This window comes from Maniola jurtina, chromosome 15 (genome assembly GCF_905333055.1).
Source record: "Maniola jurtina chromosome 15, ilManJurt1.1, whole genome shotgun sequence".
Lineage (NCBI taxonomy): Eukaryota > Metazoa > Arthropoda > Insecta > Lepidoptera > Nymphalidae > Maniola > Maniola jurtina.
The window spans coordinates 12,474,474-12,710,874 of record NC_060043.1 but is presented as its reverse complement, the minus strand read 5'-3'; the positions used below and the strand labels follow the sequence as shown (position 1 = coordinate 12,710,874).

Sequence of the window (236,401 nt, the reverse complement as noted above, 5' to 3'; positions counted from 1 at the left end):
GATAATAAAATGAAGATGGTAAAATATGTCAATATCTGAAACTCATTCTCGAAGAATCTAAGACTAAATTGATAGATCAAAATGGATAGGGAGCAATGTTTTTACATTGCTTTTTATCGTTTGCTTCCGAAGCGCAGCGTTGGAAGTCATCGAGGGGGACTTCAACGATATCAATCGAGTCACAGGGAGCCACTGGATTCAGGCATAGGTATATTTCTTGGGTCACATGACGAAATAATTGCTTGTAACGTGTGAATGACAGTTGAGATATATTCAAAAAGTTATAACGCATCCTTTTCAATTTATGACATCATAGAAAGGATCTCGTAAGAAACTGCGTTAGACTTCTCGACACAAATTGCATTTCGCACTTGGTTTCAATTTCAATATCATAAAGACTCCGTCTAATACCGGCTTCCCAGGTGCATGTTAAGTCAGACGGACGCACCATGGGAAGAGTATCGTATGAGTAGCGCATCGTCGTAGTCCGAGCCTTGTGCGTGGTGCGGGGCTGTCTGTGGTCAACTGTGCGTGTTAATCCGCAGAATCGTGCCTTGTGAGGGGCCAGTATTACGTACAAGTGTGGAAGTACCCATTGTGTACACCTTCGAAAGTAATTCACAAGGCGTACGAAATAAAGTTTGCGTTACAATAACACTGCTACAAGTAATACAAGCTAACATCTGTAACCGTTCCGTGCCAGAATTAAGACGTTTACTCACGTAGTTCATAACTCTTCTCAAATAAGAGCTATATTTCAATAACAAGGCCTACGTTTTACCCATTTCGTGTAGCATAAAAATGTTTATGGAAATGACTTCTATTATGAATGGGATAAAGCTCATAGTCCTACAGATTTATTGGATCGGTTTTGCTGGGAACAAATCTAGGTCTAGGGCTGAGGGCATAAGGATTAATTTGCTATTTACCGCGATTTGACCCTGTTCGCCTTTTCTTGGGCTTCTGTGAAATTACTGTAACACGTGGTTATGAGCGAGAGATTGGAAAATGAGTTACAATTATTTTTTGTTACTTACTTGTTACTTTAACACCTGGTAATTATTGTTAGCGTTCCGCACTGAAATGTTAAAATGAAACATTTAAGTAGGTACGTAATCACCTCGGCTAACGAGGTATGTCTGTTTGTCACAGTCGTTTCGTTAATTTTAGGGGTTTTTAAAATTCAAGACTTCTTTCATTTATTTTATGAGTGAACATGAACAAGCATAATACTTTTCTAGTGATAAATTTTCTTGGAGAGTCAAGCATAAAACTACAACTGGAAACTTAATTAAGATCTTGATTAAGAAATCATTTTTTTCTTGTTCCAGGAAACCCAAACTAGGATAACCCCTAACAGTGTAGCACTAGTTCCCTCGGTCGCCATGCCTCGGTCGGCGTAGAGGCCACAGGACCGGCACGCTGGCGGGGTACACGCGGCACGTGTACGCGGGCGGCGCCGGCGCGTACCATGCGCGCGCGTCCGCCGTACCGCTCAACGCAAGTAAGTACCTACCTTATCTTGATAACCACCGATCTTCATGCGTACAGTGCCCGGCAAACAACTTGAGTATTGATACGATTGGCTCGCGAATGGCGGGTGCACGCCATTGGTTGGTTAGTAGGCGGGAGTGGACGCGATTGGTTGATACGTCGACTTTCGCTTTCCGGATTTTCTGGCACTACGCTGATTCAGGTCCAAGTTGCTTGCTGGGCATTATACTAGCGGTGCAAGTATGTTTTGTTATCTACATTGTTAAGTTACATTTTTATTCCGATTGCCGTGAATAACCTGGGGCCATGGAGTCTTAGTGCTAAAAAAATTACGAGATATTTCACCGTGGTTAATATAGCCTCATTTGTTGAAAGAAGGACTGGCTTAATACATATTTGCGTTAAGGATTGCGCGAAAATTCAGCCAGTATTTTTGGCACTATTCCTGTTCGCTATTTTTTGAGAAAAAGGAACCTAGCTATATCACTCTCTAGGTCTTTCATTATATCTATGCAAAACAGCGATATAAAGTCTGTGATGAAAAAAAAAACACATCGACTCTTTCGCGGCACACACTTTCACAAAAAAACGCACTTTCACATATTTATAAGTAATACAAGTAAGGTTATTGATTTTTCTACCTCGAATTTACTGTACTTCAGTAGGTAAGTATATCACACTATCACACTTAATATTATAAAGGAGAAAGTTTGTATGTGTGTGTGTGTGTTTGTGTGTATGTTTGTTACTCCTTCACGCAAAAACTACTGGACAGATTGGGCTGAAATTTGCAATGGAGATAGATTATACTCTGAATTAGCACATAGGCTATTTATCCCGGAAAATCAAAGAGTTCCCACGGGAATTTTAAAAACCTACATCCACGCGAACGAAGTCGCGGGCATCAGCTAGTAATTATTATAATTAACACAGATTCCTGGGTCAACAGCATGTAGCGACAGTTACTTTAATGGTAATGTCGAGTTTACAATCCAGGGCCCCAAGTCTACTATTGCAATTGTGTTTCAGTTGTCTATCAATGACATCTTAATTGTTACTTTTAGCAATTTTGGTAGTCTACTAATTCAATGGCGTCACAATTGTTTTCCGATGGCGTGCCACTGACACTTCAATGACACAATTGTAAATAATTGGTAGTCCCGTACTTAATGACAAGTCAATGATCGAATTTAAGCGTAGTCTGCTAATAGTTTGACAGTTGCAATGACCATTGGATCGCCATTGAACTATCATTGATGCGCCATTGTGCTGTCATTGCTTTTATGCCAGTGTTTGTTTGGTTTTACAAGGGTTTTACATCATATTTAGCAATAGTTTGGGTACTTAGTTGTAAAGTTATCTTTCTACGTTGTAAGGTGAACACCTAGGCATAATGTCTAGAATAAGATGGAATATTTTGGAATTGGCCAACGCGGTTGATACTCAACAACGCTATCGTTCGGACCAAAGCACGTGCCTCCACTCATGCCTGTGGAAGCTCTTCTTCTGCAACGGGCATGTGATTTAATTTTTGTTTATTAATTCTTAAAAAAAAAAAACTAATTCCCACAAATATGTTTATTCATTTAACATAAAAAAGAGTAAAATATCCTTAATATATAAGAGTAATAATATTATGAATTAAACAACATTATTGTATATTTTAGGATGAACACAATTCAAGGGCCGAGTTGGAAAGTGCTATTGAAGTACAGCATTCACAAAGCCATCGAGTTAACCAAGGTCTGCTTGAAGGTAGGGTGCTGCAGCAGGCTCTCATCAACAGGCTGTGGAGAAATGCATGAAGTTAATAATAAATAATTGAAATAAATGATTTTGAATTTTGACTAGACTTTGATTAGATTTTTAAAGAAAAAATAATATTTCTTTCCTATAATCCGCATAACTGTTTAGTGATTATAGTGAAACATAAGAATATTATTTTTTCTTTAAATACCATGGAATTCCACAATGTAATGTCTGTTTCTATTCAATATTTGATTAGATTAATATTGGAAACTCCAAGCATAGTAATTGATAATAATAATAATTTGCTGATCTGACACCATTACCAGAGTATTTTCCATTTAATTTCTTTGAACAGACACTAAATTGTACATTGAATGTAGTCATCAGATTCTGATCCTGATAGCTGTTTTGTGCGACATTTCTGAAAACAAACTACTGTTTATTCAATATAATATAATGACCTAAATTGTTTTTAAATATTAAATGAATAAAAAGGCAACCTTTTTCGAGGGAAATGCAACTCCTGCTCCCCCTGCTGTCCTGCTAAATGCAGCAGCAAACTTCTCAATTGCTGCAGCCAGCCTAGCAGCAGATTGGTTTTGGTTTGTTGCAGTCCCCAGTCTGACAATTGCTGCATCCAAGTTTTCTGTCGCCTGGGCTTGAGCCAAAATTGCGTCTGCATTTTAGCCTCGATCTGGTCAAGCCTGGCCTGCGAACACCGCTTAGCCAGGCTTTGCCCCGTCACGGGTGCGGTTGCAGGTTGCAGTCACCGGGATGGCTCTCCAAGTAGTGTAGCAGTGACGAAATCTGCTCCACTACTACCATTTTCGCAGTTCCTTATAATATTCACACTTCAAAGATTTAAATATTCTGTCTACCTAGGTAGGTATTCGCAAGTCGCCTCAAAAATCAAACAAAATTCAAATTGCTTGTTGTTTATTTTAGTGGCTTGCTTATTGCAAGAACTATCAAATGACATTGACATTTAATGTCAATTCGACAGTTACAGATGAAATATAATTATTTTTGACATTTTATTTTTTAGATCGCACTTAAAATTTATCTTTTTGGTTTTTTATGATCATATTACTTAAGGCTTAATCTTTAAAACACAAATAGATAACATTTATAATCGAATCTAGCTTAAATAAACGTTTTTAATATGTATTATTTTTTTTGGACTCATTTCGGCAAAAGCTTTTTGAGCAAATGGCAATACCAACTACAATGCAACTACAATCCAATTATAAGACCATCGGTCGCCCATTGTGAATTTAGTAGACTACGAAATTATGAACCAATGGTAATTGAATTAAAATTGCATTGTAGTTCAATGACAAATCATGTAAAATAGCAGACTTGGGGCCCAGGTTTACACTAATCCCATCACAATTGCTTGTCTACTTGTACTTGAATCGCAATATAACACTATAGAGCGTAATAACAATTACCAGTAGATTTGCTAGACGGCTGTGTCAAGCAGCAGGCTATAGTTTGATAGAGGGGGTTTAAAGGCAATTTTAGTAGTATTTTCTTATTTTTAACCCCCGACCCAAAAGGAGGGATGTTATAAGTTTGACGTGGTTATCTGTCTGTGGCATCGTAGCTCCTAAACTGATGAACTGATTTTAATTTTTTTTTTGAAAGGTGGCTTGATCGAGAGTGTTCTTAGCTATAATCCAAGAAAATTGGTTCAGCCGTTTGAAAGTTATCAGCTCTTTTCTAGTTACTGTAACCTTCACTTGTCGGGGGTGTTATACATTTTTAATTTACACTTGTAACTTTACAAAACGGTCAGAACGTTTCTGTTTTTCATCATCATTAATCTAGTGTCAGCCCACTACTGGACACGGATCTCTTTTAATGAGAAAGGTTAAGGCCGTAGTCCACCATGCTAGACAAAAGTCGATTGGCAGTAATCACCTTAGAGAACAATATGGAACAGGCACGCAGGTTTTTTCACGATGTTTTCCTTTACCGTTAGCATGTTATATTTAATTGCTAACGATCATAACTCCTAAAGGAACTCAAGAAGCCGATGGCCATTATAGGTTATCACATTTTTAATTCCCGAATTCCACTTTTTTTTGTTTTTGCTACGAACAGACCAGAGGTAATTTAGATATTATGTTCCTCCCAGTTGTTCCTCCCAGGAATAATTATTATTATCAATCCTGAGACCTTCCACTTATAAGATCAAAGCGCGGCTCACAAAGATCTGCCGACTGCACCAGAGAGGTCATCAAAAATTCTAGAGTAAAAATAATCAAAGAGGGAGTAACAAAATTGCGGGACTCAGAGTTCGTTGAAGAAAACACATCAGAGTCCGTTGACGATTTGAGTCGAATATTTCGTAGCATTTCTCAAAGCGCTTCCAACTTCTGAAGGCGATTGTAAACTTTTACAATAAAACGCATCGCGCCGTGATTCGTATACGATTCGAAAAGTTATAGTTTGTCCTGGACCCTTAGAACGAGTTCAAACATTTCGGTAACGTATTTCGAGTTTGATAACTGTAAAGTCAGAGTGAAAAGGATCGAAAAGGTTTTTTGGGTTCCATACCCGAAGGCTGTCAACGGAACCCTATTTGTACTAAGCCTCCGTTGTCCGTCCGTTCGTTTGTCCGCCCGTGTGTCTGTCTGTCAACGGGCTGTATCTAATGAATCGCAATAGGTAGAGACTATAGCCTAAACCTTTCTCTATGTGAAAAACGCTTTACTTGTACACCTACATTCTAAAAAAGATTTTGATTTATTTTTATGCAAAATAGCTTTTGATTTACTTATCGTGCAAAAGGTCGGAAAAATCGAGTACGGAATTTTTTTTATTCAAATTCAAAATATTTTTATTCAATTAGACTTTTATGTTGTTTTATGTTTTTAAGTTCTTTTGAATCGTCAAAAGAATGCCTTTCCTACCGAGAAGAACCAGCAAGATATTCGTCCATTATGTCAGTCAACCATTAGCACCTTGTCATATTAACCTGTCGAAACATTAACCCATAACTTTGAATGACTTTGTCAATGGTTCTATGTAAACATGATTATTGACTTTGGGTGAAGGTACACAAATAATATTAGTTCGCGGAAGTGGTTTATGAACTTGATCGCTTATTCACTAGTTTGAACCATGAATAATTAGTATTTGGCAAAATGGTTTTAGAGCCGTGTTAGACGTTATGACGTCCGTCTCCTAGCCGAAAGTTAGGGTGTTCGATCCCGGGCACGCACCTCTAACTGATAAAAAACTGCATAAAAAACTGATCACCTTTCAGATAAGTTCGCATCTTGATGAAAATGTACAAAAAATGCGCAAACCTAGCATAATAGCAGCTATACTCTAGTACCTACCTATGTTAACTGCTGCCCATCATCAAGAAAGAATTTTGACACCCCTAAGGGAGTTAAATCATGGATGAAGATTTGTATGAAAATCCGTCATCTTTCAAGTTACATCCATGAAAATTGATATTTGTGGTTAAAGAATTGATTCTCAAAAGAAATTATACAAACACTTAATGAGAAATTACAGTAACAAACTTAAGAGAGTTCTCTCCGTCACTCGTTTCATACAATCGTAGTTCCAATTTCATTTGAATATTAAGCAACCAAAGTCCATGAAATTTTGCAGACATATTCTAGAAACTAATATCTATGTCTGTGGTTTTCCAGATTTCTCTTAAAATATTCGGTTTCAAAGTTACGCGGTCTTAAAAATTTGCATACAAATCTTTGAGCCCCTGTAATTTTAAAACTACATATTTTTAGAAAAATCTAAAACACCACAAACACAGATATTAGTTTCTAGACTATGTCTGCAAAATTTCATGGACTTTGGTTGCTTAATATTCAAATGAAATTGGAACTACGATTGTATGAAACGAGTGACGGAGAGAGACCTGTTAAGCAAATTTTATCTTTCGGCACAGCGGTATTTAGGCTGACAGTTAAAAGTGATGAAATACATGTTTCTGGAGTTTTGAAAATTCTAGCCCTTACTGATTTTCATAAATTCCACTCGAGCGCAAGTCTAGTATAGTAAGTAATAACTGCTGTTCTATAATATCATGTAATCTACTGAAGTATCTGTACGAGAATGTGCATAAAACAATAGGTTGCGAAGTCGGAATGCAATATTGCGTGGTGTTCAATATCGCCGCGCCGCGATGCCAGTTTGCGGCCGAGAGCGTCTCAGCTCCGCTACTAACAGGGAAATGGATACATACATTACTGTTCCGGGAATCGAAGAAGTTGCTATAAAATACTGCACATTTTAGGCAACACATATGCATTAACTGCCTCGTTGGTCTAGTTAGTAGTGGTTATCATGTTCGACTGCAAATGACGAGATCTTGACAGATACTTTTTTAACCCCCGACCCAAAAAGAGGGTTTGACGTGTGTATCTGTCTGTGGTATCGTAGCTCCTAAACTAATGAATCGATTTTAACTTAGTTTTTTTTTGTTTGAAAGGTGGCTTGGCTTGATCGAGTGTTCTTAGCTATAATCCAAGAAAATCGGTTCAGCCCATTGGTTTAGCCGTTTGAAAGTTATCAGCTCTTTTCTAGTTATTGTAACCTTCACTTGTCGCGAGTGATATAAATTTTAATTTATTTAATTTGTTGATGTTACATTTGAAAATCAGATTTTCCAGAAAATCAACCTCAGAAAATTTGGGCCGGCTCAAGTATAGTCAATAACTGTACCTATTTAGTTTTTATAAAACTCAATTGCACTAACAATGAGGTAGTTAGGTAGCAGTCTAGACGGAATATAGCCCATTGGCTTACATAACGGCGCACAGATCAGGGAGGGCACAGTAATGAGTTGCCGACTTTAATGGCCGTGCCTCGACAACCTCCTTCCTACTCACGGAATTGGGGAGCGACTCTACTATTTATTGAGTTTAGGGAGAGTAGTTTTATTGCTTTACAGAATTGTCGTATCGTGGACGTCCACTGCTGGACATACGAGTAGATCTTTTCGCTTGTATGGACTTCCACATGGCGAGGTCTTCCGCCGTCTAAGTGCAACGCATGGACGTAGAAATATTTTCTAACTCCATAATCCAGCGGTTCTCTGTAACTTGTTCGATTTCGATTGAAGTTTTTTATAGGATTTATACCCTTGTATTGGTTTACTCGACAGACAGACGGATAGATGGACAGACGGACAAATGGACAGACAGACAACAAAGTGATCCTATTGAGGGTTCCTTTTTTCCTTCCTTTTGAGATACGGTCCCTAAAATATTATTAAAAAAAATTGGTTGTCTGTAAAGTCGGTTTACTGACGATAGTTGCACGTGACAACAAAGGCCGATTGTGCTTCTTTGTCGCTCGTTCCGCACTCTCGCTTGCGCTTCAAACCTACATGGAACGCCTCAGAGCGAGGTAACGCCGCATGAGTCACGTTTTTTCGTGCGTGCAGCCGGCTCTATCGAATTATTAGACGTTGTCACGTCAAAAAAATAGATAGTTTTGTTTCAGTACCTATAATACTCGTTCAGTACCTGTAATATTCGTAAAATAAAGACGTTGTTGGCGATACGAAATATATTTCGCAAGTGAGTATGGTCGGAATGCGCTGATATGAGTCGCTCGTATATCACGGAAGAATGAAATGCAGACACCTCTCGTGTTCACGTAGTTGATTCCAGAGCTTGTTTGTACTGGAGCTAATTTATCAAACAACATATTGTACAAGCGTTGTTTTGTTTAAAATGATGTTTCAATTTAATCCAACGATATGTATCCTAACAATATTATAAACGCGAAAGTTTGTATGTATGTACGGATGTGTGGATGTTACTCTTTCACGGATAAACTACTGGGCCCCAAGTCTGCTATTTTACATGATTTGTCATTGAACTACAATGCAATTTTAATTCAATTACCATTGGTTCATAATTTCGTAGTCTACTAAATTCACAATGGCCGACCGATGGTCTTGTAATTGGATTGCAGTTGCATTGTAGTTGGTATTGCCATTTGCTCAAAAAGCGTTTGCCAAAATGAGTCCAAAAAAAATAATACATATTAAAAACGTTTATTTAAGCTAGATTCGATTATAAATGTTATCTATTTGTGTTTTAAAGATTAAGCCTTAAGTAAAATGATCATAATAAGCCAAAAAGATAAATTTTAAGTGCGATCTAAAAAATAAAATGTCAAAAATAATTATATTTCATCTGTAACTGTCGAATTGACATTAAATGTCAATGTCATTTGATAGTTCTGCAATTTGAATTTTGATTTTTGATTTTTGAGGCGACTTGCGAATACCTACCTAGGTAGACAGAATATTTAAATCTGTGAAGTGTGAATATTATAAGGAACTGCGAAAATGGTAGTAGTGGAGCAGATTTCGTCGCTGCTAGACTATTTGGAGAGCCATTCCTGTCACTGCAACCGCACCAGTGACGGGGCAAAGCCTGGCTAAGGCGTTCGCAGGCCAGGCTTGAGCAGATATCGAGGCCAAAATGCAGACGCATTTTGGCTCAAGCCCAGGTGACGGAGAACTTGGCTGCAGCAATTGTCAGACTGGGGACTGCAACAAACCAAGCTGCTGCTAGGCTGGCTGCAGCAATTGAAAAGTTTGCTGCTGTATTTAGCAGGACAGCAGGAGGAGCAGGAGATGCAACGAGTGTTGCATTCCCCTCGAAAAAGGTTGCCTTTTTATTCATTTAATATTTAAAAACAATTTAGTCATTATATTAAATTGAATAAACAGTAGTTTATTGTTTTCAGAGATGTCGCACAAAACAGCTATCAGGATCAGAATCTGATGACTACATTCAAGGTACAATTTAGTGTCTGTTCAAAGAAATTAAATGGAAAATACTCTGGTAATGGTGTCAGATCAGCAAATTATTATCAATTACTATGCTTGGAGTTTCCAATATTAATCTAATCAAATATTGAATAGAAACAGACATTACATTGTGGAATTCCATGTTATTTAAAGAAAAATTAATATTCCTATGTGGCGCTATAATCGCTAAACAGTTATGCGGATTATAGGAAAGAAATATTATTTTTTCTTTAAAAATCTAATCAAAGTCTAGTCAAAATTCAAAATCATTTATTTCAATTATTTATTATTAACTTCATGTATTTCTCCACAGCCTGTTGATGAGAGCCTGCTGCAGCACCCTACCTTCAAGCAGACCTTGGTTGACTCCATGGCTTTGTGAATGCTGTGCTTCAATAGCACTTTCCAACTCGGCCCTTGAATTGTTTTCATCCTAAAATATACAATAATGTTGTTTATTTCATAATAATATTACTCTTATATTAAGGATGTTTTACTCTTTTTTATGTTAAATGAATAAACATATTTGTGGAAATTTGTATTTTTTTTTAAGAATAAACAAAAATTAAATCACATGCCTGTTGCAGACGAAGAGCTTCCACAGGCATGAGTGGAGGCACGTGTGTTGGTCTTGTTTGCAATACTGTGCAAAATATAACATGCATTTACAATCTTGCCTGTGGTGATTGGACTGTAATGCAAAGCATGTGCTCTGAGCAAACATCTGAAAAAAAAAATTTACAACTAAATACCCAAACTATTGCTTAAACATGATGAAAAACCCTTGTAAAACCAAACAAACACTGGCTTAAAAGCAATGACAGCACAATGGCGCATCAATGATAGTTCAATGGCGATCCAATGGTCATTGCAACTGTCAAACTATTAGCAGACTACGCTTAAATTCGATCATTGACTTGTCATTAAGTACGGGACTACCAATTATTTACAATTGTGTCATTGAAGTGTCAGTGGCACGCCATCGGAAAACAATTGTGACGCCATTGAATTAGTAGACTACCAAAATTGCTAAAAGTAACAATTAAGATGTCATTGATAGACAACTGAAACACAATTGCAATAGTAGACTTGGGGCCCTGGACAGCAATGGCTGAAAGGAATGGAGATAGATTATACTCTGAACTAACACATATTTTTATCCCCAAAAATCAACGAATTCCTATGGGATTAAAAACCTATATATCCACGGGAACGAAGTCGCGGGCATCAAGCTAGTGTACTTTATATGTTACTAATGCAGAAGTGCGTCTTATGGAAGCAATAAGCAATAATGTTCAATCAATATAAACACAATATTAGGATAAAAGCCGATTCACACCAATTGCGTACACGTGACACGTGCGTAGTGACGCGCGTAAACCCCTTACCCACCGGGTTACGCATACGTCCACACTTTACGCAAGCGGTGTGACATGTTTCATATATTACAACTCAATTGTACGCGCTACGTCTATGCTTACGCAGCCTGTGTGAACTAGCTATTATATCAATGCATGAGTCCTGGTCACAACGGGACTGCAGTGCTGTGAGAGATGAAGTTCGAGCTGTCACGGGCAATTTCGAACTACCCGCTTTTTACAGAAAAAATAGTGAACAAAAAACCAAGGTTTGTTCGTGATTAAGAGATAAACTGTCGGCTTCCATCGTTTTTCGATAACGATAATAACTTTAAAGTTTTATGATCTGGCACTGTGACAAAATTTAAAATGTATAATTTTTGTCGTTCATTGAGTGTTACTAAAATTGACAGACTAACTCAAATTTAATAGTTTAGGTGTAAGGAAAAGTAGGTTTTGTGTTTTTAAGGCTCGAAGGGTGCCAAGCGACGGACCTGTCCGTCCGTCTATCTGTCTATCTGCAGCGGGTTGTACTGTAATAGATAGAGAGCTTGGACGATAGAGAGTTGAAATTTTCACAGACTGTGTATTTCTATTGCCGCTATAACAGCAAATATTAAAGAATTCATAATAAGTAATTTTCTTAGATTTTTGGTCGGTGTACGTCCGCCAATTTTCCTTCTTACACATATTTAGATAAGATGAATATACTCGTAGTATTTCATTCTAAAAGCTTTTTAATTGGAATAGTTGGCAAAAAGTTCACATCAAGGCGCAGACGTTTGTTCTTGGACAGGTGTACTTTTTCTTAAACTATGTACCTCCTTACGAGTAAGTGCTTAGTGCATCAGTTATTGAGTTTTTATTGATTTTTCACCATTTCGCGAAGGATGCAAGAGACAAAGCATCGTAGGTAATACGTGTATATACAAGTGTAAATTAAAAATTTACCCCCGACAAGTGAAGGTTACAGCAATAACTAGAAAAGAGACGATTTTCTTGGATTATAGCTAAGAACACTCTCGATCAAGCCACCTTTCAAACAAAAAAAAAAACTAAATTAAAATCGGTTCATTAGTTTAGAAGCTACGATGCCACAGACAGATACACAGATACACACGTCAAACTTATAACAACCTCTCTTTTTGTGTCGGGGGTTAAAAAGGAAAAGCTGAAGGAAAAGCACGGATAAAGTTGCGGGAATAAGTCCAAATACGCATTAAATGTGGACTAATGTGGGCATAAAGTCCACATTAGTCTGTGGTCTAGGTACACAAGTCGCAGACAAAAAATAATTAAATAATAATACCTAATAAGTTTCCATTTTTCAGGAAGTTTTTATTTCCAAGTTTTAAGTTACGTTCGTTCGTAAGAGTAATGGTTTTTTCCGCTTATATGGAGTTTGAAGGAAAGAGCGTTTTGTTTATGCCCATCTCCGTTGAAGCTCGGAGTTTTCATTAAAGAAAATTAGTTAGCGGGCGTTAGCATAAATTTGCATGAACTCCGAAGTGCCCCACCTGGCCAAATATTAAGTTATTAAATAATACCCACCGACCTCACCTTGAATAATGCTTGCTTCCCACGGTACGCAATATTGCGAACTGACAGAATGACAACGAAGCTCAACCAGTCGATTACGGGAAAGCTGCATCAATTACTGCAACAATCTCAATTGTTGTGACTTGTGATTGGCTCAATTTATGGTATTTTTGCGGCAACAATGTATTTTAGCCAATAACGAGAAAGTCGACCAATGAGCGGTGGTTTTTAGCACATCGCACGTACAGAAAATAATTCGAAAGAACATATCTCTAGCATCCAACGCAACGTAAATTAAATACTAATGTTATGGAAATAAGTCTATTATTGCCGTGTTGAAGGCGGACTATGACTCAAACTCTTCTAATTCTGAGAGGAAACCAGTGCTCAGTAGTGAGCTGACAGTCGGTTGATCATGATGAAGTCTAATGGATCACCGCCCATCGGCGTGGTGACAATCAAAACTTATTCTCTTATTCTGATTTCTATACTTGCTACGGTACCTCACTTCCCCGGTGAAAATGTAGCCTACCCTAAGCGCTGACAGGAAAGTATAACAAAGTCATGAATTAGTTATGGATTTGTCATGGAACTCGGTTAGAAAGAATAAACAGTATAAATAAATGAATGCGAACGTGCCCCAATGCTCCTTCATTCTTATTGCATAAATAACTCATTGAACAAAATATTTAATTTGAGGATTTGAGGAATGGGAATAAGTTTCCTTTGACAATTCTAAATTCTAATAAGGTTAAGATTTTTTCCTCCCTTTCTATCTGTGATAAGTCCTTGGACTATTATCAGATTTGGGGTTCTTAAATGTTTATTATTTAGGCTTTGCACATCCAACAATGTGACATCCCTCGAAGTTGAAGATAATAAAATTGTGAGATAGGCGGAGTTTGTTGCGGACTTTTACTCACATCAAGGTTGTCTAAAGAAATGATTTGGAGAATATCTTCTTCAAACTTGAGTCAACAATTTTAATAAGGGTACCTTCAAGTCAAGAGTGAATAGGCATTTTCTAGGCGAGCGCGCTCCACCTTAGGCTGCATCATCACTTGTCAGCAAGTCAGCGCTAGTCTATAAATTAAAAAATATCATGTGGACAGTAATAAAATTGCAAAGATCACAACAAAATCACAGGTTCTACTTATGTTATTAGGGCGACAGGGGCTGATGTTATACAGACAGCAGCGACACTCCCGCGGTGTAATTTATGGTCCAAGCATGTCGCACTTACAATACCTAAAGGCGGATCAAAAAAAGGTTCCTTTTCAATCCGCGCAGGCCAAGCTTTTCTTGGCCCATGATTGATGGCTACACCATTTTTATTCAGGCCAATAATGTTATCATTTTATCAAGGTTTTAAGTCCTTTCTATCTGTCCGCGGGTCACAGGTCTCAAGCTCGTAGACGAAATGAAAAAAATAAAATGTGTTTCATGAACAAATAATTAGTATTTTTAATTTTCAAAGTAAGACAACTATACCAAGTCGGGTATCATATGAAACGGCTTTACCTGTACATTCTAAAACAGATTTTTATTTATTTTTATTGCTAATAGTTTTTGATTTATCATGCAAAATGTTGGAAAAAATACCCAAGTACGGAACTCTCGGTGGGCGAGTATGACTCGCAGTTGGCCGGTTTTTTATATTCCGCCATACTAATGTGCTCCAGCGTAAGGATAGCAAATTTAGGGTAGGGGTTGGTAGATACCCCACGACGTGGACAAGACAGTGGCGTGAGGAAGTCCCTACAAGAGACCATGTATGTAATAAATGATGAAAGATTCTTTCACAATAGATACAGGGCGAATTTAAATAAGCTATTTTTGACCAAAGAAAAGCAAAAACTACTTTAAAAACAGTCACCAACTAATTTTATTAGCCACGGAATCGTTATAGGGAATTCACACGAACGCGGTAGTCTGTCCAAAAGGTCGTTAGTCGCATGCACCGAGGCGGAATAATTGAATTACAGCACGGTTATGGCACGGATGTGACAGTTATGCAACGTGCACGCTAATATGGCCCTTGTGGACTCGAGGGGTTATCTTACTCGGTGTACTCAGTTGGGTTAATAAATACCCAACTACTTTGCATAAGGCTCTGGCGGGAATATTTTTGAAGAACTCTTCTAAGCTTATTATAATTCTTATTCAGTCTGAAATGCATTCAAAATAACATCAAGGATTTGACTAAACAGGTGTGGAAAAGATCCTTCTGTCAAAATAAGACTAGCTCGTTTGATCTCATCAACTCTCCCGAGGGTTACTGGTAGAGATAAGCGGTTCCCTGTCCACTTTTTCTTTCTTTTCCTTTTTATTGTTACAACTATCTGGTACAAAAAAAAAACAAATGATAAGTATGTAGCACTAGCGACTCCGGCTTCACAAGTAAGTATAGCTTATTTCTTACAATTTTCGTAGGGATCTCAAATTTTTGAAAATAAAATTTAGCCTGTGTCACTCAGGAATAATGTAGCTTTTTACTGGTGAATGAATTTTCAAAATAAGTTTATTAGTTTTAGAGTTTACCCCCTGCAACTACCTTTACCACTATAATACCTATATTAGTATAGATTTTAATTGTTTAAAAGGCACATAATTCTCCAAAAGGTTACGTGGCCAGAATCGGACCTGGACCCCCTCTCCGATTCAATAAGGTCAGAGTCTGAATCACTAGACTACAGATCACTTAGATCATCATCATCATCATCAACCGATAGATGTCCACTGCTGGACATAGGTCCACACGCCACGGTCTGAATCCAGCGACTCCTTGCGACTTGTTAAATTAATTTGTTTGATGTTGTCTGTCGACTGATTTTTGAGCAATTTTTTTGCCCTGTTTTGCTACTATTGCCAATTGGTAGATGCATTGGGCGGTTCAAAAGTACCTGTAAAAGTTCAATTGAAATTGAATAAAAAATATTGTCATTTATTTATTCAGCTACGTAACCCGTGAGTTACGTCGGTTACTCTGGTTCTCCTAAGGATCTTCTCATTGTTGATTTGATCATGTAGAGAAACTCTTAGCATAGCTCTCTCCACTTACCCAGATAATCAGTTTACTTGGATAGGTAGGAATTACCTGGTATTTAATTTATCTCCAACAATTTTAGAGACAAAAAAGAACGGAGTAGGTATAACAATAAAGTGTACAAATTGTAAGATGTTAGCCTCCGGGCCGGCAATCGCTCGGCCCTTATGAATGTTTTCCAGGCACGTCTCCCAGGAACGAAGGTGTTTTAGCCTGTACAGTGTGCTAGTGCCTAGTATCAATACAATAAATACCTAGCTATTTTTTTTATAAAGTGTACACCTAGGTACGTACTACGTGTTGATTTTACAGGATGCCGAGTACAACAGTTTGTAAATATAATGGTAAATATAACATTTTTGTTATTGATGTTTAGTGTTTGTGTGTTGCTGAGTTCTACACAAAATATTTTTTGGAGATAGAAAAAACTCTATTTAATTTTATTATTAATTTTATTTTTTAGATATTTTTTTTAATTTTACAACAAAGTCCTGACTTAAGTTGTGACGTTTTTAAGTTTATTAAAAATCATATTGGATTTTCTCTAATTCCATTCGTAGTGGGGTCTATGTTACGTAAGCAGAATACCTACATTTAGGTACCTAAATGTAACGTTGATAGAATATGTCGCTGAGTCAGTTTATCCTTTTATAAAAACAATTATGTAAAGAGTAGGTTTTGACCGTGATTTCCGACATCCGCGTTATATAATTTATAGCACTCGAGGATCATTATCCTCGAGTTCTATAAATTATATAACGCGGATAACTACATTTAGTTAGGGGATCAAGGCGATCAGTTAAAGAATTTTCCGAATAGGATTATTACTTCAGTCCAGAGATTGCCCCTTACATACAAACTCACAAACTAATTAAGTACTATGATCTCAGTACAGTATTCGTATAGATTATCTTAATTTATGTTATCAAAAGCTGTGATTGCCTAGTGGTTAGAATGTCCGCCTCCTAATCGGAGGTCGGGGGTTCGATCCCGGGCACGCACCACTAACTTTTCAGTTATGTTCGTTTTAAGCAATTAAATATCACTTGCTTTAACGGTGAAGGAAAACATCGGAAGGAAACCTGCATGCCTGAGAGTTCTCCATGTTCTCAGAGGTGTGTGAAGTCTGCCAATCCGCATTGGGCCAGCGTGGAAGACTATGGCCTAAACCCTTCTCATTCTGAGAGGAGACCCGTATTCAGTAGTGGGGCGGAAATGGGTTGATCGTGAAGTTATCAATAAAATATTATTATAGGCATCTAAAACATCCCTTCCTCTCTTACCAGTTAAGTATTTACCACATACGGAAAAAGCAATTTATAAACATACAGAAGAGATTGCGAGTCAAATACACGACTCCACGCTTGTCGCTAGGGGTGGAGGTAAAAATAGCCCCCCTCCCCCCTAACCCCCGCGATGATCCGTGAAATTATGTACATATTCACCTATTTCCCACTATTCATCACGGTGAATGGCGGGCCTCGGGAAATGGCCCTGTCACGAATTCTTTGCCAGTAAACATTAAAAGACAAACATGAAAGCTGGTCAAGTGCGTGTCGGAAACTCGGAATAAGGTGCCGTAGCCATGGTAGGATTGCTAAAAATTTACACACACAGACAGACACAATTTCACACAGACAGACGGACAGATAGTTTTAAGAACGAAAGTCGAAACTACTCCTACTCCTTCGTTACTTAATTACCTGGTAGGTACTACTCCTAATTGAAATGAAATTACTTAAGCTAATTTTTTTTAGGTAATTAGGATTATCTACATCGATGGGTGTTACTACTTTATCCTAAACTAATTATTATTTTTATGAAAGTGATTGCTAAAATAGAGACAATAGGTAATTAGTGGTCGGTACAAGACCTGCCTATTTCTAAAAACACTAGGATACCTCCGTACTTATTTTTTAACCCCCGACCCAAAAAGAGGGGAGTTTGACGTGTGTACCTGTGTATCTGTCTGTGGCATCGTAGCTCCTAAACTAATGAACCGATTTTAATTTAGTTTTTTTTGTTTGAAAGGTGGCTTGATCGAGAGTGTTCTTAGTATAACCCAAGAAAATCGGTTCAGCCATTTGAAAGTTATAAGCTCTTTTCTAGTTATTGTAGCCTTCACTTGTCGAGGGTGTTATAAATTTTTAATTTACACCCAAGAATTTACACTTGTTAGAATAGCAACTAACAGCTAGTTTAGTTCCTATAAGTTATCAAGTGTTCCATAAATTCCCTACAGTATTTTCATGAGATAAGAGCAAGCTATGGATAAAAGCAATACTAAATTATATTATTCTCCTTCTGGTTCAGTCGGATAAAAAATACACGAGCGTCCTCTATAATTATACTAGTCGAAGAATCAGATATTATTATTCAATTCCACGATTATAATCCTATTATAATTCGTAACAGTGCCATCTATTTATCGCGGTATCAAACTATTATTAAAACTTCTTTACCGACGCAGCTGGTTCTGCGCATGCGTAGTGTTCGAGGCCACGGTCACAAATTGAACACATCTGCGATAAAATTACACACACTAACATAGTCGGCCATAGCTGTCAAACGTGCGCCGCTTGTCATAATGTATTTTGAAGATTTTATTTGCTAATTACGGTGTTAGCACTAAGATTTATGTGAAAAAGTGTGATAAATGTGAGTACTGTTATATTTACCTTGTGTTTATGTGAATGTTTTCATTCTTTGTTGTCATACATAATTTTGAATAACCTTCGAAACTGCTCGTTTATGTGAAGGTTTTAAGTGTGGGTGTTTTTATTGTTATCATTGCTCCGTAATATTTTATTGAGTGTTTAATTAAAGAGTGATTAAGATAACAATGGTTGAGAGATATTTTTATCTCTTGATACTTGTTTTGTTCTCGCGTCAAGACGAATATGAATGAAATTTTTGCAACCATTAACAACATCCGATATGGTCTAGTGGCTAGGATACCTGGCTCTCACCCAGGAGGCTCGGGTTCGATTCCCGGTATCGGAATTCAATTTTTTTTTGTTTTTTAAAATTTTTATACTTATTTTCTTTTTTCTTGCAGATTCCAAAAAAAAACAAACAAAATGAATGTCAAAGCAGCGTTAGCCATTGGAATGGTTTTTGTGGGATGTTGTTCCAACGTAGTATTTTTAGAATACGTTGTCAAGGAAGATCCTGGCGCAGGAAACTTAGCGACGTTCTTACAATTCCTATTCATAGCCACAGTAGGATTTTGCACAGTTGGCAAATTCGGGACAGCAAGACGGAATATACCATTCAAACAATACCTTTTGCTAGTTGGATTCTTTTGGACGAGCAGCGTTGCAAATAACTATGCATTTGACTTCAATATATCCATGCCTTTACATATGATATTTCGGGCCGGTTCATTGATGGCTAATATGGCGATGGGTGTATGGATTTTGAAGAAACGGTATCCTGCTATAAAATACTTATCAATTTTCATGATATCTGCTGGTATCGCGATTTGTACTATACAGTCTAGTGGCGATGTTAAAGCTCCCAGAGATACGCATGAAGATGCAACAGAAGAAGAAAGATTGAAGTTTATTGACTGGTTATGGTGGTGTTTAGGTATCGCTATACTGACTTTTGCATTATTCGTGTCAGCTCGTATGGGGATATTCCAAGAATCTTTATACTCTAAATACGGGAAACATCCGTGGGAAGCTTTGTTTTACACACATTTGTTACCTTTAGTTTTCTGGTTACCAACAACTCCGAATATATTGAACCATGTTAAAATTGCGTTTGACACCCCTATAGTAGATTTCCTAGGATTTGCGCTACCAAGACAGGTTGTTTGGTTGATTTTATATGTTTGCACACAAGGCTTGTGTATCAGCGCTGTGTATGTTTTAACTACCGAATGCGCATCTTTGGTGGTGACCCTGACTGTTACCCTTAGGAAATTTGTATCCCTACTTTTTTCTATACTTTACTTCAGAAATCCTTTCACTGTAGGTCATTGGCTAGGAACCCTCTTAGTATTTCTCGGAACGATGATATTTACGGAGTTATTACAGAAAACTGTTAACTTATTAATACCCAAAGATAAGAAGAAAGTACAATAAGTTATGTTTTATTGTGACCTAGTTAAATGTGATAGTTTAATGAGTGTGTATTTTGAAAAGGTTTTTGATAAATGATTGTGACCTTCTCAATTTGTCCCATATCCTATAATTTGTATATTATAGTAGCTGTAAATGACAGTGACTTTATTTAAGTCAACAAACAAAGACGTTTTTTATCGTAATAATTTTTATTAATTTGAAAAAATGAAATTTTTTTTTTTTTAAATATTTTATAATATTGACGGTTTTTATGTCATAATTATGTTAAAATGTATAGTAATATAGTTATTTTAAATCGGTACCTACTTACTTACCATTTTAATTTAATAGATATTCGCACCTTATATTTTTTTATTTACATGATTCGCTACTTTTTATCTTGATAAACTGTACGTAAATAATTATATGCTACCAAGAGATTATAAAGTGTTGTGGCACATGACTTGCATAATAGTATTACGAAGTCCTATTGAGCGTAGCATTACAATTCAAAGTAGGTACTTACAACTTAGATACTTACCTACTTTTTTTTGTCTAAAGTTAATTTTTTAGTTAAGATTTCCTTATCTAAACAAGTTTCATTAAAACTATTGAATTATCGATACTATGCAAAAAAAATTGTTTACGAATTTTAATTTATTGATTGCCAATTTCTTAATCGTTAAAAAACTTTAATAGCGAAATAAATATAATTAGGTATACTTATATTATAATTGAAGTTTATATCTGGCAATTGAAAAATCAACCCATAGCACAACATGAATATATCTGCCAATGAAAAGACGATAAGTAATTATTTTAATAAAGTGGAGAAAAAAATACAATATTATAATCTATAACAATAAACAACGTAGGTATGGTGTGGTTTTGACATGGTTAGGTTATAAGAACATTTATTTATGTCACTAATAATGTAAATATTAAGTATATTGTCGTATATTGTATGGTCATAAATAATATACTGATCTACATAATAATAATCTTAATAATAAAATTCTTCTAAAAAACACAAAAAGTCAAATTACTCGAAAATGGTTGACATTTGCCTAGGGGTCATTAGGGGTCATTTGGTTGCAAATTACTTCGCCTACACCCCCTTAACAGATTGCCGACATATTACCAGTAACCCTGTATATTATGTAAGTTAAGGCCTAGAAAGAATATTTAAGTTTAGTTTAACATAAAGCTTCTTAACTTTAGTTAAATAAACTTAAAATTGTCATTTACATAAGTATATTATTATTTGGAATTGTTACCGAAATATTTTCACAATTTTAATCGGCATTATTTTAATTCTCTCAAAAATTGTAATTTATTTTAATGAATATGACGCAATTGTATCTGTAATATGTCGATAAGTTACTTAGCAACGTTGTAATTTGTCAAAAATAGTAACTATATATTACTATTTAATAGATTATATTCTATAGATTAATAAAAATAGTTAATGGGGTTTTGGACAAGATATTAAACCATTGTTTTTTGGTAACTCATTGACAGATTACAGATAGAATTAATTATTATAATTTCTGCCGTAAATTAAATTTAAATAGTCTATGATAGTAATTTTATTTATGAAAAAGACATCAAAATAGCGGATGAACCGAGATTTAGAATAAATTATACTAATAAAATAGGCGCCTAAAACTAATTTATTACAAATGCAATGTTAAAATCATCCGTCCTTTTTTGCAAAAAGCGATGTACCTACGCATTTTCATTAGTTTTGTCAAGGTGGATTAGACCAATCGAGCGGATTCTTACTGTTTTCCATTTTGACATATTCTCTTTAGATAAAATAGAGTTTAGTCTGACTTCGTCTGCGATGGCGTTTGCTGGCGCGCGTGCTGTGCTTGTTTGGAGTGTTTTTTTTTTGTTAAGAGTGGCTGGTTTTTGTGTTAATTGGTGTTTTTTGGTGGTGGAACTGACTGGGAAGCGCTCTAAAGGGGCGCCGCGCGTATGTCGGCGGGCGCCGGCGCAGACGGAGTCCATACTTGTATACATTCAATAACTTGAAAATATCACAAACTTGACATTGGCTAATCAGAGTAAAGCCAGATTTAAAGAAAGAGTTTAGTCTCTTTTTTTGTTTATCATTATCAAAGGGAATAAGAGAGAGACAGAGTTGGGGTACATAAGCATTCGCTCGTTTGAGTCGTTCGGTCTAAATCCATCTTTAATTAAAAGTTAGCTCATTTATCGTAAGGATTTGAAATAATGTTATTTTAATTAGAATTATTGCAATTGTTTTTGTTATTGATGCATTTTTTTTATCTTACCAATGTACCTATGCTAAGAAAAATTAATTACGAGGCAAGGAACGTGTATTATTATTTATCTGACAATATTTAATATTATTATTAATCATTATTTTAATGGTGTACTTTTATAATTTAGTGAAATGTTATTTTATATTTATAACTACGTAATTCTGACGCTGTGAATACAAACAAATAAATTAATATTCTTCGGAAATATGTGTTGTTATTTTATAATTTTATTTATTTACTAAGTATTCAGTACCTATCAATTTAATTCCACTGAATGAAATTATGGCTTTCAATCATAATAACAATCACCATCGCCGGCCTAGTGGTGTGCACAGGATTTAGAGTTAGGGTAGGCAGTCAATATAATATAAGTACAAGCTTACTGTCTGGCAACTAATATTGAAAATCAGCAATGAACTATCACAACTAGGGTAAGCAGTGCTTTTATGCCTCTATGATCTGCACGCCACTGCCTGCTAAGGGTCTCCTCTCGGATGAAAAGGGCTTAGGGAGTCCACTACGCTGGTCACAGTGCTCTTTCCAGTGCGAGGTCGCTATTGTGCCTTGGGACCCCAAAGTCTATCGGTTCTTCGAACTATGCGCCCTGCCCATTGCCACTTTAGCTTTGCATCCGTTCTATAAATCAACACCTAGGTCCTAAATATTACAAGTGTAAATAAAAAATTTATAACACCCCCGACAAGTGAAGGTTATAGTAACTAGAAAAGAGCTGATAACTTCCATACGGTTGAACCGATTTTCTTGGGTTATGGCTAAGAACACTCTCAATCAAGCCACCTTTCAAACAAAAAAAAAACTAAATTAAAATCGGTTCATTACTTTAGGAGCTACGATGCCACAGACCGATACACAGATACACACGTCAAACTTATAACATCCCTCCTTTTGGGTCAGGGGTTAAAAAGCTTTAATATACTGTCGAAGTCGCGGGCTAACTAATAACATAATTCCATATTTCGCCTCCATCTTTGCCAGTTATAAACAAAACAAGCTCCCAAAAGATCCTGGGAACCCAATTACTTGTATTTACATTATCGTAACTCGAGAGAAAATTGCCTATTTAATATGGAGGTAGGCTATATCTTCGCCATATCGGTTATAATATCAAGGACGTTAGTTTTTATGAGAAAATCGTAATGGGGCCGAAAAAAGTGGTCCTTTTATTTGATGACAAGTTGTATTGCAACTGAATATTGGTCTAAACTAACTAACTAACTATAGTATATCGCTTGATCGTAATCTAAATACATATATATAGAAAAAAAAGTGACTGAGTAACTGATTTATCAACGCACAGCTCAAACCACTGGACGGATCGGGCTGGGCAATTATGACGTAGACATCCGCTAAGGAAGGATTTTTTAAATTCTATCCCTAAGGGGGATAGCCGGACTTCGTCTGCGATGGCGTTTGCTGGCGCGCGTGCTGTGCTTGTTTGGAGTGTTTTTTTTGTTAAGAGTAGCTGGTTTTTGTGTTAGTTGGTGTTTTTTGGTGGTGGAACTGACTGGGAAGCGCTCTAAAGGGGCGCCGCGCGTATGTCGGCGGGCGCCGGCGCAGACGGAGTCCATACCTGTATAAATTCAATAACTTGAAAATATCACAAACTTGACATTGGCTAATCAGAGTAAAGCCAGATTTAAAGAAAAAAAAAAAAAAGGGGGATAGCCCTAAAATAGGGATTGTGTGCTACCAAATAAAGGAGCCAGGACAGCTCACCACATAAGAGTTGAAGCTCTGACCAATGAACGGGGTCTTGTGACCTCGCATTGTTCTTCCGAGTTCAGGATGGCCGATAGGAGTTACTGGAGTACATTCGAATTTTGACGTGACAACGTCTTATAATTCAATAGAGCCGGCTGCACGCACGAAAAAACATGACTCATGCGGCGTTACCTCGCTCTGAGGCGTTCCATGTAAGGCTTGAAGTGCAAGCGAGAGCGCGGAACGAGCGACAAAGAAGCACAATCGGCCTTTGTTGTCACGTTCAACTATCGTCAGTAAACCGACTTTACAGACACCCAATTTTTAATTACTCAGGTACTTCAAAGTGTCCATCGGAACAGCGCTAACTAATAAGAAGTTGTTGTTGGTAGCGTCTCTATCTTAAAATTCCATCATCGATATTCCAAATCGTTTGGTAGAGTCATCAGTTATTGATTTGATTGCCTGGAAGGAGTTGTGCTGACACTTCACTTAACTGGGGTCAAACTGAAAGTAAAAATAATGCCAACCAAATAAAGGTACTAGGACAGCATCACCACACAAGAGTTGAAGCTGTGTACATGACTAATGACCACCGCTGCGGCGCTAACGAACGGGGCGCTGTGACCTCACATTGTTCTCCCCAGAGAGCCGATTTGAAGAGGGAATCTTCTTTGTTTTACGTTACTGAGGTTGTCTTGGTTTTTTTGTTTTAATGGACACGCTGAGCGAGCTCGATTCTCTAGCAACTGAATGCACTCGGCAGAACTAGATCTCATATAACCCGCTTTTTCAAATCGATGACAGATTTTTTGCTGGATTGCGATGGATCATAAAAGATGACGCGGAAAATTTTGTAACAACAAAAATAAGATTGCTACTTATAGCCACTGAAGCCTCGATAGTTCAACGGTTAAGGAGCGGACTGAATTCCGAAAGGTCGGCGGTTCAAACCCCACCCGTTGCACTATTGTCGTACCCACTCTTGGCACAACCTTTACGTTTAATTGGAGGGGAAAGTGAAGTCTTAGTCATGATTAGCATGGCTAATTGTCTTTAAAAAAACATATTTCTATACAAAACACCACAAACCACTAGGAATATTATTAGGTGATGTATCAAGTGAAGTCTTAGAAGCTCGTCGATTGGATCACTTAACTTTCCTCTTTGAAAACTTTTCCATTAGAGGAAGGATGAGTTTACTACGAAAATAAAGCGATCTTAATTAGTGGATTTCACACACACCCTTTTGCTGTTTTATTGTGCACTAGCGGACTGCCACGACTTTGCTTGGGTTGAATAATCATAATAATAATATTATATATAGTCTTTGTCCATAATAAAGTCTTTGTCCATAGCTAGAATAATGTTCCTTTGAAATGGTTAAAGAAGTTTTCAAATACGTGCAGTGGTTCCCGAGGTTGCCCTCCTACAGACAATCTCCCACTAAATTCGCACTCTTTCTTTATAATAATACTAGATGATGCCCACGATTTCATCTGCATTGATTTAGGTTCTTTAATATCCCGTGGGAATTCTTCGGCGGGGAAGGGCAACGCACGCACAACAGACGGAAACGTTTAAGTGCGGAAACCAGCCCAGAGAGAAGAAGAAGAAGATCCCGTGGGAACTCTTTGATTTCCGAGAAAAAAAGTTGCCTGTGTCAATATGTCAATTTCCGGGATGCAAGCTACCGTATAAATCGGTTACACGGATGATTTTTCCGGGATAAAAAGTAGCCTATGTATGTCCTTCCTCAGGATGTAACGCTCTACCAAATTAAGTTAAAATCGGTTAAACTGTGGGGCCGTGAAAGCGAGCAGACAGACAGTCAGACAGACAAACTTTCGCAACTATAATATTAGTATATATGGATTATTTTAGTAAAGATTAGTATTAGATACCTGACCTATTGGAAGGTCTTTTTAGTATCAAATAGCGACAGCCTGTAGCTTCGCCCCCATGGGAATTTCAAACAATGTGCCCTTATTTCTTGTCTAGGTGCATAATACAGCGAACTTTTGTGCAAAATGACAGCTTTCTAGGTCCAACGGCGTTGATGAGTCAGGAATTTTCTTTTTATCATGTGATATTGAATGTAGGAGTACCATTTAACACTAACTTAAATATTAAACACAGGATTTGTCAAGGCTCCGTGAAAACAATAAAGCGAGTAGGAACGAGGTGAAAACTACACGGTTTTTGGCAACATTCGTCAAGAATGTCTGCACTGCTCGGCGTAGTGGCTTAAATAAGCCAAATAAAAACACAACACGCGTACCCGAAAACACGCCTTACGCTTATTGACATAGAGGACACGTCGGCTGCAAAATTACCAGTGCAATCCGAAGCAATGGTCCAACTTGTTGAAATTCCGTCGCCGTCCGGTATACGGAGTTGCCAATTTAGTTTTCGTTTATCTAAACCGATGTTGGCTCTTATGTCGTAGTGATTAAGACGAGACTCGTTTATATTCGGGTTGAGGGACGGTAAATTGAATTTGGTAAGGCTGGTAGGAGGGAAGAAATTTCGCAAGTTAAGCTTTTGCTTGAGCGCCCACTAATTTTGTCCAATCGTGGTTAGCGGATAACATGTAAGACACATTTTTTCTTTTTGCTCGAGCCTCTGGCTGTGGGGCTCGTGCGATGGCTTCGTGTTTTTTGCGGTGGAATATACTGGGAATATTTACAATGCGGTTTTGCTCTCTCGCTGTTCCTGCATAATTTATGGACTGTTGACCATGTAGTCCCCGCAAGTATATAAAATGGAATTGAAAGTGTTTCTTGCGAAAATCTCTAGCAGGATATTAGAACTCGGGCTGCGGAAATAGTGTCGACGAGGTACCTTGTTCTGTTTTTCTGCAACTGGTTTTTGTATAATAAATTGCAAAGAGCCGTGAGTCGGATTTTATTGAAATCCTTTTAATTCCTTTTTACTTTTAAAGTTCTTATTCTAAAGCTCGTTCGAGTGGATATAGGTTTTTAAAAATCCCGTGAAAACTCTGTGCTTTTCGGGGATAAAAAGTTGCCTAAGTCAATTATCGGGCAGTAAGCAACCTTTGCAGACCGTACCAAATTTCATATAGGTAAATCGGTTTAACGTATAGACCACTAAGAATCCCTTAGGAATTCTTTGATTTTCCGGGATAAAAAGTAGCATATGTCCGGTCCCCAGGATGTAAGCTAACTCTGTAGTCTGTACCAAATTTCACTAAAATTGGTTCAGTTCAGCCGTGAAAACGTAGCATATAGACAGACACACTTTCACATTTATAATATTATAAATATATAAGTATAGAAGTATGGATATGGATTTAGAAGAATAATAATTAATCTAGTTTTTTTGTTTATTTCTAGATGGCGAGCCCATCAAGTTACCAGAAAACCTGGAGAGCCTCCCGCGGGCGGAGCACTTCGCCGCCCAGCGACACCGGTGGAACACTAACGAGGTATGCCCCAAATCAGTTTCAATAGAGAGGCAATACTGCGAAGATGGATTTAGACGACTAAAACATCAGGCACATTCTTTTTTAGCGTAGTAGCACTGCTGATACAACTATAGTTTCGATTTTTTCTACTCGATTAAATGAAGCGGCAGTGGGCAGGTCATGTCAGACATATTGTTTTGAGGTCTAACCTGTAAAAGAACCATGTCATACAATGTACATACACGTACATAAAAATTGGGTATTCCTTAGTCAAAGATTGTTTGGCATTATTTTGGTCCCCCGATGGGATAAGCACTTACTTAGTTCTAAATACTGTATATAACCGATACTTACGTATTATTTTAATTTTAGATGTAAAAAAACACCTAAAATGGGGCTGAGTGAGGGGAGGGAGTGAGGGAAAGTGAGGGGCTGTTTTTAATTAAAAAAAAAAACCACGTCAAAGAACATGGTATTGCAACAAGAAAGACTTTTTCGGCAAGTCGGCAACGTAGACTTGCTAACTATAATTCTAATACGATAATTCTATAAAGCATAGGCCCCAGTGGTAAATTATTTTGATGATTCAAAAGCACTTGTAAAAGTTTAATTAAATAAAAATATTTTGAATTTGAATTAAAATAAGTAGGTAGGTAAAATAATGATCTGGAGCAGTATAGTTCGGTGAGCGCAGTTAGACGGGGTTGTACATAGCGAGCCCCAGATATGGGACGACACCTCGGAGGGTCTGCATAATGCATGAATTAGCCGCGATGTATACCGCGCTGTGACGTCAGCGAAATTAATGGTAATGAAACGTGTGTCCGTATTTACATACAGCGACACGTCATATCCATTGCCGGGAGGAACGCCGCGCGCCGCCAACGCTGGGTGGCGCGAGTTATATCAAATGAATAATAACTTAGGAAATAGGAAAATTTGGTCAAATTATGGCACCAATGTTATTTTTAGGGTTCCGTACCTCAAAAGGAAAAACGGAACCCTTATAGGATTACTTTGTTGTCTGTCTGTCAAGAAACCTATAGGGTACTTCCTGTTGAACTAGAATCATGAAATTTGGCAGATACGTAGCACAAGTAGTAGAGCACAAGTACAGGAATAAATCTGAAAACCGCGAATTTGTGGTTACATCATCACACTAATATTATAAAGGCGAAAGTTTGTATGTGTGTGTGTGTATGTTTGTTACTCTTTCACGCAATAACTACTGAATGGATTTGGCTGAAATTTGGAATGGAGATAGATAATATCCTGGATTAGCACATAGGCTACTTATTATCCCGGAAAATCAAAGAGTTCCTACGGGATTTTAAAAAACCGAAATCCACGCGTGCGAAGCCGCGGGCATCTTCTAGTTTAAAATAAAATTAAAATATGTTTCAACCTGGAGACCACCATAGCTGCATCATTCGTCAAATTCTTGAAAAGCAAGCAACTCATTTGCGGTTCCTATGGTTCCGCAGATGTTCATGTGCGGCGGTTATCACTTAACATCAGGTGACACGCGTGCTCCTTTTCTCGCTATTTTTTTATAAAAAAGAAACCAACTTTGTGGACTATTAAACTGCAGTAATTCTAAGCTTTATAATGCCCCAATCTCTTTTTATAAGTGAGAGATTTGTAATTCCGCTTTAATACAGCTGCAGTACATTAGAATTTAGATGCATAGTTCCTCGTGATCTTGCAAGCTATTTGTAAGGATTTGGGGGCTTAGTACGAAACGGCCAAGTGCTTCAGCTTATTAACTAGCAGTTGTAAAACCCTAAGGACCTAGATGCTGGATTTCTAGCTTCCTGTTACTTATTAGGCACTTGGATAGTGCAAAGGCAATCGAATACGCATAGGTCCGTTTTGTAGGTGTACCAAATAGTAATGTTTTTGCTCTATACCTTATCCACGGAGAAAAGTTAGTAGAGGACTCTCGCTTACTCGCATTACTTTTATACAAGTCATAATATTATTGTATATCAAATCTTTGAAAAGATCAACCGCCGTGTTTCTTGCTGGTTCTTCTCGGTAGGAAAGGTATTCCGAACCAGTGGTAGATGCTCTTGACGATTCAAAAGTACATTTAAAAGTCTAATTGAATAAAAACATTTTGAACTAGATGATGCCCGCGACTCCGTCCGCGTGGATTTAGGTTTTTTTTAAACATCCCGTCGGAACTCTTTGCTTTTCCGGGATAAAAAGTTGCCGAAGTCAATTTCTGGGGCATAAGCTACCAAATGTACCAAATTTCATTTAAATCGGTTAAACGGATAGATCCTTAAGAATCCCGTAGGAACTCTTTGATTTTCCGGTATAAAAAGTAGCCTATGTCCGTCCCCGGGATATAAGCTAACTCTGTACCAAACATTAAAATCGGTTCAGCGGTTGAGCCGTGAAAACGTAGCAGACAGACAGACAGACAGACACACTTTCGCATTTATAATATTACTAGGGGATGCCCGCGGATTCGCCCGCGTGGATTTCGATTTTTTTAATCCCGTAAGAACTCTTTGATTTTCCGGGATAAAAAGTAGCCTATGTCCGTCCCCGGGATGTAAGCTAACTCTGAACCAAACATTAAAATCGGTTCAGCGGTTGAGCCGTGAAAACGTAGCAGATAGACAGACATAGACAGACACACTTTCGCATTTATAATATTAGTATGGATTTGAATTTGGAAACCTAGCTTTGTCGTTGACTCGAAGGAAAACCTTTGTATTTGAAAAGTTTGTTTGGCAAGTTCTCAACGCTCGCTACTAATAAATGTAATCCTTCCGTGAAACAAATGTGATTTACAACTCTGCTTTGCCATTTCACTCTTTGGGGCTAAAATTGGAACTGACACAGATTTTATTATTTACCTACTTCCATTGATAGCACCTTTTGATAACTAAGTACATATTAGATAAATATAAAACATGCCAAGTGCGAGTCAGTCTCGTCTACTGATTCTGTATATTGGAAAGGGAAATAAATAATTATTTGGTTAAATTAATCCACACGGACAGACAGACACACTTTCAAATTCATAATAATTAGAATGGATGGATCAATTGGCTAGAATAGTCTATGATGAATATTCCTATGATAGCTCTGATAAAAACAAGTGTAAATTAAAAATTTATAACACCCCCGACAAGTGAAGGTTACAGTAACTAGGAAAGACCTGATAACTTTCAAACGGCTGAACCGATTTTCTTGGACTATTCCGCGCCTACGATCCAAAGTATCTGAGTTTTCCAAAACATCATTTTCAAATAAATAATTATGTATCTAGCCAACGTCCCTCTTGACAGCTTGACATTTGTCAATTGACATAATATTATGAACCTAAGGGTTATCTAACCTTCTTTTCTGCAAGAAAACTAGAAAAGAGCTGATAACTCTTAAACGGCTGAACCAATTTTTTTGAATTATAGCTAAGAACACTCTCGATCCTTTCAAACAAAAAAAAAAAAACTAAATTAAAATCGGTTCATTAGTTTAGGAGCTACGATGCCACAGACAGATACACAGATACACAGATACACACGTCAAACTTATAACACCCCTCTTTTTGGGTCGGGGGTTAATAAAATGATTTACAAAGTAAAAGCTCGCAGTTTCTTGACCGACTTACGGAAAGATTGACTGGACCTACTACTTGCAGCTGAAAAGTTTGTTTGGCAAACTCTCAACTCTTCGCGGCTAATAAATGTGATCTTTACTCAAAACAAATGAGATTTATTAATTCTATGTTTGCAAAGAATAGCAAACTTCCCTACTATGCAACCATCCGTCAAGAAAGAAGCGAATGCTCCTCCAGTCAATTATGCTTCACCATTGTAATGTACCTGCCTAATGCTCAAAATCGAATTCTACTTTTTTTATTTATGTTTTTTTTTTTTAAATTACAATTTAAACTACTTTATTTATAACACCCCCGACAAGTGAAGGTTACAGTAACTAGAAAAGAGCTGACAAATTTCAAACGGCTGAACGGATTTTCTTAGATTATAGCTAAGAACACTCTCGATCAAGCCATCTTTTAAAGAAAAAAAAACTAAATTAAAATCAATTCATTAGTTTAGGAGCTACGATGCCACAGACAGATACACAGATACACACGTCAAACTTATAATACCCCTTTTTTTGGGTCGGGGTTAAAAATACAGGAAAGTTTTACAAACAAAGAGCGACCTTATTACTATAGTGATCTCTTCCAGGCAATCCATGTTACAATCAAACTTAAAACTTTATCTAGTAACTAGTGTCTAGTAAGAAAGAATACAGGCTGAATTTCCTCGCTGGACAGCCAGGCTGATCCTTTGCGTAAAAAATGAGCCAGCCTTTCTGACACCATTACATGTAAATGCTCCTGCGGGGTGATTCGCTTTTTCAGTGATAATCACTAAATAAAAGCCACGAAACTCATTAGACTACATTAGTGCTTCACTGAGCCTATATTAACGTAATATTTCGTAGCAAACCTTCAATGGATTAAAAATAAAAGTCAAATATGCTTGGTGGTTTGTTAGCGAATCACCACGTACGTCAGAGTGAACTAGAGTGTTGGAACTCTCGGTTTGAATCGACGACATGTTAAGAATTAGGCTATGGGTCACGTGGAATCAAAGAAAAATAGGCGATTAATAGGCTACCCAGCGTCAAATGTAGAAACATTTGACGCCTGCCAGTGACGTCGTAGCCTCTACGTTTTGTTACGAGAACTGTGTCAGTACGAAACTTTACAAAGCCAGGCATCGGACCTGTGGCGTTAAATAACCCACCCCCATTTTCGAATTATTTCGCTTTTGAAAACGGCCAGTAAATCAGACGGGGCTGTTCAGCAAATATTTGTAAAGCTCATTTACTTAACCCCTAGCAACAGATAATACGAATAAATCATAAGTAAAATGCCGTCCGGGGAAAACCAAAATAACCTTTGGGGCAGTCCTCCAGCGATGCCGTGCGATATAAACAACGTAAATGTTCGTATGAATTTATTTGACTAAGTTCTTAGAGTGTAGGCCTCCTCCATCTTGCTCCATTGCTCTTTTTTGACTTTTTTTTTTTTTTTTTTTTTTGACTTTATTTATTGTTTTGATATACTATGTGTTTTTAATATTTTGTTGGATAATAATGAAATTATTTAAGAATCATGTAATATATAAATAGTAACATATACATAATATAATATAATTATAACATATTATAGATAACATAATTATAAAACTAGTCTGTAAAATAATGTAAAAAAAAAAGCACCTATACTTAGAAAATAATTGTAATGATTTGGGAAATAAATGGCTTATTATTATTATTATTATTATTATTAAGTTCTTAGAGTGGAATTTGTCTAAACACAAGTGTAAATTAAAAATTTATAACACCCCCGACGATCCAAAGTATTTGAGTTTTCCAAAACATCATTTTTAAATAAATAATTATGTATTTAGGCAACGTCCATTTTGACAGCTTGACATTTGTCAATTGACATAATATTAAGAACCTAACGGTTATCTAACCTTCTTTTATACAAGAAAACTAGAAAAGAGCTGATAACTCTTAAACGGCTGAACCATTTTTTTTGGATTATAGCTAAGAACACTCTCGATCAAGCCACCTTTCAAACAAAAAAAACTAAATTAAAATCGGTTCATTCGTTTAGGCGCTACGATGCCACAGACAGATACACAGATACAAAGACACACACGTCAAACTCATAACACCCCTCTTTTTGGGTCGGGGGTTAAAAAACCGTCTCGAATGAGTAAAGAGAAGTGACGCGTGGTGTCGGGTGTTTGTGTCAGTGTGTTTTGAGTTTAACAATGGAATTTAACAGGTGAAATAAGTCGAGTAACATGCGTTTTATGTTTTGCGTTGTATGTTTTTTGTGTATGGGCAAGGCATACAGCATTTATGCTGAGTTGGGACCTTTTTTTCGGGTTGTGCCACACATGAAACAGTTCATTCCGGGTCTCTTGACTTTAATGCTCAAGTACCGAGTAAGAGGCACCGGGATAACCTAACCCGTAGGTAATACCTACGGGTTAGGTTATCGGTTATTGCCTTGTGTGGCACAGCTTTCAAAAATAAAAGATTTTTCTTTCTTTTTTCTTCTTTCTTTTAAGTAACACAATACTCAAAGCACTATCGTGAATGTTGACGGAGGTTTCTTACTAAAGATTATATTGTTTAGCACAGGAAAGTCGATGGAACACATTCCCTATTTAACATACAAAAATAAATGCGGGACAAACTTTTAGACCCCGCTGCAGCATGCCAAAATCTCAAATGAGAATATTAAATATTTGCATACATATTTCCTATTAAAATGAAGTACAAACTCGGGTTATTTATTTGTTTGCGAATAATATTATATCGCATAGCACAGTATAGTTTAATGGATTAAACATTAAAAATTCCACGGTCGTGCAGCTTTAAATGTAAATAAGTTGCACTGAATCTTACGTTCATTCATATGTATTTTGTTTACTATCGTTTCCGTTGAAAAATTGCGGATTACAGGAAAGATGGTACAGCGAAAACGAGTACAGCCATCGCTAAATTACATTGTTTTAAAAGTATAAATGAGATATAGTCCTAAGACCTAAGAGTAAGACCTAATAAGAAGTTGTCAATAATTTTTAACTCCCGACCCAAAAAGAGGGGTGTTATAAGTTTGACGTGTGTATCTGTCTGTGGTATCGTAGCCCCTAAACTAATGAACTGATTTTAATTTAGTTTTTTTGATTGAAAGGCGGCTTGATCGAGAGTGTTCTTAGCTATATCCAAGAAATTCGATTCAGCCGTTTGAAATTTATCAGCTCTTTTCGTAGTTACTGTACCCTTCACTTGTCGGGGGTGTTATAAATTTTTAATTTACACTTGTTATTAAATGTAAAATCATAAATCGACACACGTCATACCTAGCTAGACCGCTACACTTTACAACTTTCTACCAGCGGGGTAAAATATACCCAGCCCTGCCCAAATCGCTTTCAGTCTGGCGCCATTAACATAATAACACGCAGGGTTAATCTGTCCGTATTTCATTAGCCAGTATGTTACAAGGGCCGTGACTTTTAGAATGGCGGATGAAAAATTAGGGTCGATTAGGGCCACTTTAAGGGTTACTCAAAGAGGAGATATAAGAAGAACGGCAAGAAAATTGCTAAACCTGATGGTTGAATTAAGTATACATCATAGACTAACTAATTTCTGAATAAGAACTAACTTCCGAACAAGTAAATTTTTATAAAATACCTACTACTCGTAGCTTTAAATGCCTGCGACTTTTTTCTATGGACTCTACCCCTATTTTACCCCTGAATTAAAATTGGTTGGATTTTAAAAATTCTTTCTTAGCGGATGTCTACGCCATAATAGCTATTTGCATGAGTTTCAACCCGATCCATCCAGTAATTTGAGCTGTGCCTTGGTAGATCAGTCTGTCAGTCAGTCACCTTTTCCTTTTATGTATTTAGACTATAATATGATGGCTGTGACTTTGTTCGCGTGTTTTTGGATATAAAATCATCAATTATTATCATCATCATCTCCACAAATCGCTGGCTCACTACTGAGCGCGGGTCTCTTCTCAGAAATAAAAAGTACGCTTTGCTGGGCAAGATGAGGATTAGCAGACTTCACACACCTTTGAGAATATTATGGAGAACACTACATGCATGTTTTCTCACGATGTTTTCTGTCACGCTTAGCCTCTAAATAACAGGGTTTAGGGTCACTTACTCCATACAATCGTAGATCCAATTTCATTTGAATGTTAAGCAACCAAAGTCCATGAAATTTTGCAGACATATTCTAGAAACTTAAACTTAGAAACTTCTAGAAACACCTCTTAATATCTCATATCTAATATTTGATTGACCATGTAGATAAACTCTCACCATCGTCGTTTGAATGACTAGGATACTTATACACAATACGTATAATATTTTAAGTTCAAAACTGTATCAGTCCCGTTTCACAGCGTACAAGAAAATTATTTGTTTTCAATAGACACCGAGAGGAAAATTCCTCAAGACAAATCGTCGAAAACTGCTTACGTACCGCGACTATTCTCATTCGATACGATTACTTTATTCAATGCACTTTCGTTGGGACTGTCAGGCATAAATTTACGAGCGTATTTGCCAGCAACATTCCTTATTCAGTAGGATTCGAGTTGACGGCGGGTTGATGTTGAAAAATAAACATTCTTCTCTATTATACCGCCTTTCAATACTATAGGTATCCACATCGATATATCTAGAGAATCTACAGTATCACTAACAATACAAGTGTAAATTAAAAATTTATAACACCCCCGACAAGTAAAGGTTACAGTAACTAGAAAAGGGCTGATAACTTTCAAACGGCTGAACCAATTTTCTTGGATTATAGCTAAGAACACTCTCGATCGAGTCACCTTTCAACCAAAAAAACTAAATTAAAATCGGTTCATTAGTTTAGGAGCTACGATGCCACAGACAGATACACAGATACACACGTCAAACTTATAACACCCCCTCTTTTAATAAAAATACTGTCATAAAAGATATAAATAGAGATGTTTTGAATTCGCCTAGCATGTGGACCACCAATGAGGATTAGGAAAATATACGACGCTTAGTAGCTTAGCTTTTAATAAAAAAATGTGAGATACGAGTAGTTAATGGTACATTTTCCCGAGGCTAGCTGTAAATACTCCGACACGGCAAACACATTAGCGTATTGTAGCGCCCTCGAAGATGATGCCCATTACACTAATGTATGCCAGTGCAGAGTTGCCACTGGCCACATACGCCAGCTGTGATAGCCTAGTAGTTAGGACGTCCGTCTCCTAATCGGAGGTCCGGGGCTCGATCCCGGGCACGCACCTCTAACTTTTTTGTTAGAGGTGCGTGCCCGGGACAAGTTTGACGTGTGTATCTGTGTATTCGTCTGCGGCTTCGTAGCTCCTAAACTAATGAACCGATTTTAATTTAGTTTTTTTGTTGTTTAAAAGGTGGTTTGATCGAGAGTGTTCTTAGCTATAATTCAAGAAAATCGATTCAGCCATTTGAAAGTTATCAGCTCTTTTCTAGTTACTGTAACCTTCACTTGTCGGGGTGTTATAAATTTTTAATTTACACTTGTAAAATAAGTAATTATATGTCACTTGCTTTAACGGTGAAGGAAAACATTGTAAGGAAACCTGCATTCCTAAGAGTTCTCCATAAAGTTCTCAAAGCTCTGTGAAGTCTGCCAACCCGTACTTGGCCAGCGTGGTACTTAGACTATGGCCAAAGCCTTCTCATATTGAGAGGAGACCCGTGTTCTGTAGTGAGCCAGTGATGGTTTGATTATAGTGATGATACAGATATGCCACCCGGCGGGGTAATTCACTCTCAATGATCATCACTAGAATGTCATCAAACTCATTTGACATTGGTTTGTTCTACATTGCTGTTTCACTGAGCGGTATTAAAGTAATATTTCGTAGCAAATCTTCAATGGATTAAAAATGAATGACAAATGAGCTTTGTGACTTTCATTCAGTGTTAGTGACTAATCCATCTGTAATTTTGTACTTACCTACTACATTCTATGTATATTGATGAGGTTTAGTGAAGCATAAATCTGTTAGGAAAGTGAAAAATATATTCAAAGTGAAACCGTTATGAAGTTAAGTCATTTCTTCTAGAAAAGCAATAAAATATTTTAAATTCTTTATTTACTCCAGCTTTTACTTAGAAAATACACCTCGTTATTTACCCACTGAGATTTTAACCCCAACCCTCCTTCCTCCCTTTTGAAGTAAGGGTGACTATACCTAACATAAAAATATAATTCCTGACTCACTGACTGACTCATCAACGTACAGTCCCTTCAAAGCCACAAAATGCCGCGCGGAGGCAGCGCGGCTGCAGCGTTGCGGTTGCTTTGCTTAATAGATGCCCTTACCCTTGGACTTAGAAGGCAAAAATTTTGCAAGATGCGCTTTTATAATGTAGACAGAGAATAAGCGTGAATTTTTCGAAATTATCATGAGAGTAAAGATGCTTGCCGTCGCTAGTCTCTGAGACTGTTTTAGACTTCATGGTTAAATCTTAGTAGATGAGAAGAGTAGAGCAAAGATTTAAAGAAGTAAGCTTAGGTAGGCATCCATAATATAATAAATTAATGTGAAAAAAAAAATGCATTTAACTGCATTTAACCATAAGAGCTCTGTAGAAAAAGAAATTATTTGGGGAAAAAGTGTAATTAATTAAATGAACAAAAAATATGCAGAGATCCTATATCCATACGGTTCACGAGATACAGCCCGCTGACAAACAGACGGAGGGACAGCGAAGGCTTAGTAATAGGGTCCCGTTGGCACCCTTCGGGTATGGACCCTAGAAAATGACGTCCCAAAACTTTGAGTAGCCTGGCTACCCTACTTGTCCCCCTTTCCCCCCTTGTTTACACCTTCCGGGCCGTTTCGGTTCCGTATGCAAATGTAACGGCCGAGGCGAAACACGATGAAAAACTGCGATATTTGATCCCGTATGGAGATTTCTGTCAGCTTATCACGACGTATGCCTATTTATTAATAAACTAGCTTTTGACCGCTACACTTGCTTGAAATTCATCATAAAGTCATCTTATGCTATTGGATGGCCCATATTCGGCAGTGGGCCCGTGGGGATTTGCGCTATTGGATTCAGTTTGACTCCATCCAGCTCCAATAATAGGCTACCTTTTCCTACCGCGAAGAGCCCGCAAGAAACTCGGCGGTTGCTCTTTGTGAAAGTATATAAAAACGCTAAAGCCGGAATAGATCTATTGTTTAGTGAAACGTGTGTTTTTCAATGGGGCTTTCAAGATATCCGAGCCGAGTCGTCATCGTGTGGTATTGGATTGGCCGTACCCGGGCCGTGGGGATTTGCGCTATTGGATTCGATTTGACTCCATCCGGCTCCAATAATAGGAAAACCGGTCAACAACAGATTGAAACAAATGGATTCAGTACTTTAGAGTTTGCGCTCAAAAGTGGAATGGTACCGATTTGTTTGTACTATAGATATTGTTGGACGGCCGCCAGTTCTTGTGAAAAATCAACCGATGGATCACTTTAATGGCGCTTTCGAAATTTGCAACTTAAGAACGTGTGAGTTATTAAACTTAAGTTGCTTGAAGCGTTAGTATTATACGATTTAATAAATTCGTTCTCGCTCATGAGTAAGACAGAAGATACAAAACGTACGAGAGTAGAAGACAGCTATCTTCATTTTAGACGTGTGTGATATATTTCTTTTTTAAACATGTATATAAAATCAATATATAATATAATATAATAATATTATGATGGTCTTGTTTTCCTCCACGTGGCAAGGTTTTTAAAAATCCTGTGAGATATCTTTGATTTTCCGGAATTAAAAGTAGCCTGCACTCTATACTAATAATCGTGTCAATCCGTTGCTGGTTGTGATGTGATTGAAGGACAAAACAACAAATAAATACACTTTCACATTTATTTATGGTATGGATAGTGATGCCCAATCACGCTAGCCAAGTGCGGATTGACAGATTTCAAACATCTTTGAGAAAATTACATAGAAGTCCAGGCATGCAGATTTAATCACTCTATTTTCCGTCACTGTTCCCCGCCAAGGGGTTATTACAATAATCAAAGGCATTCCCAAACTATGAGTATATTATACTAGTATTTGTATCCACAGTTTTCACGTGTTTCATTACGTACATGAAAGGCGAACACGCGGCCTTGGCATGCAGAGACGTCGATCACGCAGCCTTTTACTGTCTTTGTGAGGAAGAAAGTTCAATATTGCGATCCAAATTTAGGTTTCTTGATGTGTTTCCCACGACTTTCTCAAGTTTTTATGAAATTTTTCATGCCTCTGTAACTTTAAAAACATTTTTAGCTACATACTATATACGGCATTCCGAAGCAGTGATAAGATTATTTTGACGATTCAAAAGTACTTGTAAAAGTTTACTTGAATAAAAATAATATATTGTATTGTATTCTATTCTACAGAAATCTGTAAAACCACAGACACAATCATTTGTTTCTAGATCGTGTCTACAAAATTTCATTGAGTTTGATGGTTTATTGCTTAATTTCATTGAATTTTCATGGAATTCTAAAAATTACTACCCATATTATAAATGTGTGTTTTGTTATTAGGTTTATTGGTTTGTCCTTCAATCAGGTCGCAACGGAAGACATGGAGAGTGATATATTCTACTTTTTTTCTCAGAAAATCAAAGAGTTCCTATGGGATTTTAAAAACCTAAATCCACGCGGGCACGAATTTCATCTAACATGTGACAAGGACAAAACCACACGAAACCAGAACCTAAACTCTGTTTGTGACATCGCATATCTATTCGGCTGTAACCATGAGCAACATGTTTAAGAGAAGACAAAGCTTTTAATCCAAATAAGCAGATACCTGCTTTTGGTTCAAATAGGTAAATAGGCTACCTACCTACTGGTTTTATAAGATTCGAAATTAGAATTCAACACACATTACTTTACTACCCATACCTACTATAAATGTAAAATTGTGTTTATGTTTTGGTTTGTCTTTCAATAACTTCGCAATGGAGCAACGGATCGGCGTGATTTTTTATTTGCATATAGTCAAAAACTTGGAGAATGGATAAACTACTTTTTATTCCGCGAAGTTGAAGGGTTATCACATGATTGTTAAAAACATAAACCCACGAGGATGAAGTTACGTGCGTTTTAAGTAATTAAATATTAACTTAATACTAACCTGCTTTAACGGTGTAGGAAATCTGAATGCCTCAGAGTTCTCCATAAGGTTCTCAAAGGTGTGCGAGTTCTGCCAATCTGCACTGGCCAACGTGGCAGACTATGGCCTACACCCTTCTGATTCTGAGATCTTTGAAAATCAAATCAAATCAAATCAAATCATTAATCAAATTTATCAAATCTTTGAAAAGAGCAACCGCCGAGTTTCTTGCTGGTTCTTCTCGGTAGGAAAGGCATTCCGAACCAGTGGTAGATGCTTTTGACGATTCAAAAGAACTTGTAAAAGTCTAATTGAATAAAATATTTTGAATTTGAATTTGAGGGGACCCGCGCTCAACAGTGACCGGGCGATGGGTTGATCATGATGATTGGCAAAAAGGGAATGTTTCGCATATCGCCTCCCTCGCAGAGGTAACGCCGCGCAGCTTTTTGTCTCGCATCTATCCGGTCGTAACCGGTTAGCGTGACAGCCGCCATTAATAAACGTAAACATGGCGGATTTGTTTTGGCGCGCACTGAAATAGGATTAATTGATTCCCCTCACGCAATGTATCAAGTGCCTCCTAATTTAGTATCTAAGCATCAAAACGACAACCCGGAAAGGGGAAAAGATGTGTTCTGTTGAATCGTGACCAGAGATTAATGTTTGAAATATCGCTAGTGAAGCAATGAAATATCGAATCGGAATTTATATGTAGACATAAAGGCAAAATTCGTTGATGTTTTTTGGGTTCCGTACCTCAAAAGAAACAACGGAACCCTTATAGGATCACTTTGTTGTCTGTCTGTCTGTCAGTCCGTCCGTCCGTCCGTCGTGTCTGTCAAGAAACCTATGGGGTACTTCCCGTTGACCTAGAATCATGAAATTTGGCAGGTAGGTAGGTTTTATAGCACAAATATAGGAATAAATCTGAAAAACGCGAATTTGTGGTTACATCATTTAAAAAAAACGTGTTTCAATTTTCAAATTAAGATAACTATACCAAGTGGGGTATCATATGAAAGGGCTCTACCTGTACATTCTAAAACAGATTTTTATTTATTTTAAAGCATAAAAATTTTAGACTTATCGTGCAAAATGTTGAAAAAATACCCGATTACGGAACCCTCAGTGCACAAGTCTGACTCGCACTTGGCCGGTTTTTTAATGTACGATTAGCAATTATGCAAGTGAAAGCCATACTTTTGTATAGAACGTGCTGGAGATTGAGCTAGGGTAACTTTAAGTTGAAAATTTACACAGAGGTAGGTATGTGTTATTTTTTAAAATTTTGTACAGTGTTTTAGTATTATATTTAAAAAAAAAAATAACTGGGAACTTTTTGAACTACCCGTCTCCTAAAATAATATTTAAAGCGCTGTTATATTGAGGGTAAAATGAACAATCTATTTTATGCACTGTAGTTTTGCGATCTAAGCGTTAAATTTAACTAAATTAGCGACCAATCGCGTCGGCCTTTGTACTAAAACTCGCTCGTAATAACAAGGCCCTGTAACTTAGGTACCTACTGTGCTAGTACTAACAAGAACTGGGAGGGTAGGTATGTTGCACAGTTAGTTAAATCTAAACCATGGCTGCGGGTTATAAGTTAAATAGACTTTGCTATACTTACAGTAATTTATGTTATTTATTTATAACTAGCAACCCGCCCCGGCTTCGCACGGTTAGCTTATTACTTTCGTAGAGATCCCTAATATTTTTGAAAATAAATCCTATGTTACGCAGGAATAATGTAGCTTTCTACAAGTTACAGAATTTCCAAAATCGGTTCCAGAGATTATTCCCTACAAATAATCTTTACTTCTTTATATAATAGTACCATAGATATCTCTAACCCTTTACTTTAACCGAGCAATTCTTGTATTTTAAGCACTTTCCGTCACAAAAAACGTAATATTTCGCAACACCTTTTAGTTTAGATTGATTCCCCTCACGCAATGTATCAAGTGCCTCCTAATTTAGTATCTAAGCATCAAAACGACAACCCGGAAAGGGGGAAAAGATGTGTTCTGTTGAATCGTGACCAGAGATTAATGTTTGAAATATCGCTAGTGAAGCAATGAAATATCGAATCGGAACTATAGTTTAGTTTAGAAATGTTTCAATTTGTTGTTTTTCTTCTCAAATAGTTTAACTTGTACAAGTTTTACTTGTACAAGTGGACTTGTAGAAGTTTATTTGAATAAAAATACATTATATTCTATTCCATTCTAAGCCAATTCAAGCATAATAAGTAGAGAAACTCATGGCACTTATGACAAATGAATTGAGTTTAATCACTGCACTATCATACTCAAGGCCTCTTTAATCCAAGTGAAACTACAAGCGTAAGTCAGGTAATTAGGCAGCCATTTCGTGTATTATGAATACCGCCGTAGCCCCGTAGCTCCGTAGCAATGTAGATGTTCGTAGCGCCGTAGCCCCGTAGGGAGTGTGTGACGTCAGCATATTGCAATGATGACGTCATATGGCTTTAGGTTACTCTCACATAATTTATAGTCTTGGTAATTCAGCATAATAAAAGTTTCCTTTTCGGAGTTTTAAGGTGTTATTTTAAAGTAGAGATAATTTAAGCAGCTTTTTCCCGAGTAGAACGACTTGGGTAGTTTTATTTATTTTAATATGGTGACGAATGTCTCAGCGGGAATTATGGAATAGAATGGAATATATTTTTATTCAAGTAAACTTTTACAAGTGCTTTTGAATCGTCAAAATATTGTGCCGCTTGTTCTAAACGCCGTTCCTACCGAGAAAAACCAGCAAGAAACTCGGCAGTTGTTTTTTGCGAGTATTCAATTAAAATCATTTGAAAAGTATTTGACGCAAGAAATTATACAAATAACTCTTAATTAAAGAAAGAGCAAACTTTTGGAAGTTCTTATTTCCGGATTTTAGTACAAATTCACATTATCAGACAGTCAGATACACTCACACTAATATTATAAAGGCGAAAATTTGTGTGTATGTGTGTGTGTGTGTGTCTGTGTATGTTTGTTACTCCTTCACACAAAAAATACTGGACGGATGTAACTGAAATTTTGATATGAAAAATTGGATTTGAATATGAAAATGGAGATAGATAATATCCTGGATTAGCACACAGGCAGTAGCATATGTGCTAATCCAGGATTTATCCCGGAAAATCAAAGAGGATCGGAAAGAGAGGGATTTCGAAAAACCTAAATCCACGCGGGCGAAGTCGCGGGCATCGGCTTGTTATAAATAAATCAAACCACGAACATTAATCTATCGAAATAATACTCATTTATTCATTTCATCACTAAAATCTCAAAAGAAGAAGCGAAAAAGACCGGAAATTCGTTCACACAGTCATAGGATGAAAAACCAATTGAATTAAAATTTCACTCGCCCTTCAGATTCCGCCGCCCCTCAATTTTGCCGCCCTTGCACCAGCTTAGCGAACCTAAAGCGGCGTCTACGCGAGCGAAACTTTCGACGCGATTATGAAAAAAAAAATTGTCACGTTCTCAGTAGTTCGCCGGCTATGGGTTGAGATGACGATGACGGTTATGAATTTTGCCAATCACAACAATTACTTGATTGATAAATACTAAAATTATCATGCAAAAGAAAATGAAAACTAACACAAAACGGCGGCCTTGTTACTAGAAGTAGCTGTGAAAGAAGTAATAGTTTTTTTATGTATGAAAAGAATATTAGTCATTTTAATCATGACTAAAATTCCCCTTTCCCCTCCAACTAAGCGTTAAGCTTGTGCTAGGAGTCAATAGATGTGTGTAGTATGGCCAGATGACATGTTTTGACTAATATTCCCCTTTCTCCTTCAAGGAAGCGTAAAGCTTGTGCTAGAATTAGGTGCAACAATAGTGCAACGAGTGGAGTTTGAACCGGCGACCTTTCGGATTTCAGTCAGCTCTTCTACCATTGAGCTATTGAGGCTTATTTTGTGGAGACATCCACATTATGATCTTATGTTGCACCTTTTGTGCATGTTTATTTAAACATCTTTATAGTTAACAAAATTACAACGAGTAGGAATATAGGATACACTTGAAATAATAACTCAAAATTTAAAAACCCCTGACACAAAAACCTCTATAATAAAACTAGAAAAGAGCTGATAACTTTTAAACGGCTGAACTAATTTTCTTCAATTATAGCCAAGAACACTCTCGATCAAGCCATCTTTCAAACAAAAAAAACTAAATTAAAATTGGTTCATTCGTTTAGGAGCTACGATGCCACAGAGAGATACACAGATACACACGTCAAACATATAACACCCCTCTTTTTGGGTCGGGGCTCAAAAACAAAGGGCGAAGAGGGAGAAAAGAAGGGAAGGAAGGAAGAGTTGTTGTTGTGGATCTGGTTCTATATTAATGAATGTAATTAATAAACAGCTATTTCAATCATATACACACATGTTGTTAGGTTGTGTTTTAGAGCAATTTCAATTTGCGTTAACAATTCAAGGTGTTTGTGACTAAACGGAACCGGCGGCGGCTTGACGAACTCCCTGAAGCTTTGTAGCGCACTAAGTGGCCAAACTCGGACATCCAAGTTAAGTCACACATCTGGCTATCAATTTGTCAACCATGCTAGTAGTGCAATATAGTCATTGATGCCCAGAGCTTCATCTGGGAGTCTTGAAATCTTCTTACAGAGCTCATTGATCCTTTTTAAGGTTCCCTAGGTATAGGTATTAAAAAGAAAAAAGAACACTTATAGGATCGCTTTGTTGTCCGTCTGTCCGTCTGTCGGGTCTGAAAAGAAAACCTACTATAAGGTACTTCTCATTGACCTAGAATCATGAAATGCAAATAGGTAGGTCTCACAAGTGTAGTGTGTAAAGTGGTAGATGCTTTTGACGATTCAAAAGAATTTGTAAAAATCTAATTGAATAAAAATATTTTGAATTTTGAAATTTTGAAAAAGGAAAAAATCAGAAAACCGTGAATTTGTAGTTACATCACAAAAAAATTATCTTCATTCATTCATTAAAAAAAATCATGGTCAGTTTTTTTTAAATTGTTTTGAGGCTTGCGATTGACGACAATTTAAGTAGGTATGCCTGAGAAACAGAGCAATGATGAAGTCTTGGTTGAAGCGCGTTTGCCTAGATATCTATAATATTGTGATGTATTTTATGATGCTGGGGTTCGATCCTAACTTTACCTGTACTTTTCGGACCTCTAACTTACTTTTCTCTATCTCTAACTATGTGCATTTTAAGTAAATATGACTGTCTAACAAGCGACCGATGGTCGGTAGTGAGCCGACGCGACGATGGGTTGAGATAATGAACTCAGTGCTAAGCTTACTGTTTTAATTTTTTTTAATAAGAGCAACTGCTGAGTTTCTTGTCAGACATTCCCTGTAGAATCTCGTTTTCGAACCGGTGGCAGAGTCAGGGCATATGCTGTCTTACATGAAACAAATAAATTCATTAAATTTCATTAATAAACTTCCTCGTGTGAATAGCGCCTTAGTTTAAAATTCCGTCGCTTGTTGCATCTCGCATTCAAACAGTATTTTCCTTTTTCAAGCAATAACAGAACATAATAACCGGGAAGCGGAAAAAGCTGAAACATAAAGTATAACATAAGCAAATAGCCAAAAGTAAGTAAAATAAACCTGCATTTATATAAAAGTCGTGGATAGACACTAATTTGTGTAAACAAAAAATACAGATTTCTCATAGAATAAACAAAGTGTTTATACAATTTAGTTTCCAAGTCGACATTCAATTTACAACCATACGACTTCCCCGAACAAAATGTCCAACAAAGAAATACTAACAACAAAAATGTGCCCCAATTCTCCGGGGCTCGTGGAACGTGAGCTAATTGAATTACAGCCTTATTGCCTCTCGTTAAAGTTCAATTTAGAGTGGTCGGGTGTGTCCTTTGACAAAAAAGTTTCGGAGCGCACGTCTAATGAGCCGTATACAATAAAAGCAGTATGCTTTTTTTCCCGTCGAAGCGCTTTCAGGAAGGTCGTGTTTTGTGGATTAGGGCGCTTGCAAATTTTTCCTCTCTTAATCGACCTTTTAGTTTATCGATGTTCTGTTCCGGTCAAAAGACGGTAGACTTTTTTAGTTTTGTGTGTAGATTTATGGGAGTTATATGGTGTTTACTAACTCTTATAATTTCTAAGTAAAATACTGCAAGCTCGTATCGCTGAGCGATTTAACGTTCCGTTACGAAGCCGCGCAGAGACCAAATAGGTTACATAAAATTGCCATACCCTTCCAAGTTAGCCCACCGTCTGAGACTGTATCATCACTTACCACCAGGTGAGATCGCAGTCAAGTGCTAACTTGTATCGGAATAAAAAAACTGCTTAAGTAGGTATTCTGTTATTGATTTACTGCTTTCTTATTAGTTTGAATTATATTGAAGAGCGATGATCTAGTTATTGTTAAGTTGTTAGAATTGTTAGAGAGAGAGAGAGATCCATCCATGGGCCAATTGGACAAACGGAGAAATGTAGCGGAGTCGAATTAAGTATTACTATCACCGGAACATCAGCTTGATCGCACACGATTTGCCTATGTGGGTAGCAATAGAGCTGAGATCTGAGCGAAGGATAACGCTGTAGGTAAGAGCCATCAGTGCTTGGGTGACAAGCCCAATGGACTAAGAGCCAGCATCAATCTCTACAACGTGATAACCTAGTCACATTTTTCCTGGTTTCTACCGGCAAAGCCGTGCCGCCAAGTGATTTAGCGTTCCGGTACGGTGCCGAGTAGAAACCAAAAGAGTATGGGTGTAATGAAAACAGCCATACCCCTTACAGGTTAGACCGCTTCCATCTTAGACTGTATAATCTCGGTACCATCACTTACCACCAGGTGAGATTGCAGTCAAGTGCTAACTTGTATCTGAATAAAATAAAAAAAAACTAACACGGCAGTGCCAGTAGCAGAATCATTAAGTTTGAAGCGACGATAATTTGGCAGGGAAGAGGGGAAAATGTTGTTTTTTACAAAGTAATAGTTAGTATTTAGTTAGTATTCTGTGTCTCTATGACAAATTATTCTAAATACGCTAAAAGCTCTACATTACCCGTAATAAAAAATAGAAATTTCGTACATTATTCTCACCCTACTAAAGTCTGCTAAGCCGTAACGACCATTATTCCCTCAAATTGCATAATAAAGTGAGTTTTAAAATGTGATTTTTAGGACTTTCATGTTTCTAAAGCCCTAACTTTCGCGACTTCATTAGTTTTTTTTGCCATAAGCTCCTTTTATAAAGTACGACACACTTATTGCCGATACCTATACGATGTGTCGTATCCTAAAAGCACTATAGCACAGCCCCGTTCTATAACTTCTTAAAAATACTACATATTGTGATAGATAAAAACAATTTACATAAGTACTTACTTATACTTAAATAACAATAAATTAAAATATTATTTGTGCCATAAAAAAGCTCTTAACATCCAAACCAAATAAATACATTTTATTCTGCATTTAAAAACCAAGTTGGTTTTTGCTTCTGTCAATCTAGTTTAGATAAAGGTTTTTGAACCTTTGAATAGCTGTGAAGGGTTCAGCAATTTTAAAACCACCAAATGTTTTTAATTGGGAAAATAATTGCTGACTGTCAGTGTAAAATTCATAATTTTTAGCAACTACTGTACTTATTAAAATCATAGACATAAGTCATCATTATTTTGTCAGAAACAACCATTCTGTCTATTGAATAAAAATAATAACTTAATTGATTTCTAAGGGATATGCATATTTAATGCAATTGCTTGTATTATGGTCGTATCGTAGTCTTGTCGTATAAAACCGCTCAAACTTAGCACGGATCACGCGAACGTTCCCATAATGACTCCGTTTAAAAGATAAAGATAATAACTAAAAAGATACGTAACAATAAGAAATGGGAAAGTGCAAAGTTGAGCCCGGTTTGTTAGCGAAACTGTGATAGGCCTTAAAATTATGACCCTAAGTACAACTGAGGTTCGCGTGTCAGATTTTAAGTTTACAAAACTGGTTTACTAAAGTTGACGATTTTTTTGAGCCTATCTCTAGGTAGACCGTACTGTTGCAATTTGTTTATTTGTTTATGCGCTTATCAAGTAAAAAGTAAAAAGCTGTTGCACCGGTTGTATTGAAAGTTTTGCATCAAAATAAAGAATAAATACAACACGACTACACTGCCACAAAACGAATTAAAAAGACTGTTTAACACTTGACCCAAAAAGAGGGGTGTTATAAGTTTGACGTGTGTATCTGTGTATCTGTCTGTTGCATCGTAGCTCCTAAACTAATGAACCGATTTCAATTTAGTATTTTTTGTTTGAAAGGTGGCTTGATCGAGAGTGTTCTTAGCTATAATCCAAGAAAATCGGTTCAGACGTTTGAAAGTCATCACCTCTTTTCAAATTACTGTTACCTTCACTTGTCGGGGGTGTTATAAATTTTTAATTTACACTTCACTATGGCACTATACAGCCGCCATATTGATTTTTTTTCTCCAGTCAACCAGTGTGGCTATTCTAAGAATCTTATTCCTCTTGAAATACTTGTCAACGTTTCCAGATAAAAATACCTAATTGTATAATAGATAAAGTCATAAAACCCGATCTGATTCCCGTCCCTCACATAAAATCGCCGGCAACGTTTGGGTAGGGCTATTGAGGAACAATTTAATCTATTCAGGGTCTAATACGTTTACATCGACGCGAGGTCCCCACGACCTTAAGCTGAGACCACATTAGGCCAAGCTTTAGATTTTATCTTTTCAAATCTGCTACCTTTCGAAGTGTATATTGCTTGGCTTTGTTGAAACTGTATGCTAAACGTTTTTTTGGGCATCATAAGGGGAAGATATTGCAAATCGCATACATCTGAGTTCTAGTGAACGCATAAATATAATCAAATTTGGTTTGTAAAACTAGCCTGTAGCATTCTTCAAGTCTTTAACTTTGCCTATGCAAAAAAACAGGTTGATCCGTTGCATTGTTACGACGTGGTTGAAGGATAAACCAACAAATGACAAGGGGAATTTGAAGGAACTTTTACATGCTTACATAATCATTTATCAAAATCAGTTGAGCCATTGAGTAGTTATGAGTGGTCATAGGAACGGACATACACGCATACAGGTCAAACAAAGAACCTTCCTTATTGGCTTCGGAAGTAGGGTCCGCAGTAGGGTGAAAAAAACTTGTAACAAAAAGTCCCCTAGTGTGTTCATAGTAATATTTCGTCATCGTAAGGTGTGCACTAAACTTTAAAGGTCACGCACCCTTTTCCATTGAGGACAGCTGTACGGAATAGCAGCTACATAAATAAATAATCTACAACCGTTTCGTTTGGTGGTGGAAAAATTATACCTACACTTAACAGAGCTCTCTCCGTCACTTACTCCATACAATCGTAGTTCCCATTTCATTTGAATATTAAGCAACCAAAGTCCATGAAATTTTGCAGACATAGTCTAGAAACTAATATCTGTGTCTGTGGTGTTTTAGATTTTTCTAAAAATATGTAGTTTTAAAATTACAGGGGTTCAAAGATTTGTATTTTTCTTTAAAAAAAGGCCCAACTTTGTGCTCGTTTTTCTAGACAACGAAGCAATTTAATGAAATTTGGAAAAACCACAGACCTAGAAAATTTAATGAATATCATGCAGTAAAAAAATTATCGTTATATATTTTATATTGTTATAATTATGTTGGAACTACGAAAACCAGAAATTACACCCAGAAATCTTGAAAATTTCGTGCTGTCTCGATTTCTGCAAGAGGGGTGGTGAGGTGCGGGGGACGACCAACCCCCGACGGTGACGGGGGGCGGAACTGACAGTCTAAACTGGTCTAAACACACGGGCCACATTTAAACTACACCCGACTCTAAACTTGTCGATAGGTCTAACTAAATACACTGGTACATTTCAACTTGCGTTAGACGTATGCGTTACCTACTCAGACGTTGCCTGTAGATAAAAATATGTCTCATGTTTGCTGGCAATAGCGCATGCATCAAACCCTGCAAGTTGCACCTATTTCTCACGCAATACGCAATTCCTCACGCAATACGCACAGCTTTAATATTATAATTTTTGACAATGTATACTATATGTAATGCCATATCACAGGTCACTCTCTGATTTATTGCTAACAATTTACTTCCAAATCAATTCCAAATGCAAAGAAATCTAAGTGTGTTCAATTCACACTGCCCAATACCAGGACCTTAAATGACATAAATTCATTGATTAATAATCATATGTTGAAAATAAAGGAGAACCCCGTGTTTCTCGGTATAACGTTAGATGCAAAGCTTCTATGGAACACCCACATATCAACACTTGATGGTAAACTCAACTCTGCTGCTTACACTGTTAGAAAAATTCGACAGGTACTGACGTGGAAACTGCAAAAATTGTATATTTTGCCTATATTCACTGTATTATGTCTTACGGACTCTTGCTATGAGATAAAGCGATAGATATTGAGAAAAAAATGTATTACAGAAAAGGACAGGACGTGCAATTTATAATTTAAAACCGCGCGCTGCCATACAATAAAAATATAAGGAAATAAGTACCTTATTTATTATCTTATAGTAGCTTTTAAATATATTTACAACTAGCTAATGCCCACAGCTTTGCTCGCGTGGATTTAGGTTTTTGAAAATCCCGATCCTTTCATTTCCCAGAACAAAAGTTGCCTCTCCGTAATAGCCCGTCCCCGGGATGCAACTTGTTTCTGTATCACGTAAGAACATTTAAACGGATGATCCTTTTCAAATCCCGAGGGATCACCAGGATTTAGGAATGCAATTTCTTACAGCATCAGGGTTGAGGTCAACGACAAAGTATTTACTTGGTATAGATACCTTCAATATCAATTAATAATCAACACTTTTTAAATCCCATTAGCTTTAGTAGTCAGGTCCCCTGCAACATCAGGATTGAGGAGTTGGAATCCAAATTTTTTATTGAACAATGTCGCAAACTTTCTTTATCGATTAAAAAAACTAGCCAAAATTACGCAGTTAGGTTACCTGCCAAATTTCATGGTTTTGAGTCAACGGGAAGTACCCTAGAGGTTTTCTTGACACACTCGACAGACAGAGAGATAGACAACAAAGTGATCCTATAAGAGTTCTGTTTTTCGTTTTGAGGTACGAAACCCTAGAAACGTAGGAACGGCATTCCGAACCAGTGGTAAATTTTTCTGACCATTCAAAAACACTTTGAAGTTTACCTAAAAGTTTACAGGAATAAAAATTAATCATTGTATTCCATTCCATTTCATTCTATTCCATTCTGTTCAAAGATAAATAGATTATAAAAATATTTGTCACCGAAACAATACCTAATTTACGATACATCAACCAATATCAATTTTACTGATGACAATCTGACTGTTACCAAAGTGAACGACTACTATAATATCTATTATATACGACTAACATAATATGTATTATAAATTGTGTGCCGTTTGCATTCTCACTAAGTTCTCATTAAGTTTGTTTTATTTGGTTAAACTTTCTGGCATTTATATTGTTATGACGTTTAATTGGCAAACAGTCTGTTTATTGGCTGAAACTCAAAAATTCAGCCAATCACAACAAATAAAATATTTTAATAATGATTGATGCAGCTTTCTGTAATCGAAAACAAAATATTTGACATTAACTTGAATGTGACAGTGATTTCCGAGTAGGGTTGGTATTTCAGGATACAGAAACCCGTAATTATGAAAATAAAATATGAGGCAAATAAAACTAAATATTTTTAGGGTTCCGTACCTCAAAAGCAAAAAGGAAATAGGATCAATTCGCTGTCTGTCTGTCTGTCCGTCTGTCTGTCTTTCCGTCTGTCCGTCTGTCTGTCTGTCCATCTGTCCGTCTGTCCGTCTCTTCGTCTGTCATGTGTTCATGAACAAATATTAGTATTTTCAATTTTCAAAGTAACTAAATATTAAATCAAGTGGGTTATTATATGAAAGGACTTTACCAGTACATTCTAAGACAGATTTTTATTTATTTTTATGCATATTTTTTTTAATGCATAACAGTTTTGATTTCTTGTGTAAAATGTCGAAAAAAAATACCCGAATACGGAACCCTCGGTGCGTGAGTCTGACTCGCACTTGGCCGGTTTTTTACAAATTCAGCCGGGCTGGCTTGCGAAACCAAACGCTGACGTTATGTCCAGTAGAAAGAATACATATTTTCCTTGTGCGACAATGCGTAGAATAATACCTGCGTAGCCGAAACCCACTCGATTTTGATCATGGCCGTAGCCAAAGAGGCGGAGGTTGGTTTTAGGATCTAAGCCTTTTTTTATACAAGTTAGCCCTTGACTTTAATCTCTCCTAGTGGTAATAGTGCAGTCTAATTTCTTGGCCGGTAGGGCCATACTAACCATATAACTAGCCATGACCCAAGCCTTCCACCAGACCAGAAATTTAGAAATGGCCACTGCGTCTGGGAGACCGTCAAAAACCTAAACCTAAAATAATACTTACACTATTTCTTGCATTTGCTTACCAATTTTTTTTGGAAATATATCAAACATTTCGCGCTCGCTTCACTCGCGTTTTGAATTTGTATTACTTGGTGTATGCCCCGCAATTTCGTCTGCATGAATTTAGGTTTTTAAAAATTCCGTGGGGGATTTTCCGGGATAAAAAGCTTATGTTCGTTTCTGGGGTGCAAGTTACCTCTGAATAGTAAGTATCAAAATTTTGGTAAAGAAGTATCTTGCTATGGCTAAACTCGTTTCCCTTTCACTTATTTTTTTCTGTATTGAACCAAAAACACTTACGCTCACTGCGCTGCGCTTTTTCATTGTTGTATTTTATTCCACTATCAAATTGAAAGGCGAAATTCAACTAACCAGGTAATTAGCCCATAAAGTTGAGCGAACGTATTTTTCCTCATGACAGGATTCAGTTCCGGCCCTGATAAAACCTCTCCCGAAATCAATTCCTGGCTACGGCCATGGTATTGATACTTTGAAGGTGGAATTACAAGTTAAATGTAATTTTAAGTTAACATGCATTTTGTTTTACAAAATGAAGAGTTTTAAAAAGCTATTGAAATAAATAAATAATCTTTTATTTAAAACCACATTGCAAACACAGTTCACCGATCAAGACCCGGCAACATACAGAGAAAAAATACAAAACATACAAATAAACTGAAATATCTAAATAAGCTTTCAGAGAGAACCACCGCCTATTTCTTCAAATACAATAATAAACAATACAATAATACAACAATATATAAGAAACAATGTCTCCCGTAAACAAATCTAAACCCCGTATTTTTGATGGTGGTAGCCTGTAAATCTAAAAGAGGCAGGTGGCAACCCTACACCTACCCTACACCTAGACAGAATGAAAAATTTGTTTTCATTACTCGGCAGGCCTACTGCCAAAGTTTGACAGAAAGTGTGGCGGTAGTTGTGACCTCTGATTGGCCGACTCTCTTTCACTATTTGCTAAAATTGATGATTGCAACAACAATTTTTGCTTTTTTGTAATCGAAAACAGAACACGGACGTCAAACAGGTTGACTAATTGCAATCATTTCTGACCGGCTAACATTGTTCCGCTAGTGGCTCAAACTCACTGTCGCAGCAATAACATGGTAAATTCAGCCAATCACAGCAATTTGAATTGGATATCACAAATGTACCGATCTAGGAACCGAGAATGCACGAACCAGGGCAAATAGAGATAAGAACAATAATATCATACGTAGGAAATCGACGGGGGCTTGTTGACAAGTATCCTCTTAAGAGCGTTTATATATCTTTTGTGCAGGGTTTCTTTTAGTTTAGTTTGGTTTTTTAAAGAGTATTAGCCTTGTTAATTATGACTAATATCCCCTTTCCCCTCCACCTAAGCGTACAGCTTGTGCTAAGAGTAGGTACGACAATAGTGCAACGGGCGGGTTTGAACCGGCGACCTTTCAGATTTCAGTCCTTTCCTATAACCGTAGAGCTGTTGAGGTTATAATATACATAGTTGGCGTGGAAAAACGGAATTCTCCCTTGATTATAGAAGAGAGCCAACCGTATTCTCAATGAAAACTTTTTTTTTTTTTTTTTTTTTTTTTTTTTTATGGAGACACACAGTATTAACAAATAAACAAAAGGTAACACAAATACAAAGCACACACACCACAACAGTCTCCAACGAAAAGTTATCACAGAATTAAAACACACAATAGCCGATCAAGTGATTTACTATCGATCAAGTGACATAGTCTAAGATGGACTGCGGGATAGCCTGGAAGGGGTAGGTATGATTTTAGATATCGATTCTAACAAGGGGAAACCTTTGGTTTCTAAACGGCATAGTACCGGAACACTAAATCACTTGGCAGCACGCCTTTGCCAACTAACCACGGCCGAAGCCTCCCGTCCCACCAGTCCAGACAGTAATTTAGAAATTATAAAATTCCAAATCCAGCCGGGAATCGAACCCGGGACCTCCCACTAATAAAGTCAAAGCATTTACCACTGCATCGTCGTCATGAGAATGAAAAAACCTCAGGCCATGGTTCGCCCCGCTGGCCAAGTACGATTGTCATAGTTCACACACCTTTGACAATATTATGAGAATTCTCAGGCACGCAGGTTGCCTACGATGTTTTCCTTCACCGCTAACTCAAGTGATCCATATTAATATTATAAATGCGAAAGTGTGTCTGTCTGTCTGTCTGTCTGCTACCTTTTCACGGCCCAACAGTGTAACCGATTCTGACGAAATTTGGTACAGGACTAGCTTATATCCCGGGGACGGACATAGGCTACTTTTTGTGCACAGGGTGAAGTATGGATTCCTCGAATTGTTTTTTACATGAAACTCCATGATATCTGTGTATATTCACTCAAATAGTAGGCTTACGTCTTAACCATTATCTTATCAGTGCCGTAGAAGATTACGTGTGAATATTACACACACGAGTATACATAATTACTGCAAAGTAACGTGCCTAGAATAAACAGTTTCTTGTATACTTTGCCATTTCGAGCCATGACCTTTCCACATATTAGTTAGGCAACCCTGACAAACATAACAATCCTATTTAGTTCAAATTTATACCACCCTAAACACAAGTTTTGTTGCTCATATCCTTGCAAGTTGGTCGTGAATGTTTTACTACATGTAATCACAATAAAACAAACACACAAATGGCCACCGAAAATACCGTTTAAATAAGAGTATTAGCATCTACTGACACGCCAACTTCTGATACAAGTCGGAGCCCAACTCATAAATAGAAACTTTAATTCAGAAAGTAATAATACTGATTTTCACAAATATTAAAAATACTTAAATATAAAAATTATAAAACAAAAATATCATCCAAATCACTGTAACGAGGCAGGGTGCCAGAACGCTGGCTGCGTTACCTCGTTGAATGGCCAGACTAATATGCTGACCAAGGTAACTGCCAGATTTCCGGTCACCCGTGGACTCCACAAGACGGGATGACAGATCCTTAAAAAAGGATCTGGCATCCTCGCCCCACGAACCCATGGTCTCCACTCCAAAAGGCACAACTATACAATTTATACTCAGAAATTGTATGTAAGAGCCAACAACAATCAAGTTCAACCAAAGATAATTAGCTAACCACATACCTCAATGTAATCGAATGGCCTGTGCCAAAGCCCGTAAAATAATACTTACAACAAAATATGTATTACTTAATACTATTTCACACGAATTTTTACATGCAAATATTTCCGAAATGACACGACAACGTGCCTGGTCAGTCTAGTTTTTCAAAGAAATAATTTTATATTTTTTTTTTAAATAATATGTAGTAAACACTATCATAACAAAATATTGTTGGTTCCAACTAGGTTGGAAGGAACATATCAGCAAAATTGGCATATCTGTAGAAACTTTAACAGAACAATTATCGTGCACTGCTAAAGCGGTCTAAGTTGTTTAACGCAAAAACCGCGTTCATATTTCGGGCAACAAACCGCTCATTATATGCAAATATAATGATATTAATAACGGCCGGGGCGTACCCAACAAACGAAATGCAATTCAATGGTGCAATCAAATGTACATATGGAGATTGGATTTAGAATTTTAAAAAGATTGCGTTGGTTATAAAATAATGTAAAAGTTAGCTTTATTTCAGTTTTTTATTCTAATTCTAAAAGTCTTCTAAAAATTATAAGAAGACTTTTAAAATAGGTTGACAAGATTTCAATAACATTCATCCATACTACAGAATATAAAATAATATAAATACGAAAATGTGTCCGTCTATCTGCTAGCTTTTCACGAGCCATCTTTTTAACCTATTTAAATTCAAATTCAAATTATTTTTATTCAAGTAAACTTTTACAAGTGCTTTCGAATCGTCAAAATTATCTACCACTGGTTCGGAATGCCGTTCCTACCGAGAAGAACCAGCAAGAAACTCGGAAACTCTACTTAAACGTACAGATAGCTTGCATCTCAGCGATGGACATAGGCTACTATTTATCTCAGAAAATTAAAGAATTCCTACGGGATATTAAAAACGTAATTTCAGTAGACGAAGCCGCGGGCATCATCTAGTATTTTATATAAAACAATAATTTACTACCGATAACAATAAAATACCGATTTAGTTTCTTACTGGCATTTCTCTCTGCTTTTAAAACCTGGCTTAATATTCCATCCAGATGTAATATAAGAAACACTAAGTATTTAGTAAACCTACATTAAAAAAAATTAAATAATATAATAAGTTGGATAAAATCTATAAAAAATACGCTTGTTACAGGAACTGTTTTCAAAACTTCTTAGAAATATGGCTTGAACTGTTATGAAATTCTAATTGATGTATGCCCCGATGCTAGGTTGAATAATGTTCGAATTATTTGAAAATTCGCGTTATTTGGGTTGGGTCATTTTGCCTCGAACATGCAATTGTCGTAAATTTTTAACGGGTATGCTAATTGTATTTTAAGAGATGTCCCGCTTGTTGCGTGTGGTTAAAAGTATTGTAGTGGTATTGAGTAGTATTAATCACGGCAAAACTCAATCCTTAGGCCGTTATCTCGCTAGGAGACCATGGTGGCGGCACCACCGTGGTGTCTTGAGCTACCAAACGAGAAACACCAGAGCAGACACCAGGATCGTCAGTTTCAAAATGGCCACCGAAGAGTTTACACTGCTTTTGCTATATGTACCTACCACGTTAATAGTAGGTACATTACTGTCCAGGTCGGAAATAAAGAACCTCACGGCCGAGCAATATTGGAAGGACGATGAGCATCGATATGGAATTAGTACTTACTAAAGCTGAATAACTGGTTAGTGAATTTAAAACTAAGAGACTGTTCTTTCTTTTCTTTCTTCTCTCTGGGCTGGTTTCCGCACTTAAACGTTTCCGTCTGTTGTGCGTGCGTTGCCCCTCCCCGCCGAAGTCTTCACTCCAGCCATCCAAGCTCGCTCCAGAAGCCGAGTAGATCGCCCAGGTTGCCGAGGGCTTCATGAAGTGAGGTTGAGGATCCCATATGGCGTTCTCGATGTTCTGCTACGCTTGCACACTCCAGGAGCACGTGCGTCGGTGTTTCATCGACCTCCATGCAGGCCCTGCACAGAGGACTGTCGGTAACACCTATAACGCAAAGGTGTTTGTTTGCCTATGCCCTGTTATGAGTCCCACCACCTTCCTAAGTTTACCTTTGTCCAGGTGGAGTAGTTTGTTAGTTTGTCGTTGATTTATGTTAGGGAAAGCCTCTTTGGCTTGCCTGCAAGTAAACAAATGATTATTGTAAAAATTGTTGCTTTACCTGAACTTGTAGAGTAGCGAAAAATGAAGAAAAATAAAAATAAACAGGCGGTAATTTAATTATTTCACAAAGGAAATGAAGAGAGAAAGCATTCTTTAATTTTGCAATCGTTCAAATCCCAAGAGTGCAATTGCAAGCGCAAGTTAGCGTTAATTAAAAACTACCAAATGGCCCATTCAAATTTGCTTGCGGAATAAATTCTTATATTATTCGCGTTTACTGTTTTTTTTTTCTATATGTTTATTTTGATCGTAAGATTCGTTGAGAATGAAACAAAAACTTTAAAACATATGAGTTTGATTCAGGATAATAACTCAAACAAAAATCATATGGGGGATACTGAGATCCTTATGAATACAACGACTCTTAAGTGGTGATAGTAAATAGAATAGTCGGCTTAGTTTGTTGTGGGCTCTTCTCAAACCAGGGTACGTTCGGAACCCACGTAGCTTTAGTTTTAAGTTTACGTAATTAATTACCACCATTACATCGTCTTACAAATCCAACAATTGACAGTCAAAAAGTGTACAAAAGTAGGTATCTACTTTGAATAAATTATTTGACTTTGACTTAAACCCCAGATGTTATTGTCAGACATTAGTGGAGCGTGGAGCTAGGAACGATGGCTTAACGTGCTCTCCGAGGCACGGAGAAGTCAAACAGAGCGAATTCGAACCTCCAAAGTCGATCACCCATCCAGTCACCGACTTGGGTCAACGTTGCTTAACAATCGCAATGGATTTATATGCATGGGCCACACGTCCCACATCAAAAAAAATGGTAGGTATTAAAATATGTAAAAAAATACATCTTTTGTGATGTTGGTTAAAATGCCATACAAAGATGCAACTAACCATAATAGGTTAAACAATAGAACAATGAAGTAGTCATACAAACCGGGCATCATTCCGTCATCATTATACTCTTTGTGATCTCGTTGAGTAAAGGGTCCTTCACACGGCCTCCAACGCGTTGGCTCAAAGCATTGCCGACAGATTACCCCTTATCAAGCGTTTTAGGCACACAAAGATGCCTTTTCATTGACACTCTGCTACGAATATACTGTGTATAAGTTTTTTCTTGCCTCGCGTTATAGCCCGTTCACACATAAAGTTTTTTTATTTTTTATTTGGATGCAAGTTAGCCCTTGACTGCAATCTCACCTGGTGGTAAGTGATGATGCAGTCTGAGATGGAAGCGGGCTAAGCTAACCTGGAATCAATCGTTTTTATACCAGTTCGTGATTTAAATACAAATAATTACCCGACTAAAGCAACGCCGTTCAACTATTAGAATCGCGATATCTCAGAAATGGTGATGCTAAGACAAAAAAGTATAAACAAGTTTTTGTAGATAATTTAATGATCTACAAGTTTTGTACGACCTTTTATTTTGGAAAAACTTACCGGGCTTCTGCGACTACTTTTTATCTCAATAAACATGGGATTTTCAAAAACCTAATTCCAAAGCAACGAAGTGGAAGTTCATTTGGCATCATCGAAATTAATGTTAGAGCGGTTACGCACTCATCCGATCCGAATCCGTCAAAATACGGGTATAAAAAACTCGAACCGAATTCGGATATTGCTTACGCACTAATCCAATATCATTAATCCAAATCCAAGCTATTCAGTGGACATCTTTGACCTATTTGCGTCATATGTTCGATATGAATCCGAGGCAGATCCGAGATATTCTCACGGATGACGGAAAACTCGGATGACGGAAGTCGGATCTAGTGCGAAAGCTACCATACAAATAGTTCTATAACTAATTCGAAACGTATTTTCACGGACTCGGGAAACCGCCCTTATTCTTAGCTTGTACCATAAACTTTATCCCTGATCTTTACAATTTTGTATTATGCTTTCTCATAATAATTTTCCTTGTATTTAAAAATAAAATCATAAGCTTCATTTTATAAGAACGCCTGTTGTATTAAAAGCTCCCCGGTTCTTAATAGAATAGCGATTCAAAGAAGTATCGAATAACCTACAAAGGGGTGAGATCAAACGCGATTGAAAGATAATACTCTAGCGATAATGATTATAGAGAAACGGCGATCTACAGAAAAAACCGGTCAAGTGCGAGTTGGACTCGCACACCAAGGGTTCCGTACCATACAACTAACAAGCAGAGGCGGCTCGTGAAAATTTTTCATGGGTGTTCACAAAAAAAAATAGAAAATGTCTTACCTTCTAAATACTCACTTTGCTAGGTCACTTCTTTACTTTAATTGATTGATGCGCTAAAATAATAGTTTAAATACTAAATCAGTTGATGACTTAGAGTTCCTGTTTCAAGCGCCAGGGGTGGAAGATCCAAACACAAGTTACACAAGACACGGGGCACGGGAAACTAAATAATTTTACACACCACCATGGTGTATTAAATTTTAATTGTTCAGATTTAAAAACACGCGTGTAGCTCATAGTTGTCACGTTACATTTTTGTAGGCCGTGGTGGCCACAAGCTCATGTGCCTTTAGTTCGAAACGTCTCTCTAAAGTCTATTCACTTTTTTTCATTAAAAAAAACACATAATATTGTTCCATTTTAACAATAAATAACTCAACAAATAACGCACATTTTTTCAAAATTATTAAATGCCTTAAATGCTACCTAATTATAATCCGCCTTCGCGCGCAAAGTGACTATGAGGTCAGAGATGATACGACGCCGGCGACGATTCAGTTTCACGAATGTTTGTTTACATAAAGTCGGCAACGTCGCATTTTTGACCACTCTGCTTGACATGATCCCTGAGGATTGTTTTTAATTTCTAAGCTACGAACTCTACGAGCTGGCAACGTAGCGCGGAGCGGCGCACCATATTTAGCTAATTTCTCATACAAAATCTTTTGTTTCACGCGTCGGAGCTTGCCGAGATTTCCCTTTCGCACTCCTTAAGTTCGGTACTGTTGGTTGTATGGAGATTTGTTTCATAGAAGCGATATTGCTAGCGCTCCCATTCAGCTGTAGTCAGTGCAAACACAAATTTGCCTAGTTAAATGCGAACTAATTATTTATAGGTAGGACACGTGAAATAATGTGTCACGATAACCAACTAAGTACAAATATTAATATTGATTAAAAACACATTTTTCTATAACTTTTGTGGGGGTGCACTGCACCAGCGCTCCTAAGGAGGAGCCGCCTGTGCTAACAAGTAACTTACAAATAATCTCAAACCTGTAGGTAGTAAAAATTTATAGCTCCATAATAGCTGCTACAATACTGTAAGTTAACGAAAGACAGCGCCATCTTGATGTGATTTAGTAAACTAAGTAATTATTTGGTCGTGAACACCATTTTTTGTTATGTAACCACAAAATCGGAGTTTTCCTTTACTTCTGCTATAAGACATAGCAACCTGCCCGATTCTAAGTCAACGGAAAGTTACACCCTATAGGTTCCTTATTACCCACGATAGACAGACAGACAGACAACGAAGTGATCCTACAAGGGTCCCTTTTTCCTTTTGAGGTGCGGAACTCTAAAAAAAGTTCAAACCAAAGACAAAAAGGTTTGACCAAAGACATCTCATTATCACACACACGCGTCTCCACAGATAATCAAGAAGAGATCTTTTCGATGGAACGTGCTTAAGAAGCCCTTGGCAACCCGTGGGAGGAGGGTGGAGGGAGGGGTGTTCTTAGAACAAACAGCGTGCTATAATTATCTAGGGCGGGTCCACTGTTTTAGTTAAATACAACCTGGGTAACGGGGCGCCATTTTTGGAAGCACGCTCGAAGGTGTCAAAAGGTGTGAAGGAGTCTGTGTCGCTACGCGTATTCACGCACAAGTTCGCTTTACTTTTTAACCGGCTACGGCGCAGACAAAAGGAAGGGTTATGATTTTAATAGTCTATGTTACGTATGTATGTATGTTTAGGTCAGATTCTCTGTGTTTCACCGTAGCGCCTAAATTAGTGGGCTGAATTTGATAAATGAGTTGTCAATCTATTCGTTATTAGGGTCACATTTTCTAAGAAAAAATCGACCTGACGGATGCTACAAACGTTGGGGGTTCGTTCTCGGGCACTCACCTCTTACTTTTCGGTGCTATGTGCGTTTTAAGCAATTAAATATCAACGGTGAAGAAGAAAACATCGTGAGGAAATCAGCATACCTGAGAGTTCTCCATATTATTCTCAAAGGTGTGTGAAGTCTGCCAATCCGCACTAAGCCCTTGTCATCTGAGAGGAGACTTGTCCTCAGTAGTGGGCCAGCTATGGGTTAGTCATGAAGTAAATATTTCAGCCACAATCGTGAACAACTACTTCATCGTGATATTATAAAGTTTGAATCGCGAAGTTCCAGTGCTCTAGTGTTGAAGTCCTGAATCTTCTCAAGTTGCATCCTCTAACAATACACGATAACTGCAACTTAGCTAGATAGTACGGTCTAACTCCCGGAGAATAGGTCTTGTATGGAATACTGAACACCTACCTATCTTTCTACCTTTGTAATCTCGACTAATATTATCAAAAACATGTAAGGTTATTATAAAACATGCAAGGTGTTTTTTTTTTAATTTATTTGAATTGTCAAAAATAATATAAAATCATATATTAAGATATTTTAGATGTTGTGATATCAATCACGCTCTAATTCAATTATTTATTTTGCCATTAGTTTTTAGATTAAAACTTTCGGATAATCTCTATGCGTTTTATCTGTATTCTATGCGTAGGTTTTGGGTTTTTAAATAAAAATTTTCGCAGGTCCTATTTATTAGCATAGAAAATCAATAAACTTTACAGAATATTTTACCTTACCAAATCAAGGGTTAACTAATATGTTTTTTCAAATTTAACTACGATTATACTCTAAAGTTACTAATAACTTAAAAGTCGACGTTTTCCAAGACTATCGATAACAGCACATCGCTATGTTAATCCCCTAATACCGCTGTCACGCGCACTTTGCAATCGCTCGACGACACCCCGGGCTCTGTGCTTTTATTTCTTCACGAAGCAGAGCGGTTAAACATTTTCTAAATTTAAAAAAAAAACCGTTTTATAACCACGTCGTTATAAAAAACTTGGTAGTTACTTACACATTGACATATTCTTGTAATTTTACTACGATTATATTGTAAAAGTCACTTTTTCAAGATTATCGATAACTACACATCACTATCCTAATCCCCTAATACCGCTGTCACGCGCATTTTACAATCACTCGGCGAGTCCTCGGGCTGCGCGCTGTTATTTCCCACTAGCTGATACCTGTGACATTGTCTGTGTGGATAAAGGTTTTTTAAAATCCCAACTCTTTGATTTTCCGGGATAAAAAATTGACTATGTCACTCTCTAGGTATTAAACTATATCCTTGCAAAAAATCATGTCAATCCAATGCTCCGTTGCGACAAAGACACTTCCTCATTTATAATATGGGTAGTGATGGGTAGTGATGCCCCAGTAATCAGAGCGGTTAAATATTTTCTAGAAAAAAATCTAATATTATGTCTCGTTTTATATCCAGGTTGTTATTGGGTAAGTAACTAACATACTATTCAAATTTTAGTACATTTCGAAGAAACGATAGACGTTGGGATACCAATTGTTGCTAGAATGGCACCAGGAAGCGAAACGTTAGAAGACCCCTCTAGGTTGACAGATGTTACTGTTTAACTGATACGTAGCTTTGAATACTAGGGATAATTTATGTGTTTACATATTATTTATATGCAAATAAGTTGCTAAAAATCTGCATCCAATCTGTCCCGTTACTATCACGGCCACATTAACGACCAACAACGCGATGTTCAACGGCGTTTCCCGTTAACCGTACATGTAGCCACGATCAACATAGAACGGCATTCGTAATAGCGTTTGGCGTTAGATGATTTTAACCGCAGCTCAATTGACATTAGACGTTAACCGTTCAATACCACTCAGTTTAACGCGTTGATTATCTCGATAACTATGGCGTTGTTGGGCATTGACGTTAACCTTAATGTAGCTGCAACTCATCAAAGGTAGATACGAACCTTATTTCTTCGTTAAAATTCTTGTAAACTAGGTATCGATAAACGGCACATCACTATTGATTCTCCTAATGCCGTTGTAAAGCGCACTTCGCGAACCCTTGACGAGTCTTTAGACTGCTTTGTTCGTATTTTTATTTCCTCATACTTGGACGATCAACGGCGTGAATTAAAGGAGAGTAAAAAGTGACAATCTCTTTTAATTAAACCGTTTGAAGTAGCTTTTGTCACTTTTTTGGCGTCCAATCGTTTAAATTAGATTTCAACGTCTCGCATATTAACATTTTTCAGTGTCACAAAAATGGTTCCCAATTTTGTTAAAAATTATGTTATTATTTTTTTATTTTATTTTATTCATTTATTTCTAATCAACGGGGTTACAGGTAATATAATTTTACATTTTAGACTTCATATAAAAATAAGTTACATTACAGGATTACAGTTCACTTATAAGTAATTATAAATTATAACAGTAGCTTTTTAGTAAAGTAGTAGCAGTAGGTGATTCACAAGATGAGTGTGTGTGGTTGTGTGTGTGTGTGTGTATTATATAACATGTTATGTAAAAATTATCTTATTATCTTTATAACGTTATCTATACAAATTTTATTCATATTTTGTTTCTATTCTAAATTAGTGAATTAACACCGTTTTGGTGATAAATCCGCTATCCGTCCGTCCGTCTGTCTGTTTTTTTGTATTCGTGAGTGAATGCGACTCGCACTTGACTGGTTTTTTATTTGATGACGACAAGAGAATAGGCGCTTCAATGCGATCTTACTTGACGATACAACTAACATTATTGGATTGCTTTACAACTATCGATACTTATATCGACACTATCACAAGCGCATCACTACTCGTAGTTCGTACCCACCTAATGTCCCTGTCACGGGCACTTTACAACCGCTCGAGTAGTCCCAGGTTGGAATTTTTTGTTGGCTTCGTCTGTTTACAATGGTTCACAAAAAGGGTTGGCTTTTTACAATGAGAGCTTGTGTTGGCTTTGTAATTGATAGGAGTTGTATACAATTTGTATTAAATTACACAAAGGTTTTATGTGGGAGCTAGATGATGCCCGAATTCGTCCGCATGGATTTAGGTTTATCAAAAATCTCATGGGAACTCTTAGCTTTTCCGAGAAAAAAAAATGCCTCTGTCAATTTTTGGGACGCAAGCTGCCTCTGTACCAAATTTCATATACATCGGTTAAACGGACGGATGGGCCTTTAAGAATCCCGTGGGAACTGGGAACTCTTTGATCTTCCGGGATAAAAAGTAACCTATGTCACTTTTCAGATCTTGGCAGATGCAAGATGCATACTTTGACGATACAAAAGTACTTGTAAAAGTTTAATTGAATAAAAAAAATGGTTTTTGATTTTGACTGCAAATTCCTGCAAAAAAATGACGTTGTTTCATCGCTCCGTAGAGGCTTGTTCAGAATAGAATAAAATTGTTTTTTTTTTTTTAATTCAAAAAAACTTTTACAAGTGCTTTTGAATCGTCAAACGAATCTACCTTTACCGAGAAAACCCAGCAAGAAACTCGGCAGTTGCTCTTTCTAAATGTTTAATTTTTTAAAGACAAACCAACAAACGACCACACTTTCACATTCATTTAAAATGTATTATCGTACTCGTAAGTTAAAGAGTGGGTAAATAGTAGCTGTATCTAGATCTAGTATTTGTTTATGGTAGGTGTTATAGATTATGTATGGCCAACACTATGTAAAGTTAACCAAATCAGCCACAATTTAAAAGTAATGTAAGAACGTTTGTGTTATGGAGAGCACAATAATGATCAGTTAGAAGATCACCTAAGTACCTACTTAATATTCGTTGCGAATTACTGTGCAACTACAACTGAAGTTTTATATGTAGAGACTTTGTATGGCTAAGCAACCACTCTAATTATAACAAGAGAACAGGCAGAAACCTTGCAAGATCAAACTTTTGAATAAAAAGTTCACCTATACAATATAACATTAATTACTAAGTGATTCCCGCGACTTCACCCGCGTGGCTTAAGGTTTTTATTTTCCGGGATAAAAAGTAGCCTATGCCCTTTCCCGAGATGCTAGCTATCTCTATATCTGTCAAAATCGGTTAAACGGGTGAGCTGTGAAAAGCTGGCAGACAGACAGACATAAACACTTTCGAATTTATAATATTAAAAGTATGGATTTATACTGTTGTTTAAATGATAAGGTTCTAAAATAATATTCTCATGGATATAGGTTTTCATAATTCCGGGGGAACTCTTGGATTTTCAACGTCTATCGGGTTTTCGAACTATGTACCCCACCCATTGCCACTTGAGCTTCGCAATCCGTTGAGCTTTGATGGTTACTCTGGTTCTTCTATGGATCTCTAAATTTCATTGCGTTTAGTTTGGTCGCGTCCACCACGGCCGGCGTGTCCTTTAAATCGCAAAAATCGCTACCAGCAGACGTCCCATTTCTATTAATATTTATTCTCATTTATATGTTACGAAGTTATTGACTCCATGGTCGTAAAGGAAAAGAAAAACTAAAAAAGTTGCAGGCGAAACTTGGTAGCAAACTTGGTAACCAATAACTGAATCCAATTAACGCCTCGCAGCCAATGGATATGTCTTGTTAGAGGCAACTTTTACGAGCGAACTTTCACACATCAGCTCAAGAAAAAGGAAATGTATGACAAGATGAATGTACTAGAAATGCGACTTGTTGGAAAATGTATCGTGACGATCTTGAAACTTGAATTGTATTACTTACGTTTGGAATTGTATCAATCGGCTATGCAATATATATTTTTATTTAGCTATTCTATGTCTCGAGATTTCGTTTCTTTGTTTTTAATTTACAGACCAAATGGGCGGCACACAGAATGACCATTTAATAATTAAACTATCGGATTACATTTCGAATCTATGATTTGTTTCCTTTTTATCGCGTGATTTATCGCTCGCGATCTACATATTAAAGTGATAAGGAAGCATTTTGTCCAATATTTTATTATCTAGGCAAGTGCATATCCACCTTAGGCTGTATCATCACTTACTTTGGTGTGATAGCAGTCAAGCGTCAGTCTATTTAGTTTTAAGAGTGGTCTCTCCGTCACTCGCTCCATACAAACGTAGTTACAATTTCATTTGAATATTAAGCAACCAAAGTCCATGAAATTTTGCAAACATTTTCTATAAACTAATATCTATGCCTATGGTTTTCCAGATTTCTGTTAAAATATTCGGTTTCAAAGTTACGCCGGTTTTAAAAATTCACATACAAATCTTTAAGCTCCTGTAATTTTGAAACTACACATTTTTAGAAAAATCTAAAACACCACAGGCACAGATATTAGTTTCTAGAATATGTCTGCAAAATTTCATGGACTTTGGTTGCTTAATATTCAAATGAAATTGGAAATACGATTGTATGGAGTAAGTGACGGACAGAGCCTGTTAAAAAAGATAATATCATGTAGCGACTATCCAAGAATTCGGATTTAGAATTCATGAAATGATTTCTTTTTTTTATCGCAGTTCGCGTGACTTAGTAAAAACGTTTGTCTAACCTCGGGTGTGGGGTGAAATAATGTCGAAGTTTTGTCTTTAAAGTGTTTGTTTAGTAAATTAGTATTGCTTAAAACGCCATTAAGTTGTTATTATAAGCGTTTTAATCGCTAATGAAAATTGGTTAAAAAAACCATTAGTCCTTTATATTTTAAAGGGGTTTATATTACCACCCTTGTTGCCAAGTTTCGTTTTAGGTTATTCTAATTTTTCTTGTTTTAGAGGTTTTAGAGGTGTATTTTCTTCAGAACATCCCTGCAGAGCTGAGTGATTAACGGGGGATATTATATAAAACCCAAGGGTTGCTTCATTTAAATATTATCACAGCTTGTTATATCCTATTCCATTATAAAGAAAATGAAAAAATCTATACAACGTTTTTAATAAATCAAAATATTATAACATGATAAACCGGCCAAGTGCGAATCAGACTCACGTACCAAGGGTTCCGTACTCAGGTATTTTGTTCTATATATTTTGCACGTGAAATAAAAAACTATTGTGCATAAAAAACTGTTTTAGAATGTACAGGTAAAGCTCTTTCATATGATAGCCCACTTGGTATGGTTATCTTACTTTGAAAATTGAAAGTAGTTGTTTGTTCATGAACACCTTTTTATAACTACAAATTCACGGTTATCGGATTTTTTCGTTTACTTGTGCTATAAGACCTCCCTATGATTCTATGTCAACAGAAAGTATCCTATAGGTTTTCTTGACAGACAGGACAAACGGACAGACAGACAGACAGCGAAGTGATCCTAGAAGGGTTCTTTTGTTCCTTTTGACGTAGGGAACCCTAAAAATGAGAAATCCTCGCGCTGTGAGGATTGGTTATTTTTTCGAGAAGAAGAAGATATAATAAAGAAAGAAAGGATATACTTACATAAAATTTCTAGGGCGATAAATAGCGGTATACAATAGAAATGTGTATATATGTAGTATATTATATTGTAGCAAACACTCTGGAATTAGAAGTCGGTGTATGTAAAGCAGGCAACAAGGCGAAATTTCAGTCTCTTTGAAATATAGCGTACGTACTAATGTTGGTATCGAATGTTTTGGAAATTGCGAACGCCCCTAAAATGATGCTTTTTCAAAATTTTATATTTTCAGTTACACTTCTAACGCGCTTCTTCACAAAAACATAATAATCACAACACCGATTTTCACTTGATGATGAACAAGATGTATCGATTTATCGCGTAAAAGCGGATTGAAATAGCATAGCTCTCTTAAATTACTTGGTGCTACCGAAGATTACGGCCATTAGTTTTTATTAATTCCTCTAACAATAAATAAATAATAAATCAAAATATTTACAAGTGTTTTTTTTGTTTTAAACTGGAATTGTGGCACTTATGCTTATTTTTTTGTTTTCCTGTGTGATGATTACTTTGATATTTTGCAGAATTCGTGCCCAAATATGTCATTATAATCATTTCACCAGTTAAGCTGTAAAAATGTAGGAGACACACGTTTGCTGATGCCTACTATTTCATCCACGTATCTCAAGTTTTGTGAAAATCTTTGATTGTCCAGGGTAAAAAGTATCGTATGTCCATCTCCAGGATACGAGCTTCTTTGTGTTAAATTTTGGAAATAGTTGCTGAGCCATAAAGAAAGGCAACAAACAGATAGACAAACTTTCGCATTCATAATAATATGAGTATGGCTTAAGTATGGATTTGTATGAATATGGATTCTCTGAAGCTATTTTTCCTCGATTTAGTTAAACTAAATTTATATACTTATGAAAATATTATGAGCAAAAAGAAAGGTTGTGCTAATTTTCTTCGACGAAGTTTTCTTAATAATAACCGCCTCACCTAGATTTTTCAAGAAAAAATAAACCGGTGAATTAAACAAGAGCTTCAATTTAACGCCAACGTTTAAAAGTATACTCCGTCCATTTCACAACTTTACATTTGACAGTGCCCAATTGCAAAGAATTGTCTTCGCAATTGGGCATTGTAAGGTCTACATCTCCTGAGAATGCTCCGGTGTCGGGGCGAAAAGTGCGTGGAGTGGTTTTGGGATTTCTGTGGTGTTCTGTGGTAGTGGTGGTGCGTATTGCTTGCTTGGTGGCTGGCTTTTCCTGCATGTTTAGCAGAAAGAGGGGGGGCGGAGCATATCGCATGCTGCCTGTTGCACCATATAGATTTATCTGGTTCAGTGAATTATAGCAAATTAGGCTTTTGGTTTCTTCTAAATCTGCATTACTGACAGTTCTCAATAATGCTTTCAAAAGTGTGTAAAGTCTATCAGTTTACACTTGGTCAGCGCGGTGGGTGGTAGCCAAAACCTTCTCACATACTAAGGAGGCCTGTGTTTAGTAGTGGGCCGGCAATGGTTGTGATGATGATGATAACATGACGATGACAAATAATTCGTTTGGTTCCTTTAACTGAACGCGTAGGCTAGGCTATTTGTTTCACACTATGCTCTCAAGAAATAAGGAATCTGCGTGGAAATGTCAAATAAAAAATAGTATTATGATCGGACTATAACTGAGAGCCGTGGTTGCCAAGTGCACGTATACACTACACCCAGATTGCTCCTTTATTTTACTCTTTTCACTTAAACAATTCAAGCGTTTACTCGGTTATTGTTCGCGAAAACCTCATTGTGACGTAAATATGGTGAAACAGAAATATTATAGAAGTTTATTTTTTCATAGTCGCCATAAAGAATGAATGTGGTTATGTTTGAATATTATTTCTTTAAGCCGCACTAAATGGGGTCTAAGTTTTTATGTCACTTTTGCGACTATTTATTAATTTGAAATTTCAGACACCATTTCAAATGGAAATTCAATGAAATAATGAAATGAAAATGTCATTACCTAATTTTTTCGTACAAACGGCGTACTTGTTACATTATGAGCTATTAAAGTCTTATTCCCCCTTCTTCAGTGATATCTACGTGCCTAAAGATAATGCGGGTTGCTAGTGATTATAATATCAGTTTCGAATCATGGTCGCTAACTATGGACCCCATAAGAAAGGTTCGAGTCCACTCAACGGGTGATAGAGAGAGTTATGCTGGGAGTATCTCTACGTAATCAAAAATGAGGAAATCGTAGAAGTACCAGAATTATCGACAAGTATATAAGTTTGAAGAAGTAGGTAGTTATTGGCAGTTTGAGGTGCTTGAATAACGACTGCCCACCGGAAAGTATTGCGTTGGGATTCCCCACATTAAGTAGACAGATGAACTGTTAGATACAAGGGCACATGATTGGTTCGGTGGCAATTCTTGTTAACTATTTCCAGCAGTGGGCATCTATCAGTTGTGATACTAAAATTATTGATATAATAGAGATACAATCAAATTCAAATATGTAGACGCAACATTGAGTATAGCCAACATTATGAAGCTTGCTCGAAGTGGAAACCCAGCTAAAAAGATTATTCAACTTCACCTCTCAATCCATCTGTCAAACTCATAATATCATGCAAAGTTAGGCACGAAAATCACTGACGCTTCAAGAAAAAATGCCTACATTAAGTACAAAACAAGAAGTACTAACCATAATCAGTAACGGATCGGCTTGAATTTTTGTATGGATATAGTTAAAGACCTGGAAAGTGACAAAGGCTACATTTTGTAGCTAGGCTTGTGAAATATGTGGGAGCTCAGCTAAAAAGTTTATTTAACTTCGTTCCTCAAGCCATCTGTCAAGCTCATATGCAAAGTTAAACACGAAAATCCCTGACGCGCCAAGAATCAAAATACATTATAACACATATCAAAATAATGTTGCCCATAATCTCGGGCAGAGTTCGCCGCTTAGCGCCATTTTAGCGCTCCAAACTTCCCAACTGTAGGCCTCTGGGATGATTAATGTTATTTTAATGGCATATTGTTTATATTCTAGGGCGTCTTTTATTAATGCGCCGAGATAGGAAACTTCTATATGCGTAACACTTAGAAGATTGGGGGGGCGTGATTTGAACGATACGATAGGCTCTTCTGTAATTAAACCCGATGGTTAAAGTCTTTAGCTACACTTTTTTCCTAAGGCGATGGCGATGGGTCAGACTTTTGCAAAGAGAGGAAGGAAACGCTGTTCAAAATAGCATTCTAATGGCAGTCCGTTGGGAGACATGGTCGATCAACCAACTTCTGGAGGAGGCCCACTAGGGCACACCAAAAAAAATATTGGATTCTCGGTGAATTATGTCAACGCTATAGCCAACAGACAGACAGACAGACAATAAAGTGATCCTATAAGGGTTCCGTTTTTCCTTTTGAGGTACGGAACCCTAAAAACGGACATGGAAAACAAGATTTCAAAGTTACCTACTCAAGCTGAGATCCATAGAACGTGCTTTGAATTTGCTCAGAATTAAGATACAGTTAAAACAAAAATTATTTTAGAGACATGCTTCTGTGGTTTTAAATCTAATTTCTAGATAAGTCTGAGCAATGCCAACGTATGTATACTGTATAGATTTCAGGCTTACTTGGCCGGGTAGTAGGTACTTGGCCGGGTTTTTTGGGTTCGTTTAATTAATTATTTATTATTGCACAAAGATTTTCATTTCATTATGATAATTATTTCTCTAATTAATTATGAGCCGACTCAACCATTTACAGAATACTCTTATTACAGTCAGTTCTTTCCTCTCCGTAATTAAATAAACAAAAAAATCATTAGAAATATTGTCAAGGGAGGGTGGCCGGATATTAAACAGGCGACTTCCGTTCCCACAGCTTACCTTTCTATTTTCTTATTAATTTCTCTGTTGGTATTCCGGAAAAAGTTAATTCAATATAATTGGGGTTCCGCACCTCAAAAGGAAAAACGGAACCCTTATAGGATCACTTTGTTGTCTGTCTGTCTGTCTGTCATTAACATTACCACAGTTCACTCTGACATTACTTTTTAAATTATTATTGGTGTTATTCAAAGGTAAAAGATGATTATTCAGATCTCTTGAATTCGTAATTAGGTTTGCTTTCAAAGCCCATTAGCTTTCATTAGCGAAGTATTTGATGTCGAAATACGAGTACAGGCCTTTTGCGGCCCGCGAATTTTTCTACAAGAAAAGTGTACGTTGGAAATTTAATTGGTTCCCACTACGAATAAATTAATTTTGGATCGTCTTTGACCCAGCTTTTCTGGTCCATCCAGGATCCTCGTCTCATCTCATCTCAACTGATAGACGTTCACCGCTGGACATAGGTATTTTACTACGACACCCAAATTAAATCTTGACGTTATGTGTCCTGTAGTACTAGTTTCCTTCCACGTTATACCTTCAAAACAAGTCTTAATAGGCATCTTCTAGGCAAGTGCGCTCCAACTTAGACCTCATCACAGGCATGATTGTCGTCGAGCGCAAGCCTATCTTACAATAAAAGAACAAGAAAATGTCTACTCTTGTTCCTGCGAAAAGAACAAAAAAACGTGAGGTTAGACAGATTCTGCAGTTCCGTTGGGACCACGATCCATTTCACACAGTTAACTGCGTCGCAATATTATCGACAATTAAACAACCGTCTCGTACTTATCATAGTATTTGTAGATAGCTTGCATTCCTGACACAGATATAGGCTACTTTTATTCTGGAAAATAAAAGGATTCCCACGGAATTTTTAAAAAACCGGCCAACGGAGCACATTAGTATGGCGGAATATAAAAAACCGGCCAACTGCGAGTCATACTCGCGCATCGAGGGTTCCGTACTTGGGTATTTTTTCCGACATTTTGTACGATAAATCAAAAACTATCACACTAATATTATAAAGGCGAAAGTTTGTATGTGTGTGTGTGTGTGTGTGTGTGTGTGTGTATGTTTGTTACTCCTTCATGCAAAAACTACTGGACGGATTTGGCTGAAATTCGGAATGGAGATAGATAATACCCTGGATTAGCACATAGGCTACTTTTTATCCCGGAAAACCATAGAGTTCCCACGGGATTTCGAAAAACCTAAATCCACGCGGACGAAGTCGCGGGCGTCAGCTAGTTATGCATAAAAATAATGTTTCAGAATACACAGATAAAGCCCTTCCATATGATACCCCACTTGGTAAATAAACTTAATTTGAAAGTTGAAAATACTAATGATATTTTCATGACCACATTTGATGTAACTAAAAATTAACGGTTTCAGAATTTTTCCCCTTATGTCTGCAATAAGACCTACCTACCTGCCAAACTTCATGATTCTAGGTTAACGGGAAGTAAGTACCCTATAGGTTTCTTGAGAGACACACCAGACAGACAGACATACAGACAGACAACGAAGTTCCCTTTTTCCTTTTAAGGTACGGAACCCTAAAAATGAACTACGGAACGAAGTCGCGAGATAAGCCAGTATAATTTACTAGCTGACGCCCGCGACTTCGTCCGCGTGGATTTAGGTTTTTCGAAAACCCGTGAGAACTCTTTGATTTCGGGGATAAAAAGTGGCCTATGTGCTAATCTAGGATATTATCTATCTCCATTCTGAATTTCAGCCAAATCTGTCCAGTGGTTTTTGCGTGAAGGAGTAACAAACATATACACACACACACACACATACACACATACAAACAAACTCTCGCCTTTATAATATTAGTGTGATAAAATGAACATAATACAGAGAAATGAAGTAAAAAAACATACCACGATATTATTCTCAAGGCTTGTATATTAACGACTTTTCCCGGCGAAATCACTATTCAAATAGTACTATCTTGCCTTTTTATTGTTTTAGCTTTCTTATAATGGGCTGGGTTCACGCATAATGGGTCGCCCCAAAGTTAGTTGAATGGTTTCGCCCTAGGGCGGATTCAAATACAGCAATTGTATGCATAGTCGAAGAGATAGTTGTACGACTTTGTATGCAACACAAACAAATAAAAACCGGCCAAGTGCGAGTCAGACTCGCGCACCGAGGGTTCCGTACTCGGGATCTTTTTCGAAATTTTGCACGATAAATCAAAAACTATTACCCAAAAAAATAAATAAAAATCTGTTTTAGAATGTACAGGTAAAGCCCTTTCATATGATACCCCACTTGTATAGTTCAACTATTGACAATTCAACTATTGACATTCAAAAAGTGTGCTGATTATGATTAAATAAATAAATAAATAAATAAAAGTTTATTTAGCTCAATCACAAAAAATACAAGAATAAGAATTAAGATACATTTAAACTTAAATATTAATTAAACTTAAAACTAGAGAATACTAAAACTATTATCGTGTCTGTGAGCTAAAAGGGCTTTGCCTCAGCAAGATGCTGCAGTATTTGACTACTGCAGCGCTGATTTTCAGGCAATTACAGAATTAGAACAAGTGTAAATTAAAAATTTATAACACCCCCGACAAGTGAAGGTTACAGTAACTAGAAAAGACCGAAAAGACCTGATAACTTTCAAACGGCTGAACTGATTTTCTTGGACTATTTCGCGCCTACGATCTAAAGTATCTGAGTTTTCCAAAACATCATTTTCAAATAAATAATTACGTATTTAGGCAACGTCCATCTTGACAGCTTCACATTTGTTAATTGACATAATATTATGAACCTAACGGTTATCTAACCTTCTTTTCTACAAGAAAACTAGAAAAGAGCTGATAACTCTTAAACGGCTGAACCAATTTTTTTGGATTATAGCTAAGAACACTCTCGATCAAGCCACCTTTCAAACAAAAAAAAGTAAATTAAAATCGGTTCATTCGTTTAGGCGCTACGATGCCACAGACAGATACACAGATACACAGACACACAGATACACAGATACACACGTCAAACTTATAACACCCCTCTTTTTGGGTCGGGGGTTAAAAATTAAACAGATTACGAAAATTCATATCTAACGCGGAAATTATTATCTTTGCCAACGAGAAATTACTGTGGTCTCTCAGACTATAATGGCCTTAAGGGAAATCTCCAAGCATTGTTGCGGTAACGTTTTACTGTTGAGACGTTGGCATTAAATTATTTGCGTATTTGTAGTGGGGATCATTGTGGGGTTTTTAATTGCTGTTCCGAACGGGTTCCGCGTTTATTGCTGTACAGTGGACTTAGTTCACGAACTTGGATTACTTTGATTAATATTTCAGCGTTGTACCTACTATGAAAAAGCGTAGATAGCACAGTGGTTAAAACCTTGGCCTCTTATCCAAGAAATTCGGGGTTCGACCCCAGGTCTTACAGGTCAGTTGGGAATCGGGATTATAGGTGCGTGTAGACCAGTATTTTTTGGGGTATTGTTGGTTTTAAGCAATGGTAAGCTCTCTATCTATTACTGTTCATAAGATACAGGCCGCTGGCAGACAGACAGACAGATAGACGGACAGCGGAGTTTCAGTAGTAATAGGGTCTCTCCGTGTACGAGATACTAAAACAATATACTACATAATCTTAAGTAGCTTTTCGTAGCTTTTGTTTGAAGAGGGGTCTCTCCCTCACTCGCTCCATGCAAACGTAGTTCCAATTTCATTTGAATATTAAGCAACCAAAGACCTAATATCTATGCCTGTGGTTTTCCAAATTTCTGTTAAAATATTCGGTTTCAAAGTTACGCAGTCTTGAAAATTCACATACAAATCTTTGAGCCCCTGTAATTTTAAAACTACATATTTTTAGAAAAATGTAAAACACCACAGGCACAGATATTAGTTTCTAGAATAATGTCTGCAAAACATAGACTTTGGTTGCTTAGTATTCAAATGAAATTGGAATTACGATTGTATGGAGTAAGTGACGGAGAGAGCCCTGTTAAGTTTACGTCCCTACCTTACCTAATCATTTATTTTATCACCATTAAATCATCGTAAAAGTACAATAATAATTGACAGTTAAAATGTGTACAACAGTACTTTGAATAAATGATTTGACTTTGACTTTGACTAAGGAATTATTATTGCCACTGCAGCTGTGACTAGAGAAGAAAAATAAGTATCTCCCTAAATCACCTTTTGGTTTCTCTATGATATCAATCTTAGCATTCAAATGCATATAAGCCTTGAAGACGTTCATGCGATTGGAGAGTGAGATTGCAATATTGAAACTTGCTTTAAGATAGACTCGTAGGTATACCAAATGGATGATCATATATGTAGATATAATATATTTCCAGAGCTATTTTCAGGGTTCCGTACCGCAAAAGGAAAAAGGAACCCTTATATAATCACTTCATTGTATGTATGTTTGTCTGTCGTGTCTGTCTGTCTGTCGTGTCTGTCTGTCTGTCTGTCGTGTCTATCTGTCTGTCTGTCATGTCTGTCTGTCTGTCTGTCTCTCTGTCTGTCTGTCTGTCCGTGTGTCACAAGTCTCTAGCTCGTAGACGAAATGAGTTACAAACCTGAAATTTCGGTTTTTGGTGTAGAGCGTTGACCCAAACCAAATATTGAATTAGAAATTCAATTAAATTATTTTTCAGGGGTGCTCCCATGCATGAAAAAGAGCCATTTTTATCTTTCTCAACCTAGCATGTGTGATGTGGGATATCATTGTTTAGAGCTGATTGAGTAGAGAACGAATATGTAACTTATTATTTATTTATATCTTCAAAAATAAAGAACCGTCTGTTGCAGACCATTTATGTGATCCAGGCTATCTCAAAAACTAAATTAGTTAGGAATATGAAATTTTGGTATATTATGTACCATATACTGTATTTATGCAACAAATACTGAAAATTACCATTTATAAAATAGTTTGTAAGCTGTGATCTAAATAAACTAACATTTTTTGGGATTTTCTTTCATCCAAAATATGATGTTCAAAATTATGTCCATCCATCCATCAGCCTGTATGCGTCCACTGCTGGACATAGGCCTTTCCAAGAGCGCGCCACCAAACACGGTCCTCCGCCTTCCTCATTCACCCGCTCCCCGCCACCTTCTTCAGGTCATCGGTCCAGCGGGCAGGAGGTCGTCCCACACAATTATGTACGGAACCCTAATAGAGCGAGATCTGACTGACACTTGACTGGTTTTTTAATATTATTTTTGACAATTCAAATCAGTTTTCAAAAATAACCTTACAATAGATAGGTAGATATACCTCAAAAAATACCGTCATAATATCTCAATGTATTTCCGCACAATGGCTGAATAGCAAACACGTCCCATCATTCGTCGGTAATCGACTATAGACGGCGCGATTCGCACTACCCCCTATATCACTGTCGACTTGATTTACAATTCTCACCCCTCAGACTCGATAACAAGCGCCAAAATCGCATACTCATTCGCCTGAACGAGAGAGATTTTAAAGGCATATGCATTTGACTGCAAAAGATTGATGTTGGTAAAATTTTGCAACGAAAGTTATCGGATTAGTTTGGTACGTAGTACGTAGATATAGTACGCGACAGGACGAGATGGCAATCAGAGAATTTGGCGGGGGGACGCCCTGCACACCCGTACGTCACCGTGCTATTCCGTTTCGGGTTTATACAGTCGCTTACTATACGTTTGTTTGCGTATACCTACAGATTTTTCTTGGGAAATCCAATTAGAAATCAGTCTAAAAAAGGTCAAGCGCGAGTCAGACTTGCACACGAAGGGTTCTGTACCATCGTACAAGAAATAAAACTTTTTTTTTTAATTTTTCATGGCGGCCATTTTGAAATTTTCATAATATATTGTTTTTATAGCGGCAATAGAAATACACATTCTGTGAAAATTTCTACTTCAGTACCTTTTGGTAGATATTTGTACTTTTCACAGAGAGGTACTTTTCACAAAACACTCGGATACAAAATATAAGTCCTTTCTAAGTCGGCTTGCTACTCGGCCAAATAATGAATATCGAGTGCTCGTTAAAAGTTTTTGGCGGTAAATAATGAGCATTAACTTTGAATTTCGAGTATCAAAATACAATGTATTATACGAAATTCTTTTAAAATTTTTGTAGAAAACTTTAGCCCAATTTTTATGAGTGGTGAACGATACAACTTTTTATCACTTACCACCAGCTGAAATCGCAGTAAAAAACGAACTTGTTTTGAAAATACACAAACCTTCGGGTCCGTTTTATGTAATAGAAAGTTGTGACAAATCAATGTTTATTTTGGTAAAAAGCTTCCACGATAAGCCAGCAGACAAGCGCCGGGTTTCCGTAGCAAAAAGCTTAGGCTTCACTGATAAGGCAGTGAAATCTTCATTCCTATTGCCGACTGCCAAGGTAACTTGTGGCGCGAGTGTCTCGTAAATGCTTGAAGCTAAGCCTGCGAAAGAAAAGTTTTATTCGCAATCTTAGTCTTAGATACTTTCTATTACGGAATGGAATGTTAAGTGGTTGCTTTTAAAGCGATGATATAACATGTGAAAAAGAAGTAGATAAATGTTACATTAAGTTAGAGTGAAGATTTAAAACTACCGTATTTAGGTCACACAGGTTACACATCCATACTTCCATACTTAATATTATAAATACGAAAGTGTGTCTGTCTGTCTGTCTGCTACCGTTTCACGGCCCAATAGTACCGATACTGACGTTTGGCACAGTGTTAGCTTATACCCGGGGACGGACATAGGCTACTTTTTATCCCGGAAAATCAAAGAATTCCCACGGCATTCCAAAAACGCATCCGCGTAACTGAATTGTATAAAATTTGGTACCGAGGTAACTTGCGTCCTTGTAATTGACATACGCAACTTTTTATCCCGGAAAATCAAACAGTTCCCACGGGATCTTTAAAAACTTAAATCCACGCGGACGAAGTCGTGGGCATCCTCTAGTTAATAATTTTATTTATTCCGCACCGTAGCGCGGGGGCTATGCGGGTGTGCGGGGCGCCCCACCCCGATCGCCATCTCGACCTGTCGCGTACTATACGTGATCTTATTATTGAACCTCCCTCTAGTACCTAAACATGACTAAACTCATAAGAAGTATTGTCATTAAACAGTAGTAAAGCAAAGCAAGCTTTTACATTAGGAAATAATAGCTAAACTAGAATGCTTCTATTCTCCTATTCTCTAGAGATTGGTACTCTAGCTTTATGCTCGAACTTGTGTCTTAAATTTCCTGTTCTATTTTCCTTAGCGACAGGAATTTTTTATTTATACCCAAACTAGTGCACCCACACCGGCTTCGCTGAAGGCTTTTTGAAGCTAAAATTAATTCATATATATTATTTTTAGAGTTCCGTTTCCCAAAAGGATCCTGTAAGGTACCTCCGTACCTTATAGGATCTCTTTGTTGTTTGTCTGTCTGCCGTGTCTGTCAAGAATAAAAGTCTGTCAAAAGAAAGAATAGGGTACTTCCCGTTGACCTACAATCATGAAATTTCGCAAGTAGGTAGTTCCTATAGCACAACCAAAGGAAAAAATCCAAAAACCGTGAATTTGTATCACACAAAAAAACTTAAAATGTGTTAAAAAATTAAAATTTTCAAAGTTAGATAACCCTAACAAGTGAGGTATCATATGAAAGGGCTTTACTTGTACATTCTAAAACAATTTTCTTTTGCCTTATAGTTTTTAATTTATCGTGGAAAATTTCAGAAAAAATACCCGAGTACGGGACCCTCGGTGTGTGAGTCTGACTCGCACTTGACCCGTTTTTACCTAACTCCAACTATACATACCTACCTATTACTTTTAACGCTTGCTTTAGTGTCCGAGTTTTCACGATAGTCTTTAAAATACCTCGAATAAACTGACTCGAAATAAAACACAACGCACAGTGAAAATATAAACATTTAGTATCAATAAAAGTTGATATGGGAAGATAGCATACCAGGTGTTGCTTCTATTCCTACCGTTACTAACTACCCGTACTAACTACCCCTACTACCCCTAAGTTGTTCGTAAACAATTTACTGCCCAACCTAACAAGTGAGGGGTCTCTCCGTCACTCGCTCTATACAAACGTTGTTCCAATTTCCTTTGAATATTAAGCAACCAAAGTCCATGGGCAGGCATATTCTAGAAACTAATATCTAAAAGCCTGTAGTTTTCCAGATTTCTGTAAAATATTCGGTTTCAAAGTTACGCGGTCTTAAAAATTCACATACAAATCTTTGAGCTTCTGTAATTTTAAAACTACATATTTTTAGAAAAATGTAAAACACCACAGGCACAGATATTAGTTTCTAGAATATGTCTGCAAAATTTCATGGACTTTGGTTGCTAATATTCAAATGAAATTGGAACTACGATTGTATGGAGTAAGTGACGGAGAGAGCCCCTGTTAAACACAAATTAAATGCACTCTATTTACCTTTCTGTTTTAATTGTATATTTTTGGGGCCGTTTATGAATGTAAGTCTTTTATTTTTATTATTATTCGATGACAAGGGATAGTGTTGGCATGTTGCTGGTATTTTGAGATGAGTTTCAGGAATTTATTTGAAATTGTTCAAAGGCTCGCCGACCCATACCTACGCAGCTGCTTTTTTTTTGAAAAGTAAAACTCGAGAAATAAAAGAATACAAGTGTAAATTAAAAATTTATAACACCCCCGACAAGTGAAGGTTACAGTAACTAGAAAAGAGCTGATAACTTTCAAACGGCTGAACCGATTTTCTTGAATTATAGCTAAGAATACTCTCGATCAAGCCACCTTTCAAACAAAAAAAAACTAAATTAAAATCGGTTCATTAGTTTAGGAGCTACGATGCCACAGACAGATACACAGATACACAGACACACAGATACACACGTCAATCTTATAACACCCCTCTTTTTGGGTCGGGGATTAAAAACGAAACAGAGGGCGGAACTTTCTGTTAAAACAATGTTTCATCGTTACTTTCATATTTACAATCGTAAATATTTCTTTAGAATTTTCATAATAACAACACGTGAATTCATAATGATAGTACCTACATAAATTTATAATGAGATAGATAATATAAAAAGGCATTTATTAAATACCACATTTAGCAGAATGTTAACAAAATAAGGGAAGAATCATTAAAATTTTCGCCTCGAGGGACGGACATGCCCTGAACAATAAATTGATTAGGTAAAGGCTCTACTATGCGATGTAGCGGTTAGATTATGCTGTTTTAGTTTTACAAAAAAAAAAAAAATGACGCCCTCTCTGGCGCAGTGGTAAGCGCTATGGTCTTATTAGTGGGAGGTCTCGGGTTCCATTCCCGGCAGGGGTTTGGAATTTTATAATTTCGCTCGTCTGTTTGTTGGGACGCTTCGGCCGTGGTTAGTTACCATCCTACCGGCAAAGCCGTTCCACCAAGCGATCTAGCGTTGCAGTATGATGCCGTGTAGAAACCAAAGAGGTAGAGGTTTAGTAAAAACTGCCATACCACTTTTAAGTTAGCACGCTTTCATCTTAGACTGCATCATCACTTATACCCAGATGGCTAAAACTAGCTTATGCCCGCAAACAGTTTCCGCTTACTAACCCGCTTCTCCTATCACTGTGTCAGCTACTCACCACAGAGCCAATGGGCCGGTCCATTCTCAGTTTTATGGCGCGCTCTCGACGCCCTCGCGTCACTCATAACGCTAACGACCCCATAACTGACGTCACGCGCCCCCTAACGGCTAATTTTGTCAATAATTACCCACCGCTTCAGTGACTTTGAACATTTTAAGCATAGAGAGTTGTTAATAATTTAACTGATTAAATAAAATTTTAATAAACATACATTGTTGTATTATAAATGCGAAAGTGGATCTGTCTGTCTGTTTGTCGGTCTTTCTGTTTGTTTGATGATGAACCATTCACCATCCAATCAAAAAATTGGACGTTTGGTACAGAGATAGATGATAGACAGAGTCCCGGAAATCAAGGAGACTTCGGTCATGGGTAGTTACCACCCTATTGGCAAAGTCGCCAAGTGATTCAGCGTACATTTACGATGCCGTGTAGAAACCAAAGGGGTATGAATTTAATAAAAACTGCCGTACCCCTTCCAAGTTAACTTGCTTCTATCTTAGACTGCATCATCACTTATCGCCAGGTGAGATTGCAATCAAGGGCTAACTTGTATCTGTTAAACTTAGTTCGTGTTAATCCCGTCGAAAGTAATTTTCCGGGATAAATAGTGGGATAAAATATCTATCGCTGATGCTGCTAATTCAGATGTTAACGTTAATCATCAGGTAAACTCACAGTCAAGCACTAAATTCTCATAAAGAACTAAACAGATATACAATTACCTCAAATAAAGAATATTGGACAAAAAATCCAACAATTTACCGCAAATAATGCGGGAAAAGTAAAATATTTTTATTGCAAATTACAGAAAAAGGTACCGGCTACAAATTGAGTTGGGGCATATGCGATGTACATTATTTATCGTGTTCGTAATATGTAAACGTGACACAAACGCCCGTCCCGTTGAGTGATTGAGGCATACATTTATGTGGGTACCCTGTCCTTACGCCTCCTTCACACGGGGCGGCTTACTTAACAGGGCTCTCTCCATCACTCGTTTCATACAATCGTAGTTCCAATTTCATTTGAATACTAAGCAACTAAAGTCCATGAAATTTTGCAGACATATTCTAGAAACTAATATCTGTGTCTGTGGTGTTTTAGATTTTTCTAAAAATATGTAGTTTTAAAATTATAGGGGCTCAAAGATTTGTATGAAAATTTTTAAGACCGCGTAACTTTGAAACCGAATATTTTAACAGAAATCTGGAAAACCACAGACACACATATTAGTTTCTAGAATATGTCTGCAAAATTTCATGGACTTGGGTTGCTTAATATTCAAATGAAATTGGAACTACGATTGTATGAAACGAGTGACGGAGAGAGCCCTCTTAAACGTTCTTGGTTGATTTGGAGAGTGAATAGGCACATTCTAGGCAGCGCGCTTTACTTTAGGCTACATCATCAACTACTTTTGCTGTGATTGCACAAGCCTATAGGTAAAAAACCGGCCAAGTGCGAGTCCGACTCGCGCACAGAGGGTTCCGTACTCGGGCATTTTTTCCAACATTTTGCACAATAAATCAAAAACTATATTACATAAAAATAAATAAATATTTGCCTTACACTAACGTTGGTAGAAAAAATACCAAAAACTCATAACTGCCATTCTTAAGGGTCGCAACGTGTAAAAATGCCGTTATGCTAAAGATACAGGCCACCCCATTTCTCTACATAATGTTGGAAACATTTTCTTGTGTTATTATTAGCTTGTGACTTATACTTGTGAAAAATGAAAATCTATCTTTCGGTGCAAATTAAAAAATAATTATTTAATTTATTACCGAATAGAATTATATGTATACTAGCTGATGCCCGCTGCTTCGCCCGCGTGGATTGGTCAGATCCCCTGCAGCATCAGGATTGAGGAGTTGGACTCCAAATTTTTTATGAAACAATGTCGCAAGGTTCCTCTATCGATTAAAAAAGAAATGACGCAAATCGGTTCAGAAATCTCGGAGATTTCGGTGTACATAGGTAGAAAAACACAACTCCCTTTTTGAAAGTCGGTTAAAAAAGTAGCCTATGTTACTCCCTGGTCAATTCTCTACTTGTCTGTGAAAATCCCGTCAAAATCGGTTCAGCCGTTCCCAAGATTAGCCTTTTCAAACAGACAGACAGACAGACAGACAAAAATTTTAAAAACGTGTGATTCAGTTATAGTATCTTTCAAATAACCATATGACCTTAATATGCGGTTGTTATTTCGAAATTACAGACAGACACTCCAATTTTGTTTATTAGTATAGATAAGAGTTAATGTAGTTCTATAATATTTTTTTTTGGAGCCAGTGCCTTGTTAAATGTATAAACACATTGGGACTCCGAGGTCTCTGCCCTTTGTTTGACACCCGGTGTAATCTGGGAGCGCGCACGCTAACAACTTCGCTTACTAACAGAAATAGTACTGGAGTTTTAAGAAGTTTAGACTTTTTACCATTTTCCGGGGAAATTTTTCAAAAATGTTTGTTTTGTTAACTTGCTCTTTTATTTGTTACAGGAAATCGCAGCCATCCTAATAAGTTTCGACAAACACAGCGAATGGCAGTCCAAGGAAGTCAAAATAAGGTAAGTTTAATTCATTCATAGATTACCCAACTTTGAGAACATAATGAAGAACCTCCGATATGTAGGTTTTCTCACGATGTTTTCCTTCACCGTAAAGCAAGGGATATATTTTAACGCTCTTAACTCCAAAAGTTAGATGTCTGTGTCTGCGATAGAAGGCGGACACCTACTAGACTATTACTGCTAGTACCTAGAGTTATAGATACTACAAGCTTATTTAGAATTCATCCGAGTGGACCACACGAGACCTCTATTTTATCCCCTTAGGCGATAAATTTTCAAAAATCCTTTCTTAGTAACCATCATGATAGTTATCTGCATGCCAAATTTCAACTTGATCCATCTAGTAGTTTGAGCTGTGATTTGATAGATCATCAGTCAGCTTTTCATTTTATATATTTAGATTTACTAATCTTTTTGAGCAGTTTTCACGTTAAAATATACCTTTGACATTGTGACTACGAGAATACATGCTTGCAATACTGAAATTGTCACCAATTTACTTAAACCAGCCCAGACATTAACATAATCTGTACAGTCACGGACAAAGCTGCAATTTGAAAAAGACTCGAAAATCACCCGAGTTTCTTTGAAACAGACTCTTAAATTTCGACTGGAGAACCGTAAGAGACAACTGATCATGAATTTTAATGGCCTTTCGGTACAAATGTCCTACCTTATCCCGGTGAAAAGAAAAAAGAAAGGGTTAAGAGTGAGTTGGCTTCATGCATACAGGTTTTTTTTTTGTTACGAAAAAAAAACTTCGGTTAAGACTAAATAAATAGAGCCTTTATTCCAATATAAACAATTATTATCATTTCATACACTTTATCATAAAAAGTACAATTATTTATTAAATTGTTATTAAGACAATTAGAGGTATAAGTATATAAAGATTAACAATTACAAAAAAAATAATGATAAAATCTAATTAGTCCCAAAAACACGTAGCGGTAATTTGCAGTATGTACTTTTAAGGCTTTATACTTTTTATTAACATACATTTTTTATGTAAACTGATCACCAAGGTGTTGTTATTATGTAAGAGGTAAGTATCGCAAAAAAATCTACACTGGATGATCAGTAAACTTTGAGAGAAAAACACGTGTAAAAATTATCGATTCGACGCAAGGGCGATTTACAATGATCGCGTTTATTCCCCCATGAAGCAGGGAACCCTGAAAAAAGCTTAAAGCGGTACATGTGAAATCACAGCATAAAAAAATTCCACTGGGGCATGAATTAAAACTATCAGTAGACTTACGACTTGGTACTTTTACACAGTTACACTGTGACTGTACCTAATTTGGCGCCCAACTAGGGACCCGTTCCAAGTTGTAACAACTTTAAGCAAATTAAAACTTCAGCCGTGTCTACTGCTCTCTTAGTCCGCGGCGCTGAAATATTAACTCTTTATGAGGACGTAGTGTACTTTTGGAATTTCGATGTGCCCGCAGATTCTGGTCGTTAGTTTAAAATTTAATACGGATCTCCTTTCGGAGTTAAAGATAGTTTCGGTCGCATCATTGATATACGAAACCCGGGAAAGATAGGTAGCCGGACAATCCTCTTCTTCTCTTTAAGAATCCATACCCGAAGGGTACCAACGGGACCTTAAGCCTATACTGTCCGTCTGTCCATCTGTCTGTCAGCGGGCTGTATCGCATGGCATGGACGTAACAGAGAGTTCAAATTTACGCAGAGTATGTATTTCTATTGTACAAAAAATCCAAGATGGCGAATTTCAAAAGAGCCGAAAATCATACAAATTAAAAAATAAATAAAAGTAATTTAAAAAATATGTTTTCTTAAATCAATTCGTTAGGGTCAAATCATAAGTTTTATGTTAAAAATAATTGGACTGGCGGTTAGAAAGATTGTTTAAATTTTTTGAAAAGTTGATTTTTTATGGTCATAAAACTTAGTGTAGCTTGCATTGGCGTTGTCAAGAACTTATCAAGAAAACTGTGTCAATATCTTGGTTCCTTATATCAATGGCTCCCCGTCGCCTCAATGAATTAGATCTGGAATTGTGGAATGAAAGTTCCCAGTAAATCCCACTGTTCGGAAGGTCATCGGTATAAATATTATGTTCAGAACTTGTTTGTAACAAACAAACTATTTGGATGGCGAACTTGGCGAATATATCGAATTCAAAACAAATTGCCCGAGTCATTTTTACTTCGCCAACTTTGATTTGACATAGAATATTGTGACTATTAATATTGTTCATTATTTTATTAACCCCCGACCCAAAAAGAGGGGTGTTATAAATTTGACATGTGTATCTGTGTATCTATGTATCTGTGTATCTGTCTGTGGCATCGCAGCTCCTAAACTAATGAACCGATTTTAATTTTGTTTTTTTTTTTTTGTTTGAAAGGTGGCTTGATCGAGCGTGTTCTTAGGTATAATCCAAGAAAATCGGTTCAGCCGTTTGAAAGTTATCAGCTCTTTTCTAGTTACTGTAACCTTCACTTGTCGGGGGTGTTATAAATTTTTAATTTACACTTGTAATCATCAACATCAACCAATAGACGTCCAGTGCTGGATATAGATCTCTTGTGCAAAAAAAATGTTTGGGGACTCCCACTTTTTTTGATTTAACATTCGTCTGGTCAATTTTTTCGTACAAAATGTAGCCTAACGAACGAATCGATTGAACATTCATTCATCAAAATCGGCTTAGTAGTTGAGACGCTACAGTGGAACATAAAACCATCCTTTTGGCTTTGCCGTAGTCGGGTAAAAAAACTACTTCAGGCGTATAACACTCCGAGTATTCACTAATAATAATATGTGACTCGGAACTTCGTCTATCTAATATATCAAATAACCTAATGATTGCTGATTATAACACATGATTGGCGTATATTGACTCAAACACTAAATTCTATTATTACAGTGGCAGCACTGACCTCTACTAATTCAAGTACGCTGGACCTGCGATTGCAACTTGTCATTGAAGCAACTTAATTTTCGCCATTTTGGCGCTGATAGTAGCAGTGAGGATCATGTGAGCGTACTCAGAACTAAATTAGAGTGAATTAGAGCTAGGAAACTCAGTTCGATCCTTAAATCGACACCTGTCAAATATTAGGCTGGAGGTAACGTGAAATCAAAGACACGTGGTAGATACTTAGATTCAAATCTGTAGAGCGCACTTTGATTTTTCTTAGGTTTAAGTTTCAGTTAAAACGAGACAGATTTGTGCCAGCGGTATACCGCTGTCTCGTTTTAACAGTATCTTAGGTCTGAGCAGAGTCAAAGTGCCTTCTATAGATCTCTAAGTAAGCGTCAAATGTAGGTAACATTTCACGCCTGCCAGTGTAGGTCAAATCTCAACGATATGTTACAAGTTTTCTAACTGTCGTAAACTGTGATTCAATGTTATTGAGAGACATCTGCTAACATAGTAACACAAAGACCATTTGGTATAGTTTTAATTCCCGGTACGCTCGGTGGGGCACTTTGAATCGGCACAAAAAGTTACTGTCATTTTGTGTGGCACACCTCTTCCAGCGTACTCGTATGTAGGTCCATATCAGTGCGTGGCCGTCAAACAGTGTTCACGGTCCATCGCTAATGATGTCGAACTAATCCACCGGGTTATTGGCGTGATTTGATTGTAATTTAATGTGGCATACTTTACATTATAGCTGATTTATGTGCCGTGGTAAAGCCGTGAAGGCTTAGTAGTTAAGACTTCGTCCTTTTATTTGGGAGATCCGGAGTTTGATTCCAGGCACCTCTTTTTTAATTAGATACAAGTTAGCCCATGACTGCAATCTCACCTGGTGGTAAGTGATGATCAATATAAGATGGAAGCGGGCTAACCTGGAAGGCGTGTGGTAGTTTTTATTAAACCTTTTGGCTTCTACACGGCATCATACTGGAATGCTAAATCGCTTGGCGGCAGGGTTTTGCCCGTAAGGTGGTAACTAGCTACGGCCGATGCCTCCCACCAAACCAGATCAGTGATTCAGAAATTATAAAATTCCAAACCCTGCGGGGATTCGATGAAAATTGACTGCATCATCACTTACCACCGGGTGAGGTTGCTGGGCTAATCTGTATATGAATAAAACATACTCAAGTAGACAAGAAGTATCATGAAAAATATTTTTGGCATTTGCATAGATTATTACGGAAATAAGCGCCCAGACAACCAAATTAAGAGATCAGACTTTCAACTTTGTCTCGCATGTTTGTGACCTTTTCACAGCCCATCTGTCTGGTCGATTTTGACGAGATTTGGTACAGGAATAGCTTGCACCCTGAAAATGGACAGCATCAAAATCAAAATCATTTATTCAAAATAGGTACTATTGTACACCTTTTGTTTGTCCAATTTTTTAGATTTGAAAGATGATATAGTGGTTATAATTAATTACGTAAACTTAAAACTAAAGCTGCGAGGGTTCCAAATGCGTCCAAGTCTGAGAAGAGCCCACAACAAACTCAGCCGGGTATTATAACAACGGTTACTTTTTGTCCCGGCGAAATCAAATCAAAGGGTTTTCACGGAATATTGAAAACCAAAACTCACGGGCATCATCTAATGTATTGATATTAATGATTTATTATATTCAACACAGGAAAGCAATAAATTAGAATCGGATAAAACGGTTGCATCAAACGCCGATAGGATTTGTGAAGCATCATTAATGATGATTAGAGGCAAATAGAGACTGACACCCGATGTAATGTGATGTAATTATATGGAATTGAAATATGGACACTGGATTTGTATGTGATTTTCGCTAATGATGCATTATTGGTTATTGGTATGAGGTCAAGAAGGGAAGGTCAAAATAGTCTAATCATACAATTACATAATTATATGTGTAATAATATCCTACTTTTACAAATGAAACTTGTAAGAGTGTTTATATTAGTAAATTTAGTTAGTAGTATTAGTAAGCTATTTCTATGAATAAAAGTTACAGGTGTAATTGCGGCCTTACTATAGAAGTTATATAAATTGCAGATAAAGCCTACGCGCAACAAAACACCGGCCAAGTGCGAATCAGACTCGCGCACTGAGGGTTCCGTACTCGAGTATTTTTTCCAACATTTTGCTCGATAAATAAAAAACTATTATGCATAAATATAAATAAAAATCTGTTTTAGAATGTACAGGTAAAGCCCTTTCATATGATACCCAACTTGGTATAGTTATCTTACTTTGAATGATGTAACCACAAATTCGCGGTTTTCAGATTTATTCCGGTACTTGTGCTATACGACCTACCTACTTACCAAATGTCATGATTCTAGGGAAGTACCCTATAGGTTTCTTGACAGTCACGACAGACAGACAGACAAAAAAGTGATCCTATAAGGGTTCCGTTTTTCCCTTTGAGGTACGGAACCCTAAAAATAAGTCGATAAAGTTCTAAAAGTTGAGTTAACAAATGAAATGGCACATAACAACATTAAACTGATAATATAGTATTGCTGTAGTGAAGTTAATATGCTTGTTGTTTCTTGTACAACCTGAAAATTCAATAAAAGGTATTCGTGACAAATCGTTAAACTTTCTGTTAACTCCCAAACTTGTAGCAACCTTGCAAGTACGCAAGCAAAACGATTTAATATTCAACTCACAAAAAAAAACATTCAATCGAGCGTTAACAAAACAAAAAGTAATTTATAAACTGAAATTTAATATGAAGTTATGTTCGCCAACCACGAACCCTCGGGTCAAAAGTATTGCCATAAATCGAAATATAGTCAACTGTGGGCTTAGCATGAAATTTTACATCTCACACAAACGATGATAGAATTCGAGCGTCGTAACACTTCAATGGCGTCGATTCTGATGTTTTTCTCTAAACTAAATTTAGAGTATCTTCATCTTTTTCTTTTTGATATTGTTAAAAAGGACGAAAAATGAATTTTTAATGTAAAGACTCTAAATTCTCGCGACTGGCACTTAAAGTCATGACTTTAGAGGGTTGACAGTTCTAAATTAAATTAGGTTTGTCTGTCATACTACGGTGCTACTGAATTTTCGACTTTAAGTCAAGCAAGGTTAGATCCATTTTACTCTGTTCGAAATCGAATTCTACCAACGTTGGTTGATATGTAAAATCTCATACTAAGAACACAGAAGTATTGCCATAAATCGAAATATAGTCAACTGAAGGCCGTAACTTCGCGAAATAGAAACTGGCAATAACAGCTAACGTCACGGCAGTTAAGAGTTTTTATTTGGAAATTAATACTTTACATGTCGTAATGTTACCATATTTCATATAAATTGTTGCTTTTCCCCATTTTTATCATTTTATAGTTCGCGAACAGATAATATTAATATTCATAGTTGAATATTGAATGAAAATTTAATGTGGATTCCGTTTTATTTTTATAGGGTTTACCATGTCATGCCTGATTTATTCAATTCAAAGAATTATAGTACGACTAGCTGATACCCGCGACTTCGTTCGCGTGGATGTAGGTTTTTTAAAATTCCCGTGGGAACTCTTTGATTTTCCGGGATAAAAAGTAGCCTATGTGCTAATCCAGGGTATAATCTATCTCCATTCTAAATTTCAGCCCAATCCGTCCAGTAGTTTTTGCGTGAAGGAGTAACAAACATACACACACACACACACACACACACACATACAAATTTTCTCCTTTATAATATTAGTGTGAAGTGTGATACTGGCGTTGATACCGATGTTTTTCTTTAAACTTAATTTTACGTATCGCATGTAACGTATCTTTTTCTTTTTTATATTGCTAAAAAAGGACCGAATAGAAATATTAAAAACCTAAAATTTTAATCATGATCAACCCATTGCCGGCCCACTACTGAGCATGGGTCTCTTCTCAGAGGAGAAGGGTAGGTATAGGCCATAGTCTGCCACGCAGGCCCAATGCGGATTGGCAGACTTCATACACCTTTGAGAACATGGAGAACTTTCAGGTATGCAGGATTCCTCACGAGCGATGTTCTTCTTCATTACAAAATTTTAATGCTACTCTATTCTCAGGACATGTCCCCTATAGACACGTCTAAATTAGAATACAAATATTTGCACACATTAGAATAGTTAAACTATGGGCCTCATAAGAAAGGTCAGTCACTCAGCGAGCGATGGACAGAGCTATGCTTGAAATTACTCTACGTGATGAAATCAGAAATGAGGAGATCCGTAGAAGAACCAGAGTGACTGACAGTTCAGCGGGTGGCGAAGCTGAACTGGCAATGGTCAGGGCACATACTTCGCAAAACCGATAGACGTTGGGGTCCCAAGGTTTTTTTTTAGCGTTGGGAAATGCCTTTACGCATCCCTCCCGAGAGACGGGAGGGTATGTGGGACTCGCGAGCCGAGAGGCGGCCGGAATACCCACTAAAACCCAACGGCGCTACAGCGCGCGACGCTTGGCGACTGGGTCACGGGAACACTGAAGCAATCTACCGCGACCCAACCAGCGACGTCTGCCTAGGCGGACCCTCGGGGACCTATTTCTAGGTCACCACACGTCCGAGGCGAATGCACCTCCCGACCCCTGGTCTAGACGAGCGGCATCAGTTACGTCGCACGAAGCTCTCACTAAGGTGGCAGGCGGCGATTGTGCGCATGTCGCCTGCGCCCCGTCCTTACTCCCAAGGTGCTGGAATTGCGACCTCGCACGAAAAACGCAGCGTAAGACCACCCACGGCTGAAATCCATAGAGCGCACTTTGGCTTTGCTCAGACTTAAGTTTGAGTTAAAACGAGACAGATTTATGCAAGCGATATAACACTGTCTCGTTTTAGCAGTGTCTTAAGTCCGCGCAAAGTCAAAGTGCGCTCTATACATTTCAATCTAGGTGCACGGATGACATCAGGCGAGCCGCAAGAAGCCGCTGGATTCAGGCGGCGCAAAACCGTGGCCCGTGGAAGTCCTTGCACTGTGTCCCTGCAAGAGACATCATAATGTCCAGCCGTGGACGTCTGTTGGATGTTGATGATCATGATGAGAATAGTTAGGTATCTTTATACAACATTTATAAACAAATTGCCTTACTTAACTTTTAAGTTTCCCCCTATTCACTTAACATTTTTCCAGAGCATTTAGTGTTTGTGCAGTTAACTAAGTAGGGCTAGTTAGGGCTTATACACATTATAATCTAATGTAATTCATTCATCTTATCACACTTAATATTATAAAGGCGAAAGTTTGTGTGTATTTTTGTTACTCTTCACGCAAAAACCACTTCACCGATTTGGATGAAATTTAAATGAATATAGATTATACCCTGGATTAACACATAGGGCACTTTAATCCCGGAAAATCAAAGACGTCCTGCGGGATTAAAAAAAACTTATATCCACGCGAACGAAGTCGCGGGTATCAGCTAGTCTATCCTGAGACGCCTCTAACCTGACGTGGACGGCACCGCTGGGTTTTTTAGTGGGTATGCTATATGAATGCAGCACAAATGCATTGCCAGTGAGCCCCACATACCCGCTTTTGAGCGGCATGCGTAATTGCATTTTTACTAGCGGAAAAAAAAAAAAAGGGTATCAGCTAGTCTAATAAGTAAGTATAAATATAATGCACATGGGCTTCTACTCGGCATCGTACTGGAACGCTAAATCGCTTGACGGCACAGCATTCTTGAATGTGGTAACTGGTCACGGCCGTAGCGTTCCACCAGACCAGACCAGAGACAATTTAGAAATTATAGATTCCGAGTTTTAATTCCGTCGCTGCCAGGAATCGAACCTTGATCCCCCACTTATAGGACCACAACGCTCACCACTGCGCCAGAGAGTTCGCCAAAAGCTAGGTTCAAAATTATTTTAGTAAAAGAAAAGTAATGCTAATTTCTGTAAAGTGTAAATGAGAGTGAAGGAAAAATGAAAGTGAATGCATCGGTATGCAATATGCATGCACCCTTAGCGCCACTAACAAGTTAATCAGAGGCGAATACATTACGCTAATTAACATGCACGTTACGATAGCTTTGTTTGCTCAGCATTATGCCGGGAATTAATAGCTTTCAGTTACAGCGTTTACTTTGCAGCTTAGATTATAGCTTAGCTGTGTGCAGGTCTTTATGCCTCTTTCTATACGTCGCGTTAATGTATTCTCCCATTAATAAATACCTATTAAAAGTAGCCTATGTCCTTCCCCGGGATGTATCCCAAGTTTGTACCAAATTTCATTAAAATCGGTTCAGCGGTTGGGCCGTGAAAACGTAGCAGACAGACAGACAGACAGACATACAGACAGACAGACACACTTTCGCATTTATAACATTAGTAAGTGAAGTATGGATAATAAATAATTTTCCTTTACTGTGTTATAAGACCTACCTAATACCTACCTGCCAAATTTCATGATTCTAGCTCGACAGGAAGTACCCTATAGGACATATACCCTATCTTGACGGACACGACAGACGGACAGACATACAGATAGACAAAGTGATCCTATAGAATAGAATATAAAAGATTTTTATTCAAATAAACTTTTACAAGTGCTTTTGGTCAAAATAATTCACCACTTGTTTGGAAGGGTTCCTATAAGGGTTCCTTTTTCTTTTTGAGGTACGGAACCCTAAAAATTTATCATTAATCACCCAATATTATAAAGCGATATAAAGCGGCTGACGATATAAAGCGGCTGGCGGGAAGTGGCTGGATGAGGAAGGCTGAGGACCGGGTGTTGTGGTGCTCTTTAGGGAAGGCCTATGTCCAGCAGTGGACGTCCACAGTCTGATGATGATGATGAATCACCCCATAAAAATTTGCACGTTAATGAGGCTATCTTGATGTGATTTATTTAGTACCTACACTCTTTGGTCGGGAACACTTTTTTTTTGTGATGTTACCTACTATACACGGTTTTCCATATACATGGTCTAAGTGCAGTAACAAGCTAATCAGTGGGAACGCATTATGCTAATTAGCATGCATGTTGCGATTGCCTTGTTTGTGCAGTAATGCGAGGGATCAACAGCTTTCACTGATGCACACTACACATGACCTTTGAGGCACTTACTATCCGCTTTTTATCTATATGCAGGTCGATGTTTTCCTATAAAAGGTAGCCTATGACACCCAGACCATAATAACGAAACGATTAACAAATCATTCATCAAAATCGGCTCACTAGTTTAGGTGCTACGGTGGAACACACATAAGAAAATACAAACCTACATACACACATACATACATACACACATTCATACCAACAACATAGATAGCTATAATAAAATCATAACTCTTCCTTTTGGCTTTGCCGTACTGGGGTAAAAATAACTACCACAAATTCCTGAAAAGCCGGCAACACTTCGTTCTTCAGGTGCTACAACTGGCCGTGGGTGCCGGTAATCACTTAACATCAGGTGACCCACCTGCCAGTTGGCTCGCTATTTTCATTTAAAAAAAGGTTTTTTTATGTTTTTTATATGGTGGCCATTTCTAAATTTATCATTTTGCTTTGTTATTATTTATTGTCATAGTAGCATTAAAATACACACTATGTGAAAATTTCAACTCTCTATCAGCTATTTGGTACCTACGGTTCACGAGATACAATCCGCTGATAAACAAACGGATGGACAGCGGAGTCTTTAGGGTCCCGTAGGCACCCTTCGTGTACGGAACCCTGTGAAAGTATTTGTCTTGTACTCATACGAACTGTACTAACCGATTCCATCAATGGGTAATTCGGCTTAAATCACAACAGTTCAGGGATCGGTTCCCGGGCGGAGTATTTATCGCTCCGATTAGCTTGATGGAGATGGAACTGATGCATTCTCTGTCGAATAGGTATTTAGTTTGAGTTGCTAAAGACTATTGAATTGATGTGACAAAAAGACTACTTGTTATCTAGAGCTAGCCCGAATTCGCACGAGCGTTAAAAAAGCGTTGCGTTAAAAAACCCGGCGTTGCGCTGATAATACAAAGTGCGCGTTAAAAAAGCGTCGACGTCTGAACAGATAGGTACTTGGGAATGCATATTTTGTTCTATTTGAACGCTTTTTTAGCGGACGTTAAAAAAGCTCTCGTGCGAATGAGGCCTTAGGGCGATTAACATCCAATCCGAATCCGTGAAAATACATTCCGAAGTAGTCGTAGAACTATTTCTATGGCAGCTTACGCACAGCGACATATCAATCATCCGAGTTCTCTCTATAATCCGCGAAAATATTTTAGATATGCCTCGGATTCAAATCGGACGTAATATGACGTAGATGTCAAAGATGTATATACTTTATAGCACCACAAAACACAAAATATGACAGTTACGAAAAAAAAGAAAACCTAAAATGTAGGTACAAAAAGGCGGTCTTATCGCCAAATAGCGATCTCTTCCAGACAATTTTAAGTCTAGGGAGAAAAAGAACAAAGATGAAGATGTCCACTGCATAGCTTGGATTTGGATCAACAAACATATTTTGTAGACTTATTTTATTACTGTACTGATCTGACTTTCATAAGTCTAAATCGAAGAATAAATAAATGCAATACAACAATACAATACAATATAAAGTCCTGGAAAGTGACATAGGCTACTTTTTATCCCGGAAAATCAAGAGTTTCCAAGGAATTTTAAAAATCTTAATCCACGCGTACAAAGTCGCGGGCAAAACAGCTAGTATTTACATAAACATACACCGCAATAGATACATGCCACATACACGCATACATAAAGTATGTTATCCTCCATTTACATGCAATTCTAAATAAACACAACCGCGATCCATTCAAAAACATTCAACTCATTCATTTAAACATCCAACTCACCAAAGTCATACAAATATGTATGTATATTGCTCAGCGTACTTAGCTAATTGCACTATTCACTAGCAAACAAAAATATTTGAGTCTTAATTTCTACAACCCTACCAACTGGAAAAGGTGGCGAGTAAACGAACCAACAATGTTAAACACGACGAGTTTCCGCTCGTCTAGCCTGTCTTGCTCTATGATGGTAATCATCATTAACACCTACTCATCCCTCGCTCACTGGTGAGCATAGCTCCCCCCGCCTCATACCCCAATCGCCATCTCAACCTGTCGCGAACTAACTTAATCTCCAAATCTAGGATCTAGAAAATACCTTTTTGAGCATGATAAAAAAAACACTGATCCAATGTGATAAGTTCGCTCTTTGTTTTTAAGTGTATCCTGCATTCTTACTCTTTATAACATTTTTTTATTTGTAAAAAGAATGTTAGCTGTCCGCTCCTTAATTATTAAGGAGGCATTAAGTTGGCAATAAAGGTGCTTAAATAAATAAATAATCTGAAATCATTCTAATTCACGAGCAAAAAATAACATCTAGTAATAACTACTAGTAACAAAATATCTTCAGACCTTAGCCAATTTAGAATTAACCACAAGAACCTCTCGTTTGTAAAGCAAGAGCACTATTCAAAAAATTTGACAACCCTAAATGGTGTCCCGCCAACCCTACACTAAAAGTGGTAAGCAAACAAATCAAAGATTAAACTCCAATTAAACAGCTCCCCATCGACCTTTGCCAACACTATTGGTAATAGAAAGCAATCCACCGGCCCGCGACAAACCGAACCTTTATAAATCAAGCTACACAAATAAGCCCCGCGACGGTCGTGAGTCGTCGGCAAATAATGCCCTAGTGATGTGCAAGTGTACCTAGGGAAATTATATCGATGAGTTATTCATGTCAATACCACAGTCGACATCTAGAAAGCAACACCAGGTAAGCAAAAAAAAATCAAAGATTAAACTCCAATTAAACAGCTCCCCAACGACCTTTGTTAACACTATTGGTGATAGAAAACAATCCAGAGGTCAGTAACAAACCGAACCTTTATATTATTGCTACTTATAAATGAGTTGAACTGTTAAAATACCTAATGTACGTGGTACAATAATAGATACCGACTTTACCTAAATTTCAAAGTCAGGGCATTAGTGTGTAGGCTCTATTTTTACTTGACTTAAGATTTTTTGAAATCCATTGAATTGAAAAGTTCTACATCCGTCCTCGGGATGCATCTATCTCTGTATTCAAAATTTCTCCAAACGTCAAAATTGGCCGTAAAAAGCAAATAGATAGTCAAACACACTTTTACATATATAATAATACTAGATGATGCCCGCGACTTCATCCGCGTGGATTTATGTTTTTTAAAAATCTCGTAGCTGAACTCTTTCATTTCTCGGGTTATAATGTAACCTATGTCCTTCCTCGTGATGTAAGCTAACTCTGTACCAAATTTCATTATAATCGGTTAAACTGTTGGGCCGTGAAAAGCAGACAGACACACTTTCGCATTTATAATATTAAATATGGATTATAAATGTAAAAATAATAATATTAGTTTGGTATTATCGATGTCGATTTTATCTTGAATCGCACCCATCACTAGCAGTTCTGAACCCCGCAAATTATAGGCGCCGGTGAAGCGGGGAACGTGTCTCCCGGAGCCGTGATCCCGGCTCGTGATCACTGCGCGCATTATTCAGCGGATATTGCGCTTTACCGGCGATAGCGCCTGATAGGCCTTCCACTTACATCTACATTTTACTTTAGTGTGAAGGCTCTTTATTTTTACTTGACTTGAGGTTTTAAAAATTCATTGAGATTTTTTTTTTAATTTTTAACTGACTCCAAAAATGGAAAAGGTTCATAATTTAATGCGTATTTTTTTGTTGATACTAAATATATTGACAGTTGAGGTGGATAGTATCAAACGAATTGCAAAGAATAACTGGATCCAGGCAGTGCAAGACCGTGGGGTCTGGAAGTTCCTATAACAGACCTATATATTATTTTAACAGTGGACGTCTATTGGTTGATGGTGATGACGACAATGGATAGCATGAATAAAGCTCCAGTGAAGCGGGAGCGTGTCTCCCGGAGCCACGATCCCAGCTCGTGATCACTGCGCGCATTATTCAGCGGATATTGCGCTTTACCGGCGATAGCGCCTGATAGGCCTTCCACTTACATCTACATTTTACTTTAGTGTGAAGGCTCTTTATTTTTACTTGACTTGAGGTTTTAAAAATTCATTGAGATTTTTTTTAATTTTTAACTGACTCCAAAAATGGAAAAGGTTCATTCATAATTTAATGCGTATTTTTTTGTTGATACTAAATATATTGACAGTTGAAGTGGATAGATAATATCAAACGAATTGCAAAGAGCTACTGGATCCAGGCAGTGCAAGACCGTGGGGTCTGGAAGTTCCTATAACAGACCTATATATTATTTTAACAGTGGACGTCTATTGGTTGATGGTGATGACGACAATGGATTAGCATGAATAAAGCGCCAGTGAAGCGGGAGCGTGTCTCCCGGCTCGTGATCACTGCGCGCATTATTCAGCGGATATTGCGCCTTACCGGCGATAGCGCCTGATAGGCCTTCCACTTATATCTATATTTTACTTTACTGTGAAGGTTTTAATTTTTACTTGACTTTCTAATTCTATTTTCAGTTTTATGTTTTCGTTCCAATTTGAAAAAAATTAATTCCTTTTTGTCTGCTTAGCCAGTGACTTTTGAATATAATTTGTGAAGGTGCCTTCAGATTACTTATTTCAAAATTTTTATTGTCGGTGTTCCCACTAAATTACAACATAGGGTTAACAAAGGGGCGTGGCGGACCAACAAATTCCTGAAAGGCCGGCAGCCGTTGCATTGCGTATCGGAGGTTCCTCTGGTGCTGCAAGTGTTCATGTGCGGCGGTTATCACTTAACATTAGGTGACCCGCTATTTTTTGTTTGCTCGCTATTTTTATTTAAAAAAAACCTACCTAATAATAACTTGTTGTTTCTGTTATTTTATTTTTGTAAACATTTTTTAAAAATAGGGAAATAATGAGATATTAAATAAATGAGAGTTTAACTTGAATTAATCCATAATATTTGACAACCCTAAGCTTGCTTGCACCGATTCTCGAACAAGATACGGGCAGCGCCTTGCAAGCAAAATCGTAAAGTCGGTCAATAAAAAAGAAAGAAAACAACATCGATCCCGACACTTCACCTCCCTGCCTTGATGGGCGATCGTAAATTTAAAGTTTGCATTTGATGGAGAGAACATTTTGTTTACCTTGTTCAAAATGTCGATACGGGTAAATATCCACCCCCCTGAATTGTAAAATTTTGCTTTATACCATAATATTAATATCTAAATCCATACTAATATTATAAATGCGAAAGTGTGCCTGTCTGTCTATATGTCTGTCTATCTGTGACAGAATTGTGGCAACCCCCAGAAAGTTCAGTTTTGGCAGGGGGTTGCCAGTTTGCCACGATACTTAAATGTCTGGCAATGCATGACGTGATTTCTATCACTATTCCGAAAAGAATATAAAAAAATTAGACTTTATACTTTGACGTAAATTTTTTTACACCTCTTCACCTGTTATCAATCCAATCCAATCTTTACAGTCGCTGATCGTTCTTCGATGTATTGGGGACAATAGGCATAGAAACTTTCAGGTTTTATAAAATAACGAAGGTCTGGCCCTCGCGGTCTCTTACTCCATTAGGTACATCGATCTGGTAACATGAATGTATTGACTTTTGATTCATTCTGCCGGAATATCGATTGCTCTCGACAGACAGACGTTTTGGGCCAACGGTTATTAAAGGGGATTGAATTAATTGGATTACAGAATTCTGCACATTCCGGATATCCCGGATTCCCAGTTGGCTCTGGATTGTTTGTCTTGTAAACACGACTTAGAAAGTTTCGAGTTTGCGATTTGCGAACTTTCGTATGGATGATCTATAGAAAAATGCGATATGGAAAACTTCAACTAAAGAATAATCTAATCTTCTATCTGAACGTATAAAAAGAATAGTACTATGACTCAAAAACCCGGTCAAGTGCGAGTCGGCCCTCGCTCTTTTAGGGCTCCGTACATAATTATGAACATCATATTTTGGGTGTATGAAATAGTAATTCTTTTCCGAGCTAGAACCGTGCAATAAATAAAAACCCAAAATATGTTCGTTTGTTTTTGTCAGACAGAGGGACGGACAGACAGACAGACAGCAGAGAGACATTAATAGGGCTCCGTTTTTACTCTTGGGTATGGAACCCCAAAAAGCTGTGATAGTCTAGTGGTTAAGACGTCAGCCTTCTAGACTAGGGGTCCGATTTCGATCCCGGACCTCTAATTTTTCGGGGTTATGTGCGTTTAAGCAATTAAATATCGCTTGCTTTAACGGTCAAGGAAAACATCATGCCTGAGAATTCTTCATAATGTTCTCAAAGGTGTGTGGAAATCTGCCAATCCGCACTGGGCCAGCGTGGCAGACGATGGCCTAAACTCTCCTTATTCTAAAAAGAGATGTTCATTGGGCTAGCCATGGATTAATCATAACGATGATGGTCTACAAAATACCATAAAATACAAAAAAAAAAAAACCTATTATATAATATAAGGTAATATTTTTACCTATACATTTTTAACATGTATGCCTTTCAATAACAAAATTAAACATACCATGTAACATCAGCATATAAATTTGTTTTTTTAGGTTTGAACCAGTGAAAATCGAATCTGTTTGGACAAGGGTCGGCTAACAAGGGTTGTTTTTAGAGATCGAGAGTCTTTGTTACGAGCGTTTTATGATTTCACAGATATTTTTTTTTGATCCCCACTTATATTTTGATACATTATAATCTTTACCCCAGATGAGGAAATAGGTATAGCCTTTATTTCCTTCTACCGCATGGACGAAAAAATCTCGTGGGAACTCTTAGATTTTCCGGGATAAAAGTAGGCTTTATCACTCTCCAGGTCTTTAACCTTTACCTATCCATTAAAAAAATCGTGCCGATCCGTTGCTCGGCTGTCTCGTGATTGAAGGACAAACCAATAAACCAACAAAAATACTATTTTTGCATTTATAATATGGGTAGTGATCCAAAAGTGTATTCAGTCTGCTAGCTTTTCAAGCCATGAGACCTACCTAGCTGCTAAATTTCATGATTCTAAGTCAACGGGAATACCTTACAGGTTTCTCGACAGACACGACAGACAGACAGACAACGAAGTGATCTTACAAGGTTTTCTTTTTCCTTTCGAGATACGGAACCTTAAAAATAGCCCATTCCCACCCACAGGGTGCAAGCTACGAGTAGATAAATTACGTTGAAATCGACAGCAGCGAAACTTACAGACAGTTGCGTTTATAATATTAGTATACAGATAAGTATGGATTATTGGCGTTATGTGTGGTGATAAAATAAATTTAAATAATATCAAATCAAATTTAATATTTTCCACATTAAAATTTTAGTTAAATTAAGGCGGAGTACCAATTTTTAACCCCCGATCCAAAAAGAGGGTTGTTATAAGTTTGTCGTGTGTATCTGTGTATCTGTCTGTGGCATTGTAGCTGCTCCGAAACGAATTAACCGATTTTAATTTAGTTTTTATGTTTAAAAAGTGGCTTGACCGAGAGTGTTCGTAGCTATAAGATAATCGGTTCAGCCGTTTGAAAGTTATCAACTCTTTTCTAGTTCTCTTATAGAGGTTTTGTGTCGGGGTTTTTTTTTTAAATTTTGAGTTATATGAAAGAAAAGCTATCATTATGTATTCACGTTCTCTAATGAAGAACAGTCGGTCACCGATCCATTGACTTGTAAACACGGCCGAAACAAATGAAACCATTCGTTATAACCGATAACCGCGAGCGTCATCGAAAAATTCGGTTATTCTTTAAAAAACGTATAGAGTATATTTTTGTCCAAAATTCCGAGCGCTACCCCTAACGATGCATCGCATTAAAATGCATAGCGCGTGAACAGTTTGAAAGTGCAATCAAATCGTTGCACTAATTGATTGCTGGGAGAGATTAAAACTTCCTACCTACTCGCTGTAACTGGAGGGTGAGCTTTAAAAATGATTTTAGTTTCGCTTTATTGAGAGTTGAGACGACAGAATGTTTTATTCATTTGGGTCAATGGTACTGATCTGATGGCAACTTAATTTTACAGCATTCGCGTCTTGTTTTTGCTAATGTAATTAGAAAGGGACAGACTGTTAATTTAAACCTGTCAAACCTCGTTACTTTAGGTGCCAGTCTTGAGTATTGGCACTATTTTAAGTAAAGGAAAAATAATATTCTTTATTGTACACCAACTTTACAAAGAAATGTATACCTAACAAAAAAGATTTTTGTACTAAAGGGGGTCTTATCGCTAAAATAACGATCTCTTCCAGGCAACTTTAGGGTAGAGGATGGAATAAAAATTAAAGAAAGTGGAAGGAGTGTACTAATTAAAGGTGTAGGGGTGTATTATGTTGTTAATTTAATAATCATTTTCCGTCCTTTTATAGCAATATGTGTTAAATATCCACCAAACTCCAATACCAAACGACTGAAAATCAATTTTAGTATATTCCACAGTTTATTAAGAGGAGTAAGTTATGAACTTTACCTTGGTTTTAAATCCCAACCTAAAAAGAGGGATATTATAAGTTTCAAGTTTTTATCTATGTATCTGTCTGTAGCATCGTAGCTCCTAAACCAATGAACCGATTTTAATATAGTTTTTTTTTTGTTTGAAAGGTGGCTTGATCGAAAGTGTTCTTAGCTATAATCCAAAAAAATTGGTTCAGCCGTTTAAGAGTTATGAGCTCTTTTCTAGTTTTCTTGTAGAAAAGAAGGTTAGATAACCGTTAGGTTCATAATATTATGTCAATTGACAAATGTCAAACTGTCAAGATGGACGTTGCCTACATACATAATTATTTATTTGAAAATGATGTTTTGGAAAACTCAGATACTTTAGATAGTAGGCGCGAAATAGTCCAAGAAAATCAGTTCAGCCGTTTGAAAGTTATCAGGTCTTTTCGGTCTTTTCTAGTTACTGTAACCTTCACTTATCGGGGGTGTTATAAATTTTTAATTTACACATCTTGTTCCTTATAGCAATATGTGTTAAATATCCTACTAAACGGCTGAAAATCAATTTAAGTATATTTCACCGTTTATTAAGAGGAGTTAGTTATGAAGTTTACCTTGTTTTCAATTACATAGATTACCGGAAACTATAGATGTATTTTAAACTTAATAGTATTTTGCAATCATGAAGTGAGTTATAAAATGATCAAAATTAACTGATCATCCGTCTCTACCGTGTAAATGAGTCTTTAATATTAACTTCAACGTTAAAGTACGTTTCTCACGTTTAATTATAAATGAGCTTCCTACTTAATTGCCGACTCACACAATAGTTCTTATTCCGTTCAGCATAAAGGCTATTTTGCTACAAAAATTCAAAAGCAAGGTGCCTACAGCTTGAATGGAACGCGATTGCTTTGACAAATGACTTTTCTTTGAGTAATGACGGTTTTTAAAGCTTTTTTTGCATCATTTCTGAAGTTGGAACTTTTTATTTGATGTAGTTTTTCTTGTAAGACATCGATCCTCGGAAATTGCGTGAAAAAGTTTTCGAATAAATGTCGGCCATTTTTTTTTTTTTGCCGAGAAAAGTCGAGTCTAATAAGGCCATTTTGCTCCTTACGTTACTAAGTATACATGGCAACAATTTAAATAACGATAAATCAGTGCGGCGGCTACTTCAGATAAATATCTACAATCTCTAAACTAAACTAAATTGACAGAACTAGGATCTGGTGCTATCCTTTTCAGCAGCGAGCATTATGAAAGGGACAACAAAACATTTAGGTACTCTTGACATTTTAGTTTAGTTTAAAGATTGCGTGTAACATAAATAGCCAGGGTATTTAAAAACAAATAAATGTTTGCCACTAGCTGCTTAAGGCTTGTAAATCCCGTGGGAGCTCTTGGATTTTCCGTGAGAAAAAGTATCCTATATCACTCGCAAGGTCTTTAACTATATCCATGCCAAAATCACGTCGATTCGTTGCTCCTTTGCGACCTGATTGAAGGACAAACCAACAAACTGACAAAATCCCGCGGCTTCGCTCGCGTGGATTTCGGTTTTTTAAATCCCGAAGGAACTCTTTGATTTTTCGGGATAAAAAGTTCGGGTAGCCTATGTCCTTCCCCGGGATATATCCGAAGTCTGTACCAAATTTTATTAAAATCGGTTCAGCGGTTGGGCTGGTGAAAACGTAGCAGACAGACAGACAGCCGGGCACACTTTCGCATTTAGATATGGATAATGGGCATGGACTTATAAATACTCATTATGCGTAGCGATTTAGAAAGATCGATTTCTTTAAAAATTAGGTCATACACGGCTTCACGACTTTTGTAACTTAATTTTAAGAAAACCTAGCTACTCTCGCAAGGTTCTTGCTTATTATAAAAGTAAATAGTAAAGTTACGAGTCATGATAAGTAAGAGCATGCTAATACCTCATTACTTACCCCTGAGGCCTGTCGGAGGCACCTTGTTGCTGTAATTGGTACGTTAAGGCGTAAACGACCGTCATATTTAAAATTCTTAATTCATATGACTATACAGATTTAAATTCATTTATTTTGCCATAATCATCATCATCATCATGATCAACCCATGTCCGCCCCACTACTGAGTACGGGTCTCTTCTCAGAATGAGAAGGGTATAGGCCATAGTCTGCCACGCTGGCCCAATGCGGATTGGCAGACTTCACACACCTTTGAGAACATGGAGAACTCTCAGGCATGCAGGTTTTCTCACGATGTTTTCCTTCACCGTTAAAGAAAGTGATATTTAATTGCTTAAAAACGCACATGACTGAAAAGTTAGTAGTGATTCCGGGATCGAACCCCCGACCTTCGATTAGGAGGCGGACGTTCTAACCAGTAGGCTATCACAGCTTTGCCATACTACCTGTCTTTAATACATTGTTTGATAGTCGGAATTTTGGAAACAAGTAAGTAGGTAAGTACCTAAAACATAAAAAAATTAAAAACACCCTACCAAAAATTAAACTAAAACGTAAGTATTTTCACATTTGAGAATGGCGCTTTGCAACCGCCATTTAATAAAAAGTTATAGCCAATTTCACTCTGGATGATGTCAGGACTCTAACGATAATCCATACATCCAAATCTGTTTAGGTATTTAGAAGTAATTTGGTGGAATAAAGAAACTCACATAGGTACATACTTATATGAACCTTGAAAACATAACATACTCTCCAAAATATTATAATCCTACTAGTTGATGCCCGTGACTTTGTCCGGTTGGATTTAGTTCTAAAAATCTCAGTATAAATAATAACCTATGTCACTCTCCAGGTCCTTAACTATACCCATGCAAAAAATCACGTCGATCTATCGCTCTGTTGCAGCGTGATTGAAGGACAAACTATCAAAAAAAAATACTCTTGAATTTCTAATATCGCCATCGCAAGCATAAAACACCTAAAACCGGTGTTGACAGACAACATCATAAAAAAACTGAATAACTACAAATCGTTTCCTTTGCTCTACTTCTCAAAATTAGGTTTTGAATGAAGTTAGCGTTCTCAATTTAATTTCATTCAATTGCAAATATGGGTAAACAGTGGAAATCGTACAAAAACAAAACGGGCACAACCAAATTTTGCCTATGTTATGAAATATATATGTTATGATATAGCAACTTGTATAATCCATGGTTGGGTCTCAAAGGGACGCGGACGTCTTGTTATAATATTACATTCAAATTAATTCTAACTTCATCTCTAAAGCCAGAGATCCAACGTGCTGTTAACACCTAGGGCGATCACTTAATCTTTCGTAATGTGTTGAGGATTGTCCTAATGGATTGCAAAGGTTATACGGCCATTGTGATGTGTGAAATGGCCTGCAGTTAACTCCAGACTAATATGTGGAGCCTAATTCAGAAGATTAGTGGCTCCCTCAACAGTTTTTATCCTGTAACTATCCGACCCGGCCCATTGTAGTTTTTTTAACTTTTCGTGAGTTTAAGTTTATAAAAATCAAATTTTCCGGAATAAAGAGTAGTTTATATTATGTCACTCTCCTCAACTATGCCTACCTATGTATAAAAGTAATGTCAATTCGTTGCTCCGTTGTACGTGATTGAAGGAAAAACCAACACCCAAACACACTTTCGTATTATTTATACATAATTTGGATATTGAATCTTCAAGTATTTCTACGGAATCCGGTCTAATGCCACTTTAGTAATAAGGAGGTTTATTCCAACGTTGCGTTTTCCGGTGCGGGAAATATTTTGGTGAAGTACTTATGCACCACGAATGTGGAGGTGTGCCCGAATGCCATATAAAATAGAAGTATTACAGAATAGAGCCATAAACGTACCCCGGCAAAATATAAGGCCGGTTTAATATGTACAATCGTGTGCTGAAATCAAGTCCATTAACTAAAAAGCAAAATGCAAATCGGCCACGAACTAATGAGGGAATCGGAACATTAACAAAAACTTTGCCAAGTGGCATGCAAAGCATGCGGAATCGCATGATCCGAGCCCAATAAATCGTTGATGCCTAACAATTTCGCATTTCGGGTCACTATTTATCGGTTAAAAACGTTGAAATTACTGCTCGGGCGCTCGATAAACTGCCTACGGAACTTGTAAAATAGCAAATAAATATCTCAATCGAAGCGAAGTAAAATATGCGCGCCGCACACGAAACGGATTTTGTAGGGTGTTGCGGTGAAACGGCGATGGTGTAGACGTAAAATAGACATTCAAATAAAACGAGTGAGTGATCCCCGTAATTCTATAGCAAGAAATTCTGGCATAAGCATAGTTTACCGTACAGTCAGAGACTTGCGATTATTTTTAACCCCCGACCCAAAAAGAGGCGTGTTATAAGTTTGACGTGTGTATCTGTGTATCTGTGTCTGTGGCATCGTAGCTCCTAAAATAATGAACCGATTTTAATTTAGTTTTTTTTTTTTTTCATTTGAAAGGTGGCTTGATCGAGAGTGTTCTTAGCTATAAAAAAATTGGTTCAGCCGTTTGAAAGTTATCAGCTCTTTTCTAGTTTTCTTATTTAGGTACTTTTTAGACGTTTTTGAGTCGGGGGTTTTTTAAATTTTTAACCCCCGACCCAAAAAGAGGGGTGTTATAAGTTTGACGTATGTATCTGTGTACCTGTCTGTGGCATCGTAGCTCCTAAACTAATGAACCGATTTTAATTTAGTTTTTTGTTTGAAAGGTGGCTTGATCGAGAGTGTTCTTAGCTATAATCCAAGAAAATCGGTTCAGCCGTTTGAAAGTTGTCAGCTCTTTTCTAGTTTTCTTATTTACTTTTTAGACGTTTTTGTGTCGGGGGTTTCTTAAATTTTACAATATTATTTCACGTCTTTTAACTACGAGAATATCTTGTCTGTTATCGCACGGGTTTCCGAGGCAGCCTCTGATGATGATCGGTCTTTATCGGTTTGGATATCATCTCAACCCATCATAAGAATAGGTCTTCTCTCAGAATAAGAAGGGCTTAGGCCATAATCCACAACACTGTCCAAGTGCAGATTGACAGACTTTACACGCCTTTGAGAACATTTTTTCTGCTTTCCGAACGGATGGTAGATGGAAGGTGGTAGAGTCTTGATATACCTTGAGTAGCACAAGTTTTCCTTCATGAAAGAAATAATTTCATTTCATTTCACTATAGAAAACTCTCAGGCATGCAGGTTTTCTCACAATTTCTTCTTTCACCGTTAAAACAACTAATTTAATTTAATTTAAATGCTCAAATTTAAAATGTAGGTACTTTTCTCGATACAATTAGAGGTCAAACAAGATCAAACCTTCGACCTTCCGAATAAGAGGCCAAAGTCATAACCACTAGGCTATCACTTCTATACATTACCTAGATATTACCAAGTTAATATCTTACACGTGCTCTAAAACTTAGTTTCATGACTCAATATACAAACCACTGATTGTTTTGAGACAATTAGAATAGAAGTACTTAGATACCTAGTTCAAAACTATGCTCGCCTACCAAACTAATAACACCCATTTACCCCAATATCAAATCAAGTCCTGTCCAAAAAGCCGTTTAGTTCGGAAAACCTTGACACTTACCAAATCTATTTAATCAGCGAAAGCTTGAAACTCGGCGTTTTTCGCCATTTATTATTTCGTATTTCGCTCTACCCAGCGATATAAATGTATCACTAGATACGGCGCTTCATAGAAACAACATGTTCCAATGTTCAACGAATATCGGTGTCCACACTACTGTCAATCGAACATACGTACATAAGTTAGAACGGACTATACACATAATTATGACACAGTTTATTCTTCTGCTTGAGGCATGTTGGCTTTAATGCTCAAGTGGAGGAAGCGTTGGAATAACCAAAGATGTGATGTGTGGCACAATTTAAGAAATAAACGTTTTATTCTTTTTTTTTTTCTTTCTTTAAGCTACCTATACCTGCTCAAATATGATAAAATGAACGAATTATCGCGCAAGTTTGTCGCTAATCTACCTTGCAACCGTCCAGAAGATATCAAGCGATTGGCAGGGAGCCGCTGGATTCAGGCGACACATGACCGTGGCGTGTGGAAGTTCCTGCAAGAGACCTATGTCCTGTAGTGGACATCTATCGGTAGATGATAATGATGTTAATTTTTAAATACGGACGGCGTCTAAAGTGGATTACGATTGCTGAGTGTGAACACCTATGTTCATTGGAACATGTTGTTACATTGAAGCGCCGTATCTAGTATAACATTTATATCGCTGGCTCTACCAGTTTTTAGCACGATATTAAAGTAGTCAAAAGCATAGCTGACACAGAGATACGAAAACTAATTGCGCTAATCATGCAATGTGGTTTTTTCGAGTCGTGGTGCACAAAAAAAAAAACAAATGATAATTATCCGAAAAATTGCTGTTATGAAAACTTAGATGGAGTTTGTATTTTTGGTCTTATTTCTTAGCTTATTTTCCTTGGAACGGGTTGAACGTTGGAATTTTTCCGGCTGTCAGCGCTCTTTACGCTAATTGGGTGTTTCTGTTCTATTGTTCGGAAGATTTGGGCTATAATGGAAATAAATATAACAAGGTTTGCGTTGGGGAAGATTATTTCGTCTCTAATGATACATTATGTCTCATATTTACTGAAATAACTCAATTAGATGGAACAAGGACATGATTCCTTTTGAAAATAGATTTTAATAATTGAGTGTAGATTATCCTATTGCAACGTAAAGGATTAATTGTAATTAGTTGTTAAAAAGTGATTTTGCTAAATAGTGATAATAAAAAGAATTGCTTGCAGCTGAGTTCGTTGTGGGCTCTTCTCGGCTTAAGTTTTGAGTTTAATTAATTAATTAATTATTATCATTACTCATTATCTTCATCTATCTCTAACACTCAAGAAATGGTAGGGTACATACTTTTAATAAAAAAATAATACATACTTTATAATAATATTTTAAATTTAAAATAATAAGTTGTTGATATATTGAAACAAGCTGGTGTTCAGAGTGTTTTTGTGTGTTTAAGCTGGTTAAATTAGGTAAAGGGGTCCAGTCTTGCCATGGCCATATTCAAAATTCAAAATTCAGCCACCCAGTTACCATTCTTGTTCAATATTAGACCATCACCGTCGCTTGGAATTTGAATACTTACACTCTTTGATGGATTTCAAAACCCAGAACAGAAAACTTGCGTCCATTACCATTTTAGAGTTCCGTACCCGAACTGTGCCAACGGGTTCCGATTACTAAGCCTCAGCTGCCCGTCCGTCCATCCGTCCGTCTGTCTTTCAGCGTAATAGGTAGAGAGTTGAACCTTTCACAAAATGTGTATATCCATTGCCGCTATAACAAAAAGTAATGCCATGAAAATTTAAAAAAAGAAAGTGTTATTTCTTGTACGGAACCCTTCGCGTGCGAGTCCAACTCGCATTTGACGGTTTTTTTATTTTATTTCCACGGACGATAAAACAGCAATGCAATATTTCGGCCGCGATCGCGTTGTCAGAACAAAAACGGGCGTCAAATTCATGAGTTTTCGGCGACTAATAAATCGCGTATTGGACACATAAATCAAGGTGATGTTAGTTGCGATTTTTTGTCCGACAACGATTGTGACGACAATGTGAATTTCTCTCAAACGTTGCGCTTGACACAAATGAAAGGCTTTGCAATTTATAACTGTGAAGCGACTACAAACATTATCATCAAATAATAGACGTCCACTGCTGGACATCAATTTCTTGTAAGGACTTCACGACACGACGGACGGAGGGACGGACGGACAGACAGACAGACAACAAGATGATCCTATAAGGGTTCCGTTTTTCATTTTGAGATACGGAACCTTAAATAAAATAAAAATAGACCTTTTTTCAATTTTTTAGGGTTCCGTACCTCAAAAGGAAAAACGGAACCCTTATAGGATAACTTTGTTGTCTGTCAGTCTGTCTGTCTGTCCGTCGTGTCTGTCAAGAAACCTATAGGGTACCTACTTCCCGTTGACCTAGAATCATGAAAGGCAGGTAGGTAGGTCTTATATAGTAGGGCGAATTTGTGGTTACATCATTTAAAAAAAATTTAGATGTGTTTCAGTTTTCAAAGTAAGATCGCTATACCAAGTGGGGTATCATAATATTATGAAAGGGCTTTACCTGTACATCCTAAAACAGATTTTTATTTATCGTGCAAAATTATTGGAAAAAATACCCGAGTATGGAATCCTCAGTGCGCGAGTCTGACTCGCACTTGGCCGGTTTTTTTTTAAATTCAGATACAAGTTAGCTAGCATATTTGAAAGCTCATATTCGTTCGTACTTTGGTTAGGTGGGAGCGGAGTCGCGTAAGTTGGGACAGACAGCGGAAAGTGACTTTTTTGTATTCTATATAGAGATAGGTAATGTGATGACATAATAATATAAATGAGCTTTAAATTAGATACTAGGACAGGGTACAGAATTCTTTTGGCAAGTAACCCGACCTATACTAATTCGGTTGGCCGGCCGCGCGTGTTGCGGTGGTGGTTAGCAATATAAATGCGGGGTAATATTATTAGTAGCTAATTGAAGCTGACTTTGCTCGGGAAATCGAATTTTCAACTTAGCACATTACCCGTGCTCTTAGAAGAATGAAGTTTGCGGCTTTGTGGAATCCTTTGACACGTACATTTTTAGGATTCGTACCCAAAGGGTAAAATCGGAGCCCTATTAATGTCGCTCTACTGTCTGTTCGTTTGTCTGTCGGCAGTCCGTCTGTCTGTCTGTCCGTGTGTCACAGGTCTCTTGCTCGTAGACTGAATAAGTTACAAACCTGAAATTTTGGCATTTGGTGTAGAATATTGACCCGAAACCGAATATTAAATTAGAAATTCAATTAAATTAGTTTTCAGAGGGGCTACAATCTAAATCAAGGAGCGGGGAAAAAAAAATTTTTCTTGCCCTAGTATGTGCCTTGACTGATCTATCAACGCAGAGTTCAAACTACAGGACGGATTCGGGCTGAAATTTGGCACGCATATAGCTCTATTATGAAATAGACATCCGCTAAGAAAAAATTTTGAAAGTTCAAACCAGAAGGGGTTAGAAAGTGTAGTCCACGCGGACGAACTCGCGGGCATCATCTAGTCTAGTTTATAATACAAAGTTTATATTACCCAACTTGTAACTAATGTAATATAGGCCGATATGTAAAATGTATCGGAGGCTGTATCACGCAGGAAATTGGGTAGTTTATAACGAGCGTAACTTTGATGCGCCGTCATCATTATTGATCTTTACCTACCTATATTTAGGAAGTTAACTCTCTGTTGGTCTAGTAGTTAGCATGCTCGACTGCAGATGACGAGGTCCCAGGGTTCGATTCCCGGGTCGGGTCAAAAAAAATTTTCAAACAGCCGTGAAAAGATAGGAGATAGACAGATGAACATGCTTTTAGAGTTATTATACTTAAGATAAGTAATATGGAAGTATGGATTTATATCTAGCTGACCCACAGTGACAGACCTATCTCATACTTTTTTTTTTAATATTAATTATAATTATTAAGTCTAAAAAGTAAATAAATACTAAATCACCAACAGAACGTATAATAAGGCAATTTGCAAATTACTTTTTAGTTGGAACATCTGGTATCTTTTTGCTTTATCTTTTTTTCTTTCGGCAACAAGCGGGCGCTGAAAATAAAATCATGCATTCCGCAATTAAATTTATTAAAACTTTTACTGGCACAACACTAGTTTATAAAGTGGGTCGGTTTTAGGGCTGCCACCTTTTTTGTTGACGGGCAAAAATCTTCTCAAGACACCCGATCTCTTTGAGGAGAAATCGGGTTATGTGGGATTTTTACCCACTAAAGCCCCTCGATGGCCATTCTCAGCGCATATTAAGAGGCTCCTGGAACTCTTACTAACGTGCAATGTACGTGCAACGATAAGCGGGCAAGGCATTAGCATTTTATTCATTACTGCAAACGTTCATGAGCCACAGTATTCAGTGATCACTTAACATCAGGTGACCCACCTGCTTATTTTTATTTATTAATTTTTTTTTCTACAAGGTTCCAGTTGCCACACTTTTTGATTAGATTTATTTGGAAATTAATTTTTTTAGTATTATTTTCGGTGAACATAGATTCTCTTACCTGATGACACTGAAGTTATGGCTCACGCGAAATTCAAATCAAAACAATTGACAGACATTTACAGTTTTGCAATAGTCTCCCACTCTACACTTGGCCAGCTAGTAGACTATGGCCAAATCCTACTCTGAGAGGAGACCCATGCTCAGTATCGGCAATGGGATGATGATGAATGTAGAGAAGATAAAAAGAAGGTGACAACCCTAATGATGCCTCGCAACATTTACTGACAAGTCTTATGTATTTTATGTGAGAGCGTTACAAAGCAATCAAAAGCCTCTGTCAGTTCTTTACCGAAACGGAGTACCGAAAATCAGGCTAATATGCCTTCCACGGCTGTATTTATACGCTGTGCTTCAAAAGCCTATTTAGTTTGCTCTTTTCGGATTATTTTTTATTCAGAGTGGCAACATTTTTCAACTATTAAATTGGTCAAGTGTGACTAATATAATAACTGACCGAATTTCAGTAATGGGAGCCAATTATAACAGCTATACAATGATCTACCAGTGGTAGATTGTTTTGACGATTCAAAAGCACTTGTAAAAGTTTAATTGAATAAAAATAATTTGAATTTGAATTTGAATACAAGATGATGCCTGGTCCGCGGAACTCTTCGATTTTATGTAAACAATTTAGTATTTTTTTTTTGCTCTCACTGCTCTATTCGATAAAATATCGTGTACGATATACGGGAAAAATATTTGCATCTGTACGTAGGTAGTCTATGTAGGCAATATTAATATTACTCACATAGTAGAGATGATTGCGAGTTCCGAAAGATAATCTAGCGAGGGTCATCCATAACAATTTCCCCAAAGTGATTTATCGATCGGCCATTATTGCGCCGTGATAACATATACAAATCATCCACGAATATAATATTATGAGAGATTCATAGTCGAAGGTTCAATAGGTTTTTTAAATCCCGTAAGAATTCTTTGATTTTCCGGGATAAAAAGGAGCCTACGCCCGTCCCCGGATTGCAAACTCTCAGTAACAAACATTAAAATATTTTTGATGGGTATATAGACTGTAAAAGGATAGCGCGGACTGTTATGGGTCGCGTGGTCATTTCAATCTCAATTAATATTCTTATTTTTTATTGGTTATTTATTGTAATTAATAGTTAAACTATATATTTTGCACGCCATACACAAATGGCAAAATGTGAAGGACCAAGGACCTGTCAATATACCTACCACCATTGTTACTCACATTTCGCAAAATAAAGAATCATTTCATTTCATTTCATTTCATAGCACACAGACAGACAAATAGACGCGCTTTCACATCTATAATATTAGTCTGACTTAGGTATGCATTGAAATTTAAATACATCAGCATTTTTATGCGGCCAAAGACACGAGATTTCTCTGAAAACTATATAAACATACCTATGTATTTTAGCTTGTATTAGTAGTGAAGAAAAAAATGATAACGAATAAAAAACAAAGCATAAATCTGTTCTTTAGGTCAACAATATCTCTGAAAAACCCACGAAATCCGATGATTGAATATTTTAATACTGGCAGTGTTACGGATGATTTGATTAAAGCGCCCGGGTTTGGAGTTCACCGTTTTTCTGTTGCCAAATCCATTTCATCGTAATCCATCCATCCATCTGCTTGTTCTGATCCGAAGATGAGCGATGCACTCGATCAATCAAGTGGTGGATTGTTATAAATTGGGCGGAAAACTTTAGAATTTTTTTTTTGGAGAAAGCCGGCAAAGCCATGCGATTTAGATTTCTGATATAGGATGTCGCGTTGAGCTTGAAACTGATTAGAGCTATGGAATAAAATTTATTGAACTCATAACTTTGCCCAAATAATATGTATAGCACTTCTAACTTTTCGGGGTTATATGCATTTTAAATAATTAACTACCATCTGTTTTCTTTACGATGTTTTTTCTCTGTTTTGCTTAAAGAAAAATATCGTGAAAAAACCTGCAAGCCTGAGTGTCCTCCATAATGTTTTAAAAGGTGTGTGTAGTCTGCCAATCCACACTGGACGAGTGTGGAAGACTATGGTCTAAGCTCTTCTCATTCTGAGAGGATACCCGAGTGGGTTAATCATGATGACCTATACATTTGATTCAATGGATTGTTTTTCTGATTGTTTCAGACCGAAAAGTGGGTCGATGCTTCTGTACAGCCGCAAGAAAGTTCGCTACCGACGCGACGGGTACTGTTGGAAGAAGAGGAAAGACGGGAAGACCACTCGAGAAGACCACATGAAGCTCAAGGTGCAGGGGACTGAGGTAGGTGTTAGAGCTATGACGTGAATGGAACTAACGATATTGAACAGTGGCCACACGGTACTAGTAATGGCCAGTACAAACGAAAACGATTTATCGTAGCGATTTGAGTGAGAATCTGTTTGTGCAGTTTTATCGAACATGTAGGTAATGAAAAGGTGGCTCGCTGTCTCAACTGCGACGCGCAGCGAGCTGAGTCCCTATGAAAAAGGTCCCCGAATTGGTTCGAAACTAGTCAGGCGTACATTGACTAAATACGTTCTTATACTAAATATCTTATAAACGAAATATAACGATTATACGAAAATTGGTGCAGATTTTTCGGTTTGTGCATACGATCGGAGGCAGTTACAAAATCTATTCGATAAATCGTTGTTGATCGCGTTTGCACAGTTTTATCGTAGATTGTAGGCATCCATAAGCTATTGGAAGAGCTTATCCAGTGTCATAGAAATGAAGATTGCTTGTGGCATACGAAAATTAAAGCGTAACACTATCGCAATAAAATGCTGCCTACGATAGATTAATTTAAGAATACAGCGAGATAGTTTTGAGGAAAATAAATAACATGCAGACTTCCTACAAGAAGGAACTCGACAAGATCAAAAAGTCTATGAAGTTCTTCGCTTTTTCTTCCATCGCGGATGACAAGTTTCTCGTCTGATTTTTAATCTCCCGACCTAAAAGAGGGGTGTTATAAGTTTGACGTGTGTATCTATGTATCTATCTGTGGCATCGTAGCTCCTAAACTAATGAACCGATTTTAATTTAGTTTTTTTGTTTGAAAGGTAGCTTGATCGAGAGTGTTCTGAGCTATAATTGAAGAAAATCAGTTCAGCCGTTTGAAAGTTATCAGCTCTTTTCTAATTTTCTTACAGAGGTTTTCGTGTCGGGGGTTTTTTAAATTTTGAGCTATTTCCGGAGAACTGACAATCTACACAGAAGTCGTAGACGTGTGAACACGCTATGGACGTACGATAAGCTGCACAAACTTTTTTGGCAAACTTACATAACTTTAGAAAGCAACAAACTATTCAAATCCGCGGTACTTTGTGACACAACCTCGAGATAAGACAAAGCTAGAAACAATACACATCCCAAGCTGGAACAAACGTAGACAAGCAACGATAACACTGATATACCTGAACAAGGTCGCGGCACAACTACCACCTTTCCTTAATTGGCACACTTCCAAACTTGGAACACGAGCAAAACAATGTTCTGCTTGCTCTCTGATACCGAAAAACCCCAAAGCCATGAATTAGGAAATTTAAAATGCCACGCCGTAAGTGTTACGAATTTTAGCTACAACGGTTTATATTGGATTTAAAATGTCCAACTTGTTGTTGGTGTAAATTTTAGCCTGTTTTTTCTTTAAATTACATCACACTAATATTATAAAGGAGAAAGTTTGTATGTGTATGTGTGTGTGTGTATGTTTGTTACTCCTTCACGCAAAAACTACTGGACGGATTGGGCTGAAATTTAGAATGGAGATAGATTATACCCTGGATTAGCACATAGGCTACTTTTTATCCCGGAAAAACAAAAAGTTCCCACGGGAATTTTAAAAAACCCACATCCACGCGAACGAAGTCGCGGGCACCAGCTAGTTGATTATAGTCACAAGATAATATTATGTTTTTTTAGGGTCCCGTACCTCAAAAGGAATAACGGAACCCTTTTAGGATCACTTTGTTGTCTGTCTGTCTGATTATAAATAGCGAGCAATATGCCGGTGGGTCACTTGATATTAAGTGACTAGTTTATGTCCGCAACTTCGTCCGCGGGTACTACACATATTTCAAACCCCTATTTTACCCCTTAGAGGTTGACATTTCAAAAATCCTTTCTTAGTGGATGTCTACGTCATAATAGCTATCTGCATGCCAATTTCAGCCCGATCTGTCCAGTAGTTTGAGCTGTGCGTTGATAGATCAGTCAGTCAGTCAGTTAGTTTTTTCTTTTATATATTTAGATTACAACCACCCATGAACGTTTGCAGTAACAGAGGAATCGCCAATGCATTGCCGGCTTTTCAGGAATATTTTTATCAGAGACCATAGATACAACTATTAGATATCATAAATAAATGCAGGTATTATGAAATAATGTACACAATTTGTAGGGATTCACTGAAATAAATATTCGCTTTACAATGTTAATTTATCTATATTTTGTGAGTACAGGAATGAACTCAACAGATAGACGTTGATTAAATGTAAATAAGCGTGAACGTAGGTACGGGTACGACCGTTGCCTACCTTCACACCTTACATTGTGAGTATAGTAGTGACTCGATAAATCGATGGACGGCCCATTTCTATACCATAACCTTAAAAAGTGAAACAGTGATCAATATAGCTACAAGAAATTCATTGTTGTTCTTTCTGGTGATGCAATTTCCCCCGTCATATTAAGATTATCGCCTTGAGTTTATTACAACGAACACATAATATTAATGATTTTAGACTTATTTCGGGGTTAACATATATACAAAATTGATCACTACTATTTATTACAAATGCTAAAAGTATGCTTGTTACTTTTCCTTGAATCACGCCGCAAAAGAATAACGGATCGGCGTAATTTTTTATATGAAAGACCTTGAGTTAACGACCTATATATTGTAGAAAGACGTGTCTATACTTTTATCCCGAAAACATATTCATGATTTCTGTGTTTTCACGGCATTTTTAAAGGTAAATCCACAGGAATGAAGTTGAGGGCTTCATCTTGTAATCAACAAAACCACCTAATTCTTCTATGAAAATAATTCCGACAGCTAAAGATTCAAATTAGAGCCTCAATAGCTCAACCGGTAAAAGAGTGGACTGAAAACCGAAAGGTCGACGGTTCAAACCCCGCCCGTTGCCCTATTGTCGTACCTACTCCTAACACAAGCCTGACGCTTAGTTGGAGAGGAAAGGGGAATATTAGTCATTTAACATGGCTAATATTCTTTATTTAAGAGGAAAACCTATGCGAATGACATTGACGATTTCCCCTTCAAACTAGCAATTTTGACATGTCATGACCCTCTATTGACAATTAATCAAGCAGACATTTTAATCTGCGAAATTTACGCGGACTTTTAGTATTTTGACGTAGGAGGGTAAAAGATCCAGTAAATGAACGAATAAGGACTACCCTGACTTTGACCTAAAATTAAGATTTATGAGAATCGTTCTATATATAATTTTTATATTTTTTTTTATCTGTGTCTATACACAGTAGGTATACACTCTTAAATTATTTAAATATCAAAAACGCAAAAAAATGCGTGGTATTAATTATTATAAATTATTTTATTTAACAAAAGGATAAATTGCCAGTAAATGAACTGGGAATTTCAGTGAATGAACGAACTCTATCTAGTGCATAAACTCTCGATTCCTATTAATAAATTCTTAAGTATATTTTCGGCTTGGAATTTTAAAAAAAATGTCAGATTTTCAGTTTTTGACTTATTGTATATTTTTTTCTACATTTTGCGCGATAAATCAAAAACTATTTTACATAATAATAATAAATAAAACCTGTTTTAGAATGTATAATACAGCCCTTTCATATGATATTATCCCCTTTGGTATAGTTATCTTAGTTTGAAAGTCACCTAAATTTTCTGGAAAACAGTCCAAATGACTACAGAGAAAATGAAACTTAACGCCCTTGTTGCATCCAAGTCGCTGGAAGTGCAACATCAGCTACTGAATATGTTAAGAGTAGAATGGTAGATTAGAGGTACTGGGTTGGGGCTGAGGTACAGATTTATCACCAGAAGTCAGAATCGTTCAAATTGCAGACTGCAAGTTACAATAGAGCCGCTTGGAACAATTTTTTTTGCTGTTTCTTCTGGTAATATTCACAACGCAGAAATAATAATCATCATGGTGTTTAGATGGTTTGCGCCAAATTATAATTTTTTTTTAGTAGTTAACTATTCTTATTTGCTCATAAACGCAACGAGGAAATACAGCTTCCACATATAAAAATTGGAGTCCAGGCCTTGCTGTTAGCTGCTAATGGGTTCTCAAAGTAGCCCGAGTATGCTTGTTTTACTGGGCACAAAAGGAAAGAATGAAAGGAGCTTACCCAGTACATCTTAAAAGATCCGTTATAGATACATGCATCCTGCCATGCCTTACCTATGCCAGCCAAACATGGGTCCAGACAAAGAATATAAAAAGAAATAGTGACTTGCTAAAGGGCGATGGCAAGGTGCATAAATTAAGCAAAAAATATTCAAAGTGAGAATTGAAGACATAAGAAAAAAGACAAAGCCTACAGACACCTTGAGACATGCCCTAAAACTGAAATGCAAATGGTCATATTGTATCGATTTTTACAGATGAAAGAAGGACAGGTAGGTAGACCGAAGACGCGTTGGTCTAATGCTATTGTGCAAATCGCGAGAGAAAATTAGCTTGATAGTACCAAAGACAGAGAGAAATGGGGATACCCAAGAGGGATCCATATACAAGAAAGAAGAATACCAGAATAAATATAAAAAAAATTCAAAAGAAAAATAAAACCGACTTCAAAATCACAAACACTAAAAAGTAAAAAATAATTTAAGTTATTGTGGTTTTTGAAGTCGGTTTTATTTTTATTTTGAAAATTTTTTATTTCAAAATTTTTAGTGGCCCCACTGTACTATAATAATATGCCATGCCCAGCTAAAACCCTACTGTTTACTAAGCAATTACACTGATCGCGAGCAATTTGCTCTTATCCATTGAGGAGTTCTGTTCTCCATCTCAGAAGATATTCATCAGAACTTCATCAAATTTATATGGGACCACCTGCAAAGTATACCTAGCTTTTCAAAAAAAAAAATATTCCAAATCGGTCCAGGCGTCTTTGAGCAATCGGTGAACATACATTAAAAAAAAATTGAATTTGCTCTTATCCATTGAGGAGTTCTGTTCTCCATCTTCAAAGATATTCATCAGATCTTTACCAAATTTATATGGGACCACTTATACCCTATCAAACAAAAAAAAAATCCAAATCGGTCCAGGCGTCTTTGAGTAATCGGGGAACATACATAAAAAAAAAGATACCAACGAATTCAGAACCTCTTCCTTTTTTTAAAGTCGGTTAAAAATATACTAAGATTTACTAACATGGTGTTATACCATAGAGTAGCAAACAGAGGCAAAGCTTCTAAGAAGCGAGCAAAATTTATAACTATTTTGGTAGGGCTGGCACTGGAGGATACAATTTAATTAACAATAGTTATTTGTTCAACAAGATGGTAAAGTTTGTTTTTGTTGTGATTGCCTAGTTTAAATATCGATCTTTAAATATCGATCGATAGATCTAAATATCGATTTTGAACGAAATCAGTCAATTTAGAAAGAATTATAAATGGTGCCAACTTTTTTAAATTTTGGTTACAGGTTCCTATTTTGTGATCCCAGGGAGCTCTAAATATCGATTTTGAACAAAATCGGTCAATTAACAAAGAATTTCAAAATGGCGTCAACTTTTTTAAATTTTGGTAACAGTTTCTTATTTTGTGATCCCAGGGAGCTCTAAATATCGATTATGAACGAAATCGGTCAATTAACAAAGAATTTCAAAATGGCGTTGACTTTTTTAAATTTTGGTTACAGGTTCCTATTTTGTGATCCCAGGGAGCTCTAAATATCGATTTTGAACAAAATCGGTCAATTAACAAAGAATTTCAAAATGGCGTCAACTTTTTTAAATTTTGGTAACAGTTTCTTATTTTGTGATCCCAGGGAGCTCTAAATATCGATTTTGAACGAAATCGGTCAATTAACAAAGAATTTCAAAATGGCGTCGACTTTTTTAAATTTTGGTAACAGTTTCTTATTTTGTGATCGCAGGGAGCTCTAAATATCAATTTTGAACGAAATCGGTCAATTAACAAAGAATTTCAAAATGGCGTCGACTTTTTAAAATTTTGGTAACAGTTTCTTATTTTGTGATCGCAGGGAGCTCTAAATATCGATTTTGAACGAAATCGGTCAATTAACAAAGAATTTCAAAATGGCGTCGACTTTTTAAAATTTTGGTAACAGTTTCTTATTTTGTGATCGCAGGGAGCTCTAAATATCGATTTTGAACGAAATCGGTCAATTAACAAAGAATTTCAAAATGGCGTCGACTTTTTTAAATTTTGGTAACAGTTTCTTATTTTGTGATCGCAGGGAGCTCTAAATATCGATTTTGAACGAAATCGGTCAATTAACAAAGAATTTCAAAATGGCGTCGACTTTTTAAAATTTTGGTAACAGTTTCTTATTTTGTGATCCCAGGGAGCTCTAAATATCGATTTTGAACGAAATCGGTCCATTAACAAAGAATTTCAAAATGGCGTTGACTTTTTTAAATTTTGGTAACAGTTTCTTATTTCGTGATCCCAGGGAGCTCTAAATATCGATTTTGAACGAAATCGGTCAATTTACAAAGAATTTCAAAATGGCGTCGACTTTTTTAAATTTTGGTTACAGGTTCCTATTTTGTGATCCCAGGGAGCTCTAAATATCGATTTTGAACAAAATCGGTCAATTAACAAAGAATTTCAAAATGGCGTCAACTTTTTTAAATTTTGGTAACAGTTTCTTATTTTGTGATCCCAGGGAGCTCTAAATATCGATTTTGAACGAAATCGGTCAATTAACAAAGAATTTCAAAATGGCGTCAACTTTTTTAAATTTTGGTAACAGTTTCTTATTTTGTGATCGCAGGGAGCTCTAAATATCAATTTTGAACGAAATCGGTCAATTAACAAAGAATTTCAAAATGGCGTCGACTTTTTAAAATTTTGGTAACAGTTTCTTATTTTGTGATCGCAGGGAGCTCTAAATATCGATTTTGAACGAAATCGGTCAATTAACAAAGAATTTCAAAATGGCGTCGACTTTTTAAAATTTTGGTAACAGTTTCTTATTTTGTGATCGCAGGGAGCTCTAAATATCGATTTTGAACGAAATCGGTCAATTAACAAAGAATTTCAAAATGGCGTCGACTTTTTTAAATTTTGGTAACAGTTTCTTATTTTGTGATCGCAGGGAGCTCTAAATATCGATTTTGAACGAAATCGGTCAATTAACAAAGAATTTCAAAATGGCGTCGACTTTTTTAAATTTTGGTAACAGTTTCTTATTTTGTGATCCCAGGGAGCTCTAAATATCGATTTTGAACGAAATCGGTCCATTAACAAAGAATTTCAAAATGGCGTTGACTTTTTTAAATTTTGGTAACAGTTTCTTATTTCGTGATCCCAGGGAGCTCTAAATATCGATTTTGAACGAAATCGGTCAATTTACAAAGAATTTCAAAATGGCGTCGACTTTTTTAAATTTTGGTAACAGTTTCTTATTTCGTGATCCCAGGGAGCTCTAAATATCGATTTTGAACGAAATCGGTCAATTAACAAAGAATTTCAAAATGGCGTCGATTTTTTTAAATTTGGTAACAATATCCTGTTTTGTGATCCTAGGGATCCTCAAATATTGATTTTGAACAAAATCTATGACAGTTCAAGAAAATAGATTTTAAACACTATTTAAATTATTATCATTAACATTAAATTAAATGAAAACACGACGCGCGACGTGTACTGCAGCCCCTGAGCTTGAGCACAGGCCGAGCCGGTATAAACCGATTTCTCTCCGTACGCGACGTAGCGCCTGTGCTCACGCACACACGCGCCTCAAGCTTGTAGTAGTGTACCTATCGTAGCGCGCTTGTATGAAGCTTTGACTCTGTTCGCTACTCATGTGGTTATACAACGCAATACCACACTAACAAACACTCGTACAAACATACAGACAAGTATATACTCACACACACTCACACACACACATGGACGCACGCACACACACTTTTGAACGGTTTGAACGGAACACGGTTTTGAAATTGAAATTGAAAAAAGTGTAAGAATTTGTAAGAAAATATTTAAAAAAGGTATATCAGCCGGTTTTTTATTCCAGCTCTTAATACATGTAAAAACGTCCAATCTGTTCATTTACTTGAGCCTTTACCCTAGTACCTAATTATATCGACCGCCCCATATCAAAACAAAGTAAATGTCATTTTTCCGAAAATCGTTTTATGTCATAAGCCTAACTTTCATAGTATGTCCCGTTGTATTGTAAGGACACCCACATTAAAGTAAAATTAAAAGCTAGTAAGTCGCTTTGACCATTTTAAAACATAGTAAGTCTATGAACTGGCTAGGTTTTTTATAGATTAATGCGCCTTACTAAGTTTTTCAAAGGAATTAGATTAAATAAAATAAATATCACCCATTATCTAAATACCATGTCAAAACAGTAAATACTTAATGATGCATTAAAACTTAAAAGTAAGATAGGAAAAGTCAATGACCTCTACATGTCAACTGTTAAATATGGCTTGCAAGGGAAATACTTTGCATACTTACATAATGTTTTTAGGGTTCCATATCTCAAAAGGAAACACGGGACCCTTATAGGATCACTTTGTTGTCTGTCTTTCTGTCCGTCTGTCCGTCTGTCGTGTCTGTCAAGAAAACCGATAGGGTATTTCCCGTTAACCTAGAATTATGGGCAGGTAGATAGGTCTCAACTCTCATAGCCCAAGTAAAGGAATAAATCCGAGAACAAATTTCGTGATTCTAGATCAACGGGAAGTACTGTATAGGTTTTCTTGACGGATGGACGGACAAATGGACAGACAACAAAGTGATCCTTTAAGAGCTCCGTTTTTCATTTTGAGGTACGGAACCCTAAAAAAGAAAGTGATGCACATCTAATGAATAAATGTGTAGGCCAGTCTTCACACTAAAATATTTAAACCCCTTTAATTTAAAAACTGTCATAGCCTAGTGGTTAGAACGTCCGCCTCCTAATCGAAAGTCGGGGGTTCGATCCTGGAATCACGCACTACTAACTTTTCAGTTATGTGCGTTTTAAGCAATTTAATATTGTACATCAAATCTTTGAAAAGAGCAACCGCCGAGTTTCTTGTTGAAGACTACGGCCTAAACTTCTCTTGAATTTAAACCACTTACTAGGTTTTGATCTGAGAAAGAAATTTGACATTAATTGACAAAATTGAGAGACCTAAGCTTGTATAAGAACACAGAAGTGTCATAATTCGTGTTCACTTTGCCTAACGTCTCTCAGAGAGAGATTTAAACTGTTTCTTATAATCACTGGCCATATTTCAAATGCGAAAGTGTGTTTGTTGGTTTAATATTCAATCACGCTGCAACGGAGCAACCAGTCGACGTGGTTTTTTGCATGGATACATTTAAAGACCTTGAGAGTGACATCTCTCTCCGCATCGTATTCTTTATTGCTGAGGGTTGTGACCTCTTTCCATTATTCCTACATCTAATGGTAGGTTTTCTTGGGATAATAATGCGGTGGGTTCAAAGAGCCTAAGGAACTCGACTAGAAAAACGAGATTTTGACTCTTAGTTTTAACGGTTATGAATTAGTTATTATTATCAGTGATAAAATTGATTAGGGCTGCCAGGTAAAATTACATTTATCTCGGAAAATCAAAGAGTTTCCACGAGATTTTTTCCAAGTTTGCGCTACTAAGTACATATATTATGAAGAGGAAAGGTTTGTTTGTTTGTTATCGATAAACTCTGAAACTACTGAACTACTTGCACTAAAGACATAATCATCAACATCAACCGACAGACGTCCACAGTGAACATAGGTCTTTAATAGGGTCTTCCACATGCTACGGGTTTGCGCCGCCTGAATCTTTGCGCTTGCGCTTGACGACAATCATGCTTTAAAGAAAGCAATGATGAGGTCCAAGTTGGAGCACGCTTACCTGGAAGATGCCTATTCACTCTTGGCTTGCAGGTATCTATGGTATATATGGCAGGAAACACGGCCGCCGAAATGGCGTTCCAACCTTTAGGCTCTCCCCATTGCCCGCAGCATGAATCTGAGCTTCCTTATGATGGTTATATTATGTACATATAATATCTCATAAGAAATCTCTAACACACAATCCAGCTAAGTAGGTCCAATTTCAAAAAAAGCTAGCTAGCCGACAAATCTAACTCAGTTAGGCAGCCTTCGGGAACCTTCGAGATGTCTCTCGTCCAAAATTCCTCAATGCTTGAAGACCAGTCTTTGAATAGTGCATGATGTCAGTGATGAAAAATGGATCCGAAATATAGGTCTTTTTTTGTACACAGGAAATGCCTGACGCATACCCCTCCGTCATGTGGGGCTTGCACCAAACTTGCACTACTACGAAATCCATTTCGGAACACGGCGCCCGAAACGAGGCGCGCTATCTCCTAAAAAACATAGGTATAATACCTATTTAGAACACTTACTATCTGTCATCATAATCTATGACAACCTCCGAGTATTTACCTGGTAAAACCGTAACTTTCGAATAAATTTTAGTATATAAGCAGGCTTCATTTAGAAATGAAAAAATCCCTATTTTATTTTTCAACGATTATAAACACAACTTTCATTCAAAAATAATAAGCTTAAATTCATTTTAAATAATATTTTGCGACGAAATGACGCGCACAGTCCTTCCGCCATGACAGTCCAGTGGACACTGAATTCCATAGAGCGCCTGCAAGAAAATAAATAGCACAGGAAGTTTTTTGGTTAGTTTTAGATTATTTAAGAAATGAAAAACATTTAGTATAAAACTAACAGTTCAAATTGATTGCTAAACCTAAACATATCATTTTCTGGAGGTTGGCTTCAAAGTATCAAGATGTTAAAGAAAACTTTTACAGAACAAGTTGCGAACAGCAATGTTTTCAACTTGTTTTTTTTTATTATTGGGATAATGTATACTAAATTAAAAAAGGCCCTTATAATCTTCACAAACTGAAGTTTTTAATTGCATGTATTTAATAGATGTTAATGCTTTAGAAAAATAAACAATTTACTTCAAAGTACAGCATTTTTGCGATTTGTCAAATAGCAATTACCTTAAAAAAAATTCAAATAGAAAGTATGGCATGATTTATTAATATATTTTAGTGTGATATGTGTGTTAAAAGTGTTTGACCTTGAAGCTGTTTATTGAAAAGTTGAGAGGAACTAGATAACTTGAGCAAAAGCCGATAGCCCGAAGGAGAATACTCCAAGTTTGTGCTCAAGTCTCGAAGTATACAATAAAGTCTTTCTAGGCTGAATGAACGAGAAAAGTGATAAGCCCGAACAAGATTGCGGTCCCACGTCTTCCCCACCTTTCCCTAATTGGCGCCGTTCCAAACTGCGAATAAGTACAGAAACAACGCCTAGTGTCGTAAATTAGAACGTTTAACAGTTTATACTGGATTTCAGAACGCCCACGCGGTGGTTTTAAGAGGGGTCTCTCCGTCACTTGCTCCATACAAACGTAGTTCGCCTCTCATTGGAATACTAACCAATCATACCCAATGGAATTTTGTAGAAACGTTCAAGAAACTAATATCTATGCCTGTGGTTTTCCAGATTTCCGTTAAAATATTCGGTTTTAAAGTTACGCGGTTTTAAAAAATCACATACAATTTTTGACCCCCTGTAATTTTAAAACTACATATTTTTAGAAAAATCTAAAACAGCACAGGCACAGATATTAGTTTCTAGAATATGTCTGCAAAATTCCATGGACTTTGGGTGCTTAATATTCAAATGAAATTGGAACTACGATTGTATGGAGTAAGTGACGGAGAGAGCTCTGTTAAGTGTTATGAATTGTGGTATATAGTGTACAAAAGGTTTTACCGCACGTATTTTTCTGTTATTCTTAATTGTTGCACTATTCAAGTCCCGTTTTTATACCTAAAAGCGAACCGTGTCGCGGTGTGGGACAATTTACGTTTACACTAAAGTTTTGTTTTCCGGTTCCTAAATAAAATTTAATGGCGCGCTTTCTGGCATATATTTTTAAAGTGCGCCTTTTTTCGCGGTATATTTTTCTTTCTTTTCACCAAATAAATTGTTAGGGTAAATCAAGGGTCCGGATTGTTACAAATTTAGGTACCTTTTGTTACTTTTCTGTAAATTATTTACAATTTCTTCTGTAACTTTAGTACTCGCTAAAATAAATGGACGGATGACATCATACGAATCGCAGGGAGCCGCTGGATTCAGGCGGTTCAAAATCGTGGCGTGTGGAAGTCCTTACAATTTAATACGGAAAAACTTTTGATACAGATCATTAAACTTAAACTTAAAGCGGAATTTACATTACGAAATTAGTGGCACGAAAATAGTTTCACGACATTAATTTCACTATCAATAATTGCTCGTGTAAATGTCTAATTTCGCCCAACTGATAGTGAAATTAATTTCGAGAAACTAATTTCGTGCTACTAATTTCGTAATGTAAATTCCGCTTTACAGATTCACAAAAGTAGAAAAGTTGGCCACTCCACCACAAAATTATTAACTGTGTATAAGTGACACCCATCCAAAATAATGAATTCAATAACCGTGTATCAAAATAAAATGTATACGGACACAGACCGCGTACCGGTACCTGTACCTACTATTATGTATTCTGTGGTACCGTTCCAATTAGCGGTACCCGTCCCGTAGTTAATTGGTACAGATTCATTTGCTTATTCATCAAACCGTTTCGAAGGGGCACCGGTCAATAGCAATTTGTTTTTCTGAAGGGGGTGCTTAATGAAAAATTTTTTTGTTATCTTTTCATTCCCCTTATAATCTATGCAGAAAACGTTGTGTAACATGTTAATTTGGAGACAAAAATTAATGGATCAGAAAACCAGGCAAGCGCGAGTCGGTCTTACACACGAAGGGTTCTGTACAAGTTAAGAGACTATGTACTTTTAATTTGCACGGTGGCCATTTTAAAATTCGCAATCTTGCTTTTTTTACTAAGTACAAAGAATAAATACCAGGCTGAGTTTTTCATGGACTTCTTCACAGCTTAGAGCGCGTTTGGAACCCCTATAGCCTTAATTTTAAGTTGACCATTACCTACTTAGCTACTTATTTGACTCAAAGTAGTTAAGTATCAATTAATCAAATTACAACCAATTAATCAAATTATAAGTGTAGCCTATTTGTTTTAGATTTTTCTTCGATATTCACAATTTTAATTTTGACTTTAACAAAAAAGTACCATACCTTTTACAGACTTTATTTTATACCTAAATTCAAAAGAAATCATGAAATCCAAAAGTCTTTACAATCAAAATCTGTCTATCCATAACTAGCAAATCTACAACAGTACAGGTTCAAACAGTAACACATACGGCTATTTGGGAGCAGTATTAGATCGAACTGTTGTACAAACGGTTTGCGTGCCAGAACAACAGTCAGGAAACACCACTCAATCAACACTAGCGCCGAAATATCGCCGACCGTTCTCTCATTATTAAGTACACGAGTCCGTATCATTTGCTGACGTCACCAAACCAGCTGTCAACGCCAAATGAGATTCGCCAAATTCATCCTCGTATACAGATATGGTATTCAAATGTTGAGATATATAAAGGGGATCTTTGAAAGTAGCGCCAGTGGTAGAAAATATGAGAGGTAATAGGCTAGTATGGTAAGGGCATATAATGCGGAGGAAAGCTAGCATTACTAGAAGAAAGTTAACAGGGCTCTTTTCGTCACTCGCTTCATACAATCGTAGTTCCTATTTCATTTGAATATTAAGCAACCAAAGTCCATGAAATTTTGCAGACATATTCTAGAAATTAATATCTGTGTCTGTGGTGTTTTAGATTTTTCTAAAAATATGAAGTTTTAAAATTACAGGGGCTCAAAGATTTGTATGTAAATTTTTAACACCGCGTGACTTTGAAATAGAATATTTTATCTGGAAAACCACAAACATAGATATTAGTTTCTAGAATAGTTCTGCAAAATTTCATGGACTTTGGTTGCTTAATATTCAAATGAAATTGGAACTACGTTTGTATGAAGCGAGTGACGGAGAGACTCCTCTTAAATATACATGTGGAAGAAAAAAAGAGGAGAGAACGACCAAAAAAAAGGTGGGTGGAATGCATGAAAGAGGATATGCGTATAAAAAGAGTGGATGATACATTGACGGATGACAGAAGGGAGTGATGGTGTTTAATCTGTGCTCACGTTAGTGGCTTGCCGTGGACGTCTATCGGTGGCTAATGATGATGATAATTGTCTTTATTCGTTTGTGTATTTGAATAGAGAATAAGTTAATTACTTACAAAATGCTGCATTTTGCAATGCAAAATTTTTATTATGCCTATTTGTTGTTATTGCGTCAAAAGATATACATAAGTACTCTGTGAAAATTTCGACTCCACCTATAAATAGTTCATGAGATACAGCCCACTGACTGACTGACGGATGGACAGCGGAGGCTTATTGGTAATGGGGTTCCGTTGGCACCCTTCTGGTACGAAACCTTCAGGGCGGGACCCCGGGAAGATGCTCCGGATGGTGTTATTATTAAAAATTTCATCATAATTTTATACCTAAAATAAAGAGTTCTGAAGTTTACACTGAAACCGAAAACCGAAAACAATTACGCGATCTCGATATAAAATTTAATGAAAATTTAAAATAATTATTGGGTTACTAGCTGACGCCCGCGACTTCGTCCGCGTGGATTTAGGTTTTTCGAAATCCTGAATTTTCTTTGCTATAAACCACACGTAGCCCGAGACCTTTCCAACGAATGCAAAACCGTGGAAATCGGTTCGTGCGTTATGGAGTTATAGCGTCAGGAAGGAAAACCCGACTTATTTGATATTAAACGTTAGCTTATCTTGTGTTATGTATTTATCGATATATAAATTCGAAAACTGCCAACGTTGTTCAGATGAAACTCATACTAAGTTTACTATTGGTGCCGGTAAAGTTCTGGTCCTATCTATGTGATAGCATCAGTGCTAGTGAAATGCCAATGCTACTCCGTGGTGTTTCATTTATTTATGCAAACTATATAGGTATAGCGCACAACTATAGTTCGCGACAGGTCGAGATGGCAATCGGGATATGAAATACATACCGCAGGAACATAATCAGTAATGCGTAATGCCTTTAAAGATGGGTATGATTGATAATTTAAAACAATTGCTAACTATTACATCAATTTAACTAGGAATTTATGATCAAGATCATATTTTGCAGGTTGGCTTTCACGGTCACTTTCTGTTTTCGCACTTATAATCGTGCGAAAATTCGCTTTTCCACATACGATTACAGACGAAAGAGACGAATTTTTGCTACTAATTGAACTAAACTAAACTAATATTAATTGAACTAAAGGTTTTCCCCTTTCAACCATGCAGGGTTGCGAGTGCTCTTGCTCGCACGCTCCTTAGCTCGGGTTGATGACCGTGCGCGTGCGAAATATAAATAAAAAAGTGGTATCACTCACTGTGAATTTGTAGATACTTTCTAGAAACAAATAGTGGCAGCTCTCAAAATTGATTTGACTTCCTTTCAGGCGTCTTACTTTTTATACCTTTTTCATACCTACATGATATTTCAAAACGATGTTTTGCTGAAAACGTCAAACATTTTTTTTAAATTCAGAGTCGTTAGCAAAAGCAATTTGTATTGAAAATTACAAACACGTTCAAAGAAATATGTTACAGCGCGTGTTAAAGTTATTTAGTAGTAGTTGGAATGTATTTCAGATTTTTCATATGTAATTTTGTATCCGTTTTACAAGTACGTAGATTTGTTTGAGGTGTTTAGTTCTTGCAAAATATTTATGTGTAATTTTCGTGCTTAAGAGTTTAATTTTGGTTGTTGCAAGCGATTTTGTCTTTTAAAGCAAGTATATAGGTAACTACTCGGTATTTAGATTAATTGTCGTTTGGATACACTTAATTAATTGCCTAATTGAAGCATTTAAGGACTTCTTCATCAAATAAATATTGTAGTTAGTTATAGGCCACCTTTATACGCTGTTAATTATGTAACTTCAATTATTTTGATGATATAAACACAAATGCTTTGATATATTTTCTTCATCGTCTCCCTTCTCAATGTCTTTAAATACTTAGTTTCAATATTTAAGCTTACTCATCTGAATAAAAAGAAAAAACTGTGTCACTTTTGGACTTAGAAATCTGAAATTCCACTATCACACTAATATTATAAAGGCGAAAGTTTGTATGTGTGTGTGTGTGTGTGTGTGTGTGTGTGTGTGTGTGTGTGTGTGTGTGTGTGTGTGTGTGTGTATGTTTGTTACTCCTTCACGCAAAAACTACTGGACGGATTTGGCTAAAATTTTGAATGGAGATAGATAATATCCTGGATTAGCACATAGGCTACTTTTTATCCCGCAAAATTGAAGAGTTCCCACGGGATTTCAAAAAACCTAAATGCACGCGGGCGAAGTCGCGGGCATCGGCTAGTCCCATTATAAAAGCAACCTGTATGCAACAGGTTTCTTTTATAATGTAGATAAGGAATAAGGAACGATTTTTTTTTGGAATTCCCACAATATAGGGAATAAAGAGGATTTTCGACTGAAGCCGCGAGCGGTCGCTACTCCGATACATAATGAACACACCCCGAGCACATATGCCCATATAAAATTGTTCCAATGTTAATAAAAATTAAAACATCACACTACGAAAGCAAACTGACCCAGAAAAACGTAATTCTTATTGAAAAAAAAATCGCAACGCAATTTACCGTTCCGGTGCAAAAATAAACTCGAGATGTATTGTGCGAATAAAATTTTCGCTCCCCAATAATTTTATTGGATTAAAAATTTACCTATCCCCATATATCTGCGTCGATTTGTGGCAGTCATAATAATTATGGGGGAATATGGCCGTCTGGTTTTGAACTCGGCTTTTGAAGCGTCGTTACCTCTGCGCGTACCTCTCATATCATGTTAACCATAAAATGCACTTTTATGTAGGAGGACCTGTGCAGGTTTTTAGAGTTCCGTATCCTAGGTGTACCAACGGGACTCTTTTTTTTCATTTATTTATTTAATATGCAACACTTACAATACCTATACATATTCTACATTTTCTACACACTTACGATATGTATATCAATAATAATAATTGTATACAATGTTTGCAATTATTGCGCCAAGTAAACTTAATATATATTATAATATTCCCTAAATTACTATGCTTAAACTGTCTGTCTGTCTGTTTATCAGCAGGCTGTAGGCATCTCATGAATCGTAATAGGTATTCATAGAGTGTAGGTATATCTATTGCCGCTATAACAACAAATAATAGAAAACAAATAAATTAAAAATGTATAGCGTTATTAGTGAACTAGAGTAAGGAAACTGTGGGTTTGATCCTAAATCGATGATATTATGTCAAATATTAGGTTATCGTGACGTAGAATCATAGAAAAATAGGGCTATTTTAGGGCCACCTGTGTTAAATACGTACTAACATTTGATGTAACATCGAAGCCTTGACGTTTTGTTAGAAGTTCCGTAACTAACGTGAACTGTGGTGATATAATGTCTTCTACGATGGATCGGAACCCTTCGCGTGCTAGTTCAACTCGCGCTTGACTGGTTTTATTTATAATAATGTTGAATGCAATTTGATTTACCTTTCACTGGTGGGTGCATTTTTTTATTTAAAGCAGGTGATTTAAATTTCATTGGCATGGTCCAGCTTAATTTTTTATTGTCTGGTTATTTGTAATTTATTAAATTGGAGACCGGTTCGTTAGTCCTTGAATCCACTTATTTTAACCAATAGGCCATTGTGGTTGCCAATAATTAAAACTCCGTAAATTAATTGAATAAAAAGAAACCTGATCATATCTGTGGCAATCATTATTTTTACGAGTTTCATAAAATTTAACCCTCTTTTAGGGTTCCGTACCCGAAAGGTGCCAAAGGAACCCTGTATAACCCTCCGGTGTCTGTCCGTCTGTCCATCCGTCTATCCGTCTTGATACTTTGATATTTAATATATTTCCAAACGACTAGAATTATTTCCCAAAACAAAGTCTTGTCCATGGACCTTATAATTATCCATCATAATATTTAGATATTAGAATCTATTTTATAGATCCATGAACTTCACACTCAAACTTAAAATTATGAAGGTGAAAGTTAGTGTATATTTGTGTAATGTGTATGTTTTTCACTCAAAACTACAAAACTTTGGCTGTCAGATTATACCTTGAATAAGACATAGGCTACTTTTTATCCCGGAAAATCAAAGAGTCTCTACGGGATTTAAGAAAAGATTATATCCACGCGAATGAAGTCACGGGCATCAGCTATAGTGTCTAAATAAATTATTATTTGCAATGTAAACGCGTTAGTTTCTATCGTCGCTATTGATGACAACAGCTTGCAAATTGATAGGGTGTCTTCTAAAACAATTGTCAGAATCGGTCAAGTACAGCCGGGCATTTATTTTCAGTCCAATAGCTGTTAGCCCTGGCTTACAGCCAGCTTACCTCGTTTCGTCACTAACTTGTACAGTATAGGCATTTAGTGGAGGCACGGCCTTTGGTAGTCGAAGTTTATTTTCAGGATCACTTGAAAATTTTTAATTCTGTACCTATTTTTAACACGACTGTCCAAAACAAGGAGTGTAATATTTTCAGGGTTCATTTATGTATGTATGTGATTTATTTTGTTCTATATAAAGGCGAAAGTTTGTGTGTATGTGTGTGTGTATGTTTGTTACTCCTTCACGCAAAAAATACTGGACGGATTTGGCTGAAATTTGAAATGGAGATAGATAATATCCTGGATTAGCACATAGGCTACTTTTTATTGCGGAAAATTAAAGAGTTCCTACGGGATTTTGAAAAACCGATATTCACGCGGGCGAAGTCACGGGTATCGGCTAGTAACATCTAATTGTCTGAACAGAATTGTCCCGAGTGACACTGGCAATAATACTTTTTTTTTTTAATTAGTATGGCAGGGAAGTTATGTTATTTTTTTAATTCCGACTTGTCAATTTCTTATTCTGAGAAGAGACCCGTGTTAAGTAGTGGGCTAGCTATGGGTTGGTCGTGATGATTTCATTTCATTTCAATCGCAGGTCCAGCGTACTTGTATTAGTAGAGGTCAGTGTATAGTGTCATTACGCGTAATCATCAATTTGTTTAGGTGGTTCCGATGACTGGGAGCAATAGTTTTCAGTTCAATAGCTTAGCTGCGTTCCATTTCGCGTCACTCACGTAGGCAAGCCCCGCTGCAACCAGGCGCGGCGAATCAGCCATAACTCCTGACTAGCGTTGCTTGTTCCATTTATTTCAATTTAATGGTTTTGCTGTACTTTTGATACTTTCACTATCATATTAGGTAGGATTTTTTAATTACCTATCATCATCATCAATCGATCACCAGCTCACTATTACTACCCGGCTGAGTTTGTTGTGGGCTCTTCTCAGACTTGGGCGCATTTGGAACCCTCGTAGCTATAGTTTTAAGTTTACGTAATTAATTATCACCACTAACTATATCATCTTTCAAATCTAACAAATCGGACGAAAAAAAGGTGTACAATAGTAGCTATTTTGAATAAATAGTTTTGACTTTGACTCAGTAGTCAAAGTCAAAATCATTTATTCAGATGGGTTCAGATTTATGAGAAAGTTTTGGTGAAAAGTCTGCCACGCTGGCCCAATGATGATGATGACTGTCTGTGATGAAATAAACTCTCCGATATTGATACAGTGTCATTCAAAGCAATCGTCAGAATCGGTCAAGTAGATCCAAGCATTTGTTTTCCGTCCGATTCCTCTGAGTCCTGGCTCACAGCCAACTAGCGTCGTTAGGTAAACAGCTCGCTCGGTATCGCTGCTTGGTGGATCAGTTAAGATCTTGACAGGTATAGGCGCATATCACGAATTTGAATCAACATATTTGCTATCACTACTAAAAAAGGTCATCATTGTCAACCTCATCATCATCGTTGATAGACGACTGCTTGATAGGAACTTCCACACGCTACAATTTGGACCACCTGAATCCAGCGGCTCCCTGAGATTAGTTTGATGCCGTCTGTTGACCTAGTGGGGGTCTTCCAACGCTGCACTTTCCGATGCGTGGTCGCTATGCCAGCTCCTTAGGACCCCAAGGTCTAGGGAGTCAGTTTTTCGAACTATGTGCTCATCATACTTCAGCTTCTGCTGAGCTATTCGATTTCCGTCAGTCCTGGCTCGCAGCCAACTTTCTAGGTACACAGTCCGGTCCGTATCGATGCTCGCTGGATCAGATACCATCAGGAAAGGTATAACTGTTAAACTTGAGTCGAGTTATAGACTTAACATTTTTGCTATCACTTCATATGTTGCATTTTGTACCATATGAAGTGCCAAATTTCATATAAATCGGTGGGAACTCTTGGATTTTCCGGGATAAAAAGTAGCCTTTGGTCGTTCTCGAGATGTAAGCTAGCTCCGTATCTTTCATCAGAATAGGTTAAACTGTAGGGCCGTGAAAAGACAGACAGACGCACTTTCGCATTTATAATATTAGTACGGATTAAGCTTATGGTCTCTTATATGTATATCGTGAACTTACGCAAAGTAACACCTGTATGTATATAACATAATCTAATAGTATATAGGGCACGATTCCGCTAAACAAAGTAAGAAGAAATGGAAAATCCAGATGGTGCTCATGAAATCACATCGTCCAATAGCCACGAATGGCGCGCCCGGTCGCCGTGAACCAGTTCCATTGAAGGAGACCTATGCGTGAGGAGCTTGTATAATTCACCGGGCCCTTTAACATTCAGCCGGCCAAGAGGGAATTTAGAGCGGAAAACACTGAGCGCAGTGCCAATTCTGTTTATTTATTCAAAATTGTTCAGAGTTTGTAGAGTTTGAAAATTAAATTTTACGGAATTTGTTTCTTTAGGTAACCCGTTAGTGTAAACAAGATTTTTTAAAGAATGCAGACCTTGAAGAAGCCTTGCTATACAGCACCCTAAAAATCTGCTCTGCCCTGCACTGCTCTGAACTACATCACCTGCATGTCAGCATACGCTTAGCCTTTTAATCCACAATAGCTTTAATTTACAGGGAGTATCCTGCGGTAGTGAAGCGGTGCGGGAGGATGTGATATGTACTTTTTAGGGTGCCTGTGTCTGTCTGTAAGTCTGTCTGTCCGTCCGTCTTTCTGCCAGCGGACTGTATCTCATGAACCATAAATAGGTAGAGAGCTGAAATTTTCACAGAGTGTGTTCACAAAAAAAAGATGGCCAATTTCAAAATGACTGCCATCCAAATTAAAAAAAAAGTACTATATACCTTGTGCGATAGTGTACGTAAGCCTTCGTGTGTGAATTCGACTTACACTTGACTAGTTTTTTTTTTTTTTTTGTAAAAGTAATCCCGTTATTGTAGGAATTTACTTGGATATTTCGAAACGATCAATCATCGAAAGTTTTACTAAGATTAGATCGTGCCAAAGTGTTTGCTGTTTTGACATGCGTGTAACATATTGGACGTGTAAGTAGTAACTTGATAATAACTCCCTGGATATCCAAATTTTACCACTTCTTTTTCTCTTTTTGTTTAACAGAATTTAGATTTTAGAGAAACAAAAGTTCCAAGCGAAATCGTTTTATTTAAGCTAATCCCAAGATTATAAGGCTTGGTTTAGAATTTAGGGAAACAACTAAGCTAATTCCAATTTTAAAAGGCTGAGTCAAGTATTTAGAGAAACAACTACTTAAGCTAATTTCAAAATTAAAAGGCTGAGTTTAAAATTTAGAAAATTTTAACGAAAGTTCCAAGCGAAGTCTTTTCAACTTTGCTTACGAGACTGAAATTAAGAATACTACGAAACTAAACTAACCGAAATTGAGTTAAAATTCATTCGCATACTTTACGCGAACAGTTATAACAAAAAATTAAGAAGGAATCCGAAGAACCACGGTAAAATAACAAGAGAAACAAATTAAACCACTCAATTATCCTAACACCGGATTTTAAAAAGCAATTAATGGCAACAGTTAGTAAAACGAAAATTCTACAACTTGCATTTAACAGACCTACGTGGCGCTCAAGTACCTTCATTAAAAGTTGAGAGTTGTGGAGGGCGGGCGTTGGACTAAATATATTTCCAGCGATATAAATGTTCCGCTAGATGAGGTGTTTCATTGTAACAACATGTTCCATCTAGTCTATTGTAATCCGCTTTAGACGCAGTCCGTTTGCAAAAATTAAACTCTAAATTTTATCATTGTCATCGTTATCACATTTGAACCGGTATAGTTTGCTTTCTTAAGGTTTCAGTCCAGCGGATTGGAGGTCGTTCTACACTGCCTTGCTACGATCTCCACTCCAGAACACGTCTGCCCCAGCGGCCACCAGTTTTGCCTCAGACGTGGCTTGCCCACTGCCACTTCAGCTGGCTAATTCGCTGAGTTATGTCCGTCACTCTGGTTCTTCTACGGATTTCCTCGTTGCGGATTTTGTCCTTCAGAAAAATACCCAACATGGCCCGCTCCATAGCACACTGAGCGATTTGGAACTTGTAGACAATACTTTGAATTTTTCAAAAAAAAAAAAACAGAATAGGCCAACTGTCAGTGTCCACGTTAACAAACGATCTTAAAATGGTAGTTTGAAGTGGGTGGATGAGGAGAGCGGAGGATCGTGTGTGGCGCGCTCTTGGGAAGGCCTATGTCCAGTAGTGGACGCAAACAGGCCGATTGATTGATTGAGATCGCTTTAGTGACTAAGTATAGTCTTTTCTAACTGATCTATTTGTATAGAAATGGACTGAGTCTAAAGTGGATTACGATTGAAACGGATATACCGATGTTCATTGGTGCCTTATCTAGTGCAACATTTATGTCGCTGTATATTTCCATTAATAGGGAATAAGAACATGCTATAGGTGGGTAGCTAAAACTGTGAATCTAGAATCTGCTTTCGTTTGAAGTATTAGTGATTATACTAAAGAACTAATTAGTCATCTAGTTGAAAGTGAAGTAGTGCTATAGAATTGATATAAAAACCTCTTTTGTTTCTACTGTGACGGTAGCGCTTTTTGAAAGATGGACACAGCTGACTGACATTCTTTTATACTGTAGTGCTTAGAAGAATAGTATAGTAAGTTATTTTCGAGGTCTACTGCTTTATTTGAGTATACTTACTATTTATTGGAACGTATGTAACATTGATGTAGGTAATAAATCTCTTTCGAGCTATAATTATTTTGAAATGGCAGTCTAAATACATGACTTTGTAGACTACTCCAATTCTTAAGCAAATCAGGCCAATTTAAGAACTAAATCCTAATTTATTTATAATCTTTACAGAAGACAAATGTTATTTGAACATCTCAGACTGCATCATCACTTAAGACCCAAGTAAGATTGCAGTCGAGGGCCAACTTGTACCTATCTGAATTAAAAAAAAACTCTCTTTTTATCATCAGTAATTTGATATTTGGAAGAATAAGATAGACTTTAGAGCATTGTTTCACTAAACAACCGTTACAAAAAATTACTTAAAGGCCAAAAGTCTTTGCTAATCACTAAAAAAATGTTCAAAGTTACGTCTTCGAAGATTTCAAAATGACGTCTCCCTGATCTCGCTTATCGTAGATCTGTGACACCTTTACCTCTCAGTTGGAAGCTAGATAAACAGATATTTGGACCTCAGCCAACGCAGGACACTCAGTAAGAAATGTCACGGGAACTCACACTCAAATAACATTTTGGAGAGAAATGTTCAAACAGGTGTACGGACGAAAGAAGCAAAGGATTTTCCTCTTTTACTGATGCAGATGCCTTTTTAAAGGCACTGCCGAAATGATTTATGTTTCGCAACACGTATTCCGTTTTGACACTGATGGATTAAGTTTTTGGTAGTTTAATTAAATGTCTTGCTCTAATTTCTTGGTTGATGGTTGAAGTTTTAGTTATAATATTGTAATTAATCTTTTTATGCCAAGGTTGTTCCCATTTTTATTAGACTAGGTACTAGCTGATACCCGTGGACTTACCTAATCCACGTGTATTTAGATTTTCAAAAATCCCGTAAGAACTCTATGGTTTTCCGGGATAAAAGTAGCCTATATCACTCTCCAGGACCTTAACTATAACCATGCAAAAACTCACACCGAGTCTGTTGCGACGTGATTGAAGGACAAATGCTTTAAAACAGCATAGTATTCTATAGGAATTGTTTATTTTCTCGGGATAAAAAGTAGCCAATGTTACTCTTCAGGTCTTCATCTATAACTAAAACCATATAAAAAATCACGTCTATTCGTAGCTCTGTTACGATGTGATTAAAAGACATACCATCAAACCAACAAACAAACACACTTTTGCTTGTATAAATATTCAACTTTATACATAGTTCTTCAGTTTTCAACCACCGGGGCTTTACTCGGCGAAAATAATATAATTACTCTCTTTATTTTATATTCCGTGAAAATTAGAAAAATCCGGCTTTACTCCTGGTTTACATTATAAAGGGAATCTCTCTGGAAAATTTCAGCTTTCTAGGCCCAAGTGCTTACTAAAATAAAAATAAACACGAGCAATGACAATATGTAAATTTAAAAATTATTTAGTTAAATAATATAATTTACATCTATAATCTAATTTCTGCTTTGGATTCCTAAATTGATCGAGTTATGTTGCGTATCAAATACAAACAAATGGACAGACGATCAGCATTTTTAATTTTTTCCAGACATAGGTATCAAAAGAACCTATAAATGAGATAGCACAAGTTTTTTTTATTCAAATACAAGTTAGCTCTTAACTGCAATCTAATCTGCTGGTAATAGTGATAATGCAGTCTAAGATGGAAGCAGGCTAACCTGGAAGGGGTATGGCAGTTTTTATTAAGCCCGTTCCCCTTTGGTTTCTAAATTACATCGTACCGAAACGCTAAATCGCTTTGCGGAACCGCTTTGCGGGTACAGTGGTAACTAGCCACAGCCGAAGCCTCCCACCAGACCAGATTAAAAATAGATTATTAGAAATTTTATATATAACAAACGTTCTCAAATATGTTGAAATACGGTATAAGGTACGACCTTATGATTGATCATAATAAGTAAGTGTGTGATGAATTATGCCATCCACTGGCTTTGAGTACTTTAAGTTGAGGCACGTGACTTAAGAGGGCTCTCTCCGTCACTCGCTTCATAATCGTAGTTCCCATTTCATTTGAATACTAAGCAACCAAGATATAGATATTAGTTTCTAGAATATGTCTGTAAAATTTCATGAACTTTGGTTGCTTAATATTCAAATGAAATTGGAGCTACGATTGTATGAAACGAGTGACGGAGTGAGCCCTGTTAAGGGCGCTGTTGAGAATTCGTCTCATGATCAACCCATTTCCGCCCCACTACTGAGTACGGGTCTCCGAGAATTCGTCTAGCGCAGAAATTTTGTACTAAATTGTACCTAGACCTGAAATTTCTATTTTAGAAAATTTAAGGACCGCAACGTGGATTCTTACCTACGTTTTACATTTTAACTACTCCTTGAGCTTGTACGTGAAATATTTTTGCTTGAATATTTTACTTATATTATCTTTATTTTAGCACACATATTTTATAACAAGTTCTAAATTATTAAACTTCTAACCTACATGTAGGAGTCATGATTGGCATTTTTAACCCACGACCCAAAAAGAGGGGTGTTAAAAGTTTGACGTGTGTATCTGTGCATCTGTCTGTGGCATCGTAGCTCCTAAACTAATGAAACGATTTTAATTTAGTTTTTTTTCGTTTAAAAGGTGGCTTGATCGAGAGTGTTCTTAGCTATAATCCAAGAAAATCGGTTCAGCCGTTTGAAAGTTATCAGGTCTTTTCTAGTTACTGTAACCTTCAATAAATAATGTGAAAATAAAAATTGTACCTAAATACCTACACAAAAAAATTACTTTGCTCTACTAGGTATAGTACGTGACAGATCGAGATGGCAATCGGGATGAGGATGCCCCGCACACCCGCACAGCCCCCGTGTTAACCCGGTGCGGGATACGGTGCGGGATGGCGCGGGTGTGCGGGGCGTCCCTCCGCCTCATACTCTGATTGCCATCTCGACCTGTCGCGCACTATACTTGTTCACACTAAAGAGAGACAAAACACATCTGAAACAATGACAATACTTATCATTTGACATATTTTTACAAGTTTTGTTGATAACTGGTATCAAACTTTTTCATTGATGAAAACGTGGCATGGATTAAGATTGGATAATGCCTTTATCAAGATTTGCCTACATAATCTCAAGATACGAGTACATGGTGTGAGTTGTCTGGAGAATATCAGTAGGGTGCGAGTTGAAACACCAATGATTGATTAAAATAAGGGAGCGTCTGATAAATTACTCCAAAAGGCTTTGACTAGTGCTAGATAAAATACGTGACTCAAGGGCATTGTTGAAGATATAACGTCTAAGGCACTTGTTCCATCGCCGACGAGGAAGCAACTATACTCTATTCGTTAGTTAGTATAGCGCTCTTTCTGTTACACAATTCTACACAAATGATAGAGACAAAAAATCTCGGTGGGCGCAAAGCATTTTGAGTCCTTTGTGCGCTTCGATGATGAATTTATATCGATGTTTGTGCCCGTCTTTTTCATTGTAGGTACATGTTTTATTTTAAAGTTTTGGTATTTATTTTATTTATTTATTTATTTAATTATTTAATTAGAACGGACCTTTTAAGTCCAATTACACTAATTAAATTAAGTTACACAATAAAAATAAATTTGTCAAAGTAATTAGAATTTGTAAATGATGAATTTGTAATTGAATTTGGTATATGAATTAATAAATAAAAAATAGGTATATATAGGTCTAGAATGATAATGGTAAAGTAGAATTTGCTGCAAAGATGCCGGTAAGAAAGTATAAGGACTTCTTAGCTCAGAAGCTATTCACAATATTTTTTTTTTAAAGAATATTAGTCATTTTTATCATGAATAACATTCCCCTTTCCCCTCCAACTAAGCGTTAAGCTTGTGCTTAGAGTGGGTACGACAATAGAGCAACGGGTGGGGTTTGAACCTCCGACCTTTTAGTTTTCAGTCCGCTCCTATAACCGTTGAACTATTGAGGCTCAATTATGAATACAACAGCTAAAATACCTATGAAAAATTTGAGGGACCAATATTTACTAAATTCTATTTCTCCATAACATTTACTTAATCATTATTACTGAGAACACTGACATAATTTCAATTCTCAGAAGATAAATTGTTAATTTCCTTTCCTGAAATTATTTTCATAATTTTATCACCAAAGCCGTAAATTCTCTGAAGAATCAACGAGGGTTAATACTTTCATTGCTTTTAATTGATCTCGAAAGTGTCTGAAAACATTTTAGACTTTAGTTTGACGTGTATTGCAGCTAAAAATACTCTTTTTATTCTAGCTAAGCTTGCGAAAAGCGAAAGCGTGACCGGAGTCTATTAACTTTACCCACCTCCTAGTTCTGGCGGCTAGAAGTTTAACTATCTTCTATCTGTATTACTATTCTATATCTAGATCTACAAGAAACAAAAAAAAATTGAAAAATTACATGACGTGAGCATTAAAGAAGCTTTCATGTAGGAACTGCTAATTCTCATAATACTAGTACGTTTTGTACTAATAATTGTTCTTTTGCTTTATTTTGGAAGTCAGATCATGTAAAATATTTTGTTATTTTTCAATCACGCAACGATAGACAGATTCACCTGGTTTTTCGTATGGATAGGGATAGTTAAAAACTTAGAAAGTGGCAAAGGCTACTTTTTATTCCGGAAAATCAAATAATTATCACGAAATATCACAGGGATATATTAAAAACGTAAATCCAATCGGTAGCCATCATCTAGTCTATATAATACCTGTGTATTTTTTTAATCTGATACAAGTTAGCATTTGACTGCGGTCTCACCTGGTGGTAAGTGATGATGCAGTCTAAGATGGAAGCGGGCTACCCTGTAAGGGATGTGGCAGTTTTCATTAAACTAAAAATTGTAAATTAAAAATTGATAACACCCCCGACAAGTGAAGGTTACAGTAACTAGAAAAGAGCTGATAACTTTCAAATGGCTGAACCGATTTTCTTGGATTATAGCTAAGAACACTCTCGATCAAGCCACCTTTCAAACAAAAAAACTAAATTAAAATCGGTTCATTAGATACACACGTCAAACTTATAACACCCCTCTTTTTGGGTCGGGGGTTAAAAATTGTTTTAGCGAAATCCATAATGATATGAATCCAACAGCAACACACCTAAAATCGTCTCATTTGGAGCTCTAACCGTATAGATAACCTATAAACCTGGCAAATAGATGGATCTAAATCGGTTCAACTGCCGAATCGTATTTTGTGAGACCATTCGACCCAATAACGGGGTCTGGAGTAGATTTTTCGGAAAGCATTTCCGGGCGCCTGATATTCATCTTGTGGCATAAGTTGCAAGCTTTTTGCATAAGTTCTCCAGTGGCTAGTGATGTTTTTATGATTTACCATATTATATTTATGTATAAAATATTTCGTAATCGATATAATTAATTCCCATGAAGCCTAGTAATACCTAGTAGTAGTAATAGTGCCTAGTAGTAGTCCTAAACTAATTCAAAGTTTTTAAAAACCCAGCTGTGGTTGCACTGCTTTCTCATTCTGTAATATGCTTTTAAATGAATAAATAATTGAAGATTTATTGTCTCATATTGGCTATACAGCCGCCATATAGAAAACCAAAATTTTTAGAGCTACTACCACTTAAGATGTAAGGATTCTAACGATATACCACACATTTAAATCTGTTTAGGCATTTAAAAGTTGTAGAGTAATAAAGAAACTCACATATAGATACATTATATTAACCCTGAAAACATTAGATACATTCTTTTTTATGGGCAGTCATGTACCTAATAAAACTTTTGTACTTTATTAGCCCATGTCAGAGTTTACATTAAGACCAATGTATATAACCCTTTGCAATAAATTGATTGATTGATTGATAGAATAACTAGCGATCTGATATGATGACTAAATTATCCACTAAGTCCGTATAGTTTTCCAAATCGCTCAAGTTTTTGCGTTGGGCCACACAATAATATCCGAAGGAAAATCAGCTCTTGAGTGAATTAGAGTTTTACTGCTCGGAGCGATCCGTGTATGTGATGTTAATCACACAACCGCACGCCTTCGTTATAAATTTTATTACAGCAAAATGGAAAATTCTATAATGGACCCCGCTGGGACTAGGTATCAAAATAGGTGTACTTTTATAATAGATCGTATTTCAAAGCTTCTTTATTTACCAAAAACCGGCCAGTTGCGAGTCAGATTCGCGCACCGAGGGTTCCGTTCTACAGTCGTGTTTTTTTCGACATTTTGCAAGATAAATCAAAAACTATTACATACATACATAAAAATAATTAAAAATCTTTTTTAGTGTGTATAGTTAAAGTCCTTTCATATTTTATCCCATTTAGTATATTAATCTTACTTTGAAAATTGAAAATAATTATTTGTTCATGAATACTTTTTAATTTTTTTTGTGATGTAACCACAAGTTCACTGTTTTCGTATTTTTCTCCTAATGTGTGCTATAAGACCTACCTACCTGCCAAATTTCATGATTCTAGGTCAACGGAAAGTAGGTACCCTGTAGGTTTCTTGACAGACACGACAGACAGACGGACAGACAACGAAGTAATTCTATAAGGCTTTTTTTTCTTTTGATGTCACTCTCGAGGTCCTTAATTTATATCCATGCAAAAATCACGCCAATCCGTTGCTCTGCTGCGGCGTGTTTGAAGGTCAAACCATCAAACAAAAACACCTTCGCATTTATTACATGGGCTGTGATTATTAGAGCAAAATGGAAAATTCTATAACAAACCCCGTTGGGACTAAGTATCAAACAAAATAGGTGTACTTTTATAACGGCTCGAATTTCAAAGCTTCTTTATTTATCAAAGCGCTATTGATAATCCTTACTGAATACTACTTTAAACAAAGGGTTTATATTTTGTTTTCGAAGTAAAAACTGAAATCATCGCAACGGTACCATAAAAGATTTCACTTTTTTCAGTCGATGATACAATAAGCCACGCTGAAAAGAGACAAATATATGCATCTATAGGAATTAGTCACCTTGAGAATGAGATAGAATACATTATAAAGTGTTTCCTATTATTTCAGTTTTTGGTTTTGTCGTTTTAGTCTCGTCTCCTTTGTTGGAATTGAAAACCCTACAATTATCCTACTCCTAAAATATTCATCGTTCAACCTTTAGGACGTTTGGTAAAGGTGAATCGTGGTCATGAATAAAGATTTGAAAGTATAATGTGTGAGTGTGGTCAAAGATCGCACGTGCAGGCCGCCAGTACCAGCGCGGCCGAAACGTGGAGGCGCGCGGAATAAAATAATCCTGCGAGAGTTTAGGACTCGTAGAGTGCTTGTCCAATAGCCCAAGCTATAAGTTAATCAACAACTTTTCTAACGTTTAAACTATCGTGAGTGATATCCATTATTAATTTAATATAAATATAAAGCCTCAATAGCTCAACGGTTATAGGAGCGGACTGAAATCCGAAAGGTCGGCGGTTCAAACCCCACCCGTTGCACTATTGTCAAACCCACTCCTAGCAAAAGCTTAACGCTTAGTTGGAGGGGAAAGGGGAATGTTAGTCATGATTAAAATGACTAATAGTCTTATAAAAAAAACCCTTCTGCCACGCATAATTTAAGTACCTTCAAGGCAAGAGTGATTATGGATCTTCTAGACAAGCGCCCTCCAACTTAGACCTTATCATTGCTTTCTATATAAGGCATGATTATTGTCAAGTGCAAGTCTATTCTGTTATAAAAAAAAAAGTTTCACGGCTGAGTTCACGTACTAGCCGGACTGTGCCCGACTAGTTTTAAACCCGATCGGGCTCCTTTTTCAATAGGCCTCATTTTTTAAATTTACATATAAGTTAGCCATTGACTGTAATATCATCAGGTAGTAAGCGATGATGCAGTCTAAGGTGGAATCGGACTAACCCTGGAGGGCAGTTTTCATTAAACTCATACTCCTTTGGTCTCTAAACGGCATCTTACCGAAACGCTAAATCTCTTGGCGGCACGGCTTTGCTGGTAAGGTGGTAACTAGCCACGGCCGAAGCCACACACCAGACAAACCTCTACTTGCAACGCAGCACCAACTAGAGTGCGAGCCGCGCTAGCTGCGACACGCAAGTTTCCGCATAGCCGAATTATGGTGATTGACTGGACCAGCGACTAAAATCTGTAGGAACTGTCAGGAGATGATCTGGAGCTACCTTCCCCAACCTCAGCGACCCACACAGCGTGCCTTACGTGTTATTTTTGACCCGACTGCGGCAAAGCAAAAAGGAAGGGTTATGATTTTAGCAGTCTATGTATGTATGTGTGTATGTATGTTTATATCCAGATTCTGTGTGTTCCACCGTAGCGCCTAAACTACTGGGCCAATTTTGATGAAATAGGTGTCAATTGATTCGTCGTGAAGGTCCGAGTGACATATGCTACATTTTGTATAAAAAAATTGACCTAACGGTTGTTACATCAAAAAAAGTGGGGGTCTCTAAAAATTTTTTTTTGCTATTATATCGAGTGGGATGTCAAATGAAAGCGGGGAACTAATAAGACGATCGCAGTTGGGTTTTAGTTTTCAATTTTATCCAAATTGTAGGATAAAATCAAAATTCGAATAATCGCCACCTTCTGCCACTTACACCACACTCTGTTTACAGAACCACTACTACTGGACAACTAAGTTACTCGTAGTTCAAGTGTCAATTGTGGGCTTCTCCTGTTTCAGTTTACTATCCATTATTCTATCTCATGTTCTAGCTATGTACTAATAACAATTCGGTAACTCTAAATATATGTAAGGAAAGACTGACTGACTGACTGACTGACTGATCTATCAACACACACACAGCTCAGACTACTGGACGGATCAGGCTGAAATTTGGCATGCAGATAGCTGTTATGACGTAGTCTACATCCGCTAAGAAAGGGTTTTTGTAAATTCTACCAATAACCTCCTTAGGGGTAGAATTTAAAATAATAAAGGAGGTCATGGATATGAGCTATTCTTCTTCTGTCTCATTGTTAGTTAGCCTCTAGGCCAACTTATTGGGCTGCAGATCAAGGTGTCCTGGATTTGAAATGTACCTACCTACACCCTTATTGCCTCGAAAAGTAAGGACTTCTGATTTGATCATGTTGTAAAAAAACTCCAAGCAGAGCTCTCATTCTGAGCATTTGACTATGTTTATATCATTTACCCAGTTATGAGTTCATTGATTGAAAAGTATAAAGGAATCATTGAACAAAATATACCAGCAATCAAATACACACCTAGTGCTAATGTCACTTTAAATCCTTTTTAACCCCCGACCCAAAAAGAGGGGTGTTATAAGTTTGACGTGTGTATCTGTGTATCTGTCTGTGGCACCATAGCGCCTAAACTAATGAACCGATTTTAATTTTGTTTTTTTTTTGTTTGAAAGGTGGCTTGATCGAAAGTGTTCTTAGCTATAATCCAAGAAAATCGATTCAGCTGTTTGAAAGTTATCAGCTCTTTTCTAGTTACTGTAACCTTCACTTGTCGGGGGTGTTATAAATTTTTAATTTACACTTGTTTAACTTAATAGATAAACATTTAGGTAAACTACCGAAACATTCATAACAAAGTGTGAAAAATTAAAGTAAATAAAAACTGTATTCCTCCATTGAAATAACTTGAAATAACGCGATAAAAGCTCCCGTATGATTTAATAGCTGCGATCGCGGACTGAATTGTAGAATATGTTTATTTTGTTTTCGTGTGTGTGTGTGTGTGTGTGTGAAGAATATGCTGGGACGATTATTTACTGTTGAATTATAAATTTTTCGTTATGAAATATTTGTTTTATTTTATATTCGTTTTGTGTATAAGTTTGCTGAAGGTTTTATTAACGACTTTAGGCCGATTCACACCAAGCCCTACACGTGACACGGGCGTAGTGACGTGCGTACCTAAGCCCCTAACACACCGAGTTACGCATACATCCTACTTTACGCAAGCGGTTTGCCATGTGTCATACAGTTCCATACATTACAACGCAATGGTACGCGCTACGCCTACGCTTACGTAACGCTTACGCAGCCTGTGTGAAAAGGCTATTATACCAAAATATGATATATTATATGCATTTGACGATTCATAAGTAGGCACCTACTTGAAAAAGTTTATTAGAATAAAAAAAGATATTTCGATCTATTCTATTAAATACTAGATAGTACCTATATTGGTTTTTTGAATGCAACATAAGTATATCTGTACCTACCTTTCGTCAAAATCGGTTAAACGAATAATCCGTGAAAATGTTGTTAAGTTCTCTTTCACAGACAGATCGACCTTCTTATATAATATTAATGTAGCTTATGGTTAATTATAATTATTATAATATAAAAATTAATGTTACACATTAAACTTTAGATATTTTCCTTGTTTGTTACAGTGCATCTACGGCTGCTACGTCCACTCCGCCATCCTGCCGACCTTCCACCGAAGATGTTACTGGCTTTTACAGGTAAAAATATAATACACTAGAGAAAGCCCGCGACTTCGTCCGCGTGGATTTAGGTTTTAAAGATCCCGTGGGAACTCTTTGATTTTCCGGGATAAAAAGTAGCCTATGTCCCGTCCCTGGAATACAAGCTAATCCTGTACAAAATTTCGTCAGAATCGGTTAAACTGTTGGGCCGTGAAAAGGTAGCAGACAGACAGACACACTTTTGCATTTATAATATTAGTATGGATATGGATTTCACAAAAATAATTTTGTAGGATGATCTGGTATTCTGGCACCTCTAACTTTTCGGACTTTTTAAGCATTTTGGAAAAACCTGCATGCCTGAGTTTCAAAATATTCTCAATGTTATGTGAAGTCTGGCAATAGGCAATGTCACTTCTGAGAGGAAACCGTGCTCAAAAGTGAGCCGTTTTTTTTTTAATTTATAGACTAGCGCTTGGCTGCAATCAGACCTGGTAAGTGATGATGCAGCCTAAGATGGAGCGCGCTTGCCTAGAAGTTGCCTATTCACTCTTGACTTGAAGGGGTTAATGATGATGAAAAACCTATCCATTAATCCAATCCATCCATCCATTATCCAATCTAAGTATTTTATAGTACCTACCTAAAGTAGGTACCTACTACCTACCTATACGAGATTCCGTATTTTTAAATTGGCGGAATAACTTCGAGTTGCACCAAAGGAACGTCGAAGGAATAATCTAATTTGCATGCTCGAACCCATCTTCGGACCTGAGATTTAAAAGTTCCAACATTTTTGCATCAGTGTCGCGAAAACGTTATTTTTCATTCATGAGCATTTTATGCCGAGGTTTCATCGATATCTAAATATAGTTATTTGGTAACTCTGCTAAGTCTAGAACAAATATTGCGGTTTGATATAGGTACTAGGTAGGTATTTCAAGTCTTTTAGATTTTTAGGTTTCCGTACCCGAAGGATCAACCTGTCAACAGGCTGTATCTCATGAACTGTATTAGGTAGAGTTGAAATTTTTAGAGAGTATATTTTCTAAAGCCGCTTTATCAACAATAATAAAAAATCAAGATGGCTAACTTTAAAATGACTGCCATGCAAACTAAAACAAAGTTAAAAAGTGCATACTTAGAGTGTTACCTATATCTTGTAGGATGTTAGATAACCCGTAGGTAATTCTCTTGACTCGCACTTGACCGCTTTTTCTGCGATTTTGTCCGCATGAAAATCAAGTCTATACAGGGAAAAATGTTGACTGGCATTCTAATTTTTAACCCTCTGAAAAGAGTAACTCCCGAGACTCTAGCCGGCTCTTCTCAGTAGAATCTGCTTTCTGAATTACCGATGGCATGACTTTATGACGAATTGGCCTTTATGATTTTTTTTAAAGAATGAACGACACTCGACTTCACCAGCGTGGATTTTTATTTTTCAAAACCGCGTACCCTTAGAGAGAACCCTTAGATTTTTCGGGATAAAAACTAACCTGTGTCACTGTCCAGGTCCTTAACTATATTATTCACGCAAAAAATCATGTTGATCATCTCTTTCGCGATTGAACGACAAACCAACAAACAAATACAGTTTCGCATAAATATTTTTTTTAAAGAATATTAGTCATTTTTAATCATGAATAACATTCCCCTTTCCCCTCCAACTAAGCGTTAAGCTTGTGCTAGGAGTGGGTACGACAATAGTGCAACGGGTGGGGTTTGAACCGCCGACCTTTCGGATTTCAGTCCGCTTCTATAACCGTTGAGCTATTGAGGCTTAAGTATGGATGGATAATGATTTAGAATGCTTTAATTGCAATTTTTCCTAATGTCTGCATGTAAGTTACATGGGAAATTAAATTGAATGTCGTCTCAATTAGGTATTAAAAGTTTCATCGAATTACTTTTACTAATCCGGTTAAAAATTGGAAAGAAATTCGCGGTTAAGTTCTTGGCAACGTAGACTAGTCTAATACAATTTATTCTTTTACTGTTCTACAAATTATCTAAATACCTATAGCAAATCTACTATAATATCTTTTACATCAATCACAGGTAGGTAAATATTAAATCCTTATTAATGTGAAAGTCTGTCTTTCTATCTGTTACCTTTTCACGGCCCACCGTTTAACCGATTTTGATGTGTACAGAGGTGGATTGCGTACCGGAGGTTACTTTTATCCCGTAAAATCGATGAGTTCCTATAACGGAAACATTTTAATGAACTAAAAAAAATACCTCCTTGATATAAGTAGAATTTTCTTGATGTTTCTATATTGAAGTCACATTATATAAGCCATAGTGATAATGTAACTCAGTACAACACCACAACCCCGCCAAGCCTTATGAATACTATTATGACGTACTTTACCTTTAGATAACACAGGTCTAGTAATTAGGCATTGTCGAGCGAGTGGTGTGAAAAAAAAAAAATTAATATAGATCATCCGTTCCTAATGGCCGTTGGAGCCGGAAAGTCCGTGAGTGGAGACCGCGTTTAAGCAAGCGTAGTGTGGGACGCCCTGTAGCACGATAGCCCGACGATATAAAGCGGCTGGCGGGAAGTAGCTGGATGAGGAAGGCTGAGGACCGGGTGTGGTGGCGCTCTTTAGGGAAGGCCTATGTCCAACAGTGGATGTCCACAGGCTGATGATGATGATCCGTTCCTAAATATTCCTACTTATAGACTCCAGCATAAGTGCCAAGCGGTCTCTTTGACCGCCATTTATAAAATGACATTTGTAAAATGCCGCGAACCCGCAGCGGGTTTAGGTTTCACGCCGAAATGTCCACGCGTAATTGAATTTCTGATTGCATCGCTGCACCCGAGTGTACCGCGTAACAGGTGTCGATACTTGTGACGTGTGTATTACACCGTAGCTGTCTGTGACTGTACTAGTGATGTACTGGATAGTCACCCGTCCGCCAGTATCGATAGTTTATGAAGCAACGATACAGTGGTCTAAGTGAGAATGCGCTTCTAGGTGTTTATGTACTCTTAGTTGTGCACTCTTGGTAAATTAATTTCTGATTGCATCACTGCACCCAAGTGAACCGTGTAACAGGTGTCGATACTTGTGACGTGTGTATTACACCGTAGCTGTCTGTGACTGTACTGAATCACCCGTCCGCCAATATCGATAGTTTTGTTTTGAGGTTGGTATTTATTCTGGTTGCATTTATATTGGTTGGTATTTTTAAATTCATGACAGCTCAGTTGGGTAACAGGTGCCTATTCAAACTTAAAATAATCGTCCCCATCGGTGTACTACGCTTCTTTTGCTTTCGATGGTCGATAAACTTACAGAAGTAACTGAAACGAAAATAAGTAAAAATATGTTCGAGCAATGAAATGTCTTCATGTAGGGCAGGACAACTCGTGTCACTTATGATATGAATTTCTTATAGCGTCGCTACACCCGAGTGCATGGTGTAACAGGTGTCAATACGTGTAACGTGTGCATGATATTGTGTCTATTTGTGACTGTACTATTGATTTACTGAGTATTCCGTCGTTCACGGATATCGATAGTTTTCTCCAGATATCTATTGACTAAAAATTTATAAACAGGACGATTTATATCTAAAATATTTAGATGTAAAAATTATTAAGAACGACTACTTACTTCACGGTAAATGTAGAAAATAACTTGATATAACTTTTTCGTTAAATTGACATGGTAAGTCTGTGAATTGGGGATAACTATGGAATATAACTTTCCTATTTATTCAAAACTACCTTGATACCTTAAATTACGCCCGCATACAACATATTATGCTATCATACACGACAGTAATAAAATAAACTTTTGAAAGTTATCATAAACTTGTTTTGTCTAAGTTCATTCAAAAAATTTCTTTTGTTATATCTACATCACACTCCGTAGGAAATTATAATATCGAAATAAAAATGACATAATTATTACATCGATACAAATATAATTTTTTTACACACATCCCTAATTCATAAAAATATGCTACAGTCGCTAATATAATTTAAAAATGTACCACTCTGGTTTACATTCCGGAGACACAAATATACCAATACCATGTTATATCATACCTTACCTACGTACCACAGTTTAGCTACCATAATATAGTTGTACAGCACCTTGTTCACAATTCCACAAAAGTTACTCTGTAGATATGTGTTTCACGTTTTTATTTTTTAACAGCTTATGCCCGCGACTTCGTCTGCGTGGAAGACATATATTTCAAACCCCTATTTTACCCCTTTAGGGATTGAATTTTCAAAAATCTTTTCTAAGCGGATGACGTCATAATAGATATCTGTATGCCGAAAACCTCGATCCGTCCAGTGGTTTGAGCTGTGCGTTGATAGTTAGTTAGTCGGTCATCTTTTCTTTTTATATATTTAGAAGATTTGTGTCAATCAAAGATATCTACGTCCGTCGGTGTGTAATACGCACTGAATTGGCTATTCCAAATAAGAAGTTTTGTACGCGAGCAGCAGCTTTTGCTTATTGCTGGCAGGCCGGTGTCATAGGTATTGAGTGTAACAAATTCTCAGAAAGCAAATTTTTGTTCGAAATATAGTCGTCTAATCCACTTGATACAACGGGTATCGACAGTCATACGTCGTGATATGACCATTCTAAGAATATAATGTTTCATTACTTGAAAACTTATTAAATTAATGTTATTCGATTTATTTATTTCCACATTTCTGCTAAGATTATTCCACCATGTTGTTGCTCTGAGCATGTTTATTATCTGCCCAACTGTACGATTGCTAAGCTGTGTCTATATATTTCCGAGGGCCGTATGAAATGGCTTATTCGGTATTACTGGATTTCCCCGGTACCAGCACACTTGACTTTCCGGTTAACCGACGTTATGTGAATGGGTGGGTAATTGCGCTACCCAGTCGCAATCGATTGACGATTAGTTTCAAATAGCATGAAAATAAAGCTAGATCTGAGTCCGACATACATAACCGATCACGTTTCGTCATGAAAATAATTACGAACCAGTCGATTCTAGTAAAGTATTAGCTTAGAAGCGTACACAAGGTATTTGTAACGAATATTGGCTATTATGGTATGAGATCCGATATTTGAAATATCTACCCTCATCTGTTATTTTAATCACTAGCATATAATATTCTCTATCACGGTTACATAACAGATAAGGGTAGTTATTTCTAATAACGGATCTTATACTAGTATTGCCTGAGAATTTGCCACTATTGCTACTTTTCTTTGGAGACAGTTGTGGTTTGTGCGCTTTTCCGCTTGACTTCCTGAAACTCTCTTGAGTTTAGGTGGATGTTGCAACTTTATCTTGAAGATACTGAACAAAATGACAATAGGTATACAAATCGAAACTAAAATCATAATATTATAATGTTGGTAGATAATAATCGCGATTGCAAGAGCGTTCTGCATTTACCCCATTGAACTAAATCTGATTATAGCTGCCTGGATAGGTACACAATATAATTTTATTATAAATATTATATGTATAGATAATTTGTTTAAAGGAAGCCTCTCAGTGCTTTCACTGGTAAGCTCCGTACTCCAAGGGTGCCAACGGGTACATCTACTGTCCGTCTGTCTGTCCATCAGGGGACTGTATCCCATGAACTGTAATAGTTAGAGAGTTGAAATTTTCACAAATTGTGTGTTATTATTGCCTCTGTAACAACAAAATACAATAAAAAAATTAAGATGGCGAATTCGAAACTGGGTGCCAAACAAATAAAAAAAAAAACATCATAATCCATAGTAATATTATAAATGCGAAAGTGTGTCTGTCTGTCTGCTACATTTTCAGGGCCCAACAGTTTAACCGATTATGATGAAAGGTACAGAGTTAGCTTATATCCCGGGGACGGAGATAGGCTACTTTTTATCCCGGAAAATCAAAGAGTTCCCACGGGATTCCTAAAGACCTATCTGCTTAGCTAATTTGTATGAAATTTAGTACCGAGGTAGCTTGCGTCCATGTTATTGACATAGAGAACTTTTTATCCCGGAAAATCAAACTGTTCCCACGGGATCTTCAAAAACCTACATCCACGCGGACGAAGTCGCAGGCATCCTCTAGTAATATAATAAAAGTGAAAGTTTGTGTGTGTGTATGTTTCCTGTGTTACTCTTTCATGCAAAAACTACTGGACGGATTTGGCTGAAATTCAAAATAAATATAGATTATAGGACTACCCTGGATTAACACAGGCTATTTTTTATCCCGGACAATCAAATAGTTTCCACAAGATTTTGAAAAACCCAAATCCACGCGAATGAAGTCGCGGGCATCATCTAGTAGTGTTATATCTTGAAGATACCTTCGTACGGAACACTTCGCGTGCGAATCCGACCCGTACTTGACCGATTCTTTGTAGTGGAAACTTTTTACTTCCGTATCGGCTTCATCATAAATCCGAACGTGCTCTGCCACTTCATATCTAAACCCGCAGCGACGCCTGACTTAGCTTGGAGCTATAAAAACAATAAAGAGCGAGGGTTGCCTGTGATACTTTGAACTTTTAAGTTTAAACACAGAATAGGTACTCAATAGTACTACAGTTAGTAAATTCTGATTTTAAGGCGTTAATCTGGAGACTGACTTGTAACATTTTGGAGTAATGTATTGAGTTTTTGTAACTGAAACCAAAGCCTGACTTGTAAGGATTTTTCGTGAATTCCCTTTGAGTGTTACATTACAAGTCAGTTCAAGTCTGCCATTTTGAGTAATAATGGTGCACACTTGAGCCAAGAGCTCGAATGATACTCGTACCTATGTAGTATGTACTAGCGTACTGAGGGTTCCGTACTCAGGTGGTTTTTTTTGACATTTTGCACGATAAATCAAAAACTATTATACATAAAAATAAATAAACATCTGTTTTAGGATGTACAGGTAAAGTCCTTTCATATGATACCCCACTTGGTATAGTTATCTTACTTTGAAAATTGAAATATATATATTGAAATATATTGAAATATATTTTAATTGTTTTTAAATGATGTAACCACAAATTCGCGGTTTTCAGATTGATTCCTGTACTTGTGCTATAAGACCTACTTACCTGCTAAATTTCATGATTCTAGGTCAACGGGAAGTACCCTATAGGTTTCTTGACGGACAGACAGACAGACAACAAAGGCTCCGTTCCGTTTTTCCTTTTGAGGTACGGAACCCTAATAGCGAAATAAAATTACAAAATACTCTGTAAAACTAAACATAATAACGAGGACGAGAAATCAAAAGTGTTGTATTTCGATATAAAGCAACTAAAACTTTAAAATAAAAATTTGCATACAAACGTAAATGTAGCGGGCGATAAGAATAAAAATTATGCAAGAATCGTTTAAAATACGGCAACAGAAACTGAAATAACTAGCAGAGTGAATTATTTATTTTGAATAGCTAACTATATCGAAATATTAAGTCAGTCCACGGGGAAATCAGCATAGCCGACCAGCCAACTCGCATACAGTAATTACACTGGTCCAAAACGTATCGCTCACTAATAGAGAATTAGTGGTATTCAAAATAATATTGTGAAGCGGCAATAGCCTGGTTAAGACTCCCAAATTTTTTCGATTTATGTGTGTTTTTAGAAATCAATTAATATCACTTGGTTTAGTGATCAAGGAAAATTTTGCAAGGAAACCCTCTTTCCTGAGAGTTTTCCGTAATGGTCTCAAAGGTGTGAAATCCACTTGCAAGCGTGGTGAGCTATGGCTTAACATCTTCTTCTGAGAGGAGACTCGTGCTTATGGTGACGATAAGCTGAAATAGTTGAAGTAGAGAGATTCTTATTCAAATTCACTTTTACAAGTACTTTTGAATCGTCAAATGAATCTACCTCGATTTGGAATACCCTGTTCACAGAGAAAAACCAGCAAGAAACTCGGCGGTTGCTCTTTTTATATATTATAAGTTGAGATGATGATGACGATGAAATATTGTGATCGACCGCTTCTACCAATTTTTTAGACCCGCCCTGGCTTCTCTTGGGTGGAGTTTTTAACAATTTAAAATTTCCATCACACTTTTAGATGCTATTACTTAGTGGATTAGCTTGTTAAAGAACTCTAATCCTTCTTCTAAGTAAATAGTAATTAATCTAAGTTTATCTAATCAAGTAGTATAGTAATCCTGGTTTGTTCATATTGCACAGTAAAAAGTCTGAATTTCCGTATTAAGAGGCAGGGTAGTGTGTTGTCTATCAGTTAATAAAAAAAGCAAGTTTTTGTCGATAAATAACATTAATGTTTGCTTTTATTCACGTGTTTTGCAAACAGCTAGATTGGTGTGGCCCAGTTTCGTCGGTGTTGTATCAAACGATTACGTTGGGTGGGCATTTGGGTCTGTGGCGATACCGAATTAGGGCAATACTTTCCCTTCATGCTTTGGAGATTATGTTAGGTCAGTGCTGATCACCGCTACATTACAGTTCACATTTCTGTATTAATTTTGTAGCAGTTTTTCAACCCTTGGTGAAGCCATTATATATGGTGATGCTTTATGGCGTAAACTAAGAGGATAAAGGGGATGATAACAACAAGAATTAAACAGTACTGCATAAATCACACTAATATTATAAAGGCGAAATTTTGTGTGTATGTATGAATGTATGTATGTGTGTGTGTATGTTTGTTACTCCTTCACGCAAAAACTATTGGACGGATTCGGCTGTTTGAAATGGAGGTAGATTATACCCTGTATTAGCACATAGGCTATTTTTTATCCCGAAAAATCAAAGAGTTCCCACGGGATTTTTAAAAAACCTACATCCACGCGAACGAAGTAGCGGGCGTCAGCTAGTTGTACTATAAAATATCTGATGCGGCCTATGATTCATTAGAACTAAGATATCCACTGTAGTGTTGATAATTGATAGACCTACTAGATTATTTATGATAATTAATATTATATCCTGGTTCGAAAAAGTTAATTGTAACAGCAAGAATTAATGGTTTAAATATTCTTTGTATGTATGAAAACGTACGATAAATCACGTAAAACTAGGTAAGTAAATGCTGGTTTCAGATATTTGTCAGTTAATTTGAAAGCCTTTTTGTCACCGTCCACGTGAATTATTTTAGGAAAAGCGTTTTAAAAATAATGAGTGTCTCCCCGAAAACCGCGTCACTGTATTCACGGCAAATTATTTAGCCGAGTTAATGAAAAACCGCTGTATCTACAATAAAGCGCACGTGTGGAGTGGCAGCCCTGTCCAGCGGCCATTACATAAATAATTCCGCCATGTTTATTGCCGCCATTTTGAAGACAAATGGATAGTTATTACGGCGCACTCCGTTTTACATTCGCTCTTCGTTGAAAATTAAAATATTGTGTATTTACTTATAGTTTTTCTTTTTTCGCGTAGTTTAACTGCGTGCGAGTCGATTTAGGGGCTGTTACGGCGGCCGGAGCGGCTTTATGCGACTCGGAATGCCTGTTTCACCCCCTTTTTAGCCGCGGGGGCTTATGAGCTCGCACTTTGCTCGTTATTTCACATTTCACTCGGTAATGAATGGGGTGCTTGCACTAAATCTCTTCACATCACTAAACATTGTACCGTGAACACTTAATATTTTTCATTTCGTATATATAAATCCTGTTTTATATTTTACTTCTGCATGCCTCTACTTTTTTATGGCTATAGCCAAACAACTATTTTTATTAGTTTGGTTAAAATATTGTAAGTTTCTACAATGGATGACAATTAGTCAGCTTAGTTAAAGTAAACAAGAAAGCAAGTTAATGTTGCATCCAGTTTCAACCTATGTTTGAAATTTAAAGCCTCTAGCTGATCGGAAAGTTAGTTTAAAATCGATTGCAAAAATTGTGCCGAAGAGACAAACAAACAATCAAAAAACCTCAAGAAAGCGAGTTTATAAAATAGCGTTAAAAACTTCTTACTAACAGACGACTTAACTTTTCAATGAAACCTAATATAAGCAGGAAGTATATTATCGTATCGAGCTTTGAATGAAACAAAAGAAGCTTTAGCTAAGAATGAATAGGAAAACACAATATGATATTTTAGAAATAACATAGCTTAAGTTTCCTAGTGCCTACGCATCGTTATAAGCCCTTATGAAATTAAGTGGAAAATGTCTAAGAGGAACAAATTCCCTCATTTTTCATGTATAAAGTAAAACGTCTTAAGAGATCTAACACATCTCAAATTCAAGAGGTATGGAGACGGGGCGCTTCGCACTAAGCCGCGCGTCATCCCATTTCAAAAGACGGCTTTTGACTCGCAATAAGACTGAAGGATAAGATCCTCTCTCTTTAAGATCACTCTAGTTTTTGAGAATGCTATTTATATTATTAAAAAGACTTATACCTAGAAGAAAACTTCAGATTTTTAGCAACATCCTGGAATACACTGCCATTTGGAATTTTTAGCTGTCCCACAATTTTTTAATCATCAATATATAATTTATTTATATTATTTCAACTATATATTAATACTAAAAGATACTGGCGTCATCATAGCTTGGATTTAGATTCTCCAAGAACCCCGTGGGAACTCTTTGACTTTAGGTCATAATAAGTACAGTAGTCTATATCCGTATCTGAGATGCAAGGCTATCTCTGTACCAAATAGACATGCGCTTCATCCACGTGAAATCAGTTTTTTTTTAATCCAGTGGAAACCCTTTAATTTTCCGGGATAAAAATTGCTTAGGTCTGTCCTCAAGATGCAAGCTAAGTATTTCTGTAACAAAACATGTCAAAATCGGTTTAGTATGTAGATGGGACGTGAATAGCTAGCAGACAGAACGTAAAAGTATATGGATATGGATGACTATGTCATCTTTTGTATGTACCGTATTTGTTATACCTGTTATATCCTTACATGAAATATGTACGTATTTGTCCCTTGTTAACAAAGTTGTTTGAATAAATAAATTGTCGGAAAGACAATATTGGTTCGAAGTTTCTAAGTATCTAGCAAACTTATGAAATTTGTTTGCTTTCAATTTCAGAACCCTGACATCGTGCTGGTCCACTACCTGAACGTGCCATACCCAGATGACAACAAGCTGGCGACGGTGGCGCCCAGCCTCGCGCTGTGGGCTGACAAGAAGGAGTGGACGAAGGATGAACTCGTTAGCCAGTTGAAGCCTATGTGTAAGTAGCCTTTGTACATGATAAAACTAGTAATATGTACGATAAGTTACTTATTAAAGAAGAATGTTTTGCTGATAACCAGCCTACAGATTTACTAATTAACCAGTCTACAGATTTGCTAACTCAGTGTATAACGCTGAGTGATAGGCACAGGGTTCATTCGATATTTACTTTTAATCCATTGAAGGTTTTCTATGAAAAATTGTTTTCTATCACTCAGTGAAGCAGCAATGTAGAACCAACCAATGTCAAATGACCTCGGTGGTTATCATTCAGCGTTAGACACTGAGTTAACGAATCACCCCACAGTACCACCGGTATAGCGTTCTTTTGTATAAGAAATAGTCTCTATGTCCTTGTAGTTTCGTTAGGTAGGTAAAAGTTTCAAAAGGGCTTTTTAAAGGTCCTTCAGATAACGAGACCAAAATTACCAGTATAAATTGGTATTAAAATTCAGGACGCCAAAATCGAAATATGAATCACTATCAGACAGAAAATCGATTAAAAAGAGTTGAATGAAAGTAAATCGAAGAAGTCAAAGATTTTGCTTATTAACTTGGGTCAAGTAGCCTTGCTGTAAAGCAAATTTAATCAAATAGTTCATAAATGTTAAGTACTGAAAATTAAAACTTGACAAGCAAACTTCGCCCTTCGCGTTGAATATTTATGAGGAGGGAGGGTTTATGACTCTCTATTAATAACGATCTTAATTGATGTTGATCATTAAGGCTATGAATTTATATAAGCCTGGCAAAATTTGTTTCAGAATTAATAGACAAAAAAAATTATAATAGTTCTATCTAATTTGTGATGTTTTCTGTTTTCAGTCTTCAGTGAAGATGAGCCAGATCTTAACAGCGACTTGGAAATTTCGGTATGTATTCTTAGATAAATAGAATATTTTCTTAATGAGTTATCTAAAGGATAGATTAAAATAAAGATTGAATTTAGGGGAAAATGTTTCAGACGACGGAGACGGTGGAAGCAATTGTCGGTCAACTCATGGAGAAGCAACGAGCTGCCAGAGCGGCAGCGTTAGCGAGGCAGTTGGAGTGTGGATGCCCTGACTCCACCTGTCAGGATTCCAGGACATGTGCTCACCCGTTACGACGTATCCAAACCGCCAAACCACCTGCTTCTGATCACCACGTGTCGTCCACCACAGGCCCGTCTCCGAGACCCATGGCGCAACCACCACGACAGTACACGAGAGACCATCGGCAAACCACACAGTCGTCACCTTTACTCCTCTCTTTAGGACAAATACAAGGAGGTGGAGGTTTACTTATTCTGAACGGTACTAGCAATAGTTCGCAACAACATTCTTCCTTAGTGTCACCACTATCAGTAACGTCGTTCGTCTGCGAAGAGCCAAGAGACAGGTACCGGCAACAGTATAAACCGACGTTTGTTCTAAAAAGGGAGATACCAGATAGTCAGCAGAACACGCATATGAATAACACAGAGCCGACGTATGAAGTAGAAAGGGTGGAAGAGAAAGTTGAAGTCGATACTTTTGATAGGAAAATAAAATTGGAGCCAAGGAGTCGGAACCACATAGTTGCGAGTGCGCCCACGACGCCATCCCGGTATCCAGATTTGGTGGAACGATTAGAGAGTAAACTTCATACAGAACATTGTGATGATACATTAGTTTTATTAGGAACCGATGGCCATTTAGAATCTTCTAGTGGGTTCTTTGATGAAACGCTGGAACTATCTCATGAGGATATTCAGAAAACTTTGTCGGCGAATATGCCGACGTGTGAACTAGATAGAAGTGCTGTGCGGTCAACTGAGACGGCCAATGTGATGGTTTCAGGAATAGATACAATGGACTTTATAGAAAGTTGTGAAGCAGTAGCATCGCCTACTCACGTAGTTGATGATAATGTGTTCGTTAATTTGGACGCTTTTGATATGCTTGGTGATTTTCCTGAACTGGAAGTGTTAGATCCTAGTACTATATCAACGAATCCTATAGTGAGTATTCATTACATTACGCAAGATCAAATAAAGCTGGCCACTTGAATCACAATTTTTAGAGTTCCGTAGTAGATAGAACAAGGAACCCTTCCAATTATTTTTTATTCAGATACAAGTTAGCCCTTGACTACAATCTCACCTAGTAGTAAGCGATGATGCAGTCTAAGATGAAAGTGGGCTAACCTGGTATATGGCAGTTTTCATTAAACCCATACTCCTTTGGTTACTACACGACATCATGTTTAAATTAGGAAATAGAAATTTTCAGGGTACATTACAAGCGTGAGTCGAAAAAAGGGTTGAGTAATCTCTTCGATTTCTTATCAAGCAGGTATTCAATACAAAGTTTTTTAGACAGTTATTGGACAAAAGTTTAAGAGATTATGACCACCAAAGTTTTAGCATGGCTAAGAACCTACTCTTTTTTTCATTGCAGGATAGGCTAACGCTTAGCGACTTATGTGTTCAGACTCATAATCAGTTCAGTTTTTTATTTAGCTTAATTAAGGGCTATTTTGAAATACTAACCCTTTCCATTACAGCTTTTATGTGGTAATTCACCGCCTGCTGAAGAGGGAAACGACAAGATGCAAACAGATAGTCCAGGTGAAGGCACCCTGAGTATTACGGACTATTCGCCGGAGTGGGCGTATCCTGAAGGTGGCGTGAAGGTGTTAGTGGCTGGACCTTGGACGGATACGTCGGATCAGTACACGATTCTATTTGATAATTTTCCGGTGCCCTCAATATTAGTACAGAACGGTCTTCTTAGGTGTTACTGTCCAGGTTAGTATTTTAACTAATTCAATAAAATTAACTAAACTAACTAATTAAATAATTATCTTTATTATTATCTAAATAAATAAATAAATCTTTATTATCTTGACAATACAGTGTTTACAAACTTTAGTGTGAGGCCCTGCCTTCTGATGAAGTGAAAATTGGCTAATTTGTATAAAGCCAGGCAAGAAAAAAATTGAATCTCATGATGACAAAATGTTAAATGTTGAATTCAACCGAGGTAATAAATATTTAAGCCAAAGAATTAGTTTCTTCTTATCAAATTATGCGAATATTTTGCTAAGACATTGCAGAAATTTCAGGTACCACAGTATCACACAAAAATCATTGTTTTCACTTTATTCAAGTACATATTCAAGCTACAAAATTAGTTCCAAAGTTTTGTAAATTCTCGAAAAATTAATTTTAAAATAATAAGTAAACATAACTTAAATTGCAAGATCATTCTAAAAAGATGAAGAAAATTAGGAAGTGTAATTTTTTTATCTTTTTTCTCATTCCAGCTCATGAAGCAGGTCTTGCAGCATTACAAGTAGCTAGAGGAGGTCGCGTAGTATCTGACACGGTTGTGTTTGAATACAAAGCCGGCCCGGTCTTAGCACCGTCATCACCCGCGTCTGCGCCGCTGCCGTCGCTGGATTTTAGGAGGTTCTCGCTTTTGCAGCGGCTGCAGCGGCTGCATGGTCGACTGCAATTGAAGATTGAGCCGCTGGATGATAATAGCCAGGTAAACGAAACCTTGATTAAAAGAGGAATTTCGAAATATTGCAACGTAATTGTTCGTAAACATAATATTATGTTAAGAATCAATAATTTAGTTCAAATCAATCTTGATTTCGAAGCATACTTTACCAACAAGTAACAACTTTTGGAAGACGGCAGATTTGGTCATTGTTGCAAACACGAGTGTTATACTGCTCGATATGAAATAAGGTAGTATATGTTACAAAAACTTCGTTAGAGTAAAATAAAATATGGGGGTTTTTTAGGTATTAGTTTTCTTATGAATATGATCTGACTTTAGTCATAGCTTTGGTTGAAGAATTTTTTTACTTATATGATAACTGGGATTTTTCGTAAGGTTTGAAACTGGAGTAATTATCTTGATTTCACCATTTTAAAAATATATCATTGCATTCTCAAATAATTTATATATGTTTTTTCAGATTGAAGACGTGCAACTGTACTCAAATCCAAAATTCGAAGATCGCTTGGTGACGTTTTGCCATTCCCTAAGCTCACGATCCTTTGGCAACTCTGAAGGTTTCACCACAGAACCTGGTGAAGATAGCTCAACAATTCTTCACTTAGCTGCAGCGTTGGGATATACGAAGCTTACTACTGTTTTATTGCGATGGAGGCAAGATGACAACAGCTTAGCGTTAGAGAAGGAGGTTAATTTGGGTGCAAGGGACAGCGATAATTGTACTCCCTTGGTGAGTAATTTTGTATTTTTCGTTCTTTCTTCCTTCTGGGTAAAATGCATTCAAAGCTTCCATCAGTTGTATATGACGTGTCCCTTCCCATCGAAGTCGTTACTTGAGCTATCCAATTCAAATTAATTTTGCATTTTGCCACTTCTATTAAACCTTTACAATTTGCTGGCATCATCAAAATGAGTAATTGATAAAATCTATGGAAAATTCTCTTACTTATTAATAAATGATGCCCGTGGCTTCGTTCGCGTGAATATAGGTTTTTAAAAATCCTGTGGGACCTCTTTGATTTTCCGGGATAAAAATAGGTTATTGAACTCATTTTTTTCATCAAACATGGTTGTCAAGCACTAACCAATTTGATAATTTAAAAACAAATTGCGATTCCAGATGGTAGCGAGCGTTGAGGGTCACGTGGAGACAGCAGTGGTGTTGGCTCGATGGAGCGCCGGCACGCGGCGCGAGGCAGGCGCGCGCGCAGCCGCCGCGACCGCCCGCCGCGCGGGGCATTCCCGCCTCGCCGCCATCCTCGACCGCATCCATCCGCCCACTGGGGACGGTGTGTTCCGGAGACCTCATAGGTAACAATCCCATCACATTTCAGACCCACTATTGAACACGTGTCTCCTCTCCAGTATGAGAGCCTTGCCCATAGCCCGTTGGCCAAGTTGGGACTGACAGACATTGCACTCCTTTGAGGACACTATGGAGAACATGGCATGCGGGTTTCCTCACGAAGTTTTGCGTGGAGAGTCGGTGGATTGTTTCTGAAACTGTTTTCTACGAAAATTTGCTGAAAGTGATCGGTATTTTTTCTCCGTCAGGTGACACTTACCCTAGCTATAATAAAAATAAGCTATTAGTAGACTGATATATAAGAATTTTTTTATTATTATTTCAGTTTATCCCAAAAGAGCCGGTCGGGCAGCTTGGAGAGTAACCTCGTCAAACGGCCATCCATTGACAGCGGTATCAATATGGCTGATGCGTTTCGATCAAGCTCTGCCATTGACAAGTCTGAAACTTCTTCTGCAAGGTAAGGAATATTATTTGCACATAGATTTTATGATAAGAAGAAAATGGAAAGCGAAGATCTCTTTATACTATGCACTAGATTGGATATTCCAAACAATTGTTTTTTGATGCAAGTTATATCCTTTGTTTATTACTTTATTACAGAGTCATTGGTTTGATAGCATTGAGGAGCACGATTTTTGATCTAAATTGCCATTCATTTAAGTCAATGGTGAAAAATGTTTAGCAAAAAACGTAAATTTGAAGCGTGTTTTGTTTGGAAGGAATCCGTTTTGATTGAAAAGTGAAATATAAAAATAACGTCCTGACTCTTGAGTATCTTAGAAAATAAATCTTTTTTCTAAAACTGATCTTTATCCAGTTTAGAATTCAGGTTGATTAGTATTTGTGGTATTTTTTTTTATCATCTTTGTTATTGTAAATGCCATTTATTTCAAACACGTGCTATATATTTACATTAATTTTACGTTTTTTTTTGCAGGTGGGAAAGAAGCATGTCCCTACCCCTTGATTCTGATACGTCAGAAGACAGTCTCGGAGATTCCAAAATTGGGAGACGTATGGACCTTGCTCTCTGTAAGTTTAAATTAATACCTTACTTACCTTTCTAGAAAGTTCAGTTTTCATTTGCAAACAATTATTTATTTTCATCGGCACGGCGCCTAAATTTTGGAAGATCGAAATATTTTGATTCCAATTTTTATTTATTAATTGCGTCCATATTATATTTTAATCTTGAGGTTTTTCGACATTGTCAGCGGTTTTTAGATTATGAAGAAGTTCCCTATACCGTAAAATATTATGCATCAATTTATTTAAATAAGAATTAACTAACTAACTTACAAATAGTTTCAAAGAATTTCTTTATGTTTAAAATAGCCTAGCTATATCGCTTAACTTAATTGTGTTTCAAAGCGTTAAGTTTCTTCAAAATGACAACTTATATAATATTTAAGTTCTAATATTTGCTGAAGTAACATAATTACTTACTATTAATATTCAGAATGCTAGAATTAACAATATTCCCCGTGAAGTAGACGATCTAGTTAAAGCCGACGATACTTATAAAGTAAAATCAGACCTTAAATTAAACAGTAAAAATAAGTTTCAATGATAATGCTGCAACAGATAGTAACTTTTATAAAATCAAATGATAATTTGATGTAAACTTTGTAACCAGTGATGTAATTAGTGCAGATTTCAATTTAGAAAAAGTTCTATTGCGTAAATTAGATGCAGCATCATAAGTAAAATTAAAAGCTGCAGAAGTAATTTGCGATTCTCTTAATTTCATAAAAATTAAAGAAATACTGATAATGACTATAGCAAATCGTAGAAACATAGTCGCAATTCACATAACACAATAAAATTGCTTTGAAAGATAGTCATTTTTGGAAAATCAATAAAATGAAATGATAATATGAATTAGGTTTTGTAACTGACAATGATTTTGCTGCAGCAGATTTTAATTTTTTTAAAGTTCTATTATGCGATTTAGGTGCAATATTTCTAATGAAATTAAAAGCTTCACATTAAGAGCTGTAAGGTGCAATTATATTATTTCGTAAAAGCTGTAGAAGACAATAAATAGAAGATGTTGCTACAGCGGATCGTAATTTGTTATATATGGGGGGTGTAATGAGAGTGAATAGACAAAACCGCTGGCGAGGTTATCGATCCCAATCGGGCACAGCGCGCGACTGACTGTTGTCCGTCCAGGCGAGACGGCTGCGAGGCGCGCGGCCAGCCCTCTGATAGACGTCGAGGCCATCTCAGAACCACCGTCGCCCGCGCCCGACCCGCCCGCTGCAGGTCAGTTCGCTGCACACGCGAAACGGTATAGACGGCTAGCGACTTGTCCAACTAGACTCTCCATTTCTGACAATCGAAGAACTTATCAAAGACATCAAACCGGGTAATCATATGTGAGTTGAAACTGTAACCGTTGCAGGTACTACATATTAAAGTTTTAGTGTTTCCTTTACGATCACCACAAAAGGCGAGCCATTTTTTCACAGTGGAAACACCCTTTGATCTGTAACAAAAACTGACGATCAGCTCGCTTCGGACGCAGAACGTTTCACTCATGATCTAGTGATTTTTGAACATTATCATGCAACGGCTACGATAAAAGCTTGCTAGTGATTATCTGGTTGGCAATGGTTGACAAAATTTTACTAACGATAAACAAATCGATAAACGGATTAATTGGAACCGTGACAATACAATTTTGGGTGATATTGATGAAGTGAATTGGCATATTCGAATCGAAAATTTTGGTGAAGGTTCAGTAATGTTTATTGTTCACAATATTTCAAATTATATAATGAACTAGTAATTACCAACAGACTGAGTTTTTAGATAAACCTATGATGATTCCAGACTTACTTATATAAATCTAGAGAGAAACATATTTTTGATTGGAAGTTTTGCCATGAATCAATATTTTTTTCCTATCTGGTCTGGTCATTTTTATTATCATGGCGAAAATTGGCACGAACTAAAATAGAAGAAATAGCTCATAACTAATTGGAAATAACTTCAAAGGTGTCAAATAAATTTCCCGTCCTTCATCTGTATTGGCTGCTATAAATACAAAAATATTTATAACGGAAATTGTTCTATTGTTCTATACCATTTCAAGTCGCAGCCACCCCTCCGCTCGACTTGTTATCGATGTTGTAATGTCGTAGTTGCATGGCCACTCTGGCCTTCTCCTTCGTCGTCTGTCTTTTCTCTGTCGCCAGCGTAGCTCTACGTCATCGCTATTGGTAGACCACTTGTAGATTCTTCTGTATCTGTATCCTATCGAGCGGAGATGCCCCGGTGTTGTCTGTAGTTACCTATTAAAGCAGGACCGATTAACAAAAATATTGCACATCTATTAAAAATATACTGCCTTTGGTATTCTTAAAAGTAAGTATATCGATATTTTTGTCAATCGGTTCTACTATTCGATGTTGTCCATCGGTGTCGCTTTAAATGGTTCGAATTGGTCTATCCACTATCACTGTACTTCCAGACACAACAGCCCTAACTGGTTTTCCTATATTTAACAACTTTGTAACTTAACACTCAACAAAAAATATTGTTATATCAAGTGAAAATTCTACATCACGAATAACATTAAAAACACTGCATGATTGCTCAACTGCTTGCATGAATCGATAATTATGTAACGGCTTTTTATGTGTAGTTAAATAAACATTTTGCATTGCGATTTTTGTAAAGGTAAGTATGCTTCAACACCGTCTTTGTAATATGGCACCTATTATTTTATTGTTTATCATAATATATTAAGTGGTGATTGTACGTTTGATAAATATCTCAAATCTTGATATGTGTGATGTTATATTAGATGGTAATAATTCTTCTGTATTGAACATAAATCCAAATTTAAAAATGGTTTCCAAAAGATAGGGGAGTAATAATTATACAGTACGCGTCATGAAAGTTAAAAAATAGATTATTCTTCAAATGATAACTTAAATGATGATATAATAGAATCATTGCCCAATTTTAACGACCATGACGTGAGCTGTATCATGTAACGTAGTGTAGCCGAGATTCCACTATACAAAAACATTTCAGGGGAGCAGGATGACCGGGTGTTCACGTTGGCAGAGCAAATAATCGCTGCTATGCCAGAGAGGATAAAGGTACTCAATAATTGTGTAAATTCCAGCTTCCGTTTTTACAACCATCTACTTAGATACCTTAAGTCATGAGTGAATAGACTTCTAGTCAGGCACGCTCGTCCTAAAACTGTTTCTTCATTTTGCATCATATCTGATCGCTGTTAAGTGCAAGTTTATTTTACATTTAAAAAAAGATTTGTTCATCAAATTCAACCTCAACCAATTTTTACCAAATTATCATTGATTACGAAAATCATTTTTTCTATTACTGCTACTGAAGCGAATTTATGAAAATTATTTACAAATGCAATAATGGAAAATTAGAGTCTATCTTATGTACTCTTTTCTTTTGCTGTGCTTCCTCCTTTGGGTTATACGGTCTTTATTTCTAATTTAAATTTTTTTTTTAGGAAATTATTATAAATCCTTGCCATATTTTACTTATGCTGTATGTTTCGTGCTTTAATTACTTAGTAATTCGTATGTGTTTTTTAGAACGAAAGCTCGTCTCTTCTAAACGGCTGCGATTTGGACAGCGGTGCCGGTGGCAGCGAAGACACCCTGATGGTACCACTTCTGGACGACACCACCACTTTTAGCAGCGAGTTCAGCTTCGAGTTTTGCGACAACACTTATAGGTAATCATAAACTATTGATTTTGCACTCTTGTTTTCATTTTACTCCGCATGACGGTGGACATGAGTTGTCTCTCTTTTTTGAATTTTGATGTTTTAATTTTATTTAATTTTAATTTATATTTTAATAGAGCTCAATATCTTTTCTTTACCAGATATTGCGGTGGATCTACTCCATGCTCATCAGGGTCGGTATCACCTGGATCAGCGTTGTCTCCACCACCAGCGTCGCCAAGAAATGCTCTGCCAACCTCATCTGCAACTCTGCAAGAGTTTTTGAATACTACCACACATTTCTCAAGTCTTACTCTTAATGGTTAGTAAATATTTAATTTTTGTATGCTCTTTCTGGAATGCAGATTTAATTAGAAACTAGAGCATACGCACTAGTAGAGGAGAAGGGAAGTAAGAAAACGAGGCAATAGAGAGTGCTCACTCAGTCCCTAAGTCTATGTCAACATACAGGTCAGAGCATACGCAAAGCCCAGCAAAGGGGAAGGGAACTACATGAGAAAATCACAATTTTGATGCTTGGGAAAAATTATTTAGTGGTAAAGTTTTAGCGATATCTTAATCTTATGCTTTATAACATAAATATTATATTATAACCCCCATCTGAACCAATACACAACCAAATAAGTATTTTTTTTCGTCACTCAAAGTCATTGCTCCGTCAGTGATGTTGGTTTTTTAATCTAGTCAGTAACAAATCCAATATTATTTATGTAAGTCTTTTGAAAAATGCGCGTTTTGTTAAAAACACATAACCAACCACTAAGCACTACGCTGATTAAGCATTGTATAACCCAAAAATAAAGTACACAAGAGCTTGAGATACTTTTTCAAATAAAATAAATAGAATGCTTGAATTTTAACCCCCAGATCGTGAGCAACGCGAGCTCTACTCAGCGGCCATAACGATTCAGAAGGCGTACCGGCAGTACCGCGGCCGGCAACTGCAGCGACGCGCCGCGGCTGCTGCCATCACCATACAGAATTGTTACCGAAGATACAAACAGGTTGGTCCAGTTCGATTTCTTTTTACCCGACTACAGCAAAGCCAAATGTATGTGTGTCTGTATCCAGATTCTGTGTGTTCCACCGTAACACCTAAACTACTGCGCCGATTTTGATGAATGTGTTGATTGATTTGTTGTAAAGTTCCGGATGACATGGGCTATATTTTATACGAAAAAAATTGACTTAACGGATGTTACATCAAAAAAAGTGTGTTTTTGCTATTGTATCAAATGTGTTTTAATATGGGGAACTTATATCAGACTAGAGGATGCCCGCGACTTCGTCCGCGTGGATTTAGATTTTTATAGATCCCGTGGGTACTGTTTGATTTTCCGGGATAAAAAGTCCGTCCCCGGGATGTAAGCTAACTTTGTACCAAATTTCATTAAAATTGGTTCAGCGGTTGAGCCGTGAAAACGTAGCAGACAGACAGACACACTTTCGCATTTATAATATTAATATTAGATTATATCAGATATCAGATATCCCCACTTCAGATTAACTTCAGAACTGTACAGGAGACTGAAAAATTGTGTGGGTACACTTAAAAATTTGTTGCAGTTCGCATACCTGAAGCAGATGCACGCGGCCGCAACAGTGATCCAACGCGGCTACCGCATGCTGAGAGAGCGTCGTCTTGCCACCACGCCCATCAAGTGAGTTTGATGATACTTGACATATTTGAAAAGAAAAAAAAAAGATTCCGACGAATTGAGAACCTCCTCCTTTTTTGAAGTCGGTTAAATAATTTATTCACGTAATTATGGGTACCTATGCAGATTTCATCGTCGATTTTGCTACTGAAGATTGAGAGGAAAAGAAGTCATCAATCAATCAATCAATTAGCCTGTTTGCGTCCACTGCTGGACATAGGCCGTTCCATGAGCGCGCCACCACACATGATCCTCCGCTCTCCTCATCCACCCACTTCCCGCTATTCTCTTAAGGTCGTCAGTCCAGCAGGTCGTCCCACACTGCGCTTGCTGATACGCGGCCTCCACTCCAGAACTCGTCTGCCCCAGCGGCCATCAGTTCTGCTGCAGACGTGGCCTGCCTACTGCCAGTTGCTGGCTAATCCGCTGAGCTATGTCGCTCACTCTGATTCTCCTACGGATTTCTTTGTTTGGATTTTGTCCCTCAGAGAGAAAAAAGAAGTCATATTATGAAGATTTAAATTCTAATGAAACATTCCTACTAGAGAGAGAGCCAGCGCGTGCCACATCGTCGCGTTATTTATAAAAACTGAAAATTTCTCTACGTATTGTCCCCAACACAGGAAGGAGCGGTCAGTGATTGACAGTGAAGTTTAGATCATGGGAATACATATTATTTTGTTCTGTTTGGACGCTTTTTTAACGGACGTTAAAAAGCTCTCTTGAAAATGAGGCCTTAGGGAACTTCTAACAAAAAGTTTAGGGTCGACGTCACTGGTAGGCGCCAAATGGAGGTCAAATGTCAGTACATTTGATGCAGGTAGCCCTATTATAGCCCTATTTTTAACCCCCGAGCCAAAAAGAGGGGCGTTATAAGTTTGACGTGTGTATCTGTGTATCTGTCTGTGGCATCGTAGCTCCTAAACTAATGAACTGATTTTAATTTAGTTATTTTGTTTGAAAGGTGGCTTGATCGAGAGTGTTCTTAGCTATAATTCAAGAAAATCGGTTCAGCCGTTTGAAGGTTATCAGCTCTTTTCAGTTTAACATTCACTTGTCGGGGGTGTTATAAATTTCTAATTTACACTTGTTATATGATTTTACATCACCATAGCCTAATACATATTTGATATATCATCGATTCAGGCTCAAACCAAGAGTTCACTCTGACTGTTGCACTTTAGCAAATCGTTTGTGTAAACGTCACGAAGAGTAATTAATGCCCATGTGTTATTTTTGTACAGACGGACATATTCCCAAAGACGTCAAAATCAGGCAGCGAGAAAAATTCAGCAATTTATGAGGCAGTCCAAGATCAAGTAAGTAACTATTTATAAAAAAAGATTTAAAAAATCCTGCTGTCTGCCCGCGAAATTCAAATTTAATTTGGTTTTTCGCAATTTGTAAACTAATACGACAAAGTAGGCTTATGGCATTTTAATTGCGCCAGTGGCACTATAATTTTCACAGGTTTATATAACAATCTTCACTCGAAAGGGTCCAGTTTAAGAAATTAGTTATAGTATCGACTAATTTTTAAGTAACTCATGTCAAACTCATTATTTTGACTAATTTTTAACCCCCGACCCAAAAAGAGGGGTGTTATAAGTTTGACGTGTGTATCTGTGTATCTGTGTGTCTGTGTATCTGTGTATCTGTGTATCTGTGTATCTGTCTGTGGCATCGTAGCGCCTAAACGAATGAACCGATTTTAATTTAGTTTTTTTTGTTTGAAAGGTGGCTTGATCGAGAGTGTTCTTAGCTATAATCTAAAAAAATTGGTTCAGCCGTTTAAGAGTTATCAGCTCTTTTCTAGTTTTCTTGTAGAAAAGAAGGTTAGATAACCGTTAGGTTCATAATATTATGTCAATTGACAAATGTCAATCTGTCAAGATGGACGTTGCCTAATCCTTCATCCAAGGCCTAAATACATAATTATTTATTTGAAAATGATGTTTTGGAAAACTCAGATACTTTGGATCGTCGGGGGTGTTATAAATTTTTAATTTACACTTGTTTAAACTGAACACTTTCAAGTAAAGATTTTTATGTAATCCTGTGAAGATGATACTGCCATTGTCGGAATTAGAATGCCGTAAGCCTACTTTGTCGTATTCGCTTATAAATTGCGAAAAATCAAATTAAATTTGAATTTCGCGAGCAGACCCGTCTCATGCACCTTAATATAAAAACAAATAAACACCTACTCGTATGATGAAAAAAATCACAATGTATTTTCTGATCCTTTGTTGTAATGAAGTCAATATAGCAATGAATAAATCATTTTAATGTGACCAAAAATATCTATGTTCAATGATTGTGTCCCTTATAATCCATGTTTATTGGAAATTTCATTTCATTTGAAAATCCTGGTATTCATCCTAAATCCTTTGAATGGTTATAAATTGTTTACCCAGAAACTATTTAACATATTTTGCTGCGGTACTATTGCGACCACTATATTGACTGCAAATCCTGGTTTTATAGGATATGTCCTGATTTTTTTAGTGTCCTGGTATTTGTGCCATTTTCATGTGTGGCCTTGATTTTTAACATTATGGTCCACTTGCTGTCACTCTTTAGCAAGAGCATAATGCGGTTGCCAGAAAGTGACAGCATTAACATTTTTAGTGAAAGAAGTCACGTGTCTTTGTGCAAGTGGACCTAAGATCAACAGATAATCGTTGATATTTTTGCCTATTATTTAATTAATCATGTACTCACAAAGACAAGACAATTCATAGAATTAACATTGATTGACTTTCTTTTCATTAGAATGCTATAAATACAATTACTATATAGGTAGGTATCGCTTGACTGAGATGGCTCGTGGAGAAAGGTGCGGGCTGTGGGAGGGTGACAGCTACTGTAAATCCCTTGATTTCTTTTCTTCAATTGTCAGCCTTCCGCAACCTGCGCCCTACCATATGAACCGTCTCAGTGAAACGGTATACCTATAGGTACAAAGTTTTTTTTCAAAATATCAAACTGTACTTTATTTTTTCAAATTGCACGACGCGACGTGGCAATGCTAGTCGTAGATTCAAATTTCAAAGTCTTAAATACGAGGAAGTCTGTCTTATTTTTTTAATTTAGACATCAACTTTGACAACAAACGCTAATTATTACCTATAGGTTGAAATTCTAAAAGACGAGGGGCTATAGAAGATTATTTCTTACCTTTTTTAAAATATATGTAAAACTGTCCTATTTTTCTTAACTTAGACATGGCAACCTACTTAACGGGTCAAAGCCTTAAAGACAAGGGATAAAACAGAAATACGAAATGTACGAATATTGCTTTTACGTTTCATAATATGACCTTTATAAGCCTTTTAAAACATGGTTAAACCAGATAAACGACATTAGAAATTCTATCTACTAGTTGTTAATAAGTACGTTACGTATTACGTACTTCAATAATATTTCGTGCATAGCGAGTAAAATAAACTTAAAACATGTGTAATTACAAGATTAATAAAAAGTAGAACTAATCAGATATTGTTTCAAAGACTGAAAGAATAATTAGTAATAAAAATACAAAAAGAAATTCACCTAAGAAAATTCAGAATCAAACCGTTCGTTCATTTGAATTGGAATTATTTTCAACACATTTTGTCGTTCGATTTGCCAAGAATTCCTAAAAATATTTATCGGTAAGTATCGATGGCACCACATCACTATTAAAGAGTCGTAAAAAACAGACAACACACGAAAACTCATTTCTGACTCCGGGATAAAAAAATAGACTTTAGTGCGTAGTACTACATTAGATGTCGTTGGCTGATATGCACTATTGTAACTATCCCACACGACCCTTCATCTTTCTTTACAGTCGTAATTCTCATAGCTGAGGGTCATGACCCGACCTTTTGCATCAATCACACAATGGTAACAGTTGTTTTGGGATAGTAACGCAGTGGGTTCGCAGATTCTACCGAATACAACTCTACGAAGCGAACGAGATTTCGACTAGGTTTTACAGTTGTCTCTCCAAAAGTTCAAACTAAACCTTTTTCAAAATTACTAATGCTGACTTTTTATTTATTTATTGATTGTATTTTAATCTTTTCATGCAACTAGTACTTGGGAGGAATTTACAACGAACGTAAGTTATTAGAAAACAAAAATTGGCTAAACAAAATTATGATTTGCTTTTTATTGTTTTTTAATTATTTTAATTATACTTATGGTAGTCTTTTTTTGGTAGACTGTATTAATTAAGTGACGCCTCTGGTAAAATATTATGGTGCAATTTGGTACAAAACTTATGACTTATGAGAAAAAATTAATAGTAAGTAGCTGATAATAACTAATTATGCGGTCTCCACTCCATAGTCCATACTATGTCTGCCCCAGCAACCATCGGTTCTGTGAGATATAGCCTGTTTATTACCATTTCAGCTTGCTGACCGTTGAGCTTTATCGAATATCGATCACCTTGGTTCTCCTCCGGATCCCTCAAAGGCATGCCATTAAATTTAACCCTCTAGATCGCAGTTCAAATTCAAAATATTTGTACTTATTCAATTATACTTTTACAAGTAGTTTTGATTCGTCAAGAGCATCTACCATCTCACAGGAAAGCCTTTCCGAATAATAATCGAATAATTTCCGACATTAACTTAGACAAGGGTATTATAAAATATTAACGATCTCTTTTGCAAATACAATATTTTCGACATCTGCCCTCCATTATTTGCGATACGGACAGAAACGTGCGCAATGTTCATTTTATGGAATTCTTTAACCATTTCCCCAATTAAAGCTTCCACAGACGTGCTGATAAATCGTATACCGACAATCCAATATTAGCAATAACTTTCTATTGAAATGTGACTAGTTTCACTGTGTTTAGTAGTCATGCGGCAATGGTTTGATCATCTAATGACCAGTTTTTATCTTGTCTGTCTTGATTATTTTTAAATTCCTAAGGGAGTGAAGTCGAGAGTCGTTGCTTGAATAATAATAATTATGAGAAGTGACGACAGCTAACTTACATCTTATTGAAAAAGTCGTTTAGATACAGATACATTCCAACAGCTATATCACACTTCACATTATTAATATTATAAAGACGAAAGTTTGTGTGTATGTGTGTGTGTGTGTGTGTGTATGTTTGTTACTCCTTCACGCAAAAGCTACTGGACGGATTTGGCTGAAATTTGGAATGGAGATAGAAAATATTCTGAATTAGCACATAGGTTACCCGGAATCAAAGATTTCCCACGGGAATTCCAAAAACCCTTAATCCACGCGGGCGTGGTCGCGGGTGCGGCTGGTAATAAAATATAACTAAAATTTGTGTCGAAGTCGGGCCTACTAACCCACCAGCCTAAAGACATAGTTACAGTAAATCACACCCAACTCAACTTGGATTTTTTTGAAGGAAAACTATTATTTTTTGAAAGCTGTGCCACACACTACCAGTTATACCTACGGGTTAGGTTATCCCGGGGCCTCTAATACTTGAGCATTAAAATTAAAAGACCTCAAGCAGAAGAAGCGCCGGAATAAACTGTGTTATGTGTGGCACAACCCAGAAAAATTTGAAAGGAAAAAAGTTTGAAATTTGTATGTCTATAGATACTCTAACAAAATATGACTTTCGGCGAACATATCACGTTTCGCCCTTTGATGTGTGGCAGCGCACGTACGCTGTAAGTTAAGCGAAATATGTGGCACCCTTCAAAAATACCTATTCTGTATGCTACAGGCTATATCGCACGATTTTTCGTGAATATTTTTTCTCTTCATGAAATATTAATTCCGTTTGAGATATTTAAGACCGAAGGAAGATGTATTGCCTGCCTTTCAGAAGCGCTTTAATAAAATTGAATCCAAAGAATAAATATAAATATACAAGTAAACATTCATGAGGGGACAGCTAGTCTTATTAATACATCCAAATACATATTCGAGAAATGATCTAACGTAAAAATTATGTTGTAAAAAATTTAAAAAAACACAGTAGGATAAATATAAGTGTCATTCAAAGATAAGAAGCAAAAATATTGATACAATACGTACGTATTCGTAGGTACCTAACTACTTAAGAATTTACTAACTGTTAGTTAGACCCTCAAATAAAACATAAACAACAGCAGCCACCAAAACCAAGTTTAGTAAAGTTATTTTGTACAGTTTTCTATTATTATCCAGTGACTTTGCTTAAGTACTCATATCACTCAGTTTTCACAGACCTCCAAAGGGTCTTTTTGGTGGCTGGAAGTTGTAGTAGTTTTTATAGTGGTTTAGTGCTAAGCCAGATAGATCAAGTAGAACCCAGGTCCGTAACTGGGTTGCAATTCATCTGATATATTATCAGAACGACTAAGTTGATCTTATGAATTGAGCTGATTTTATTGGCATATTGCTAGTCAACACTGTATTATTTCCGCCAATCAACAATAGCAACACAATAATATGCTCTTGTTTAATCTCGCCGTGCCATTAAATTCGATACAACTGTTATAGGCCAATCTTCATTCTCCACAGTACCTACCCTCAGTATGAGGTTTCACTTTTCACCAATTTTGATAACATTCGAGACAAAATAACGTCAAAGTAAAATGTACCTAAAGACCATTGATATAAAGTAAAGAATTCAATACCGTTGATTTTAATTTCGCAACTTTCCGCTTGGAGCGCTTGCTGTAAATATATGTAATAACTTGAGCATTAAAACAAGGCAGTTAAGGGCCATTTTACTATAACGCTAAAGTGTTTCAACTCTCAAACACTATTTACGTTGGCGAGTAGTAAAATCTCCTACTGAGCGTTCAGAGTGATATTATCGCCAGCGATAGTAGGTCGGACTCGTTGCGTTTCCCTCGCCCGTGGAGATGGCGCCTTAGGGATGGAATTGTTAGTATACACCAACACGATGCTCTCTCCACTGTAACAATTCAACACTCAACTAATAAGTCGTGATTGTTTACGTCCAGGTTACAGAGAGAACGAGCCGCAAGCGGGAAGGTGGCCCGGCTCTCCCCGGGTGCCCGCCAAAACTCGTCGCAGCCCACCACCAGTACACCACCCACGCCTAATAGGTACTTTTTTATGTTAACATGAGGAAATCTCCTAAATACCCAACTTACATGTCACAATTCTCCAGAATGGTGGGTATTTTATCCCACTTCAAAAACGAGGGGGTTCTCAATTCGTCGGAATCTTTTTTTTAATTTTGTTATATTTTTAGGGTTCCGTACCTCAAAAGGAAAAACGGAACCCTTATATAGGGTCACTTTCTTGTCTGTCTGTCTGTCTGTCCATCCGTCCTTCGGTCCGTCCGTCCGTACGTACGTCCGTCCGTCTGTCGTGTCTGTCAAGAAAACCTATAGCGTACTTCTCGTTGACCTAGAATCATGAAATTTGGCAGATAGATAGGTCTTATGGCACAGGTAAAGGAATAAATCCGAAATCCGTGAATTTGTGGTTACATCATTTAAAAAAAATGTGTTTCAATTTTCAAAGTTATACCAAGTGGTATATCATATGAAAGGGCTTTACCTGTATATTCTAAAGAAAAATGAAAGTAAAATAAAAATTTGTTCCAGAATCATTGACTACTTAGCACCTGAATCACCGATGGACGCAGATGATGACCTTCTTCTCGAGCTTCTGTTTAAAATGTGACCTGACCCTGAACATCAATTTCACACACAACATTCCACTAAAAAATGCTTCTTTAACTTCGTGTTTCGGTTAAATAGTTATTATAGTCAAAAGTTTTGGAAAATTGTGCTATATTTCGCATGCATCAGAATTCTCAAAATTATTATTTAATACATCTTATGCATTATTTGTAAGTATACAATAACTGCCAGTGTCAGGATAACTAATTTGGTTTTCGGGCTTCACTCAAATTTCTAACATCGTTATCTAATTGCGTTACAAGTTAAAATAGAAACTTAAGAACCATCGGTTTAAAGATTAAACACACGACTGCCTTCATTTAGTCATTTAAAATCTACTATCCTACCCTACAATACAATTTTCAAACAGGTTAAACGGAGTTGTGACATAGCTCGGCCTTGAATTTTAAAGTTATTTCTATTATTTATAAAGTGCCCTCGTATTTCCCGTAGGGTTTTCGAACCGTTTCAATTTCCTATGCAATATTTTTCACAAAATCTATCCTTGCATGTTTGATTAGAACATCTCGTTGATATTCATTCGATCTTCTTAGAAACGTCTTCTTCATATTTGGCCTTAATTTCGTATTTGCGTTTAACTCTTCAGGTCATAGACAGGGTTATATTTAGTATAAATTTTATCGTATTTGTATTATATTTTCATAACGTATTTTTGAGAAATTTGTTTAGGGTGTTTATTGGAATCATATTTTTGAAAAACTCTAAATTGAATGTAAAGTAATTTTCTTAGATCATCTTTAATATTGGCAACATTAAAATTTTGATCTTCATTGACGGCACTACAAGTAATAAAAGTACTGTTTAGTGCATTTACTAAAAATTTGGAAAATGATAATTGTTTAAGTTAACCCGCTTTCGATGCAAGGTTTTGAGATTGAGCAGATCTTGAATTTCTTAGCTCTACTAATAATTTTCACGGTGGAATTAAAAGTAAGTAGGTTAAGTACAAATTCAAATTATTAAAAGCCACTGTTCTTATAAAGTAGATGCACCTAGCGTATAATTCAATAAACCCGACGAGCTGTGAGTATTTTGAGATTTTATCGTATTTAAGAAAAAAATACTTAGTTTTACTATTGGTCTAACTAAAGTTTACCATATAGGTTTCATTCCAGCCTAAATAGGTTAATTCTTTTAGTCTATGCAATGAAACGTTTAGACGGTCGACAAGCAAGTATTGGTTCTCAGTATTCCTCTAGTCTTTACATCGGAATAAACATCTTTATTTTCTTTGTACCGTCTGTTTCCTCTTCGCCCTTGTTGACTCAGTTTCAAAGATTACGATATATTTATTTATTTACATCATCCATTTCCCTACCCCTAGTTCCTACTTCAATAACTATTATACTACTTAATGAATTATCGATACAACTCTAACTTAGTTCATTAGATAGAAAACTTTTGGTTTCTAGATCCTCGATAAAGCTAAAGCCATACTAATCTAGCGTTCATGAAAAAATAAGGTTGTGCACCATTTAATATAGAAATAACTACCTAAATATTCCCTTTTTCTGAATTCTCTGATATTTTAACGTAGACGATATAGATAATAGATTAAGATATTAGAAGTAATCATAGCTTAACCATAAGACGACGTGCTGCCGTCGAGATATTTTCGATTCGTATTTTTATAAAGCAAAAGTTACGAATGACTATGATTGCTTTGCTTGTGCAGGGCCATGGAAAAGATTCCTTACTTGATTTGTATACAACCAATCGTTTCCTCATCTTTATCTAATTCAAAACAAAAATCTATAGGCTTTATTTACCTTCATTTTCTGTCAGATGGATTAAATCCTTTTCCAAGTTACTTTCATCATCTTTAAGTCTTGCATCCCTTACTGGTTTTTTAATTTAAAGAAGACTTGAAAGGCCCGGAGTTGTCATATGAAAAGGGATGCTTCTGTATTATTATCATGTCCAAAATCATTTGATAGAATCGTCGGGTTGATGGAACTTTTGTGGTTTGAAACTTTTGCGATATCGAGACACGTATATTTAAAAGTTTGGATATGTTAACAATGCGCCAGCACTGTTAGAAGTAAATAATGAATGTAACGCGACGCAGTTCGAGAATAACCGTCCAGTTGAGGCGGCTTTTGCACCCTCTGGTGGCGTAGAGGCAAAAGTCGCATACAAGCGAAAACAACATTTACGACTTTGTCTATAGAGACGCGGTTCGCTTGCGAGGCACGGGGCACCCGAGGGCGCACGAATGCAACATGTACATTTTATATTTTTGGATTGCTAACTTTAAGATGTTATATTTATATATGTATATGTAGTGATGGCGGATACGAAACCAGTATTTCGAGATGTATTGCGCCAAAAGTTTTGATGTATTCATTTTCCAATAAAAATTCTCTCGTTTTTCGTTTTCGGATGAATAGTTCGTTTAGCTAGTGGTCATGTATATATATTTTTGGATAACGTGCACGATTGCTTTCGGAACGCCGATATACATAGGGGGCAACCTAAACATGACGGTGAAAACTATTTTTAATGGTAACGCAGAACCTCTGATAGCAATAATATTTTTGTGGTGAAAATGACTCCGATTTATAGAAAAAGAGTATTTTATTATGCCACGCAATCGTCACAAACAGTTGAACTATAGAATGCTTTTAGTGCTACCGTAAAATGTGCTCCGATTTCAACAAAAAAGACAATGGCATTATGTAATTTACTAAAGACAATTTAAGCGATTAGTTATATTGGCTCGAAGAGTAATTTAGTGCAATAATTGATTTAGGCAAATCGAAGCAATTTTCTTAGAGAGTAATTATTATATAATTTAGCAAATTATAGTTAGCCATTTTTTTCTTAGTGCCATAAAAACTAATTTTAGAAAGGTTTACAGATGCGCAGATGAAGAATAACTAGGCCGATGTTAATAGTGGTTTTAGCATTTTGTAATAAAATAAAAATGATAATTTAAAAAATCGTTCGGAGCACATCTTTATGGCACGCGATAGTGATTGACCACAGCTAAAAACATAGTGCACTAGATGTAGTACTAGTTAGATGAATTACTACTTATATAAATGAAATAAAAAAAAAGAAATCTTGAAATCTATACATAGAATTTAAATTTAAAAATTTAACTAATACTTTTTATTATTATTATATAAGAAGCTTGTTCACACATTATAAATCATATTTAGGAAGTACAGTTAAGTATAAAGAATTGAGATGGGTAAACGGGAATGGAACGATTTGAATAGTGAGACTAAGATTTGAGGTTGGAGTTTGAACTTCATAATTTTTGGGTAGGCTACTTTGTTTCATAATTTTATTGTTTACATAAAATATACATTAAAATGTCATCTTCTTCGAATTCAGTTGATTTTTTTAGTTTTTGCTCAGTTAGTTTACCTCCTATTAATTATACTATTAATTAATTACTATTAATTTAATTGAATACCTACCTAATTATGTCTATCCTACCTATTTACTATGTGCTTATTTACTAAAAAAATTGTAAACAAAACGATTTATAATTATGAAATATGTCATCAATTGTTTTCTATTTTTGAGAAATTTTAAATTCTACTATAGATATTTTATGTAAACACAAAAGTTATGTATTTGTAAAATTATTTTCATTGTTTACAAGAGCTACGCCCAAGGCGTGTTATTTTAATATTGTGATAATGTTTTGCAAGAAACTGATATGAAGCATATAAATGTTATATTTTGAGATTAATGTAGGCATTGTCTTATATGTTGATTGCTGTAGCTTTCTAAATACATCAGGTTGGTATTTGTGTCTACTTTTTGATTTTATGACTATACTTAAGACTCGTTTTTTCCCACCATTTTATCCATGTGTACTTAAGTTTTTTAAAGATCCTGTTAGAATTTCACAAAATCCTTCTTTAGGGTATATGAGGAATATTATGTCCTCCTTTCAAATCTCTAGGTTCACAGGTTTAAGGCTGTGCGTTGTCTGTGTTAGTCAGTCACGAGACCTACTCTTTGGTATTATAATATAGCATTTTTTGTAGTTATTTTATCAACTTTGCTATAAAGGAGAAATCTTGTCCTAAAACTTGAAAGTTTAACTACAAAATCTTTATTTTTTACAAATCTTTATCTAATTCTGAGTTATCATTATTGACATAATATTTGTGATAACAATTAGGTACTGTTTAGTATAGTAACTTCTTCAGCCTCGTTATATTTTTATAATTACGTACCTAACTACCTACCTACATAATATTTACAGCTGATTATTTTATAGTATACTTATTAAATTATTGAATATATTTTATTAATAAATGAAATGAATTTATTAATAAAAACTTGGTTATTTACGTATTGGTAAATATTCATTTCATTTATTGACTTGTTTGTCTGTTTTTTCGTTATCTATGTACCTATTTGCGCATCGTTCATCCGATTAAGTTGAAACTTTGTACAATTGGTGTCACATTGAAACGCATGCCATAGTATATTAGGTACCTATTGATATGAAAATATAGTACTATAGGCAAGGTACTATAGGATTATATTATGATTGTTTTTTTTTTTTTTTTAATTATATAGACTAGCGCTTGGCTGCAATCAGACCTGCTAGCAAGTGATGATGCAGCCTAAGATGGAGCGCGCTTGCCTAGAAGTTGCCTATTCACTCTTGACTTGAAGGTACCCATATATATAAGGTTTCTTTAAATTATTATATGTTTATTGTTTAGGTTTCTTGTTTTAATAAATACAATATCAACCTGATACATTGTTATTTTAGTCAAAGCCTGCCTAATTATAATATTGCATATCACTAAGATATTATGTATTTAATCAAGTTTTTTATGTTAATCTAAAAGTTCTTGATTATTTCCCAATAAAACGCTAGATTACTTGTCTGTTGTATAATTTTTATTTTTTCTTAGGTTTTTATTGTTTAACTATTAAATTAGTAAGTATAACAATTTAATAGTTGAATTGTTTGAAGATAATTTGTGTTTGCTTTATTTTGTCATAGGTATTGTTTTTTGTTTTACAAGTAGGGATTGCATAGCTGATACTGTTTTATTAGTTACTTAAATACCAATGAGATTTTTTTAGATTTATAGTTTTCTTAGTTCAATATGTTTTAGTGTTATCGTTTTGTTTCTTATTAGATCACTTTATGAACCTATTTTTCTAATTAAAGTAGTAATGTTGCTTGAGACGATTTTTATATTGTAGCGTATACGTATTTGATAGCAAATTTTTATGAAGTTATTTTTTTAATATTTAAAAAGTAATTAATAATACTTCGATTGTATGCAATTGTAATCGTTTTTTAATAATAAGTTTCTCTTTATTATAGAGAGTGTAAAAATTGTTATGTACTGCCAGTTCTGAGGTTACTAACACCAACTATTGCGAGATAAATAATGTTTGTAAGGTTTGTATATTGTCTTGGGACGCCATTTTTTTTCTATTTGTATATTCATCGCTATTTCGATTTTTTCCTAAATAACAATATAATTTGCTAAATAATGTATAATATTTTTAAGTTTTGAAAATATCGAATTAGCGACGGCATATTTTATTCGGAGTTTCAATTTGAATATAGTTGTACACTCATTCACGTCAACCAATGAAAACAGCGTAATTGGGGTAAAATAATTCCACACTTGTACCCTGTTTTTTGATTGGTAACTTAAGATTGTTTCTTTTTTTTGGTTTGAAAAATAAAAGGTATACCTATTACCTATCGAGTTTACAAAAATAATTATCAAAATATATTCCTGTAAATTCTATTATGTTCATGTTTTGTACAGCCATATTATGTTCAACATTATGTATATTAACTTTTTAATTTTTGTTTTGCATGATGACAGTAATGGAATGCATAATATTTATAACGTTATGAAAATACTTAGTATATTTGAGCTTCTTTTAAAGAAAAATTCGAATTTACCAGTGCGCATATGCCATAAATTAAGTTAATTTATTTTTAATATTATTAATTTTTACGCCTTTATGTAAGATAGCTGTTGATTTTTTTTATTGACTTTGTATTATAAGAATAATTAATAAAATTATTATTACTATAGTAAAGTTATTGTTTGAGATTAATAAAACGCTTCTTATAACAATTATGTATACCTAATTAGTGAAAAAGAAAAATAAATTGAGTACCATTCAATATAATTGATTTATGAAAATAATATGGAGTAATCAGGTATTGTATAGAAAACCTGAAAACAGACTTAGTTTCATAACGATTACTCTTTTCAAAAAAAATTGAGCTTTTAAATAAAAGATTCTTGCTTTTTATGTTCATATAACTGCAGCGAAAGTTTCACCATTCTGCTGTCACATTTGGAATGGCTCTGCCAGCCGTGTTGATTCTTCACTGTTTTACCACATAATTGCGAGAAACCGTGAACATTGACATTCTTATGTGGTCGACTTACACCACTCACACGAAATGTTTTGCTCAACGTTTGTGATGGTGTGGAATTCCCTTCAGCTGCCGTGTTTCCTACCACAAGCACAAGCCTATCTTGCAATAGTAATAAGTCATAATAAAGAATATGAAAAAAGTGCGAATTGACCACAAACAATATACGACATATCCTTTTTGCTCCTGTATACTCGCCCTGTTTTTTTTTTGCTAAGCTAATATTAAAAAGAAGAAAGATTTGTTTGTTTATTTGTTTGTAATGGATAGGCTCGAAAACTACTGAACTGATTTTAAAAATTCTTTCACCTATAGAAAGCTACATTATATTAGATACAGGCGTACAAATTAATGTCTAAAGAGCAATAGGAAAAATGGTTCTCTGAAAAAATGGACAGATATTATTAATATGAACAAAAATTGTTTGGAACGTAATTCTCTGTCTAACTTTTATTATAAAAAAGTAATTCATAATAATATATATTTTTATTAAGAATAAAATGTACCTACCTACTATTTCTGATTACTCCAAAACCACAAAAATGGAAATCAAAACACGAAGTGTATATTCAATGTTTATATTATTATAATGATATATTTGTTTTTTTTAATATATATATTATACACATATTATAATATATAAAATATTGTGATTTAAACGAAGGTCGGGCATCGAGTATGTCCGAGACGCATGAATATGTACTTTGAGCAAAGAAAATAATCTTCCTTTGTAATAATTATTATAATCTATAAACACTACAAAATTGTGATTCGAAGCAATTTAAAATATTACTGCTGATTATTTTTTGTGTTTTATTTTACTATTCACCTCTCCCTCTTTAAAAAAGATCTAATAATAAGCTTCGATAACTACCCATACCTAAAGAATAATAAAATTACTATCCCTCTGTAGTTTAGTAAGGACCTTAAATAATTCTACTGTTACTATACTCTTTATGGTATTATGGAATTTATTAGTAACTTGCAGATGCCTTTCCTTTTTCAACGTGGATTTAGATTTTTAAAATCCCGAGGGAACTGCAAAAATGTAGCCTTGCCAGGTTTGAAACTATATCAATGCAAAAAATCACTTCAATACGTTTGATCGTATTTGAAGGACAAACCAATAAACAAACACACTTTCGTATTTATAATATGGGTAGTTAACTCACGAGAAAAGAATGCTGAATATTTTCCATGTTTCCATAATATATCAAAAGTTGTAATTCAAAATATGCCTGATATTCCTTCGATCCTTTGACCCAGATATAGAATTCCTTTTATATAAACTGAATAATTCATCTTCAATTTCCATATCAATACAGAGTTACATAATATTATTCTACTTCCTACTAATATTATAAATGCGAAAATTGTTTGTTAGTTTATCCTGCAATGAAGCAAGGGATCGATATCATATTTTGTGCATAATTTATAGACCTCGAGCGTGACATAAACAAAGACTACTTTTTATTCCAGAAATTCAAACCGGTTCCACGTAATTTTAACCTATAATTTTAACCTTTAAACCTATGGACGTCATCAGCTAGTAAATATAAATTATAAGTATATTAAAAAAAAAAGTAAACACTATGGATTTTTTTTATTCATATCAATTGCACAGTTTTATTCGTAACATAATTTTAATTCTGATGAAATGAAGTTCTTAAAATTTAAATTTTAAGAACTTCATTTACATAAATATACAGGTTGCTACAATTAGAACGCTAGCTAAAATAAAGACAGGTCATAAGATGATTACTGATAAGATGCCACAAAAAAGATGCAAAAAAATATTAAAAATCCTGTATTTTTTAAAGTTTGCAATGTGTTGCAAATAAAACATCTGACCGACGCTAAAGGTCAAAGAACATTGCGTAGATAAGTCCCATTGGGTCCATGCAGCGTTGTAGGCGGGTTTGTTGACCCCAAGTTTTTCATGCTATACATTGCGGGTTTGAAAAACACTAAATCACTGAAACTTGTAGTATTTGGTAGATAGTTCAATAACTCTGTCAACGATGGTGGAGTAATAGTGCTAAATTTTCGCTAGCGCTCTGATACACCCTGTTTTATGGACCGCCACTATAAGTAAGTTATGTATGAACTGCTTAACTGTGCTTAACTGGGAACACTTTTCACTTATTTACGAATAGGGTTCACAGGGGATATTCGGTGTGGAGCGTGCACTACATACGGTATTTGAACTAATTTGCTTCGAACGATATTGCTTCTATGGCTGTAGTTCACATGGTTTTGACTGGTTTGAAATGAACTGGCAACGTATGGATTGGGAGACTGATGAAGTGTTCTAGAAGGTTCTGGAAAATATTTCTCATGGACGTCCAGCCATCTTTGTACCTGTAACCAAAATATTATAAATAAAATATAAATCAATACGAAAGTGTGTCAGTCTGTCTCTTCCAGGATGCAAGCTATCTCAGCACCAAATTTTATCAAGATTGTTCAGTAATTGAGCTGTAAAAAGATTACAGACAGACGCCTTTTTTAAATTTATAATATTAGTAAGTATAGGTTATTATTTTATAGTATGGATCATTATCATCACCAACCCATCATCGGCTCACTACTTAGCACGAGTCTCCTCTCAGAATCAGAAGGGTTGGGCCACTTATCTACCACGCTGATCAAGTGCGGATTGGAAAACTTCACACACTTTTGAGAATATTATGGAGAATTCTTAGGCACGCTAGTTTACTCACTATGTTTGCTTTCCTTCAAAAACAAAGATGTTACTTAATTGTAACATAACACATAACTCCGAAAGTTTAAAGGATCCAACCCTGGACCATGCAACTAATAGGTTGTGGATAAGTATAGATTATATTTAAACCCAAGCCAGATTCGAACTCCTGACATCTATTTTGATCAGCCAAAATTATTTCACTGTAGGTATGCACCGAGGGAACCCTCTGGCTCCAATATTGTTAATACTTTTCAGTATCAATAAACCAAATAAAATATACTAACATATTGACAATTGCAAGGCTGGATACACTTTCGAGTAGTTTCTGAAGACATTTTTATAATTAACTAAATTAACACTGAGCAAAATCAAAGGCTAAACTTTATTGAGAACAAAACTAAGTTAACTGTTTCGTCCTAACGCTACAACTTGCAGCGTTTAAATAATATGAACTTTTCACAACGTTAATTTAAATAGAACTAAGCAGATCATTACACCTTCTTGAATTTTAGTGTCATTATAAAATTATTAATTTAGGTAATTAGAGATATTCATTATGTATATCTAAAGTAAAGTTATCAGTAAAGTGCAATTTGTTAATGACTTAATAAAAAAGGGCTTTGATAATAATAGCAATTAAGTATTTGCTAATGAATAAAATGTAATTCTAAGTTGAAAGGATAACCATTACCTATTAGTAAATTGCTTGGAGTGAAACTTAATATCTTACTAACTAACCTATCCATTTAATGAATAGGCATATAACAATATTAATATTTAAGTATTATTTCTTATTTAAAATTGCGAATAGGTATGCCATTTTGTTCATAATATTTGGCTATTGTCCTACCTAGTATGTTGCAAAAACCTTGTACTAATTTACTTGATTATGTCTATGATCTATCATTTTATATACTTATTGCATAGTAGGTATATAGGCAGAGTTAAAAATATATAGGTACAGCAACGGTCAGCAAAATTGTGGTAAAAATTTTCATAATAAAAGTTCATCGTATCACCGAATAATATTATGGGTCTCTTGAGTGCCTACGAGGGATGACCTATAAAAACTTTATCAGATATTTGGGGGTACAATTTTAATGACGTTTAGTCGCGTTATGGTGCCACTTATTTAATAACTAGCTGGTGCCCGCGACTTTATTATCGTGAATTTATTTTTAAAGAATCCCGTGGAAACTATGGATCTCATAAGAAAGCTCAGAGTCACTTCGTGGGTGATGGAGATGGTTATGCGTGGAGTTTTTTTACGTAATCAAATAAAAAATAAGGAGATTCGTAGAGAACCAGAGTAACCGACATAGCTAAACGGGTTGCGAAGCTGAAGTTGCAATGGGCAGGGTACATAGTGCGAAAAAAATAGACGTTGAGGTCCCTACTGGTGCTAGGATAGCGAATTCGCTAGCGGCGCAAGACCGCCCAAGTCTTTGTAAGCAGGAGGTCCTCACTCCTGCTTACAAATGTGGCTCTCCGAGACGACGTCATTGCTCCAGAGTTACGCCACAGTACGATAAAAGATTGATCGAATAGCTGTGCCTAAAACGTATCTAAGTGATGCTCAACTTGATTAAAATTTCTCATTAGGCATAAATTAGACAAGCATTTTAGTAGCTACTCGACATAATCAAGTGATCTCTCACATGACGATCTAATTCAAATGAGTCTAAAAGTTCCCAAGTCTTTGTTTCCGAGAATCACACTAATATTATAAAGGCGAAAGTTTGTGTGTATGTGTTTATGTATGTGTGTGTGTGTGTGTGTTTGTTACTCCTTCACGCAAAAACTACTACACGGATTTGGCTGAAATTTGGAATGGAGATAGATAATATCCTGGATTAGCACATAGGCTACTTTTTATCCCGAAAAATCAAAGAGTTCCCACGGGATTTCGAACTAAATCCACGCGGGTGAAGTCGCGGGCATCGGCAAGTCCGATATGTTAAATATTGGGACGGGAAGGCACTAGGGATATTCAAATGATAAAACAAGGAACACCTACTTGATCTCCAGCGCTGATCTTGCATGGATGCACTAGGGTTTCAGACTTGTTCTTCTGTATTTGCAGTCACAACTCACTACACTCACAAAACACATGCTGGCCAGCTTGATTGTTTGATTCGGGTATTTCGGTCACATGTTAGTCCAAAAACTTTAACTTTTTCGAGCAGCGCACGTACGCGTTCTAGCAGAAATCGCCATCTTGTCTATCGTCCTGTTGCGTTTCATTTCACGCGCGTCTATTTGGCGGGAAAGTTTGAATGGGGGGCAGGAAATGGATTATATATAAAAGATAAGTGATATATTAACAATAAAAATAAAAGAACCTGATAACTTGGTAACAAAAACTAAACATTCTCCCCCCGAGAAAGGCTAAAAGCCTTTATCCCTTAAACATTGTATTAATTTAAAGGAAGCCGACACAGTTTGACAACAGGTCGGACCAAAGAACCAGTGGACGTTAATAATTGTACCACTCTAACTACCCCATCTCTCCCAGGTAGCAGCTCGTTAATTCTAGCAAGCCTCCATTTAAGTGGCGGCAAATTCTCGTCCTTAATTAAGACTAACTCTCCAACGGTAGGAGGGTCAGTAGTGGCAGTCCACTTGTTTCGCATTTGAAGGGTGTGGAGATACTGCTCACTCCACTTAAGCCAAAACCGCTGGGACATTGCCGTAACCAACTGATAGCGGTTTAACCGAGAGTCCGGAATATGATGCCAATCATACTCGGGAACTGCCAAAAGCGACCTGCCGATAATAAAATGAGCCGGAGTCAAAGCTTCGAACTGATCCGGGTCTTGAGATAAAGGGCATAAAGGCCTGGAGTTCAGCACAGCCTCAATTCTGACCACCAAAGTTACAAATTCCTCATGCGTTAAGGTTTGATCTCCCACAACCCTTTTTAGTAAGGTCTTAGCCGACTTAACAGCGCTTTCGAAAAGCCCGCCAAAATGCGAAGACGCGGGAGGATTGAACTGCCAAATGACTCCCAATTGGCCAGCTTGATGGGTCAAATTATCTTGCACTTCCTGAGCCCGCAAGAACCGCTGTACCTCATCCAAATGACGGCTGCTTCCAACGTAATTTCCCCCACCGTCTGATCTTATCCGAAAAGGTAAACCGCGCCTCGCCGAAAACCGGGAGAAAGCCGCTAAAAATCCTTCCGTCGATAAATCTCCAACCACTTCCAAATGTACGGCCTTGGTAGCAGAGCAGACAAATACGCACAAATACTCTTTTAAGACCCTGGCTTTTCGTAAACGAGAAGATTTGATTGCGAACGGACCCGCAAAATCCGTTTGCACCGTATGTTCCCGCTCCAGCCCGCCGTGCTCTGAGGGACCGCAGGTCGTAACAAAAAACCACGGTTTGTTCTAAAAAGGCCGGGCCGGTTTATTGAACCCAAGGACGAACACACTTGATCAATATTTTACATGAGTATATATTCCTTACATAATCGACCAAGACCGCGACATATTGGTCGTACAGCGCCATCTATTATCTGGCTTGGTAAACAGTATAATTGGTCTTGAACATACCGCCCGCCAAGGACATTTAGTGAGAAATGTCCTTAATTAAATATGTTAATATTATGTACTCGTAAATATGACTATGTTCTTGGTGGGTGGTCTTACATGGTTTGAAACTTGTGCTAAATGAACTATAAATGAACTAGGTTGAACTTTGAAATTACATAATTGAATTTTTGAACTAAATTAAACAATTATAAATGAACTAAATTGCGCTTTAAAACCATGCAATGGTTTGCTCTTACATGAAATAAATTTACAAATTTGATCTTATGAACTATAGATATTATCAAACTTGAGCTATACATAAACTTAAACTATAACAATTTCTTATTATCTAACTAACCTATACATACAGTGTTGATCTAGTAACAGTTTGACCTCAACGATGACTAATCGCATTTTGAATGAATTGCCACCTTTTCAGTATACTTACATTGGACTCAAAATAGTTAACTATTATTAACCTTTGATACAGCTATCAGTGGCCCTACGGATCTTACAAATACCGGTGTAAACGGCAGAGAGTCACTGAGATCTGAATTGTCTCCAGATATGGGCTGTTTTAATGTGTATTTTAAATTGTAAGCAACTTTTGTCCTCTTAAGTACTTGAAATATTGTTCTTAAATTCTTCGTTTCGTACTTTCTTTTTCAGTAAATATTTTAAAACTAAATGAGAGTTTGATCTCCTTCCGAATGAACTTTTAACTCTGTCGGTAACTGGATACCTAATGTGGATTTTGTGATCTGCACTGTGTATACTTATTTAAATGATTCACCGAACTTGTGAAATTTAATACTAGCTTCCGTCGTGCTTCACCATCGTGAGACTTGTACTGTAGTAAGTTGTTCTACTTCTTCAAGGTAAGTATTCTTTTATTTTCTTTAAAATTATGCTAAAATTGTCTTTTGCTATTTTGCTATACCGAATATGCCTTTTTTTTTGAATTTTTTTATTTTTTTATTTTTATACTTTGTGCTATCCACCTTGTGGCTCAAATTATTATGTGTACTAATTGATAATATTGATCCTTTTGTTTCAGGTCCAGACGTCGGCTTCAGTATTCACCGAGCATCTAGATTGATCTTCGCTTCGGATAAAGGTAAGTCCTAAATCCTATGGTACTCTTTTTCCATTTTTAATTTTCCCTTGATCTTTAGTTTGTCCTTCATAATTTTTGTCCTTTAATTTTTGTTGTTCTTTTTGTTCTAGTTGTCCTTTTTGTTCTATAACTTTTGTTCTAGCGTTCTTTTAGTTCTAGTTGTCCTTTTTTTGTTCTAATATTCATTTTTGTTCTTCATAATAATTTTGCTCTGTTTGTTCTTTTCCATTGTGTTCTGTTTGTGCTTACTCTTGCTTAAGGTGTCTTGCTGTTGCTTGTCGTTTTCTTGTGTGTGGTTTTCTATGTTCTCGTGATCTTCTTTCTTATATATGCTTGTTAATATATCTACTTTATTGTTATTCCATTTTTCAGCTTGCTCTTTTAAGGTTGTCTTATCGTTTCTTACGAATGCATGATGTGGTAAGTAGACAGTTTCATTATTTTCTCTGTCATTTATGTTTACAGATTTTATATGGCCTAATTGTAAATTTCTGTTGTGTTCTAATTGTTTCAGATCTAAATTCTTCGATAGCCTTTTGTGTGATAGTTGGGTTTTGGTTACGTTCAGGTGTCGTGTCTGATTGCGACCTTCATCTGTCCTATTTGGTGTTCTTGGTTTGAACTTTTGCTCTACTTCTATCCGTTTTGAATTTTTAGTTTCAGTGACCTGAGCATGCATAACCGATATTTTCGGAGTGTCCTCGTTGTTCTTGTTAAATTGTTCGTTAACTGTGCCAGACAGAATCCACCCTAATGTTGTTCTTTGTGCTATAAGTTTCCCATTACGGCTCTTCTTTATGCCTTCTTGTACTATTTGGCTATAAATATCAGCACCCAACAGCAAATCGATTGCCTTGGAAGTGTTGAAATGGGGATCTGCTAGTTGTAAGTTCTTAAATTCTGTCCAGTCCATGTTATGCACTTGACGTTCCGGTAAAAACGTAGTTATGTTCTTCAGCACGTAAGCTCTGACCTGTATGTTGTTGTCCTGGTTTGTCCTTGATCTTAATTTGATGGTAACTACATATTTTGATCGTATGGCTTTGTTTCCTCCTAGTCCAGTAATCGTTCCGCTTACAGGAGTCTTCTTAAGACCCAACAGCTGGACTGCAGCCTCAGATATAAAACTGGCCTGCGATCCTTGATCTAACAAAACTCTGAGGATATGATCCTTACCAGCTTCAGACTCGGTGTTTACTAATGCCGTAGGAAGTAAAACCTGACCGCAACTGGAAATCCTTTGAGTTGAAAGACATGAAACTATTGGTGGAGTATTAGTTAAAGTGCTAGTACTCTCAACAGGTTTTTCTGCCGTTGAACTGGAATCTGTGCTCTCGATCTCTTGATGCAAAAGGGAATGGTGACGCAATTTACAAATCCTGCAGGATCCAGGATTTCTGCACTGAGAAGATATGTGATTGCTGCCTAAACAGTTCACGCAAATTGAATTCTTGGCCACAAAGTCACGCCTTGTTGCGATATCTTCACCAGCAAACCTTTTACAAAAACACAATTTGTGTTGCTCTGAACAATACTCACAGCGCATAACTGAGGTATTCGTAGCTATAAAAGACTTTGGTTTTGAACTAGAACCACTGTTGTACTGTACTGAAGGTTTTTTAGAATCTACAAATTCTAAAGCGCGAAAACGGTTTTCCATAAAAGTTTTAAATTGTTCTAAGGTTGGCAATTGATTCGAATCGACTGAACTAGAAATATGTAGCTCCCACTGTTTCCGTGTTTCGGAATCGAGTTTGAAAGTAACAATATGAATTATGATAATATCCCATGTGCTAACATCAATGTCTATATTTTTTAAAGCATTCAAGCAGTCTATGGTGGTGTCTATAAGGTCTTTTAGACCAGATGCTGACTCAGTGTTCATCTGTTTAATGCTAAACAAGCGTTTAAAGATGCATTTCGCTAAGTATTTTCTATTGTTGTACCTTTGTTCTAATAGAGACCAGCATTGACTGTAATTTGCACTAGTAATTGGTGTATGCCTTATTAATTGCTCTGCCTCACCCGTTATGTGAGCTTTCAAATAATTTAACTTTTGTACATTGTCTAAATCAGTATTATTGTGAACAAGAGAAACGAATAAATCACGAAATGTTGTCCATTCTGAATAACTACCCGAAAATGTCGGAATAGTAATTTTTGGAAGCTTTACTAACGGGCTGACCTTATCACTATTAATTGTACTAGGACTTGACTGACTTTCTGTTGACCTAAGTTGATTTAAAGTTCTTATTAAGAGAGATTTATAATTGAAATAGTGATCTTTAGTAATATCATAAATTTCTTTTACAACATACTGTGTACTTGCTAAAATATCTGGTTGTGAAATTTCAAACAATTTAGCATGATTTGCTCTAAAAGATAACCAATCGGTTTCTAAACTTTCTGATCTAATTTCTACGTACTCTTTGCTTATTCTTTCTTTTGCACTTTTCTTAAAATTTGATAAATCCTTTTTAATTGAATTGTGTAAATCTAACTGCACATTTATTAGTCCTTCCATTTTGTACTCAAATTAAATTAATTATTGATCTACTTAGCTAAAACTGCACCTCTTTACTGACCTATTAAATAATCATTGTCCTCATTTGAACTCAAACTAAAAGTGTTCTAAATCATTCATTTGTACTAATTTAAGTTAAGCAACTTGGAAAATAACCAAGTGAAAGCAAAGTTCTCGATTAAATTAACAAGTGTTCTATCAATCAAAATAATTCTATGTTCTAATACCATCATGTAAATCACAAGTGTTTGGTTGACCTAAAATCTCTATGTCCTAAATAATTTCAATGTTCTTTTATCTTGAAAAATTTACAAGTGTTTTACTGATCGAAAAAATTCTATGTCCTAAGATATTTCTTGAAAATTTTACAAGTGTTTGAAACTTTAACAGTTCTAGGGGAAATCGGACATAGGTTCCCCGTTCCCTCGTTTTTAGTGAAATTATTCTAAGTCCTAACTAGCATGCAATTTACTCTAAGTTAAAATTAAAAGTTTACTAATATTTCTACAAGTTTTAAATTCTATGTTCTTATTAGCTTGAATTTTCTAAGTTATTGAAACCAATGAAATAAAGTTCAATTTTGCTTGAAATATGAATCACTGACATAAAGTTTAATTTTGCTTGAAAGTTAATTTGAAGGTTTGTACTCACGGTTTGACACTTCACTTGAACTATTGCACTCACACGTCACGATGACAGCTGTCAGCTTGACTTTGGCACCTGTCAGACTTGACTTTGACACCTGTCAGCTTGACTTTGACACCTGTCAAACTGGTCCTTGGTAGTCCATCCTTGGCGTACTAGGGTTGTCCTGCTTTGCACCACTCGTCTCGCTCGCTCTCGCTGGTCCACGCTGCTGGCGCCCTCTGCCGGCGCCTGCCGCCGCTGCTGGATCCACGTACTCTGGTGTCTGCAGCGATCCACTGCGAGTACGGTGAGTGGTCCACCAGTGGACCACTTGTTCTTCAAAAATATCCGGTTCTGGAGGAACAAAATGTTCCCCCCCCAGCCGTGCTCTGAGGGACCGTAGGTAGTAACAAAAAACCACGGTTTGTTCTAAAAAGGCCGGGCCGGTTTATTGAACCCAAGGACGAACACACTTGATCAATATTTTACATGAGTATATATTCCTTACATAATCGACCAAGACCGCGACATATTGGTCGTACAGCGCCATCTATTATCTGGCTTGGTAAACAGTATAATTGGTCTTGAACACCGTATGAAACAATCCAGTGGCATTTATCCGGTCAGCTGGTAAGTCCGACATAAAAGGCTCGTCTGGCTTGGCTTTAGTCCTAAAACACTTTACACACTTAAACAATTGGCTTCGAATAGCCTGCCGAGCGGAAATGACCCAAAATTGTTTTTGTAGGATTGCCTGAAGGGCAGTTGCTCCCACATGGCAACATCGCTCATGATGATGCACAATTATCAAGGATGTTAGGACATGAGACTTGGGCAAAATCACCGGATGTTTAGCCTCGAAAGGTAAACTAGATCGTTCAAGTCGACCTCCCACCCGAAGTAGTCCTGACTCATCAATAAAAGGGTTCAATCTTCTTAAGCCCGTGGAACACATTCGTTTGTTGGAAATCGCTTCAATATCCTTGGGAAAGGCGTCTGCCTGGACTAACCGAACAAGCCGTTCTAAGGCTTGTTTACGTTCTACCACTGTTAAGGGACCCGTGATTCGGCTAGTCGGGTTTTTACAGTTCGACGCAAACCGAATGCAATACGCGGTCACCGCTATTAACGTGGACAAAGAGCTGTACTTGGCCATGAGAGATGTATCCGATACGGCAACCGCCGACACAGTGACGTTACCGCCCCTCCGCAAACCGGGCAATGTGTCAACCGGATCCACCAGATTAACCGGCCAATCACCTTCGTCCGACAACAGCCACGGTGGACCCCACCACAGGTCATGAGACCGAAGTTCGTGCCCCTTACAGCCTCGGCTGGCAACATCTGCCGGGTTCCCCTCCGAGGGCACGTATCTCCATTTAATATCCAAACCACTATTATTGATTTGGGTCACTCGGTTTCTTTCAAACGTTTGAAGCCGATGAGGTGGATATTTCAACCACGAAAGAGCTATCGTGCTATCCGACCAACCAAAAATGTCATGCACGACAACTTTATCGTTAATAGAATCTAAGACGTATGTTAGCAATTTGACTGCCAACGCTGCCGCCGATAGTTCCAATTTAGGTATGGTTAGTTTACTCTTTATCGGAGCGACCTTAGATTTAGCCATCATTAAAAAGATTCGAACCTGACCACTCGTAGTCACAGTACGAATATAAACTGCGGCGCCAAAAGCCTTTTCCGAGGCGTCCGAGAACCCATGTAACGAGCAATGAACGACCTCGTCAGCTAATACAAACCGATTTATCCTAAGGTTTTCTATGGCGGGGAGGTTATTAAATATGTGAGTCCATTCCTTGATAATTTCTGGCGGTGGACATTCATCCCAGGTTAACTTCAGCAGCCAAATCTGCTGTAACAACAGTTTCCCTTGTAAAATCACAGGGGTTATCCAACCCATGGGGTCAAACATACGAGCGAGGACGGACAAAATGGCTCTTTTTGTCCAAACCGCGTCTGGATCCAGATTCGTGTGGTAAGTAAAGGTATCCGCAACCGGATTCCATTGAATTCCTAGGATTTTCACATAACCAGGACCGTCCGTGTCAAATAAGTGGGGCTTCTCTCGATGATCTGAGGGAATATCCTCCAAGAGGTGTTCGTCGTTTGACATCCATTTGCGCAGTTCAAATCCGCCCAAGGACAGCAGGTGAATTATGTCCTTCTTTAACCGTTGAGCTTCGGCTAAAGTAGGAGCTCCACTTAGAATATCATCCATATACACGGATGTTTGAAGCACCCGAGCTGCCTCTGCTAATCCGGAAGCATCCATCTCGCCTTGGTCAGACTCGCCTTTAGGCGCACGTGACTCATCCTCCGCGAGCTGGCGTAGAGTCCTTATAGCTAGATACGGACTACATTTCATACCATAAGTAACCGTTGTTAAGGCAAACAATTGCAAAGGTAGCTTCGGTGATTCCCGCCAAAATATTAACTGATACTTTTGATCTTCCCGTTGAATCTCAATCATACGGTACATCATCCGGATGTCCGTAGAAAACGCAATTTTGTGGAGCCGAAACCGACAGATAACCTGCATAACGTCATGCTGTAATTTAGGACCGGCATGAAGGCAATCGTTCAGAGAAACCCCCGTTGATGTAGGACAGCTGGCGTCAAACACCACTCGAATTTTCTCCGATCCCGCTTTAAATATCCCATGATGAGGAATTACATAATGAGATGCTTCAAGATCTCCACTGAAAGGAACCATGTGCCCCAACTGCTGGTACTCCCGCATGAAGTCCACGTATTTGCTGCTTAACCCCGGATTCGCCTGGAGCCGCTTCTCCAAAGCGTGAAACCGTCTACGTGCTTGGTTTTGAGAGTCCCCCAACTCAGGATGATCCGCTAGAAACGGTAGCCGCAGTGCGTATCGTCCTGTTGCGTCCCGCTGGTGGGTCTGTTCAAAGTGAACTTCACATGGCTCTTCTTTCGGATCCTTCATCTTGACAGGCACCTCCTCCACCTCCCAAAATTTCTCCAATATAGCATCCGTGTTAGCAAAATAAACTTGTACCGAGGATTTAGATTCCCTAGTAACTTGACATGCCCCCTGTAAAATATAACCAAATATGGTATTCATGGCCCATGGCAACCCCTCAGGTCGGATAATCTCTCCACCCAGAAAAATGTCCCCCAGGAGATCCGCCCCAATGAGCATGTCAATTTTGGCGCTTTTATAAAATTGATCATCAGCCAACTGCAGCCCCGGATAGCAATCCACCAACTGACTGGGTAGTGACCAACTAGGCAGATCATCCGCTACCTTATTCAATACCAAAGCGGTTGTCACCAACACTGGGTTGTCAACGTGACGTGGGGTAATCCTGACTGTAACACAGCCCTTATACCCGGATAACAGGTTTCCCCCTACCCCCCGTACATCGACAGAACCCGACTTTTGAACCCTCAATCCCAACCGGGATATACATTTTTCCGAAATAAAGGTACTTTGACTACCGCTATCCAACAAAGCACGGACTTCATGGTAATTTCCATATTTGTCCAAGACATGCACCACAGCTGTAGACAATAACACCGTGCGCTGAGCACCTACCGCTGCTGAATGCAAAACATTAACCGCATCCGACTTTCCCTCATTTGGTGAACCCAATTTAGAACCCCCCGTACCCGGTGGAGCCGAACCAGAGCCAGTAGAGCCGCTCCCTACAGACCCTTCATCCAAATGAAGCAAAGAATGATGTTTCCGAGAATTACAGGTCCCGCAAGATAATTTGACCTTACATTCATTAATATGATGCCGATGGAAACACCGAAAACACAACCGTTTTTCAATAATAAAGTTTTTCCGTGCTGCTACATTCAGCTTATTAAATTTCTCACAGTGATTTAAATAATGAACCCCGTTACATAGAATACACTGAATCGATTGTTTTTGCGTTTGGTTTCTTGAATAAGCCACGTGCACTTTATGCTGCTGAGTAGAATTTGTTGAGCTGGTACCCCTTGAACTTGAATTAGTAGTCTCTAGAATTTGAACCTCCTTGGTTAAAAATGTGATTAAATTTTCAAAGGTTGGCAACCCCTGGCCTCCGCCAAATTTATCTTCAAATTGACGCTTAAGCGTAATGTCTAATTTGTTTAAGTTAATATACAACAGCAAATAGGACCATTCTTCCGTCGGGAACTTTAACTTCTGCAATCCTTTGCTAGTCTCCATCAACACATTTAAAAACGATTTTAAAGAACCCAAATTTTTTGTTGCTGGAGACGCCGACATCATAGTGTGAAGCAATTTATCGGCCTGCAACCTTGGGTTGCCATATCTTGACTTTAAAATATCCAGCACAACCGGATAATTTTCCCCGGTAATTGACAAATGTTGTACCAAACTCTTCGCCTCTCCACTCAGAGCCCCGCACAAATAATAGATTTTTTGTGTGCTAGACAACTGATTATCATTCCCTACCATTGCTAAGAACAAATCCATAAAATACTCATATTCCTCTATCTTACCACTAAAGCTTGGAATTTGCACCTTAGGTAGTAACAGATTCGGTTTATACGAATGACTTGCTGAACCATCGCTTTTACTTGCAGTCGCCTTTGGCAGTTCCGAGTCCTCAAAAAGTTCGGCATATTTCGCCTTAGATGTATAATAAGAATTACTAATTTCTTTGAACACTAACATGTGTTTTCCCTGATCAAACTCCGGTCCCGATTCCGCTGCCAATTGGACATGCAATTCCTGAAAATCCTCAAATAGTTTTTCCAAATCGGCACATCTAGCTTTAAACAAAAGCTTATTCTCATTTGAAGCCAACACCACCTGAGAGAGAGAGCGTATTGTCTCAAAATTAGAAACGGTCATATCATAACGCACTTTAGTCATTAACTTTTTCCCACCCATGGTTAAAGTTTAATAATTAATTACCTTAATATTTTAAGACTAAAGCAACCCTAATTAACCAATCAAATCACCAATGATTAATTCCAATATTAATAAAACCCAAGAAAATTTTCCAAAATTAGCTTAGTGTGGAACCGCCCTTATTTTCAAGAATTGAAAATACCTAATAAGGAAAACCACAAACTACCATTATTAGGGAAACATGCGTCCCACACATAAACTACAATTTGCATTACACCTGCACTAATGTGAAGCAACCCTTATTTCCAACGAAATACCTAATAGGTGAAATCCGAACCTAAACCTATTAGGGAAAAAAGCTTCTAAAAAATAATCCCAAAATCTTGAATAGATTTGGCTAGTGTGGAGCAGTCCTTATTTCCAAAGAAATACCTAATAGGTGAAACCGATCCTAAACCTATTAGGGAAAGTGCTCCTACAATAATTCCAAAACCTTGAATAAATCTGGCTAGTGTGGAGCGGCCCTTATTTCCAAAGAAATATCTAATAAGCGAAATTCCGACCAAAGCTTATTAGAGAAAAATGCTTCCAACAACTAAACCAAACTTTTAATAAACGCGCCCTAGTGTGCCGTGACCCTTAATTCCCAAGAAATTCCTAATAAGCCAAAACATACCCTTAACTTATTAGGGAAAAATGAATCCGAAAAATAATAACCAAAGCTTTTAATACGTCCGTGTGTAGTAACCCTTAATTCCAATTTGAACAGCTAAATTCCTAGAACACGCGCTCGCCCCACGCGAATGACGCAATCCGATTCCCAAAATAGAAATTTAACCATATATAGCCCTACGCCAAATTCGTTTCGTAGAAACGAACGAAAGCATGCTTAGCTTTTGTTACACAATTTTAAGTTCTAACAAGAGCGTCACACGGTGCTATTTTAAATGTAGATATATATCGTATTATATACTACAACCAATTAAATAAGGGATTTATTATATACTACACTCGATATAATACACATATATCGTAATAAACATGGCTTGTAGAGTGTATTTTCGTGAACTTTACCCCGATTGACCCAAGTTATTCCCGTGTGACGATATGCAACCCCATAGGAACTACCAGTTTTATATACACCAAAACTTCGATGCATCCGGTTCGAAGGACCAAATGTTAAATATTGGGACGGGAAGGCACTAGGGATATTCAAATGATAAAACAAGGAACACCTACTTGATCTCCAGCGCTGATCTTGCATGGATGCACTAGGGTTTCAGACTTGTTCTTCTGTATTTGCAGTCACAACTCACTACACTCACAAAACACATGCTGGCCAGCTTGATTGTTTGATTCGGGTATTTCGGTCACATGTTAGTCCAAAAACTTTAACTTTTTCGAGCAGCGCACGTACGCGTTCTAGCAGAAATCGCCATCTTGTCTATCGTCCTGTTGCGTTTCATTTCACGCGCGTCTATTTGGCGGGAAAATTTGAATGGGGGGCAGGAAATGGATTATATATAAAAGATAAGTGATATATTAACAATAAAAATAAAAGAACCTGATAACTTGGTAACAAAAACTAAACACGATATATATAGAAGAGTACGTACATACTCGACAATTAATCTCTTTGTAGTGAGAGTGCGAGTCGAAGTAACGAGGGCTGGTTAATAGATCGTGAACTAGATTCGTGTCAAGAGATTTAACATAAGGTACCCTTTCTCCCCATATGTTACCGAGTTTGGTTTAAGTGAAAGACGGAAACGAGATTTCCACTTATAAGTTACAGGCACGAATCTTTTTGCGTCATCATTCTTCATAAGCATGGCTTTTGGAATATTCTTCCATTATCTGTGTTTTCTACCAATTACAATTCGGTTATCTTTAAAACAAGAGTGAATCTTTTAGATAAATTCGACCCATCCTAGGTTAAATCATCACTTTCCATAAGATGTTATTATGATCAAGCGAGTCACACGATCAATAAAAGTCAAATTCATTTATTCAAATTGGGTACACTTTCCGCTTGTCAACAATGATGTAGTAGTGATAATCGTTAAGTTAAAACTAAAGCGAGGGTTCCAAACACGCCCAAGTCTGAGAAGAGTCCATTACAAACGCAGCCGGGTATTCTTTTTTTTACTATCAGTAGGTACTTTACAAAATCACTTATACTTATTAGAACTATCAAAGCTGTTTGGTAATAAAAAAATATACCTAGTTACTAAGCATAAAAACAGTAATTTCTCTTTTGTCTTGTTTGTACGCAAAACACTGAAACGATAAGATGAAACATCGACGATTTCATCGTCATCAACGAAGTCGTTCACTGCTGGAAATAGATCTCTTGTTGTAGATTCCACACGCCACGGTCTTACGCCACCTAGATCCAACGGCTCCCTAAGACTCGTTTTTAGCTACATATTTAAATTTATAAATTCTCTTATTTTCATCTTTAAGAAAAGATTTAAGGTTTCAGAATGATGAATTTACGTCCCTATCCACTTCAGTTCCTCATTGCTGAGGATCAAACCCTTTCATTAACCACATAATAGCCTAGAGCTCCTAAATCCTATATTACATTATTGTAAATTACAAAACTCGTGACCCGCTCCAGTTTGGTTTTTGTACCAACCGCCAAAAAGCCATCAACGGAAAAAAATGCGCGGACCTTTTTAGCGCAATGGACTATTAAAACTCGGACATTGCATATGGGGCCCCATTTTGGAACAGACGGGCCAAATGATTATTGAAAATGGCATAATGTTCTGGAAGATTACCTCTTACCCCACAATTGGCCTCGTCCACAAATTAATAGAGCGAACTCTGTTGATTGTTTCTCTCAGGGATACAATTTTAAACGAGTAAGTTACGTGGATGACGACGATGTAGGTCACTTTGGTTTGAGAACCAAAATGACCTCCCTGGCGCAGTGGTCGCTGTGGTCTTATTATTGGGAGGTCCCGGGTTCGATTCCCGACAGGGGTTTGGAATTGTATAATTTCTACTGGTCTAGTCTGGTGGGAGACTTCGGTCGTGGCTAGTTACTACCCTACTGGCAAAGTCATGCCGCCAAGTGATTTAGCGTTCCGTTAAGATGCCGTATAGAAATCAAAGGAGTAGGTATAGGTACCTATGGTTTTAATGAAAACTGCCATATCCTTTCCAGGTTAGCCCGCTTTTTAGACTGCATCATCACTTACCACCAGGTGATTGTATCTGAATAAAAAAGCTCACATCGTCATCATCCATCGATAGACATCCACTGGACCTAGGTCTCTTGTCGGGATTTCCATATGCCACGGTCTTGCACCACCTGTATCCAGCATCTTCCTGCTACTCGTTTGGTGTCATCTGTCCACCACGTGGGATGTCTGCCAAGTGCCAACGCGATGGTTTCTGAGTCGAGATGAGGATGGATGGTGTTCTGAGTCGAGATGGCGTACCTACTACTACTACTACTACTACTACTTACTAGTGTAAGAACCAGGCTGACCTTCAGTAAACTGGACTGGCGACCTTAAGTAATCCACGGTGTGACCTTAAATCAAAGAACATAATTTTTATAAATAAATATTAGAAGTAATATAGTTTCGTACAAAGAGGCATTTACTTAATATTTTTTGGAAGAATTTCCTTTCAATCAAAATAATATGTAAATACAAATTTAACATAAAATTATATTATGTGTATTCAATTCATGTTTATTTTGTTGTTTCAGTAAAGAGTAATGTTAAAGTAATAAGAACATACTAAACTAAGGATGCTATGCTAAGTAATTATTATTAGGTATTAATTATTATTAGTAAGTTATTATTACTTATAGACTTCTTAACATCTTTTAAACAAATATAATATCTATATTATGTAGATATATAAAATCCTAAAACCGGCATTCGTTTATCTCTCAATATTCGAATTCAAGACTTTACAGCATCATTTCAAATTGTTATAATATCTCGGGTCGCGGGTTGCCATGGCTACAGCACGTACCCCTATTTTAGTTTAGTACAAGTATTAAACTGAACGCGAAAAATAAAATTAATTCAGTTAGTTATAATAGTCTACCTATCTATCCATCCTGCACTTAAAATTAAACCTTAAAATTAAAAATTCTTACATTCAAGAATACGAGTACAGTCCGGTTTCTGTATTCAATCTTTTTGTAGTATAGTATGTCGATAAGAATTGTATGGTTGACTGCCTATTTATTAATTACTAGCTGATGCCCGCGACTTCGTTCGCGTGGATGTAGGTTTTTTAAAATTCCCGTGGGAACTCTTTGATTTTCCAGGATAAAAAGTAGCCTATGTGCTAATCCAGGGTATAATCTATCTCCATTTTAAATTTCAGCTTAATCCGTCCAGTAGTTTTTGCGTGAAGGAGTAACAAACATACACACACACACATACAAACTTTCTCCTTTATAATATTAGTAATTCAAAGTTAATAAATAATCTCGCCGTATAATTTTTTTAATAAGTTTGAACAACCATATAATTTTTAATGAGTAACAACATTATTAAGTAACCTATCGACATTTACAGATAGCGGAAGTAACATAACGACAGGTTATTATTATTTAATTATAGATAGAAGCTGAATTTTGAAACTAGAAATACACCTACTTGTATAAGTTTAATGCGTTTTTTCGATCTGACGATTTTTTGACTTTCGAGGGGGAATTGCGATAGGTACGTAGATATAATTTCAACAATGTTCTTAATATCATTCTACACATCATGAAATCATGTTTTTTTTATACCAATTCCTCCAAAAATTCCCTATTTTTTTTTTTCGAATGAATCTATCATATTTCCTACAATTTTCATTCACTTAGACCATACCACAATTCAAGAGTCAGCTTTGGAAATAAAACTACAGCTCTGTTAGACGCTCGCATAACTTAGACCAAAGATTTTTGTTTTTCTTAAGTTCAGTTGCATGATAGGCGGTTGAAGATCATCATTCATCTTCGTCAATGGGTAGACTTCCACTGTCTGACCATGTCTCTTATAGGGACTTCCACGCACCAGGGTTTTGCGCCGCCTGAATCCAGCGGCTCCAGATAGACAGACGGATGAACAAAATCAGAGATTCATTCATGTTTAAATTTGTTGTTGTGTTCTAAACAAAAATGTTTTCTTTCCATCCCTTGGCGGGATCTTCCAATCCAAGCGTGCACATGGCCTCTTTGTTTTTTTTTCAGTAGACCAATTTCGACCATAATAATTATGTACAGTCAATAATAAAAAGAATTGACTTCAATCAATCTATTTACGCTGCTCCTCCAAATCCAAAATGGCAAATAGAATATTTTCAAGCTGTAAATGGAAATGGTCTCTGAGCATCATCCGCCAGTCTAAGCCGTACGTAAAAGCGGATATCCGTCCTATTCCCGCCAAAACCATTCCAAAATTGAAACTAGCTCACCTCCTAAACGGATTTTTATCACACTACTTTATTTCTGCAGTCAACGACATCTTTATTACGTAAGTATTTAAGTTGAATTCCGGTTAACAATTCGCATTTTTGAATTTATTTTCTCTCTATAAAATCGACATAGAACAGACTTTAAAGTAAGGTACCGCCCAGCTCATTTCAGTTTCATGCTAGTGTTTATATTTCCTTATTGCATACTACTCTTTAGTACCTGAAAATAAACCTAAAAACAGAATTCTGAGTAGGTTCAAAGTAGAGTCCTAACTTAAACGTTTAAAAAAAAAATTAATAAGAAATTACTTAGTATCTAATAGGAATATCTTATAACTTTATAGAGATCAGTTTTTATACTGATATGACTGATGAATATTTAAATACAGTCAAATCAAGACTACATTTTCTACATTTCAGTTTAAGTCAAATATAAGCTAGGAATATCAATTTTGTAAAATAAAAGCTAGCATTTGAGTAGGGTGAAAGACAAAAATACATACCTACTACTTTACGTACGATATGTCCCGAAAGCTTAATTTCCTTTATTTAAAACCTAAAACTGAACAAACTGATATCAAATTAATAATAAAGTTTAAAATTATTAGTGAAATCAAACGAGGGGTTTCACGTAAAAGTTTGAAACCGAGTAAAAGTTCAACCTAGCTAGGTCGGTGACTGTCTGTACCACAATTTCTATAAATTATCGGAACTTTATTAATCAGAGCCTCCAGTGGGTATGTACCTATTTTTTACCCGACTACGGTAAAGCCAAAAAGACGGGTTATGATTTTAGCAGTCTATGTACGTATGTTTGTATCAAATTCTGTCTGTTCCATCGTAACGCCTAAATTACTGGGCCGATTTCGATGAATGAGATATCAATTAATTCGTTATTATGATCCAGGTGATATAGGCTACACTTTATACGAATAAATTGAACTAACGGATGTTACATCCAAAGAAGGGTACCAAAATTTCGTTATTATATCGAGTGGGATATGAAAATATGAAAGAGGGAAAAATTCTCAGTTCTTAAATATAATAGGTACAATGTGAAAATACACCGAGCGACAGAAAATCAATTTTACTATTATTAGCTATCACTATCTATCGGAAGTTTGCGGGCTATAACTTAGTCTGGTTTTAGTACCTACTGTTTAACTTCATCTTGTGATTTAAAACTGTTAGGTGAACTCGTGCAAAAATATGATTTTATTTTTTTAAACCTTGTTATTAGGTATTTTTTAACCCCCGACCCAAAAGGAGGGGTGTTATAAGTTTGACGTGTGTATCTGTGTATCTGTCTGTGGCATCGTAGCTCCTACACTAATAAACCCATTTTAATTTAGTTTTTTTTTTTGTTTAAAAAGTGGCTTGATCGAAAGTGTTCTTAGCTACTCATTATTTACCATTAATCGTCGCCAATCCATCGCCTATAATAATATTATAGTTAAATGTATTGTTGAGTTTTGTATTTTTCCGGGATAAAAAGTAGCCTATGTCCTTCCCCGTGATGTATCCCAAGTTTATACCCATTAAAATCGGTTCAGTGTGTAAGGTTATTTTTAAAAATTGATTTGAGTTGTCAAAAATAATATAAAATTATTAATTTATCTAATGCAGGTAGTTTGGTAAAATCGATATTTGGCTCATTCGATGTCATACAATCTGTTGCTAGGAGGCCAACAAGATTGAACTTGCATAAATACGGGTGTTTTGAAGGTTTTAGTTCAGTCTCCTTCCGAGATTCGGAGCGATATCGCATATTTTCGGTATTTGGATTGTGAACTGAATAATTAGATGTTGTGATAGCAATCACGCTCTAATTAAATTATTTATTTTGGCATTAGTTTGTTTAGATTAAAACTCTCGGATAACCTTGCACATTAAACTTGTGTTTTTTTTTGTGTTGGTTTTGGAGAGGACATTCCAATAATTCGATAAAAATATTTAAATAATACCTGCTTTTCTGAGTGACGCCAATAATTCAGAAGCGGGATGTGTCTCACGTTGTCTTAATTTCGCTTTGGTATCTTTTTGTAAACAACCCACATTTGATTAAAATTTTTATTGAGTTTGATTTGGTGATTAAAATTTTTAGTTTTTTTTTAATAATTTAATCTTTTGTGAATTGGAAAGTAATTTGCAATGAGTGGTTCAGATTTTGTATACATCGAATGAGAAGTTAGTCGTTTGGATTTATTGTTGACTTGATATTAAAACTGAGAGTTCGGCAGTTCAGGGGTAGGTTTTAATGATTTGACGGAGGGCAGGATAGCCCATGATTTGGATTTGACTTAGGGCAAGGAAGCCCGCGACTGACATGACAAGATTATTTAGAAACACGAGGGCGTGTTAAATTCAGGACGGCCGAACTGTAAGGTTATTTTTAAAAATTGATTTGAGTTGTCAAAAATAATATAAAATTATTAATTTATCTAATGCAGGTAGTTTGGTAAAATCGATATTTGGCTCATTCGATGTCATACAATCTGTTGCTAGGAGGCCAACAAGATTGAACTTGCATAAATACGGGTGTTTTGAAGGTTTTAGTTCAGTCTCCTTCCGAGATTCGGAGCGATATCGCATATTTTCGGTATTTGGATTGTGAACTGAATAATTAGATGTTGTGATAGCAATCACGCTCTAATTAAATTATTTATTTTGGCATTAGTTTGTTTAGATTAAAACTCTCGGATAACCTTGCACATTAAACTTGTGTTTTTTTTGTGTTGGTTTTGGAGAGGACATTCCAATAATTCGATAAAAATATTTAAATAATACCTGCTTTTCTGAGTGACGCCAATAATTGGTTGGGCCGTAAAAATGTAGCAGAAAGACAGACAGACACACTTTCGCATTTATAAGATTAAGTTCCTGGAGAGTGCACGAAACTAAATATCAAAGCGGTATGTGTTCCATCTAAACAAGCCGCTCCCAGAAGACCTTCGAACAAGCTTAGCTGATTACATTTGAATTGCATTTGCTGGGAGGTTCATATTCAGTAGCCACCTAGGTATATAATTTGCTAAAACTACTACCTAATGTATACCCCGCCCTACTATATTTATCCAGTAAAAGTTGACTACGGCTGATTTTTAGGGTTTCGTACCTCAAAAGGAAAAACAGAACCCTTATATGATCACTTTGTTGTCTGTCCGTCTGTCAAGAAAACCTATAGGGTACTTCCCGTTGACGTAGAATCATGAAAGGTAGGTAGGTAGGTTTTATAGCACAAGTAAAGTAATAAATCCGAAAACTGTAAATTACTGGTCCAATTATCAAAAAAAAATATTAAATAGTGTTTAAATTTTCAAAGTAAGATAACTATACGAAGTGGGGTATCGTATGAAAGGGATTTACCTGTACATTCTAAAACAGATTTTCATTTATTATTGTGCATAAGTTTTTGTTTTTGCAAAATGGCGGTAAATATACCCGAGTACGGAACCCTCAGTGCGCGAGTCTGACTCGCACTTGGCCGGTTTTTTTGAATCATCAAATAACTTTTATTTGAGGAATAAATTTTGACAGTTTTTCTATGGGAAATCCAATGGAATGCACAGGCCAGTATGGCAGACTATGGCTTAAACTTTCATATGCTAAGAGGAGACCTATGCTCAGTAGTGCGCCAGCAGTAGATTGTTGATGATGACTGTCGATATTGCTGTACTAGAGGATGCCCGCGACTTCGTCCGCGTGGATTTAGGTTTTTAAAGATCCCGTGGGAACTGTTTGATTTTCCGGGATAAAAGTTCCCAATGTAACAGGGACGCAAGCTACCTCGGTACCAATAAGCGGATGGGTCTTTAGGAATCCCGTGGGAACTGTTTGATTTTCCGGGATAAAAAGTAGCCTATGTCCGTCCATATAAGCTAATCGGTTAAACTGTTGGGCCGTGAAAAGGTAGCAGACAGACAGACAGATAGCCACACTTTCGCATTTATAATATTAGTATGGATTAGTATGGATTGACGCGGCGTAGAAACCACGTTTCCTGTAGAATATTGTTGATATTGCCGAGATTTACTACCAATATACTTTGTCCCGGGTGATCGCACATCAAATGTATTGATTGTGTCATAATAAACTGCACGGGATGCGAATAAAACCGTGCGTTCATAACGTTTTTCCGTCAGTATAGCGTAGGAGGCCTTGAATATTATACTCAACTAGCTGATGCCCGCGACTTCGTTCGCGTGGATGTAGGTTTATTAAAAGTCCCGTCGGAACTCTTTGATTTTCCGGGATAAAAAGTAGCCTATGTGCTAATCCAGGGTATAATCTATCTCCATTCTTTTCAGCCCAATCCGTCCAGTAGTTTTTGCGTGAAGGAGTAACAAACATACATACACACATACAAACTTTCGCCTTTATAATATTAGCGTGATTTTCAATTAGGACTCAAGCATCAGTAGGCTTTCGAAGTTATTATGATCACTAGCTGATACCCACGACTTCATTCGCGTGGATGTAGGTTTTTTAAAATTCCCGTGGGAACTCTTTGATTTTCCGGGATAAAAAGTAGCCTATGTGCTAATCCAGGGTATAATCTATTGCTATTCTAAATTTCAGCCCAATCCGTCTAGTAGTTTTTGCGTGAAGGAGTAACAAACATACACACACACACACACACATACAAACTTTCTCCTTTATAATATTAAGTGTGATTAAAATAACAAAACCGGTCAAGTACGAGTTAGACTTTTTTACCTTTAATGGGATCCTAATACTAACCCAAGCCTCCGCTGTTCGTCCGTCTGTTCGTTCGTCCGTCTATCTGTCAGTGGACTGTATCTTATAAACCGTAATAAGTGGAGACCTGAAATTTTCACAAAGTGCCGTATTGTTGCCAAATTTTTAACAAAATATGCACAATTTTTAGTGTATTCTTGAGGTAGGTTTAGTGCATATTTTAAAAACAACAAGATTGTTTTCTAAATATCTAAGCAATGTAAGTTGCGCTCCTGGGCTATAATATTAGCCGGGATAATATAGTAATGTAAATTGAGCGTAAAAGACGTCCCAGTATATTGGGAGACATGGAAACCCAAACAGAGGAAATCAGATTATATTGAAACATAAGGAAACTCCAGCGACATACGAGTATAAATTCGTGGATACGGATAGGGATGCACTACAAAATATCGATAAATGAATTATTTATTCGATTATCTTGTTAAGAGTAAATTAAAAATTTCTAACACCCCCGACAAGTGCAGGTTACAGTAACTAGAAAAGAGCTGATTGATAACTTTCAAACGGCTGAACCGATTTTCTTGGATTAGTATAGCTAAGAACACTCTCGATCAAGCCACCTTTCAAAAAAAACTAAATTCAAATCGGTTCATTAGTTTAGGAGCTACGATGCCACAGACAGATACACAGATACACACGTCAAACTTATAACACCCATCTTTTTGGGTCGAGGGTTAAGGATCTATCGACGAACGAACGTTCTATGATCGGATCACGGTCCGATCATAGATGACGGAGATAACTCGCATGACGGAAGTCGGAGCTAGAGAGTAATCTATCATATTACAATTAATAGTTCTATGACTAAATCGGACCGTTTTTTTACGGATTCGGATGGGATGCAGTGCGTAATCACCCTAATTCTTCAATTCTCAGCTAAATACTACGAATAGCTAAGCGGATTCGTTGTCGGATGGAATTTATTATTACTTACGACTCGGACCAATTTAAAACGGATTTTGGATTTATCATGGATTAGAGGCGAGATTGAAATCAAACAAGGCAGTAAAATTCAATAAAGCTCAGTTTACTATGGACAGAGACCCCGCGAGGGGACCTTCGTTATTTTATAAAAGCTGAAAGTTTCTCTGCGTATTGTCCCCAACACAGGGAGCTTTATTATCTGTCAAAGCCACCATGATCCAAACTTTATAGTCGCTGATCCTTCCTGTGTTGGGGACAATGCGCAAAGAAACTTTCAGCTTTTCTAAAATAACGAAGGTTTGGCCCTCGTGGGCTCTTACTCCATTACTTAAGCGTAGATAGCCTAATGGTTAAGACGGCGGCCTTTTATTCTGAAGTTAGGGACTTTGAGTGTCATATTAGTTTACATGACTTGCTTTATCAACGAAGGAAAACATCGTGAGAATCTACATGCCATAACGATCTTAAAGGTCTAAAAGGTAGAACACTGCCAATCCGTACCTACTCGACCAGCATAGCAGACTATGGGGTTATTCAAGAGGTGGAACCACGAATTCCTGAAAGGCCGGCATCACCGGCGGTTGCTCTGATGCTGCAAATGTTAGGTGACCGCCTGCTCGTTTGCTCACTATTTTTATATAAAAAAACCGGCCAAGTGCGAGTCAGACTCGCGCATCGAGGGTTCCGTACTCGGGTGTTTTTTCCGACATTTTGCACGATAAATCAAAAACAATTATGCTTAAAAATAAATAAAATCAGTTTTAGAATGTACAAGTAAAGCCCTTTCATATGATACCCCTTTTGGTATAGTTTTCTTACTTTGAAAATTAAAACACATTTTTTTTTAAATGATGTAACCACAAATGCACGATTTTCAGATTTTTTCCTGTACTTGCGCTATAAGACCTACCTACCTGCCAAATTTCATGATTCTAGGTCAACGGGAAGTACCCTAGAAGTTTCTTGACAGACACGATGGTCGTACGGACGGACAGACAGGCAGACAGACAGGTTCCGATTTTCCTTTTGAGGTACAGAACCCTAAAAAGTCTGTAACCACCCTAATATTCGGTGCCTCTGTTTCTAGAAAGTAATTCCCTGACATGACAGGGCGACGTGACCTGAATAGGCATTATATTTTGCATGCCTTCCTTATTTCACGCTCCGTTACTAAGGGGCCATTTCCGATTCTTTGGATGGCCGCCATTATTACGCGACTGTCCAAAAAGAAGAGTTAGGTAATGTTTTCAGAGTGTATGTGAGTTTCTTTATTCCACAGTAACTTCTAAATGTATGAACAGTTTTGGATGTATTAAGAATCGTTAGAATTCTTGTATCATTCTGATTTACACTACCTATAATTTTTATACAAAACCAATACTGCGGCTGTATGGTGCCATGTTTAAATGTCACGTTTTATGACAGGGCAGTCGTGTTTTTTCACCTGGTGGGGGGTCTTCTAATGTTTTTCGGTGCAAGGTCGCCATTCTAGTATGTAATTTGTCTTTGAGTTCTTTAAACTCTGTGCCACGACCATTGCTACTTTAACTTCGCAACCTGTTGACCTATCGGGTACTTTGGCTCTTCTACGGATCTACTCAACTCTGAGCTTTCTTACGAGACACATAGTCAGCGACTATGTCTTGGATTCGTATATCACCACTGGCAATACTGAGCTTTAAGGCCCATTGTCTCGGACCCTGTCATCACTTGCAGCATTTCTTACTAATTATTCAGATACAAGTTATTTAAACGCATACTCCTTTTATTTCTACGGTAACTAGCCACAGCCGAAGCCTTCCACCAGATCTGCAGACCAGAGGTTTAGAAATTATAAAATTCCAAACCCCTGCCGAGAATAGAGCATTATCCGAAATCTTTGGTCTTCGGGCACTGAGAATAATATCCGTTGAGACCTTTTTTAGACTTTACCTTCAATTTAGTATGTACAGTTAGTTGTGTAAAGAATGAAACTCCACTGGTACAGGTACAACGTAAAAAAAGCAAAAGAAATCCAAAAATTTTCTAAGAGCTGCGAGATTTTTTGAAGAAGGGAAGAATGAAACATTTCAAAACACCGCAAAAAGGTGTTTTTACACTAAAGTGTTTCTCCACTACACAGCTCGGCGCAGAGTACAGTGAAGTAAAAGCCCTTCCTGCCGCTTAAAAGCCTGTCGTTCTACATTAGCGTCTATAGTCGCCTCAGGCCGTAGGTATATTCGCTAAACTGTGTAAAAAAAAAAAGTAACAGTTATAGTAACTGGATTATTTTTGAAGTCATAGACATTTTTCTTTTATTTTAGTTTACAGTTTTTATCTTGAAAATGTTACAAAGCTAGCCTTATCTAACTATTGTGCAAGTCATACACGCATGAAATGATACGAAGAATACTGGCTACATATGCACGCTGGACAGCCAGGCTGATCCGTTGCGCAATGAATGAGCCAGCCCTTCTGTCACCCGATGAGGCTCTTTCTCGTAAATTTTTTTGGTAGAACTACTAAGAACAACATGTAACTCTCGATGCACATTTGTGCCGTTTGCTGGTTTCAGCAAATTCTGCTGCGGCTCCCGGTCTTGCGTTCTCCCTGATAATATGACACGGGGCCAAAATGTCAACGCACGTTGCATCCCACATTATGGCCAGTCCCCGTTTCCAGGAAACCCATTAATCTTTAGGTCTCTTGCCATCATCCCATTAATCCCTGCCGGCTGACTGAGCGCAGGAATATCTATGGTGGCAAGAGCTCTTTCGATCGTAGCGAAATAGTCATCTAACGCTCTTGGACAAGGGAGTCCGTGAATTCCAATTCAGACTTTGTTACTTAATAAAGTGAATTCCACGAACTGGCTCAGATGCTCGGAGCTAACCTTTGCAATTTGCATACAATTCGCAGAACATTCTATAATACGGATTTAGGACGGGTCTCTCCGTCACTCGCTCCATACAAACGTAGTTCGTCTCTCATTAAAATACTAACCAATCATACTCAATAAAATTTTGTAGAAATATTCCGGGAACTAATATCTATGCCTGTGGTTTTCGGTTTCACAGTTACGCGGTCTTAAAAATTTACATACAAATCTTTGAGCCCCTGTAATTTTAAAACTACATATTTTTAGAAAAATCTAAAACGCCACAGGCACAGATATTAGTTTTTAAAATAAGTATGTAAAATGTCATGGACTTTGTTTGCTTAGTATTCAAATGAAATTGGGGCTACGATTGTATGGAGTAAGTGTTGGAGAGGGCCCTGTTAAGCGTCCACACTAAGTTTAGCCTCCTGGGAGCGTAGGTCTGTAGTTTGTACAGTACAACCAAAAGTCATTGAGTACAACCAAATCTATACTAATAAATAAAATTGGAGTGTCTGTCTGTAATTTCGAAATAACTACCTCATATTAAGCTCATATGGTTATTTGAACGATACCAACACTGAATCACACGTTTTTAAAATTTTTGTCTGTCTGTCTGTCTGTCTGTCTGTTTGAAAAGGCTAATCTTAGGAACGGCTGAACCGATTTTGACGGGATTTTCACAGACAAGTAGAGGATTGACCAGGGTGTAACATAGGCTACTTTTTTAACCGACTTTCAAAAAGGGAGTTGTGTTTTTCTACCTATGTACACCGAAATCTCCGAGATTTCTGAACCGATTTGCGTCATTTCTTTTTTAATCGATAGAGGAACTTTGCGACATTGTTTCATAAAAAATTTGGAGCCCAACTCCTCAATCCTGATGCTGCAGGGGATCTGACCATTAATTAATAAATAATGCGCATGCAGATCTTCGCTAATTGTCGTATTCCGAATCATTGAATCGTAAGAGCCCTAAACAATGCACTTGCATTTTGCACCTTGTTACAAACAAATAGGAGTCAATATCATGTGTACACAATCGAAAACAATAAGGGCGGTCGGCGGCGGTCGCCGGTCCGTCAGTCGTCTATATTATCTAGTGGTGACTGCACGTATTTTCTCTGTGGTGAATTATATAGAGCTGCTATTACACACCGTTCTTGGTTTTGTTTTCAAAGGTAAATTTAATTTCAACTTTAATTATCTCATTCAAATTTAAATAGTTTATTTTTTAAAATAGGTAAATATACTAACATTTTTCACGGTTTTTTAATATTAAAAATTAAAAATACCTACGTTAAATACATATTAAGTACTAGAAAAACATTTTAAAAATCAGATTTAGGCTTATATAAATTTAATAGAAAGATATACATGCATAAATAAACAAATAAATATAGGAATAAATAATATTATAAAGTAACAATAATGCAATAATACAACAAATAAATAAAAATATGCCTAACTCTGCCCATACCATTTTCTTACAGACGAATTCTTCCAGAATGGATAAATTTAAACGTGGAAAGCCCCTTAACTCACAAGCACGGCAAATGGTATTTAATGTGTACCTTTATTTCTTAAATGAAGCCAATGTTTTCCAAAGACACCATGATGGTTATTTTAAAAAAATTCAGGACCGTGTTACAAAAGCTACAGGGATTTCACGACGAACTTTGAGTAATATCTTAAACGGAAAAAAACAGAATCAATCAATGAAATTTTCCACACCGAAAAAAGGAAAACCTAAAAGTAGATTTCGGGTAGGACTTGATGATTTCGACTACTGTGTTATTCGTAATATGATATACAATTTTCAGTTGACGCTCAAAGAACTCCCTACTATAAATAATTTGAGAAAAAAGTTGATCGAAGCTATTAATTTCAAAGGCTGTGCAGAGACTTTAAGGCTGATCTTGAAAGAAATGGGGTTTAGGTTTCTGAAAACTGATAATAACAGACGGTTACTTATGGAAAAGCATGATATACGTTTAAAAAGGATCAAATATCTCAGAGGAATACAACAGCTGAGGAATTCTGGTAGAAACATAGTGTTCATGGACGAGTCATACGTGCATACATCACATACTAAGACTTGGCAAGATAGCAGCAAAAAAGATATCAAACAACCCATTTCCAAAGGAGAGCGAATAATTATTGTACACGCAGGCAATGAAAAAGGCTTCGTCCCAGGGGCTCTAATGTTACATAAATGTGTCGACTCAGAAGGTGACTATCATAAAGAAATAAACGCGGAACGTTATAAAACTTGGCTACGTAATCAATTGATTCCCAACTTGCCTCCTAATAGTGTTTTGGTAATTGGCAACGCCCCATATCATAATAAGCTTTCTGTGAAACCACCAAACTCAAACACACCTAAACCACAAATGATAGCTTGGTTACAACAACACAACATTCCGCATGACCCAAAAAAACTGAAACCTGATTTGTATGAAATTATAAAAAGACATAAAGAAAAATACACAGAATTTGCCATTGACCGTATAATGGAGGAGCATGGGCATAAAATTATACGATTGCCACCATATCATCCCGATTTTAACCCCATTGAAAATATTTGGTCCCAAATAAAGCAACACGTAGCCAAAAAAAATATTGCAATGACTGTCACGTCAGTTAAAGATGCTATATCAGAAAAAATCAATAATATAGGACCAGAAGAATGGAAAAAGGTGTGTGATCATGCCGTTAAATGCGAAGATGAATATAGAAAATTTGACCCAAGAATCGATAGTTTTTCCGATGAAATGATTATTTACACAGGTGATAGCGGTGAAGAAAGTGAAAATGAACAAGAGCATAATGCAAGTTCTGATGAATCTACGATGTCAGGAATAGAGATCTTCCCTGATAGTGATTAATTTTTTTGTAATTGTAATATTATTCTGAAATGATCAGTGCTGTAAATACTTTTGAACTGAGATTTTAATGATTAGATTTCTAAGATTTTAATGTAAACCTGTGTTTAAAAACCATTTTTTTCTTCTTCTAATATAAACCTTGTGTTATTTAAACCTTCTTTTCTTCCATCATTACACCAGCTTCAGTAAGACACTTGAAAAGTAGGTACTATAAAATTTTCGAAGTAAATCAATCCAACAAAGATTGTAGCATATTCGCAATCGTGTGGGTTTCCTCGCTATTTACTTCACGGAATTATCGAATAAAATTTCGTTACTGATAAATAAATCAATGTTTATCTCTTTTAGCACAAAACACAAAATTGTTAAAAATGCACTTAACCACTCTATATACATATCGTCTTCTGACGCTCGGGGAATACGACCGTTGCCGAACAGTGACGAAGATTTCTATGCGCATTATTAATTTGGTTGTAACCATGTTGTAACTGTACATTCGCTTTTATTGCGAAATGAGGGAACTTTTGGCTTGCCATAAATATTTTAGTATTTTGTATTACAATTTTGTATTATATAATTTAGTTCCGTACTTTATTGCTATAAAAATGCGAAAGTGTGTTTGTTTTCCAATCACGCCGCAACAGATTAATAAATTGACGTGATTTTTAGGGTTCCGTACCTCAAAAGGAAAAACGGAACCCTTATAGGATCACTTTCTTGTCGATCCTACAAGGGTTTCTCTAAAGTTATGGAACTCGAAAAATGACGAGACAGGTCTTTTTATAGGTTCTCTCTCCCTAATCGAACGATGAATCGACGATCTTCAGAAATGAAGGAACCCTCATTTCTGAAGATTGTGGTCCTGGTGTTCTTGCAATCTGGTGTAGATTATTGCTTCCATCGGCTTCTATCGGAGGCTAGTCTTGCAATTGTGTGAAATTTACACTTGGTCCCTCAGCTGGTCTGCCCATCTGGTTGGTGAGCGTCCTCTCGATCTTTTGCCCTCTGTGTTGCCCGTCACAATAAGTTTTTCCGAATTATTTCTCATTCGTCGCATGATGTGCCCGAACTAGAAGAGCTGGCGTTGTAATAGCGTATAGGTTATGCTAAGCCAAAAGACCTTTTAGCTGACAATTATTACACCTTTTTTTTATACAAAGGAAATGCTTAACGCATTCCCTCCCGTCAGGGGAAACGGAGAGGTTATGTGGGACTTGCACCCACTAAAACCTGTGTTTGTTCCTCAACGGACTGGCGGTTGCGCGGGTATTACTAAGGTAGATAGACCGCACTCCCGCCAGATCTTGACCCGCCACCAAGCGGACGGGTCCCATCGCTAGGCTGGCTGCTACCAGCTCCGTCTTAGAAGCGCGCCCGGAACACGGCGCGCTACCTCCTGACCTGTTTATATATTGGCTAACGAACGCCACAATTATTACACCCTGCTGTCTCTGCTGAATGGCAAGGCTTGTCCTTATTTTCAGCAAAAAAAGCTTGCCTCTGAATAAAATTCGTCAAGATTTTATCAGCACAAAACTTATTTCATCCCGAATGCAAAATATTTTTGGGCGGAATCAAAAGCGTGGCTCCCTTTTATGGCATTACGACGACGACGGTGTAAAAAATTCAATTTACAATAAAACCACGACGCTAATTAACCTCGGGGGACCTTACAGCCGTATCTTTTTAGGGTTCCGTACGCGAAGGGTACCAACGGGAACCTATTACTAAGTCTCGCTGTCGATCTGTCGTCCGTCTGTCTGTCAGCGGACTTTATACACCGTAACTGGTAGAGAGTTGAAATTTTCACAGAGTATACTCTATTGCCGCTATAGGTAAACCAACAAATTGTAAAAAAAATCTAGTTGGTGAATTTCAAAATGGTTGCCATTTACCTAAATTAATATAAAAACCAGTCAAGGGGAGTCGGACACACACACGAAGGCATCTGTACCATCGTGTAAGATATAACAATAAGTATATACTTTTTTAAATTTGCATGACAGCCATTTTAAAGTTCATGCTCTTGGTGTTCCCATTATTTATTGTACAGATAATATCGATAACAGAAATACACACTGTGATTATTTTACCTCTCTGCGTATTACGGTTCATGAGACACAGACCGCTGACAGACAGATGGACGGATGGACAGACAGACGGAGAGCGAAGGCTTAGTAACAGGGTCGCATCTTATAAAATTTATTATACCTATGTTGTGATATTTTACACGATGATACGGAACACTTTAAGAACGAGTCCGGCTCACACTTGACCGGTTTTATTTAATAAGCCGTCAACGAACCGTGATGGTTTATGGACACGGGTAGAGATAATAGAATCTCGCCCTTGCATCTTGAAAGACGGCTGAATTAATTCTCGGCTTTTTTAACATAGGCCTTGACTTTTTAAAGAAAAAAGGGAGCAAAAAGGAAGAATTCCCAGGTGACAGGTAATAAGAGCTACTTAGGGCGATTTTTATCTACTACCTACCCTATGTATTTACCGTAATATCACTTTGTGAATCCAAGAGGCCATGTTTATAATAAACTAAATGGTAATCTGTTTGATTTTCCGATGTTTCTGTGCCCAAAAGTAGCTTACGTCCTTTCCTGAAAAGCAAGCTATCTCTCTATCTCTGTACCAAATTTCGTTATAGTCAGATAAATGGAAGAGCCGTGAAAAGCTAATAAACAAACAGACGGACACGTTTTTTCCTAGAGACGGGCAAAGGCTACTTTTGTCCCGGAAAATCAACAACTTCAAACGGGATTTTTGATAAACGCGATGATTTTTAATAAAACTAAATCCAAGCGGATGAAATTACAGGCATCATATTCTAATATTTATTATGTAAAATGCGAAGTTGTTAGTTGTTGGTTTTTCCTTCGATCACGCTGCAACCGAGCAATGAACTCGGAGAGTCTTATAGGCTACTTTTAACTCAGAACATCAAAAAGTTGCACACGAGATTTTCAAAATCCTAAATCCATGCAGACGAAGTCGCTAGCATTAGTTAGTTGTCTACAACTATTTCTCGTAGAAGCTTATTACTTAAATCTGTAAAATTAATATTAAATGCACGTCGTCCATTCCACTCGGTCCCAGCCCGCGGGAGCTATGTAAGTAATAAAACCGGGCAAGGGCGAGGCGGACTCACACACAAAGGGTTCCGTTCCATCGTACAAGATACAACTTTTAACAAATTTAAATTTGCATGGTGGCCTTTTTTAAAATTAGTTAGCTATCTTCATTTTTAACCCCTGACCCAAAAAGAGGGGTGTTATAAGTTTGACTTGTGTATCTGTGTATCTGTGTATCTGTGTATCTGTCTGTGGCATCGTAGCTCCTAAACTAATGAACCGATTTTAGTTTAGTTTGTTTGGTTTGAAAGGTGGCTTGATCGAGAGTGTTTTTAGCTATAATCCAAGAAAATCGGTTCAGCCGTTTGAAAGTTATCAGCTCTTTTCTAGTTATTACTGTAACCTTCACTTGTCGGGGGTGTTATAAATTTTTAATTTACACTTGTTTATTTAATTTGTTAATTATAATTAATTATTAGTTTGTTATTATATATAAAAAGAAATACAGATTCTGTGGTTTCAACTCTCTACTAATACGGTTCATGGGATACACAGGGACTTTAATTTTTTTAATTTGCATGGCGGCCATTTTAAAACTCGCCATCTTGGTTTTTATTATTCTGTTGTTATAACGGCAATAGAAATAAACACTCTGTCAAAATTTCAACTATCTACCTATTACGGTTCATGTGATACAGCCCGCTGGCATACAGAGACAGACAGACAGTGGAGGATTAGTAATAGGAGTCCCGGCACGGGTACGGAACCCTAAAACTGCTGACGTTTGCAGTTTAGCACCATGGCGTATAAACTTTCTGTATTTAAGTTTCGTGATATAACAATGCCAAGTTTAAACTACTTTCTAACTACAGCTAGAAATGCTCCCGAAAATGGAGTTGTTAAATTTTGATTAAATTTTACTTTTAACTTAAAGGAGGTGCTTAAAACGTAATGTATATAACGTTATATAAGTTACAACATTATTTCATAAGATGAATATGTGATCTCTGTGAGAAATTTTATATTAAATCTGTTATTTATGGTATCATGTTATACATTGTTAAGTAACACTAAGTTAATTACCTGCCTACGTCCTGTATTCTAATATTATGATTTCAGTTTCGATTTGTATACCTTTTGCTATGTAGCATTATCTTAGATATTTAACAGGACTCTCTCCGTCACTTACTCCATACAATCGTAGTTCCCATTTCATTTGAATATTAAGCAACCAAAGTCCATGAAATTTTGCAGACATAGTCTAGAAACTAATATCTGTGTCTGTGGTGTTTTAGATTTTTCTAATAATATGTAGTTTTAAAATTACAGGGGCTCAAAGATTTGTATTTTTCTTTAAAAAAAGGCCCAACTTTGTGCTCGTTTTTCTAGACAATGGAGCAATTTAATGAAATTTGGAAAAACCACAGACCTAGAAAATTTAATGAATATTATGTAGTAAAAAAATTATCGTTATATATTTTATATTGTTATAATTGTGTGGGAACTACGAAAACCAGAAATTACACCCAGAAATCTTGAAAATTTCGTGCTGTCTCGATTTGTGCAAGCGGGGTGGTGAAGTGCGGGGGACGACACGTGAAACTGACAGAAACTGACAGTCTAAACACACGGGCCACATTTAGACTGCACCCAACTCCAAACTTGTCGATAGGTCTAACTAAATACACTGGTACATTTCAACTTGCGTTAGACGTATGCGTTACCTACTCAGACGTTGCCTGTAGATAAAAATATGTCTCATGTTTGCTGGCAATAGCGCATGCATCAAACCCTGCAAGTTGCAACTCTCTTGCAACCTATTCCTCACGCAATACGCACAGCTTTAATATTATAATTTTTGACAATGTATACTATATGTAATGCCATATCACAGGTCACTCTCTGATTTATTGCTAACAATTTACTTCCAAATGCAAAGAAATCTAAGTGTGTTGAATTCACACTGCCCAATACCAGGACCTTAAATGACATAAGTTCATTGATAAATAATCATATGTTGAAAATAAAGGAGAACCCCGTGTTTCTCGGTATAATGTTAGATGCAAAGCTTCTATGGAACACCCACATATCAACACTTGATGGTAAACTCAGCTCTGCTGCTTACACTGTTAGAAAAATTCGACAGGTACTGACGTGGAAACTGCAAAAATTGTATATTTTGCCTATTTTCACTGTATTATGTCTTACGGACTCTTGCTATGAGATAAAGCGGTAGATATTGAAAAAAAAATGTATTACAGAAAAGGACAGGACGTGCAATTTATAATTTAAAACCGCGCGCTGCCATACAATAAAAATATAAGGAAATAAGTACCTTATCTATTATCTTATAGTAGCTTTTAAATATATTTACAACTAGCTAATGCCCACAGCTTCGCTCGCGTGGATTTAGGTTTTTAAAAATCCCGATCCTTTCATTTCCCAGAACAAAAGTTGCCTCTCCGTAATAGCCCGTCCCCGGGATGCAACTTGTTTCTGTATCACGTAAGAATATTTAAACGGATGATCCTTTTCAAATCCCGAGGGATTACCAGGATTTAGGAATGCAATTTCTTACAGCATCCTATACCTTCAATATCAATTAATAATCGACACTTTTTAAATCCCATTAGCTTTAGTAGTCAGGTCCCCTGCAACATCAGGATTGAGGAGTTGGAATCCAAATTTTTTATTGAACAATGTCGCAAACTTTCTTTATCGATTAAAAAAACTACCCAAAATTACGCAGTTAGGTTACCTGCCAAATTTCATGGTTTTGAGTCAACGGGTACCCTAGAGGTTTTCTTGACACACACGACAGACAGACAGATAGACAACAAAGTGATCCTATAAGAGTTCCGTTTTTCATTTTGAGGTACGAAACCCTAGAAAACGTAGGAACGGCATTCCGAACCAGTGGTAAATTTGTCTGACCATCCAAAACACTTTGAAGTTTACCTAAAAGTTTACAGGAATAAAAATTTATCCATTCCATTCCATATATTCCATTCCATTTCATTCTATTCCATTCTGTTCAAAGATAAATAGATAATAAAAATATTTGTCACCGAAACAATAATTTACGATACATCAACCAATATCAATTTTACTGATGACAATCTGACTATTACCAAAGTGAACGACTACTATAATATCTATTATATACGACTAACATAATATGTATTATAAATTGTGTGCCGTTTGCATTCTCACTAGGTTCTCATTAAGTTTGTTTTATTTGGTTAAACTTTCTGGCATTTATATTGTTATGACGTTTAATTGGCAAACAGTCTGTTTATTGGCTCAAACTCAAAAATTCAGCCAATCACAACAAAGAAAATATTGTAATAATGATTGATGCAGCTTTCTGTAATTGAAAACAAAATATTTGACATTAACTTGAATGTGACAGTGTTTTCGGAATAGGGTTGCCAGAGGCCCCGTATTTTACTGGTTACCCCGTATTTCGGGATACAGAAACCTGGCTGGCGAAATCAAACACTGACGTTATGTCCAGTAGAAAGAATATTTTCCTTTTGCGGCAATGCGTAGCCGAAACCCACTCGATATTGATCATGGTCGTAGCCAAGGCAGCGGGGCTTGGTTTGAGGATGTAAGCCTTTTTTTATACAAGTTAGCCCGTGACTTTAATCTTTTCTAGTGGTAAGTGATGATGCAGTCTAATTTCTTGGCCGTTAGGGCCATAGTAACCATATAACTAGCCATGGCCGAAGCCTCCCATCAGACCAGAAATTTAGAAATGGCGACTGCGCCTGGGAATCCGTCAAAAACCTAAGCCTAAAATAATACTTACACTATTTCTTGCATTTGCTTACCAATTTTTTTTGGAAATATATCAAACATTTCGCGCTCACTTCACTCGCGCTTTGAATTTGTATTACTTGGTGTAAACTCCGCAATTTCGTTTGCATGAATTTAGATTTTAAAAAATTCCGTGGGGGATTTTCCGGGCTAAAAAAGCCGCCTAAAAAAAATGTCTGGGATGCAAGTTACCTCTGAATAGTAAGTACCAAAATTTTGGTAAAGAAGATGGGCCGTGAAAGGGTAGATAGGCAAATAGATATACTGTCGTATTCGTAATATTAGTATGGATAGGAAGCTTTAAAAATATAATCTTGCTATGGCTAAACTCGTTTCCCTTTCACTTTAATTTTTTCTGTATTGAACCAAAAACACTTACGCTCACTGCGCTCGCGCTTTTTTATTGTTGTATTTTATCTCACTGACAAATTGAAAGGCGAAATTCCACTAACCAGGTAATTAGCCCATAAAGTTGAGCGAATGTTTTTTTCCTCATGACAGGATTCAGTTCCGGCCCTGATAAAACCTCTCCCGCAATCGATTCCTGGCTACGGCCATAGTATTGATACTGTGAAGGTGGAATTACAAATTAAATGTAATTTTAAGTTAAAATGAAAAGATTGTATGCATGAAATGTATAACATTTTGCTTTACAAAACTTAAGAGTTTTTAAAAGCTATTTAAATAAATAAATCTTTTATTTAAAACCACATTGCAAACACAGTTCACCAATCAAGACACGGCAACATACGGAGAAAAAATACAAAACTTACAAATAAACTAAAATATCTAAATAGGCTTTCCATGCATTTCAGAGAGAACCACCGCCTATTTCTTTAAATACTTCAAATTTTCAAATTTCTTCAAATCTAAACCCCGTATTTTTGATGGTGGTAGCCTGTAAATCAAAAAGAGGCAGGTGGCAACCCTACTACTTCCTAGACAGAATTTAAAAATTGTTTTCATTACTCGGTATGCCTACTGCCATAGTGTGACAGAAAGTGTGACGGTAGTTGTGACCTCTGATTGGCCGACTCTCTTTCACTATTTGCTAAAATTGATGATTGCAACAACAATTTTTTCTTTTTTGTAATCGAAAACAGAACACGGACGTCAAACAGGTTGACTAATTGCAATCATTTCTGACCGGCTAACATTGTTCCGCTAGTGGCTCAAACTCACTGTCGCAGCAAGAACATGGTAAATTCAGCCAATCACAGCAATTTCAATTGGTTATCACAAATGTACCAATCTAGGAACCGAGAATGCACGAACCAGGGCAGATAGAGATAAGAACAATAATATCATACGTAGGAAATCGACGGGGGATCGTTGACAACGATAGCCTTAAGAGGAATGTGCAACATCTACATAAACTCAGGTTTCAGGATGTTAAGTGGAATTATGTATAAGTATTAAGTACCTATTATTTGGTTCACATAAACGATTTAATAAAATGCAATAATAATTGCATAACAAGTGTAAATTAATTTTAACACCCCCGACAAGTGAAGGTTACAGTAACTAGAAAAGAGCTGATACCTTTCAAACGGCTGAACTGATTTTCTTGGATTATAGCTAAGAACACTCGATCAAGTCACCTTTCAAATAAAAAAAAACTGAATTAAAATCGGTTCAATAGTTTAGGAGCTAGATGTCACAGACAGATACACAGATACACACGTCAAACTTATAACACCCCTCTTTTTGGGTCGGGGGTTAAAAATACGACACAAGAGAGCACAATACAATAAAATAATCCGTATTAAAACTGTAATTGCATTAGTGGTACCTATCTAACGGAAAAAAAACTCGTTAAAAATAAAATGGCTCCCAAAATACAGCACAAGAGAGCACAATACTAAAAGAATTTGTAATAAAACTGTTGCATTTATATTTGCTTACTCCCCCGAGTCTGTATACGAGCTCCCAAAAACTTAATTGTACTGAAGTTTAATTTCTCTTTTTGTTTTCTCACGTGTATTTATTACATGCTTGAGATAGCATGAATGAGAGGTCAGACCAGTAAAGGAGTTAGGCTTGTGGTATACCGAGTTGTAATAGAGACGTCATGACAGTTTTTGTATTGGGAATCTGTCAAAATGTCAAAATTCGTTAGATAAAGTTTATCTAGGACATCGTCTATGTTGGTGTTAGCTGGCGGGCGTGCTCTGCCTTTTTGGAGTGTTTTTTTTTTAAACTGACTGGAAAGCGCTCCAAGGGGGTGCCGTGCGTATGTCGGCGAGCGCCGGCACAGACGGGGTCCATACTTGTATAGTTTAACTAACTTGTTACAAACAACTACAAATTTGACATTGGCTAATCTTTGTAAAGCCAGACGAGAGAGAGAAAAAATGTTTATCTGGCAGTAAACAGGCTCTATGATAAATTTATTATTTTTATTATATATTATAAAAATATTTTATTACTAGCTAATGCCCGCGATTTCGTTCGTATGGATATAGATTTTTAAAAATCCCGTGGGAACTCATTAGTTTTCCGGGATAAAAAGTAGCTTATGTGTTAATGCAGGGTATATTCTATCTCCATTCCAAATTGCAGCCAAATCCGTAAAGTAGTTTTTGCGTTACAGAGTAACAAACATACATATATATACACTAACTTTCGCCTTTATAATATTATTATTATTAAGTATTAAGTGTGATAAAATATTTGCAGGACTTCGTTGACGTTTGATGGCGCGCGTGCGGAGCCTTTTTGGAGTGTTTTTTTTTTTTTTGTTAAAAGTGGCCGGGTTGTGTGTTTCACTGGTGTTTTTTGGTGGTGGAACTGACTGGGAAGCGCCAGGGGCGCCGCGCGTGTAATGGCGAGCGCTGGCACAGTCAAGTCCATTCTTATATAGTTTCCCTAACTGTAAATATCTACAAACTTGACATTGACTGTGTAAAGCCAGACGCGAGAAAAAAAAATATTTGCATAGCTCAGTGTGACCCCAACTGAGCCCCTTTCAGGATCTCCAACGTAGGAATGCCCGTAATTGGATAAGCAGGCCGCGCGGCAATTTTCTACTTGCACGAACGCAATCTGCGCGCCCGCGACGCATGACGATTAATCTGTTATTATTACACTAGAGCCGAGATCTATAGAGTGCACTTGACTTTGCTCAGACTTAAGACACCGTTAAAACGAGACAGCGTTATACCGCTGGCATAAATCTGTCTCGTTTTAACTGAAGGGGCCATTTCAGCACCTTGGGACCCCAACGTCTATTGGGTTTTAACCCCCGACCCAAAAAGAGGGGTCTTATAAGTTTGACGTGTGTATCTGTGTATCTGTCTGTGGCATCGTAGCTCCTAAACTAATGATCGATTTTAATTTAGTTTTTTTTGTTTGAAAGGTGGTTTTATCGAGAGTGTTCTTAGCTATAATCCAAGAAAAGAAGTTTGAAAGTTATCAGCTCTTTTCTAGTTATTGTTGCCTTCACTTGTCAGGGGTGTTATAAATTTTGAAACTATGTGCCATGCCCACTGCTCATACTACTACAGCACCGTAACTGTTCCAAATCTCAAAGTCTAGCATTAGTAGTTACTACAAAAGTTGTGATATAACGGACAGATGGATAAAGTCGCACTATAAGGCTTCATTTTTACCATTTTGGTACGGAAAACTAAAACCCCAACAAAAAAGTTGCATTAAATAATTTATACATAGCATGAAATATAAAAACTACGACATGAAACGAGTTTTAGTGCGAAATATAATCTATTTATTATAAAACCCCGAATCCGGCGTGTTAAAGCTTTTTGCTATTTCACGACCAAGTGCATCCGGATTTTACGGTTTCATGCTTTTTTCGCTGGCTTTAAATATTCCCAAATAAAACTATAATAACCAGAGAGGTGCCATTTACTAGAGGCGGTAATGTTCCACTGTATCGTAACAACTTCTTGTTACAAGGTGAACCATTTTTTGTAATGACCAATTTAATAGCTCGTTCACACAGGCTGCGTAAGCGTAGACGTAGCGCGTACCATTGCGTTGTAATGTATAGAACTGTATGAAACATGGCACACCGCTTGCGTAAAGCGTGGACGTATGCATAACTCAGTGTGTTAGGGGTTTATGCGTGTCACAACGCAGTACGCACGTGTCACGTGTTGGTGTAAATCAGCCTTAAGGGACATTTTTTTGTCAACTGATGTATGAAATAAATAACTGGTCAAGCGCGACTGGGACTCACACATAAAATAATAAGAGAAGAAGAAAGGTAAAGATATGATGTAATTGAATATTGCCATCTTGGTTTTATAGCAGCAATATAAATACACACTCTGTGTAAACAACTCTGCCTATTACGGTTCATGAGATACAACCTCCTAATAGGCAAACGGACGGACAGACGAATGGACAGCGGGGACTTAGTAGTAGGGTCCCATTGGCACTCGTAGGTGCCACCCACAAGTCAAGACAACCACCAGTTCGGAAAGCAGATTCTACTGAGAACTGGCAAAAAAATCTTATGAGACTAGCTGATGCCCGCGACTTCGTTTGCGTGGATATAGGTTTTTTTTAAATCCCGTGGGGACTCTTTGATTTTCCGAGATAAAAAGAAGCCTATGTGTTAATCCAGGGTGTAACACACAGACAGACACACACACACACACACACACACAAATCAAAATCAAATCAAATCAAAACATTTTATTTGCTTAAATGCGGGTTAAATAGTAATTACAATTTTATATTGGTATCACCACATTTGCCATGGAAATGGCGTGCAAATTACGTACATACATGAATCATCATAAGTTACCGTCACTCAAAGTCCATAATAATATTATCTACTCAATTTTAAGTCAAAAAATTCTTTGAGCTCATAAAAATTGTGCATATTAAGCCATTTAAATAGTTCAGTTTTGAATCTACTTAAAGGTAACAATTTGATGTTATTCGGGATTTTATTAAATATTTTATTTAATACATAACATGACACAATTTTTTACAAAATACTTAGTCCTAGGTATATAATTCAAAACTAAACGATCAGGATTTCTATTGCTACGGGCATGATCATAATATGTATTGCTTGCAATTGTAAATAATGCCTTGTGTTTTTTAACGAAGCAACAGATTTCAAATATGTATAAACAGGGAAACGGTAGTAATTTTAATTTTTTAAATAATGGTCTGCAACTGTCCAGAGGTGCAGCACCGCACATAGCACGAATACATTTTTTTTGGGCGATGAAGGCTCTATTCACATCAGTGCCATTTCCCCAAAAAATAACGCCATACCTAAGAATTGATACAACGTACGCATGGTACACCGCGAGTACTGTTTTAAAGTCTACTACATGTTTAAGACGTCTTAATACGAAACAAAAACTATTTATTTTTCCACATATTATATCTATGTGAGACTGCCATGTCAATCTAAAATCTACGTAAAGTCCTAAAAATTTTATTTCAGAAGTTGGATAGATCTTTTGATTCTCGTATACAATATTGAGGGTGGCAGGATTCTTATCATAAAATTGCATATAATTGGTTTTATTTAAATTAATTTGTAGATTTATTGATTGATGATGATGATGATGATTGATAGACAAACACAAACTTTCGCCTTCATAATATTAGTGTGATTGAATCTCTACGATCTGCTACCTCTATGTTAGACACATGGATAGTGTTCGCATTCCGGCTGTGTAAAATGCATGCAACAATAAAATCCTTACACGGGTACCTATGCTACTGAATGAAATACTTTTATTACGTTACTCTAGGCGAGCAGCTCATAGATGCGTAAAACACTGCTTACCCAAGAAATAATTACCCTATAGGTACCTACTCTAATCACGGAAAGAATCTAGTATAAGCAGAGTGAACTAGAGTGAGGGAACTTTCGGTTTGATCCGGAATCGACGATAATATGTCAAATATTAGGCTACGGTGACGTAAAATTAAAGAAAAATAGGGTTACCTGCATCAAATGACGCTTGATGCAGGTAGCCCTACATTCTACCCCTACAGGTAACATTTGACGCCTGCCAGTGACGTCGATGCCTCGACGACGGTTTGTTAGAAGTTCCTTAACTGTTGTGGCTGTACTTCAGGGCTCCCTCTATGACGTAATCCCAGTGGACGTTGACGTCACCAACCAATCACAAACACGCTTTCGAAAAAGATTCCAAATTCAATCCGAAAATGTTTCCAAAAAACATTCGAAATTCTATTCAAAAACATATGTAGTTTCGTTTGAATTTTCGTCTCTGTCATTTGTATGGGTTTTCGTAACAGAGAGATCCTATACTAACTTCTTTCCATAGATAGAGTAGGTATACGTCTTTCAAGTGGATATTACATTATTAATTTATTTTATTCCAGGTAGTTTGAAGGCTGTCAGCTACACCGTCCATTGTAACTTTCTAAGCCACTGGCTTGTAACGTAACGTCCTTTCCTCAAACGGAACGCTATCCGCATGAATACATTGCATTTACATAATAATCGATCTTACCAGTATGACCACAGACTACACACAATAGTTACTAGACTATACTCTATCCGCCGAAAGAAGTATAGCGCTGTCTCTATTACGTAATGCCATACAAATGACAGAGACGAAAATCTCAGTGGGCGTTAACCATTGTGAGACACCAACCAATTACAAATATGTTTTGGAAAAACATTAGAAAAATCCGAAAATATTTTCAAAAAATAATTCGAAATTCGATTCGAAAACATAGTTTTGTTTGTGATTCGTTACTAAGATGTTTAATAAACACAAGTGTAAACTAAAAAAATTTAACACCCTCGACAAGTGAAGGTTACAGTAACTAGAAAAGAGCTGATAACTTCCATAGAGCTGAACCGATTTTCTTGGATTATAGCTAAGAATTACTCTCGATTAAGCCAAGCCACCTTTCAAACAAAAAAGAACTAAATTAAAATCGGTTCATTAGTTCAGGAGTTACGATGTCACAGACAGATACACAGATATACACGTCAAACTTATTGGGTCTCTTTTTGGGTCGGGGGTTAAAAACTATTCTTGCGAATGGAATTTTGAAAATCACATTTCTAGATGGATAATATTCTGTGCAACTTTTTATTAGACTGTTATTCTAAGATTTAACGAAAAAGTGGGTACAGCAATGAGACGAAAAAATCACTGATGAAGTCCGGAGAAGAAATTATGTTGTATTTTTTATTTCCAATATTGAACAAGAAACTTTAAAAATTGAAAAAATAGCTTATAAGAGCAATATTATAGACAATTTTAAAATACAGCGGCAATCAATATTGGTTCTAAGCTTACTAAAAATAAAGGTCAAAGTTTAACGGATACAATGTACTGTAGATTTCTAGTGCCACAGTGTAAATAATACAGTAGTTCATTGATTTTCTGTATCTGGATTATTTTATAATTCAGATTTTTACCTGTCTAATTTATTAATTATAGTACATTAATTACTTGAGTTCTCTTGAGTTGAGAATCTAAGATAGACTATAAACCAGCCTTTTTTCCAGTGACGTGCATAAAGTTTAAACTTCAAAGCCAGGATAGGCATTAATTACACAAGTTACCTAAGCTACTCGTATTCCCTGTCCATTTTGAAAATCTGGTCCTATGCCTTATAGGACCAGATTTCTTATTACAAAGAAGAATTTGTTCAAAATTCCAGCCTTCTAGTTCTAAGGGTTTGGGCTGGGTGTTGATGAGTCAGGACTGATGTATTTCTAAATAAAAAATAATTTGTTCACCTCTAGGTCTACTCATTTACGTACACTGTGACGTATTGAACTTTTAACGCCAGAAGCCCAATGCATAATTCAACGTGGTCCGTTTATTCTTACTTTGCTAAATGAATTAAATTTATACCTATCTTTTTCCTCTCTCGCTCCATTTTTTATGCTGTCCATCTCTTTATTGGACACGGTTTTAATTTATTGCGGTTAAATTAATCAATTTGGACAGTTTCAATTTCATAGCTTATTTTATCTCAATTTGAATGAAATGAAGGAAAACCGGTCAAGTGCAAGTCGGATTGGCATACGAAGGGTTCCGTACCATCGTAAAAGCTATTTTAGCATTTTTATGTGCAACACTGCAACTTGCAAGTTAACGACAACAGCGCTATTTATATGTGATTTAGTTTTTTTTTTCGTGAACACATTTTAATATTTTTTTTGTAATGTAACCACAAATTCACGATTTTCGGTGTTATTTCTTTACTCGTGCTATAAGACCTACTAAACCTACCAAATTCCATGATTCTGGGGCAACGGGAAGTACCCTATAGATTTTCTTGACAGACACGACGAATGGACAGACAGACAGACAACAAAGTGATCTTATAATGTTTCCGTTTTCTTTTTTGAGGAGGTACGGATCCCTAAAAACCATTGAATGAAACCTACTAATTAATCCCTCAAAGGAAAAACCTAGTTCACCCAGCTACTGAACTTCGAAATCATACTACGAAATCCCGTGGGAACTTTTTACTCTTCCTTCCGCGGAATTTGAACCACCTATATAAAAAAAATCGCCAAAATCGGCTAAACGGATGGTCAGAAAACTATCAGACAGACTGACATTCGCATTTAAGATATTAGTAGGTATGGATTTCGACCGTAGGTCTATAGGTCTATATAAACACTATTCAAACAAACATTCATTATAACTTTCCAAATTAATTCGCCACAGAGAGCCACTGTCAAAGCCTGGATCTGGGCCCCCATTATCCCGGATCACGCATTCGCTATGCTCCCGGGGGATTTACACTAATCCCGGTTAGCCAGATCGTCGACTCTTTAATGTAGAACTTGGCTTTTTTGGGTGTAATATGTCCCCCGAATTTAACCAGGCTCTGTTTTTATTGTTACTTGTTTGTTTTACTGTTTTTTTGCCCTCTTTGTAGTTGTAAGCTAATATTTTTGGTGGTACAGTAGAATCTCACTAATCCGGCACTATTAAAAATCAGAAGGTGCCGGGTTATTGGAATGTTCGGATTACTGGATTGTATAAAGAAAATTATAGTATACGAGTAATCACACTAATATTATAAAGGCGAAAGTTTGTATGTGTGTGTATGTTTGTTACTCCTTCACGCAAAAACTACTGAACGGATTTGGCTGATAATTGGAATGGAGATAGATAATATCCAGGATTAGCACATAGGCTACTTTTTATCCCGGAAAATCAAAGAGTTCCCACGGGATTTCAAAAAACCTTAATCCACGCGGATGAAGTCGCGGGTATCATCTATCTAGTGAGTAGATAAAATAAAGGGTATCATTAAGGGAATATAAGGCATTTGTGTACATGTTTTTTTTTATATTTAACTGTAATTTTCACACTTAAGTAATTGCATAGCGCACAGATCGACTGTTAGTTTGTGGACGCGGCTAATAATATAGATCAGCAGTTTAATCGACAATTATATGCTTCACAAATTAGCCCTTGAGCAATATTGAGCCATAGCATTAATCTTAGGGACATAATATATCATCCCAATATCTCACTCAGTCGCCATAAGCCGTCGAAACCGGCTGATGCATGGTTGCAAGTAAGTGAAATATTACTCACGAATTACTCATAAATCGATCTTTGGATCTGTGGTGTGAATTTCAATCGAGTTGTAAGACGATATTAAGACTCATTAATATCTAACAAGGAGGTAATTTAACGTTTCATCCATCCATACTATAATATTATAAATTCGAAAGTGTGTCTGTCTGTCGGTTTGCTATTTTTTCACGGCCCAACAGTTTAACCGATTCTGACGAAATTTGGTACAGGGTTAGTTTATATCCCGGGGAAGGATATAGGCTACTTTTTATCCCGGAAAATCAAGTTCCCACGAGATTCCTAAAAACCCATCCGCTTAACCGATTCGTATGAAAGGTACCTTGTGTCCCTGTAATTGACATAGGCATTTTAGCCCGGAAAATCAAACAGTTCCCACGGGATCTTTAACAAACTAAATCCACGCGGACGAAGTCGCGGGCATCCTCTAGTAATATAATATTATAGTACCAAGTATAGCTGATAGTAGTATTATAATACCAACTAATCTATCTGTAATTAAAGAATGTCAGAGATTAGACCTGACTGACTGTTTTATCAACACAGCAGAAACTCCAAATTTTGATAGTTGGTTCTTATTGCTATAATAATTTCAATACCAATAAAATGTAGGGGTATACAATATTAGGTATGTGAATATTATATTATCGAAAGCGCGTATTACCTGCAACACGTCTTATTACAGACGACGCAGGTAAAACTCGTAACCAAAAAGCACTCTAAGTATTCTTATATGAATTTTTACTGACAAATTATCGAATGATTTACAATGTCTCTCTTCTGATTTTGCTGCAAATTAAATTTAAACTTTATTATTTTTCAAAAGTTAAGATTAATTTTGAATAGCCAAACATGTCGGTGATGCGACCTTGAAGCTTTTACCCATTCCAAATTTATTACGCCTAAAGAAATTTACACTTCTTCAAGAATTCCAAAAGGGCAAATAAGAGGTATCCAAGAATTAAAGAAAAGAAGACAAGCAAGTCTCAGTGCCAGTTAACTGCCCGCATTGACTGCGGGTGTAATTAACTGAACTCGAAAAAAAAAGTAACTAACTCTTCGAAACTTCAGCGCCCGCCTTGAAATGTAGCCAACGTATAATGAAATTATCATTTTCCGAGACATTTCCAAACGCCCTCATTAGGGAACTTGAAAATTGAGAATTGAAAATGACAGTGAGAATTCTTCATACCCGCTTAGCAGCTTCTTTAATTTAGGGAGTGACATATTAATTGATGAAGAAATGCTAGAAACAAAAACTGAGTAGGTACGTAAAATGAATTTTTAACCCCCGACCCAAAAAGAGGGGTGTTATAAGTTTGACGTGTGTATCTGTGTATCTGTCTGTGACATCGTAGCGCCTAAACGAATGAACCGATTTTAATTTAGTTTTTTTTTGTTTGAAAGGTGGCTTGATCGAGAGTGTTCTTAGCTATCAGCCAAGAAAATCGGTTCAGCCGTTTGAAAGTTATCAGCTTTTTTCTAGTAACTATAACCTTCACTTGTCGGGGGTGTTATGAATTTTTAATTTACACTTGTTCAAATGTCAGTTACTTAGACTTTAGTTCCCTTGACCGCATCATTAGTGCTCTTTTTATAAAGCTCCCGAGTTTGGCGTGAAATTACATCAGTTTAAAACTATTTAAAAAAGTCAAGCGATACTGAACACTGTTGCGTTTTAAATAAGGTTTAAATTTTAACGTGGTGTATACTTACATGAAAGAGGGTATTAATTTTCGACAGGCAATTAGTTACACTTTAAAATTGGCAGGATTATATTTTCTATCCATGTCTATATTGGAAAGTTTTTGCAGTTAAAATATCTAATGGCTCGAGAGCTGATTGGCAGATGAAAGGTTCCGTATCTCAAAAGGAAAAAGGAACCCTTATGGTGGTAAGTTGGTAAGTGATGATGCAGTCTAAGATGGAAGCGGGCTAACCTGGAAGGGGTATGCCAGTTTTCATTGAACCCATACTCCTTTGGTTTCTACATGGAATCGTACCGGAACGCTAAATCCTTTGGCGGCACGGCTTTGCCAGTAGGGTGATAACTAGCCACCAGACCAGAAATTTAGAAATTATAAAATTCCGAACCCCTGCCAGGAATCGAACCCGGGACCTCCCACTAATAAGATCACTTAGCCAGGGAGGCTGTCCGACCGTTTTTAACCCCCGACCCAAAAAGAGGGGTGTTATAAGTTTGACGTGTGTATCTGTGTATCTGTGTATTTGTGTATCTGTCTGTGACATCGTAGCTCCTAAACTAATAAACCGATTTTAATTTAGTTTTTTTTTTGTTTGAAAGGTGGCTTGATCGAGAGTGTTCTTAGCTCTTTTCTAGTTACTGTAACCTTCACTTGTCGGGGGTGTTATAAATGTTTAATTTACACTTGTGTATATTGCTTACATTTTGTAAAACCAACACATTAAATCTTATGGCGCATTGCTACGTCAGAACTACCATGGAACAAACAGCACTCAACAAATAGTAACAAAGTAGACACTAAGACTAGAGAGCAGGGATTGAAGTTAACTGTAGTTAGGGGCAAAGTTAGCATCGGTAATCCA

General features: G+C 36.7%; 3 protein-coding genes, 1 long non-coding RNA gene and 1 other non-coding gene across 7 annotated transcripts; 4 read left to right on the top strand and 1 right to left on the bottom strand.

The window, feature by feature from the left end:
- The first annotated feature begins 1,377 nt into the window (after positions 1-1,377).
- LOC123872737 (calmodulin-binding transcription activator 2) lies at positions 1,378-182,957 on the top strand. 3 transcript variants are annotated; one of them, XM_045917250.1, is made up of 23 exons: positions 1,378-1,504; positions 27,437-27,528; positions 84,472-84,539; positions 115,165-115,300; positions 148,721-148,792; positions 159,739-159,883; positions 160,711-160,757; positions 160,835-161,866; positions 162,412-162,655; positions 163,174-163,397; positions 163,837-164,106; positions 164,497-164,687; positions 165,008-165,142; positions 165,623-165,717; positions 166,861-166,953; positions 168,733-168,800; positions 169,275-169,417; positions 169,570-169,730; positions 170,297-170,433; positions 170,996-171,090; positions 172,332-172,406; positions 178,035-178,139; positions 178,647-182,957. In XM_045917250.1, exons 4-23 carry the CDS (start codon positions 115,181-115,183, stop codon positions 178,723-178,725), a joined length of 3,531 nt encoding a protein of 1,176 aa, XP_045773206.1. In that variant the 5' UTR covers positions 1,378-1,504; positions 27,437-27,528; positions 84,472-84,539; positions 115,165-115,180; the 3' UTR covers positions 178,726-182,957. The 3 variants fall into 3 exon arrangements, with proteins under 3 accessions (XP_045773206.1, XP_045773204.1, XP_045773205.1); XM_045917248.1 differs by lacking the exon at positions 1,378-1,504 and adding an exon at positions 175,171-175,195 and having other exon boundaries at positions 27,478-27,528; XM_045917249.1 differs by lacking the exons at positions 1,378-1,504; positions 166,861-166,953 and having other exon boundaries at positions 27,478-27,528.
- Positions 18,520-20,163, top strand: LOC123872752 (UDP-xylose and UDP-N-acetylglucosamine transporter). The gene is made up of 2 exons (XM_045917268.1): positions 18,520-18,655; positions 19,056-20,163. The coding sequence occupies exon 2, from the start codon at positions 19,078-19,080 to the stop codon at positions 20,086-20,088; it is 1,011 nt and encodes a 336-aa protein (XP_045773224.1). The 5' UTR covers positions 18,520-18,655; positions 19,056-19,077; the 3' UTR covers positions 20,089-20,163.
- Positions 18,929-19,000, top strand: Trnae-cuc. Its single transcript has one exon. It is a non-coding gene; the product is annotated as a tRNA-Glu (tRNA).
- On the bottom strand, positions 148,852-150,302 carry LOC123872757. The gene is made up of 2 exons (XR_006797532.1): positions 150,256-150,302; positions 148,852-148,895 (listed from the first exon to the last, which is right to left on the bottom strand). It is a non-coding gene; the product is annotated as an uncharacterized LOC123872757 (long non-coding RNA).
- A 32,566-nt stretch (positions 182,958-215,523) lies between the features above and the next one.
- On the top strand, positions 215,524-217,478 carry LOC123872746. The gene is made up of 2 exons (XM_045917263.1): positions 215,524-215,673; positions 215,986-217,478. The coding sequence occupies exon 2, from the start codon at positions 216,001-216,003 to the stop codon at positions 217,378-217,380; it is 1,380 nt and encodes a 459-aa protein (XP_045773219.1). The 5' UTR covers positions 215,524-215,673; positions 215,986-216,000; the 3' UTR covers positions 217,381-217,478.
- Positions 217,479-236,401: the final 18,923 nt, after the last annotated feature.

Bases quoted from the DNA above. Each gene is read 5' to 3' on its own strand.
- LOC123872752 (XM_045917268.1), top strand. From the start codon at position 19,078: ATGAATGTCAAAGCAGCGTTAGCCATTGGAATGGTTTTTGTGGGATGT.
- LOC123872737 (XM_045917250.1), top strand. From the start codon at position 115,181: ATGCTTCTGTACAGCCGCAAGAAAGTTCGCTACCGACGCGACGGGTAC. The intron at 168,801-169,274 runs GTACTCAATAAT...TGTGTTTTTTAG, and splicing joins CTATGCCAGAGAGGATAAAG to AACGAAAGCTCGTCTCTTCT. The intron at 170,434-170,995 runs GTTGGTCCAGTT...AATTTGTTGCAG, and splicing joins GTTACCGAAGATACAAACAG to TTCGCATACCTGAAGCAGAT.
- LOC123872746 (XM_045917263.1), top strand. From the start codon at position 216,001: ATGGATAAATTTAAACGTGGAAAGCCCCTTAACTCACAAGCACGGCAA.